This window comes from Copadichromis virginalis, linkage group LG18, assembly GCF_057382275.1.
Source record: "Copadichromis virginalis isolate Kocher_CV1m ecotype Utaka linkage group LG18, C_Virginalis_male_GT1.1, whole genome shotgun sequence".
Lineage (NCBI taxonomy): Eukaryota > Metazoa > Chordata > Actinopteri > Cichliformes > Cichlidae > Copadichromis > Copadichromis virginalis.
In genome coordinates, this window is record NC_140635.1 from 30,193,421 (window position 1) to 30,429,521 (window position 236,101).

The 236,101-nt window shown below is 40.8% G+C and overlaps 3 protein-coding genes and 2 long non-coding RNA genes across 10 annotated transcripts; 3 read left to right on the forward strand and 2 right to left on the reverse strand.

The window, feature by feature from the left end:
- The first annotated feature begins 49,938 nt into the window (after positions 1-49,938).
- carmil3 (capping protein regulator and myosin 1 linker 3) lies at positions 49,939-155,881 on the forward strand. Of its 6 annotated transcripts, none has more exons than XM_085438059.1 (40): positions 49,939-51,588; positions 54,856-54,950; positions 67,508-67,558; positions 69,526-69,585; positions 69,667-69,788; positions 72,958-73,052; positions 73,479-73,549; positions 73,719-73,792; positions 84,390-84,465; positions 87,734-87,822; positions 92,253-92,347; positions 96,206-96,292; positions 98,620-98,729; positions 100,150-100,227; positions 106,527-106,603; positions 111,091-111,195; positions 115,391-115,460; positions 115,568-115,649; positions 117,676-117,772; positions 117,869-117,923; positions 120,155-120,327; positions 121,325-121,393; positions 121,781-121,874; positions 127,129-127,227; positions 127,318-127,437; positions 133,376-133,489; positions 134,102-134,277; positions 134,364-134,457; positions 136,606-136,731; positions 139,636-139,702; positions 141,883-142,070; positions 142,799-142,878; positions 145,233-145,352; positions 146,263-146,428; positions 147,612-147,984; positions 152,657-152,763; positions 152,863-153,070; positions 153,392-153,463; positions 153,786-153,905; positions 155,134-155,881. In XM_085438059.1, the coding sequence occupies exons 1-40, from the start codon at positions 51,531-51,533 to the stop codon at positions 155,172-155,174; spliced, it is 4,254 nt and encodes a 1,417-aa protein (XP_085294185.1). In that variant the 5' UTR covers positions 49,939-51,530; the 3' UTR covers positions 155,175-155,881. The 6 variants fall into 6 exon arrangements, with proteins under 6 accessions (XP_085294185.1, XP_085294189.1, XP_085294184.1 ...); XM_085438058.1 differs by having other exon boundaries at positions 49,940-51,588; positions 146,260-146,428; XM_085438060.1 differs by having other exon boundaries at positions 49,940-51,588; positions 134,364-134,451; positions 146,260-146,428.
- A 14,292-nt stretch (positions 155,882-170,173) lies between these two features.
- LOC146688281 (prolactin-releasing peptide receptor) lies at positions 170,174-171,725 on the forward strand. The gene is given in 5 exon segments (XM_085440514.1): positions 170,174-170,577; positions 171,003-171,133; positions 171,136-171,304; positions 171,306-171,334; positions 171,337-171,725. Coding segments are annotated over 5 exon segments (1,104 nt in total). The 3' UTR covers positions 171,708-171,725.
- Positions 171,726-183,672: 11,947 nt separating this feature from the next.
- On the reverse strand, positions 183,673-187,402 carry LOC146688282 (uncharacterized). The gene is made up of 2 exons (XR_014916288.1): positions 185,235-187,402; positions 183,673-185,191 (listed from the first exon to the last, which is right to left on the reverse strand). It is a non-coding gene; the product is annotated as an uncharacterized LOC146688282 (long non-coding RNA).
- A 184-nt stretch (positions 187,403-187,586) lies between these two features.
- rem2 (RAS (RAD and GEM)-like GTP binding 2) lies at positions 187,587-224,355 on the forward strand. The gene is made up of 5 exons (XM_085438096.1): positions 187,587-188,051; positions 190,696-191,032; positions 193,602-193,675; positions 209,122-209,299; positions 222,687-224,355. The coding sequence occupies exons 1-5, from the start codon at positions 188,040-188,042 to the stop codon at positions 223,013-223,015; spliced, it is 930 nt and encodes a 309-aa protein (XP_085294222.1). The 5' UTR covers positions 187,587-188,039; the 3' UTR covers positions 223,016-224,355.
- Positions 209,115-217,914, reverse strand: LOC146688284 (uncharacterized). Its single transcript, XR_014916287.1, has 4 exons — positions 217,807-217,914; positions 217,007-217,097; positions 214,030-214,212; positions 209,115-209,335 (listed from the first exon to the last, which is right to left on the reverse strand). It is a non-coding gene; the product is annotated as an uncharacterized LOC146688284 (long non-coding RNA).
- Positions 224,356-236,101: the final 11,746 nt, after the last annotated feature.

Here is a 236,101-nt window from a genome sequence, read left to right on the forward strand (position 1 = left end):
GAGAATGATCGTGTTAGCCGGGTCCTCGCTTGATTACAATGATAATACCCGCCTGAAGTCAGGAAAGGGAGAGAAGCAGAGGGAGAGAGAAGGGATGGAGCGAACCATATTAACGGTTAATATGCAAGTCTGTTGCATTACATAAAATTGCATTTATGATTGGGTTAGAGATTATTCCGCTGCCTGCTAAAGAAAAAGTCCTTGCCTTCCTTCCCATAATTATGAGACTCACAAGGCTGACTCGCTCCCTGCGGAAGCAGCACCCTGTATCTAAAGAGGATGTGAAATCAGTTGGAGGCAAAACAGAGCTTTGACTCGCTTTAACCCCCCTCCACAAAACTGATAAAACACATCAACATGTAACTAACACAGCACCCTTATCGATTTACAAGTCCTATATAAATATATATCAGTCTCCCTCCAGCATCAACACCGCAATGCAGTATGCTAGGTGAGATGCACTGTCATTGCACTGTCAATAATTACAGCATGCATAATTGATCGTGGCATAATAGCAGAGCTGGAGATAAAATGGACCCTGTTAAAGGCATACACCTGGGAACCACTAAGCACTGTATGTGCTGGAGTGGTGCAAACTCAAAGTGCTGCATGATTGCGTCACAAAACTCACAAGTTAGTGTGTGCTGGTGTGTGTAGTCAAGTACATTGAGATTCCTCATTCTGTTTGAACCTTACTGACACTCACAATCCCTCTGGCTATTCAGCACAGTGTGCACGCTTGTGTGTGTATGTGTGCACGCGCTTCTGCACTTGTGCATCTTTGCATTTCAAGTGTGCTTTAAAAGGCAGCATCCAGAGTGCAAGAGACTGCAGAGTCTTTCGACAAGGCAGTGCAACTTTTTGGACTCGACAACACATTACCCTGCAGTTAAATGTCTAACAAGTAGCTTTTAACTCCACCTGTCCCTCCGTTTTTCTTTTTTTATGAGTGCGTGCGCGCGTTTCTTTTTCCCCTCCTGCTCTCGTTGCTCATCCGTTCTGCTCGGAACGCTCACAGAGTTCAGTGGCTCATTTGAAGTGGAAAATTAAATCTTCATTAACATTCTTAATTAGAGTTCGATCTCCCCATAGTGAGGCGACAGAGAATCTATAGTGCAACGCGGGAAAGACCTGGAGCTAGAGTTGGTTTCAGTAAAGCAGTGGCGGTGGGGAGGATTGAGGGGTGCTTTTGTGGGGGGTAATTAGTGAATGGGAACTTCAGGGTAAATTACGCGAGAGGTATTTACACTTTACAGGAGGGGTGGATGGATAATTAAAGCGACCTGCTGGTTGATGGTGGACAGTGCGATGATAGTCCCAGATGTGTGCTGTGGTAAAGGTGCAGTTCTTGATTCTGCAAAGCTGGTGAACTAGCGCTCAATAGCACTCGGAGGCTTGGAGGCAGAGGGGTATAGGGAGGGCACTGTTAGTCAGAAATCTTCAATTGAATTGTGTCTTGTCTTGTTTTTTGGTGACATGCTGTAACTTGAGGTGGCATAATCCCTTATCATGCTTCCATAAGCAGAAGAGCATTTCCCTAATACCAGACAGTAATCATTCAAAGACACTGCTAAGCACGCAGTCTCTCTTATCCACATTTACATACTACAGCACCCTATTCAGGGGCTGCGTGTCGCGGATTGGTTAGTAAATGAAACAATAATGTTGGAGCGCAATTAAAACAAGCATTATGTTCCTAAAATGAAAGCGGGGAAGTTGCCTTTCTTGTTAAGCGCTTCCTTTTAACTTTGTTGGTAATTGTTGTGTTTTTGGGGGAGGGGGATTGTGCTGTAGTTCTGTTGTAGTTAGCCACATCCTATCTGAAACCATCAAAATCACCTGTGCAGCCCCCCTTTCTGCGAGCAATGAGCTGAGGAAGAGAGATTTTGCCTGAGGGAAAGCAGACGAGCTGGACTTGCCCAGGATCTAATCCTGTGACAGGAAGTCCACAGCAAAGGAGCACAGCCACACATAGCCCGAGTGAGACTGTATATGTCCCTGTGGGGTAGATCATTTGTCTAGTTGTCCAGGCGCTTCTTTATTTGCAGAGGACATACAGATACACACGACCACAGAATATTTCTAAATGGTGAGGACAGCAGATAGTGTCTGGACCTTGGTTTTATTTATCTGCTCCGCACAGTTTCCTGGGAGCTGTGCTGGTTGACTGCTCCAAGCAGGGGTGATCATATCTGCAGTAATGTTGTCACGGTGGCTGAAGATTCAGGAGAGGAATCTGTGGATGGGTGTGTGTGTGTGTGTGTGTGTGTGTGTGTGTGTGTGTGTGCCTGTGTTATGGGAGGTGACAGACTCTGTTTACGCAGCTGATCATTAGCAAAAAGAAAAAATGGAGAACAAGATAACCAATTACAGACACACAAACACAGAGACGGAGAGAGAGAGAGAGTTAATTAAGTACGTTCATTAGCCCTTTGTGTCAGATTGGTTAATTGTTCAATGAAGTGAGCAGAATAATAAGTTGAGGGGGTGGATGTTATGCCTTTGGTGAAATGTTCACGGGGATTTATTCTCATCAGCTGTGCCTTTTATTGTCCTACATAGATCATGGAGCAAGTCTAAGAGCTGAAGGCTGCACAAAAGGCAGATCCAGTGTTAGGCCACTGCCCGCTCGCTAAATACCAACAGACTCTCAAGCGGTGTGTGTGGCCATTAATAAATCCCTTGTCGTCTGAGAGAATTTTTGCGAGGCAGCACTGGACCTCGGCTAAATAAACACATCTGCCCATCTAAGTACACACAGTACACAAGTTGCACAGTCAATTGATATATATGTAGTGCGGGGTACAGTCCAGACATCACATCTTTAGCAAGCGACCGAGTGACTTAGAAAAAATTCAGCTTTCTTCCCCATATTACTGTCCATATTTCCTGTTTATTTTCTGTCTAAAAATCTACTCCTCCTTTTTATCTGGACTCATTTATGCCCAGATGCTTTAATAATGTAGAGCAGGAAATAAAGCTGCCTGGAGTCAAGCCCTCCCTGCTGCTGGTAAAGTAACACACTGCCTATTACTTCACTTGTTTTACAGCTAATTCTCTATTTCTTCCAAGACCTGCACTTATTTTGGTTTTTGCTGACTTGTCAGTTTTACTTTTCTTCTTGTGGACTGCTGTAGTCAGTGTTTCTGCTCATAGGATTACCTGTTATCAATTACATTACGATATACAGTACAATGCAGTAATATAATATTTTAAATATTTACAAGGAATTGTGCAGGTTTTTAAAAAAAAATAGAGTGATCAAGTAAAACCCGCTTCCTAAGTGAAAGATTTATTTTAATCACGTGCTTCACTAATCCTTAAGATTCAGTTTCCTTTCAATTAACCATCAAGCTGCTTTACACTTGCTAAAATCGTTTTCCTTTACTCTGATTTATGCTGCTACATATTGTGCATCAGCTCTTCCAGTTCGTGACTGAAGCCATACGACTGAGCTACTTACTCCCCGGCTTGCGTGATGTTTATGCTCGCTGAAGTCGCTAGAAGTCTTTCAGAATTGAACTTTACTGTAACTGATCACACAGCAATTGTCTGCGGGATTGAAAAGGTCCAAGGGGGCCAAACAAACCCTGCTCACACATAAGAAATCAGAATATGAATGATCAAAACATGACACTGTGAATCATCAGCAAAACAACAAGCATAAGGTCAGACAGGCTACATTCATGAAACATCTCTAATCTACCATGTTGTATAAATGTAGAGGATGACGCTGGAACAACCACAGAGTCTGACTGAGACCAAAAACATCTCAAACCAGTCTGACACAAACATGCTCAGCCAGCTCTGTGAGGTACAGCATGCGTGCTTTGGTTTGTGTCTGCTGCCACCTGCTGGAATAACGAGCATTGCTTTTATTCATTCCGGTCTTTTCTGATGCATATTCCACAATCCACAGAGGGAACACCCTTCACAGATCATCTGCTCATTACAGGGCCAACTCACTTCTGCAGACTATCATTCATATTCACACTTGCAGTCGATTAAAATTCTGCACTCTTCCTGACCAGCTTGTCCTTGGAATTTGAGAAAAAAAAAAAAGAGAGAGAAAAATCTCACACAAACCTCGAAGTGTAAAAGCTTACAGGAGGAATGAGACCTTCGTGTTGGGAGATTAACGCAGCAGGAGTTTTAGGCTCCAGAATGTCTTTGCCTTACCGATATACTAAATTAAAATTTGAGTGAATATCTATTTAAATGACTTATTGCATTAATCAAATCAAATGCGAGGGCAGGGATTATAGCTGCGAGATCATTTTGAGGAAGGCTGTTTTGCGGGGATTTACTTCATAATTGCAATTAGAAGAATTTGTGGGTTTGCTTTCTGTTTTTAGACCACTATTTGCTGTTTGCATCTTTAAGCTTACGGCGCAGCAGTCTCTGAACTCAAGGTAACTAAAGGTAAAAGTTCATAAAATCAAGCCACTCAAGAAATGCCAAAGTTTTGTGGGGAAACGAATCCTGCTCTTGCTGCTGACTGAAAGAACACTGTGCACGTTTCACCGTCTTTCTTTAAAATCTAATGTAATAGGAACACGTTCTTCCTAAAAAACACATCAGCGAACAAGGTTATGTTTATTCCAAATCCAACACATACAAGGGAATTCTGTGAGAACGCTACTTTGAGTACATGGTTTTCTTACAAAGCAGCTTTGTGTGCTTTGTGGAATTTAAGAAAGAAAAAAGCTTTTTCTGGATCTGATCATGAAAACCAAAATACTCGAACATAATAACAGGCTCAGTGTAAAATGTAGCCATTTTAGCATTTCTTCCTTTGATTCTGTCAGTTTGTTTAATTGTTCTTTGCTTTGTTCAAAATCCCACAGGAATAATCAAAAAATAGCCCCATTTTTAAACATTTTAAGTCCTTCTAGAAACAATTCTTGACTCTCAGGAGCCGCCTTTGGGTATTTATTTAGGCAGATATGCTGAAACCGCTATTCAAATGAATATTCATTTCAATTCAATTCAATTTCATTTATACAGCGCCAAATCACAAGAGCAGTCGCCTCAAGGCGCTTTATATTGTAAGGCAGACCCTACAATAATACATGCAGAAAAAAAAAATCATATGAACCCCTATGAGCAAGTGCTTTGATGACAGTAGGAAGGAAAAACTCCCTTTTAACAGGAAGAAACCTCCGGCAGAACCAGGCTCAGGGAGGGGCGTGGCCATCTGCTGCGACTGGTTGGGGTGAGAGAAGGAAGACAGGATAAAAGACATGCTGTGGAAGAGAGACAGAGGTTAATAACAAATATGATTCAGTCCAGACAGGTCTACTAACACATAGTGAGTGAGAAAGGTGACTAAGAGAATAAGAAAAGAGTCACAACATGACAGACAGAGAGATAGACAGTCATGTATGGCTGTGTGGTAGGTAAGGCAGGACCCAAACACAAAGGGATGAACTGAAAGAGGCAGCTTTATCGCTGTAACAAAATACTCAGAACTAAAAGATAAAGACAAAAAACCCATGCCTGGTGGACGCCAGGGAACTAGGAACTAGGAAACACAACAAATAAGGACACATCATCCTCAACATGGAACACAGGGAAACTGAGGACTTAAATACTAACACCAGATGACCAGAGAATGGGCAACAGGTGGGAACACAGCAGGAAGTAATACAGACCAACAGGACAGGAAAAGCAATACTGAACAAACTGTACAGAGGACAAGAGACTGTCAAAACAAAACAGGAAGTGTGATAAACACAGAGATGAAGACTAAGACTAACATGAAAACAAGACTGATTAAACACAGGAGAAGACTAGACACTGGGGGAGGAAAAACTCAAAAATCACAAAGAACCAAAACCGAAAAATACTAAATATAAGACATAAAAATAACCACAAGTCTAAGAATCACAGAATATTCAAAAATAAACAGTATAATGTCCAGAAACTTAGAAACACTGTATCACAGACCCAGTATCATGATCGATTCATTGATAGATTGATAGATGGATGTGCATTCACACATTTAGTTCTAAACAGAACAGTCATTTGACTGAGTCGAATATGTTATTGAAATAAATGTGTATTGTGTAAGTAAAATAAAGAACAAGAAGAAGCAGCTCACCTTCTGGGTAGCATTTACTTTTAAGGGGATGGTATTGTATTTTCTAGATATTCATTTTCTTTTCTTTGATCTTTTTAAGCTTGTAGTGCAGTAAAAATCAGATAAGAGTAGCATACTTTGATTACACAAACAGTATATAGGACTAGGTAATAGGTATTGATCTGCAAATAACTGCATATGAATGACTGGAGTTTATTAAATAATATTATTTAACTTACTTACTACTAGACAGCTCGTTCTCTTTATGTTGACAGTGCATCAAAGGTAGAACCCAATTTGGGGTCAACTTGAAAGAAAAAATGATATTATGAGTCTTTTTATGGTATGATCAAACAATACACACCACAAGTGTAAGAATCATAGCTTCTAAATTATAAAGCTTGATCAATAAATCATTAGACTGGCCTTGAAGACCTTGATTACTGTCACTCTACACTGCTCCACAGCTTTATCAGAATTCAGTGGAAACTTTCGGAGCTGTTTTGTTAACAGACAGAATGACACACGGGCAGGCAAACGCTACATAACCTGCTCGACTGAGGTAATAAAATGTGTAATGTGTAAGAAATATAAACTAAAGAAACAAACCAAAAAAAAAAAAACCCTTGGCATTTCAATAAATAAAGAAATTAATAAAAAGATCATCACTGCAGCAAGTTAAATCTGATCGAAGAGAAACACTTGTTCGCAGACTTTGTCCCAGTTTAAGGTTTAAAAAGCTTTTCCTTCCACAAGTTACATAACGCTGTGGCTTTATTATTGGCTCAGCCTGAAGTCCTAACACCATTAGAGCTTCCGGCTCATCCCACCAGACTACTCAACAAATGGCATGCTAATGGCATTTTCATCTAAAAACCCAGTGGGTAGAAACAACCTCTCCATTTCACACAAACTGTATCATTGCTCTTCCAAATATGTTTACATGTGAGCCCTAAACTTGACTTGGGCGTATATTTTACCCCATTTCAGCTTAGTAGTTAGAGTCAGAGTTAGTGCTGCTTGAAAAGACATGGAGACTATATGACAGTGTGAAACTTTATTGCCATTTCATTCCAGCCTTTATAACAGAAGTGCTTCTTGACGTTGGTTTTCATTTCGACGACAGTCCTTTAAATCTTTCAATAACGCTTTCTTTTGTTTTTACAGCATCCTGATTAAATGTGGCTTAAGCAAGAAGGCAGTGACAGACTGCTATAATCTTCAGCTACACACAAGTTTTCCAAAAGTGAATCAGATTTTCTCAATATTATTAAAATACTTACTGGGGTATTACCCGCTTTATCCTCTAGTCTTTCCATATTACAACAACAACCAAACTGCTCCGGTGTATTAGATGTCCTCTATCTTCATAGAGTTGGGCTTTGTGCACTTTCATCGTATAGACTGTATACAGTGCTTTCCACCATCACTCACTGATTTCTGTGCACACCAGGGGTTATTATGTCTCCCTGACATCTTGCCTGGAATGCCTCCAGGTCAGTGAGCATCCTCTTTCATCCGCTGTCCATCAGTCTGCTCTACTCCCAGCCTGTGTCCGCCTGCTTTCTTTAGCAATCAGACAAAAGACGTGGTGCCAAATAACATAAACCGCGGCATGCCGAAAGACTGCTCTCCCTGCAAGAGAAAAGCTTCCTCCCATTTTTCAGGGTGCGTGTGCTGAAGATCAAAAAGTGAAAATTGAAACAAATCAAATAAATTGCTGACTTCGTCTTGGAACAAAAATATCACTTTGACTCTAAAGGCGTGTCTCTAAGAAGGTGCTTAATGGATCGATAATGAAAAAATGAAGTGTTTCCACTGCATGCACAATAGATTTTGGGGTTGGCAGCTTTTCTCATAGCTGTTTGTATTCCATTCGCTTTTCTCCAACTCCAGGGCACAATAATTGCATTTTCCCATTCTCTATTATTAGGCCCAATTCCCCATCGAGTAGCAGCTACAAGAGGTCAAGATAAACTCCTATGAGAGACTTCATCACAAAAAGCCTGAGCTTACGAATGAGAAACAATACCGCATTTGGTCTCAAGATAACAATTTAATAAATTTTACAGACTTACAGACTCAGTGGGTTTTATAACCCAGCTGTCTTGAGTCCTTTCCTTTTGATCGCTTTCTTCAGTCCCCTGCTGATGCAGAGGTGGAAAATATAGACCACAGCTGCTTTGTTGATAGCTGCCTTGAAGGATGGGAAGACATGGCTGTCAATGAAATTAAGGGCATGGAAGGAGGAAATCCTTAATGGGCTCGCGGAGACTTTAAAAGAAGAGATGGCATCGATGAATCAAAACGGAGCTATTGGTCCATAATTAGGGCGACAATAAATCATTTGAAAGTGGATACTTAAAAGTGTTTCCTCTGAAAGTGGTGAAAGGGGAACACTCAGGATCCTTGGGTGAATTCCAAATGGTCCACTAGAAATGAAATGTTTTAAATCCCTAATTATCACATGTTTATTTATTAGGTTTTTTTTTTTCATTTCTAATCATTATTTCAAAATTGAGCATGAGCACCATTTCAATAGCCTAACATGTGTTGCAAGGACTAATCTGTGTACTCCAGTGCAGAAAAGGGAAAGAACACACAAAGACACCATACACTAATATCCTAATTACCAAGGAGCTAAACAGGACAACCTAGGTAATATAGAATAAACTCAAGACTAACAAAATGAACTTAAAAATAAACCATAATACAAAATGACATCAAAATACAAGAAAACTCAAAATGCTGGGTCAAATGACCCAGGACCATGACAGATCCCTACTTCTGACAGAGGTTCAACTGCCAAGAGACTCAACCCGCTGGGCCTCAATTTCCCATCCTCCAGACTAGGGATGGGTATTGATAAGATTTTCACGATTCCGATTCCATTTTCGATTCTGTTTAACGATTCGATTCTTTATCGATTCTCTTATCGATTCTTTTAAAAAAAGGAGAACACTAAGGTCGATTAGCTTGGAACTTTGTTTTATATCTTCTCTTTGAACAAGATAGAAATTTAGGAGTAACATGGCCTTACAAACCCAGCAGAGAGATTTTAAGAGATCCACAGCCTACGGCTCTTCGATGGGGTGTCACAGGGTCCCCAGGAAAAAAAATTGTAAATGTAAAATAATAAAATAAATATTCTTCTGTAGCAATAACAAAGTATAACATAAATTATTCTGTAGCAATTACACAAGAATATCCAGTAATGTCCCTGCCTACAATTAAACACATTCACTTACCGAAAATCATCTGCTGTGGCAAATGGGTCAAGCCTTTGACCACAAACTTAGTCACTGCTCGGTGACATTCGTCTATCCTGGCCTGAAAGGAGACGCTACCGGTAGACTGCAGCGACAACTGCCAGCATCTGAGCCAGACTCTGTCTCTCTCATCATGGTCACCTAAATGCACAGTAATAGCAGGTTTTGTAATAAGGCAGCTAACATAATATGCACTGTTAGTTGATTATTTACCTGCCGCATTAACGGGAGAGGACGTGCAAACGTTATCGCTGCTGCTGGGTTGAGATTCACGAGTCCGGAGCGGAATTAAAAACACGACATTCATTTAAGGTTATCACGTGTTTTGTGAGCAAATGCTTTTGCATATTCGTAGTGTTTCCTCCCTTAAATGAAATATCTACTTTTCAAGTATTGCAAGTTGTCCTGTTGTCATCCGTTCTCGTAAAGTATAACCAAACTTTTGAGCGTTTGAGCCGCTTAGGCCAGGTAAATGACGCTCCGCAACGTGGTGACGTCATTCGGGGCGACTGGAATCGATAAGGGAATCGTTTGTAAAAATGGCAAACAATTCCAAGGAACTGAAACAGTGGGAACCGGTTCTCAACAAGAACCGGTTTTCGATACCCATCCCTACTCCAGACCCACGATGATGTTTTGGACAAATGTGTCAAACGTGTCGGCCGGCTTTGGGTAACTAAGACGCAGCGCATAAATCAATGCAAAAAGCAATGCAAATGCTTCAGACAGTGTGGGGAGATTAATGACGATGTTACCCTCAACTACAACTGCTGTCCTCTCTGGGCAGAAGAATGTGGCATCTGCTGAATTTCCATTTACTGAGAGGAGCTCGAGTGGCATGTCAGCAATGTCAGGATCGTCAAACTGAGAGAAACTGAGGCTGAGAAATAAATCTGGACGCAGTTAAAAGTTGGCTATCAAACATAATCACAATCATGTGATCTCATCTCTTTGATGGATCAATACTTACAAAAAGAAAAAAAACACATGCATGTCGCAGGTGTACAAAATCTTTCACTTATGTGAGGTTTAGTTGATCCTAAATGAGGGATCAACTAAATCATAAAGATATCAAGTCTTACATTTTTAGGGCAAAAATCTAAACATATTAAAGGATCTGCAGTCACATGATGTTTAGGTTTGTGTTATTCTCCCATGCTGTGCTTTTAAAGCAGCATACAGCATGTAATGACAAGACTGGCAGATAGGACGGAGACCAGAGGACAGCAGCATGTCCCACATGGATTTCAACTTGCTCCTTCAGTGAAAGAAAATAATAAATAATGACTTACTCTGGATACATATTAACACAAGCGTTGTGCTACTTTTTAGGCATCAAGAAATAAGGGAAAAAACCCGGAGGTCGTAAATCCTGAAGAACTGACCCAGGACATCACTTGACCAAGTAATCACAGTCACATAAAAATGAATGAAAGGCTATACGTCTGCTCCAGCATTTTCACCTGTGACTCATTTTGAGGGCAGACCAGCGTTTCAGGATCCCACAAATGCCATTTGGGATCGTTCAGGTATAGTTATACCTGAAACAAGCCAAATAGTCTTAAATCTGACAATAGTTTCTTGTTTTGAGAAAAAATGGGGTGAGCAAAAGTTGCTTGAATAGAATAGTTAAAACTAGCAAATGAATCTATGCCTTAGACAAAACTGTCTAAAATTTATGCTTAATTGAAGAAAATTTGACTTATTACAAGGAAAGAGACTGAATTGTTTCTTTCTTGATTGAGTTAAATATAAGAATTAAATCTCAACTCTGAGAACAATAATTAGAAAAAATTGCTGAGAATAAGACACCATCTGTTCAAAAAGCTACAAAAAACATGGGACTTTATCTTAAAGCAAGACACCAGAAGCACTCTTATTTTTTGCACTTTTATTGACACAGCAACGGGTCAGTAACTCAACTTTAACAGTACTGAGGTCTAATTCCAGGAGACTCATGTCTAACATTACCTACATTTGAGCAGGGTACTGTGTAACATGGCCACTGTAAGAAGTGCATATTCCAGATACTCTTAACAGGAATAATAACAGTATAAAGTACTCATGACTGAATGTATCAAACATACATTTTGCTGCAGCTTGAATAAATCAGTATTCCAAATCCTAGATTTCATAACTTTTTAGAAGAACTGCTTTAAAGATCACACAAACAAACGTGTCTTACATGAAGATGCAGCGATTGAGCATAACAGAGTGGAAAAGGTTACAGCACCTGGTATTGCATAAACAGATTCTTTTGATTTTGTGCAAAAATTATGATTACTTCATATTTTAATATTTTTAATGATAACATTTTTAGGGTTTTAATGTCCCTTACTGCAGAATAAAGATTTCTTATGAAAGTTTTGTTTTGTTTTGTTTTTATCTTTAGCTCCGTTCTAAGAAAATGACCAGCTTTTCTTAGAATGTCCTCAGTGTAGGACACAGGATGTCATGCTGAAATGTAAAGCACTTACAATACAACCCACTGCAAGCAAATTATTCCAGCCTAATTGATGACATTTATGGCATTTGTTTTCTGTGCTGACTGATATGCTGCTCAGTGCTTTGCTCCCTGCTTTTATCAGATGGCACTCTGAACATGAACACAAGCTACATGTGATGTCTCTGATGTGTATCTGTTTCTACCTGTGCTGATGCTAGCATGACTAAAGCTAGCCAAGCAGCAGTAAATATGTGAAGCAAGGCAGAAGGATTTACTCATCAAATGAACAGAATTATAAGAATATAAGACCACAAGCACTGCATATGTAACAAAAACATTTTTGACATCAAATGGCATGTTATTTGAAATCTATATGAAACAATGACACATCAATTTTTTTTTTAATTTTTCCAATTTTTCTTTTTACCAATTATCCAAATTAGTCTGTGATTGGCCTTAGTGTCCCAGAAATCATATTCATATACAACTAAATATGACTCAGCAAACATGTTTTAAATGGATGATTCCTCATCCATTTATATATTTGCTGAGTCTTAAATTTGATGTCAGTGAGCTTATCAGTGGTTGGTGTTTAAAAAGCCCCCAAATCCCCCATGAGCAAGCACTTGGCGACAGTGATGAGGAAAAACTCCCTCTTAATGGGGGAGAAACCTCTGACAGAACCGGGCTCAGGAAGGGGTGGCCTTCTGTCTTGACCGAGTGGGGTTCAAATGTTCACTGACAATTTAGTTGTATATAAATATGATTTTTTAGGATGTGATGTTGAGACCAATTATGTGAAATTGGGGACGCAGACAGTTCCGCTTCTTCTTCTTCTTCTTCTTCTTCTTCTCACTCAGCGGAACCTCTGGCAGGCTCTTAACTTCAGTCTCGAGGTCAGCCACCTTCACAGTGAGCATTTTCTGTTTTTCAGGTAGACTTTGCAAAGATTCCTGCACAGACAATGCAGGCGAGTCCTCTTTTTCTATCTTCTGTTGTTCTGTGGTGTCTTTTTCTTTCTGAGGCTCCTGCAGAGACATTGCAGTGGATGGCAGTGAGTCCTCTTTTTCCATCTTCTCCTGTTCTCCAGTCTGGTTTCTTTCAGAGGCTCACAATTATGCATTTCATTTGCATTGGTGGAATTTTGTTCTTCTGGCTCCTCAACCTTCAAATCACGAAGGGCCTTGTTGGAGCAGAGCTGGGATTTCAGGTCACTGATTTCCAGGTTGAGTGTCTCCTGCTCCTGCCTATGTTTAATGGCCTGCTCTTCCAGCTGATTTTGAGCTGCTAGGAGCTGTTTCTGGAGCATCTCAATCTGCTCTTGCTGAATCCTACATTGGACCTCAAATTCAGCCTCCTTAGAGGACATCAGTCCTACAGAGTCAGTGTGTGAAGCCTCTGTGGTTGGAGTGGCAGACTCCACACACTGCTCTGTGGTAGGGTGGCTGATTTGGTCCTGCAGGGTAACCATCACTTCATCCAGTATGACAATAGCTTCATTGGCATTTGTGAGAGCCTCTGTCTCACTGATGTCATTGGGCTTATTACCAGAAGCCTCCTCTAGCTGCTCTATGAGGTCTTTAATTGTTTCCTCATGATTTCTCTTGTTCTCGTGCATTTGTTCATGAAGTTTGTTCACCTGAAACTGGTGATAAGAGGCCCTCTTGTTTGCACCTACCATTTTCCCGTAAAGGTAGTTCTGATGGTATTGGGAGGCTTCCAGTTGCTGTCTGAGAGCAGCAATCTCGTGCCAGGGATTAAACTGGACACTGCCCTGATGGGGTCTAAATGTGGGATTGGGTTGATATTGCCAAGTCCCTCCATTAGGCCCAGGGTTTGGTCTGCTGGGGTTCTTCACATTTCCCTCTCTCTCCATGTCCACCTTTACATTTGAAATGGGGAGGGATTCAGCTTTTTCCCTTTCAGAAGCAGCTTCAGTGTTTTCTTGCATTTCTTGATTTTTCGGGCTGTTTTGAGCTTCAAGAAGAGCCCGAGCATATGCCCGAGTAATTGGTCTTCTTGGTTCTTCAGCCACTCTTTTCTGTTTTTGCTTTTTTTGTTTCTTTGGTTTCACAACCATTTCCTTTTGTGGTTGTGCCACAGGAGACTTTTCAGGATTTGGTTGTGCGGCTTTTTCAAGCTCAGGTGTGATGACCATTTCTAATTTTGCTTCTGCCATTATAGATGCGTCAGCGTTTGCGTCTGCGTTTCTCTGCGTCTGCCTTGTCTTTGTTATAACAACCAGGTTTTTTTGTGTTTCTGCCATCCGAGATCCACTAAAGTTGTTTGAATGTCTCCCCTATTTAAGGGTTTTTCCAGTAGAATGTGCACTACGACATCACAGGCTGTTCTTTTGAAGTGCCATGATTGGAACAATTCAAAATAAAATACCCACAAACCTACGGTAAAAGAAAAGGCTTTTATTTTGTAGCACATTCTGAATTAACACTATAAAAGCTACTCTACAGGAATTGCAGTAAAAAATAAAACAAAAGCAAAATATGTTTTTTAAATGGTTGTTAAAAAAAAACCTAACCAAAGTAAAAGACAACTGTTTAGTGGAAACGTATTCGACATTCAACAGATTCTCACACATAATAACTTCTTTCATAATTTAAACAAGGACAAGTAGAAAACTTTCATATTTAGTGAAAGATATTTATTGACACTATCCAATGAGAGTTACTGAATGTCTGTAGGAAGTGGGATCTTGGTGGTTGCCGAGGCGACAGAATGTCATCTATGTTTTGTTTCATTGCTGAATCTAAGAAACAACAGGCTGCAGAGGGAGACTTTAATAGAGGTTTACTAACTCTTACTATCATATCCATTGTGGAAAAATCTGTCTATATTTAGCATAATATATTTGAACAATCCAAGTATGCAAACTAAAATTGACAGTAGACCTTATGAGACCACAAACACTGTTGAGGTCCAGTTCAGAGACACAGCTTTTGCAGAGGTGAAGCCTAGAGGGGAGCTGGCAGCTACAGATTTGCTGATCTGCTTTTCCCCCCACAATTTCAACATTATCAGTAAACTAATGCAGGTATAAGAATCAGGTGTAGGCTATGTTTTGAAAGGTGTCTATTATAAATTGTATTATATGTATATGTATTACATTTTTAAAATTAGAATACAAATTTAATGCCACAAACCTGAGTTGTCATATACATCTGTGATCAAAATCCCCAACTGTTACGATCTCATTGATAATTGTTGATGCTGCCTCCACTGAGTGAGCAGCAGCGCCCGTTGAATATTACATTTTAATATTTTTAATGATAATAATATTAAGTTTATAATGTCCCTTTTGCAGAAAACATATCTCTTATGAACAGCACAATAGACATCTGTTGTGCTTGCAGTCAAATGTTTCTGGGAATATTTTATTTGGTATGAAGAAAATGTTCCCAAAATTACACTTGCTTCTGACACAACTCATCCACTAACTGTGGATGTGAAGATAACGTCATTTTTCACAATGTCTTGGGAGGTATGGACATGAAGTAGGACGAGTAGTCCGAGCTGCCATTTCCTATTAAAAAAGAAAAGAGAATACACCAATGAACTGATGTTAATCCATCTTCATATAATCTATGTTACACTGTTTTCAAAGACAGTATAAGTTCCATTTCCAAATTTTAATCCCCCAAATCAGTGATCAAAATTTATATTTTCTGTGTTTGCATCAATGTCTGACAAAGACATTACTTTCCATTATAGCTTCTACAGTTAGTACACCACTGATTACTTAATCATCCTCGTCAACAGTGATGATAGATTCTCCAAAAAGTTGATTCGGTTCATCTGGACGCAGCGTTTTATGGGAGAAACGTTTCGTCTCTCATCCAAGTGACTTCTTCAGTCTCAGCTGACTGCAGGTTTCCCCAATCTTATAAACAGCATATTTGCATAATGACTGAAACCAGCCCACTGAAGGAACAATGGGCTGGAAGGTCAGTTCCTTAATCTTAATTATGCAAATTCTCATGACCATTGATCAACAACCACTGACCAAAACCCACTGATCAAAGACCACTGATCAATGGCCATGAGTCCCATTCACAGAGAGTTGGGGAATGGCTGCAATCACAGCATCGTAAGATGGTGAAAGATGTACCCTTAGGCCTCCTCCTCGATTCACAGATGGTCTTTCCCTTTTCATGTAAATGGCCTCCTTGTGATGATAGATTCTTTCACAAGACGTATCAACAGTGAGAATATCTCCAACAAACTGTTGGCCATGTTTTGTATAGTCATAGTGTCACAATCCTGAGTCATTTGACCCAGCATTTTGAGTTTCTTGTGTTTTGATATAATTTTGCATTGTGATTTATATTGAAGTCCACTTTATGATCCTAAGGATTTGTCCTATATTACCTAGGTTATTCTGTTTAGCTTTTTGAATTTTAGATCTGCCGTCTGTGTCTTCCTCTTTGTGGCTGTGGTTATCTTTGTTGTGAGTTCTTGTGTCTCGCCTCCCTTGTATTTCATTCTGTTCCTCCCTGCCTGTCATGTTATCCATGTTTCCTCAGTCATGTCTCTGTGTGTCTGTCTGCGCCTCTGTGTGCCCGTGTTTCCATTACTTCCTGTTTTACTTTGGTAGTCTCCTGTCTGTGTGTGCTATGTTTTGCTTTGCTTCTCTTACTTTGAAGGTACCTTGTCTCATCGGTTATGTTTAGCTTTGCATCCTCTGTCTCGTTGTGTGTAATTTGCCCCCAGCTGTGTTCCCCATGAGTTTCCTGTTCCCTCGTCATTCCCTGTGTATTTAAGTCTTTTGCTTTCTTCTGTCCGGCGTTGCGATCTCCCTCATACCTGTCTGTGTGTTCTGCCTGCCAAGCCTGCCTTGTTTATTTTGTATCTTCAAGTTTAGTGAAGTTTTTCCTAGTGTCCAGCAATAAAGCTGCTTTTTGAGTTTTGGTTTCGCCTCCGTGTATGAGTCTGCGTTTGGGTCCTTTCCTGCCTGCACACAGATCGTGACACATAGTCTATAGAGTCTATCAACAGGCATTTGAGAAATACACATTAGTCCAGTGGTGACAGTTATGAATGGACAATCTGTGGATGTGTCCTTCAACGACACAGAAGACTTTTATCAGCAACCACCTGTTGAATTCACACAATGGACAAATGATTGATACAATTTCCATTTGATTCCCACTATGTACAACAGGGTGAGAACTGTGTAACTGTGTTAATTGAATTTTAGAAGCATTTAATGACTGACATGTACAGACACAGTCATAATGGATAGATAACAATATACTGATTGAGGAAACATTGTTAGAAGCACTAAATGTGTTTCACGATTAACTGATGAGCACTAATGTTCCAAGCTGAAAATTCTGCTCATCCGACAGCAGCTTATATTCACAAAAAACTGATATGTCTGTGATCCATGCAACTCAAACCAGCCAACAAAAACATGTGTTCATAATACAAAACAAGTTTACTTTGTGAAATGTTAAAAGATACAAAAATAACTCAAAAGTACATTACCTGAATACTAAAATCTCTTCCTTTTGAAATTTAGCAAACAATTTTAACAAGATAATCACTGCTTATAAACTCTGTAAAATGAAATTATTGAGACTACAACTAAAATCCCAGATTTAGAACAAAATTATGCAACAAAGCTGCTCATTTATTCTTTGTAAAAATTTTAATTAAACATGAAGTCTATTTCTGATTGTTTGATCAGAGTCAGTTACACCAGTGTCCTGCTGGAGATCATTTTGTAGCTCTGGCAGTGCTCATCTTCTTCCTCGTTACACGAAGGAGCAGATACCGCCCTGCTGATTGGTTAAGGACCTTCTACGGTCCTGTCCAGCTCTCCTAGAGTAACTGCACATCTCCTGAAATGTTGTCCATACCCTTAAGATGGAGGAGACACAGCAAACCTTCTGGCAATGGCATATATTGATGTGCATTGTGGAAGAGTTGGACTACCTGTGCAACCTCTGTAGGATCCAGGTATCACCTGTAGAATATTTAGCTGATTTAGAGTTTAGAAATGTGTTATCATAGAATGTAGAACTGTTGTAGAGACACTGACACTGCCCTCAATATAATAAAGGCTGATTGTGTCGTGAACTTAGATTGTAGGAGACCCCTCCCCCACTTGAGCTGTGAAAATAAAACAGAGAAGAGTTAATGCTGAGTGGAAATTCCCCAGAGGATGTATGGGTGGGGGTCTCAACATTGTAACTGGATACCTGTGGTTTGGAAGGGAGAGGGGTTTTATGACCTCTAGGGAGTTACCTACACCCACAGTATTTTAACTGTCACGCACACACATCCACACTCACACGAGCACTCGCATAGACACAGACAGAGTTTGCAGCACACCGTGGGGGTTTTATGATGGGGTCACTTCTATAAAGCTGGCTGTAACTAACAAAGGGGTGAAGATTTTTGCAGAGGGACACCGGCCTCGTCTTCCCTTCTAGAAGTGCATGCTTATTAAATGAAGATGAGTAAATGAAGATGAGTAAAGATGAATAAAAGTTTTGTGAAAATGACTACTGAGTCCGGTGCCATCTCTGGATGCTCGAGGAATAAAAAGAACCGGGGTAAAACTGATTTCTCAACAGTTTTGGTGCCGTGACCCGGATTCGCTCGAGGCGCAGAGATGAATTGGCAGAGCTGAGATCGTGAAACGAGGCGAACAGAGAGCTAGCTCACATGATTAAAAGGTAAGCACGACCTGTTTATTTTCGAACCGTGCATATTGTTTAAAGCCTAAATTATCTGTTCGCTAAGTTGAACGTATCGCAGTGTAAATTCACTCAGTAGAAAAAAAGGCGGCTAGCGTCCGTCTCAGTGCGTTAAAGCAAGAGACTTTTTTAAGAACTCCAAGTTGATGTTTAGCGCCCCGTAAGAAAATCTCAGTGCGTTAAAGCAGGAGATGTTTGTTACGGATTAATAGAATCGGTGTTTCATGCTCGGCGGTGTTTGATCCGTCTTAGTTATTAGGAAAAAGTGGCGGTGATCTGTCCTCGTGCGTTAAAGCAGGAAACGTGTTACTATTAGTTAGAAAGCGGGGCTCAAAGGCTTTGTTGCCAGCTGAGCGCTGCGCGTGTCACGGGTTTGGTTACCCCACCTAGTCTCGGACGCGGGGCTAGGACCTGTGAGGGCAGGAGATCCAGGGTGGTGACCTGGGGATTCGTGGCTCCTTAAATAACTAAGTCGGGGAGAGGTCCCTGTCACAGTCTGAAGTATGCATAAAAGCAGGATCGGTTGCTTTCGCCGGTTAGATTCCGAGCTGAGTTGAACCAGTGCCTGATGCAGAAGGAGGACGGTGTAGTGTGTGTGAAAGCGCCGTTAGAGTCGGCGTCTCGTCTGAAGTACGGGAGTCAATTAAAGTAATAAAAGAATTCGTGTCTAAAAGTGTGTGTTTGTGGTGTGTAGAAATCGCGGCAGGAGGCCGTGTCGCGAATTATTGCAAGCTGTGAAGTCATTTGGGGGTTTAATTTGGTTTTATATTTTTTGGGGAAGAGTAGCCGCGGTATCGAGTCTGTGGCGCAGTTTGAATGATTTGTGAAGTGTACGAGAGCGGACGGCACCCGCTCTGTGTGCTGATTAGGGCGTTGTCCTGAATCAGCAGAAGTGTCTCGCAGAAAGTTTGAATGGGACTGCGAGAAGCATGAGGTGTGTGTGAGCCAGCCTCGAGGGGCGGGTTCACAGGTGGAACGAACGAAGAGTAAAATGTGCGTGTGTGAGAGAGAAAGAAAAGGTGGGGGCGAGTGACCAGCCTGTGAGTGTGTGTGTGAATTCCTTGATGACAAAGAGGGAGACAAAGTAGATTAGTTGATTTTTTGTGAAATAATAAATAGTCAAGAAATCGTAGTGATCAAATAGGAGAAAATGAACTAAAGTAATTAAAAAATAAACAGTGGATTAGTGTTAAACTAATGATAAATAAATTGATAAAATTAACAGTGACATGTAAAGGTGATCAAGTACTCAAAGATGAATGGAGAATTTGATTGCTGACTGTATGAGAGCTGTTGGGGTGAAAGGAAGATGAGGTTGGAGGAGTGAGTTAACAGGTTAATGTGTGGGTGTAAAACAATGGGGTAATAAAAAAAAGAGAAAGAAAAATCATGAAAACAAAGAAAATAAAAAGTGTGGAAGTGTGAGTGGGAAATTGTCTCCAACTGGGGGAAGCAGTGATGCTACAGGTCACCTTCTTCCCCTGCTGGACACAAAAGACAACATAATTTGGAGTGTGGTGGATGAAAATAATTAACAACAACATCAAGAAGATTTTTGTGTTTGCGGTTAAGACAAAATAAAATTTTCATTTTTGGGGTTTAAAGTCAGTAGAGGTCAAAACAAAATAAGTAGAGATGTGTTGCTTTCGGAGTGATGAAAACATATGCAGTCACAGTGAATAATGAAAGTCTCTCAGTCTGTCGTTTACAGGTGGTGAACGGACCTGGATCAATTCTCCATGGGCAGCAGTCGGAAGGAAATTATAGGTTAAAATCCTTAGAAAAAAATAGAAACACCCAGCCAGAATTTTTTGGCTGAATTGTTTTGCAGCTTCTCGTCCTCGTCCTGAACAAGTAAGCTCCAAGGAAGCTAATCTCTCCCTGAAGACACCGAGTGCAGTTCCAGAAGCACGAGCATGAACATCAACAGTGGACAGCAGTCCAAGAGACAATACCAGAGTTCGGAGCAGAGAGGTCCAGCAGCACTGTGGGCAAACGGCATCAGAAAGAGAAGAACCACCATCTAGATTGGATGGATGGAGATGCGTTTCCAGCAAGCTGCAACCTCACTGTGTGTGAAGGACTTTTGAGAAGACTGTCTGAGCATGACATTTGCCATGTTTGGAGCGAGATGGCAATGAAAGAGACAGTGGGACAAAGAGATACACGGGACAAAGCTGAAGAGAACTGACTGCCATTGGACTGACAAGTGGGAGAGAAGAAAAGGAGCAGAAGAGGGCTGAGGCGGCTGTTTTAGTGTGGGGAATCAAATTAGGTTAAGGAATCCGGGGAGACAAACGACTGCCTGGAAGTGCAGGATTGACACAGTGTCCAGACCACCACAAAAGGGGGAGGAAGACAAGCACTGAGGTGTGCAAGTGTACTGTTAAAAAATGGGAAGGTGACACCACACACGCACATAATATGCACCAGAGATAACAAAAATCATACACAAAGTGTTACACATTAAAAGAGGGCATTTGTAGAAGGGGTTAACAACACTCAGTGTGGTTGCCTATGGTAACCTGCAAGCATTTGGGGTTTAGCTGTGCCTGACTATGACAGAGTTTTTCATTTAGATGTTTCTGAAACAAAATTTGGAGTGAACGGAGTTTTGTTTCAGAAAAAAGGGGGAAGGTACATAAAAGGATATGTATTAACCCGACTAACACACACACACGTAATGAAAATCAAACACAATTTTAAGTAGGCAATACTGTTACCATCATCCTGTCTGGTTTATTGAGTGGGTTGAGAACTGATACATAGTCGACTGAATTAGTATTATTTTGGAGAACATGATAGCAGGGGTGAACAGAATCCTGCAGCCAGAGTTTAAATGAGTGAAACTAGCAGATTTTTGTTTTGTTTTGTTTTGTTTTGTTTTTTGTTTTGTTTTTGTTTCTGAAGTATGGGTGTTTTCTCACCTATAAGAGAGAGAATATTTTGTGACAAGTCCTAAGACCGGGCTTCTGTATTTTTTCTTTTTCTTTTGTTTTTCAGTTTTATTTGTCATTTTTTATTTTATTTTATTTTTTTTGAACAGTGCACTGATTTTTGTTTGTGAATTTCTTTTCTTTAAGCAGATCTGCACGTTGGGAATTAAAAGCGCTACACGTCGTTGAGAAAATTGTTGCAAGTGAGTTTCTCCACATTAAAATGGGCTCAGGAGAAAGCCACTTATTTGGGACAATTAGAAAGTGAGAGTCCCAGCCTAAAAAGGATTCAGCGAGGTAATCCGATCTAAAGTTCTTCTTTTTCTTTTGAAATTACGTCATTTTGCTGAGAGTGGAAACTAAATGCGACGACAGGTTCCACTATCAGCAAAGAAAGAAAGAATGAATGAATGAATGAATGGAAATAAAAACAAACTGACTGATTGGTAAAAGCTGACAAGACTTTACTGATGTAACACGACTGTGCGAAGTTAACCCCACCTGACAAAGGTGCAGATGAATTTATGTGTTTCCTTTTACAGGAGCAGAAAGATGACAGCAACATCCGAGGTTGCGTGATGGTTTAACGTTTTAAATGCTATTTTCTGTGTTTGTGAATCTATCAGGGGTGTGTTATTCATGGGCTTGTGTTGCTCACAGAAGTTACTGTGAGAAAGTGTGTACACACCTGCGCAGCGCTAACATTTGCATTCTCTTTTCTACAGCATTACAGTTCTTCATGTGATTTGATGATGTGATTTCTAACAGAACAATTGGTGGATGTTTGTTTCTCTACTACAGGTTATGAGTTGGTGATGCTGTTACACTGTGTTGTTGGGAAAATGTTGAAGGTTACTTTAACGATGTGAATAACATGTGAGAAATTTTCTGTGTTGAAAACTAGTGTCACTTCTTTCCACAGCTATGGATGGCTAACTTTATGGTGTTTTTATGGCACCTCTGGAATGTGGATGGCCGACGCCTGCCCAGCACACGATCCATGTGTGTTATTAATGTTTGCTTTCTTTAAGAGTTCATGTGGAGGATTCAGCAGAAGTGGACAAGTGACATGAGAAAAACAAATAAGGGATGCAGTGTTTATGGAATAGTTGAAGATGGGCTATTGAGCTCATAGTGATAAAATGGGTGGAGTGACATTGTTTAAGGAAAGTTACAGATTAAATTGTGGAATAAATTGGGATGATTCATGATTTGGGACAAATTATGGTAATAATAGTGATTTAATGATTGGAGAAAACCTGCACATGATACTTGTCTGTTATGCTGAGTACTTTATCACTCTCATGATCTATAGTTGGTTGCAAATGTGAAGTTGGATTTAACAGATTTGTCTTCCAGGTTACAGGCTCCAGGTGGAGCTGGGAGTTAAACAAGCTTAACATGTGACTGCTGATTAATGTTTTTACACAGGGTTACAGGTTGGAGTATGGCTGCTCCAAGTGGGAAACCCTGGAGATTGTTTTAGGGAGACTGTGCAATATTCTTGTGCATGTCTCATTGGGGAGTTGACACGTGGCGAAAGCCGTGTGGCAAGAGGAGTGTCATTGTTGAATTTGTAGATGTCGTGAGGTGCCATGACGAGAAGGAGTGGCTGAGAGGATCGTCCACAAGATGGGAGCTGAGGCCAGGAGAGAGGCTTCAGGAGGATCAGAGATCATCTTCAGCACAGCAGACATCACACAGAGAGCTGTGCTACTGAGCTTCCAGGAGATCAAGAGGAGACTTCCCACAGCAAGATCTTAAATAAGATGAAAGAGTTTCGACGTTGACGTTAAGGAAGACAACTAAGGTGTACGACGTGCTCTGCCTTAAATCTTCAGCAGTGTTGGAACATGAGAACCTGAGGGATGGAGAGAGCGTGCCAAGCTCTAAAAGTGACAGCGCAGAGCAAGTCCAGCGATGGAATTGTGATTCTGTGTGAGGCACAAATACTAGGAGACTGGGAAACAGTTGACACCACTTTTCCCAAGGATGAAGATCACCTAAAGTGTGTCACTCTGCCATGCAGATTTGATGCTCTGCAGAGAAGCCTTCTGCGAGGGAGAGATGTAAACAGACGAGCCTTTTATCTACATTTAAATCATGTCAACTTTTTTAGGCTGGTTGAGGGGGAATTGGAGAGACACGGTGGTGTTAGGTGTGACTGTTGTTATTGTAACTGTGATTTTTCTTACAAGTGAATTGCCCAGAGACAGACCTGAATCCATTCCAGCGACTCCACCATCACAGGCCACGGTGAAGCGAACCAAACGTAGTGAAACAGGTAAATCAGATGAGTGTTTTGATTATTATGGCGGTATAGAGTTGGACTACGTTAAAGGGTCCACAATCTCGTATACATTTGATCTTTGTGCTGTCATTAAATGCAAGGGCTTGCTGAACAGTTGAGTCCAACGTCTTTAATGGCAGTACTAAAAACGGATGGCATTAGATATGTTGTTGGGAGAAAAAGGGGGCGTTTGCGCGATGTTTGGGGATATGTATTGTACTTTCATTCCAAATAACACAGTTCCCGATGGCTCTGTGACCCGAGTTCTGGAAGGCCTAAAGACGTCCACCGCAATGTATGGGCATTCGGGATTAGATGGCCTGCTGGAAGCGTGGATGACCTCTGTCTTTGGGCAATGGAAAGGTTTCATTATGTCAATTATGGTTTCTTTGTTTGTTTTATTGCAGTATTAGTGACATGTGGGTGTTGTTGTGTGCCTTGTATCAGAGCTTTGATTGTAAGACTCATCAATCGTGCTGTGGGAGAATCTGATACAAAGGCCGACACCATGATGGCACTTTTGGGAAATGGGGAGTCACAGTATGAAAACATTATGGTGAGGGATTTAGTTTAGTTTTATCTGCCATAGAGCAGATAAAAAAGGGGGACTTGTAGAATATTTAGCTGATTTAGAGTTTAGAAATGTGTTATCATAGAATGTAGAACTGTTGTAGAGACACTGACACTGCCCTCAATATAATAAAGGCTGATTGTGTCGTGAACTTAGATTGTAGGAGACCCCTCCCCCACTTGAGCTGTGAAAATAAAACAGAGAAGAGTTAATGCTGAGTGGAAATTCCCCAGAGGATGTATGGGTGGGGGTCTCAACATTGTAACTGGATACCTGTGGTTTGGAAGGGAGAGGGGTTTTATGACCTCTAGGGAGTTACCTACACCCACAGTATTTTAACTGTCACGCACACACATCCACACTCACACTCACACACGAGCACTCACATAGACACAGACAGAGTTTGCAGCACACCGTGGGGGTTTTATGATGGGGTCACTTCTATAAAGCTGGCTGTAACTAACAAAGGGGTGAAGATTTTTGCAGAGGGACACCGGCCTCGTCTTCCCTTCTAGAAGTGCATGCTTAAATGAAGATGAGTAAATGAAGATGAGTAAAGATGAATAAAAGTTTTGTGAAAATGACTACTGAGTCCGGTGCCATCTCTGGATGCTCGAGGAATAAAAAGAACCGGGGTAAAACTGATTTCTCAACACACCTCATGTTACCATCAGTGACACTGACCCTGGCCAGATGCAAAACTAGTGAAAAACAGCCATAAAAATGAAGAGGGAAAATGTCAGTGTCCCCCACCTGTAAAAACATTCTTGTTTTAGTTGTCTCATTGTTGCCCCTCTAGTGCACAGTAGATACATACATAATTTATTTTCTTTTGATAAATCTATATTTTCAATGGCTCCCAGAGGATGAGGCTTAATCTTTCATGAACCCTATTTCCTTCAGTAACATAGTAGGCCAGTCATCCTATCCCAGACCCCACTGGATAGTTTACCTTGATATTTGTAAAGTCATTTCAAGGGGTCTTTGGAACTCCCAGGTAATATTTTCATTTACTGGAAAATGATATTTCCCCAGCAGATGATTCTTAGTAACCTTTCATGTTTTAACACTATCAGGTGAAAAACTACCTCCACCCAAAGCTTTAGCCTGTAATGACATATGTCAACAGTTTCCCCCTCAAGAATGTTACACATTGATGCTCTAGGGAGTATCGTATTATACAATTGGATGGTCCCTAGAGGATAAACACATTTCTGTTTTAGACACCTCACGTTCATTCCTGCAGCCTTCAGGGCAACAAAATGCCACTTTATAAAAATGTCACTCAACACAGACAAAATTCTGGCATTTGCTGAAAAATAGTCATCGTGACTTCTGAGGGTCAAAAGCAAACACATTACAGCTGGAAGGAATCAGAAGCTGTATGACACTGTCAACCAGCTAGAGTCAATTCAAGGCATCTTGTTAGAAAACCTGCTGCAGACTCAGAATTTAATCTGTATTCTATATTTTTATTTTAAAAAGCAACAACTTTTTTTTTACAATCATTTTCTTTACAAACTGCTGTGGTTATTTTTGGATTTTTGAGAAGTGTAACCATTTATTTAGGCTTTACCCTCCCTCAATAGATTCAGATGTTGTTAATAGAATCACATACTCTAATGCACTCTGTGTCCCCATTAGAAACAAATCTATTCCTCCATCCATCCATTCATTTTCTTCTGCTTATCTAATTCGGGGCTAGTGCCTACTCCAGCAAGATACACCCTGGAGAGGTCCCTAATCTATGACAGGGCTAACACAGAGAGACAGACAACAATTCACACTCACAATTATGGGCAATTTAGAGTCACCAGTTAAGCTAACCCCACTGACTGCAAGTCTCTGGGCTATGGAAAAAAGCCAGAGCACCCAGAGAGAACATGCAAACTCAAACACAGCAGATTGGGATTTGAACCCAGAACCTTCTTGCTGTGAGGTAACGCTGTGCTACCGTTCTACCTTCTGTAGGTCACTTTATGTTAAAAGGGAGTTGTTCCTTCCCACTGTCACCAAGTGCTTGTTTACAGGGGTCATCTGATTGTTGTTGTTTTTCTTTCTATTATTGCAGGGTCTTTACTTTACAATATGAGACTCCTTGAGGTGACTGTTGTTTTGACTTGGTGTCAATTCAATGGAACTATAATTCAAGGATGCAGGAATCCTATCATTTAATGATGAATTCTCTTTGCCACTCTTTCAGCTTCACCTTTTTCTTCTGCTGTCATATGCTATCTGTCATTTCTGAAATGTACTCCCTTTTGGTCTGACAATAAAGAAGACACGGTTCTGTTTTGATACCACTAGCAACACCTATAAGCGTTTTTGTACATTTGAGGACACTGACATAAATCATCCGATCTGGTACTCATCCATGCCCTCTAACTTGCAATTAGTACAGCATCCTATTTATGACTACAATTAAATAGAGGATTAGTCACAGGTACAGAGACACACAGATAACATATACAGATGCACACAATCCAGGAAGAATTAATTAGCTTATTTTTGTGTTTTTACATAAGTTCCAAGGTAAGAAGTAATTATCCTGATTCATTTCACAAAACCCTTGTGCTGAAAACATTTTGAATTAAGCTGAAATATGAACTCTTCCCTCAAAAGAGTGTCCTTGAGAAAGGCAATCTTTGAATAACTGAAAAAAAAAAAAGTTTATATAAAACTTTAGATAGATTTTGGTCTTTTGTTGTCATTGTTAAGACACTTCAGTGATTCTTTTTTTCAAAATTCCTCTCTTTCTTCCCTCGCTTTCTAAAGTCAAAGACTTAAAATAAAAAGGAGAGGACATTTGTCACTTGCACAAAGCCTAAGAGAACAATTCCTCCTCTGTTTGTTGTGCTGCCCGCTGGCTATTGAAAAGTAATTTGACTTGGAGCCTGTGATCGATTAGTGACTCCACGTTCAACCCGTGCATTTACTACAAGATATCCATGTTAGATTTGTATTGTTGATTGTCATTTATGCTTAGAAATATTTACTTATATATGCTTAGAGTTTTGTAATTAGTTGTAGATTGGTAGAGGTTTTGATCCTTGATAGTCTGCAAACTTTGTGTGTATTAGACAGCACTTTGGGAGCATGAGAGGTCATACCGTGTCTTATTGTTTTATGGTAGGATTAACGTAGTTGCGTCTGTTCTAGTCTAAGTGCTCTTTGTTTAGATGAACTGCAGGACTTCCTCACCATGTTATCTAGGATGAACCATCTAGGGGGAGGGGGAGGCTACCCTCTTCCTGACCAAGGATGTTTGATCCTTTGATCAGCAGTCCACACACACACACACACACACACACACACACACACACACACACACACACACACAAGGTACTCTTTGTGTATGTAGACGTTATATGTTAATGAACCTATGCATATTCATGTAACCTCAATAAAAGGACAGTGTATGGGAGGATGGACGAGAGCTACTGGGGTCAAGCGAAGGGACGGCGCTCTGTCCAGTCTCTCCCGTGCACGAGTACCATGAAGATGTTTGCCTACTTGCGTCTTGCTTGCAGTGTAATTATATTGTCTTAACGTTCCAGCGAATAGGTTCAAGCTACAAACCTAACATTAATTGGTCCTTCGATTCCGGCTCCCTGGGATCGCATTCACCGAGGGGGGGGAGGCACGCTGAAAGACTGACATCAGCCAGGAAGTTCCTGTGGATTCGCTGTCTGTCTTTCTCCTCGATGAATGGCGATCGGCGGGATTCAGGCTGATATTACACGCTAAGCAACGCCAAGTAAGTTTAAAGAGGCCGACTCTATAACCGTGTCGTTGTGCAGTCTCCGCCATTTTGTGAGGCGTTGAGAAGTTCGCTGCTTTGTGGAGCGATAACTGGGTTAGTGTCCCGAAAAAGAAGTTTTGGTTAAATCGCCCAAGGGTCCCAAGCGTCCGGTGAGTGTCCGGTTTTGAAATCGCCCTGGGTGTGTGTCCCGAGCGTCCCTTCATTGGGTTTTGTCGCGCGAGTGGGTGAGCGTCCCACAACTGGGTCAGGGTCCCGAGCGGTCCGGTGTGAGTCCGGAGTAGGCCTATTTTGTGTTGTTGTCATTGTCGTCGTCGTCGTCGTTGTTGTTGTTGTTGTTGTTGTTGTTGTTGTGTGTGAGTGTGTGCGGAGCAGAACATGTGGTCTGTGACACCGACTGTTGTTGTTATCATGGGTTTCTAAGCAACCAAGAGTGAGTTGGAGGGAGACAGACGTTTGTGCTGGACTTTGCTCCTGGCAGCTGACACAAAATGTTTATTCTTTAGCTTGCCCTGATCGACAACAGCCTGTGTGCCAGACCATAGACGTAATTGAGGTGGATAGTTGTTAAAAGTAATCTACATTAAGCTTGTGGTTGCTTAAATTCAGTACAATGACATGTGAGGTGAGGTGATATAGGTAAATATTTAAACTAATGAAGTGCATAGAGGCACTTGACCTGTGTGAAAGACTGTCGTCTTGTTATGAGCCATTGTTGAGATATGGAGCACACCTGTGAAAACAACTAATATGCTGAACCCTGTATGAAACATCTAAAAGTACATGATGGAGAAGCTGAATTGAATATGAAAGTGTAAGACTTTGCCGCTGTGGGCAGAGCAACTACTGTGTGATGTTGCGTTGCAGTTTTTTTCTGAGCTGATGAGCAAACTACACATTATCAGATCGAGAGCTGTCTAAGAACTACTCTAAGAGAGGGAAACAGCACTATGTTAACTGTGATAACTGGAGTGTGCAGCGTTTCCATGAGCAGTTTTCCTGAATCTTGACTCTTGTGTGTAGAGTGTTCATAACATCAGCATCATGTTTTTGTTTATTTGTTTTGTTGGATTAAAAATAATTAAATAAACTGGTGATCATGCTTATGGATCACCATGGCACATATCTCCAGCCATATGGTTTATTTATGCAGATGAAAAAGTGAGTGTGAATGTGTCTGACATCACAGTGTTTTTGTGCGCTGTGTAAAAGTAATTGCCTTTGATTGTGAGTGAGAGCGGTGATTCTGCAGGTCACCAGCTATTGTAACGAAAAAAAAAAAGAAAAAAAAGAGTGAAAAAGAAAAATCATAGGAAAAAGGTTTTGTGTTGATCAGCCAAAAACAACTACAATTTCATTTTCTGCTTTTAAGAAAAGACTGTTCACAAAAACACAGAGAGAGAGAGAGATGTGTGTTGATTAAGCAGTGATGATAATAATGAAATGTCTTAGTTTGTCACTTTCAGGTGAAAAGCAGACCTGAATCAATTTTCCACATGCAGCAGTCGGAAGAAAGTTATAGTTTAACATCATTGGAAACATGCAGGCCAAGTTTCTGGCTGACTTATTTACAGCGCCATGTGTCTCTCAACCTCACAAGCAAGCAAGCTCTCACCCCTCCCTGAAGACAAGGAATGCAGCTCCAAAGCAATAACATGATAAAGAGACAGCAGCAAGTCCTGAGCAAAGAGTCCCAGCAAAGCAGCAGCAATGTGGACAAACAGTATCAGAGAAGAAGAGCAAACCCATCATCCTGACTGATCGGATGGATGGCACTGTGTTTACAACAGGCTGTGACTTCACTGTGCATGTGAAGAAAACGTTTGAGGAGAACTGAACAGTTGGAGTTTGACATTTGCCACCTGTGGAGTAAAATGGCAAGAAGAGACAGTGGAACACAGGACAAAGCTGAAGGAGAACTGCCGGCTGTTTGGACTGTTGAAGTGGGAGAGGACAAAAGAGTGAGAGGACAACAGAGTGAGAAGACTAGGTGAGAACACAGAGGAATGCTGTTATTTAATGTGGGAAATCAAAATTTGGGTTAGCAAACCTGGGGAAAAGAAAACTGACTGCTTAAGTTGGAAAATTGAGAAGGAGTCTGGATATATGCAAATATAAAAAACATATACATCATATACAAAATCACACACACAAGCAGAACATGCATTAACCCTACTAACACAAACACAAGAGAGCTCATGAAGATTAGACAACATCTTCAGCATGTGAGTCTGTTTATCATCTTGTCCAAGTCACTTAGTGTGATGCAAAGACCAGTGGACTCATAGCACATTAGTTAAGAAATGATTAAATAATAGCAGAGAAATGTGTAGGAAAGGCACAAACACCCATGCAATGAAAATTATCTTGTTATCTTTCATCAGTGTTAAAATAGTGTCAATTTAGCAGACACTTGTTATTAAATACTGAATTTATCCAATGCAAAAAATTGACTCTCCAGGTTGCAGGACAACAGTTTAACTTTTGTGGGAAAAAAGATCCTGGTTTGACCAACCAGTGATCAGACAATAAATTTAGTTGTTAAAATGGTAAATTGGGAGAAGCTTCCTGCTTGATTGAGGCAGCACAAGTAATTTACTGTATGAGGGAAATTGTCTTTTGTGATACTATTTTGAACATGCATTTCTGTCGTCCTGTCAACTTAGTGGGTTAATAGCTGATATGCAAATTAGTTGATCGGTTTTAGATTAATGAAAGGTGACTGAATTCTAGCACGAGTGAATGAGATGTGTTGGAGTTTGTTGTGTGTTGAGTGGAGACTCTAAAACACTGAGTTTCCTGTTTTGACGTGTGAGTGAATCCTGTATTTAGATACACAACTCTGAATACGTCAGAACAAACTTCTTTTGTGAAGTGCATGACAGCATGTCACATGTTTTATGATGAAGGGAAAAAAGGAAAACTGAATAAAATAGATCTGTGGCCTAAATGAGTGAAGAGCACAGACCTGGTGATTAAACTCATAAGTTAAAGAAGACATTAGGCTTATGTTGTGAGTGGTGCAGCTGATGGTTGGTTTGGAGTGAATCTAGCTGATGATTCTTCTCCTGTTGTGAAGTTGATGAGGAGTTTGTGTCATGACTTAGCAAGGCCTTTTTATTTTGATACTTTCACAGTGCACTGAAAGTTTGGTTTGATAATCTCTGTTATTTTTCATTTTTATTTTTTGAACAGGCACTGATTTTGTTTGTCTATTTCTTTTCTTTAAGCAGATCTGCACGTCGGGAATTAAAAGTGCTATACGACCTGTTGAGAAAGCTGTTACAAGTGAGTTTTCTCCACGTTGAAATGGGCTCAGGAGAAAGCTACTTATTGGGACAATATTAAATGAGAGTCCCTGTCCTAAAAAGGATTCAGCGATGTAATCCTATCTAAACTTCTTTTTCTTTTTGAAATGACGTCATTTTGCTGAGAGTGGAAACTAAATGCAACGATAGGTTCCACTATCAGCAAAGAAAGAAAGAATGAATGAATGAATGAATGGAAATAGAATAAAAACAAACTGACTGACTGGTAAAAGCTGACAGGACTTGACCACGACTCAAGTTTAACCTCCACCTAGACAGGACAAAAGGGTGGATGATTTTATGTGTTTTTGTTACAGGAGCAGAAAGATGACAGCAACATTCGAGGTTGCATGATGATTTAATCTTTTAAATGCCATTTTCTCTGTCTGTGAATTTACTATGTGTGTGTTATTCACTACCTTGTGTTGCTTACAGAGGTAATGGTGACAAAGTATGCAATACGCCTGCGCAAGCGCTAACATTTGCATTTTCTTTTCTACAGCATTGCAGTTTTTCATGTGTTTGATCATGTGATTTATAAGAGGATTAGTTAATGTTTTTTTTACTATAGGATTTCTGGGTTTATATGTGTATGACATTCTTTCTACAGCTAGGGATGGCTAACTTTATGGTGTTTTTATGGCACCTCTGGAATGTGGATGGCCGACGCCTGCCCACCAGGATAATCAATGTGTGTTGCTAATGTTTGTTTTTTGAGACTGCATGTACAAGATTCGGCAGAAGCGGACAAGTGACATGAGACAAACAAATAAGAGATGTGGTGTTATGGAATAGTTAATATGGGCTCATTTGCTGGCCACTCTTGAGCCCATAAATAATATATGAGTGGAGTGACTTTGCTTACGAGAAGTCACTGATTACATTACTGTTGACTGAGTACATGGGATGATCCATGTCTGAGGCAACTTATGGTAATAATTGTAGTTTACTGATTTGAGAAAACCTGCATATGACACTTGTCTTGCTAGTGTTGAATGCTTATTGTTCTTATGATACAATTGTTTACAGGTATGAAGTTTGATTTTACTTCCAGATTTTGCTTTCCAGGCCATGATGGTGTGTATGCAGGCTCCTGGGAGAGCCCGGTGTTAAGCATACTTAATATGCAAAACACACTAACATTTTTATTGCAGGATTGTAGGTCCAGGGTGGTGCTGCTCCAGGGGAGGAGATGCCCTGATGTTGCCTGGGATATGATCTAGCTAATCTTTTTCTTTAAGACAGGAATCCAGGTTTGGTGTGTTGGCGCATGGGTGTGTCCATGCGTCAAGAGGTGGGGTCCAAGGAGTAACATTAAGCAATGTTTACTATTATTGTTGCAGTGATTTGTGTGATTAGCCGTTTTATTTACAAATATTAAACCTATGCAAGTGGTGCACCCATGTTCAGATGAGGCTTTGATGGCCTATAAGTGAAGTTCACTGAACTAAAGAATGTGGTTTGATGATTGTTGACATGCTCTCCAAATAGTTTGTCTTCCTAGCAAGGAAATACAGGTGCAGCAGTAATCTCCTGAGAAATCTTCAGAGGCCCAGTGAGAAGCGCATAGCTGACAGGACCAGGCAGTGGTTGAGGTCAAAGGTCAAGCTGGTTGGGGCCCATCATGAGATCAGACCTTGGAGCCACAGCAAGGACCATTTTAACTGCCTGCAAAATAGCGAGAGACCCTCCTGGATTTATCAGAGCCACTGCAAGAGGTCGAGGGCCCAGGAAACCCCGGCACCCTCAAGACAGCACAATAGAGAAATCTCACACTTGGTTGTTTCAGTGGTGAGGGGGGAGTGCTGATTGAGCCCCCGTAGGGTAAGCTCGCACTTCAACCTCCAGCCTCTGATCAACTCTAGGGCAACCAAGTGCGAGGCGTGACGGACCTGTGTGCGACCAGGACCCTCTTGGTTACCTTGACTACGACGCTCATCCTTATAGGACCCCAGCTGGTGCCGGAAACAGCTGAACCAGGAGGAAGGCAGAGGAGATGGACACATGACAACTCTCACCTAAGAGAGACAGATCCAGCAGGCCCAAAATCAGGACTATGCATTACGAGAAGGAGTGCCTGAGAGGATCGTCCACAGGATGGGAGCTGAGGCCAGGAGAGAGACTTCAGGAGGATCAGAGATCATCTTCAGCACAGCAGACATCACACAGAGAGCTGTGCTACTGAGCTTCCAGGAGATCAAGAGGAGACTTCCCACAGCAAGATTTTAAATAAAATGAAACATTCAATATTGACGCTGAGAAAGACAATTAAGGTGTACGACGTGCTCTGCCTTAAATCTTCAGCAGCGTTGGGATATGAAAACTCGAGGGATGAGGGCTCCATCGACAGCGCAGAAGGAGTTCGAGGATGACATCATGATTCTGTGAAAAGCACAGGAACCAGAAGCTATGGTGGTGATGACAGCAATTTCCTATGAACATCATCTAATGCTGTGCCACTGTACTGTGCATACGATGACACTCTGAAGGCTGCTGGGATCATAACAGCAGTAAGATGACGGAACCCAGCACCCTTTCCACAGAGAGCTTTTCTGCAGAGCGTGGACAATTAAGGAGTCATAAATCCCCCTCACAAGACGAAGGTCTGAAGTCAGGTGATGGGGGCTGGTAAGAGGCCATAAAACTAGAGTGCTGAGAAGTCTGCAGCTTGGAAATAGCTGAGACCCATGTTGACGAACAACAAAACCAACTGGTATGTTTGAATGTCTATTCTACATACATTTGGACTCTGGTCCTATGGACAGTGATGGAAACAACTGGAAGAGACATTCATGACGCCCTGCAGAGCTTAAACCACTCTGCAGAGAGACATGTGATGTGCACACCCGGAGGAAGCACCACCAAGCTGAGATGTTTTTGAAAATGTTATCTTCTTATTTTCACTATTAAATTAACAATTTCTTTGTTTGCTCATAGGATGCAGTTTGCCATGAGATGAGATCAATGAGGAATGGGATAACTGCTAATACATTTGTTGAACTGTGTACCTTTTCAGTAATTTAGGGTGATTTGACGTATGCTGAGTATAAAAATGTTTGCATTGAAACTGTCAGACATGAGGTATTCATACCTGGGAACTTTTCAAGCATAAAGGTCAAAAAGGGGGGAAATGTTAGATTTGTATTGTTGATTGTCATTTATGCTTAGAAATATTTACTTATATATGCTTAGAGTTTTGTAATTAGTTGTAGATTGGTAGAGGTTTTGATCCTTGATAGTCTGCAAACTTTGTGTGTATTAGACAGCACTTTGGGAGCATGAGAGGTCATACCGTGTCTTATTGTTTTATGGTAGGATTAACGTAGTTGCGTCTGTTCTAGTCTAAGTGCTCTTTGTTTAGATGAACTGCAGGACTTCCTCACCGTGTTATCTAGGATGAACCATCTAGGGGGAGGGGGAGGCTACCCTCTTCCTGACCAAGGATGTTTGATCCTTTGATCAGCAGTCCACACACACACACACACACACACACACACACACACACACACACACACACACACACACACACACACACACACAAGGTACTCTTTGTGTATGTAGACGTTATATGTTAATGAACCTATGCATATTCATGTAACCTCAATAAAAGGACAGTGTATGGGAGGACGGACGAGAGCTACTGGGGTCAAGCGAAGGGACGGCGCTCTGTCCAGTCTCTCCCGTGCACGAGTACCATGAAGATGTTTGCCTACTTGCGTCTTGCTTGCAGTGTAATTATATTGTCTTAACGTTCCAGCGAATAGGTTCAAGCTACAAACCTAACAGTCCAGCTGTTTCGAACGACAAAACCCCACAAACAAACAAACAAACAAACAAACAAAAAAAGCTCAGGCAGAGTTTCGAGTACCCTGCTTATTTAAAAATAAAAAATATCCTGAAACAGGGGTGATATATTGTGTGCCAAACTACCAATCCTCTAACCTTTTGACGTTCCTCAGAAAAGCTGGGAAGTGAGCTGCATATAAATCTTCACCTTCATAAATCATTAATCCTGATTAAAGCCTAAAACACCCCTGAGAAAAATGGTGAGAAAAATCCACTCTCAGTGTATACGAGCTTGTTCCGAGACCTTTATTTCCACTTGAGTGAAGTAATTTAGAAGTAGACAGTTGGGTCTTTGGTGCGATGAGCTCTGTTTGAACTTTTTTGTAAGCGAATGGCAGATTTCTGAACTCGTGAAAAGATTTGTAGACTAAAGTGATTTAAAATTCTGAAGAATGCACACAGCATACTTGCAGAATGGCAGCTCTGTTACACTGTTAGCCATTCTCTCTCAGCTTGGCCTGCAGAAAAAATAAGGGTTGCCACGACTTTGAACTTGTAAAGTGTTGCATGTTTCAGAAACTAATTTTGTTAAATGGGCAAATGTGCTTCTATCATCTGTTCCACTGTGATGTACAAGGTTTCATTTTCATCAGCTTTTTTTTTCATAGCCAAAGATAAATAGCCTGTTTTAGCAGTAAAAGTGAAAAAACCACTGATTTTGTACATTTTAACATCTCCAGATGGCTCCCACAGCTGGCACTGCTATATGGATTTATTGTGTGTCATAGTTAGAGAAATCTACCGCCTGCAGATCTGAGGGGTGGAAAAAAAGGTTTGGTTCATTGTTTTCTATTATAAGTAAAACTCACACCTTACTGACCCCAGTAGGGACGTGGATATCCCCAAATATAGTGATAGCCATGATGGCGAGTATGTGCAAGCATTCCGTTTGTAACCTCCAGCTTTGTGGTGCACAGTGCTATTGTATCTGTAATGTTATTTCTTTTTGTTCCGGCTCATACAGGAATAGAGGACCGCAGGTTCATCTCTAATGGAGGATGAGGACCAAATTAGTGATGTGTCCAGCAGATTGCACCGAATACCATTTTCAAAAAAACATGTCACATTGGTATTATGGTGTAACCAGCGAGCCTGGCAAGGCTTCACTGAGCTTCTCTCTTAATAAAATGATCCAGTGCCATTCAGCTGACCTCAAAGATTTCTAATTCAAAAGCACCCCATCAACAAACCACACATATCTACAGGCTAGACATGAATATCCAGTTGAAGCATGCAGTGTATGTTGTTAATACTGATAATAAACTGCATATAGTGTGCTTGTAGAATAAAACTCAAAAATGATCACCAAAGTCTGCAGCTTTATCCCTCTGTTCTCTGTTTGTAGCACACTGATGCCATGATGTCTGCTTTGGATAACAGTGAAAATTCGTTTATTTTTTAGTTTCCTGTTTCATTTTGAACGTATTTCTTGGCGTGCATGTGATGTTCTGTGCCGTCTTTTGTATTGTCTTTGTCTACTCTGCTGCCTTTGAAGGTTTTGCATCTTCAGGGAATATTTCAGGGTTTTTTTTTTACTCTCAAACTACATAACATGAAAGTTTTTTCATCATCATTTTGATAGGTAAGTACAGCTCACATTCACCTATTGTTTTAATCATTACATTCATTTTAAGAGATTGCCTCTGCATCATCAATCAACAGGAATCATAACACAGCGTTTTTAAGAGCATTTTCCTAAAAGCATCTTTTCCAGGCATTTTAAGCGATCAGTATTTACCCATTTAAGACGACCAGAGTATTCAGAGTGGGGGCGAGGGTGTTTATGCACTAACCCACCTCTCAGATGAATCAGGTGCCCTTCATGTGTCACTTTGCTTTGGAGTAGTCCTGCCACCTAGTGGGCAAAAATCAGTGCATTTTAAAGACATGCACACTGTATTACAACGCCAGCAGACCATTCTTTTGTGACAAACTGTCCAGAGATATATTAGAGGCTGGACAGTCTAGACTACATGTTTAAGTAAAAAGGTAACTGAATCTCATTTGTTTTTATTGTTTGTTGTCTAATTTTTAAACCTTTAAACTCGAGTAATGACACAGAATGATCTTTTGCCACAACTTTATAATTGTAAGCATTTTACTTCACATCTGTTTGTTCGTTTGTTTGCTCTTTTCAATTACTATCTTTAAAGATATTATTTGTAAAGGCACTCGCTGACTTAACCGAATTACTCAAACAGCAGTACAACAACAGTATTCAGCCGGTTTCTGTGCAGAAAGGCTACAGATGGCTACAGAGTACAGAAATATCACTCAGCATATTTTTGTGATACTCGTACTTGAGTATTTCCATTATAAAGGCGCATTATTCATAAAACTCTCCATGCTGTAAATGACAACATTTGCAAGTGTAAGCTGCCTTTGTGACAGCTGCTGTCTAGATCAAAAGTCTCACTGTGTCAAGAGACCCACTGCAGCTGCTCTGTTTAGTGAAATAGAGTAAATAGCTTTCATTTGGCATTTATACACCAAATTGAGTTTTCATCTCTGTGCTACTTAATTTCCATGCTCAGAATTCATCTCCAGATCCGCAGAGAGTCAAACTGCATTAACAAGGCTTCATTCATAATTTAATGTTTAGCCTGATGTGATAAGAATAATGTTTGTTCCCACAATCGAGTCAAAATGAACTGGCTGCTTTTTCTTAAGATTATTTTCTGCTAACAGGACTCTTTTCTGGTCATGCTTTCCTCCCAAGCTGGGGGAGATTCCAGCCCCCTCCCCACCAGCCCCAGAGAGGGAACAGATGGGCGAAGAAAATTAATGACTGAGTGAGTAAGGATCTGCAGGTATGCTTGACTAAGCTGCTCACTAGTAACCAGATTCTTAAGAATACTGGTTTTCTTTATGACTTTGTCTTTGATTAGATTCATTTCATTCAATCTCAGAATTTTTACAATTTAATAACTTCAAAATCTTCTATTCATTTGAGGTTGAAATGTAGAGAGAATGATGTGCTCAGACTAATCATTTTAAATGTCTTTAGTATCAAATTTATTGGGTATGTCTTTGCCACATTAAAAAAAACAAGAATAATGTTGAATGTTTTAATTAGAAGTGGCTGTTCATTCATTTGTAATAATGAGGCTCATGCCAGTGGATATATGAGTATTCCTGGTCACTCACAGTGTCATTCACTGAAATATTTCATGCCTTATGCTATGCAGAGAATATTGATGATGGAACCAGCCAGCCTTTGCACTTCAGGTGTTAACAAATGTTATCCAAGAAAACAGAACTAACTAAATTTTTACTAATACTGCAAAAGTAGTAATCTCCCTTGTAAGGTAGAGGGCGATCATTAGAATGAGCAGCGAGTGCTGCGACGCCTCCTGCACACACAGCTATAGATTTAATGTGCAAACATTTGCCCACTCTTCCACTTCAGCTGTTTCAAAAGCATGCTGTTGAATCAAACAGACTGTGCTTGGGTTATGTAACCCTTAAGTTCTTAGCCTTAAACACGTGCATGCAGATCCTATGCTTTCGTCTCCCTGGCCATAAAGCTGATGCTTGAACACAGCCTGAATTGACTTTTTAAAACGATTACGGGCAGAGAGTACTTATTAACGTGTAACTTAAGTAGCTGAACCTGGATAAAGAGATGGTTGTCTTTTTATCCAGCCAGTTTGTGATGCTGGTGAAAATTGTATAAATTTGTAATCTGCCATTGTGATTCAATTACAGGATTTTTGTTTTTTGTAGTGGAACTTTACAATATCTTTGTTAATGTAATTTATGTTGATAAATATTTTTCTCTCGTGTCCACAAATGTTTTTAATGATGATCTTAATCCGCACATTTTCATATATCCTGCTTTAATAATAACAGAATTTTATATGACTCTATTAGACACCATAGATGGTGTCTAATTAGACACATTGATTTTTTGTATGATGTAACTGCTGATGTAACTAATGTCTAATAGGTTTCACAGTTGGCCGTATGACTATGTTATCATACTAATATATTTAAGGGTACCCAGTGTGCAGCCTGGTGATGCTGACTCTGGGTGGGAGTGTGGATGTACACAACAGATTTCCTGCCAATGTGGCCGTTAACTTTCAGAATATGTTGATCTCCAAAAAAGACAACAAACACAGATGGAGAGAAGCGAATCTCCATCTGTAAGATAAATCATAAAGAAAAACCTTATTTTTGTATGGGCTGTATTTAATCTCAGATGGCAAGCTGTTTATCTGGTTTAACACCTGAATTATCCAATCAATAATAACAACTTCTATAAAAACAAGACTTTAACGTGTGACCATCTGCTGGCTCCTGAATACGGCCAATCGATCCACGGGACGGTAAATCTGCAGTCACTTGTGGTGTGGAGGCCGTTTCAGTCTGGCTGCTGTTTGGTCAAGTGAAAAAGCCTGCACTCCTTCTGTCGCTGAACTCAGCTGATATAAAACGCAAGGACTAGAGATTTACTCAGCAGTATTATTGAACCTCTTTGAGAGGATGCGGCTAATGTTTGCCCAAAAATCAATAGATTTGTCATTAGGTGGCTTTTTTGTGACATAAAGACTGAAAGGGGGCCTTGAGGGTTTGTGCATCCCATGACACTTTTTCTAATTTCGCAGTACTGCAGAGGTTTTCTGTGCCCTGCCTGTTGAATGTGTCACTTTGAACAATATATGTTATTAGCCTGTATGAAGACGTGTTACCTTGTTTTTCTGGGAGAGAACTTAATCGATTCAGTATTTCTTAACAAGAAAACCTTCATGAAAATACATTTGGACAATCATCAGCTCTGAAGGTGACCTATCATGTTCTCAGTGTATATCCATATACACGTGAAAGAAACGCTTTTAATCAGAGCACAGCATTAATCTGTTAAACTTGTGGGGCATTGAACTGGTCAGTTAAGTATCAGAGGGGGTTGTTTCAGTTTCAGCTGCTTTGGCGTTAATGGATTAACAACAGGTGCACCAGAGGGGCTGTTTTTCACTAGTTTTGCTTTTGGCTAGGGTCAGGGTGACCCCTGGTAGCATGAGGGGATACCTGAGCCCTACAGAGGTTGCACATGTAGTCCAACTCTTCCACGACGGCACATCAATACATTCCATCGCCAGAAGTTTTGCTGTGTCTCCTCCATCTCAATGGCATGGAAGAGATTTTAGAAGACAGGTAGTTACTCTAGGAGAACTTATCAGAACTGTAGAAGATCCTTAACCCATTAGCAGGACTGGTATCTGCTCCTTTGTGCAAGGAGGAACAGGATGAGCACTCCCAGTGCTACAAAATAACCTCCAGCAGGACACTAGTGTGAATGTCTCTGATCAAACAATCAGAAACAGACTTCATGACGGTGGCCCAAGGGCCCGACCTCCTCTAGTGGGCCCTGTGCTCACTCCTTAGCACTGTGGAGCCTGATTGGCATTTGCCATAGAATGCCAGAATTGTCAGGTCCACCACTGGTGCCCTGTGCTTTTCACAGATGTAAGCAGGTTCAGCCTGAGCACATGTGACAGACATGAAAGCGCCTGGAGAAGCCGTAGATAATATTATGCTGCCTGTAACATTGTTCAGCATGACTGGTTTGGTGGTGGGTCAGATATACCTCTACAGGCTAGGCAATGGCACCATTCCCACTATTAAGTATCGGGTTGAAACCCACTTTCAGATCCTACACTGGTGCAGTGGGTCCTGGTTACTGGCAATGCCCGGCCTTTGAGACAGGAACATGCAGGGAATTCCTGGAGGATGAAGGAAATGATACCAATGACTGGCCCCAAAGTTCATCTGACCTAAATCCAATAGAACACTTCTGGGACAATATGTTTTGTTCCATTCGACAACACCAGGTTTCATTTCAGACTTTCCAGGAGCTCAGTGATGCGCTGGTCCAGATCTAGGAGGAGCTCCCCTAGGAGACCATCTGTGGTCTCATTAGGAGCATGCCTGATGTATGTCAGGCATACAAGCAGATTACCATTTGGAGTTGCTCCAAGGAAATTTTGGAATAGTTTACTAGCCTGCTGCATCATCTTTTTCACTTTCATTTTCACTGTCTTTGAATTCAGCAAGCTGTTGGTTGATCATTTTAATTTCACTCAAATCATATGGCATCCTTTCATTTCTAACACACACAAAGTGAAAGAGCGGCTCCAGCAGATTCCAGGCACAGGTCTTTGTCCAGAAGAGTGCATGTAGGAACCTTCAAACACCCAGGCCTTCACGGTACCATTGTCTTCTTCAAGCTTTAGCTGTTGTGGCTGGACTGGACTGATAATCTGGTATGCCAGGCATTTGACAGTGACCCGATACACTTATGGGTAGATGTCACTTTTGTCAATGCATTTACATATCTGGGTTTATTGCAGTTTGACTGCCAAAATGTCTGCATTTATAGAGGTGGTCTCACTTGCTGATAACCAGTTAATCAACTGCACCTGACTTCTTAATGACTGACTTAATTCCTATGGAAAATTAAGAGTGTACTTTTTCACAGGACTAAATTCACATGACTGCATTTAATTAATACGGCCAGAAGAAGATGAAAAAGGGGACTGACCTAATAGCAAAGAGGCTAACAGATAAATAAATGGGGGCAGACAATAAGGATTAACAAAAATTAATAAAAAAAATAAGGATTATTCGGTATGTTGAAAGCTAGCCTAAGAGAGATCTTCCCAAAAAATACCAAGTTGGAAATGAGCATAGCATGTCAACATTAAGTGACATAATGCTGGTCGAGTTGTAATCATTCAGAAAAAAAGGCAGCAGTTTAAGATTTGTGGATGAGCTTACAGCAAAAAACAAACAAACAGTAAATTTAAAAAAAAAACAATAAAGTGCATTTTGTTTATTAAAATCACAATAAAAATAGTTGCTAATGTCAATATTTCCTTGTTATTTGCACTAAGAAAAAACACAATGTTACAAACGGGAAGGAACTAATCTTGCTGAGCACTTTGTGTACAGGCATATATGACCACAGCCTTCTGGTTAAAGTAATTTCCTCTGCACACACTCCTGGGCCATGCAGCTGTACCACCTGATACTCTCTTGTCCTGCATTAGCATTTAGATTCGTGTATGTATTTTTTCTAGGATGTATTTCCTCTGTCGATTCCTGTTCCTATGAATGCTTTGGGCTCAGCCCGAGGGGCTTTGAACTCAGAGAGGACCTTTTATAATTTGCTCCTGGAGAACATCAGGAGCAGAGCCAAAAAGAGTGATTGAGAGTGAGTTGCAATAAACGGTTAAACCCCAACGCGAGCATCCTGGCAGAAATTTATTCAAGTGAAGGTCTCACCTACCTCCTATTCTGGCATGGTGTCAAATCTTGGCTGTTTTAATACATCTAAGACCTCAAAGATGTCTGGAAAAAGGACGGTGGAGCCCTTTGGGCGTCCTGTCCAATCGATATTCTTTTCAGCTTTTTTGGCGTGTGACATTAACAGATCAGTAGAGCCATGAAACAGAAAGCCAAAGAGCTCAGCTCATGCTGTTATCCACTCTCCGGTCTTAAAAGTGATCCTCCATGTTCCTGCTAATAGTTCACTGGCTCACTGTCTACCCCCCCTTTTTTTGTTCCTCTTCAGGCGTAAACGCAAGAAAGACAGGAATCAGACAAAATGAAGTGTTGTAACAGCAGGAACCCTGACAAAGCAGAGTGTAGCCTCTGGTGGAATGACGCTGATGTTAAGCTGTCTCCATACAGCCAGCTGTTTAACACTCCCTCTCAATCTGTATGTGAGCCCATTTAGCAACTGGCTGCTGTGGAATCAGTTGTTTCAAGCAGAGTCATTGCTGTGAAGGTCAACTCAAATGTTTTCCTCTGGGAAACACTAAAAATAGATGAGAGTCAAACCGTAAAGTGCACTTGTAAAAACGCTGCGGTGATAGCAGGAGTGGACATAATCTAATTACTTAAATAGTGTCATTCAGGCAGTGTTTAGCTTATTTAAGTGACTACTTCTTCTCACCTACATTTCAGACAGGTAAGAAATCTTCTTACTTTAATGGAAGTTTACTGCAGATCAACAAAATGCCAGACTTATTCACTCCTCTCTTTCATCGTGTCTTCTTGTTCATGCCACTCACTGCATGTGCTCAGATCTTAGACCTCCTGTAATTTCTTCACCCTTTTTTGAAGAGGACTGCTAGCGAGAAGGTACTGTATGGATCCATTTACAGTACATGTAGCCATACTTTCAGTACTTGTCTAATATACACTTTATTGCCAAAAGTATTTGCTTGTCACATGCATATGAACTTGAGTTCCATCCCATTCTTAATCCATAGGTTTAAATATGATTAATATGAGCCTTTGCAGCTTTAACAGCTTGGACTTGTCTGGGAAGGCTTTCCACAAGGAGTGTTTCTGAAAATTTCTGACCATTCTTCCACTAGTACATGTTTGAGGTCAGACAGAAGTTGGACAGAAGGCCTGGCTCATAGACCCCGCTCTAATTCATCTGAAAGGTGTTCTAACAGGATGAGGCTTCGACTCTGTGCAGGCCAGTCAAGTTGTTCCACACCAAACTCGCTAATACATGTTTTTATGGACCTAGCTTTGTGCACTGGTGTGCAGAACAGGAAGGGGCCATCCCCAAACTGTTCCCACAAAGTTGGGAGAATAAAATATCTTGGTATCGTAAACTAAGGAGCTGAGCCCAACTCCTGAAAAACAACCTTATTGCTCCATAATCCCCCCACCACCCAACTTTACACTTGGTGCAATGCAGTCAGACAAGTGCTGCTCTCCTGGCAACCACCAAACCGAGACCCTTCCAGATGGAGAAGTGTGATTAATCACTTTAGGAAACATCTGCATCGCTGTAGAGTCCGGTGGTGACTTGCTTTACATCACTGCATCTGAAGCTTTGCATTGCTCTTGATGATCTGAGAACTGAATGCAGCTGCTGGGATCGGTAACCCATCCCATAGCTCTCTACACACTGTTCTTCATCTAATCTGAAGGCCATATGAAGTTTGGAGGTCTGTAGCGATTGGCTCTGCAGAAAGTTGGTGACCTCTGTGCACTATGCATCTAGGCATACGCTGACCCCATGCCGTGATTTTACACAGCCTACAACTTTGCGGCAGAGCTGCTGTTGTTCCCAATCACTTGCACTTTGGTATACCACTAACAGTTGACTGTAGAATATTTAGCAGTGAGGAAATTTCACAACTAAACTTGTTGCACTAGAATTAACTGAGCCACCCATTCTTTCACAAATGTTTGTAGAAGCAGTCTGGATGCATAGGTGATTGATTTTATACACATGTGGCCATGGAAGTGATGGGAACACTTGAATTCAATCATTTGGATGACTGAGTGAATACTTGTGGATTGTGTCCCTGATCCACAGCTCTCCAGTGTACGTTTTATTTCATAAAAAATATTGGTGGATTTATTTATATTCAGAAATGTCTGCCCAGCCTTCTTTCCTTGTCTGGACGGTGAGCTGTTCGTGACATTTTATGTAACTGAGGCTTCACGAAAAGAAGGACAGATATCATTTTCTTTGAATAAGCTCCATTTTTCTTCCAGTTCCTCTATGGTTACGGTAATTACATTTACCACAAACCAGTATGAGTTTGTGTTTATATTTTGGAAGTAAAAAAAAAAAGACTTATTCCTATGAAGCAGTATTCATGATTTCCCCTGAAATCGACACCTACACTCACAGGCATCCTGCCATCTCATCTCCACAAATCAGAACTGGAACAGTACTAATGATTCACTTTGTCCTAATGTTGTTATCCAAAATCTGTACCAAAACACTCTAAATGAAATGGTGTCATGGCAAGTCTTTCCTATCTGAACCTCATGTGATTTTCAAATTCATATTTTATACAATAATACTACTTTAAAAAAAAAAAAAAAAAAAAAACGAGGGCCCTTTTGAGATGAGTTTTCCCTAACTGATATCTCCCAGTATGTTAAATTAAACATAAATTGACAGTTGCACCCTAGTCAGCGATTTTCTTCTCTTGAATAGTTTTAAGCACCCCCCCATCCTATGTTATTTACCAACCCAATTCCAAAAAGTGTAAAATGTAATTACTCATGTTTAAAGTCAGCCATTTTAATATTTTAAGAAAAGGTCATTTTGAATTTGATGCAAACAATGTGTCTCACAAAAGTTGGGACGAGGGCTACAAAAGGCAAGAAAAGTAAGTGTTACTGAAAAGAAACAGCTGCAGGCACATTTTGCAGATAATTAAGTTAACCTGTAACAGGTCGGCATCATGACTGGGTAAAAAAAGAGCGTCTTAGAGAGTCAAACCTCTTAGAAGTGAAAACAGGCGGAAGTTCACCAATCTTGAAAAGACTGCATTGAAACATTTTAACAATTTCAGAATAATGTTCCTCACCAAAGACTAAATAAATGTTCATCTAGATCAGGGGTGCCCAATCCCGGTCCTCGAGAGCTACTATCCTGCAGCTTTTAGATGCATCCCTACTCCAACACAGCTGAATCAAATGGTTTGATCTCTTCAGCATGCCATCATGTTTGGCAAAGGCCTGATAACAAGCCATTCATTTGATTCAGGTGTGTGGGAACAAGGATGCATCTAAAAGCTGCAGGACGGTAGCTCTTGAGGACCGGGATTGGGCACCCCTGATCTAGGGTATAATGCGTGCAGAGAAATCTCTGTGTGCAAGGGACACGGCTCAGAATCAGTACTAGATGGCAAAGGGGAAAACTTCTGTGTTGTCCGACAAATCAAAATATGAAATTCCTTTTGGAAAACATGGACTGCACATCATTCACAGTGGGACCATCCAGCTTGTTATCAGGGCTCAGTTTAAAAGCCTGCATCTTTGATGGTCTGGCAGTACCTTAGTACATATGGAACTGGCAGCTTGCACATCTGGAAAGCCATCATCAATACTCAAAGAGAGCAACATATGCTCTCAGATAATGGCATTTTCAAGCAAGGTCTTGCATATTTCAGCAAGACGATGCCAATCTGCATACTGCAGCTACAAAGTGGAAGAGGCTGGGTGCTGAACTGACCCACTTGCGGTCCATACATTTCACCTACTGAATACATTTGGCCCATCATAAAGCAAACAAATAAATTAATCATTTAAAATAAAAAATATATATATACAACCAATAAGGCCCAGGACTGTTGAGTAGCTAGAATCTTATATCAGACAAACATTCCTCTCCCAAAAATCCAGAAAGTGGTCTCCTCAGTTCCCAGATGTTTAAGAAAAAACAGGAGATGCTCCGCAGTGTAAACCTGTCCCAACTTTTCAGAGATGTGTTGTTCATTCAAAACGAGCTAATATTTTTCTGAAAAAGTTACATTTCCTCAATTTACTTTTGATACGTTTTATGTGTTCCATTGTGAGGAACGGGTTTATGAGATTTGCAAATCATTGCACTCTGTTTTTATTTACATGTTACAGATGTTTAGAACATGTTTAGAAAAGGGTTTGTATTATGCGACCCAAGATAAGATCCCGATAGGCTGGGATATTACTGACAGATAAATGAAGAAGTGTTAGAATATTTTGAAAGTGACAGATTATCTTTGTCTTCTGTGTGTTTAACACCATCATTCTTGTCTGTTTGCTCTTTCTGTAAGGGTCACAGTGATACTGAACTCGACGTCACATGCTAAAATGTATACAGTGAACTATGGATTAGGGTCGGCTGATAGTGAAATGTCCTGGGTCAGAGGTACATATTTGGCTCTTTACGTTTGAGTATATTCAAATTTCAAAAACGAGTATCGGGTGTAATTTATTTATTTATCCTTTGTCCTTCAAGCCCTGATCTCAAACCACAGATAAGCGAAGCGTTTGTTTTTGTGTACGTGTGTGTGTCTTTAAGTGAGATTTAAAGGATTTGATTGAGATCCCTCTCCTAACCATAACTGACCCACATATTCTGTTTCATTTGGAAGCACAATGCAGAGAACGGTGATACTCCCATGCTTTGCTGTGACTTTAGAATTCCTTTTTGTTCACCTCCAGCAAAATTTCTCATCTGGCCTCGCTGCAGAATCCTATGACATGCTGCTGTTATGTGACCCTTTCAGTTAAGGATCTGTTCGATCCTTCCTCCGCTGTGATATAATATAAGTGTAAAGTTTATGACATGGCCTTGCAGTGGTAGAATATGCCAGTACGTGACACAGCAGTTTGCCCTCTGCTAACATGAAATGGAAATTCCCATTCATTGGGTGGGGAGGGGGTGGAGGGGTGGGCTAGGGCTGGATGTTTACTGCATCCAACCAGATGAGGGCAGTGTATCACAGCTCTGCTGCACAACCTCAGAGCTCTACCAGGGAATACTACACGCTGAGGACAACTCAGCCCGAGGTGGAGATTGGGAATGGATGGAAACCCTGCTTTAAAGCATCATTTTGACTCATCACTAACATGAGCAAAGACAGCAGGGACTACACTTTACATCTAGTCACTATTAGAGTGGATGCGGTTTCCAGTGTGTTACACACTTTCCTCCTCGCCTCGCTATTCCTCCAACTGCTGCTGTGATGTGTCTCACTTTTTCTCAGCACAGATGTTGTGCTGTATTCTGTTGTTATTCTCTGCCAAATGACAACCAAATGTCTGCATATAAACAGATGTCACTGAATGGGTGTCTTTTTTCCCCCTCACGACACTTGTCTGCTTGAAATACTCTGCTGCACCTTTGTAAAATCTTTTTTTTATTCCAGCATTGTTTTATGTCAGCAGATTCACGTACACACCGTACCTCGACAGACAAGTAATTGAGAGCATATTGAGCATCTCGACTTCTATCCACGAGATGCTGCATTGATGAATAAATCATGGATCGCCCTTTCAAGTGCATCTTTGAACAGTGCTGAAGTTTTTAACCCAATGAAACCTGGAGACAGCTACAGCCCCCAGATTTTAAACCTCTTATTCAAGCCCTACACACGCCACCTTTCTCCTTTAACGCCCCCACCAATTCCCTCTCTCCCTCTATTTCTCTCTCTCCAGCATAATGCCCCCCCATTGGGTCTTCTTTCATCAGAGAAGAGTATCCATGAGATGCAGACACAAAGGTCTCTCATACACAGCCCTGAATATACACCAAAGCATGTATGCATAAACCAGACTGCGCACTTTTGTTTTATGTCCCTGGAGGGCCAATTTTAGGAAATTCGGCGACAGCTGCACCCTCCACATCCCACTAATTTGTATCTTTATGAAACACATTTGTTATATTAAAAAGAGACGAGCTCAAAATTTGTGTCTAATTTAGGCTGCATCTAAGAAAAAAGCAGCCTAACTGCGTTGCATAAGCGATGACATTGACAAATAGCAGCCGTTCAGATGAGAGGGTGAATCATATGTCATTGTTACTTACAGCTTGAGCTGCAACCTGGCCTCACAATCCTCCTTCCCAAATCCTATCACAGCTGTGAGCGGTGGTCTCACAGCTCTGAGGAGAAAGCCACTGAATGAAACTGTTTGATATATGGCTCTATTCCCCCCGATGTCTTCACGTTGTTACAGACATATTGCCACGAAGACACATTTATCAGACGCATCATATCAGCTTTCTGCTCATGACATCACAAAACCGTTTCTTTTCTGAGAAGAGCTATAGTTTAAAAATTCTTCAAATAAATAATTACTTACTGTCGGACACAGGGGAATACAAGAGCCCATATGAATGGTTTGACACATGGAAGCCTTAAATCCTGCAGGAGGATTCAGGGTCCTCATGAGCAGGATCATCTACTAGAGCAGATGTTGTGACTTCCATTCAGTGATCACATTTAAACAAGTTTGATTACGGAATGTGTTTCTTACTTTTTCATTTCTTATCTCATTTCAAACTCGTTTAGTTTATAATTTACAGTGCTATTGCTTCTGAGAGAAACAAAGGTTTTTCTTATCTGACTTTCATCTTAATGCTTTATTTCTTAAAAGGGATGTATAGTTTTAATCAGTTTTTTTTAATTAAATAGATGTTTATTGGAATCAAAAATACATACAATACAAATTGAGGGTATTAAACAGGGAGCAGCATATAAATACGTAATGTAAATATACTATCAAAATATTCAAATCCATATTGAAAAGTTTTCTAATTTGTATTTTCATAGCAACTATATGAAAGTTTTTTTCAAATATCACTTTTCATAACAATAGTAGAGTTTGCCTCACCTAACCAGTGGGCTTTCAAACTGCCAGAGAAATTAAATTAGCTAGGCTACTTGTAAGTAGCTAAGGAGCACATGAAGTAGCCAACCAAAGATCCTGGCACTCTTGAAAAGCACTGTGAGTTAAACTTGCATTAAGGTCGGACACAGATGCTCCAGACTTTTCCTCTATAGAGCTGTGTGTAACTAAATTATCCACCTAACATTAACTACTGATGCAGCTGAACATACCACCAGCTCTTAATTCAGTTCATACAAATGGTGTAACTAGCAGGCAACTTAGGAGCCTCATTAAGGAAAAAAAAAAAAGAAAAAGAGGTTGTTTTATTGTAGCTAAATGTGAATATAATGTACTTAGAGTATTAGCAACAGCAGCTAGCAAGGATGTTCAGAAATATATATATATATATATATATATATATATATATATATATATATATATATATATATATATATAAAATTATTTTATTATTATTTATAGCTAAAGCTAGCTAGTTAATTTGATGAACATGCTAAGGAGCTTTTTGGAAACTATTGTATAGGCTAGTATTTATAGGCTTATATGAAAACAAAATCATGATTCATTAACAAGTGATTACCGTTTGCATGAATTAATAATCGGCAGATCAAAAATATATGAAACACTGTAGTTATTGCAGTGTAAAACATGTAAATTATTAGGCCAAAGTAGTGGCTAGGAAAAGTTCTGAATTATTATTTGTAGCTAAGGCTAGCTAGTTAATTTGGTGAGCATGCTAAGACGCTGATGAAAATTATGGCCGGAAACGTTTTGAAAAAGTTCAACTTTGAAAATATTTTTGATATATGTTAAAAAAAATGTTTTTAGTTTTTAGTAGAATGAAAACAAAGCTCCCTCCTCCCTCAACTACTGCCAATGGACTAGTTAATTTCACAGTAGCTTGCAGTTGCTAATATATGCTATTACCAATTACTGTAGACTGTTTTCTACAGTCATTGGCTATTACAAGAGCATATAGCTAGAAACGGTGGTTAAATGTATGCTAACATTTATTTAAGTACTTTACTGAAGTCAATTTTAAATGTACTTTGACTGTATTAGGCTACTTTCTTATGTATTCTTCTGAAGATTTTTATATTTACTTATATATTACACTGTATATAAATAACCAGTACTATAATTAAAATAATTTCCTGCTACAATATTTAACAGATAAGGTTTATACAATTCACGAATCCATACCTGACCCATTATTATAATACATATGATTCTGCACAATGAACACTTTAGCTTTAGATATTTTATGCATGATTTGATGCTAAAACAGGTTTTTTCTTTCACTATTAGGACTCCTCCTTATGTATAGAGTACATAGCAGTGCATACTTGTTTTGCCAAAACATATAGGAACTCCTGTACAGTGCCACTTTTCATGCGAGCTCAGGGTTGTATTTAAGCCTGAAAATCCACCCTGATTGTTTCCACACTTAGTTTTCTATATGGTATTTCTTTCCAATCAAATGATCAAATCTAAATTCCTGTTATAGTAATTTTGTCTAAACAGCACATCAAAGATTCTGTCGCTTAAAACAAGGTAAAACCGTCTCACTTTGTTTCCCAGCAAAGACATTTGAAGATTTGACTAGAAAGTGTTCTATTGTTATTGTTTTTAGCCAAAATCATGATTTATCAGCAAGTGATTACCTTTGAATGTAAGAATCAATCAATTAAAAATATATGAAAAGTGTAGTTATTACAGTTTAAAACATGTAAATTATTAGGACGCCTGGAAGCCTAGAATCTCTGCAATTTAACAATAGGACTCTTTCCTTTGTCTATTTTTTATGGTACATCTGCTATTTCAAACAAATGATGGTGACCTAAAGATGATGAAGAGTATCTCAAACCTCTCTCTCTCCCCCCTTTCTCTCTCTCTCTCTCTCTCTCTCTCTCTCTTGTCTGAGTGCTGAAGTCGGAGGCGCTCCTCGGGTTTGCCACTGCGCACCGCGGCATCGCTTCTCACCACACTGTGCGGACTGTTGCTGCGCCTGGAGCACCTGCAGGCGCTGAAAGAAGAAAAAGAAGAAGAAGGGGGGAAGAAGTGGACAGCGATTGCCTAAAGAGACATCTGAGAGAGGAGAGGAAGGAGAAGGGGGCCGGACAGGCGGGAGGAGCGCACCATGGCCTCAAAGGAGACTACAGCGGCGGGCTTTGCCAACGTCAACAGGGAAATCACAGGTGAGCTCCCGACCCGGGATGACTTTTTCGGGGAAAAGTGTGTTTTTAACACCGCTTCGAGCACTCCCGAGAACGCGAGAGGATGGATGAGAGCAGCTCTCGGGACGCTTACGGGTAGTTTTCTTTTACTCAGCTGCTCTTTAAACAACCTCTTTCCACTGCGTTTGATTTGAAAGGAGTTATCACCGCAGGGAAACGCAGGATATGCCTCCCCAAGGCAAAACCACAGTTAATGGCTGTTCGGGCTTGTGAGGACTGTAATCCTAGCGATCTCAGTGCAGGAGTCTTCACTTTGGGATTGATTTGTTATAAAGATCCGCGGTGAAATTTATCGTGCGCACGGGTCCAGTAGTGCTGTCAGAGTTATTTTCAAGTGCTGCGGTGCGTGTGAGCGCGTCATGGCTTTGTTGTGCATTCATTAGGAGTTTTTTTTTTTTTAATGGCTTTCTTTTCTCGCTGCACGTGTGTGCGTGGGAGTTATTGTGTGACTGCAAGCGCTTTTCGTGCAGCATGGGTACAGCTGGAAGCCTGAGCCTGTGTCTCCCGCTGAAGAGATCGGACAGCACAGGACACACGAACACACCATGTTTGGATGGTAGAGTGTTGATGAAGGGTGTCTCTCACCGCTAATTATCCTGATGGAGTTAAGTCCCGCTGTTTACCAGCTCAACCTGGTCAAGCACCTTCTGTGTGGCCTGGTTGTAAGAGGCAGGCGGTATTAGGTCATTAACACACCTGCTAGTGGAGGACCAGATGGGGAGGGGTGGGGGAGATGGGGTTCCTGAGGCTTGGGGAAGGTGAGTGAGCACATCCATCAAACTGCCAGAAAAGGCAGGGTGTATTAGAGGGAACTGACGGTGGAAAGGGGGACTGACCCATGCTGGTTTTTCATCTCCACCGCACCTTGCCCCTTTTTTAGGGAACAGATGCTGAGGTCACACCGGCAGGCCTTGTGGGGTTCTGGATAGTGCGTTAAAAGGTTTAAGCGATTGGGTCTTACCCAGCTTAATGTCAATAACTCTCTGGTTGTCTTCAGCTGATCCTTCTTTCGATCTACCTGAGTGTGCCCCCCCTCTCAATCCCATCCCTGTCTCATCCTGCTGGCATCTGCCGCTGCTCAGTCAAGCGTGAGAGCCAACTTCATGGTTGTTGCCGGATGGGGACTGTGAGAATTGTGTGTGCGTGTGTGTGTGTGTGGTTGATACAGTGGGAAAGTTGGGAGACTGTGAGTGGAGCGTCGTGACACAGCATGACTCGCTGTATCTCCATCTGCTGGGCTCCATGAGTGCATATTTAGCACGGATGGCCCCATTTGAGATGTGTGCTGTGAACATATCACAGCTTGTAGGCATATGTGCGTGGTTCCACACTGAGGCTATAGGCTGATGTTATTTTGATGTTGGTTGTTGTTTGGTGGGGGGGGGGGGATGTAATTGGCAGAGGCCTCTGGTGCAGTTCAGTGAGCTTCACAGGGTCGCCTGCCTGGCATGGTGGGGTAGAAGTCCCTAAAGACCGCAGCTCTGAATTGTGTGTTTGGTTCCGTTGAGAAGAGCCGGGCTGCTTTTTTCTTCTCTGAGGCTAAAAATAGTCCAGTTATGAGTCCTCTTCAGCTAGGAGTTGCATATGTGTCTGCCTGTCCTCATGTTGGCGTCTTTGAAGCTGTCTTCTTTTCTCTGTGACTGTTCGCCCCTGTGCGGCTGTCTTTTAAGGAATAATCCACCTCAGACACAAGACGTGATGGTCGTGGGGATTTAGCTGGGATGTGAACATATTTTTTGATTGATAACTACATCTTTAGAGCTTTTAAAAAGCTCTGAGACAGAAGAAGCACTGGGACTATTTCCAAAAATATGTCACCTGTTGGTGTCCTAAATCCAAAGTCTGTCATGTTCATCACCATACATCAAAATGATGACAAGAAAAACCCAAACAAGGTGTCATGTAAAGACTGCTTGTTTGTCTCATCAGTTGCTGAAAAATATCCAGTTTACCCTCTTCATAAATGCACAACTACTATGCACTTTACTTTTAGTTGTTGGACAAAATCACTTGAAGTGTTTTAGCTCTCACGTGATCTTCATCAGCCTCTTTTACTTATTTGCATAAAAACAAGACTTCAATCTTAACACGAGGCAAATGAGGCATTATCTGCTGATGATGACCACATATTTCAGCTGGTTTTTAGATTCTGAAACTTTTTATTTCAAGACTTGGCAAAGAAGAGAAACCTAAATACTTTAACCAACACATGAAAAAGGTTTTAACCCCCCACCACCTGATAGCTGGGGTGCTTGGACATCGAAGGGTTAATTAGGGATCAAGCTTTAATGTGCTGAATTGGCATCAGCACTGATACTGAACTTTATTAAGCGGGTTTAGCATGGAGCATGATTTAATCACATTCCAGCCAAGACCTCTGTAGTCAAAAGAAGATTATTGCCATCTGCAGTAATTTATATATGTATAGTGTGGCATGACTGTAGTTTGGGACCTCGCTGCTTTTCCATGTGCCTAAGAAAAGTAGGAGGCGGGAACAACAGCGGCAACACCTCTGCATAGAAGAGATTGAGTAATTGATTGACGCTGATCAAGACTCATACAGCACAAAAAAAGGAGTTGGGCTTGTGGCGGGTTGCAAAGTGGCTCGCAGACTAAAGCAACTTAAATAACTGCTGGTTGATTATATACTTTAGTCTATATTTATTTTCTTCCAAAGATGTTCCTCAGTCTGATGCGCTGTATTAAGGAGGTGCTGTATTATCACAATTCACATTAAAAGTTGCCTTTGAGTCACTGCAGTTTAGTGATTCCACTTCCCTTCTGGGCTGGGTATGACAGCAGCCTCTTGTGCACAGTATTGTTTTATTTATCAGTTACTAGAAGTTAGTATTCACTCTAAACCTTTAGACAGCATTTTAACAGCTGAAGCCCTCTACTGACTTTTGTCACCCTCATGTTACTTTGATATGCAGGAGTGGCCCGATCAGTGCATTTCAGACAGTGAAGAACAAGAGCCCTTATATTGAATGGATACTCAGAATCAGTATTTGGAAAGAAAACTGGTGCATCTCATTCTTATTCCGTTTTTTTCTTTCCATTTTTCATCATGCTTTATGTTCTAATTTACCGATTTACCCTCTTGAAAGCCTTTCAAAGCATTTCTCAGAGCATCTCAGGACTGTAACCTTTTTTCTGTAATGTGTTTACATTATGTAATCAGTGCTCCTTTTTTTTATCCTTGTCTTTCCCTCTCTGCCTTCTTTCCAGAGAGCATCAGAAAGGTGCTGGACAAACAAGCCATTAAGTTTGTGCGAGCCGTCAAGCAGGACATGAGGAGCGGCAAGTCAGAGGACAGGATTCTGGTGAGAGACGCCGATACCCGCACTCCACCCCAGCACCTCCCCCCACTTCATTCTTGTGTTCACACCGGTGACCCGAGAGAGCTGCTAATAAAATGAAAGAATCTTTCCGTGCGAGGCTTTAAATGTGCGACAGAGTGACGCTGGCTCGTTAAAGTCAAAATGGAAATCAATAGAGCTTAATTGCAACAAATTGAAAGGGCCGTAAGAAGTCGCAGATTGTACTTCCTGAGCCACACAACAGACGCGTTGAAAATTAGGCTTAAGACAGATGCTGTCTAAGCAGAGCAAAGTGGACACCATGCCGTGTCCCACTGAATCCATCCTCAGAGTTTATTAGATGTGGCAGGATGGCCTTAATGCCGCAGGCGAGAGTGTGGTGTGTGCATGTGTGGAAGCCTGATGTTGTGTACATACAGGATCCTGGTTTATTGCTTTGTTTTTGTTTTGTTTGTTATTGAAGGAGCCTCGTGTGTTTGTGTGGGACTGCATGCCAGAGGGAGTGTAGGTTGTCTGTGATGTGTTCAAGGAACCAAGGCCAGTGCTGTTATTGAGAGACTGTCAGTTAGTCAGGCACATTGGTGCCCGATCAGTTACTCATACTGTGTTGCCAAGAGCGAGCTTGTTTCCTCCTTTAAAGGCAACAAGAAAGGGATGAGCTGATGTGAGAATCCAAACTATTAACCAGGACTTCTCTCAGTTTTCCGTCCCTCCTATTATTTCTTTTCCCCCTGTCTCTGCCTTGCCTCCACCTATCTCCATCATTACCACACCCCCCTCTATTTTTGTCATCCTCTCTTTGTTTCCCATCCCTCCTCCCTCCCTCCTCCTTCCCTCCCTCCTTGTCTGTCCATCTTGATTATTCTCCTCCCTGTCATCACCCCCCCCCCCTCGCTTTCTCTCCATCTCTCCACTTTTATGCCCTTCCACTCGTCCCTCCATCTTTACTCAAACCTGTAAAAGGGTATTGAGCTTCTCTTTCCATCAGAAGCAATTCAATTAGGTCTTTGCCTTACGAGAGTTTTTTTTTCTCTTACTATCCAAATGGGCTTTGGCTGCTGCTGCTGCCTCTGCAACTGCTCCAAATTCTTTCAAGGGAAAGGATGTTGGATGCAGCTATATATGTATTCGTTCTAGCTCGTTGTCAAGGTCTCCCCCCTTCCTAAAAGGCAATCTTTTCACTCTAATGGATACATTTGTTTGGATGTAAGAAGGGCGAATAGACAAGAGAGTTTGTAAATTGACTTTTTTCAGTCTCTCTGGGTATTATGCACATAATATTCATGCTTGAAAGTATCATACATGGAGGTCAGAAAGTGGCGCATTCTAGGATTGCTGTCAGATGCAGAGCTTGAATTTTGTCCTGGAGAAGAAAAGAAAACCACAGCTTCCATCTCGATTCCCCTGGTTTGTTCGGTTCACAGGAAGAGAGTTTAAAACATCAACTCTGTATTTACTTTTACATTCAAGTCTTTGTTCTACATTTGCTCTCTCTGTCTTTTTTTTTTCGTGCCCTTCTTTGCCTCCAGAGACTGCTGGTATCCAACTGTCTGTGTGTGTTGACTGTACCAGCCATCATGCTGTGACACACACTTACACACAGGCACACACAGGGTTGTCTCCCCCACCACCCATCTCAGACAGACACAGGCCCAGCGTGACATCTAAACAGCACCGAGGGCACTGCGTTGGGGAGCATCAACATGCACGATTCCATCATTGGCTATGCTCAGACACGCACATGCACATTTACCCATGTGTGTGCATTTTGCATACATGTGCAGGAGGTATTAATGCACACTCGCACTGCTCAGTGCATCCAAACTTGCTCGCATACACACACACACTCTTACAGCCATTATTAGATCACCCTATTTGAAGATTAGAGGCAACTCTGAAAACAAAGCATCTTCAAAGGCTGAGTGGGGGAGAGAGCGATATGGAAGGAGGGAAGGGAGGAGTGGGCGGGTGTTGCTGGAAGAGGAGGGGAGAGCATGCCAATGGAGCAAAGGGAATGAAGGAAGGAGAGAGGGGGGCAAGGAATCTCTGATGTGTTATGATGCCCCAGTTGCCGATTTGGTTCTTCCGCCACTTATTTACCCTGATCGGTCGCTCTGTTTTATCCTCTGTTGACTCTGCGGTTTCTTCACTCCCACCTAATAACGGGCCTATTACTGGCTGAAAGTGCCACTGTTTGACAGCCCTGAACACACTTGGGTGCTTATTCCCACTTAAGCTGCACGGTTGCGTGGAGGTCCCATTCATGGGGCTCTTGTAGAACTGAGGTTTGAGGTCAAGTTTAAGCTACTGCGTTTAATGATTCGATTGTGCCCGTGTGCTCTGTGGGTTTGCCGGTGTGGAGGATGTGCGCAGCAGGGCTGCTTGTGATGAAATTAGTAGAATATGTAATGATTTATAGTTAGCAATCACTTTCAAAGTAGCTTTATTGAACATAAATCACTCAGAACTGAAAATCATTTGCCCTTTAATGGACCCACACTGAACAAAGCAATTACAAAAAAGCCCAAAAACCTAGCCACACGTGCCATTTCTTGCTCTTGGAGACTTCTAGTACCAAGTGAGTATTTATATTTATATTTCTAATTCTACTTTTTCGTTTTATTTATTTTATTTCTCTAACAAGCAGTAGAAATGCTAGTTTGCAGTAAAAGTGTACCTTCAGCAATATGGATGTAGCTGTGGTGCACAATATTTTTTTTTGGCATCATTGGGTGAAAATTCCATTTTAACCTTTCAGCATATTGTAGCTCAGGCAGTCTGTGAAGGCTTGTGCAAATCTTCTTGGCTTTGTTTTCAGTGCTTTTGATGATGTGATGGGTAAGGTTTGGCAAATCACGTCTTTTCATAGAGAGGGCAGTCTTACTTGTTTGTTTGTTAGATCGAACCCAAGCTGTGCGTAGCTAAAATTAGTTTTTTTTATTTATTGCACTTCATTCATGTTCTTATAGTGATGATGATGTGTTGTTTTGGGCAGCCCTTTCTTCAAGCGGTACAAAACTAAACTAAATTGACAGAGATGAAAAAAGTGAAAGACACAGTTCTTTAAAAAATTCTTGCAGTAATTCTTACAATATACAAACCCTATTCGTAGAACTATATAGAACTACAAACAGTTGCTGTTGGTCAGACAAATGGTTCATGTAATTTTCCTGTAATCAATAAGGTGTTTTGTGGTTGGGTGTGTAGGTGGATATGCCATTAAAAACAGAGGAAGAATTTAAACGTAGCTCGTGGGCTGTGGTGGTGCATTTGTGTCAGTTTTATCTTAATGCAGTGTATGAAACATGTGCACATACTCGGGTGCTTTGGGGGCTTTGACAGATTTGGTAAATTCTGTGTTTTCTATTTGTTCTAGATTTCTGCCTCCGTCACCTCTGAGAGTAGAGCCCATTCTTCTTCTTTTCCTGGACTACCAACAACATGCAAAAACTGAGAAATAACTAATCATGATTACCAAAACCGTGCCAGCATGGATTTTCCTGATTAGTTACTAATTACAAATTAGCAACTTGTAACTGATTAGTCATTTTTCAAAAAAAATTAATTAAAATGTCAAAAGATATAATTTTGATAAATGTACAACAGAAAATATTTGCCAAACTAGTGCATAACAATACTAATACATTGAAAAAAAATACATACATAATTATTTACAGTAGTAAATACTGATTATATTTATTTTAAAGAATTACAGACCTATTAATAATAACAGGCATCTCCAGTAATTTGTAGATCCTGCTAAATCAGAGTAGTTGTTTGTGTTTGTGTGTGTGTGCGTGTGTGAGTGTGTGTGTGTATACTCCTTGAATAAGTAAACTTTACCACAAACTGGAGCCAAATACTGCGTCTACTGTATGGAACAGCAGCCAAGTAGTCGCTCTTCTGAAAGTGTTTGACTTTATATCCTATGATCAGTCCATGAAAATCTTTAAAGTAAAACCTTTAAGATAATCCTATAACAATAAGACAGCCAATGAAGCGTGATTGAAATTGGCATTGTGTTTATTGTTCTTGGTTTGGAGTCTAATAATTGATTTTTGATTTATACTGGTTTAGAGACCATCACAATAATCCAGCAGCGAGGGAAATAAAAGGATGAGTGATAGTTTGTGCCATCAAAAATCATTACTGAGCACATCTTGGCGACATTCCTCAGATGGTCGTAACATAACTGGATCATTAGCGTGTTTCTTGTAAGTGAAGCTAGCGTGACAGAGCATATCCAGCCTTCTGATATTTCCTTTTTAACAGTACTTTGTTAGGGACAAAGCAAAGACAGGATGCCATGATACAGCAGTTAAATTTTAAAAGAACTACTGGCGGCCATTTTTTAACCTCTGTTGGCTTTACGGGACGATACTGCTGCATGTCATTAGCAGTTGATTAAAATGGAAAGCAAGCCTCCCAGTCTGTTGTTGTATTTATTTTTTTCCTCCTTTAAGTTTTTATTTTTCGCATACTCCTATGGGTTTTTAACATCTTCATGAATAAGCGTTTTTGATAGTTTTGCTGTGTGCCTGTTAAATTATTAAATTTTATTACTTTGCAGTTGCACAATTGCTTCTGTTCCTCAGTGCCTAGACCGGTGAAGGCTCCATCATTGACTTGGGTTTTACTGACTTGTCCAGACCCATAAGGTAAATGAGGAGTTGCAAAACCAAGTCTGCATGTTTAGAATTCTTCTTGCGTCTTCTGTGGCTCCTTTAATGCCATTCAAGGTAATGTCATTGGGTCTTCTTACATTAAACAAAGACTTCATATTTTGCAAGCCTGCCTTACATTGACAGGAAGCATGAAAAATATGGGGATATCCAGAGATAGATTATCATATGGAGACAGACTGTTAGTAGCATTATAGTAAATGGAGGTGCTTTTTTTTTCTTAGTTTAATCCATTATCCTAATATGCATTTATTCTGACAGCTTTTGTTCAGTGTGCCTTTTGTGAGTCCTGCCACGTTATGAGGCTGCAACATATTACAGGAGTATCCTTTTAAGGCTTTCATAGTGATTCCACTATGAAAGGTCAGCACACCTCTGTGAGGTCTCTTCTCAGGGTTGGGGACAAAATCTGTTGTTGTTGTTGTTTTTTTCTTTAAGTAGCTGAACTTTTGTGCTTGCAGTGAGTGTTTTGCTATACTGTGTTGAGATTAAATGGGTGCTCCTGGGCTGGGGATGTGTACCCATGACCTGGTTATATATGCTTCTGTAATCTTGAGACAGGTTATATGGATATGTAAGAGGAAGTGCTTTGACGTAGGGCTGGGCAATATGCCCTAAAATCCATATTGCGGTATAATTTGAAGCATGTGCGGTAACGATATATATTGTGATATATTCTTTTCTTCTGTACATATATATATATAGATGTCAAAATGACTGAACAGTATAGAATGCCATTTTAATAACATTTATTGTGCAAAACTTTTCAAATAATTTTTAAGATGTAACAGATCTTTTTCCAAACAATGTAACACAAAATTCTTAAATAGCAAATAAAAATGAAGATAAGTCTGTAAACATTTTTGAATGAAAAAAATACAAGTAAAAAGTTGTTGAAGATAAAGTGCAAAATGTGCCTTTGGAAAAGATGAGTCTGCTAGTGTGTAGGGCCGCCTTTTTTCTTTCCACTTGACTGACTGGGCGTTTGTGGAGGGCGCGTTCCTCATATTCAAAACGTGCTTCGTCTCTTCGCTATTACTGTTGCCCGGCATAATTTGCAGATGATATTTTCTGCTTAACATCTGAATGCTTAAACCGAAATCTGTCACGGTCCGCTGTGACAGACCGTGCGGTGGTGTGTATGGTGGACCCAGGTGCGAACACAGGTGAGCAGACGGGAGTGAACTTTAAACAAAAGCGAGCCTTTTATTGTGGCTGATGACAAGGTATACAAATACAGCAGGGATAGCGTGGCTAAACAGAAACCTAAACTGGGAATAACTAAGGTAAAGCTATAACTAAGAATGCAATAGACCGGGCATGGAAACATGGAGGGTGGAAACACAGACGACGCGACACAGACTACCTGAAACACAGAGACTAAATACACAAGAGGGATGATCAGGGGAAGTGGCCACACATGGGAACACAGCTGACACAGATAAACATAACAAGACATGGCAGGAGTAAACAACACTGACGGGAGACTGTCAAAGTAAAACAGGAAGTACACAGAGGTGCAAACAGGAGGAGAGAGAGAGCACGGGCATAGTGGGCTGGGGAAACATGGAAATGAAACACGAGGGGAGATGAGGGCTCACAGATACATAGAGGGGCACACAGGGGATAAGAGTCACAAGGGGAAGTCAAATAAGGAACAACATCAGGAAACATGACCTAAATAAGGAACGAAATACAAAAATACAAGGAACTGAGAATACTGGGCCCACATGGCCCAGGACCATGACAAAATCAGGTGCATATGACTAACGTCGCACCAGTGTTCTTTATGAGCACCTCCTCCTCCTCCTCTCCACGTGTAAGCTCCATGCTAGCTTGCAGCCGCTGCGATGATTTTGCGCAGCAACATGCGCTATTGCGGAAGAGCGGTATAGTCAAAATCTCTACCGTTGGCCAAATTCATATCGTTTATACCATATACCATTTATACCGCCCACCCCTGCTTTGACATGTTGCCTTTTTATTACTTGTGTACTAAAACCATTTTCACTATCTTGTTTGAGTACCATTTTCTAGAACAGGGATGGGAAACTCCAGGCCTCAGGGATCGGTGTCCTGCAGGTTTTGGTTATCACCCTGGCTCAACACACCTGAATCAAATGATTAGTTCATTACCAGGCCTCTGGAGAACTTCAAGACATGTTGAGGAGGTCATTTAGCCATTTAAATAAGCTGTGTTGGATCAAACATCTAAAACCTGCAGGACACCGGCCCTTGAGGCCTGGAGTTCCCCGCCCCTGCTCTAGAATATCTTTGAAGGCCTTCCGAGAATGTGACTGTGGCATCTTTGACATGTAGGCGCAGAGAGTGAAAGTGCAGCAATCCAAGCAAAAAAATTAAAGAATCTCGTTTTTGGTATTTACAACTTCAAACCCGCTGTACGCTGAAAGCAGAACAAGGTCTCTTTTTATTTTTTAATTTCCCCCATTGTGTGTGGTTTGTGTTTTAGAGAAATGGAGCCCACAGGACGGTGTGTTTGTGGCCAGTGATGGTAAAACTGAGCCAATTCTGCAGCACTTGCTTTTGATGCTGCAAAAATTGCGTGCGGTGGTGAATAAAGTCAAAAGCGAGAGATGCTCAGCGAATTATGTAACTTGACGTGGTGAAACTGGGCCTGGAAGACGACTCTTTGTTGCACAGAAAATCTAACTGTGTGTTGGACTGTGAAAGAAAGCCGAGCACAAAGGAGGAAAAGAGACGGCCGGCGCTCGCAGCGTTGTTTCACTCTCGCCAACACACGATGTGCTTGTGTAATGGTAAACATTACCACTGCATCACCCGTCATTTTCCTTTCATGGCTTTTCCCCCTGTGAGATTGTCAGCGTGGAGTTTCTAGATTCGCCGTCTGACGGTGCGTGGCGAGCGCTCAGCTGTAATTAGGACTGAGTCTTCTTTCAATTATCATAAACACATGTTGGTACCCTGTGGCGGAGACGCTACGAAGTGTGACTGCTGACCTTCTCTCCTCCCACGAGAACGAGAGAAAGTGTGAATGAGTGTTTGCGCGCGCGTGAGTTATCAGGTCTGTAAGGGAACTCTGCCTCTATTTTTATCTCTCCGTTCTATTGAGTCGCTTTCTCTCTTTCGCTCCCTCGTTCTCATTGTCTCAGTCCTTACTGTACCCGCTGCTCCTCTCCTTTCCTCTCTTCTTTCCTCATCCATTTGGCCTTCCTTACCTGCGCTCATTTCTCGTCCCATCCGGCATCCCTGCATTTGCTTGCTTTAAGCTTTCACTATTTTCCCCTCCCTTTATTGCTTTTGACCCACTCGTCCAATCCCAGCCACTCTCCAGCCTCTATTTCTCCTCTCATCCTCTCATCTCCGTCACCCATCTACATTACAGTACTTATCCCATTATCTGCCTCTTTTCCCCCAGTTTTTCTATCTCATTTTCAGAGTGCTATCTCTTTGATTTAGGACTCCATTTTTATCAGAGAATTTGGAACAAGATGTGTTTCGGAGCTCTGCATCTCTCCCTCCCTACCACTCTAAAGTCCACTTACGAAGCAGGACCTGGGGCATCTGTGCTTTCAGACCCTCCTCTCTCTCTCTCTCACACACACACATACGCACACACACACATAAGCTGACAGATTGACTGATGGCAGGGTTGTGTTCTTATGATGCTGGGTTCACTTGAGTGATGGTGGCTGACTCTGTGTGACAGGATGGGAGAGAGAGAGAGGGGACGAGTGTAGTCCAAAGCCAGCTTAGCAAGCTATTGTGCATCATTATACGTGCGTGAGAGTCAAAAAGCAGTGTGTGCTGTAGGAGCACGCTGAACGTATGCAAATATTGGCGATAGAACGTTTCTGATTTTCACCCCGGTGTGTGTTTGTGTGCGAGTCTTTTGGTTTGTTTTTTTAATGCCCTTGTGGCCGAGCCAGAAATACCGCAGGCGGCCGAATCTGGCACTGATCCTCTTCTTGTTCCCTTCAGAGGCAATGCCGCAACACACACGCATACACATTTACACGTACAAGACCCAGAGACACACTTTGATTTGCGCCATCTCGTTTGAAGTGCAAGACCCAGAGCTTGACAGCTTATGATTAATATAAGCCCCCGCCCTCTGCCCTCTCTGCCTCGTGTGCACGCGAACACACAAAGCAGTGTAGAGATGCGTTTGTTGCTCTGTGCGTGTACTGTACACGCGGTCCTCCGCAGTGAGCTTCGGGGGCCAGCCTGCTGGCTAGATCTTTGAACTAGAGCTTTGACACCGTGCCATCACTGCAAGGGCACTTCTGGACTCCCCCAACCCCTCACCCCCCATCATCTTCGCCTTCTAGTCCTTCTCTCGCGTTACTTCCACATCACTTTTAGAGATTGTCGCCTGCTGTCTGCCTGGCTGACCAGATCAAAAAAAAAGAAAAAAGTTGACCATCTCATTTCAGAGGATTTTCTGGGTGGAAAACGAATCTTTCTGCAGCTTTTAGGATTTGTGATTGATCTGCGGAATAGAAGGTTTGCCAGAATGTCACCTTCTATTGTGGGAGGGGGTCAGGGCAAGGTGGGCAGGATTCTGCTTCTGGCTCATCATACTTGACATTAGCGTCACTGCTTGTGCCAGCTGATACTTATTATCTTTATGCTTCAGAAACTGCTTCAGAAACTATTGACTTTCTTTTTCTTTTTGGTTACTTAGGACAACCCATTTATTTATGTGATTGTCGAGGAAGAGGACGGACAGGACCAACAGTAATTTTCTCCATCCATGACTGACAGACGCTCATGTACGATGGTTGCAGTTGATGGATACATATATATATATATAAAACATGTATTTTAAAGCCATGTTTTTATTTTGGGTGCTCAAATGCAACTGCATAATGATGAGATACAATTAATTCCCATTTTTGATTCATTTAAATTCACATACAGAGATCAAGCACAGCAGAGCAGCTTTTCTACCCAAAGCACAAAGTGCACCGCACCTGCTACTTAGCTAGAAACACATTCACTCATTCAAACTTCCTGAATCAATAACATTGTTCTTTACTTGCTTTGAGTTGTAAGACAAGTGCTCAGGGACTGTCTGCGAAGTGAAACACTGAAAAAGATAATACACAAATATTGAATAATCTGACTTGCTGTAGAATACAGTGTCATCAGAAGCTGTTGAAGTATAACCTCCTGGCTTTGGTGCAATCAGCTGATAATTTCCTCGTTGCCTGTTATTTCCGGATAAGATGACATTCACGAGTGGCAGAGGTCGATATGTGTGCTGTGTCGGACTGTTTTAACAAATTTGAGCAAATTTAATGACTTTAGAAGGCTTTAAACATTATTTTTTGTATTATAAATGTCCCTTGTATACCAAGGAAGCAAACAAGACAAACAAGAAAGGAGAAACAACATTGGTATGGATATCTGTGCATCTCTACTTAACAGTGATTGATTTAAACAGCACCGTAACTCTATAAGATGGTCTCTTATTTGCTTCTATCTTCCACCAGTTATTTTCATTGTTAATCATTCTGCCACATTATCTTCTCCTTTCATTAGATCCCTCGCAATACAATGAAAGCCCAAGGTGATTATCTTCCTTTTTATCCTTACCACCAAGCACAAACCCAGAGTTATCCACCTTACTACATAATATATTAAAAAAGGGGAAAAATTTGAATTTTCAGTTTCTACTTGACAATCAAAATATTTGCCTTTTCTCCCTTTTTTCTCCCACTGATTGACTTTTATTAATCGACAGCTGTTGCTACGGTACTGCTACACCACACAAATTACTAATATGTACACCTGTGAAAATGTCAGCCTCCCGCTAAGCCGTGTGTGACAATTACGGCAGAAGATATAAATTATCATTCAGATTGATATGGGTGACAGCTTTCGGGGCGGTGGGGAGACTGACAGGACTGGCTGCTGCTCAGCTCTGAACGTTGGGCCATTCTGATTAAGCTGTCTAAAATATTAAAGTGAAGCACTTTGAAGTATTACTCTGGAACTCTGACTATTGCTTACTACCGTCTACCACTCAGTTGCTATCTAGCTACAATATAGTGTGGGCTGTTAAATGATGCAGGAAGCTAACTGAAAGGCTTATTGAGACTGACAGGCTGTTGTCTCCGTTGCTTTTCGCAAACGGCAAAAAGACTTGAACCTCGCCGACTTTATAAACAATACAGCGTGCTTTTTGACTCTCTTTAAACGCAGTCGATGCGGCGCGCAGACAACAGCTCGTCCAAGTTACACAACACATAATTAGACGGCTCATAAAACCTCAAAACAACAGGGATTTTTTTTTTTTTTTTTTTGTAGAGGATTATTGGGTGCATTTTCCCTTCACTGCTGCACACGTCCCAGCCAAGTAAGCAAAAAATAACCAGAGTATTGATTTGTCTTTAATGATGCCTCGATAGCCTGTAAATGATATAACAAGAGAGGAGAAATCCTATGCAAGAGACTTGCTTCAGCATCGGGGGATCAAATCAGCGCCCATCAGTGAGCCTGCATTATTGATGCCTTTGTTTACATGATGAGACCTTCTGTCAGGTAGCAGGATTTTATAGTGGTGCATCTGTCGTCCACGTCTTCATTATATATACAGTATTTGCGTCTCAACTTTTGTCCTTTTTTCCCCCTCCTTCTGTGTGCTTTCCCTCTGGATTTATATGGGAAATTTGTGGAGGAGCTGTGATTGGACTCCTTCTACAAAGGCCTCTCATCAAGCTTAGTGCAGCCTCTCTTCTCTGTTGGAGCCTGTTATGGATGCCTATATATTTAAGACACAGGGTTGATCTGTGAGATGAGCTTTGCTGGGAGTTGGTGAAGTATGGTGGAGGAGAAGACTTAATTATTTGGAGGGAAAAGTGGTGTCTCTGCCCTTCTATCGCCTCCTCTATCTCTCCCCTCTCTCCCTGTATCTCTTTGTATGTTTCATTTTCTTTCTTCCTCTCACTGCCACTCAGCAGGGCGCCATTAGCCATTCAGCGCAGAGAGGCCTTGAGGAATTGAAAGTGACAGAGCAGAAAAAAGAATAGAAAAACTGAAACAGGAAAGGAGACAGGGGACTTGGGAGAAGGGGGGAGGAGAGAGGGGTGAGGGCAAGAGGGGTTGGAGTGAGGTGTTAGGTGGGAGCAAACCAGGCAGGACACAGTGCCACATTGGGAGATGGGAGGGGGGGTTAGGGATTAAGCAAGAAAATGAACACATTTCCATGGAGATGAAGAGAGAAATCAGAGGAATGAAAGGATGGAAGGGAAGGAATTATGGACAAGACAATTTGAAAGCTGGCTGAAAAAGAGCATGGAGACAGTGGTCGAGAGTTAGAGACGCGGCTTGGAAGGGCTAGAGACGCGCAGTGCATGCATGCATGTATTGAGTATGCTAATTATGGAATTTCTGAATTATGAATGAGATTAATTGCATAGGCAGATGTGAATTTATTCACATTTTCTTTCTCTTAATTTACCCCAGACACTTTTAAATGGTAATGGCTTTTTTCTGACAAAAGCACAACTCTTTTTGCTTACTCTTCCTCTGTCTTTTTTTTGTCTTCTCCCTGTTATTTCACCAGTATTCTTGCCGGGGCGATGAGGCGTCTGTTGAATAAGTACTACTTAGTTCCATCACCACAACTTGGCACGATAAATTGGACTGTGAAATGACTTGCAGTCCCGCCATCATATGTCTTTGACACACATACGCACACGCACGCTCACGTGCTGTCGTCATTAGCTCACTAATGTCTAGGGTGCTTAGCATGACTTAGGAGCCATTTGGATGAACTGCGGAGATGATTTGCTCTCTTTATGGGATGTTTGTGCTGTGCCATTTTTTGCTGCGATTTGCATTTTGCATTTCCTGCTGTCTGACAGAAATATAAATGTGTTCTCCCCTCAGGTCCTGGCAACATGGAGACTGTATCTCTTTGCTGTCAAAGTGCCCACCAAGGTAAATGTTCCCCCGCTCTCAGTGGAATTTTATGGCTTTCACTTGCCAGCCTTGATCTCATGGTAATTCGCAGAAAATGTGACAAAGAAAAAAAAATCAAAGGCTTTTCAGAGCAGGAGAAAAGAGATAACGATGATGACTGCAGTGATGATGTTATAGGATGATAGTAGTAATGATGACAATTACAATGTAGACGACGAGGGGCAGGTGGGATAAAACTAAAGCAGCAGTTTGAGGATGTAAATATAGTTTTTAGCTTGCAGCCAGTAGCTAAGATGCAGCTGGTCACCTTTGCTACTGGCTGTTTCAACAATACACTGTATATAAAAGATACAACAAACTTCTGGGTCACAAAAGTGAAGCCAGTAGTGCCTTAAACCTGTCTCCCTGAGGTGCCTCATTGGGTCAAAGTCTGTGGGGAAAACAGCCCCACTTCTCACTTTCTTAATGATCTCAGTAAACACTTTCCTTATGATTTCTTGATCTTTTAAGTGTCAATAGTCCCCACTGGAGTAAAGCGGAGAATAAAATGGAGTGTGCTTCAGGGTACACTCAACTTAACGCTTCAAGTTGGCACATTAATAACCAGTGGGTGATGTCCTGGTGGTGCTAATCATCCTTTATCTACAGTTTATGTTTTGAACACCTTGATTGGTTAAAGTAGGAGGACTGTAATGCCTTTTAATAGAGCCAGGTTAGCCATTTGTCCTTGCTTCCACTATTTGTGCAAAGCTAACCTAATGCATATTTTTTTCTTTTTGCTAATACACTTAAGGTGGATGCAGTCAAGATGGTGCCACCAATTAGTTCTAATTAAGCCCATAAATAGATTTTGATCAGCCATCTTTGTGGGTTTGAAAGTGGATGAATAAGAAATCGAGCTACATTACACAGCCATTCATCAGTGACTTATAGGAAACCCTAAAAGATAACCCAATTTATTATCTTTATTACTCTGAATGGGACCAAAATTAAATTTAAAATAAATGAGGTTGTGTTCAATAAGACTTGAAACTCATCTGGATAGTCTTTACTGATGTCATAAACTTAAAGAGAAATAGGGTTGTTTCTATACTATCATACTAATGTTTTGCCTCCTGGTGGTCATTATTAAGTAAAATAATTCAGTGGACTTATGGCTTCACTTTTTTACCCCTAAACGGCTTCCATCTTTAATATACAGTCTGTGATATCACTACAGACATAGGAGTAGTATCTCATCTAGCATGACTGCAAATACATTTCTTAAAATGTTTTTTTATTAGCCAGTACTAGTAGTGATCCCATTTCAAATTGTATTTGTTTGGCCATAATAATTTTCCATCATCACAGCACTGTGCTCACTAGAAATGATGAGCAGTGAATTGATCAGAAGGGTTGTAAGCAAGTCAGCAAATCATCAGGGCGATGATTCTCTCTCACATGCACAGCTGTAGTAAGAATCTGGGGCAGAGATTAGGCTGCTGACCAGCTGACTTGCAGCGGAAACACTTTTGTGCAGGACAAACATAACAGAAAATTCCAAAAGAAGGTATTTAGTCTGAATTTTAGAGTAGATCTATTGAATTGCCGCCAAAGTCGATCAAGATAACAGTTCAAGCTAGATTGGAAGGCATCCACTAGGTTGTCAATAATCCCTTTCTGCAAATTTGCACATCTAACCACTACTTATAGGTGGTGAGTGAGAGCGAACAGTTTCAGATGTAATTTTACTGGTCAGCCTGTGTTTTCTCTGAAGTTTAAGAAGCCTTGGTGTGTGTGTGTGTGTGTGTGTGTGTGTGTGTGTGTGTGTGTGTGTGTGTGTGTGTGTGCTTCCAGCTTCATTTGAGTTTTCCTTTTGAGCAAATTGGCATCATCAGAACTCAGAATCGTCTTTATTCTGTGCAATATTTTGTGAACAAAACAAGCTGAGATTAGGTAACATAAGGATTTTGTTTGAGCTTGTGATGCATCTCTGCTTCTCTCAGGTCGAGGTCACCTTCAATTTTTTGGAAATCAGAGCAATGAACACCTACCCAGAACACCAGGTGAGAGCGGCGCTTCCTGCCAACTGTACCGTCGTAGCAGCGTTGACTCTCATGGGATTAAAACTGTCATTGTCGATACAGGTAATCATCGATACAGACAAGACCACCTACTCGCTGAGGCTGCAGACCCAGGAACAGCTGGATCACATGGTCAGCCACATCAACTACGCCCTCTCCAGAGTCTTCAACAACTCAATTTATGCGTAAGCAATGTCAAGCGTCGCCATCCTCGAGCAAAGTGCCGAAGCTTTCTGTTTTTGTGCTTTATGTTGCTGAGCAGCAAAGGCAAGTTGTCCCACGTTAACAGACTTTGACAGTGTGTTGGCAAGTTGGCAGCTTCACTTTAGGATTGCTTTCCTCTTTAACAGCCAAAAATCATTCTTATCTTGCAGTAGTTTCCCTCCAACCCATTTCTGTGTCATTGTAGACTCTTACACCTAGCAATCACTGGGCTTAATTTGCCAGCTGACACTGAGTAGGCTGCTACCGCGAGGCACGGTTTCGTTTTCTTGCTGTTTACGTAGTACTTTCAGTCAGTAGATGCTGTCGCCTCAACCCTGAAGTCAAAAGAAACACATTCTTATGCCGATGAAAATCCTACAGCGGGCACTGAACGTCCTCTACGCTTTAATCTAAAGCGGTAAAGCGCAAAGGATGCACACAATGAAAAGCCCAGAAAGTTTTGTCCCGCAGTCATTAGAATGTATGAGGAGGAAAGGAAGGCACAGAGTTTGTTTCCCTCTCTCTTAGTTCTCATCTACAATTTCTGAGAGCACTGGGATTGACTGTGCTCCACTATTGACCTGCACAAGGCTATCTCTGCACTTTATCATCGTTCAGAATAGCTCTTTTCCATTAGGGCCGCGGCAGATGATTGCTTCCAGTGAGGACATTTAAAGAGAAATAAAGAAAGGGGAGAGAACACAGGGAGGAACCTTGTGTTGTGGATTTAATTGTGCGGCCCGGTAACTGATTGGTACACGATGCAGATAGTATCTAGAGAGCGTGCACGTATGCACGCTCTGGGGCGGATGATGATGATTGCGGAGATAAGGCAGGGATTAAGGTCACGGATGTTGTTGGGTGTTGTGTGTGTGATTTTGTTGACAAATGCGATTAAGGATGGTGTGTGTTGAATTCCACAGTGTAACGGTGTAATCCTATCAAAAAGCCAAAGCAGGTACAGCCGCAGTACTATGTGTGAACACAGTATTTGCTTTCTGATCCATCCCTACACGCTCTGCTTACTTGTTGTTTCTTTCTGATGCAAGTAAGGCAGAAAGGTAGAAAAGGTGGATGAGCTATGTTTTGCAGGAGTTCATTTGAGATCTCAATGTTTAAGTCAAATTTCCTTTTAATGTCCTAATTTCACTGGACGTTGTGTAAGGATGTATCATTATGATACCTACCAGGGTGTGAGCCTGCTGGGAATACGGGTTATACTCATTCATTCGAACCTTGGTGCATCCTTGTGTCTTTGTATAGTCTCTTGGGCACTACAGTACTCCGCTTAAGCCACTGGGAGTTCAATGTCTTGCTTAAGGACTCTTTAGCAACAGCACCAAAGGAAAGAAGTATAATATTTAGAATGTACTTTTCCCTAAACCTCTAACTGATACCAGAGGCCTTCTCATTACAAAAAATACTCATTAATAATCCAGCCGTGTGCCTCTCTCCATAAAATATAGATGACAAATATACTTATTAGGTATTGTTGCAGCAGGGTTCGTGGATTTATAGTGAACCATCTCAATGGGCCACATAGAGCCCACTTTGATCAAAGAAACTCTCATTTCACATCAGATTAAAAATAACTACTTAACTAACTATACTTTTAATGCTATAGGTGTTTAACTAAGAGGTTTACCTTAATTACTGTTGTGTAGTATGAATAGCAGGGAAGTTCTAAAACTTGTGAAAATACAGTTGAAAGTCTAAAACCTATGCCTGCCTTTAAATTTCCAAAGGTGTCAGGAGATTGGAGTCTTAGCTGGGCAGATACTGGCCCCTGGGCCTTATGTTTGACACCCTGCTCTAACTCTGTGGGAGGGTGGGGCTTATACCAGTTGACATGTTACCAGTCTATTACAGGAAGACAAATGATCATTCACGCTCACAATCACATTTATGGCCACTTAGCATCACCAATTAGCTAAATGTGCATGTCTCTGGACTGTGAGGGGAAGCCGGAGGACTGGGAGAGATGCATGCAAACAAACAGTACCCAGCCTGCTGATGGATTTAAACCCAACATTTCCACCACTGTTCTGCCCTATAATGAGGCAAATCTCATTTTTATCTGGGTGCCATTGTTGCTGGTTAATCTGACAGGGAGAAACCTGAACCAGCTCAATCTAATAAAAAGAAATCCTAGCTAAAATGAAAGGTTCGGCTATTTTCACTTTATGTGCGTTCTGTAGCAGGCGTCTTTATTTAGTCAGAGGTTGTTTAGTCGTAGTATTACACCACAGGATGCCTAACACATGGACTTATTGCCTTTAAGAGCTGAGTTTGTTGGCTGCACACTAGCTGAATGTCCTGTCCCTGCTCTTTCCACACATTTCCTGGCTTATCTCTACTGCATTATATGAATAAAGGCCAGACTAGACTATGGTTTAGAGCAGGGGTGTCAAACTCAAATACACAGTGGGCCAAAATTCAAAACTGGAACAAAGTCGCGGGCTAACGTTAATATTTATTGAAATATATTTATTCCTCCAGATATAAGAATGAATCTTTTCTTATGGACTCAAACACGTTTTGCTGAAAAACTGAATATGGAACAAGCAAAGCTTAATACTAAACAATATATATATTAGCTGTATAATACCAGTAGGCCAGCTCTAATAGTAATTTGGTATGGCTTCGCGGGCCAAATGTAAGTAGGCTGCGGGCCAAATTTGGCCCGCGGGCCAGAGTTTGACACCTATGGTTTAGAGGATTGCCATGAATGTAAGTATCCTGCTTAAATTATGATTCACATCAAATGAGCTTTTCAGTCAGATCAATTACAATTTTGTTTTAGTACAAATGTACAGTTGTTGATTGAATGCAGTACATACAATTACAATTATTAATTATTTAATAAGCATTTCACACATTAAGCTTCTTTTCTTATTGTCAGTTGAAATTGAAATTGTTTTTTCACATCTTCCCCCACAAAGAGGATAGAATTTTAAATGCTGGATAACAGTTTAGTCAACTGCAATCAAAAATGTACATATTAAATGACTATAATTCCATTCAACTTCACATGTACCTTGTGTTTCATTCAAATCTGCACATGATGGCCTGGGAAGCTCTAAGATGCACTTTGGCGTCATCATTGCCAGCACGAGCTAGCTCTGAATCTCCTTCCTCTCTTTGTTTCAGCCCTCCTATTTGTCGAGCAGAGGGAGAAATGCCCGATGGGAGTCACAAGTTTTCACCGAACTCTGAGTCATCATTAGATCCCCAGAAAACTTGTGGTGAGAGCCCTGCTACCTTTCTAACCACATCTCACACGCACATTCATACATGCAGCACTTCAGAGTCCATTCACACGCTGACTCAGTAGCTCACAGCAAACCATTTTGGAGACTTGTCCATAAGTGGGTCAGAAGACCAAAGTTACTGGATGCACTTGCTTTCTGCTAGTAATCCTATTAATCTACAAGAAGAGCTCCTTCATGGTTCTGTACTTTCATCTCACCTCAATATTTACAGCTAATCTCTCCCTCTCAGCTGACTATCTCTGTCTCACTCTTTTTGACTCCCTCTTTCATCTCTGGCCTGCACCCTCTCCCCTCTTCGTTTCTCCATGTCTTCTCCGCTACTTCATTCTGTCCTTGCCATTTCCGATCTGTCATGGTCTAGTTTGAATTGACTTGTTGTCCTCTCCTTCGTATTTTCAGGAGGTTTTTCTGAGACTTATGCAGCTCTCTGCGATTACAACGGTATTGGCTGCAAAGAAGAAGTGCAGTGGGTGAGGAAAGCATACTCGCAGAACAAATCCACTTGTGTTTGTTGTCTATATTACCTTTTGTAGATTGCTATTCTTTGTAGAGTGGAAAATATATTTTTCATGATACTGTCTCATATCTATCTCAAACTCTGTCTGTTATTGTTTGTTTCCCTCCTCCTCTCTGTTCCAGGATGTTGACACAATCTATCACTCTCAGGACAACAGGGAGTTCAACTTACTGGATTTCAGCCACCTCGACAGCAGGTGAGGTAGTTTACTGACATTGTGGCCATGCCTAGTCTTAGTACAGTGTGGGAGCTCGCACTGATTTGAACAGCTCAATTAACTAACAAAGTTAGTTGCAGAGAGCAAATGGACACATTAACACAAACTCATTGTATTTGATATTCATTAGTTCTGCTGGAGTTAGTCTTTGGCAGATGTATGTAACCCACAGACATCAGCCAGGCGTTTGGCACGCTCACTCGTGCTGCTTTGCCAGAATCGGTCTGCAGCCACCTTTCTTTTCCTACTGATTTAGTGGGTTTTTTCTTCCTTTCCAGTCTGATATGGAATACCCGTCAAGCTACATTTCTGCACAAGTCAAGGCCGTTCCACTGAACGGCTCAGTATAGGTGTAGTTCTACACCAAGTTTTGCGTATGAGTGTGCAAAATCATTTCATTTGAAAAGATTCTCACAGGGATCACTTAGTTCCCAGATGGTTCCCACATACATGTACTTCACGTGATCAAATTAGAGGCAAGTACAGAGAAACTTTTGCCAGTTCAACAGAGGAAGGCTTTCTAGGGTGAAAGTCAGCAAAATCAGTTTTCAAGTGAAGGGCAGCAGATTTTGAGCTATTTATGGCCTGCAATTTTACCCGCTAGCCATCCAATTCACAGGTCCACGGAAACCACATTGCTTTATGGGCACGGATCTTTTGAAATGAAATAAGATATAGACCTTTTTTTTCCTGCTCTCTTTTCTCTTCACCTAATCAGAGTTGAAGTGGGAGGTTTTACAGAATTATCCATTTGCTCCTGCTGGAGTTCAGGGTTACAGTTCTCTAATTGGTCTCTGGATGACAGCTTACAAAATCATCTCCTCGTGTAGAGAATGAAAAGTTTGTATCAGCTCAACCAAATTCTTCCCTGCTCTCGAGGCCCAGTTTGACCTTTTCATTCTGTCAACATAGAGAAGAGGGAAAAAAGAAGACATTATTACCAACATGCGTGAACTGATTTATGGCTCTGAACTGTAGAAGATAAGAAAACTGCATAAATTGATTATGGGTCCAGAATTACCATCTCACTGGGTTTAGGTGTGTTGTAAACAAATGTAATAAAGCGGTCGACGGGGAATTGAAAGTCAAAACTCAGCACTTAAAACTAATGGTGATTTTATATCCCAGTGCTCTGGAGTAAAGACCAAAAACAATAAAAACACATCTGTGTTCTTGGGCTTTATGAGTGCCTTGTAGTTTTGGAAGAGGTCTGCATTTTATTTTGCATCACGGTGGACTGTTTTTTTTTTTTCTTCTTCTTCTTTTCCTGTGTGTCTCTTCAGCTGTCACTGTTCATCTTTCCTTACACGAGAGCGGCTATTTGTCTAACAAGACCCTCTGTGGTTAAAATTTTGAGTGCACTACTCTTCTGTTGACTCTCTGGCTCCCTTTCCCTCCTGTGCTTCTGTTGGGTTTTGTTAGAAGTTTGCTAAGATCTTAGATGATGTGGAATGAAACACCTTCAGAGGCAGAATCCACAACTTTAAGATGCCATGTGTGCTCTCCTCTACTTCCCTGCTGGTACCTTTTTTTTGTCTGTGTGTGCGTCTACTTTTTCAGACGTATAGTGTCGGAGCGCAGAACTTGCCCAACTGATACGATCATAAAAGGATTTGACAGCTGACATGCAAAAGCAGAATTCAGACGAGCTTATTTTTGTTTCAAGATTCATTTATTTATTTGTTTTGTCCTTAAAAAGCCCAGAAGTGTATGTATGGTTTCTACTTTCTTGTGTAGCAACAGCACTTCTGACTTAGAAAACATATTCACATTTAAAAACGTAGATCTCATCATAGGAGTGAAACCTTGCTATGGTGGTAAATCAAAAATCCATTCATAGAAACATGATTGCAGCAGAGGCTCATGAATATATTTATGTCTTTCGCATTGAGAGCCCAAATCGCTGCCTTTCTGTTGTTTTTGTTGTTGTTTGTTTGTTTTTTTGTACAATTTCTTCATATTCATTGTGATAAAGTGGGAGCTGCCTGCCCGTACTGTTTTTCAAGATCTTCCTTCAGCATATTGTTCCCATGAGCCCAGCCTGTATCAAATCACGGCTGATAAAGGAAGCGAAGAATATCACAAAAAAAAAAAATAATAAATGCAGGAAATAATCAAGAAAGTCTGTAAAATGGCCACACAAACGATGTAAGAATGGGTTGTTCCGTGATCATGTGCCAGAGGCTATTTGTGGTGCATTACTCTTTCCCTCCCTTCCTTGTCCTTTCACATTTCTATTCCCTCCATCTCCCCCGATTGATCTCATCTACCGTTACCGCGAGCGACAGGGCGATGCTTTTTCTGCTGACTGCTGTCTGTCCAAACACAGACTGTGCTCACTCGTGTTGACTGAAAACGGACACCTTTTTTCAGGGCCCGTCTCGTCCTCGTCATCTTTGCTTCCTGTATTGGCTCCCCATTCGTTCTCCTCGGCTGAGTCGCTGTCACTCTGGGTTCTGTGTGTCTACTGCAAAGTCACAAATAGGTGGAGTGTGTGTGAATTTGGGTAGAGATTCTGTGGTTTCATACAGTTGCTTGTTTGGCGAATGAGAGAGACAGAGAGAGAAAAAACTGTTACGCCTTGCTGACTCAAGAACATGTAGAGGCACCTCTTGGATTGACAGTCCACCCTCTGCGTGCATACACACATGCTAATAAGCGCTTGTCTATGTAGAGTGTCCAGCTGCTTTCCAACTTTCTGACTGGTTTAATTTTTCCTGTTACTAAAGTTGGACTCCATAACAAGCCGGGCCATCTGCCCCACCTGTCACTATTACTGGATCTGAGTTGTGTTTAGAACGGAGTTAAACTGTAACTTTGATTCATTGCAATGCAGCACTTTCATATGCTTTGAATGGAGCTTTCTTCCTGCTGGAGCGGCTGATAGGATTTGCTTTATTTTTGCAGCACTTAGAAGACTTTGAATTTTATTATGGTTCAAATAGTTACTGTCAAGATGTCAGTCAAGATGATGCTAACGCTATCAGACTGTTAGCCTAGATTAACCACTTAGACTCTGTTGAAAGGTTACTTAGCACCTGTAATGCTGATAAATGACCTTATAGAGTATTTTCATTAATATATTGTTTGGCAAGTAGTGGAGTCTAAGGAATTTTGATCGTCAGTTTGATGCCCAGCCAAGATTTGGTTATTTTAAAAATCCACATTCAAATAATAGATTTTCATAATTATTTATGTTCTGTTAGCTGCTGCTTGGTTGTTGTGTTTATGGTTTCCCAAACATGTATGTTGCCAACAAGGAAGATCCGGAGTGCCCTCTGATGGGCAAACTATGCGACATCAACTTCAATAAAATGGTTGAAGGGCATTTCTTGTATCTATTGTTTACATTACTTTTGAAATTTTCATGTATTTGACGTTGAAAATGCTTATACTGATAGATCGGTAAATTACCACCAATGTACGATAAATCTGATCGGTCGATCAAGAGTTTTCAATCTTGGTACTTTATTAGTCTTCCTTCATGATAGTGATCAAAGGAGCTTGGAAAGAAAAGCGTCTGGACTTCTTTAAGTTGCTTGAAGACGTTTCACCTCTCATCCGAGAAGCTTCTTCAGTTCTAAGGTCAAATGGTGGAGAGTCCCAGATATAAACCTAGTGGGAGTAACCCCCCACCGAGGGACAAAAGGACCCCCTGATGATCCTCTAATCGCCTGAGCCAAGGTGGGAAACTGGGCGTGGGTCCCAATCAGCCAGAGTTTCGGGTGTGTTCATTGTGAAACCTGGCCCCACCTTATCATGCGAATTCCTGAGGTCAGATGGCCCAGGATGTGAGTGGGCGTTAAGGCGTCTGGGAAGGGATCTCAAAACTGGATTATAGATGGCAGAGAGTTGGTGTCGTAAACCCCCGCCTCTGTTCAAAGATGGCCGCTCACAGTGGACATAGATGGCTTCTTTCACTCCTCTTTCAAACCATCTGTCCTCTCTGTCCAAAATGTGAACATTGGCATCCTCGAAAGAGTGTCCTTTATCCTTAAGATGCAGATGGACTGCTGAGTCTTGTCCTGTGGAGGTGGCTCTTCTGTGTTGTGCCATGCGCTTGTGAAGTGGCTGTTTGGTCTCTCCAATGTAGAGGTCTGAGCATTCCTCGCTGCACTGTACAGCATACACCACATTGTTAAGTTTGTGTTTTGGCGTTTTGTCTTTCGGGTGAACCAGTTTCTGTCTGAGCGTGTTGCTGGGTCTGAAATGTCATGCTTGGAGAAAACTCTCCTGAGTTTCTCTGATACACCGGCTACATAGGGGATGACAATGTTGTTGCGTCTGTCCTTCTTATCCTCCCTCGCTGGTGTCTGGTCTTCTTTTCTGTGCCTCTTTGCTGACTTTAAGAACGCCCATTTAGGATAGCCGCACGTTTTGAGTGCTTCCTTTACATGTGTGTGTTCCTTCTTTTTTCCTTCAGGCTTAGAGGGAACATGTTCTGCCCGGTGGTGTAGGGTCCTAATTACTCCAAGTTTGTGTTCCAAAGGGTGATGGGAGTCAAAGAGGAGGTACTGGTCCGTGTGTGTGGGCTTCCGGTAAACTTCGATGTTGAGTTTGCCGTTCTCTTCAATGTGCACGGCGCAGTCCAGGAAAGGCAAACAGTTGTCCTTTGTGTCTTCCCTGGTGAACTTGATGTTTTTATCCACAGCGTTAATGTGCGCAGTGAAGGATTCCACTTCTTGTGTCTTGATTTTGACCCAGGTGTCGTCCACATATCTGTACCAGTGGCTGGGTACTCTTCCTTTGAAAGAGCCAAGAGCCTTCCTTTCCACTTCCTCCATGTAAAGGTTGGCTACAATAGGTGACATGGGGGAGCCCATGGCACAGCCATGTTTTTGTCTGTAAAAGCCTTCGTTGTACTTGAAATATGTAGTGGTGAGGCAGAGGTCTAACAGTGTGCAGATCTGATCGGGTGTGAAGTTGGTCCTGTCCTCCAAGCTGTCTTCTTGCAAGAAAACAATTAAGCATACAGTACTTTGCAAAAGTCTTAAGCTATCCTCTTTTTCTTTATATTTTGCTAAGAATGGGAAATAGTGCAGGAGTTTATTGAAACCTGAACGGCATGAACTCTCTTAGGTAGCTTTCATGTAATTAGTAAGGAGTCTTCAGGAATAGTTCTCCGGGCTTCTTTGGAGGTTGTTTGCCTTTGTTTCTGTTCTCTGTCAAGATGCTTCACTGCTTCAGTAATGTTGAGATTTGGGCTCTGGAGAGACCAATGATAAATGAAGCTGTTGCAGTCAGATTCATTGGTCAGTGTTAAGCAGCTTAACAAACAAAAAATAGTCTTCTGAAAATGGTCAGATTCAAGTGTCAGGTATAAGTGAAAATCTTACGTCTTAAGACAAACTTTTAATTAAACCAGGAAAACTATTTCTTAAGACCAATTTCATGAAATTTCACAAAAAACAAAACAAAACAGGAAATGAGGGGTGATCATGTTTAGAATGATTTACCCAATGCAGACTCAAGGCACAGAATTAAAGAACAGAAAACAAACATTTATTAAGGCCAGGCAGACAGTTCAAAGGCAGGTGAAAACCATAAATCCAAACTGGAGATCCATGAGGGAAAACAGAGGTGTGTAAACAGTAAGATGCAACAAAGCCCTTAGGGTAGACAAAGGCTATAAATACACTCTACATAACTAGGGTAATGGGAAACACTGGGGTACACAGCTGGAACTAATTGGGGAAAACAAGACAAGGGAAGCAAAACTAAATACAGCACACATGAAACAAGACACTATCAAAATAAAACAGGAAGTAACTGAAAATAGGAACATTAACACAGTGAAGGAGACGTAAGAAGACCCGGAGAGTATGGGGGAGGCAGGATAAACTGAAGGAAGAAATGCAATATTAACAAACTATAACCCTGAACAGAAACTAGACAGCAAAACTAATAGCACTCTGTGGCTATAAATAATACATTTATAGTTTAAATAATAAATAATGATACATAATAATATAGTGTAAATAACAAACCCCAACCAGCAAAAGGAATAACACAAAATCTCTGAATAATACATGAAAAGTAAACCAAGAACCAAGATAAAACGAACAACCAACAGAACTAGAAAGTGCAAAATTAAAAAACACTGGCTCTAAAACCCAGGACCATGACACAGCCTGACATGTCTTAAGAAAAATAAGGGCAATTTTCAACTGTGTCTAATTTTTTTCCACTTTCTGCCAATCTATTTTCATTATAAAGAAATGTGACTGTTGTAAATCAAGGAAATGTGCATACACAGCTTCTTAGCTTAATTACCTACTTTGTGTGGTATGCAGGTTGCGGGTACAAAAGAAGGCTGTAAAACTGACAAAAAATCAGACCTCTGCCTAGATAAAATTAATAGTTTTGGACAAGCAATTCTATGACATGATCCGTTCTTAACAGCCTGCAACACAATGCTTAATGGTCCAGAAATTATGGCTTCCTCCTAGTCAAATTGGACCCTTTGGCCTGCTAGTTCTGGCCCACAGTCTGTATGTTTGACATCTATGTGCTCCAATTATATTCTCTAAAGTACACCCAGTAACAAGAACCTAATATTTTCCAACTATGCTTGTGGAAGAACTGTATACAGTTAATTCCACACATTTCTGGGCACTTTGTTTTTTGTAGTTATTTTAGCCATTTACCAGAACATGAAGCTATAGTTATGAGTTATTGAATATGAATATTTGCTTAAAGTGCACATGTTCTCTGTCTTTTAACAGAAATACTGCATGCAGCATTGAAGAGTTATAGACATTTTTCATTTCAGGCACTTAAATGTAATTGGACAAATTACCATAATCATAAATTAAACTGTTATTTTAATGCTTTATTGACAATTCCTTGCAGGTAATAGCTGCTTAAAGTCTGGGACCCGTTGACATCACCAAACTATGGATTTGCGATGCTTGATCAGGCCTTTACTTAAGCTGTCTTCAGTTGTTGTTTGTCCTTGCTTCCTTGTGTTTTTGTTTTTCCTTCATTGTAATCGATGTTTGATTGGGTTAAGATGAGTTGATTGACTGCCCTTTGCATAATTGCCCATCATGACCTTTAAAAACCCTTCTGGGTAGTTCTTGCAGTGTTTGTCTGTCTATACCGTGAATCGCTGTCCAGATAACTTTGCTGCACTTGGCTGAATCCAAGCAGAAGTTTTAACTCTCCTCCTCACAGTTTACTCATCTGTTAACATCATCAGTTAACACTAGTGACCCAGAGCCATGATAGACCACACGTGCCCACGTATCACACTTTCTTCATTGTGTTTTCTAGGGGTTGTACTATGCCTCCGTTCATGAGCTTTTCCAAGCCCTCTCCATGCTTTTCTCTTTCCTTCAGTCATTTTGCCACAGGAAATCTTTTCATCTGTGCAAAGGAGCCAGTTTCAGAGCTGGTCTGGCTTTTTTAGATGTTTTTCGTCAAACTCTTATCTGGCCTTTCTGTTCCGAAGGTTATTATATTCTGAATGGATTTTTCTTTGCTATGGAAAGGATCCTCCTGTCAAGCACCACTATTATCTTCAGTGGAGTTCAGCCTTTCCTGTGGACAAATACATGTTTATCAGTGAGTGTGTGTATATATGTAAACCTAATTATTATATATTATCCAGTCCTTAAAATCCTCTCTTGCCTTTACCCAAAACTGATTTCGCAGATAGAAGTGTGCAGTCGATAGGGCAGGACTATCTGTAAAAACAATCATCTGATCGAACTTGAACACTCTTTAATTTTGTTTTAATGTATCGAATTTGGCAACAGGACAATAAAAAACAACAACAAAAGTGACAGTAATTGTGATCAAAGCTAAGCAGTGGGAAGAGCAGGCATATTCCTTTAAAGAGACCAGCTCAGCCTTATTGATATTGTACAAGTTGCATAAAACAAATTTCAAGTTGCTGTATTTTCCAATTTACATATCCATATCAAAAATGATAAATAAATAAATAACATAAATAAATAAATCGTGAACAACAATAACTCTTAACCTGCGATGCCTTAAAAAAGCTTCATATAGAATCTGATATTTGAAAAGTCCAACTGTTTAACGTATTTGTGAAAAAGGTCCCACATCATGTTAAATTTCTGTCTGAAGGCCCTTAGCTGTTTCAAAGTAGAGCAGCAACACATACTAACAGCTTCTCTTATCCATTGAATATGTAGGGGCGCTATGGGAGATTTTCGCTTAAGTCGTGTTTTACATTTAGGCAGTAAAGTAGCAAAGGCAGTATAAAAAACACAATCCATCAGAGCATTAGGTTCCACTGGTTTTCCAGTGATATTTGATCAGGATCCAAAATTTCTTCACAGAAGTGCTGCAAAACCGTGCAAGATCAAAACATGAACGTGATTTTCCTGGGACTTGACAACACCTGTCACAAGTTAGGTTTGTCTTTATAAAATTGAGAAATGTTAAACTTCGTAATAAATGTAAGCGGTGCATGCTTTTAAATGGAGTTAATCCAAAAAGATGATTTATGTGCATTATGAAGGGCATGTTTTGAAAGATTTCAGGGAAACCAGATGAAAGGAGGGATTCTGAGAATAAATACAGTATATGAAATCATTCCTTTCTAGTTCAAGTATCGAAAACCTGGACACTAAGGGAATGTTTTGCTCATAAATCTACAGATTTGTAAATATCTAAAGAAATTATGTTTAGGTTATCCAACTTTATCAGACAACTGATGGAAAGGGGCAAACGTTTTATTAATATAGAGATATTTATATGAGGTTGGGCCAAGTTTGAAATGATTCATCTGTTAAATATGGACGAAAGACATGATTTACAGTTACAGGAGCAGATATTGAATATGTTTGGCTATGAAAATTGTGCTTGGATTGCCTCCAGATTCCCAGCCTTATTATACTAAAGACAATAATGTCTTTATTATACTCAGAAGAGGAACTTTTCATGGAGTGAGCTGAGGCTGACAGAGATACCAACTCACGAGAAGCAGCTTCCATTGTAAGCCAAACTGATGACAGCCAAAATGAGTCAGATTGCAATCAGAATTGAGTTATTCTTAAATTATTAGTCCAATAATGAAATTTAATATTTGGTAAACCCATAATTTTTGGTAATCCCAATTTTTTAAAACTGTTTGTAAAAATTGCTGTCTAACCTGTGGTGTGTTTTTATTTCAAATGGAGTCCTTGATAACAGATCACGAAATGCTCAAAATACAGTATTTATGTGCATTTATACTTTATTTTCCTTTTTGGTTAGTGAGGAAGAATAGTCCTGGCAGGCGTAAGACAGCTAAAGTAGAGGGGTTCCTTTGACACCTTTCTCTGTGATTGCTCCAACTGTATCTTGGTAATCCTGTTTTTCACACTTTATTTCCTCTTCACTGGTTAGAAAAGTAGTCTCTGAAATGTTATTGTTAAAGGAAAAAGCTTCGGGGGGTGTCTATTCCTGACCCGTATGCAGGAAAATCGGTCAAGTATCCATGTTGATATCGATGTGCATTTTCCCCAGAGCACTGTAAGAAATGACTGTTGACTGGCCACTCTGCTCTCTTGCCTCTAATTCCTTCTTGCTGCAGATGACTGAAGTTTGAAAGGGATAAAGTTTCATATCCCTGTCCTAAACCTAAAACGATCCAATTAAGGACATAAACTGCAGCAGATTGACCCACTGTGCCACCGCGTCCGCACGTACCAGTACAAATTGACACATAAACACCAACACGCTGCACGACTGAGCTGGATCATAGAGGTCAATTACATGTCCTGCTGTCAAAACATGAATCAGACAGTGCTGATGAATCTTGACGTGTGCATCATCTGCTCGCTTGCACAGACTTGGCCGTGTTTGTCAGAATGGACTGGTCTGACGGCTGTCATGCTAATGAAAAAAGAACACAGCCTGTAGCCATTTTATTCCTCTGAGATAAACTGTAATGTCCTGGTTACTGCAACAGAAACATCCTTGGTCCGATTACACTCTTTCCTCCTCCTTTCCCCCCTTTCACTCTGTGTTTTCCTCCGTATCATCCTTTCTTCGTCTTTCCCTGTGTGTATTCGCTTTCTCTGTGCATCCCTTCTCTCTGTGTTGCTGCTTGTTTGTCAGATGATGTATAGCAGGTGTAGCAGCAGTACGGCCATAGTTGGACCTTGGAGGATTCTAAATAACACCCTCTCTCGCTCTCTCTGTTCTCTCACTTTCTCCCTCCCAAACGCATACACAGGATCATCTGTGGGCTCTATGTCTGGGTGTACAGTAGTGGATGTAGCAGTGTTTGAGGTCTGTAGTTGGGATCAGAGTGTGGCTTTATTGAATAATCCACTGACCCGGCCATCGATCTTTACATCTCTCTCTCCTTTCCTTTTTTTCCATTTCACTCTGCTTCTTCTCCTCAGCAGGACTGCAGTATCAGTCATCTTTTAGAAAGCAGCTCTGCCCGTGCTGTTCTCCCTGTCACAATGATAAACTGCTTTTTACTAAATGCAGAGCATAGAATAAGTTTGGCCTGAGATAATGCAAATTTATAGATCAATGGGATCAAATGGTTTTGAGCAGATGGAGTTTGCTAATTTAAAGTTTTGAATTTTATCTGTCATCTTCTTTCCAGGGACTTGGCAGTGATTGTGGCATCCATTGCCTACAACACCTGGTTCACCAAGCTGTACTGCAAAGACATGCGCATAGTAAATATCTTTTTTTTTAAATCTCCCTCACTTAAGAATTGTCTCTCCAGATGTAGACAAACAATGTTTGTAAATGTAAACGTTTGCTCTCTTGTGTTGTCTATTGATTTATTATTTTATTAAATCAGCTTGTCTCTTTGGCGTTTTTAGAAAATTATCATTTCTTTGTGTTTCTCAAAACACTTAATAGTTACCATGCTAACACTAAATTGTCGGAGCATTACGGCTACCTTAGTCAGGAGCTTCCTGGAGTGATCTGAGTCCTAAACTCCATCTGCTTCAGGTCCCAAAGTCAAACGAACACTGTGGCGTCACTGAGAGTTAAAAACTGTCTTTCATCTTTAATAAAATGATCAGCGTTGCTGCTTTACCAGGTGTAACAATTAAGTTTAACATCCTGGCATCATGAAAACAGAATCTATTAAATTTAACAGAGTTAGAAGTTAGCAGGAAGTTAGCTCGCTAGTTTGCACCTAAACATGATATACCATGTTCTGACTGAGAGATTTCTGAAAAAATTAAAACGTACAGCTCTGCTATCACTTCCAACATAAATGAAGACAGGAAACTAAACAGTAGTGACATTTGTAGGGTTACTGAAGTTGGACTAGCTGGTATATAACATTGTGCTACGTGATCGCTAGCGACACAGCTATGTTAGCATAACATAAACACAGTGATGCTGGAGGATGAATGCTAATTTTTTCCACTCGATAAAAGTTAACGTGAAGGTTCCCGATGGTTAGGGACAAATACAATCGCGTGGCAGGATGCTGTAAACTATGGGGCGCCGTTTGTAAAGTTAAACATGCTGAAATTAACGGCAACATTTTTCCACATTTAGCTCAAAACCTTACAAAAACATGTTTTTTCGAGTAATTTTTTACAACATTTAGTAAAATATTTGTAACTTTTCATCAAATGTTAAATATTAAATCTAAATGTTAAATCTAAATGTTAAATGTTAAATCTAAATGTTAAATGTTAAATCTAAATATTATATTTAAATCTAAATGTTAAATGTTAAATCTAAATGTTAAAAGTTAAATCTAAATGTTAAATGTTAAATCTAAATATTATATTTAAATCTAAATGTTAAATGTTAAATCTAAATGCTAAATGTTAAACCTAAATGTTTAGGCTAATATGCAAATGTATTGTATGGATCAACGGAAATACCAAAATAAAAGCTTCCCGAAAACCTCCGGTGCAAAATCGTGTCTGTTCTCTTCCTCGCTTCTCCCCGCCATGTGCTGCTTCACTTCTTGCCTACGAGCATGTCCAGCGATTTTGCTGGACATGTGCTGCAGCGATTGTGAAGTGGAGACTGCAGCTGCTAAGAGTGCACTACTGCTAAACCTTTGGATGGCCGACAAAATGGATCTTCCGATGTTTTCAGCTAAATCGCCGGACGTGCTTTCTCATGGTCGGGTTATGGCTGAATTCCAGTGGAATGACGGTCCCGCCATAATAGACGTTCCAGCCATGTGTTCCAGCCCTAAACCTAACCTTATCTAACTATAACCTTATTCCTAACCTTTACTAGCAGTTAAATGACGTAAAATAGTGTTTTCCAAAGCGATTTTTAGAAAATGAACGAACGTGTAGATTGAGTCCAAACGGTTCTCATGTGCTCTCCTTTTTCTGTTGCCGTAATTTAGGAACGTGTTGGGTACCCGAAAGCATAAAATGTTGACAATTTGTCACCTAGCGAAAATTATTATGCTTTGGGAGTGAGAACGTGTCTGACCACTACCGGCACACTTTTGCACCGAAGGTTTTCGGAAAGCTTTTATTTTGGTATTTCCGCTGATCCGTGCAATAAATTTGCATGTTAGCCTAAACATTTAGATTTAACATTTAACATTTAGCATTTAGATTTAACATTTAGATTTAAATATAATATTTAGATTTAACATTTAACATTTAGATTTAAATATAATATTTAGATTTAACATTTAGATTTAACATTTAAGGGTGATCGTGGCTCAAGAGTTGGGAGTTCGCCTTGTAATCGGAAGGTTGCCGGTTCGAGCCCCGGCTTGGACAGTCTCGGTCGTTGTGTCCTTGGGCAAGACACTTCACCCGTTGCCTACTGGTGGTGGTCAGAGGGCCCGGTGGCGCCAGTGTCCGGCAGCCTCGCCTCTGTCAGTGCGCCCCAGGGTGGCTGTGGCTACAATGTAGCTTGCCATCACCAGTGTGTGAATGTGTGTGTGAATGGGTGGATGACTGGATATGTAAAGCGCTTTGGGGTCCTTAGGGACTAGTAAAGCGCTATATAAATACAGGCCATTTAACCTTTAGATTGAATATTTAACATTTAGATTTAACATTCAAAATTCTGTTTTAAATATGAAAAGTTACAAATATTTTACTAAATGTTGTAAAAAATGACTTGTTTTGAGCTAAATGTGGAAAAATGTTGCCGTTAATTTCAGCATGTTTCACTTTACAAACGGCGCCCCATAGTAAACCGACCAAACGTCAGTTAGGAGAACAACTGAGATAATCCATCCACAATACGAGGTTAGTCATTAATATACTGCAACAACATGGGAATAGAGTGGCTGTGAGAGAATTAAACATTAATGAATCAATGGTAGGGAAGTGGAGGAAGTAAGAAGAATGAGCTGAGTAAAGTTTGACTTATCTGACTGTTTTGTTTCGCTTAATGCGCCTTATAATGCGATGTGTCTTATGGTCCAAAGAATATGGTAATTTATTGAAACTTTATCATAGAGTTAACTCTTATTTTTAGTCTCAACAAAAATGAAATGGTAATTATACTCATTATAATTAAGACACTGATTGATTTTGTGCCTATTCGAAGGCATTGTGTGTAAAACCAAAGATAAGATATGATTTGAAGTTCATTTAAAGATTTTTTTCTAACATCAGTCTATAGGCTTCCTCTTTAAAAGCAGATACAGGGCAGATACAGCACCTTATTTCCATTGTGCACTGGGTGGATTTACAGCTTGTTTTTTTTGTTTTTTTGAAAAAATAAATGAGTAGATCCTGGTTTTGGATCATTAGACAAAAAGTAATTTGTAGAATAGAGCATCAAGGGTTTTAGGAAACTATCATGGGCTTTTTTTTCTATTTATGTACTTAATCTTTTATAGGCACAACAATAAAATAGATGCAAAAAATAAATAAATAAGTTGTAGATTATTTTGTTACAGCCCTGCTTGTAGTTCACTTTTTCTGGCCTCCACTGCGGCTCGACACCACCACGTTCCACATGTGCTGTGTGTTTTTTCTGCAGGGGTCAGAGGTGGTGGACCAGGTTCTACACACAATCAGCAAGTCCAACAGTCTGGAGGAGCTCACTCTGGAGAATGCGGGACTCAAATCGTAGGTTTCCTATTTCCTGACATCATCATCAGCCCTACCCTCGCCTCTCTTAATCTAATTTCCTCTCCTTTTCTTCTCCTTGCCCCTTCACCTCTTCTCTTTTATCCTTTTGCACTCTCCAATCTTTTCTCACTCTTTCTCCTCCTTTGTCTCCTCTCTTTTCACTTACACAAGTCTTGTCTCACCTCTCCACCTAAGCTCACCTCACCTCTCCACTTCTCCTCCCCTCCCCTGCTGTCTCTCGCCTCTCTTAACCTCCACTCTTTCATCCAATAAAGCTCAAATAAAGCCTCCCCACCTATCTGCTTGTAGCAGGTGTATTGTGTCTCCATTGAAATAGATGTGAAATTTTGGGCTTCATCTGGCAAGACATTCCACCTTCTATGTATGGCTTGTATCATTTAGCAGAGCAGTTTTCTTATTTAGTATTAATTGAGATGAATTGGCTGCCCGAGGGCACGATGATTTACTGCAGCATATTGATGGAGTTTTTATACTTCCCCTGTGTTAAATCACTTCCAATAGAAAGGGTCATTTTTGTTGGAGGTGCTCTACAAGCACTATGCCAAAAGCTCTTACCTTCAACAAGAGAATAATAGACTTCAATACAATACAATATGTTAAGATACTCAAATAGTATATGATTTAAGGCACCTATACTGACAAATATAGTTTCTGATGTGGAATTTCAACACAGATTTCCGGCACAAATATAAAATGTCACTTTTCACTTGATTGTTTACTTCAAACATTAAAGGAGATCGAGTAATCCTGACTACATGAATGCTTGGAGATTTGCCTTGAAATAAATAGCAATTCTGCCCAAATAAAACTTTGGGAACAACATTGAATGTAAATGTTTTTTGTCTATTTTACCTTTTAGATCTTTGGGAACTCTACCTGTGAGATATATGTTTTGGTAACTGGTAAATCTTCTGGTGAAATTGTTGTGTCTACAATCAGAAATTAAGAGATGTACCTGCGAGCGGGATTTATAACAATACAGCTAATTTGGGACCCAGTCAAACTCCAGAAGTCAAACTAACTTGGAAACTTGCCTTGCTTTCAGGGCTGTAGGAGACATCTTGTTCCAAGTGGTTAAACTTCCACTAATGAATATGTGTATATATATATATATATATATATATATATATTAGGATGTTCCTGTGGGGTTTATAAATCTGCTACTGTATAATTAATTTGTTCTGCCATTGTGTACATATTGTTCTGTGGATGAGCAATATGTGCAGAAGTGTTGGGAAGCAGTGGACATTGATAAACATTAGCTTTCATTCTGAGTGGTGTTTGTAGCCGACAGACAAAAGTAAGTCAATTATTTACAGTCCTTGTTTCTCTCCAGAGGGAAATGTTTGACTCTTTACAAGTTAGATGGAGCAAGTTTACTAGCTAACTTTGCTTGGCTGTAATCTGTTCATCAGAGTTTTGTTCAAACTAGCCTTGGTCAGCTGAGAATAAGCTACCAATTGGCTAAAAGACAGAATAAGTTGTACTAGTGCATCTCAAAAATAGAAAATCTTGAAATTTTCTTGAAATTTTCTGTTTTTTTAAAAGATCAACTTATATAAATTCCATAATCTTTAGATGTAAACTGACTATTACACTGAACAAAAATATAAACGCAACACTTTTGTTTTTGCTCCCATTCCCCATGGGATGGACGTAGAGACCTAAAATTCATTCCAGATACACAATATAACCATCCCTCCCAAACAGTGGTCACAAATCAGTCCAAATGTGTGGTAGTGGGCACATCTGCTATATTGAGATAATCCATCCCACCTCACAGGTGTGCCACATCAGGATGCTGATCTGACATCATGAGTAGTGCACAGGTGTACCTCAGACTGCCCACAACAAAAGGCCACCCTGGAATGTGCAGTTTTTTGCGCTATTGGGGGTCTGGGGACCCAGAACCGGTCAGTATCTGGTGTGACCACCATTTGCCTCATGCAGTGCAACACATCGTCGCATGGAGTCTATCAGATTGTCAATTGTGGCCTGTGGAATGTTGGTCCACTCCACTTCAATGGCTGTGCGAGGTTGTTGGATATTCGTGGGAACTGGTACACGCTGTCGTATACGCCGGTCAAGCACATCCCGAACATGCTCAATGGGTGACATGTCCGGTGAGTATGCTGGCCATGCAAGAACTGGGACATTCTCAGCTGCCATCTGCCCTGAACAATGTGAACCATGATTCATCCGTGAAGCGCACACCTCTCCAACATGCCAGACGCCATCGAATGTGAGCATTTGCCCACACAAGTCTGTTACGGCGACGAGCTGGAGTCAGGTCAAGACCCCGATGAGGACGACGGGCATGCAGTTGAGCGTCCCTGAGACGGTTTCTGACAGTTTGTGCAGAAATTGTTTGGTTGTGCAAACCAATTGTTCCAGCAGCTGTCTGGGTGGCTGGTCTCAGACGATCTTGGAGGTGAACCTGCTGGATGTGGAGGTCCTGGGCTGGTGTGGTTACACGAGGTCTGCGGTTGTGAGGCCGGTTGGATGTGCTGCCATATTCTCTGAAACGCCTGTGGAGACGGCTTATGGTTGAGAAATGAACATTCAATGCACGGGCGACAGATCTGGTTGACATTCCTGCTGTCAGCATGCCAATTGCACGCTCCCTCATTGCTTGTGGCATCTGTGGCATTTTGCTGTGAGACAAAACTGCACATTCCAGGGTGGCCTTTTGTTGTGGGCAGTCTGAGGTACACCTGTGCACTACTCATGATGTCAGATCAGCATCCTGATGTGGCACACCTGTGAGGTGGGATGGATTATCTCAATATAGCAGATGTGCCCACTACCACACATTTGGACTGATTTGTGATCACTGTTTGGGAGGGATGGTTATATTGTGTATCTGGAATGAATTTTAGGTCTCTACGTCCATCCCATGGGGAATGGGAGCAAAAACAAAAGTGTTGCGTTTATATTTTTGTTCAGTGTACAAGCATTTTTGTTTTAATTTTGAGCTCAATATTTATGAAAATCAGAAATCCAGTATCACATATTATAACAATATTTGTTATAAAAGATGATTTAAATATAGAAATGTCCAGCTTGATGTGTGATTGGGGCTCTTTTACCAGCAATTACTGTATCAGTTCTGTGCGACATGGAGGCCATCAGCTTGTGCCACTGCTGAGGCGTTATTGAAGACCAGCTTGCTTTGATAGCCGGTGCTTCTCATCTTCTTCTTAATAATACCCCAATAGATTCCCTGTGGGATTTAGGTCAGGAGGGTTGTCTGGCCAATCGAGCACAGCAGTATCACAGTCAGCAAATCATTTGGTAGTAGTTATGGCACTGTGGTCAGGCAGGTACTGTCCAGTCCTGCTGGAAAAGGAAATCAGCATCTCCATAAAGCTGATGGAGATGCTGGATGGAAGCATAAAGTGTCCTGAAGGCTTTTGGTAGACCAGTGAACCAATCTTCAGCAACTCCAGCAGATGACGTGGCACTCCATATTGTCAGACTTTACAAACTTGTGGCTCTCCACTCTTCCTCTTTCTCAAAACTCTAGAAAATTAATTTTCAATAGAAATGAAACCTTTTTTTCATCTGAAGAGAAGACTTTGGACCACTGAGCACGAGCCGAGTTTTTCTCCTTATCCCAGGTAAGATGCTTCTGACATTGCCTCTGGTTCAGGAGTGAAACGATATGAGGACTACGACAGATTTGTAGCTCCTTTCTTAAAGACGTCTGTGGGCGGTGACTTTTGATGCTCTGACAGCAGCCGCAGTTCACTTGCAGCACGGCTCTCCTGTGTTCTCGCCTTTTCTTGACAGTTCTCTCAAGACTGTTTGTGCACTTTTTCCTGCCACACTTTTCCCTCCCAGTCAACTTTCCATGCATACTGTTCGACACAGACCTCTGCACACAGACAGCCTTTTCAGCATTGAGCTTTCATGGCCTACTCTCCTGAAGGATGTTGATGATCTGGAAAACTATCAAGTCAGCAGTCTTCCCCATGATTGCAGCTAAGTGTGCTGAGCTAAACCAAAAGATGCATGTTTATATGTTTTGAACCATTTTTTATTTAAGCTTGAAATGACATATTCTAATAATTTGAGATGCTGGACTTCTGAATTTGATTAACTATGAGACCCAATTGTCAAAATGAAAACAAAAATGGCCTGAAATGCGATGAATTTGAAATATTAGAAAGTTTACCTGATTTAATTACATTACATTTTTTGAAGCATGTGCAAAAGCAATGCTAGCTTAATTTAAAAAAATCTAAAGTACCTTTATCAATTAATTGGTACGTTTAAGCAAAACACTGGAATTATTGTAAAGTGCTTTGAGGTAAGACAGGAGATTTGTTTCGTCAGTATCTGAGATCGGTATTGAATTTTCAATTTTGCAGAAATAAAACTTTTCTTTTTAATGTTGTCCACAGGGATTTTCCACAGAAGATGGCATCTGCGTTATCAGAGAACCCAGCCTCTGTGATTCACTCTCTCAACCTGGCTCATAACACACTAGACAACCAAGGTACCAACCTGGACTCTTATGAACTCTTCTTCCCTCCTCCCGCTGTCTCTCTCAGGGCAACTTTGATAGTTTTTTGGGGGGTTATTACTTCACAGCTTTTGTTTGCTTTCAAAGAATTCAGAATCAATCCCTGTCCTCACAGAACCTTTTATTTTCTTTTATGTCTGTTTTTTCTCATTTTTTTCTTTCATATATTTCAAGCTGTAGGTTTTGATTGGTCTTTCACTGTGGAGAAATCCTTTATTTTTCTGGTCTCACCGCTCACCACACAATCCGAACCTCTTAGACCTTTCTGCACACACACACACACACACACACACACACACACACACACACACACACACAGACACACACACACTTTGCCACTTTGTGATCTGTCTCTGCAAGTGAAAAATAAACACGCACAATTCTATGGCGTTATTTTGGTGCCACTATTCTGAGCGCACATAAAACAATTGCAGGTGCAAGTGTTGCATTTTGAGGAGAAATTTATTTTGAGCAAAAAAAAGCCAAATTTGAGTGAACAAAATTTATTGCTGCGTGCAAAAAATGTATTTCAGTGTTTGCTATTATCCACACACACACACACAATAGCAGCCCCTCTCGCTCAGTTTTTGCACTTGCGCTCGCTCGCATTGTGTTGCTCGCGCTCTCAACATTTCTGCCCGTGCGCGCTCAACTCTTTCTGTACACCGTTATATTTGTGCCACAAAACCATCCAATCACAGACTTGGATGCAAAAAAAATCTGATTGGCTGTTTTGGTCTTGGAGACCAGCCAATAAATTCTAACAACAGCTTATCAAGCTTGAACGTGCTGCTGTTGTTTAGCGCGACACCTGCTGATTTCCTCTTTCTGGCGCAAAGTGGGCGATAAACAAACAAGAGAGACGATCAGCTGATCATTGATCAGTTTCATGATTGAAGTAGCAACAGGAGAGGGAGGGGAGAGGTTGAGAGAAGAAGGGGCAGCTTGTGTCTTTTTCATTGTACCTGAAGTCCGGGATTCCTTTTCCCCTCAATACGGATGTATTGTAATTGGTCCAGCCCAGAGTTGATCATGACCAACTGGCTAATCCACCACCTTTCATTGTTTATACTGTTACAAAGACAAACAAAGACAAACAAACAAACATAAAAAGGAAAAATCACCATCGGCCCACCGGGCAAATGCGGTCAGCTGGTGGGTAACAGGCATCTCCGAAAACGTTAGAACACTTATGCAAATATGTGATGTCTTGATGAATCAAGCAGATATTTGAAGGTTACACAGCACCATTTTCACATGAAAATATCTTAAAAGTTTATTTTGTGACCCAGAAAGAGTAATATTTTAAACTCCGCCACTCTGTGTTCCTCCGCCACTGCCTCGTTTGAGTTTTGGACGAAATGGATTCTGGGATATTGCATTTCGTCATTTCGAGCTGATTGGAGACCAAAACAGCCAATCAGATTTTTTTGCATCCAAGTCTGTGATTGGCTGGTTTTGTGGCACAAATATAACGGTGTACAGAAAGAGTTGAGCGCGCACGGGCAGAAATGTTGAAAGCGCAAGCAACACATTGCGAGCGAGCGCAAGTGCAAAAACTGAGCGAGAGGGGCTGCTATTGTGTGTGTGTGTGTGTGTGTGTGTGTGTGTGTGTGTGTGTGTGTGTGTGTGTGTGTGTGTGTGGATAATAGCAAACACTGAAATACATTTTTTTGAACGCAAAATTCATTTGCACGCAGCAATGAATTTTGTTCATTTGAGCAAAGAAATTTGGCTTTTCTTTGCTCAAAATAAATTTCTCCTCAAAATGCAACACTTGCACCTGCAATTTTTTTTTATGTGCGCACAGAATAGTGGCACAAAAATAACACCATACAATTCAGGCAGCCTGAAGTGTGTGTGCAGAGTCAGACCTTATATGCATGCAAACGCCACTTATTAGCTCATTTCTGTCCTCACGTCTGACACTTGTCACTTCTACTCACCTCACAAGTGACAAGTGTCGGGGGGGCGGGCCACATACTTACTTTATTGTGATTGGAGCTGTAAAATGACTGCAACCTTATCACAATAATGCACATCTTTACAGCAAAGGATGACCTTCAGTCTGTGTGTGCGGTTGCCTAAAGTAAAACTACTCTAAATACAAATAAACAAAAAAAAAAAAAGGATGCGAGGGAGACACGAACTAGGAGACAACTTTTGGCATTTCAATGAATTCCATTTTTAATAAAAGCAAAGCCTTTCATATTATCTCCATGGCTGCAGTATATTTAATGAAACTGCTGAGCTGAAACTCTTTTGTACAAGGTGCTCATGTGGATTAGTCACTGCAATATGTTTAAAAATTAAGGCTGTAAATTATGTCAGTTGGGTTTTTATTTATTATTTATTTTTAGAATTACAAGGACATGGTTTGGAGAGTACATACATAAGGGAGTCTAATGTTACATGGCCAAACTATATATAAGCTCTGTGAGGGCATATAGATGCAGGGATGTACTGTAAGCAAGCCTTTTAAGATTTATGCCCCTACTGAAAAAATTATTCAAAGAAAGCATGAAATACCAACACTGAGATTGAAACTGTGGAGAGGAATGTGAAGAATGTGCTCCTTTTGAAATCGATGCCAGCGACAGTGAAATCTTTACCAATGTGATGTACTTTTTGTAAAATAGGACTGTGTGAGCATTATTGAAAGTCTGACCTGAGCAGAATGCAGTGGTGCTGAAATGAGTAAGAATGTTCCCGGTCCACATGACCATCTTGATGTGTCACTTTCTCTGGGTTCAAACATTGTTGGAAACATTTGCGATTTGCAGTAGAAGCAGGAGTTTTGCAGACATGCGACTGATATTTTATTTACATCTTCTCATGCAAATGGAAAATATGATGATGAATGGTTTAGCCGATTTTGAAGCTTAAATATGCAAAAAAAAAACAAAACCTCAACTTTAGTGTTAATCTCCAGGTACGTACCTTTCTTTCTCTCATTTTAAGAGCAATTTCCTGTTAATATACCCAAAATTTGTGATGGTGTTCTCTCATTTTCCCAATATGAATATTTGAAATACTAATATTCATCTAAAGCAGCCAGCATTGTTAATAACTTGTAATATTTCTCAATTTTGCTGGTTTTAAGTTAAAGGGTCTAAATTAAATAATGCATATTTTGCAAATTGTAGATTTAGGCCTGCAAATCTGCTGTCAGAGACTGGACATTCAGATATTTGAGTGACTTCAAGGATTCATTCTTCTCAGAGTCCATAGTTACAGAGTCATAGTACCAGATATTTACCATAACAATAACCCATCTCAAGTAGTTTTCTATGTAATTTCCTTCTAACACGGCCTCTAAACAAGTTATACTAAAAGATATGTGAAAACACCCCTACCTTCATTCATTGAAATATTTTTTTCCAGGTGGTCAGTGTGCAGGTGATCACATGCCACATGGCCAGTGTGCAGCAGCCCAGTTTGAATCCCACTTGCAGCCCTTCACTGCTCCACTATCATATCCAATCTAAACCGGTCACATGTGAGACATTTGGTGAACTGACATGGAATGACCAAAATGTTATTTAATATAGGCTAACATTTCAGATCAATTGCTTTGTATTTTCTCATTTAACCTGCAAAAAATATGTATCAGTTCTCCATCACCATTTTCCAGAGCCCAACATAGTATCTACAAGTTGCTTAACCATTTCATAATTCACTGTTAATGAGCAAGTCTGTTGGCATTTTTGTGATTTGTCACTGAACTGCTCATTTAATGTCTTTGGTGTAGATAGATCAATATATGTTCTCTTATGTTTAAGTGATGACTTGACTTTCCTCTCTGTCTTCCCCCACCCCTCCTCCTACCAGGAGTTTCCAACCTTATTCAACAGGTGTGTCGCCTTAACAAGGGCCTGCGTCTCCTCAACCTCTCCAAGACTTCACTTTCCTCAAAGGGTAAGTGTGCAGCGATTAGACACAGCAGCCCCTAGTGGCTGACTGTGTGACAAACACAGATTTTTATCATTGTGAGTTCATATTACATTACACAAAGCAGTACAAAACACTGTGTCTTGCTCAAAGACAGCTTGGAAATTGTCTGTAAAAGCTAGCTGTAAGCCAGGTTCACAATGGTGGCCTGCTGCTCTAAATGCAGTTGCATTTGAACGGACAATTGCTCAAACAGAAATGCAGACCAGTAAATGTCCCACGTGAATCAATCCAACAAATAATAATCAGGTCAAAACTGAAAGTGGTCGATTATTTATATAAAAAAAGTATTCTCCATGAAATCCTGTGTATTAGCAGAGTGTCCCAGTTTTAATGCTTTTATCCCAAACAATATATTAAACAGTATTAAAGCAGATTCAAAAGGATAATGTTAATACAGATGTAATTCCATATGCTTTTAGCTTATTCTTTGATGATTATTGCAAATTACAAGTAATTCCTGATCTTAAATGGCATTATGGGTAATGATTATCTGATTTAGCTGATATAATGGGCGTTTCTGTCATTACAGAGAGCAGTATTATTATACTACTTGAAAAACACACAATGTTGTAACAACAATAAAATTTTAAAAAATGAATTAAATTAATAAAAACCAAAAGTACTACAAAAAAGCTAATGGCCAAACAGGCTAATCTTTACAAGCTAATGTGACGTCAGGGTTAAAGCTAGCTGGTGAGATACAGCTACAGCTTTCCTGAGGGATTAAACTAACCCGACCCATTTCAATGAAAAAGATCTATCTTGTTGATCCAAGATTCAATTTGTTATCAAGTAGTGAAATGCCAGGAAAGCAAGGAAATCAAACTCTGGCTAAAGCTAACTAGCTAACTAGCATAGTTGGGATGTAACAGTCATTTGAGATCGATTAATGAGACTTGTTATCTTGGTTTTGCCTGTAAGTCTTATTTTTAAATGTGCTAAATGATTAATATGTTTATTGTAGTCACTGTACTTGCTTGACAATACATGTATACTCATATAAATATATTTTCTGTTCTTTAGCTTGCAAGTTCTCCCCCCTCTCAAATCTTCTGCTTGTGCATTTACTGCTCTGCTCATTTTCAATGCAGAATAGGCAAGGAGATCCCTAATTTAACGGTATAGCTAAATGCAAACTTCATGCTACAGACAGTGACCTTGACTGCTTTTGTATGTTATGAATGGGAAGACCACACTAGGTGCCGTTTTAAAAGCCACTGGGTTGAAACAGTGATTTGGGAGAATGAAACGATCATGCTGACCTTGAATGTTGGGTGTTGGTAGGTGGGTTTGACTTTGCAGGGGCTGAGCACTTTTTGTTGAATATTTATAGATCTCTCTCGCTCCCCCTCCTTCCTTCTGTCTCTAAAACACCTATGCCAAGCAAAGCCCGTATGCACACTTATGCTATAAACACATGCTTACGTCACCTCTCAGATGTTAATCAGACATGCAAATAAGCTGATGCATCCCAGGAACTCTCACACCATTACTTCTATAGACACTTGACAATGTCACACAGACTAGTTGGCCTCTAAAAGTCTGTGCTTGCAGCAGAATCAAGCAGCTGATAGATGGATTGAGGCAGAGTGTGGGGTGGATTAGACACTCTGCCCCCTCTTCCCCTCATTTCCCTCCTAATCGCTACAAATTAGGGATGAACAGCTTACTGCCTTGCCAGCTTCAGATAGGCACATGCAATGGCTGTCTTGTTCCACCCTCCTCTCTAGTGCTAAAAACACTTCCTGTTGGTTGTTATCAGTGATATATTTTAGATTCAATACAGCACAGAGAAATGGTAGTTGTAGGCTTTGCATTTGTTTGGCTCTCATAGATGTTTCACCAGTGCTGTTGCTGTGTCTGTATTTAAGCTGTAACCTGACATGGGGTGCTGTGTGCTGCAGAATGAGGATTTTAATGAGGGCTTCCATCAGGCCTGTGGCTGTAATTGTGTAGTGATCTGATTTATACATACTTTTGTTTGGCTTTCAGGGCGCACTTGGAAACTGGGATAGTGGGTAAAAGGTGGCTGGCTTCCTCTGAAAGCTCTTTTTGTACAAGCCTGCCATGCACTGACAAGTCTCTGCTCAATTAGTTTTTATTTTTTTGCCACAGATTGTTTTGTTTTTCTTCACCTCTTCAGCTTTTTTATTCCTCAGTTGATGATATGTCATGTCCAGAGCATTAAATTGGCCCCCTGAAAAAAAAAAAGATTATAAGTGATTAAATTAAACTACTGTATCCCTTCTCTTTTAATCCTTTATCAACACCCCCCCCCCCCCCCCCCCCAGGTGTGGTTTCATTGTCCCAGGCACTGTGCTCAGCTGACGACTATTCCAATTCTCTGCTGCATCTGGACCTTAGCAAAAACCCTGGGGTCTTATCTGGAGAGGACGCTACAGTAAGGCACAAAAATTGTTGCATTGTGTGTTCCCATTCAAATATATTAATGCACGCTTACTGTAATAAATCTTGAGTGGAGGAGGGGGGGGGGGGGAGGAATCTTGTAATATTATAATAAAGATTTTTTACACTTGCCCATCAGGAAAGAGTCAATGTATCATTGCATGGAAAATTCTCAGGCCTCTGTTACTTACACTGTTTACAATATCTTAATTCTGATGAACTGGAAAATCATCATTTTTTTAGTGCTGCTGTTATGCCACCTTAGGATGGAAATGTAAAAAAAAACCATGTGTACATAAATATTGATTCTGACTTTCTTTGACGGAGTTGACCAGGTTCAGTCAGTTTGCGCAGTGAAAAAACATTTTTCAGCCCAGCTGCAGATTCTGAAGGCCTTATGGTCTCTTATCAGACCACAGGGGCTTCTTCCACTTCCCCATAAAACTGTGGAAGATGAAGCGCCTAGCAAGTTGCTACTGCCTCCACAATCTCTTCAGGCTTTCAGGCTGAGCCTCTGAAGCTCAGCACTCCTTCGTTGTTGCCTTAGCTGCTTAGTCAGTCTTTTCTTTTTTTAAATCCATACCCTGACTTGTGTGTTTAGGTCACAGTTTAGCTGAGTTGCTTAGAGGGTTTTTCCAGGTATTGCAGATGCAAATCTCAGATTTTACAAATATTAATAGTAGTATTTATACTAATACACATAAACAAGTGAAACATGCTTATATATAATTAAGACATTTTATGTCTATAATATAATATGTAATATAGGTTTATACTCAAGTTTAGATCACTTTACTGATTAATTTTGACATTGTGATCTAGTGAAAATCAGTCATTTTCTCTATATCCAATCAGTTCAATTCAGCTTTATTTATACAGTGCCAAATCACAAGGCGCTTTATATTGTAAGGTAGCTCCTACAATAATACATACAGAGAAAAAAACAACAATCGTATATCCCCCTATGAGGCAAGCACTTTGGCGACAGCGGAAAGGAAAAACTCCCTTTTAACAGGAAGAAACCTCAGACAGAGCCAGGCTCAGGGAGGGTTGGCTATCTGCCGCGATCGATTGGGATGAGAGATCGGTGTCAAAATGCAGGATACTGTTCAGAACAGGACTGATTTATCAATATATCAGCAGCTGTTTGTACTGGCATTTATAACAGTTGATAAATGAAAATCTAAAAAGAAAAGGATATCAGAATATCAGACTTAAATCACTAAACATCAGCATTGGTCTTGGTCTTAAAAATCCTACATTGACTGGGTTCTAATGATAACTAATTCCCATGTGAGAGTGTATCAATTAATCCAATGACCACTGCCCTTGACTGTGCAGATGTTTACTTGTGTACATCCTTAACTCAGAAATATTAACACTATCTTAAAGTCTCTCTCCTTCTTCCCATGCAGAACCTGTACCTCTTCCTGGCCCAGCCTAACTGCCTGGTCCACTTGGACCTGTCTGGGACAGACTGCACTGTGGACTCGGTTTGTACTCGCTGTCTTTGTTACAGTCGATATCCACCCATCACTATCTGATCTCATCACTAGAATGGGATTCAAGCCAAGAAACCGAAAGGCCTAGCGGTCTGAATATGAAACGCCTACCACACAAAACCTCACTTTATTCCATATCTCATAGAGATTCTCTCTGCATAATGCTTTAGGTGAAAGTGGGAGCTCTTAGAAGGGCCAATAATGAAGACGTATAACCTTTGTGATTTATACAAATTATGTCTTTTACGGAAAGCACACAGAAGCATTTGTTGCAAGCTTTTGTTCGCATCTTTGTTGTTGTGAGTATGTCTAAATTTAGCATGTCTGTGAGCCAGTGTGACAAATGGCATCTTGCTGTGGTAGCAGATATGCTAACAGTGGAAAGGATGACGGAACTTTCTCTCAGGGAGAGAGTTCATTGGCCACACTTGAACATGTCTGTCCCTGCAGATTACTGCTGCGATGGCAGTTGGTTTGCTGCAAATATGCGATACTGTGTGGTTAAAAATGCTGAAAGTTACAACTGTACTCACGTTTTTAACGTCTGTGTCTCCTTAGAAGATGTAGGGGTTTGTGAAAAGGTCACATTTTATTGTTCATTCTCAGTCATTGCTGCTTTGTCAGTGCTGTGTTGCTGCTGATGCCACAGAACGCCATAGGGACAGGCAAGGTTGGGTAGAACAGACATAAATATTCTTTTTTTATCGTTTCCACCACGGCAGTGAGGTTAAAGGTCAGAGTCGGCTACAGATCTAAGATCTAAGCACTGCCATTGTTCAGCGGTTCAGAAGGACAAGATCTACAGTAAATGCTCCATTTTCTGTACTGACTACTACAAATACAGTACACCAGAACTTTCAGCTACTTTATACTTGTATCCACCATAACAGGCAACAGAATTTTATCCTTATTACCAAACTACTTCATCTTAAACTCAGTTTAGTTTAGCATAGTTTGGAGATTGTTTTTCATATAAAAATTATGATCAACCTGCTGTTCAGTGAAAAAAATATATTAAAATTTTTTTTTGATTTAAATGTTTTGAAATATTTTCATAACTTGATTTGATCTGGGCTGAATCCCGTAGAGCTTTACCACGGCAGGTGGAGTTGCATTTAAAGCTGCATTTAAATGTGTTTCTGCACTGCTAACCATCACAAGTGAAACCCAGCGGATTGTTTTGGACTTGGAGTAGATAAATATTGAACAACATGCTGTTTTGCACGCTGTGTGTAGACTCCTGCCGTTTTGAAGGCTTCAGTGAAAGTAAACAGGTCTATGTTAGCGAAGCACTGGCTTTTGCATTAGCATTGCATGCCAGCTAGTTACAGTTACGGCATTTGACATTTTGTTTCACTGAGGCATTAATCTCGTGCTAATATATCCTAAACTATTATAATATATAATATACTGCATTTACATGGTTTTGCTACCAAGCAGATCCATCACAGCTGGTGCAGTAGCATGAATTCTAAGGTGTAGGTTACAATGTACAGCTGCACCTTAGACTTTATGTAGTACTGTAAGTCAAGCTTAGTGTAGGAACCTTTCTTTCTTTGTGTTGTTTAAAGAAACAGACACATTTTTTTGAGTAGAATGACAAATAAAAGAATAACCAATGGTTACTGTTTACGAACACCACATGACAGGTGCTGCAGTTTTACATTAAAAAAATACATTCTTAAGCTTTCGTGGGAAGGTGAAAGTATAGAGTTAGTGCTGAAAACAACAGGATGTAAATACTTTGAAAGTCTGCTAGTAATGGCAGACCAAACTGTACTTTATAAAAATGATGTAATGTGTAGATATATTAATATAATGGGTCATTCTGTGCAATACTTCTGCTTCTTGAAGAAATGCAAAAAAATTGTACTTTTTCTTTCTCCAGTTCATTTGTATCACAATAAATTAAATTAAAAAAAGAAAGAAGAAGAAATCAAATGAAAAACTAAAGCTACAGTTTAGAGAACATCTACCTCTGATTTAAAAATGACAAAATAAAAAACTCAACTTAAAGGAAGTACATATTTAACCTTTGAAAGAAGAAAGAGAAAGAAATATCACAGATGTAGATTCTAGCTATAGATAAATTCTCTTTATCTAAAGCTTTTTGACACTAAATATTTATCACAATACAGAATAATTATGTTAGTTCTTTACAATTGTTTAAACAAGTTTTAGTGTGGAACTAAATCAGAGCACAGACACTGGCTAACCTTGGGTTTCTCAAAAATATAATTTCCTCTTGATTTGTACTTATTATTATGTTTTTTGGGGGGAAATGGGGAAAAAAAGAAAAAGGCAAACAGTTTCTGGACTTTTCTTGCCGCTGTGATACGTTTACTTTCCTCCCTCGCCGCTCTTCACTTGAGCAATTTTAACACCTAAAAGCAGCGAGCTTGTCAGCCAGGAATCTGTTTCGCAGAGGACTAGCCCACCCGTCCTGTTAATGTGGGCAATGAATTTTATATTGAATTATGTGCATGGATGGAAGTCATTGCTTCTCTTCTGCTTTATTTCCAAGTTGAACTTGCTCACCTTCAGAGGGTGACAGAAAGAGTTCTCTGTGAGACCTGCTTTAATGTCCTTTTTTTTGTGCTAATTGTCATTTATCCTTTAGAGAGGAGCTATCTCGGGGAAAATTAGTCTTTTTTAGTGTTAGCTTGTTGGATTGAATTATTAATACGTTTCTGTTTTTAATCTACGCTTGACACACAGACAACGGTCGATTAATCAATTTGCGTGATGGATCACACTGCCAGCGAAAAAATGGATTTGTCCGATAGTTTAACCTCTCACAAGTGATGGGATGCTGCTTAAAGTATTCCAGGGAATCTGGGTTTGGTTTAATGCCAATCAAATTTGCGTCCTCCTGCCTAACAAACACATATTTATCATCTTTATTTTAACATTGGTCGGATCACAGGTCCCTGCACATTCACTTTAGTACTCTCTAAAGCTCTTTATTTTGAAAGTCAGCCATATCATCACAAGGCATGGCTTGATTGATAATGGCCTCTGATGAATGATACATGGCGCTGTGCAGCATAATGCAGCATGGATCATATAGGCAGAGAACTGCGTGCGACACAGCATACTTGGTTTCCTGCATGAATCCTGTACAGCTTCTTTTTTTTTTTGAGGCATTAAACATTTGATAGATATCCAGTGCAACAAATTGAAGAATAGTAATTCGTTTTTCCTGGTATGGGCTCAGCTTGACTTTGATTCAGTACAATACAATTACACTTCTTATTGCCCATTTGGTCCTGCTATCGGGAATTAGTAGACTTCTCTGACAGATGAGCACTTTCCGTACACTCTTTCAAAGATTGGCAGAAACACTACTGGCTGTTTTTCATTTGACTGCTGGAACTCGGGGCCGTTAACCCTTAAATATACACGGGAAAAGTAGCCAAACAAGACTCCGTTTTGTATAAAAATATCACTTTTATTTTTCAGTCTACATTATTGTCGCTCATTTAGGGTGTAGATTTGAGTAAGTGGTGACGTGCAGCAGCTTCCAAATATTCTGAAACAAATATTAATGATTCAAACCTTCATTCAAACATTTCTTTAAGGTAGAGAGAAAATGTTCTCTGTCAGTCTTTCACAGACAATAAAATTAATTCAGTGTTTTAACTAAAGTTCAGCTAAAGTTCTTTTCCTGGCTGAATGCCGTACTGAGAAACCTCGTTATTTCTATAGGCCTAGTTTATACAAGGATAGTTTCAATTCTGAGTACAGGAACAATGTTACTTAGCATGTAAACTCCAAAGAGATGAATTCAACAAATACCAAATTTAACAGAGTACAACTCTCCTTCACAAGTGGAATTCTTAAAAAACTAAATCTTACTTATTCTTTCAGATAGTGGCCTTGGTGACTATTATTTGACATGATTAGATTGCTAATAGTGTTGCATCTGTGTGGAAGTAGCAATTTACCCTTTATAAAACTTTAAATATAGTTTAGTATAGGGCTGCTCAATTAATCGAATTTTAATCACGATTACGATCTGGGCTTTCAACGATCATTAAAAATGACTGAGCCGATTATTAGCCCCTCCCTCGTTTATCCGCGACACCTTAAAGGCCGGTCCGTGAAAATATTGTCGGGCATAAACCGGTCCATGGCGCAAAAAAGGTTGGAGACCGCTGATTAAGAGGACCCGAGGGAAGCTCGGAAAGCTAAGCAGAAGTTATTTGGAGAGTGACTGCCGTTGGTTGAAAAGAGAGTTTAAAAAAAAAACTTCAGTGGTGTTGCACACTATTTTATATTATTTTTTTAAAGTCATTGTTAACCCTTTAAAGCCGGTCAGAGCAGCACGCTCCGTTTTGCGTAACTATTGTTAAATCCCTGTATAACCTGAACCGTGTAAGCTAGCGCAATAATTTGTTTTGCATATGAAACCGGAGGAGTTGTACTTACATCTGATGCCATCAGCTTGTCCTCGGTCATGGTTTCGTTCCACATATAGCTTTGCAAAAATTGCATAAAAAGCGCTTGCAGGAACAAAAACATAATATTCCAGAAACACGCTTTGCCGTTCCTGTCAGCTGTTCGTAACACTTCCCACAGTGAAATGATGCACATGCTGTTTTCTTTGCAAATTTGCATCATAGGGTTGTTTGTTTTTCCTGCAGTATATAAAAATTGCTGTATCTCCAAAATAAAACTATGAAGACACTCAAAATAAAATTCCTGTGGTGGGAAACTATTTTTTGCAACTTTATTGTATTTAAAGTTTTGAGGGATAAACCTCTTAAATTTCTCCAAGTAGAAATATATGTAAACAAAACAAAAGCGATTTTCAATTTTTTTTGTAGTTTATTGCACTTTTTTGCAATTTATGTAATTACTATGGACTTAATGCATACATATTATTAAAATATGGGCTATAACAGTTGTATTGATGTATAGCAACTTGAAATGCTCCCACAAATGGCACTACAGCATGTAAAAAAATAATATAAGCTCTGGTGGACTTGGTTCTATAGTAGGTCTTAAAGGGTTAAATAAATATCGTCAAATAATCGTGATCTCAATTTCAGTGAAAATAATCGTGATTATCATTTTTGCCATAATCGAGCAGCCCTAGTTTAGTAATTAGTCCACTGGTTCAGGGAGATGGGCATCGTCACAGTGAATGGTATTTGGACTGATGTTTATATACCAATAAACTACTCTTAGTGAATACTCAGTGTTTTGAGCAAAATACAAAATAGATTTACCAAAGTAGGAAAGAAAACAAAAGCCTGTCACAGGATTACAGTTTATATGCTTTTCTTTGTTTTTGTCCTGTGGATGCAAACAGAGATTGAATCACAAAACACCTTGTTTTTAGACTCTAAATGCAGTGAGGGGTTGCACTAGATAAACTGTGAATCATGCAGAATTTGTCATGAAAAATATATGGTTGTTCTATTTAAGGTCACAAGGCCCAAACATTAGTGTGCTTGTTGACAGTCAGAATGAGAAGTTTAGTAAAAGGTTTTGTGCACTGGAGTAAAAATATAGAATTGACTTTAAGTGAAACCAGATGTTGATATGGGGAAAATGACTATGCAGTGGAACTGTTAACAATTGAACCATTTTTTATAAGCTCACCATGTTTTATGTAGAATATTTATGTAATGTATTTCAAATGTATTGAAAAGACAAGTACAAAAGCTCAAGTAACTACCTTTTATACTCAGATGCAGGGATTTAGAGTAAGTATTGTCCAATGCTAAGTGGAATGAATGAATGACGCAGGACTGTGAGCATCTTTTATCATGTACTCCTCTCAGCCTCAGAGTTTCACTTTGTTTAGTTTTCACCCTGTAGAGGAGAATTCCCAGCACTGATTTCTGACGATGTCATATTTCTTGGAAAATCACATGCAGCAGATGCTAAATGCGCCTGTTTGCAGTTGTAGAAAGTTAATGACAAACACTGCATTATTCTGTGGAAAGTCAAGCCATATGGCACAGAAAGGATCAAATAAATCCCGAAACGAGACTGCTTTTTGTCCTGATTTGACCGCCTGTCGTATCTCGTTGTACTTGTCCTTTTTTACAACATGCAGAGCTTCTGCTAAATTCTATTTTTCAATTTCAAGCAAGGCTGTCTTTATACTTCAAACTATATATTTACTCAAGAGTCTTCACATTGCTTTTGTGTCAGCTTTAATTTGTGCTATAACTGTTTTTTCAATACTCAAGAGCCAAAATAACTGTTATACAACACAATCGTGTTCACCATAGTGAACATGACACCTCCCATTTATCTCTCTGTTTCTCTGCCAGTTGTTTGGGGCCTTGCTGCGAGGCTGCTGCGCTGACCTCTCCTACCTGAATCTCTCCAAGAACTCCTTCTCTCACAGGTGGGCATTCACCTCAAGTGTAAATCCCAGTTTAGGCTATTTTTATTTGAATATAAATATATAAATATATATATCAGTTTGCTTAATATGACTCAGCCAAACAGCTCTGGAAATTTTCCAGTCAGGAGGCACAGAGGAGAGCGAGCATCATCATTTATTTCCCGTAGATTAGCGTTTAGCCCTGGACCTCGCTGATAGAATTAGCATACAAGCTCACATCGCATCCCTCATTTATTCTGCCTCGCTGCATCTGTGTGTGCCGAATGTTTCCAGCTTCCTTTAATGTACACATGTCTCTGTTTGCTAACAGGTTTTCTGTCTGTCAAGCACTTGTATGCATGCCCAACAGTGCTTGGGTTGTTGTTGTTGTTGTTGGCGTGCGTGTTGTGTGCGGTTGAACCCTGTGTGTGTTTGTTATCTTCACTAGCAGGCAGAAGCCGTTCCGGCTCTCATCATGTCATGTCCCACAGGAGCCTGGGAGCTTCCCTGCTCAGCATATTACATTACAGAATTACAGAGAAAGAAGTTGGTGAAAAATGAGACTAATTTTAGACGGGAATTATTGTTCCAATCCCCAGGCTACCATGCCTCCTTCTTTTCCCCTATCCGTGTCTACTTTTATCTACTCTATCTCTCTATCCATCTTTTTTTTTTGCACCTGTCTAGCAGCACCTCTATTTCTCCCCTTCCTTTTACTTATGGCATCTATTCTCCATCAGTCTTTTCTTTCTGCTTTTTATCGTTCCCTTTTTCATAACTCTTCTTCCCTCATTTATACCTCTCTCCTTTCCTTCCTCATCATTCTCAACTTATACGCCCCACTCTTCCTTCCCTGTATCCTTATCGCTCTACCTCCTTCTACACATTTTATCATCTTTACCTTTGCTCTTTCTCATCACATTCTTCCTGTGTTTGTAGTTCCTAGTTGCAGTCCTCCTGCTGCTCTTGTGGTATTAAATGCACGCTGGCTCGGTGCTGCCGGTCGGATGGCTGCTGTGTTGCCGTAACGACACGAAGGCACGAAACTGAACCGACTTGATAAGAACCGACCACCTGACTGCTGCTCATGAATATGGAGCGGGCTGCCTCAGACCACTCCTTTACCCTTTGCACACATACAGATGTGGTCACTTTTGACTAACAATGAGGAGTCTAGGAAGATGCTGCCACACAGACGTGCAGGCACGGTTACAAGTTGCTGATAGAGCTCTCTGGAGAGTGTTTCATGAGAGAGACAGTGACACCGTATCTGCTTATGTGACAGAAGCCATTCTGTATCCGTGCAGCTTTGACGGGCTATATGCTAATCGTTACAAATGGGTCAAAGGAGAGCTGCTGTTACACACACTGGGAGGTTATCTGAAAAGGAGCGACTTGTGATTGTAGTGCAGCTGCCGGGGTTTCTCTCACTACTGTCTTCCTCAATGTCTTTATCTTCTTTTTTCTTTTTTCTTTTTCCTTGTGACCTTTTCCTCTTTTTTTTAATCCCTCACAACTTCATTTTCTCCCACTTTTCCCCCCTCTTTATCTCACATTTTCCCTTTCTCATTTGCTCTCTCGCCATGCAGTTTAATCTTATAGCCAAGCTAACATGGTTTTGTCTGCATGGGGCGAATGTTCTAAAACAGGTTACTGTACTCTGTCAACCATGCATTTGCCTAATGGGAATTCAGACGCCACAGTTCGGCACGTTTACTTCCGCCCGTGTGCGTACGCCACTTTTAAAATGAGAGCCCGTTAAAAGTTAAATGTGTCCCGGTCAAATTTCTCAAGGCCAGCGTGGCAAGTTGCTAAATTATATTCTAATAGACAGTCATAACAGTCAGTGTGAAGCACTGGGTCGTGTGCACAAGGACAATAAGGGCTCGGGCTCACGCTGCAATATGCACACAGGAATTTGTTGAAGTGGAACAGAAATTGGAAGGGTGTAGTGATTATTCATTATATTCCCAGCCAGTCAAATTACTGCGCTCATATCTGTGAAGCAGCTGTGCCAAACACATGACAAAATTGTCTCAGCAATCAGAGGAGAGGAGAGTGCAGAGCAGCTTTCCCTTTTAGGCTATTTTGGGGTGCTGGTGCAGCATTACAGGGTGTATTTCTAAAGACAGGTGATGTCTCTCTTTAGTTCTGGCGTGTTTGTGCAGTTTTCATAACCGTGGCTAAGTTTGCACTTGCTGTTGGAGATGCTTTGAGGGGACTTCCACAAAACGCTTCCTTCCCCAGCTATCCAGACAATTTTTTTAACATGAATCTTTTAACGCCCTGCTCTCTGAGACTGACGTAGCAGCTGCCTAGGCCTGACATATTTTCAAGCTGAAGTGTCAGTGGAAGAGGAAACACTAAAAGTAATTTGTGTGTTTCTGGATGTTGGAAAGTAAGGTTGACAAAGTGTTGATGAAGTTTGAAGGACTTGTTTGAAAGTGTGACTGTGTTTCTGAAATGGCTTAATTCAGATAACGGAGTCAAAGTGTTGATCGAGCTTAAGGAAGCCATTACAATAAGGTGCTAAAGCATCATTGGAAAAGACGAACCTTAAATGATTATGATATGTATGATTAAACTGTTAAAGTAAGGAATAAGCCTTTTATTGTAGTTTGCTGTCATATTAAACCAACAATAATTTGGTGAATCATCAATTGTGCAGTCAGGATAGATCAGGGACTCTGAACATATGGTATATATAACTCCACCATCACCCCTGGGTGGTAGTTTGTCTGTTCTTCTCAAGCTGGGGTGCTCTAACAGAGTCCTTGGAGTTTGGGGGTTCTGCTAATTAGGACTATGCTCTTCTGGATGGAGATCTCTGATGTTATAGTTCATACTGCTCTTGTTACCAGTGGGACCTGTTTGGATTTTACTTTTCAAATCTGCTCCAGTTGTTTCTTTAGCTCCTTGTACTCCTAGTACTCTATTTTCTCATGCTTCTTCTTCCTGATGTTGCTATCTGCTGGGATTGCCACATCTGTCACAACTTTTTTCTAATCTTCCGTGTCAACCACCTCTATGTCTGGTTGGTTGGCTGCTTGTCTGTATGGAACTGGAACTCCCACAGGACCTCAGCCCTGTTGTTCTCAACCACCTTTGGTGGGATTTCACATCGGGACTTGGGGACTTCTAGTCCATATGCGGCGCAGATGTTCCTGTAGCCTATCACAGTCACTAGGTTGTGCTTCCAAATGTATGCGTTTCCAGCTTGAATCTTACATCCTGCTACTATGTGTTGGATAGTCTCCATGGCATTTCTACACAGTCTGTAGAGACGGCTGAGCACTTCTAACTGTGGATCTGTTGCTCAGGGCCTATTCTAGTGGACAAGGACATATCGATGTTCAAAGCTGGTCAAAGAAAAAAAAATCATGCTGAGATAAAACTTTGGTTTTAAACTGTGGTACTGGGAGTGGGTATGACATTGATTTTGGTTAAAAAAAATGTTCTTCACCCTCAGCATTTCAAAATGCAACATGCATGCCTGTGCCTATGTGCTTCATAAAATACACTGGGTTTCAGGTGGGAGGGACTGAATATAGTTCAAATCCCTGGTGGCTGCTTTCATAGAATTGTTAATGAAATCAGCCGCAGCTGTGCTTTTCATGTCAAGTATAAAAGATTGTCTATCTCTCTATATATAAGGTTTTTTTTGACTAGTGAACTATGAGGTAAATTTTACTTCTCATGAGTTTGCTTTCAAAGTGCCTCATCAGTGACAGCAATACTCATTTATCAGGTAGAAGCTAAAAAAAAGAGTTTTGTGCTGCACAAGTAAACAACATATCAGCCGCCTGAAAAGCAATAGCAGGTAATCTTTCCAAGAAAAACAAACTTCATCTTTCTGCAAGATGAATTCATCCTTCCCCTCACTCTCTCCTCCTCCTCCTCCTCGCCACTCATGACTTTATCGTTCCTCCTCTAGCCTCCCTTCCTCATCCTCCCCTGTGGTGAATTATGTGTACAGCGCGGGGGCTGGAACGGCAGATTGACAGCTTTGACAAGTGCTAAACAGATCGGAAACAGTACACTATATTCATTCCATGAATGCCGAGTACAGTGCCTGCTCTGACTCAGAGGAATGTTGTTCATACATGGAGACTTATTCTCTATGCTTCCTATGATGACGGGCTAATGTGCTGTATATGTCAGGCAGATGGTTAGATAATAGGTCCATGTTACCTTTTAAGTGATGGCAGTAATTAATGCCGACTTCACCTTTTCATGCTGTCGGGTTGATATAATACTGACCCAAATGTCGCAGCGAGCATCTTTTTTGCTTCAGCCTTCTTCTGGCTCTCTTCCCTCCCTTGTTCCCCCCCTGTCATTGCTCTGCTTGTCTACTGCAAATTCTCTGTCATCCTCGCTCTTGTTATAGATCAGTGTCATCCTATTTTTCGGTCTGCCTGATTAAGATTTAACTTAAATGCTCTCCTCGGTGCTCCTCTCCCCCTCTGTTTTAAAATCTTCCTGTTTTTTCTGTACTGTCCTTTTTCCAGAAAAGCCAGAGATTCTCTGCCAACTTTCCGTCAGTTCTTCAGCTCAGCATTCAGCCTCACACATGTCAGCCTGGCCTCTATGAAGGTCCCCCCTGATTCGATGAGGTGAGTCGCTGTGAAACGCATGGATTTTCAGGGAAAATCAAACTGGAAATTGGAAGTGCTGTGCAAAAGTCTTGAGCCACCCATCATTTATGTATATGAGGAAAATGGGAAAGAAGTACAACAATTTAATTTAAACATGTGGAGGCGTACATGGACATAAGTATATAAGGCAAAAACAGTTTGTACAATTCTAACAAGCCTGAAAGTCAATATTTGGTATAACCACCTTTATTCCTTAACTCAGTTGCTTTAAACAGTCTCCAGGCTTCTTGAAGGACATTCAATACTCTTCTTTGGATGTTGGCTGCCTTTTGTTCTCATCTCTGTCAAGATGATCCCACACTGCTTCAATAATGTTGAGGTCCAGACTCTTTGGAGGCCAATCCAAGACTGATGGTGTTTTTCTATCCATGTATGTTTTTACTGCGTTGGCTGTTTAGGATCATTGTCATGCTGAAAACTGAAGCTGTCGCCAGTCAGACATGTTCCAGATGTTGCTGCATGGTGTATCAAAATCTGATGGTACTTTTTTGTGTTTGTTATTCAGTAAATTTTAACAAGGTCGCTGACACCACTGGCCAAAATGCAGTGCAAAACTGTGACAGAGCCTCCACTGTGTTTTACAGACGGCTGTAGACATCCACTGTTGTAACCTTCACCTGAACCCCTCCATATATTGACAAGGATTTGAACCATATTTGCGTTAATGACTTTATAAGACTGGTTGCCAGTGATTTTCAGTCCAGGTCTTGTGCAATTTGGGATACCTCAGCCTTTTCTCCTCATTTCCTTTCCTTGGCTTCTTGACAGCCACCCTTCCACTGACACAGTTTCTGATCATGATTCATACGTCAGCGTTAAGTTGCTTAAGAAATAAAAAAAAACCCCAAAAAATAAAACCCATTCCTCTGTAAATGGCGAGGATTGAAAATGACTTAAAATCAAGCAATGTCCGGCGGGAGGAAAAAAACCCTGTTGCTTTTGCACAGTACTTCAGGATCTTTTGTATGTATTGTTATGTGTTACTGGACCTTGGCTCATTACATTGTATTTCCATATGACACAAAAGACTAAAGTTTATTTGATGGTGGAAAAAACAAGATATAATCCCCAAGAGTCACAAACCTGTATCCAGATATAGATAAAGGAGAAAAATGCCAAATAAACAAGTCAGTCAGAAAAATGCATCAAAACAACCTTTCAAAAGCTGCTCTGTGAAGATGCTCATAGTTCTGACAGAAGAAGTGACCTGTGAAGAGAGAGGTCTCTTTTCTCTTATGACACATAGATCAAAGTCAGCGCTGGGCACAGTTGCCATAAAGGTACCAAAGCACTATATATTACTAACTGGCATGTTAAGTCTACATATAAAGAGGGTCAAAGAATATGCTCAAGCTCAGTGTCTGGCAGTAAACTGGTAATTGTATGCTGTCATCAGGACCAACCCATGATAATTAGGGGTGCATATGTCTGATAAGCCAAATTAGAATCTGTCTTTATGATGTGACATTATAACAAAACCAGTCACAAGAAATTGACTTTTTTGTCATCAGTCTTCAGGTTTAATTACAGTTTCATTCAGGGAGTCATACAAAGGAGTATTGTTATGAAATTAGCGCACACCCTAAATGGAGTTCTAAACAAAATTGGGTTGGGCTTTGCTTTAGCTCATAAGACTGTCAGTCGAACTCTGCTGCCATCCTGTTAGAGCTCATATAGGTTGTGCTACTCAAAATGCTCTAGCCTGCCCACAGTTGCTGTGGAGGTGCAAGCAGCTTGGCAACCCACCATTCCTGCTTTGCCTTTCATGCTGTGTCTAACTTGATCAGTCTCATACTTGCTGTCATTGGTGTCTGCTCTGTAATGTGCTAGGTTTGCTGCTGCTATCCCACAAAAGACCCCACACTGTCAAATATAAATTACTGCAGATAGAAATATCAATCATCTTTAGACTCTTGTGGTCCCGACCTAACTACTGTTAGTTTTGTATTCTAATTATGTATTGATACACTGGGTCTTCTTGATGTGGCTACAGTATAAATATTCTGCTGACTATATGTTTAGCTTTGACCTGTATATCATCATTTGTGACAGCCAACTGGCATCTGATTCTCTTCCACTTCATTTGGGAAATCTCTAGACGTGATGCATATACTGACTTGGCAAAATATCCTGTAATAAATGCCAAGATGCCAACAGGATGCGCTAATATAGACATCAAGCAGCTACTGAAATATTATGCTAGTATTATTAGAGGAAAAAAAGCTATAAATTACCTGCTAAGGAGACGCTGGAGAAAGTGTGTTCCTGTGCCTCCTACATACTTTATGACTGAAATTTGGAGAAGCCACTTACTCCTACAAGATAAGTTTAAAGTCCTTTTTGAAAATAGAAATATTACAGTAGGCTTGGAATTATGAATTAAGCGAATCTGTTGCTTTAAAAAACCTCACTTTAATAATTTTTTGGATGTTGTCTCCCAGCATTTCTACTACAAATTTCATGCACAGTAGGAGTAATGAAATCTGCAAAATAATCCAATTACGGGATGAAACGCCTTAAGTGAGCAAACGCGGACTTGAGGGAGACACGTTTCTTTCGTTATGATATTGGACGCAGCATTTCCCCCTCAGACTACCTGCCGAGCAGCTGTGCGATCAGGTAAATTTTTTACTTTTGCGGGAGAATAGTGATGAATGGAAACTTTGCGGGTACAGCCAGAACTCATATTCTGTTTAGCTTCAGTGGAGGTTGATGATATATGTGGGTTATAAGACAAACTCGCGCATCTTGTTATTTTTAACTCCTAACCTTGTTCAGGGTGTCACTGGCAGTTTTGACTGCGAGTGCTGAAGAATGAATTCCCACTGGGGCCACTCCAGCTAAAAATGTATCCACTCATGATGCTGTAAGCTGCTTTAGTTTCAAAACACTGTATAAACCGAACTCAAGGAGGAAGACCGCTGAAGGCTTTTCGGTTTTCCATCCAAAAGGAGACTCGTAGAAATGGGAGAGCCCCCCCCCCTCCCCCCCCCCCCCCCCCCACCCAATGCATTATTTCTGCATTCCTATTCCTGTACTCTAACTTTAATGCATGCAGAGGCCTTGATAGGAGGAGGATAGTACCCTAACCTGTCCTAATTTAAAGCAAAAACCGCCCAGCAAACAAGGTTGCCATTTTTCGGTCATCATTGTTTCAGTACAAAAATAGCTTATGCCATATGGAGTGTGGTTTGCATCCAAACCACCAGTGAGAGTTAATCATCAAGGTGCACATTAGGCTTCAAATGCTTTTCCTTGACAGTGGAGCCAGTTCACTGTTCCGTTAGTTGACTGGCCTTCAATCAGTTGACACAGACTGAAGCCCCCGTGTTGGCCAGCTTCCACTGTGCTGACGTGTCTTTGTGGAGGACTCTATGCCCACCAGCTTCAGGAGATCTGTAGCTAAACCAGCTCACAAAGCAGCCAAGCAACAAAAAAAAAGGAGTTTCCCAACGGGGATAAATGGAGTTTTGCAATATTACAGTTTCTCTGCTAGGCGTATAGCCTGCTGAACACAATCAATAGCAGAGAAAACAAAGCAAAATGCCAGCAATTGGGATGATTGCGCGCTGCGTGATGGATCCCTGCCAAAATGGTTGGAGCAGACTCCCCACTTAGCACTTTTCCTCATTACCTCCTCATGGTGCATAACTCTTAAATGTGTATTCATTGCACAAGAACAACCTCCAGCGGAGCCTTGATGTGCAAATGTATTTTTCCCCCGCATCCAGCTGGGCTTGTGTAAATGTACAGTCGCTACAATCGGCCACTTCTGAATAAAACTTGAAGGTTTTTGAGGTAATTTCTGTTGCCAACTTAGTGAGCTATGAATCTTATATTTAAGCTACTTTTCTCTAAATCCTTTAAGATGGTTCTTAAACTTTTAGGTGTGCAGAGGAGAATGTGGGGCAGGAGGGGGGGTTGTTAGAGGGAGAAAGGCGATTGGATTTAAGTGGAACTGATTTTTACTTATTTTTCTTTTCCAATGTGGTTTTTGCTCATCCTTGTGCCTCAATTGACCTTTGTTTCTCAACATTTCCTCTTATCTAACTATCATTTTCGTACCCCTTTTTCTATATCTGCTTCACGATTAATCTGTATTTCCTCTCTCTCGCTCTCTTTCCCATCCCATCCTACCTCTGTTTTCCTTCAGGGCGCTGTTCCTCGGTTTGTCCAATAACCCTCATATCACTGATTTACACCTGGACATCAGCAGCTGTGAGGTACGCTCTGTCGGCCTGTACTCAGGGTGTATTCACTCATCATCTTCATATATCACCTCCTGTGGCTATCCCATCATGCTCTGCTCCTCTCTGTCTGCCTTCCACAGTTGAGGTCAGCAGGTGCCGGGGTGATTCAGGAGCTGTTTCCTCGAGTTTCATGCGTGGGGACTTTAGATATCTCTGATAATGGTAAGAACCCACAAGGGATGCACTTACAGGGGTTGTTGTATGTGTGTTGGGTAGCTGTAAATCGTATAGACTACGCCATTATTGTTTTGATTCCATCAGCTTTTAAATTGAATGGCTTTCTTTTAAACTAAACTAGTGAACCAGTCTCAGTCCCTAGAGCCTGGCTGATTTATCGGTGGGCCAGTACTGTTGGTTGATATTGGTTATTTCCTGATCTATCTGTCTGCATTTTATAACAACCAGTAAATGAAAATGTAAGTAGAGCTGGGAGAAGCACCCTTCAGCTGTGAGTGTTGACATCGGATAGTTTGAGGTGAATCTGCAGCTTCACTGTTGGCAGCACTTGTACTTGAAATGCCACAAACACAACAACCAGAGGCCTGCACTATGAAGAGAGTTCATCATACCCAGGGTGTCTTACTGTTATCTGGACTCACTTACCCTCCCTGTGGCGATCAGTGGTCACACGGAGCTGGTTATCGGCTCGCTAACTAAACCCCTGCATGTTCACAGGCTGGCGTTGGCATCTTCTGACCCATCCTAGTGATGGAAAAGTGTTCTGGCAACAAAGTAGCTGTTTTTACAAAGAAAAATGAAACTATGGGAAAATATGAAAAGGTTAAATGTATAAAAGAGACACGGCAGTGCACTCCCACATGAATGCGATTAGAATTTACTAGTCTACTAGCATGACTGATAAAATGAGAATGATATTTTGAAGCATGAATAAAGAAGCTGATTCCAGTCCCCTTATCTGTGTGAGTTTAGTGGCTGAACTAATGTATTTCTTCATAGTTCAACAATGATGTAATCATTCATGGCGACACCAGATTTTTGTCTTTACATTCAAGACCTGATTACCAGCTGAGCATAGTGAATAAAGACCTGCTGCATCATACCACTGATGATGCAAATGTATGTGTGAATTTGAATCACTGTGTTAACATACCAACAAAGGCATGTTTTGATTCTTGCCTAATCTTAGTCCTGTTTGTGGGAGTTATCGAAATCTCTTTTAAAGACCATTATTTATGCAGTCCAATTAAATTGTCTTTAAATAAATACCATAAACTACTTGATGCCTAAAAATCTGCTATTGATTGTGTTGACTAGAACTACTGCAAAGTGTAGTTCTGTTCATGATGCATGTCCATATTTAGTTTGATATATTTTCAAATTTTACAGGACTGTTCTTCACCTTGAAGTTTCAGTAAAAAATCTGACACTTAACCAATGAATCCTGTGATGTTGTAATGGGTAAAAACTAGAACTAAAAATATATATTGGACTGTTTTTACCACCTACCCTGCTGACCGCTGACCAGCTCGTTTCCCAAACAGCCAGTAATCTAGTTATAGTATTATAACAGAGACGCTAATAATACCTGAAACATTAGCTGCAAGCAGCTTCCGTCACCCACCCTCCTTGAATGTGTCACAGCAAGCTTTCGTAAAATGAATGCACTTCACTGTGAGCGCTGGAGTTTATTTAACCCGCAGATATTTTTGATCCCTGAATGAGGCATTTTACTCTGAAATATCTTGCCATGGTAACCGCTTCCATTTAGCAGCATCCTCTATCCTTGAGCTTTTGAAAAGGTGAGTGGGTGTGAGAAGGAGGAGGTTTAATTGGGAGTATTTTGGAATTTCAGTGGGCAGTGAGATTTTGTTCCAAAATGGACTATGAGAGAGAGAGAGGGAAAAATGGAGCTTTGAGGGCCAGAAATGTTAGCACCTGGCTCAGCAAATCATGAGTCACTGGTATAACGGCCCAGTAATACTCAATTTTATGTAATAAAATACGACTTGTTCGGTCCTTTATACCAGTTAATGGATTGCCTATTTATGGTCCAGAATAACTTGAAGTTTCAGGCATGTTTCTACTTTTTTATTGGCACGTACTAGGATGTAATTAAAGGTCTACTTTGAATGAGTTTTCACATAAGCTCCACTGAGCGTACCACTGCTGGCGTTGCGCTCGTACTCCAATGATGTGTGTTGGCTTCTGTTTGTGTGTGTGTGTGTAGGTTTGGATGCTGACTTGCTGGCTGTCATCCCAGCGTTCTCCCGGCATCCCTCCCTCAAACACCTGATGCTGGGGAAGAACTTCAACATCAAGGGCAGGTATGGACTGCGCGGGGGGGGAAGCAGCTGTGTGCAGATGGTTTGTGGAGATGATGCAGATGATGAATGCTTTCCCTCTTGTTTCTGCCTCCTCAGGGTGCTGGATGAAATTCTGCAGAAACTAGTTCATTTGGTGCAAGAAGAAGAGTGTGTGAGTTTGATTATGTAACATATTGTGCGTGCACAAATTCTCTGTGGTGTCATGCTCAGATGCACGCCCACGCGGACCTCCAAGATTTGTCACTGTGCGCACAAACCCTCGCTTGTCACAGTTTAATTCTTGTATCCTCATTCGTGCAGTCTTAAGCTCCATCTCCCACCTGCCACACGCGCAAGGTATAAACATGTACACGAGCCACGCTGTCTACGAGCCAGACGAATGATTCATTTGGTCTCAGTTTGTACGCGGGGCTCCCGAGGCTCTCTCTGCTGCGCAAATTCAGCATGACAAGTAGCTTACTCAATTATTTACCACTGTTGATGGTGATAGTTCACAACGATGCTCCAGAAGCGAACATGGACTGATGCTTGTATGAAAGCGCACCAACACTGGCCCAGGCGGTTGTAAATGTGCACATTTAAAGGAATTACACAGGCACTTTATCAGAGGTCAGCAATAGTCAGCTCACACATTAAGTGTTGAAAACACAAGCATCAAAACAATCTGTGAGTGTCCCCTGCAGACTGTTGGCATTAGTGTTAGTACCATGTTAACGCTCTAGTATGAGTCATAAAAGGCTTCTAGCCTCAAACGTGAGAAAAAAGAAAACTCTCAACAGACTAAATGAAATGAAGATGATTCTGAATGCATAAGACTGCTATCAGTAGGGATAAGGAAACAGTTTGTTTCATAGTCTGTACACCAGGAGTGTGGATTTTAAAGGAATCGGTCAACATGTGATTGAAGTGCAGATTTTCAGCTTTAATTCAAGGGGTTTAACAAAAGTGTAGCATAAACTGTTTTGGAACTGCAGCAATTTTTATACACAGTCCTCCATTTTTGCTCAAACCTAACTGGACAATTGCCCAACATCAAGTCAGGAACAGTCCCACAGAGGTAGGAGTGTCACTGTCAAGGTCTGCCATCAAGAATGGAGATGCAGAGGGTTTACAAAAAGTGCAAACCACTGGTTACGCTCAAGAGCACGAAGACCCCACTAGACTCTGCCAGAAACCATCTAAGAGCGCCTGCACACTACTGGAAAAAAGTATTTGCATAGATGAAATTAAGATCAACCTGAACTTAAAAGATTGCAAGAGAAAAATATGAAGAAGGACCAAAAAAAACTTGATTTGTAGCATACGATATTGTCTGTCAAACATGGTGGAGGCAGTGTTATGGTATGGGCATAAAGTGGAACTGGGTCACAGGTGAATTCTCAAATGTACAGGGCTAAACTCTCTGTTCAAAAAACTCAAATGCTGCAAAACTTGGACAGTAATTCGTACTGCAAAAGTACGATACTGGCACAAAAGCACACTGCAAAAGCAAACCAAACTCAAAGCAAGGAAATATTCATCTTGATTGTTCGATCTAAAATCCACTGTGCTGGTGTGCAGAGGCAATATTACAAGTTCTACAAAAACGTATAAAACTAACTGGAACCTCATTCTTGTTTGTTTTAAGCTGTAAAAATGTAATCCATTTTCTCCTGTATTGAATTCTTTTTTAACCCCCCCAAAAAACTGCTTGTTCCAGGTTTATGTTTACCATAGAGACATGAGAAAAGCATCGACCTTCACATCTAACTCTTTCCTAGAAAACGAATGAGTATTCTTCAAAATATTGTAGATGGCTCTTACAATCCTAGCCAGGTCCAGGAGAGTTAACCACAGGAGACTGTGCATGGCTGGAAATCTTTGTGTGCATAAGGAATATTCAAAAATGTGTTCACAGAGTCGTTTAAGCAGAGACAGGCAAAAACCTTCAGTAGAGCCCTTTTCAAACCTTTTTTTAACAGAAAATATGTCCAATTTGTACATCAGCAACATCATTTAAAGGAGTGTTAACAATCAAATTAGTTCAGCGTGCATTTCAAAGTCCTAACGAGTAAAACAGCAAAACAACAATTAATAATGAATGAGGGTTTGAAATGAAATCTGATCTGATTTTCAACCATGTTCTTTCATTATTGATTTTTTTCCTAATTAAATTTCAACAGAAATTGTAATAATTAATGAACCTGATAAATACACAGATTTCTTTTAGAGTATGGACGAAATTGGAAGTAATAACTTCTTGCTTTAGGTGGATGTTTCTTTTATCATTTAAACATAGGTGGTGCTTCTCACATATAATTGCCCTCTATAAAAAAAAAAAAAAATCTGATTTTCAAATATGCTTCCGTATTGGTTACTCCCTGCTCCCCTGGCATCCTCCAGGCCCTGCAGTCCCTCTCGCTGGCTGACTCGAGGCTTCGGCAGCGGGGCACAGTGCTCGTCAACGCCCTGGGCTCCAACGCTTGTTTACGGAAGGTGGACCTGAGCGGCAACCTCCTGGAGGACTCTGGGGCCAAGATGCTCAGCAAAGCTCTGCAGATTAACACAACACTTAGGTGTGTGTGTGCGTTACAGCAGTAATAGACGATTAAGATGAAGAAAAGAGGGGATTTCAGTGCAGATCAGAAACCCTCATACGTAGGAGGGGCATGTCTGGAGAAGATGCTATAGACAGCAGATTAAAGAAAGAAAATTAATATGTTAGGTTTAGGAAGGGGATACAGTGAAGTTTCTATGAACAGTGAGTTGAAGGTGGCGCTTCAAAGATGGGAGGGGGTGGAGTGGCATGTAGGAGATAAGAAGGGTGGGGGGTATTAGGACCGGACCTAATACTGAGTAGCCTGAGGGATGTTACAAACTGGAGAGATGAATTAGTGGGAGGGGGCCTTTCAGACATAGCTTTTACAGCACCACCCTTAACAACACAGCGAATAACACTTCATGTTCGGAGGTATGTTTGACTTTAGAGTTGTAACAGGAGTCAATAAAATATTGAGAAAGGGCAAAGGAGGCCAGAAACCTCCTTGAATACTGGGGTTGTGGGGTGGGGGTGGAGTAGTACTGTGTGTGTGTTGGGAAAGGTTGGATGTGAAAGTTACGAAGAGATCGGAGAGGGAGACCACCTAAAGAGATAGATCTGGGTTTTTGCTGATTGAATTTCTAGGGCAAACCAAGTCGGGGGGGATTGAGGAGGAGGATGGATGAAAGGAAAGATGAGCTGAAAATGAGTGATGTATTAAAAACAGGAGCTCGTCGGTGTCGGGTGTAGGTGGAAATTCTGCTCTGCGAAATAACAGAAGCTCATTAGCGGCACGGCAGTTGTTCATGCATCTCTAATGTTGGGATACCATACACCTAGCTAAAAGAAAGCTCTGACGAATATCTTAATATTTATGTCTGTCCTGCGTGGTCAAAGAAGTACTGTCACTTTGATGTATCTGTGTGAGATTTTAATGTGGATTAGGCACTTTAGAAAGCAACCGATCCTCTTCTCCTTTTCCCTCCTCTCGGTGCTGGTCTTACCCCATTTCCCGCTGCTTTAATCCCTCTCAGGAGTGTGACGTGGGATCGCAACAACACCACGGCGACAGGCTTCCAAGATGTGGCGAGAGCGTTGGAGCAGTAAGACGAACGCAACGCAGCACACCAACATCCTTTTGAAGAGGGCGGACGCACACACACATGAAACGCATCACTCACACACCCATATGAAAGGCAGATAACCATCTCTGCGTGATGTTAGCGATTACAGAATGTTTCATCATTCTCCTGACGTGTGTGCCAGTCAAATAAGTGTGGGCGTGAAGTTTGTACCCGCGCATCTCTGTCTGTGTGTACAAGGGTGTGTGGGTGTATTTGCGTATTAGGGAATTGCAGACAGCTGTTATAAGTGCCCCGGGCATTTCCTGTTTGTTCTTGTTAACATCAGTTTCTCCAGTTTATTATTGCCAGGGTAATGTTGTCTTTCTATCTGCCCCTCTTTGTCTTCCTTCGCTCTGCAACAAACAGCAACTTTACCTTGCAATACATGCCCCTGCCCCTCAGCGATGTCACTCAAGCGCACCGCAGCGCCCCAGAGAAGACCGACCAAGCCCTGACCAAGGTGAGGAGGACTTCTTTTCTTTAGCCTGTGGTTTGCTAAATTTGCTGCACCATGTTGCAAGACACAGATGGTTAATAAGAGCCTGGTAATAAGAGTCACACTTAGGCGTGGGTCTGATGAATGGCTTTCATTTACTCGTGCGTTAGAAGTGATGATTAAATGTGAATGTTCCCAGAGATGATTATGTTGATGTCTGTATGATATGTTGTGACATGAGAATGACTTTTCTAATACTGCCAGAGTCCTTCTGAGAGTTAGGTTTGCAATCTGTGATAGAGATTCCAGATGTCTGTAACTGCTAACGTAGTTCTGTCTGTGTCATATTCATATTGCATCCATGTATTACAGGTTCAGTTTAAAGGATTTAAAGACTTAATTCAATTCACTTTTATTTATATAGTTCCCCAAAAAGGTGATATTACAGTGCTTTATATTGTGAGGTAATATAGCGTGAGATCACAAAAGATCTGGCAATTCCTTACAGCATGCACTTGGCGACTTGAGGGAGAAAGAACTCCCTTTTGATAAGAACAGACTTCCAATAGGCCAGACTCAGGGAGAGGCAGGCATCTGCTGCCACTTGTTTTCCTTTGGGGGGGACAAAATGCAACCTAATTGATAGTGGAGACAGTTTTTAACATAATAAGTAAGTAAGGTTTATTTATTAAGCGCTTTTCACAGACAATCGGTCACACAGCGCTGTGACCAAGGGAGTGACCAATGCTTGGTTTGTCATGGGAAGTCCTCCAGCAGTCTGCCTGGTAGCGGCATAATTAAGAAAAAAAAGGTTCATGGTCACCTGATTTAACTTTGGCTATAAGCTATGTCAAAAAAGCTCAAAAGTAGGGAAGGTGTATCTTTCCCGAATGCAAACTGGGAGTTCTAGCTCCAAAGGAGAGGAGCTTGATAGCTGAAAGCTCTGTCTACCGCTTCTACTTTTAGAAACCCTGGGACCTAAAAGTAAGCCTGCAGTCTGTGAGTGGGGTGTTCTGTTTGGGTAATAGGGTGCTATGAGGGTTTGCTCTCATGCTCTCAAATTAAAATCAGACTTGTCTTGGAATGCAACACCTTGTCTGTTTAGATGAAAATTAGTATTATCATGATAAAAACATATACAGTCTGTGGTTTAACTAAAATATAAAGAAAGCAGTAGTCACATCCATTCATTTGGAGGCAACGCCAAGTGCCTGCTTGAGGAAGTGCAGTCTTTGGAACTTGTGTTTGCTTCATTTTTCAGCCCCGGAGGTTCCTCCAGGAGGTCTTTAGGCAGAAACAACGCAAGAAAAAGCCCAGGCGGGCATCTTTGCTGCAGGGTGTAATGGTCACATTAAAAAATTCCAACAACATTATTCAGTTAATTGTTAATTTATGCAATTTATTATACTGCTCTACGCTGGCAACATTCAGAAGTGTTCTTTGAGTTTGAACTTGCTCTGTCACTCATGCCATATGCCGAAATGTCAAGATTTTTTAAAACTCTTCTGATGATTTATTTTCTTCCTCTCTCTGATTCTGAGTATCTGCTCTGCAGCATTTCTCTAAGTCTCTTGGCACTTCCTGTTACTTTGAAAAAGAGAAAAAAAAAGCCAAAAAGTGACAGATCTCTTTTCGCAGACGTACAGTTTCTGGGCAGTGAGTTGCATGGTTGTCTTTGCAATTATGATGTGGTTGCTTCAAGTAAAGGCCACTTGAATTGTAGTTGAGGTTTTTCTTGCCAGGGAACAAAGACATATTTAAAGTCCACCTGTGTTCCATGTTACGAAGAAAATCAACACCCATTCAGAGTTTTCACTTTTTGATCAGCCGAGCACCAGTTGTCAGTTTGCATTGACTGCTGTCTGTCAATCCGGCACGTCGAGGCATACGTGTCAAGATTCTTATTTTGATTGTAGACTCAGTTTCTTGTATTTGTAATCGGAGAACTTTTTCAAGTTGCCAATCAAAGAATGAAACTAACTGACAGCAACACAAAAAAAAATGACAGGCAGTGTACATACAGCAAATGTGGCCTTTCTTAGCAGCTGTGTCTTTTTGTGTGGATGCTCATCCTAATAAAATCCATTAAACAAATCCTCATAAAGTGTGGCTGCTAATGGTGCTAAGCAGGAGAGTTGGCCGTAATTAAACATTAATCATTGTAGCTGCTGAAATGGTTACTTAGTATCACTGCTAAATAAAATGCTACTCATCAGCTAGCTTGTAAGCTGCAGGTAGCAAAACAAATCCGTGTACATTGCATGTCAAACACTATTTCCGTGACAGCTCAGTTTTCAGTCAATAGCAAATCCGTCTTCCCCAGAGGCTTGTGACTGAAGGTACATTTCTGATACGGCTCGACAAAGCTAACACATAGGGTTGCCAACTCCCTGAAAAATAAATAAGGGACACCTCGTGGCCAGGGCCGGGCAACCCAGTTGTCTTCACCCTTCCCAGTGTTGTGAATTTTCTAGCTCTTTTTTTGTGTGTGAAATTATTTTTTTTAACCATTTGACTTGAAGTTGATTTAAGTAGATGCATATTCTATTCTTTGTGATATGAACACATGTGAAACAAATGATCATTTAGCCATTTATTTTTAGCTCAAAATGACAACATTAACACAGTAAAACAGGTCTCTTTCTTAAACAGAAGCCTGTCATGCTTAACTTTTGAGAATATAAGTAAATCTTTCTTTAAAAGAACTCTGTCCCGCTTAACTTAAAATAATAGAAAATAATAGAAAGAAAAATATTCTTGTAACTGTGCACATTTAGTGCATTTAGTACAATTGGCTTCAGTTGAGGTATTATTTCAGCTTTTCTAATGCTAATCAGCTGCTCCTGTTTGTAAACCTGCTTGTTGCCATGATTACGCACCTTAATTCATCATCATTATTCATCTATGTATTACTTTTATGTATTAGTCATCTATTTGTTGTAATCATCTATCCTTGCAGTTGTTTATTACACAAAATAAGTTATATTATCACACTTCTGGCCACATAGCGCTGATATTCACTGCACATATTAACTTTTTCCAGCCAGGTGTTTTCCTTTTCCCATTCTTACCCTTTCTCTGAGCGAACAAACATTGCTGCTCTAATGCTGGGCTTATGCTGGGCTTACACTGTGCGATTTTTTCAGTCGCGTTATTCAGCTCCTGCTCAAACTGCACGATTGACTCGCAGGGGTTAGAAGTTCGTAGGTCACGATGCAGGGTCTCACACTATAGCTTGCCTCCACCAGTGTGTGAATGTGAGAGTGAATGAATAGTGGCATTGGAAAGCGCTTTGGGTGCCTTGAAAAGCGCTATATAAATCCAATCCATTATTATTATTATTATTATTATACGGCCCGATGCTCTGATGCGACCTGATTGCTCACACTGTGCGTCCATAAAAATGAAGGTTATAACAGAAATTCTGTCGCTCGCTCTCTCTGTCTCTCACTCACACAGACACACCACCACCATCAACTTTGCTAAATTGCTAATGAAAAACATGATCAGGCAGCTGTGATTGAGCAGCAATGTAAATCCAACTATTTTCACGGTTGTTGTGGTCGTGATAATTTTGTGAGGCCACATCGAAAAGGCTCGGATGAGCTTTCCAAAGTTCTACAAGTTGTGCCTTCATCGCTTGTGTCCAGATCACACGCTGCCGTGCTGCGCCGTCTTTTTCGCTGACATTTGTGTTTGCGCAGTGTGACAAACTGCGGTGACACCCTCACGACAGGTTTGAAATCCTCGCGACCAAGCGATTGATGATCGGGAGCTCGTCGTGAGGTGTTAATCGCGTCTCGTTACCCCACGTATACTACACGATGCACGACGCACGATGAAGGCCAAAATCGGGCCGATCGCCAAAACGGTCGCACGACTCAAAAATCGGCTCAAAATGGGCCAAAAATCGCACAGTGTAAGCCTCACGACGAGCTCCCGATCATCAATCGCTTGGTCGCGAGGATTTCAAACCTCACCGCAGTTTGTCACACTGCGCAAACACAAATGTCAGCGAAAAAGATGGAGCAGCACGGCAGTGCAGCGTGTGATCTGGACACAAGCGATGGAGGCACAACTTGTAGAACTTTGGAAAGCTCATCCGAGCCTTTTCGATGTGGCCTCACAAAATTATCACGACCACAACAACCGTGAAAATAGTTGGATTTACACTGCTGCTCAATCACAGCTGCCTGATCAATGTTTTTCATTAGCAATTTAGCAAAGTTGATGGTGGTGGTGTGTCTGTGTGAGTGAAAGACAGAGAGAGCGAGCGACAGATTTTCTGTTATAACTTTAATTTTATGGACGCACAGGGTGAGCTCTCAGGTCGCATCAGAGCATCGGGCCGTATAGTGTGAGACTCTGCATCGTGACCTACCAACTTCTAACCCCTGCGAGTCAATCGTGCAGTTTGAGCAGGAGCTGAATAACGCGACTGAAAAAATCGCACAGTGTCTGCCCAGCTTTAGGTGTACTGTCGTCTGAGACTTGCACCGCAGTGTCGGGGTTTGTTTCCCTGTTGGCCATGCTTGTTGTTGTGGTCATCTGTTGTCTTCCGGTATTTTCTCCGCAAGCGACCTTTCCTCGACCAATGAGATGAACGGTAATCTGAATTGTCATACTCGAATGGTCATAAGTGTGCTGTCAGCTCATTGGTCACAAAGCAGGAGAGGGGCTGGGAATTATGTTTTCAAACAAAGCATTAATTCCATTAAAAGTTATAGACTACTTTTGATTCTCACTGTATTACGGGACAAAGTGCGTCCCTTATTAGCTCAATACGGGACGTGTACTTTTGTTTCTAAATACAGGACGATTCCGTATTTTAAGGGACGGTTGGCAACCCTACTAACACATTACTATGTGTATATATCTGTAGGATTTCTGACTGTTAAGTTGCCTGCAGACTTTCTGGTTCTAATCAAACACGGTTCCCTAAGGAGAGCTTTTAATTTAATTTGAGGCTTTATTAGCTTGGACAATGCGTGTGAGCCTTCAGAGTCCCTGTGCAATTCTTTATTCAATCTTTCTTTACATATGCTAAGATGATGATGCAGTCAACGCATCCACCTGCTGAGTCAAGAAAACAGATTAAAGGCGTCCCGTATTTTTCTTTTTCTAGGGATCAAACCTCTCTCTCTAGTCTCCTTATTACCATGCAAATGGGTTCGTCTCCTGTCTCCCGCATACCGCACTTTGTAAACACCTGTCATCACCACTCCTCTTCCTCCCTGTTTGTTTTCTGTGTGTGTGTGTGCGTGTGTGTGTGTGACAGATCCAGCGTGCCCTGCTAAGGAACAACCAGACTCAGCGTTTCTCTCAGAAACAGGCTCTCAGGCTGCACCAAGGCCTCGTCACCAGCACTGCTGAACAGGTGTGTGGCTGTGCTCATGCTGAGGAATAAGTCACTTCTGCTTTGGGTCTAATTGTATGCCTCCACTTTTGCACATGTGTATGTGTGCAGGTGATGGAGCGTCTGTGTGTACGGGTGCAGCAGCAGGTTTGTGTCCTGAAAGGCTGCGAGGAAGGAGAGGAGGTCCAGACGGCTAGACAGATCCTCAAAGAAGCAAGGAACTCGAGAGCTGTGAGTGGGTTATAAGTGTGTGTGTGTGTGTGCGTGTGTGTGTGGCTACGTATTTTAATCTTTGACTCTTCCACTCTTCCACTCTTCCAGCATTCATTTCTTTATAGTTGGTGAAGCCACTTAACACTCACCTGTAAATCACTCAAGCATAAAAAAGACATCTATCTCAAGGGATGAGCCATCGTTCTGTCTATACTTAACACACAACTTAGCAAAAAACATGTTTTAAACTATATCTTCAGACATTTTGTTGCTAAAAGCCTTTCACAAGAACACACCATTTATTCCCATTTCTTTAGTAAAGTCTGTGAAAAATGCCAAATATGACACATTTAATATATTTTGCACCAACAAGGTGATTCCCTAAAGAAGTACCGTATTCGTCCAAAACGTAGCATATCCCAGCATGGTGTGCATGTTCTTAGAAAAAGTAAAAGACGTAAAGAATGATCTACAACAGATGAATGCCATCTGAAAGTCACGTCTTAAAGTAACAGGGATAAAATCCAGCAAAGATCTGACAAAACGTAAGCGATGCATCTGGTCCTTCAGCTGATCCTTCTGCTGTAGTCGAAATCTCAGGAAGGATAACTGGGAGAAAAAGGCTGACTTAAGGCAAATTATACAAGAACTGGACTGATAATTTCTGTCAACAGTTCTTATGGAGAGATGAATCCAAAGAATGTCAGAAGAGAGCTCCAACAGTGAGTGTCTACAGCCATTTGTAAAACAGGGTGGAGGCTCAGTCATGGTTTAGGGCTGCATTTCAGCCAGTGGTGTTGCAGATCTTGTCAAAATTGATGGAATTATAAATGTAGAAATGTATTGTCAGGTTATGGTCCACCACACAATACCATCTGCCAATCCAGTAAAAGCATACCTGGATGGAAAAACACTGGATTGTTCCCCAGAGCCCAGACCTCAACTCTACTGAAGTGTGGTATTGTATTGACAGAGAACAGAACAGAAGGCAGCTAACATCCAAAGAAGAGCTTTGAATGTCCTTCAATAAGCCTGGAGAACTATTTCTGAGGACTAGAAATTACAAAAACAGCTGCCTTGGAGAGTTCAGGGTTTGTTGAAGATTAAAGGTCGCCACTTCATTATCGACTTTAAAGCTCGTTAGAATTGTACAAAGTCTGTTTTTACCTTATATGATGTATTTCCATAAGTAACAAAATGTTAAAAATGAGAGTTGATTAAAAACTTTCACATAGTGCTGCAGCATTGTATGATTCAGAGTTCTGGGTATTGGTGGACCTCCCAGGTCATCCACACTTTTGCTCAGCCGTCTCCCACTGCAACAGCTTACTTTTAACTGGCTGCCCCTCTCAAACACAAGATTTGAACACCAGGTGAAAAATGGAGGCAGGACAAGCGGTAGCTGGAAATTTCATGGTGAGCTGTGACCATATTAGGGATATTACCCCCTTACATCATAAAAATCCCACAATGGTAAGAACTGTTCAAAGCCAAGCATCTAGTTAGTGAATGTGTGCCAGTTCAGTTTATTGCAGTGGGAAATATTGTACTTTGTCCTTCACTACATTTACCTAACTGCTGTAGTGACCAATTAGTTTGCAGTTTAGGATTATCCACTTCTAAGAAGGCATTCCCTTTTCCCTGGAGAAACTTTACAGAGCCTAACTGCATCACAGTGCACTGATGCAAAGACATATTTAGCAGCCTCCTTATAGTCATTCGTGCATTAAAATACAAGAGCTGAAGCTCATGGTCGGAACAGGAAAACACCAATAAAAGTAAAACGAAAGGGCTGCAAAAACCAGTAAAACTGGAATTATGCAAATGTTTATTACACAGTATTACCCGGAGCACGACGTCAGACCCAACTGTAAGATGTTCTGTGACCATATAAACGTGCATTAATGCAGCTGTAAATGCAGCTATTTAAAACCTTTTTTTAGGGTTCACTCAGTATTTTATAACCCAAGCCTGCACAGCAAAATACAGCCTGGCCAAACAAACACATAGAGAATAAAGATTATGAGGGTTGTTTTTTTTGACCCAGACCGACGCTAGGCTGGTGCAGCCATTTTGAATCGATAACGGCTTCTGTAGTGTGGGAGATTATAATCCAGCATCCATAAATCCGTACAATGCTTTAGCCACATGAGCTCTCAACAGCCACAACTGCAAGCACTGCAGTGTAACTTGACCAAACTGAATGCTAGAATCCAAATGAGAAGTCTGTTTGTGCTGAACGCCAATCAAGTATTAATAACCTGCTTTTCAATACACATATCCTGCTGCAGCAGCAAATAAACATAGCATGTTCTGCATTGAGCTTAATGTATGTGCCCTGCAAACAGAGCAAGAACAAGATGAAAAACACAGCTTTGCAGCACAGTTTGTTTCGTGCTGCTCACTTCTTCAAATACACAAATATCCTTCACCGATCACCAGTTGTAGACCTGCACTCTTCAACACCTACACCAACACATACACTGGAGACACGCGGGGGGAGCAGTGCTTTCTATTTTCTTCTAAAGAAAAGGCGTGAACAGGATTGTAAGTGATAAATGGATTGTTGCATTCCAAATACAATTTAACAGGAAGGAAGAAGATGTAAATAAGCACGTTCTCCCTGCTTTTTACTCTAAAGCAGTACGCAAACATTTAATAAATGGTTCTGGACACTGTCGAGCATAATGTACATTCTTCATGCTTATTTATACACAACACTTGTCAACAGTTTTACAATTTATATGGAGCTGTATTTCATAGTGTTTGTTCGGGATGCACTTAAAATTCTACACCCAGAGCTGCTCAGAGGTTGCATGAATGCAGGCATAAGAAGAAAGAGATGGCACTCAAAGAAAGGTATATTGAGATCCTTCTCTAAAACCTTATTATGTCTTAACCTTCCTGCTATGTTGGTTTCCAGGAACACCAATTATGCTCCTGGGTTAATTTGGCCCGGGGCAAATTTACTCATCCAAAAGTGTCAGAAACACTGGCATTGATTATTTTACAATTTTCTTTTATAATTTAGATTTTTTTTTGATTTCTGTAGTGATGCAGATGACATGTGACATCTCTTCTGTTCTGGGTCAATCTGACCTGCAGCATAACAGGAGGGTTAAAGCAAGCAGACCCGTTTTATTTTTCTGTCAGATGTGACTGACAAGTTTATAAGTGCAGCTTTTATGTCCTAGTGACGTGAACTAAAAAGTCATTTATGCTTCAGACTAATCAAACGGCTGATAAAGATGGTTGTCGAGTCACAAATCGTGCATCTAGAAAGATGATGCATCATTCATGTTGTTGTTTTTTTAAACCAATATTTTTAATTATTTTGTTTTGGTTATTGTTTATTTCCTGATTTTGTTACAGAGAGGCAAAGAGACACAGTGAGTTCTTTTGGGGTTTTTTTGTCTGTCCTGTCCGGCAGTGTAGGAATCAGTTTTTGTCTGAAGGCTAAACAACATGCCCAACATATTGATTTTCCAAAGTGGACCTTTATGGCTTTTGTTATACTGGTTTACTTCATAGTTATACTTTAGGATTTTTTTGATCTTAAGTCATTACAATCAGAACGGTGTAGACCAGGGGATAGAAAAAAGAAAGAAAGAGAAGTTGTGGAGAAAGTTAGCAGAAGGTGAGGGAGAGAAAAGAAGAAGAAGAGGGACAGAGAGAGATGGAGAGAGAGAAGAAACCCTGAGAATCTGCTTGATCATCTGCTGAAAAAAAAACAGGAAAACGAAAACAACAGCGTGCATTTGTGAGTACCTGTTTGGACACTTGTGTGTGAGAAGACGCTTGCATTCATAAGGTTTATCCATTTAAGTATCTAAGAATTATTATTATATTATAATAATTATTATGGTAAATGAACTGATTCTTATATAGAGCTTTTCTACTCTATCTGAGCACTCAAAGCAGTCATTATAGGATCTGCCTTACAATATAAAGCACCTTCAGGCGACTGATGTTGTGATTTGGCGCTGTATAAATAAAATTGAATTGAACAGAATTAATAGTGGGTGTGGAAGCCACAGCCCTGCGCCCAAAGACATGAAGCAGGCGTGGAGGAGACCTGGGCCCCAGACATCTAGAGGCTCCCCCCCAGAGCACGAGAGCCCCAGGAGGACCACCGCAGGGACAATGACGGCACCCATCTAGAAAAGAGGTGAGGAGGGCCTCAGATGGCGGTCACTCAGCAGCCATAGTGTAGAAACCACAGGGGGCTGCAGCGACAAGGCTCCACCAGCAGCCAGCTGTGCCAGAGCAGACCAAGCCCAAGGGCCCAAAAACCAGAGAGTCCCCCGCCCCCAGCAGTGGCCTGAGAAGCCAGGCCCCCCGGCAGCTGCCCTGAGTGAGCCAGTACACACCCGAGCACCCAGCCCCAGTCACAGAGAACCACCAACACATCGGCGGGTGGGGACACCAGCCACCAGCAGGGAATGTGATGGGGGAAAATAGGCCGCCACAACTGGGTTGGCCTGAGATGCTCTGGGAGAGGTGGAGTCTGAGACCTGACCTGACACACAGACATAAGACAAACAGACACACACAGACACAAGCATCCATTCCCACCCTCATGCACACATATACAAATACTCCGCACTCGCCCAACATGGAGACACAGAAATGAACGCTGTACACACTCTCACACTCCCCATACACCCTCTATACTCCCAGGTCCAGGCACCAACACACCCAGACCCAGGAGGTGGTTCCCTTTACTCTGCGGTGGAGACAAGCAGACCGCATTGACCTGCAGCAGCAGGGAAGCCCACCAGTCCAGAGCCTGACCAGGCGGCCAGCTCCTCCTCCTGGCCCATTGACAGCAAACAGAGAATGGGGATGTGAAAAGACCCCATACCTCACTCCGCTTGCAGTGTTGATGCGTGCTGATCTAAAGTGCACTTAAATAGGGGAGGGGCATGGCACCAACAACCCTCTGAAAGATAACAGCTGGTGACAGCTCGGCCCCTCCCAAGACCCTCAATGTCTACATGCAATTTAAAATTGAGAGGTGGGCACCAGCACCACAGATGAGGCTGAATAAACAGACTGTTCTCTGGATGCTGTAGTGAGGAGTTGAAGTGAAGGGTTGCCTGATAATGCTTCACTCACAGAAAAAAGGAAAACAGTGGATGGAGACTGCGGCACAAACAAAATTATTGCCACTGTGTGCAGTGAACGTACCATCTCACTGCCTTTGAAATAGTCAGTTGCCATCTTCAAAACAACTTCATTGCGTTGAGACTGGAACAGCAATAAGATAAAGTCAGTCTGCTATCAATTTGTGATCAAAGGGTTAAGTTGGGAATTAAATCTGTTGCCATTTGTGGCAAATCTGTTACCGTCCACAGAAACTGACATTAAACGATGGTAACTCACAGAACGAGGTGCACGCTCAGTCTCTGAGCAACAAGTCGGTCACCACAACTACGTGCATTCAGTAGCAAGAAAATTCTGTTCAGTCACTGGGCAACCAGAGATTTTTTTACCCTTGTTGCAAGAGGATGCTTTTTTCATCTGACGTGACTGAACCATCTCAAAACTAAGGCAAATAAAACAGTTTGTGAAAAGCTCACGGCAAGACAGTTCACAAATATATCACCAACTGAAGTAAAGATTGCAGATTTTTCTTTGTTGTAATCATCAGTAGAAAAATTGAGGCCACTGTTTCTTCCGTTATTTGAGCTGCAGAATTGACTTTTATATCAAAATAATGTGCAAGTAAACCAAAACTCATTCTGGATTAAGCCAACTCCCAATACAAATGCTTTGTTTTGCATCATGTTCATTAACATTAAAAAGCCAATGTGACAAAGCAAATCTTTTCATTCCATGTGTTATTTTTCTTTAGTATTTGCTTTTCCTTTAACCAGTTTTTAATGTAGGTGGATGTTTTTTCATTGTATTATTGCTACTTTCACTGAACGTGTGTGTGTTGTGTGTTCATCAGCTTTATCCATCTCTGTGTGAGCTGGCCCACGTGTTGTCAGTGGATGGACCTGTTAAACAGCGCCTGGACACTCTGGCAGGAGAGCTGGCCAAGGCTGCAGACAAAGAACTGCAGGTAGGCTGGGGGTGGGTTTGAACCGTGGCCTTGGTTGTAATCGCTGAAACATTCCTTCGCTGATGCATTGGTATTTTAAACAGTAGTGGAGCGCTGTACTAGTTGCATTTAAATTGCCCATTAATGCCGTGTGAATGTGTGTGCAGTGCAGGTATGCTGACTTCAAAAGAAATTCTCAGGGAGGGAACACTCGGACATTTTTTTTGTTCCATTTTGGTCTCATTGGGATTCAGTACCACAGCATAGGCAAATGATAAAAAGCAGCACGCACCCCGAGGAGGAATATGGCATGCTTTGTATTGAATTTCAACTTACTTGAGCATAATTTACATCCCTGTTTATGCTGCCTAATTTTGTTATTATGCTAGACGCTGCATTTGTAATTTGCATTTGTTAAGATCAATTTAAAAAAACAACAAAAGAGCCAAAAATGCAGGTTTAGATAGTTGAGGTGTGTTTTTGCCCAAATGTCTGATAAACATAACATCTTGAAGAGACAAATGGATTATATGAATTATTAATACAAGTTTTGGGCATATAAATATGTTTTTATAGCTAATCCATCAGCTGTAGGCGACATATGATACATGTCTTGGGACACTTCTACTCTAGGTGGTTGTGGACTCCATGGTGTCCCTTTGCCGTGAGTTGTGCCCCATGTCCTGCTCAGCAGCTGAGAGACTGAGTCCACCTTTGTCGTCCATCTCTGAACAAGTTTCTATCCCTCGCTCCGCCATCCACAACGCCCTGATGGAGAGGGCGGCAGAGGACATCAACAGAGCTCTGGAGTAAGAAAGAGAGTGGTTTAAAAAGTCCTAGAGAGGCAAAGAACTTCGAGATACTGATTGAACTGTTATTACTTTCTCTATCCCAGAGAAGTGAAGCTGTCTGTGGTCTCCTATCTGACCAACTCCATAGTTGATCAGATTCTACAAGAGCTCTACACCACCCATAAAACCCTGGTACTGGTAATATCACTTTACTGCATGCTTTCTTGTAGATTCTAGAAAAAAATGTTATTTGAATGTAAAGCTGGAATCTGTTTTGTTCTAAGATATAGTTAAATTTATAATATGACTATATGAAAAAAAAACAACCAAAATGATCCGCGTTTGTCTGAACTGTGCAAATAACAGGAAAAGCTCACCTCAGTTTCTTTTTTTTTTTTTACCACACATGCATAAAACATTACAGATTTCACTTTAGGTTTGTGTTATTTGAAGTTATATTCATAAAGAAAATTGTTTGCTGTGTTGGGAATGCAGTCTATTAAATATGTCACTGAAGGAAGGAGATGGTTATCTTGTAGAATTAGCATAAAAATTGAAAACAGGGCGAAACTGCCAACTTGGCTCTATTCAAGTAAAATAACCGTCAGGACACGTCATGTGCTGGACTATTAAGCCTTTTTGTCTCCATCAAGCCTTAAGCAATAACATCCACTTATATTATATCCCCAAATATCCATTTGTTTTTTCTCTTTAATCAAAAAATTAAAGATAAAATGAATCTAATTTGTTACCCCAAAATGATTTTTTATGACTTGTGTACACTCTACACTTTATTAGCTACACCTGTTTAACTTCACCTTAATGCAAATGTCTAATCAACCAGTCAGCAGCAGTTCAGTGCGTTTATGTACTTAGATATGGTCGTGATAACCCACTAAAGTTCAAACCAAGCTTCAGAATCAGAGAGGGACTTTGAACTTGTCCCATTTGTTGGTGTTTTAGAAACTGTGGATCTACTGGGATTTTCCCCCTCATCACCATCTCTAGGGTTTATGGAGAATAGTCCAAAAAAGAGAAAATACCCAGTGAGCAGCAGCTCTCTAGGCAAAAATGCCTGTTTGATAAGAGTTCAGAGGAAAATGGCCAGAGTGCTTTGAGCTGATGTGATGGCAACCGTACCTCGAATAACCCCTTGTTATAACCAAGTTATGCATAAGAGCACTTTTGTAGTATCATCCAGTAGATTATGAGTAATTGAGCAGAGGGTCTACAATACTTGTGTCACCACTTTGCAATATGTTTATCAATGCAAAGCAATTATAAAGCTCCTGTGCACCTCCAGTGAACAACAGTGAAATGTTCTCTATCGTGTGTTCCCATAGCAGCCCATTTAAAATAAATTTATAATAACAAATAAATACATCCTGGAAAAGTACCCATTATGTGCATATATACATAATGATGTCTAACCGAATTAAGAAAGTCCTCCTACGCTGTGGACATTCATTCATTATATTCCATATGATGCTTTCAAACATTAATATTGTTATGGATGTTGTCTTTCAGTGCTGCTATAACTCTGGTATATTTATTGCACATCGCACACATGGTTGATAAAATAATAATCCTACCTCCAGCCGTACCAGTGTACAAGCACAGGATAGGAAATTTCTCAAGATCATATTGAAATATCAGCGAAGTTAAAATTGAAACTGAAAACATTTAGTTCAGACATGTTAATAAAAACTCTGAACTGTACAAGCATAGTTTGGATAAATTCTTCTTCGTTATTCCAGGTGAACAGTAGCATACTAATGCGTGCAGTTATCTGAAGAAGACACCCTGGTTCGCATGTCATTAACATATACAATGAAGATATATAGGTATAGAGCTTTGTTCTTTAAAGAGAATATTGAGCTCAGAGGCCAGATAACAACTTTATTTAAGCTGGTTAAGGACATGATGAGACCCTCCGGGCTCTCCTCTCCATAAAATTAAATTGTTTAAAATGAAACCAGCGGAAAAGCAGGGAAAAAAATCGACTCTTAGTAATAACACGGCCTCCCCTGCTCTGCTTGGCATTCAGTTCACCACGTCTGCTGTTACATCTCATTCTCCTTTCTCTCTTTTGGTGCAATGCCGGTTTGTCCTCTATCTTGCCTTACTCTGCTTTGATAATCAAGATATTGTATTTAATTCATATTCTTCATGGGCTTTACGAACGGTGGTAAAGTACTTTGTTTGTGAGCTTCTCAGGTACAAGGGCAGACATGCCTCTCCTCCCAGATAGCATTTAAGGATATATTTCCAGATGTCATCACTGCGCGAGTGTGAGCGTTTGTGTCTATGCAATGATACGTGCCTTTGATGTGTGTGTTGCATCAGCTGCGGCAGGTGTCCCAGGCAAAGCGTTGGGACGATGCCGGGACGGGCAGACGCACTGTCAGACAGTCCAGAATAGTCGAGTCTCTGGAATTCCCCGATGAGGACTTTGGTGTCAACCTGGGAATAGTAAGTGTGAGAGACACACGCTGACCTCATGTGCACACTTAACAAGAATGAGCTTCTTCATTTAAAAAGAAGCATGTCTAATTTCAAGGCATGGATATAATACTTAACTGACTGCACCTAAAAATAAGTGTTAAGAACAAAACCAGTTTTCAGAGACAAAAGACAGAGGAAGAAAAGTTACATTTGATTTGATGGTTTAGAAGAGCCAAAGCAAACAATGGAAAGATGTCCACCTTTGACCTGTATTTTAAAAGATTAATAAAGCATTCATTCTTCCAGATGTGCTACTGTTTTCCACAACCCCAAAAATTGGGTTCATACCACATAAAAATCAACCAAATCTGGTGAAAGGTTCTCATCCATCTCTGACTCCCTCAAATTGGGGGAGTCTGCATAAATGTAAGGTGTGATTTTTTTTTTTTAATTCACCCTCATAATTTCATGACTCCCGGAAAAAAAGTGGGAGAAATATTTATTAGATCCTCTGCTGAATTTGTACATTTGCTCAATGGTAGTTTGTAGTTTCATTAAAACACAAAAAAGTTCTAAATAAATTTTTAATGTCATTGAGAAAAATAATGATTTGAACGCAAAACATGGCTTAGTACTTGGGTAGAAACCCTTGTTGTCAAACATAGCGTTAAGGTGCTTCTTGTAGTTGGTCACCAGGCTTGCACATATCTCAGAGGGATTTTATCCCACTACTCTTAACAGAAACTCTAAATCCTGTAGGTTTCTTGGCTGCTGCCTGGCAACTCGACACTTCAGCTCCCTCAACAGTTTTTCTAAAGGGATGCGATCTGAGAATGGCCAGGCCACTCCATGACCTTAATGAGCTTCTTCTTTAACCACTCTTTTGTTGGCTTGGTGGTATGCTTTGGTTCATTGTCATGCTGGAAGATGCGTCACTAACCCATCTTCGGTGTTCTGTCTGAGGAAGGGAGGTTCTTGTCCAATACTTTACAGCACATGGTCCTGTCCATTTGTTCGTCACTGCTGTGAAAAGTCCTATACCATTAGCGAATAAACAGCCCCAAACCATGTTTCCGCCACCGTGCTTGACTGTGGTGACGGTGTTCTTTAGATCATACCCTGCATTTCTCTGACTATGCGGGTTGAGTTGATTTCAAAGAGTTTGGTTTCATCTGACTGCAGCACTTTCCCCCAAGTCTTCTCTGCCAGTGAACATCTAAATGTTGGAGACATAAGATGGGCCTGTGCATGCGCCTACTTGAGCAGGGGGGCCTTGTGGGCACTGCAAGATTTCAACTCATTACAGCGTAGTGTGTTACCACTGGTGTTCCTGGTGACTGTGGTCCCAACTGCCTTCATATCATTAAAAAGCTCCTCCTGTGTAGTTTTGGGCCGATACATTCGACAAGATCTTACGTTGAGCTCCAGAATGAGGTTCATTTTATATTTCTTACATTTCCAAATATTCACACCAACAGTCGTCACCTTCTAATCAAACTTCTTGTTGATGGTCTTGTTGCTCACTGCAGACTTGTGCAGGTCTACAAGCTTGTCCTTAATGTCCATTGACAGCTCTTTGGTCTTGGTGATGGAAGGGTTGGAATGGAAGAAACTGTTCCTGTGGACAGGTGTGCTTTATACACATAACAAGTCGAGATCAGGAGTGGCTGTAATTGATTTAATCAATTGTAATCTGTGTTTTGCATGGGCACGCAGCCAGTCTATGGGAGCCAGAATTCTGGGTGGGATCTTGGGAATAAAAGTTCACTCAGTGACATGCAAATCATTACTTTTATGCAGTGTAAATTGTTTTTGTCTGGATTTTTGGTATTCTGTTTCTCTCCATGAAACTACCATAAAAATTTGAGACTTTTAATTTCTTTGTGTTCAGCAGGGGATCGAATAATTATTTCACCCACTGTATCCACATTAAATTTTCAAATGGATGCTCTCCTTGCAGTTTGTTGCTTTGTTGCCTGTTCGGTTTGTCACTGTCTAATTTGAAACTAAACTTCTCACTAAAATTGCTGTGAAACCTGTGTTCAGTACAGTGTCCTCATCACCTGGCTTTTTAAGTGAGCATCCTTTGTTCCAGAATCCCTCTGTGATCCAGGCCCTTCTGCGTGCTCAGATTGCAGGGATATTGAAGAACTTCTACTGAATCTAAAGTTGTTTGAGATATATATATATATATATATATATATATATATATATATATATATATATATATATATATATATATATATAGCACTAAAGGTGGTTCAAACATTAAAAAGTGCTATTTTAAAAATTTATTATAACATTTTGGGCACAGAATGAGAAATTTAAAAAATCCCAACTAAGAAGAAGGAAGCCTTTCATATGGGATAACATGATTTGACCAGATACACACGGCACATGGAGATATTAGCCTTAAAAATGTACGTTTTCTCTAGTAAATATTGGAAAGCAGGTAAAACATCAGTGTCCCAATGCTTGATTCACTTCTGTTTACTGGTGCAGTTTTGCTGTTGAAACTCTGATCCGTTCCACCATACTGACGCTCAGAGCTGGTTACAAACAAATCGTGTTGAACAAGAATTACATTTTTTCAACTTCAGATCTTTTCTCCCCTTCAACACGAGTATTTTTATTGTGACTCTTCTCAAAATCAAGACAAATCCCACACTTCCTGTACCCTCCAACATGCTGTTGTTCTGAGCTTCACACTTAGATTTTGTAAACAGTTTCTGTATCTTTTCATTGCCTTTGCTTTACTCCAGTTGGATTTTCTGTGAAATACTGTACGTGTATGTCATTGATCTACTTTATTTCATTCATTTATTTTAGCGAGGATGGGATACTTTTGTCCATTTAACTTTTTTGTGCGTTGTAATTGTGTTATAAATGTAGTGAAGGCATTTGTGTATGTACAATGATCTCTTACAAAAGGACACCATGGCCATTAAGAAGCGGAGCTCCAGAACTAGAAGAATTCGACCCGTCTCCACCAGACTGAGTGAGTGTTCAGTCTGTAGTCGCAAATTATTGCTGTCACGTGCTAAAGTATCGTGAAATACAATACTGTGCAAAAGTCTGAAGTCACCACTCATTCCTTTATATTTTGTTTCAGAATTTGTTGTAAAAGCTTTTGTGTACTAGTTCTCCTTCTGCTTTCAGAAGGCCTTTCAGAGTTTTTCTTTGGACATGTTTTATTCACTCATTTTCAGTCCAGTCCTTGTATCTAAGCATTTTCAGAGAATTGATTTAATTTCATTTATTTATTTATTGTGAAGCCACTTATCACTGACCTATCAATCATGCAAGCAAAAGAAGACACCTCATTCGAGGGATGAACCAGTGTTGTGTCTACACATGACAGACGACTTAGCAAAGAACCCAGTTTTAATTGCGTCTATGGCACTGTGTTACAGTCCCCCAAAGAACTGCCTAATTGTTTCCCCTTTTTTTGTTAGATCTACAAAAAAATATTGATTGACATGCAAAAAATAATATGTTTGCACCAACAAGTTGATTCTCAAAGAGCTATTAGACCACAAGTTGTCAAATCTCAGCGTGGTGTACTGTGTGTCCTGAGGAACCTTGACAAGGAAAAGACAAAAACACAAAAGTGATAGGCCTAAAAAACAATTTACAGCAGATGAAAGGTATCTAATAATCATGTCTTTAAGAAATAGAGACGTTGGGAGACCTGATACAGGACTTGACATGCATCCATCCTCCAATGCAGTAAAAGAATACCTGGATAGAAAAACACACAATGGAACATTATTAGTCATGGATTGGCCTCCAGAGCTCAGACCTAAGCATTATTAACTCATTCACTGCCATTGACGTCTATAGACGTCAATTACGTTTTTCAATGGGAGGGGCCAGAATACAACCTCGGGCAGCTTGTCAGTGAATTTTATTTTTTCATATATTTGTAAATAAATTGTTTTGATAAAACATAACCTTTCTCAGTGTTATTTCTGTTTTATAGAAGTGAAAAACTATTTTATATGTTAGAGGTGTCACAGGCACTTTTCTGCTTGAAATATATTTTTCACAAAAAGCTCGTTTTCTCCCTTTTTTTGGTCAAAACAGGCATTTTTGGTGGAACCCACCTCTCTTCTACAGCTGATTACTAAAGAATGGAAAATGGTAGAAACAAGCTTTTTTTTTTTTGGATGAAAGAAGAGAGTCTGTTCTTCATTTTGGTAGGTTCAGCGTTTATATGATCATAACACACAGTTTTCTGTGGCTCTTCAAAAATGAGTAAAAATGCTCAAAAACCCTGGCAGTGGGGAGTTACCTGATTTGAAAATGGCTGGCAGTGAATGAGTTAAAGCAGTGTGGGATCATCTTGATAGAGAACAGAACGAAAGACTTTGACTGTCCTTGAAGAAGCCTGGAGAACTGTTCCTGAAGACCATGTAAAGAGGTTTAGAGACAGAGTTCAGGCTGTGTTGAAGAATAAAGGTGGACAAACTTCCATTTCACAGTAAAATATGGAGTCATGAAGTATGGCTTGAGACTTTTGCACATTACTGTTTTATATAGATAGCCAATACCAGGGCAAGAGTCACTTTAGGGGGCAGGGATAGCTCAGTAGGTAGAGTGGTGGCCCCATGATCGGAAGGTCGGGGGTTCGACTCCACTGAACGGCTACCCTGAGGTACCCCTGAGCAAGGTACCGTCCCTACACACTGCTCCCCGGGCGCTGCACTGGTGGCTGCCCACTGCTTCACTGGGTGAATGGGTTAAATGCAGAGGAACTATTTCCCTATGGGGACTAACAAGCACACTTTACTTGATCTTTCATTTTTTTAGTCAATTAAGTAGTTTTTCGTCTACAGTAATGAATGTCCAACATGGCAGAATGACATAAGAGATAATGTTGTTTCATTTGGGCTGTAATCAGTATAGTAATATTTCTGTAGATAGAATGAAGCATTATTATAAAATAACATTGTTTTCTGACACCAACCCAACCATGGGTGAGCCTTTTCCCCACTAGTGGGATTTGTCTTCTAACAGGAAGCATTTTTTCTCACTTCAAAAGCAATAAAAATGTGAAATTCACAAGCTGATTGCAAATTTAGTCCAATCATACATTTAATTCCAATCAAAGAGGATTTTATCAGTGGTATTGCATAAATGAAGTTCTGTCACAATCCATTTCCCTTCCTGTCATAGGTTTAGGCGAGGAGCCCAGTTCCTCTCCGACACCTTCAGCTCCACCTCACTCTGCCCCTCTTACCCACTCGGCATCATGGGAGTGTCTGTCCACTCTCCCCACCAATGGATCCCCCTTACGCCACGTGACCCACGCCAGGCCACGCCCGCCACGGCGACACAGAGCAGGACACCTACCTCCTGAATCCGTGAGTTTGTGACTTTGCAGTGACATTTGACCATGTTATGAGCTTCAGTGGGCAGGGATCAGTGTCCCCTCCAGACTAGCAGCTGCTTCCACAGGATGTATACTGACCAGTTTCACTTTTAAGTGAGTTTTTATTGCGCCTGTAGCACCACTGTATGTGTTTAACTGGCCTATTTTGATCTGATACTACAGCATGAACTTCAGTCCATGTGTTTCCACAAAAGTGCACAGAGGGAGGCAAACGAGAGAAAGTAAACCAAACATGGCTTTTCTGAGGTGTTTTTTTCTTTTTTAAATCTCTTGGCTGCTGCATGTGAACTTTTGTTATTCATCTTGTTTTCATTGCCAGCGGCACCTTCCAAAAATAAGCTCTCTTTAAAATAGGAAGCTGTCGCACGTGTCTCTGTGATTCAAATGGTAATCATGCGCAGCCATCTCCCCTGGGCCACAGGGCAGCCGCTAACTTAGCAGCTTGTTTGTTTCGAGACTTTGTAAAGCTTTTCCCCCCTAAATCAGTACAAACTGAGTTAGGGCAGCATGATGAAGAGCTGTTTTACAAACAGATTTCTGTTGGCAGCAGATTCAGGTTTATCAGCCAGCCATTAGAAATGATAATAACTTTTGTCAGCCTTTCATCCCCTTTGTCGGCATGGCAAGACTGATCATTGTCATACTGTGTGTGTGTGTGTGTGTGTGTGTGTGTGTGTGTGTGTGTGTGTGTGTGTGCAGCATTGCTCTGAGAATGGAGGAGTCAACATGCTGGAGGACGGACTGCCTGATTTCTACAGCAAACGAGTTTTACCTGACAGGTAGACGCCAGAATCGTCTCTGTGCAGTCATTAAGTATGTGATAAATTCTTTACTACACTGAGCCCCAAGGACGACACACAAGACGAGACATTGAGGGAACTGTGTCTTACATCTGGTGTATCAGTAAAACCTGTTTTCTATTGTTTGTCATTTAAACAGTAAAATGAAAAACAAACACACAAAAAACAACATGCAAATAAAGTACAATGTACCATTTTCCATTGTAGTTTCTTTTCCCTGCATTTCTTAACCACACGTTTAATTTTACCTTGTACTTTTTGTTGAAACGCATGCTTTTGGACACATTTGCATCACCTTAGGTCTTGGTGCAGTCCTCGAGTCATCCTTTGTTTGAAACAAACTGTTGTATCTTCCTTCCTCCTCCCTTTAAGTCAGCTTTCTGGTGACTTTTTTTACCTCACTGACAAAAGATTTAACAGACGGTGTGAGAGCCGGTCAAGTCACTGATATCATACAGCACTAAAAGTAAAAAAAAAATTCTGAAAGTGAGCATTTAGATATATGTTCACTCATATTTCAGCATTTACAACTTTGTTTAATATCGGCATCTACGATTGTAGCATTGTACACAGTATGACGGAGAAGAAGGAAGGGCAATTTCTGAATGTTAAGAAGAGAACAGTAGCTGTGTCTAAAGAATGCAAATGGTGCATTTTAATTTGCTGTTTAAATCTTTGCAAGAACTCTGCAGTTGTGAACCCGTGATACGTTTTAAGGAGTAAAAACACAAAGCTGGAGACTTGCTGCTGGACATAGTGGAGCATTTAGCAGCTAAGAAACCACATATTTTGTTGATAGAGACCGAGTGCAGTGCTTAAAGGAGAGTAATTACCAGAGTTACCAACTGTCACTGCAGAACAATCCTAATGATATTCAGTATGTGCTCAATGTGTCAGTGAGTAACTGTTTGCTAAGTCTTTCACCATGTCAGTAGATGAGGTGATTAAAATTCCAATGTTACTCCCCACAAAAGTGGGAATAAAATCAGTTATGCACATTTAAGTCAATTACAGTATGCTATTCACTGGAAAAATTCCCATGTTCCCATTTTTTCTGGGCAGTGTTGGTATATTGGTGGTGCCATGTGGATAAGTGACTGAAGCTGCATCCTCAAAGACTCAAACCCAGAAGGAAATGTTGGCAAAGAAGATGGAACTAAGTGAAAATAATAAATAATGAATGAACTTAAGGATAGCTGATTGACTCTGCAGTCCCTCTAACCTCTGCACAGAATGAACATATTTAATTTTATTTTTTTAATTTTACAGGATTTCAGCAGTTTTTTTGGGGTACTTAGGAATTTGTAACTAAAAACTACATGTTCCTACACTACTAACTACCTTGAAATAAATAGTCTATATAGCCACTTGCATACCAGTGGACTATTTAGCAGCTGAACTATTTTCTTTAAATCTGAGTAATCTCTGGACACCAAAAACAAAGTTTAAAGTGGTGTAAGTATTGAATTTAAATTGATCAGGCAAGCACAACACAGCTGCAGATGGATGCCAGAATTGTCCCAAATTTGAAGATAAATAGATGCTGAGTTGCTGACATGTTAGCCCTATCAATAAATAAGGCCAATTTATTATTTTATTATATTTCACAGCCTTGTTTACAAGTCACAATCAATTTTCCATAATCTAGTTAATGTTCGTGCTACTATCCCAAATAACCAAAGTATTCTAGTATTAGGCCAGTGCTGAAAAGCTACACAAGCTATTTTTAAACATATTTAACACAAAACTGCTTTTTTTAATTCGTAATTATATGTGTTTTAAATTATTTCCAAAGTTTGGGTTAAGGTTTTGGTGTAGTGTAAGATTTTTTATATTTATGCAAAGTGAAGCTCATTTTAAGCATTATTCCTTTAGATGTCATAGCATAGTAACATTAACTGTTTGGTAAAATCGGCATGATTTTGCATCTCAAAGCTGGACAGCACTATGTAAATGATGGTTAACCCTGCAAGTGTTTTAAAGTTACATGCCAGTGTAAGCTTCATGCTCAGCAGCAGTGTGCTTAGGCAGCAGAAACACTGCTTCTGTCCAGAGTATTAAACCATGTGTTCAGGACTCGGCATACTAATTATGTTTCCTGTTCTTGTCAAACGGTTCATTCAAATAATGTAGTCGGATGTTAATTCTGGGTTTAGCCTGCCACTTATGACTTTCACAGAATACTGATAAATACTGGCTGCTGGCTGATTGCATTAACAAAACAAAACAGTCCAAATGATGCAATCTAGCTTTAATCTCACTGTGTGTGCCTACCCTCTTACCCAATGCTTTAGTTTACTCATTCTGTTTTTTTCTCTACTTTTCACTTTCAGTCAGTTGTCGTCCCTGCATCAGGCCCAGTCTCTGAGGAGGAAGAAAAGACGAAGTGTGTTGTCCATTTTCTCAGGATTCCGCAAGAACCGCAACTCCACCATCTCTAATCAGGACTCGGAGTGAGTATGCAGCACAGGAGCCGAGTGGAAGAAGTGGAGGAAAGTAACATTTAAGAGCACACGCCCAGAGAATGAGATGGTGGTTAAATTAATCCAGCGCTGGGCATTAACGCCACTTCAAAACTTCATGAATATTTGAATAGGAGAAAATATTTCCCCATCCCCAGCTGTTTTCCTTTGCTTTGAATTTATGGCGCTGGATGCATTTGAGCTGCTGTTACATAATGGCGCTGGAGTTAGAAAGTGTTGGTGGAAAAAGTTTGCAAACTTTTTAAAAAAAAAGAAAAATCATTTGCACAGATTAACAGCTGAGTGGGGAGAATAGCACTTAATAGGCGCACTTTGTTCACTTAAACTACACAGCTGCACGAAACGGACGAAAGGGTTTCTCAGCGAGGTACTGTGTGTCTGGTGCAGTTTGTTTTTCAGCTCAGAGGTGTGCTTTAAAAAAAACGGTGATGCCTTTGCCTCTGCTGGTTAACAGCCTTGCTGCGGTGCAGGAATTTCACACATATGCTGTAGGCCGAGTCTACAGGAGTCTGAAAGAGAAGCATAAAAGCAAAGATGACTCATCTGAGGGGAAGTCATAGATGGAAATAGTTTCTTAAATATAGTATGCTGCGTTTTGTAAGCTTTCACCTGCAGATTGTTGCTAAGCAGTCAAAGAGATTGTTTGTTGCTGCGTTCACTTGGCTTGCTCTCTACGTTCATTTCTTTTGTTTTTTAACAGCAGCACATTGTGTAGGAAGTAAGCTGTTGCGCTTCAGAAAAACTGCAGTGTTTCAAACTGATGGTGTTACTGTAAATTCATAAGCATAATAATATTGTATCCAAAATGTAGTGTATGGTTTATGATTGAAGTCAATTAGAGGGACCAGTGCTGAAAAGTCTGCCTTTTTCTGTCCAGCAGCGCCTCAGAGAATGTCTACTCCATGATTCAGCATCCTAAAGATGCCGTGAGGCCGGAGAGCGTTGTCCCAGGAGCAAATGGGAGCATGCCTTCACCTCACCCAACTCAGGGCATGCCGGTGCATGGGATGAGAACTGCCAGCCCCCCCTGCCTCATCCAAAGACAGGTACCGTGCTGTGAAAAGTTGGCTGTTTGAGCTTTTGTAGATTCACTTATGTCTCTAACTAACAGGGGCAACAATGACACATCCCCCAAGTCAAGGAATGTTTTTACAGGTGGAGGACACTGACATTTTTCCCTCCTCATCTTTTCTGGCTGTTTTTCACTAGTCTTGCATTTAGCTAGGCTAGGGTCAGTGTCACAACTGGTAACATGAGGTGATACCTGGACCCTACAGATGTTGCACAGGTAGTCCAACTCTTCCAAGATGGCACATCAGTCCAGCTATTTCCACAAAGTTTGCTGTGTCTCCTCCATCTCAGGAGGCAGGCAGTTGCTCTAGCAGAGCTGAACAAGGCTGTAGAAGGTCCCTAACCCATCAGCAGGACAGGTATCTGCTGCTTTGTGCAAGGAAGAAAAGGATGAGCACTGTCAGAGCTACAAGTAGGACACTGGTGTGAATGTCTCTAACCAAACAATCAGATACAGACTTTATTAGGGTGGCCTGAGGACCCTACGCTGGTGCAGTGGGTCCTGGGTTCCTCCTGGTGCACAACAATGTTGCAGCTACATCTATATCCTTTTCTCACCATTGCAATCTGATGTGTTTTCAAAGTGTTCATTTAATTTTTTTGAAATTGCATTCCTCAGGGCTTTGCCAAACACAGTGACTTGATAAAAGTGTTTAATAGTTAAAGAATATTTTAAAGTTTAAATTAAATGCTAATGCATTTCTATTTCCATTTTTTTTTCAAGTCTGCTTCCAGTTTAATTCATGAGTGAGCAGCTGCTACTTCTTTCTATAGTTCTACATGACATGTAACAGTGCATGGCCGTGTGCTGTCCGAGCCACCTGCTGTTCCCAGCCTTTTTATGTGTCTTATTGTAGTAGCTTGCCTAAGGTGTGGAGGGCTATTTAAACTCTGTGCTGAGGGACGGCTTGGATTACTCCAATTCTCTCTTAAGTAGAGCCCGTGGATCCTTAGTGATCATTAAGGGGATTTGAGGACATCCACTGCAAAAAAATGAACGATAATTTAATTTTGTTATAATTGAATTCAACAGAATACATTTTAATTAAGGCCTTCGCTTTCTCTATTGTTAGCACCAGATTATGAGTTATGCTATTCATTAAATCATCAGCGATTTGACTCGTTCTAACTGTGTCCATGACTTCTGTCCTCATCCAGTCCACAGACCTGGTCAGCATGGTGTACAGCTGCATCGGGGCAGAAATCGAAGACTCCGATGGCAGCAGCAACTGTGACATCAAAGGGATAGACCAGGATGCTGACAGATCAGTCACCATCTCAGATGCCCCGACAGATACTCGAACTAACGGCCACGTGGTGTCCTCCAAACAACAGACGGACAGACAGATGGAGACAGCCAGGCAGGAGAGGATTGTGCCCCTGACAGACTCGCGGACTGAGATAGAAGATGATGTGCAGAGCAGCGGAGGTGGAATCGTGGCCCCCGGTGGGCCAAGGCCAGAGCCGCCTCCACAGAGTGCTAAGCCCAGTTTGGCTGTCATGAGGCAGAGACACCTGCAGGAGAGTTTAGGTATTGCAATTTAAACAACAACTGAAGTTCTGTTAAAGTATAATATTGTAAAATGTCCCTATTGGATGAATAAGTATCCAACATGATAATAATCACATGGTATGAATATGATGATAAAATAATAAATGATGAAGACTCAGGTGTGACTCTTATTAGAATGACTGATAATAATGATAATTCTAAAAATAGACTCACTGTACACTGTACACGTGGCATGTGGTTGACCGTGATATATTTTTAGATCACTGTCTTGTTGGATAAAAGTTCAAAGGGAAAACAATCAGAAGATGCCATGTTTTTAAAGAAGAAAAAAAGCAGAAAACTCACAAAAGCTGCAAAAACCGTGTAGACGAGTATGTCAAAGTGTGTTTAATGAGAGATGCAGTACGAGAGCAGACGATGACATGATTGGCTATAGCTATAGAGGCCTTTTGTGGCGAAAGAGCCATTGTTAAGTCTCAAGTCTAGACTTCTTAATGAGTAAAACCTCCGAGTATTGTAGACTGCAGTCTGACTCAAAGGGAATTAAGAGATTCAATTCAATTCAATTCAATTCAATTTTATTTATATAGCGCCAAATCACAACAAAAGTCGCCTCAAGGCGCTTCATAGATACAGAGAAAAACCCAACAATCATATGACCCCCTATGAGCAAGCACTTTGGCGACAGTGGGAAGGAAAAACTCCCTTTTAACAGGAAGAAACCTCCGGCAGAACCAGGCTCAGGGAGGGGCGGCCATCTGCTGCGACCGGTTGGGGTGAGAGAAGGAAGACAGGATAAAGACATGCTGTGGAAGAGAGACAGAGGTTAATAACAGATATGATTCAATGCAGAGAGGTCTATTAATACATAGTGAGTGAGAAAGGTGACTGGAAAGGAAAAACTCAATGCATCATGGGAATCCCCCGGCAGCCTACATCTATTGCAGCATAACAAAGGGAGGATTCAGGGTCACCTGGTCCAGCCCTAACTATATGCTTTAGAAAAAAGGAAAGTTTTAAGCCTAATCTTAAAAGTAGAGATAGTGTCTGTCTCCCGAATCCAAACTGGAAGCTGGTTCCACAGAAGAGGGGCCTGAAAACTGAAGGCTCTCCCTCCCATTCTACTTTTAAATACTCTAGGAACAACAAGTAGGCCTGCAGAGCGAGAGCGGAGCGCTCTAATAGGGTGATATGGTACTACAAGGTCATTAAGATAAGATGGGGCCTGATTATTTAAGACCTTGTATGTGAGGAGCAGGATTTTGAATTCAATTCTGGATTTAACAGGAAGCCAATGAAGGGAAGCCAAAACAGGAGAAATATGCTCTCTCTTTCTAGTCCCTGTCAGGACTCTTGCTGCAGCATTTTGGATTAGCTGAAGGCTTTTCAGTGAGTTTTTTGGACATCCTGATAATAATGAATTACAGTAGTCCAGCCTGGAAGTAATAAATGCATGAACTAGTTTTTCAGCGTCACTCTGAGACAGGATATTTCTAATTTTAGAGATGTTGCGCAAATGGAAGAAAGCAGTCTTACATATTTGTTTAATATGTGCGTTGAAGGACATGTCCTGGTCAAAAATGACTCCAAGGTTCCTCACCGCGTTACTGGAGGCCAAGGTAATGCCATCCAGAGTAAGAATCTGATTAGATACCATATTTCTAAGATTTTCAGGGCCGAGTACAATAACCTCAGTTTTATCTGAATTAAGAAGCAGAAAGTTAGCGGCCATCCAGGTCTTTATGTCTTTAAGACATTCCTGCAGTTTAACTAATTGGTGTGTGTTATCTGGCTTCATGGACAGATAGAGCTGGGTGTCATCTGCATAGCAGTGAAAATGTATGCTATGTCTTCTAATGATACTGCCTAAGGGAAGCATGTATAATGTAAACAGAATTGGTCCTAGCACTGAACCCTGTGGAACTCCATAATTAACCTCAGTGTGTGAAGAGGACTCTCCATTTACATGCACGAATTGGAGTCTATTAGATAGATATGATACAAACCACTGCAGCGCAGTACTTGTAATACCTACAGCATGTTCTAATCGCTCTAATAGGATATTATGATCAACAGTATCGAACGCTGCACTGAGGTCTAGCAGGACAAGCACAGAGATGAGTCCACTGTCAGAGGCCATAAGAAGATCATTTGTAACCTTCACTAAAGCTGTTTCTGTGCTGTGCTGAGCTCTGAAACCTGACTGAAACTCTTCAAATAAACCATTCCTCTGCAGATGATCTGTTAGCTGTTTGACAACTACTCTTTCAAGGATTTTTGATATGAAAGGAAGGTTGGAGATTGGCCTATAATTAGCTAAGACTGCTGGGTCTAGAGATGGCTTTTTGAGTAAAGGTTTAACTACAGCCAGCTTGAAGGCCTGTGGTACATAGCCGATTATTAGAGATAGGTTGATCATATTTAAGATCGAAGAATTAATTAATGGCAGGACTTCTTTGAGCAGTTTTGTAGGAATGGGGTCTAAAAGACACGTTGATGGTTTGGAGGAAGTAATTATTGAAGTTAACTCAGAAAGATCAATTGGAGAAAAAGAGTCTAACTTAATATCAATGGTACTAAGAGTAGCTGTAGATAATATTACATCTGTGGGATGATTATTGGTAATTTTTTCTCTAATGATAAAAATTTTATTTGTGAAGAAGTTCATGAAGTCATTACTAGTTAACGTTAAAGGGATGGTTGGCTCAAAAGAGCTCTGACTTTTTGTCAGCCTGGCTACAGTGCTGAAGAGAAACCTGGGGTTGTTCTTATTTTCTTCAATCAGTGATGAATAGTAAGATGTTCTGGCTTTGCGGAGGGCTTTCTTATAAAGCAGCAAACTATTTCTCCAGGCTAAATGATGATCCTCTAGATTTGTGACACGCCATTTCCTCTCCAGATTACGAGTCATCTGCTTTAGGGTACGTGTTTCAGAATTATACCACGGAGTCAGGTACTTCTGATTTGAGGCCTTAGTTTTCACAGGAGCTACAGTATCCAGAGTCGTACGTAGTGAGGAGGTGAAATTATTAACAAGATAATCGACCTCTGTTGGGGTAGCGTTCAGATAGCTGCTTTGCTCTGTGTTGGTACAGGGCATTGGAGATGATAACAGTGGGTGGATTATATTCTTAAACTTAGTTACAGTGCTTTCAGAAAGACATCTACTTTGATAAAGTCTACTCTTCACCGCTGTGTAATCAATTATTGTAAAAGTAAATGTTATCAGGAAATGATCAGACAGGAGAGGGTTTTCAGGAAACACTGTTAAATGTTCAGGTTCGATGCCATATGTTAAAACAAGATCTAGAGTGTGATTAAAGTGGTGGGTGGGTTCTTTTACATTTTGAGAGAAACCAATTGAGTCTAATAACAGATTAAATGCCATGTTGAGGCTGTCATTTTTAGCATCTACATGGATGTTAAAATCACCCACAATAATTATTTTATCTGAGCTCAGAACTAAATTAGATATAAAGTCTGAGAAATCAGACAGAAACTCTGTGTAAGGCCCAGGTGGACGATAGATGATAACAAGTAAGACTGGTTTCTGAGTTTCACAGCTGGGGTGGACAATGTTAAGCATCAGGCTTTCAAATGAATTAAAAGTCTGTCTTGGTCTTTCATTAATTAATAGGCTGGTGTGAAAAATTGCTGCCACACCGCCCCCTCGGCCTGTGCTTCGAGATTTCTGGTAGTTAGAATGGCTCGGGGGTGTTGATTCATTTAAACTAACATAATCATCCTGCTGCAACCAGGTTTCTGTAAGGCAGAGTAAATCAATTTGTTGATCAATTATTAAGTCATGTACTAACAGAGACTTGGAGGAGAGAGACCTAATATTTAATAATCCACATTTCACTGTTTTACTCTTTGGTTCAGATGTGGATACTGTATTGTTCTTTCTTTGTGATTGTTTATGTTTAAGTTGTTTGTTGCTGGTTTTTAGATGATCACTGTAACAGAAGTGGTCATGGCATAAAATCAATGTTAAAGCCAGCAGTTTGGCGTTAAAACGGAGAAAGGGTGCAGGGATGTGCATCTTTATCGTCCGATTGAAATCCTTAATGCAAGCTGTGGACAGCAGCACATATAAATAGTTGTCTCTTAAAAGCTGGAGCAAGCTCTTAACACAGAAATGGAAAAGCAATCCAGGTTGGTTGGTTTTAATTTGCACAGTTTGTGCTTTCAGCCCCTTCAGCCAAAGGCTCCCATTCCCAGGTTCGTGTGAAATGTGTGCTGCTTGCCAATATTCCAGCTTCAGGTCTTATTCTGCTTTTCTTATCTTACGTCATGTATAGTGTATATGTACTGTTATAGTGGGGTATGCTCATATTAGACAAGTTTCAGATAATGAGTTTAGTCTATGAATAAATAAACACCGTGAGCCAAAAACCTCTTCAGGCTTCAGAAAGACGGGCTGTCTTTTTTTTCTTTGTAGGTTACTTTTTGCTCTGTGTGACATCAAAGAATGGATGTAGTTGTTTCAGGAGAACTAGCAGCAGCACCACCCACATTAGTGAGGGGCAGCCAATCAGAAGGAAACTGGCCTAAAGTCAGAGTGAAAAGAGGAAGTGGATGAACTGAAGACAGCTAAGAATAACTTTGACCTGTGAATCGTGCAAGGCTACTATAGAAATCCCGAAATAAATTGAGCTTTGTTTGTGTCGGCTGCTTTTTGTTTTCCCAGAAGAAGCAGGAAGGCTGGAGGCAGAGGGAGACCAGAGTGAAAGAAAGCGCGAGGAGAAACAGAGAGGGCGAGGGCCAGAGGGAGAGCGTCCTCTCATTCCCAATAAGGTAACTATATGCTGTATGCGCTGTACGTACTATAAGAGAAAGCACATCTTGTTGTCATATTTTTCTGTTGCATAGTCAAATTTTGTGCTCCTCCATCAGCCCAGCTTGGATGTTTCTAGAGACAAGACCTCTCCAGATAAGGCCAAGACCTCCCCCGTCACCCCAGCAGAAGAACAAATCAATGATCAGAGGTGTTTACCTCCTGGTCAACCCATCGCTGAAGGTGAGGGAAGCACCGAGAGGATGAGCCCACCGGCGTCTGTCAAGCCTGGGATGGAAGCAGCAGATCCTGCTGTAATCAGTCACGGTAACCATGTCATTTTATATCTATGCACAGTCATAGCAGTCCAAAATGTCTCCTCTTTGTTTTTTCTTCTTTTTTAAAAATAAAGTAATAAACCTGGAACTTTAACATCACCATCACGAACGTTCTAGATCTTTACGTTCCATGCATGGCCGTCTTCTTTTGCTTTTCAGTCACAGGAACCGTAAACACCCCCAAAAGTAAAAGGCCAGATCTCTAGCAGGCAGTGTGTTCTTAATGATGTGGATAGAAAGGGCAGATTGGCATAATAAGATGCAAATAATTGCTGTGATCTTCCCAATTAACAATAACCAACAAACACAGATGAGGAGGGAGGCCATAATGGATTTCCAGCAGCATCACATCAGACCAGGAAGTCCAGCTCGTTTGACATAGGTACTGTGTGTCTGGTGCTGTGTTTGTTTCTGCAGCCCCGCTGTTGTGCATGCATTTTGTAGTACTGCGCACTAGTACGTAAAGATACAAATGCACGTCTTGGTTTTTTTTTTTGTTGTTGTTCATAATTCATAACAATGGCGCAACGCCTTTGTTATTTTTTATCAAACAAACTCAGCGTGACTCTCCTATTTGATGTGCTTCCAACCCTGTTGAGCGTGCTGGCTGCGCATCAACTTGTTGCTTTATCCTGCATCCTTTATTCTGAGTTCCTGTACCCCACTATGTGTGTGTGTGTCTGTCTCATGCCATTTATTCCCAGGCATGGAACGGGATGTGCCCTACGATCTGGAGAGGTCTTCAGATCGCAGATTCCTTGTGAAAAAACCCTATTTCCCTCAGTGCAGAAACAGGTCTCTGGACTACCCTGCTGGGACCGGGTGTATGTATCCGTCTCTCTTTCCTGCAGATATGTGCGGTATGACGAGCAGCATGAAGTGCATGCGTGTTGAGATTTTTGCACAATGTATTTTTTTTCTTTTGCTCCCCATCTTGTTTTTATAACAATAAAATCTTTCATTCATATTCCAAAATCTTCAGTAATTTGTTTTTAGCATTTGCGGAAGCCTAAACGTGTACACGCTTAACAGAGATGAGTCATACCCTACATATTGAATGCAAGCCTCCTTTGCCTCAATTGGATTGCCAAAGAAAGAGATCATAAAACATAATTTAAAGATGGAATTTGGCTGTTTTCCAGATATGTCTCATTGCAGCTGGCAGCCGGATCTGACACTGCTTGGGATTAGTGTGCTGTTAGATGAGACCTTCTCCCTTTTTCAAACGAGGACCTTTTATCTCCCCTCCTTTAATTGGAGCAGATTCTTTCCTTGATATCATGTTCCATTATTGTGCTAATTGGCAGTACGGTTTAGCTGATTCATCATCTCTTCCTGCTTTGAGCAGATTGACGCCGAATGTGAAAACCCCGGGGCAGTGGAATTCAGCTCTAATGACATTCCAAAAACTACTGCCAATTATCCCAGTAATACAGAACTATATATCAGCAAGTTGCTGCAGGGGACTCAATTATCATCACTGTGAGAATGATAAAAGGCTCCACGTGTCACAAGCATAAAAGCCGGTCATAAAGAGCGTGCGGGATCCTCTGTGACCTGTCGGGATGAGTTTAGGTGTATTGGAAGTTTAAGCGCCGCATTGTCACGTTTGTGTTTCTTGTCCACACCGAGAGGTTCTTTTTGCATGCGGCAGATAATATCTGAGCCTAGCTCCAGGTTTTTTTAAGCTCAAAGCTTTTTTTTGTCTCCACCCACTCATGCAAGCTTAAAAAGTTACGTTTGAAATATCACCTTCTAAAACTAATGCAGAAGACGGCCATCTGTTTCCATAGAAGTGCAGCTTTCAGTTTTATTTTATTTTTTGGCCACTTGGGGGCAGCAGAAACAAGCTGTGAACCACTGACTGTTGAAGAGTCATTGCTGTGAACACAACACTGACATTTTATCGCCCTACATATTTCCGGATTGAGCTAAGCAGCAACATTAGCATTCATTCAGAGTGGTGTTCCAGTCTAACTGTGGAATTAAGTGTAATGTAGCTGTCTAGCATTTTTTTTATTCCCACCACTCACAGTACATTTGCTTCTGTAGGTTATGAAAGCCCCCAGCTTGGTAACAGAGATGCATTATGACATTACCTGTGGACCAGGAGACGTTTGCTGGGAAGAAAGGACTTGGACGCGGAGGACTGGAGAGAGACAAGCTTTTAAAACTGTGGACTCGGCTGACAAAGATTCAACAGGATGTCTTTTTTTTAAAAATATATTTTTATTTTTAATCCCTGCAAACATTTGTTGCTGAAAATGCATGTACTGTATGCCGGTTTTGACTGCTTGCACTCGCTATTTTACTCTCAGGCATAAACAAAGCTCTACTTTTCATACAAACACAGTGGATCAGTGTGTCTCCAGTATGCTCACAAACAGCTGTTTTATGCATTTGTGCAAAAATCATTTAATATTGAAAGCGTGTCTTTTCATGCCCTATCTGTATTTAACTGACAATCTGTGACTTCTGAAAGTGAGTTTTGTAGTGTATTTATTCTAATTGGATGTATATACTGAATATATAACTGCACTAACCATTGTGGTAACTCTGCCAGTTAACAATCATGATTTTATTTGTGATAACATATCATTTGATAACCGTGTTTGTAAGTATGCTTTTGATGTATGCTGCCGGTGATGACTGAGAAACGTGTTACCATGCACTCCTGTCTCTCCAAGAGTATTTAAACTAGACAGTAGATCATTTTAATCAGATTTTGCGGGCCTGAAAATGAGTATTTTTTCTAAAAATGCTTCTATGAATCCGAATAAATAAAAGTGACTTTCCAGAAGGAAGTGGACTGCTGAAAGTTACTTTCACAATACATTACGCTAAATGTAAATATGTGTCAGAGTGGCATCCTAAAACGGGAACAGTTTAGCTGTTGTCACCATTTAGGCTGTGTTGTTGCTGAAGTAACACAGTGCTGTGCTTGTGTTGAGCCACCCGTCATTTCTTTATATTTTGCTGGGAAAATGGGAAATGGGTGATTTATCAAAGCAAACATCCACAGAAATGCATCAGGAAAAAACAGAGGCTGTCATTTCTAATGAGCTTGAAAGTTACTATTTGTTACCGACTTTATTCTTTAACACAGCCTGAACTCTCTCAGGCAGATTTCTTGTAATTTCTTTAAGTAGTCTTCAGGAATAGTTCTCCAGCTTCTTGAAGGACATTCAAAGCTCATCTTTAGATGCTCCTACCTTATCTTCTGTTCTCTGTTAATACGACACCACACTGCTTCAGTAATGTTGATGTCCGGGCTCTGAGGAGGCCAATCCATGACAGATAGTGTTTTTCTATCCAGGTATGCTTTTATTGGATTGGCAGATGGTATTGTGTGGTGGACCATAATCTGATGATACATTTCTACATTTATAATTCCATCAATTTTGACAAGATCTGCAACACCACTGGCTGAAATGCAGCCCTAAACCATGACTGAGCCTACACCCTGTTTTACAAATGGCAGCTCACTGTTGGAACTCTCTTCTGACATTCTTCAGATTCATCTCTCCATAAGAACTGTTGCCACAAATTATCCACAGTTCTTGTATGATTTGCCATAACTCTTTTTCTCCCAGTTATCTTTGCTGAGGTTTAGAAAACAGCAGATGTAGTCAAGATGATCCCTCATTGCTTCACTAATGTTGAGGTGCGGGCTCTGGGGAGGCCAATCCATGATTCAATCAGGTACATTTTTACTGCAGTGGTAATACGTTTAGGATCATTGTCGTACTGAAAAACAAAGATGTTGCCAGTCAGATGTTATTTCATGGTGAATCAAAATCTAATGGTTCTTTTGTTGTTTACAATTTCATCAAATTCTCAACACAGATGAAATGCAGCACTGAACCTAACAGAACCTCCACTGTGTCTTTATACAGATTTCGAATTTTGTATTCATCACTCTGCAAGACCTGTTGTCACCGATTTTCTGTCCAGTTCTTGTGTAATTTTAAATTTTAAGAACAGCTCCTTCACAGCCACTCTTCCACTACGAGCATTTCTGATGAGACTTCAGCGAACAGCAGATCAGGTCCTGCTTGAGGTCTTTGCTGAATGTTTTTCTATTTCTTAAGAACATGACACCATTCATCTGCTGTCAACTTTTTTTTGATGGATACAAAAGTGGCATCAGTCCTCTCTTCTAACTCTCTGCAATGAAGAAAAAGTGCATATCTACCAAACTATCTGACCATTGGAAATCTGATATCTTTACTATTAAAACCGAGTGCTTTAAACTGAGACACTTTCACACTCTGGTTTTAACTATCGTTGTCGCTTGTGAGTGCTCCAGTTTTGTAGAGAGCCACATTAGTGGTGCCAAACTCTGCTTTTGTAAAATATGTGAAAATTATGACGCAAAATTTTATATCTCTATGCATTTTCAGTGCTTTGTCTAATAATAGGCTCAGAATCAGGAGTGGCATGAAGGATGCTTTATGATATTTATCATCTATGCTCACAGTACAAAGCTGACTCCAGATGCCCTTTTAGCATTACTGCTTCTCAGCACCAGATGGCAGCAGAGACTGAGCACATCTGCGGCTTCTGAGTGCCAGTGACAAGTCGCTGCCAACTCGTGATGCACTGTCATTACCATAATCATGGATCCTAGCAGCATCCAGTTACTGTAATGAATGCAGAATATGCACGATCATATAGTTATGACGCTGATGGTTGCTGATGAGATCGTTTGGAGCTCTGGAGGAGACTTGCCACAGAGCAAGATCAGCATTTAATTGACACTATTAACATGCTCTATTAAATGCTCCCATCTCTGGCATGTAAATCGCAGATTAGACCTCAGACTCTCTCTCTCTCTCTGTGAGCCGAGGCTTAGACGGTTCGATGAGACGCCTGTTTATCTTGTGACAGTGAGAAGCTTTTAATTCCCTCCATGCAGTCACCTGATCTCCCACACTGCCAGGACAGATCACAGCCAGGGGTGTTCACATTCACGGGGTCACCAGATAAGCTCAGCTAATTCTCTCGCCGGCTTCCCTTCCAGACACAGTCCCACGCACCATATGCCTAGCTGAATGTTTTATCACTGTATATTGTGTTCACAAACCCAGTGTTACATTAACAAAACGGTGTGATTTTCTTAGGGCACTCCAGGTCATTCATCATCATCATTTGAATATCAGCTGGTGTGAGGGTTGTGCTCTTTTATCTGCATGTTTTTAACCTTTACCGTTTCTGTGTCTTCGGTGACTGTGGAGAAGTGCGTGTCTCAAGTGTTAGGCACCAGCAGATGGGTCAGCAGCGGGCCATTTGATTCACCGCATCAACAGTGGAAGCCCCGCAATGAGTGTACGCATATGAGCCAGTGTGCTACCGACAGAGCAAAACAAAAACAGGTGTGTAAGAAGAGACTTTGGGCTTGGTGGGCTTATGTGTAAAGTAATATAAAACGTGGCAAAAAAATAAGTATTTCAGCTTAGTGTCAAGGCCCATATGTTGCCTTTGGAGTGGGATACTTTCTACGTAAATATAGAGCATTATGCTGATTTTCTCCTCACAAACTCTAAGCCCTTGTTTATCTCCTTGCAGCCAGGCGGTGCTTTAAATTTGTATTGCTAATGACAGAAAATGTAAACAAATTAAGCATCCTGTTCTTTATAGACCCCGGCACCATCCATATTTAGTTCCCTGAGTTAGTTGTGGACATTCGAATAAAACAACCGAGACTGTTAGTGTGATGCTCGGTGAGGATAACTTGAACTCACTTAGAACTCACCAAGTCTGCAAAATTGAGCCTTTCTTTGAAGATTAACATGCCATCATGCCACGGGGTCTGTGGTCATTGCATGCATATGCAGTCTCACCAACCATCACTGAGCCCCCTGCCTCAGCAGCACAACACTGTGTGGAAGAAGTAGCATTTTAATAAAAATGCTAACTAGAGGAGTTCAGCCAAAGGTTAAAAGACCCAAAAGTTTCCTCAGCAGGCTTAGAAATATGGCAGAATAAGCATTGGCGACAGCAAGGGATCTCTGGCCTCTAGGTGCAACAGGATGATCTGGCAGTCCCTAAAGACAAGAGATGACAAGGCTTGGGATCAAGGGGAGTACCCTAATCCAGGAAGAACAAAGGAGAAGGACAGTGTGCAGCCAATGCCACAACTAGGAATATGGATAAAGATGGTGAAAACTGCAGCACAAGATCTGATGTAACACCTGCCAGCCAGAACTTCCTCTGAGTTTAAGATATCCACGATGTCTTACCAGCCCCAACAAACGTCTCCATCTGAGGGAAGACAGTAACTCCTTTCTGTCATCTGCACCTTTGGAGATTATCCCCGAAAAATTAATTCAACAGCTTCCTGAAGTCAAATGTAATACCAGTGTTGACATGAACAAGTCGTAAGGTTGTTGCTTGAAATGTTGCTGTAAGCCAGAATCCATTTTCTTGTTGGAATAAAACCCGATCAAGCTGACAACCAAAGCCATCCAGCACATCCACATATGCACACTGGCAGTTAAAAATAGACCTTTCGAGATAATTGAGATTTCCTGACCATGTGACATCAACAATTTGCTGGCCTGTCACGATCATTTGTTTTGATTCCACTAAGCAGGTGATCATGTTAAAGCTCACAGAGGCGTGGGCAGAGCTTGTGTGGAGGATGCTAATCAAAGAAAGTGCCAGGGATACTATATCTTTGAGGCTGTGAACTAAAGTGGGATATAGAGGAAAACTCTAATATGAGCGAACAGCTCAATGAGATTGCTCTGGGTCAAAATGCCTGACTCACGGGGGTGCTGCTCAGATGAAAGTTGAAGTCTGATTATCCTGAGTTGGGTCACTTGGGTGTTGGGATATGGAAAAACCTGAAATTCAGGTGACAGGAACACCAATGATGATGCATACCAGCTCAACTAAGAGTTGAATTTTGCACTTTTTCTTGCAGCAGTGGATGCTGAAATCTGAAAGTGAGTAGAACAGGCTGCTGCTTGAACTGGAGAAGAGAAAGATGGGACTCGAGAATTAAATATTTTTCAATGTTTGCCAGGTGCAGTGCAGTCCAGCGGACAAAACAACAGCTGACATCTCAGATGACACTATCACAGTCCAGGGCTGGTCAGGGTTTTCTCTCTCCCGCTCTCTCCCTTTCCAATCCACTCCTTTTTCTCTAAAGTATAGTTTTGGTTGCCCCTCCTTGAGCTCCCCCTGCCAGCAGAATCAGCCTTTTTACTGTTCTTTGGCTGACATACCTGTTTGTGTTACCTCTCTCTATACAAGGACAAGCTCAAGTCTGCACTCCTCGTCAGGTTGTTGTTATATAATAACCTGACACATCACGGTAAATGGGAATCAGACTCTCTGATGCACTTTGAAGCTCCCAGGGAGATTTTCTTGCTAATGTTGCCTTCGCTACGCCTCTTAGAAAACCACCTTGTCCTTGATCAGCTGAAGCTTCTTTCCCAGAAGGATTACTCACCTGGAATCATGAGCCTGCCAGACACACACCTGAGTATCTCCCAGCTCCAAACTCTCTCTCTGTTGATCTTTGTGCCTAAAATAAAACTATTGAGAAGTGAACACTGTGGTCTGGGTCTCGCTTCAGTATCCTTCAAGGCTAAACTAATTGGCTATGGCTGATATAACTTCTGGAGCTTTTGACCATATTTCAAATATATCATAACTACACTGGCTCATTGACTTTAATCATTTTTAAAGTCTCAATGAGATCATTTTGTCTGAAACTAGAACTGTGCTAATTTATAAAGTTTATTTATTTAAATATCTGCCAAAAGTTTGCAGTGGCACACTTTTCACAATTCCTAAAATGTCAAAAGTATGTAAAACATAAGAACTGAAACTATAAACTATAAACACTATAAATTATACACTATGTAGTGTCGTAGTGACACTACAGTTTAGTGGCAATAGACAGATTCCAGAAAGCAAAAAATTCCTGGTTCAGTCCTAAGAGATGTACAAATTTCTTTGGAGTCGTGTCAGGATGTCATCTCATGTGGAAAATCTGCCAAATCAAACACTTGGAACTTCCCACTATTGCAACCCCTTGTGAATAAGGGAGCAGCTGAAAGCAGCACGTTTTCAGAAGGTTAAAAAAGTAAGTGTGCCCAAACTTTATCTGGTCCCGTATTTCTGTACATTACTATGGAGTCTGTCACAAAGCCTACAATGACTGATTCAAGACTTGGCAGACAAGATTCTGGCAAAACAATCAAAATCAGACTTTGTCCAAAGCAGTGATGGAAGATCTGCTCAGGTCCTTTCCATAAGTACAATAATCACCACAGGCACATTACAAGACCTGCCATGAATATGCTGGCCTTGTAATGTGACCAAAAATGCTGCTTAAGTTAAAAGAATTTATCTGATCACGAGCAGGACTGTTAACTGTTCTGTTGCTAAACATTATCGCTTTTCTATTTTTCAATTAAAATTTTTATCTAATATACATTTTTCATTATACACACTAATGAAACACCAGCTAACAGCAGCTAACGATTTCACCAACAGTAGCTATCAGTAGCAAAAAAAAAAGCCGCACTTATTGAGAAAACAGTTCAGGATGTCCTCAACAAGTGTCAGCATCACTCTCATCAGACAGAAGACAGCTTCCCCGACTTACCAAGGGTATATCAGGGTAGTTTTACAGCTTCCTGTGAAACTTTGTGCAGTGGACATCCGGCATATTGACAACTGAGGAAAGCAGCATACTGACAGTCTAAACTTACCACGGATGAATGCAAGACAGGGTTGTTTGTCCCACAGTTGCCACCCTAGCTATGATTGTGCACTTGAAATGTAAGAAAAACACATTCAGCTGACTGCTTTCCGCCATCTACTGCCATCTAGTGGTGAGATTTTATACACTCTATCTTTACACCAGTATTCAACTTAAACTGGTTTCCAGTTATTCCAAACTAGGAAATAGTCTTTGGGACAAGGAACTCTTTAGACAGAGAGCTGGTTGAGACCTAAATTGTAGCTGTAAAAAAAAAAAAACATGACTAAACATCATTTTGATCCTAACTACAAGTAATTTAAATAGTAAATCTATTCTGTCTGCTATAATTTTCCTGTATCGTTTCAGCAGTTTAGATACAGGCAACATGGCAACATACCTTTTGTACTAAAAGGAAGCGATGCCTGTGATATCACCGCTACAGCCAAATTTACATCAGATTCCTTAAGGTTTTCTTAAGATTTGATACTTTAAAAATACTTTAATAGTTAATGATCAGCACTCAATTTAACTTAGTATTCTGTGTTAAACTATAACTATAAACTGATTCACTGTTATGTTTTTGCATTTCATTGCTGAAGACATCAACACTCACTCACTCGTTCATTCAGAAATAGTCTGTAGCTTGTTTGTACTAGCCTTCGTTCTGTTGTGTTTTTTTTCATATTTCCAAAACTTTATAAGAAACAGTATAATAAGAACATTTATGATAAAAGCAAACAAAGTGTAAAATGAGGTAAAACGAGTTGAGGTTTCAATCTGACTATACTGAAAATCAGCTGCAAACCCTGCTGCTTCTGCAGTTCCTCAGGTTAAAACCTTTATTCTTCCTTACAAAGAATAAACATGACGCAACTGAGCGCCACACACTTAACAGATTCCTCTGGCTCCATCCTGAACTCGAAATGACTCAAACATCTCCCACCGACGCAGCTGTCGCTGTGTTTTTCCTCTCAGGTTCATAAAAGGCTTCTATTCACGTTGCCTCCATCTTTACGATCTGAGGAGGCGTGCTTGACACTTTCAACACTTTCTTGGTGGAGGCAGTCATTCATACTCCCTCCCTTCTTCTTAATGCCTGCGTCTGCCTTGCTCTCAGTGCTCTCTTCCTCCCACCTGCTCCCTCGCTCTATACCTGTTTGTTTTCCCTTAAAGCATAATAATACCCACCGCCAGCAATTAGCGGAGATTAAAGCTGTGTGTGCGTGCTTCAGTGTGCTTGCACTTGCGGGGGTGTTTGTACCCTCTTCTGTTTCACTGTGTGTGTGTCTGCGTGTGAGAGAGCAAAGTGATAGTGAGGTCAGAGCTGAAGGAGATGAGGCGGTGTTACCTTTAGTGGGAGTGAGATATTTTGTAGACAACAAATACATGTAGCTAGAGGCAGCGTGGCCGGCTGAGGTCACCAAGCCAAGGGAGGAAGAGAATTCTGACACTGAAGGCCGCAGAGTGAAGATGGACTGCACAGCCACATTCAAATAACAAACCATATGGGATTTTTATGTGTGCTGCTTTAGTTTGCAGATGTCAGTCTCCTTGTTTTGTTAATCTGTATCTTTGAATTGCTCTAACCCCTCCACCAGTCAAGCATTGGAATATGCAGGCACTTCATACAAGCTATAAAGTCAATTTATTTGTGACTTTAAATTTGAATTAAAACAGGTGTCAAACCATGTTCTCACAGGTGAAAGCCCAGTTCTGTTAAAGACCAGTTTCATTAGTTTTCATATTACCTGACAGATGATCAGGTCTGAATGGCCCCAGAATCAGCTAAAGTCACAGGCTGATTTATTTATTTATTTTAAAGTCTGAAAATAGACCAAGGGGGTGGTGCCGAGACCTGGTATCCTCTCAGACCACTTCAATATCAACATAGTATAAACTTCCACCGAGGCTGAAACTCCCTGCACAGCATTTATGAAATGAGTCACTGGATTTAGGAAGGACATCCAGATTAGTCTCAGACATGTTGTTGTTTTTTTTGAGATATTACCACAAAATCTCCCATTTTTCTTGTTTCAATTTATTATGCTTTTTTGAAAAACATGATGCAAAATGTTCATTCTTGTCCTATGGGTGAACCCAGGCAAGGATACCCGTAGAAGTTGATCACTTCTTACCTGGAACAGTGAGAAAAACATTATTTGCAGCGGAAAATTTCATTCATTCATCATAACAAATGATATAAAACTGATCAGTTGGTTGCTCAACATAGAAATTAACTGTTTGTGTGATTTAATTCCAGTGTAAAGTCTATAGCAGTGCCTTACGATGTGGAAGAAAAGAAGCTAGCTTCCATAATATATTAGGCCTGTGGATAATGCACTGTGATATAAAGCAATCTGCTCGTAAAAGCTATGTTTACTATCACATTTAATTGAATGAGTGACAATCCAATTACAAAGAAAACGTCATTGGGCACCATTAAAATGACATAGTGGTGTTTTGCTGCAACCTTCCGACACTGATTTTTCAGCTAGTGGAGCATCAGTAGAGCTCAGCGCTGATGCTGGACATGATTGGCTTTCCAGTCACTCCCAAATGTGCCAGATGGTGTTGATGTCAGGCTTGTGCAACACAGACAGTCCCTAAACTGTGGAGAGCACAGTAGTATTTACAACCTCGCTGCAGGAAGAAGCACCAGAAGACTTTTCTAACTGCCATTAAAACTGTCTTAAACATTGAACAGAATTGATTCTGCTTGTTTGAAAGTTTCCTTTTTTCCAGCTTGTACACTTTTACCTGAAAAAATGACAAGAGTCTCCTTTAAGCTCAAGTTGTGTGTTTGTATTTGTGTATGCGTGTGTCTGTGTGTGCATAGCCAATGGGCAACGTGGGAAGTTAGAAAGACGAGTGGATAGAGGAGTAACACAGGTGCGTGCCTGCTCGTTCTCCTCTTCATACTGCACATCAGCTGATGGTAAGGGAAGGGCTTTTTCCCGGGAGCAGGTCACTGTTCACAGTAAGCGAGTCGCACACATGTACCATCCTTTTTGTATTTCCCTTTGGCTCTGCCCCGCATTTCATTCCTCTGGATTTCCTTTTAAACTCCAACTTCAATCCACACCTGGGTCTGTTTGCACTAAATTCTTGGCTTCTATTTTTCCTCCACTTGGGATTCGACTTTGTAATGTGACTCTGAAGTATTTCCATTTCAGTTCATCCTCTTGTGACTCGTGAAGAATGCATGTAAGTCTGGATGTCCCTGTTCTCTACCCTCCACAAATGCTGCTCTAACCATACATCAAAGTATTTGATGTGTAAGCGCAATAGAACAGTTCTAGATCAGTAATGGATCAAATATGGTGCTAGTGAAGACTTCCAAAGACGAGCATGGTTAGGTTCATTGGCGACTGTAAACTGACTGTATGTGAATGTGAGTCCTGCAACAGACCGATGACTTCTCCGGGGTATACCCTGCCTCTGGCCCTATGACAGCTCATGGCCAGAGGCTTTCTTTTGGAAACAGAATACAATTATGCTTTAACACTGCTTTTAGCTTCCTGTCTAATGTTACTGTTATTTTGAAGAAGGTATTGATAGAAGGTAATAGCTTTGTAGTTTAGTCGCTACTGAAACTGAATAGCTATAGCTAATTATTTGCGAATCCTCTGTCCATGTCATTTAAAACCTTCTACTGAGTGAATTTCTTCACGTGTACCAGCTGCCTCACCCAGAGCTAAAACAGCCTCAGAGATGCTGAGTGAGGAAGAGGCAGTGTTGGACTTGGACATCTTCAAAGAAAGGCTGGAAGGCTGCCTACAACTTTCAACCCAGCTCATTTCAGGTGGTTTTATGGAATGAAAAGGAAGCCAGATCATTCCACATATAGTTCAAGTGATCAAAAGGCAATCAGCTCAAATGTACATTTGCAGCAAGTTTTGCTTTCCTATAAAATCCAGCCTTACGTGAGCCTGAAATGATTGATTTTCATGCTACAGTTGTAATTAAATTTATCCTGCCACTGAAGAGTTAAAGTGGTTGAACTGAAAATAGCCGGGAGCCAGTCACAACTTCTACATCAGTAAATCAGCTCAACTTGAGGTCAGTGTGTCTAAAATTAAACGCAATTAGTTTAGCCCTGTGCTGTGCATTTCATGTCTCTTCACTTCCCATCACGTTTCTGTTCTTCTCCTCATCTGTCATGTTACATCTTTCCTTCTTATCCCCTTTACTCTATTTCGGCTTGTCATTCCTCATCCGGTTGCTGTTGAACTAATAAAACTGGAGAGTTAGAAAAAAAGATAAACAATACTAGAATGTGTGGAGTAAATTTTAGTATGACTGGAAGCAGGTTGCTAATTTGTTGCCCCCAACCATCACTTTTATTTAAGGCCTGTATGCAACAAAACAGTTTCACTAGCTATGCTGCCTCACTGACCCCTGGTTTATGTGTAAAGCGCGCAGCGTCAGCCACCCCCAAAGATGGAATTTGGACAGGTTTGTTAAGCTTTTCATCAGATACTGCATAAAAAGGACAGATGGGGTAAAGAATGAACAAATGTTCGTACAGTTGATCATCCATCTGTCCTTCACACACGATGTTGTGGACGCCGTTGATTTTGACAAAAGTGGGAGTAATGATGCATCCCACCACCGCACACTGGCATTTTCAAATTCCATTGATAATGTCACAGTTAATGGTTAAAGAGCATATCTCTGGAGATGTTGACAAAATGACACATAGTCATCATAAAAAACAAATAAACTACAACTGTACTTTGAGTCATGCCTGCTTTTTTTTTTACCGTGTTATTGTTCTCGAAATGTGTGACGAGAAAAAAACTAAACCTATGTGGGCAGCATTTGATTAGATATGGGTAAGTGTGAGGCTTGAAATTCTAATATTTAAAGTTTGTTGAATATTTGGTAACACTTTATGTTGAAATTTGCATATTTATTACATTTAATGTGGAAAGCGATTTTCAGATTTTCAGCCATATCTCTGTGTTGTCGCTATCATAAAGAATTTGTGGGTATCCACTTCCTTATAAGCTTGGGTACTAGTTTCACATTGATAATAAAGCACTTCTTAATAAACATACTTTGCACTAGCAGATAATCTACAAGTGTCCCCTAATAACATCCTAATTTTTTCTTTTTGAAAGTAAGTTCCCCATCCTGAAGGGAGGGCAGGAGCACACCATTCATCTACTAGTAAGTCAATATTCTCTATTGTGAAGTTACCTTCTCTTCACACACAGTAAAACTACTGAACAAAAACTGCAATATTTATTGAAAGCTAAGAACCAAACCACACTGTTTATTTCTATTTTATCATCTCAGGAGCTTTTATCGGTGTTTTGCAGAGATCAATATTTCCCCCTCACACTGAATTCAAATTGCCTAGCAAACACAAGAGGGGAAATTTGTAGAATTGTGGGTAACTGTCCACACCTCACTGTTAACGGTTTACTTTCTTTACACTAGGTTGTAAATTAGTTTTGATGCTATGCAGCCCCATTCTGCCACTGCTCTATTTGTAGCACTTACCTGGTAAAACACAGGTAAGCGTTTACTGTGAAACCTTTTCAGTATAAGATTTAAGTTTCTGCTTTCTTCTAGAGAATGAAATATGAAGATCAGTTTTACATCTACCCATTTGGTCCTAAGGAGTGGTTCAGTTAATGGGCTAATAATGCCATAAAGACTGAAAGGCATTGTAAACAAATAGCCTATAAAGAAGATCCATTAACACAAAGTGCCTTAAACATGCATTATTTTAATCACTAAGAGGGAACAAAAAATGTATTGGAAAATTATCCGACCGCTAACTTGTAGGACCTTTGTGAACACTTTCCTGATGAACTTACTGATACTGTTCCATCAATCCCTCACCCCTGCTGTCTGCTTTAAAATATACCAAGATAGTGACGTACAAGCCTGAGGACTCGAAGACCACGAACCAGTGAGTGAGGTCACTTGTCCATTTCTCTTCATGCAAATCATCCAGTAGAGAAATCTAAACACATGATGGGAAAAGATTGAGTGAATTACATTTATTGTTTTTAATTTGAAATTGAAGTTTAAGAAAAGGGGGAAAAAAGACAGATTGGTATTAAAACTACCAACAACTATACACACCGGCCTAACTTCACTATACCAAAAGCTATAGTGAAGCAATGTCTTCACAAAAAGGGAAATTCAGACATTTCACAAAGGGAACCTGTTCTTTTATTGATTTGTAGCCTTTGCCACACAATATTAACTAGCTACGGTCATATATAATAATCAGAAGTACAGCCCGTCACTTTTTAAGGTTATTTAATAAAATAGACAGACATTGATTAGTGTGTAATTACATCTTCCAGCAAAGTGATGCATTCTCATAAACTTAATCCATTATAAATACATAGGAGTGGGCATTTGTGGAAGCTGTTGTGTTGACCCGCCATCTTGACTACAGTGGTTGAGATGTAAGTTGCCTAATAGTGTTTTATGTGGCTAGAGACGTTGTACGCCAAAAGCCAAAGAGAAGTTGTATTGTAGGGGCTGATTTCAAATTGTGTCTGCACTTTCAGACTCAAGATGTGAAGGATCATACACATGTTTTATCATCTGAGAAGAGGTCCTCTTCACCAAAAAAGCAAAGATGTGAAAAAAGACAAGGCAACTGGCATCTTGGAAAAAAAGCATCATGCTCTTCCTCCTCACCTCAATCCTCATTTCCTGAACTAAAGATATTTATGCACATAATCTGCATAAATATGCTTATTTATTCCCTATATTGTCAAAATTACTAGGTGTCAGCAGATTAGACATGCGATCCTCCTGTCTCTGGACAGCTGACGAGCCAGCTAAACAACAACAACAGCTGCTTATAAGCTAACATTATGCCGGCCAAGGTTAGGCTTGCGTGTCCTAAAAATCACACTCCCACACGCTAAGTGTCACAGTCCAACAGTGTTAGATCGACTTCAAAATAGGTCTATTTAATTCTGGCTAACAGCAGCTAACCTTGGCTAACAGCAGCTAACATCGGCTAACAGCAGCTATCAACCACTATCACCGGCTAACAGCAGCAAAACAGGAGCACTTCTCAACAGATTAGTCCAGGATATCCTCAACAACTCACCTCACTATTGCTGTCATCAGACAGAAGTGAGTTTCACTGACTTATCGAGTCATATCAGCCTCCTTTCATAAAGTTTTACAGCTTCCTCCAAAGTACATAGATGTGGACACCTGGCTATTGACAATGAGATGAACAGCAGCCGTTGTAGATAGGATTTTAACCTAGTTAAAGCTTAGTTACATGCAAATTGCAATCTACTGATATCTAGCAGTGGAATTTTACTCACTTTAACTTTAATGAAGCTTAAAAAATTGGGTCAAAGTAACTCAACAATTGATATGAGTGACTCAATTTAAATTATGTAATTTAAGTTAATTGACTCACATCCAGACAACTCCTGGCATATTTTGAGGAGCCTTTATTTGGATCCCTCTTTAAAGTGTGGTTTTCTTCAAGATGTTCCAGTGGGATACACTGGAGAGCAGCTGAATCAATCCATGAAGCCATTAGTAATGCTAATGACATTTAGTGGTGCATTCCTGTTGATGCATTTGGTAAAGTATCTGGGCAATGCTGAAGTTTCTGCTTAAACACTTATGTAGAATCAAGTATTCAGAAAACATCCCCTAACATCAGTGCGCATGCAGCCAAGTCCTCTCTTTAAACATCAAGTGAGTGTCTTGTTTACTTGTGGGGATAAGTGGTTTGTTTACATTCGGGGCTCCACTCTGGTTAAATCTTTCTCTTCACCAAAGTCTGCACGTTGTTTTTCCTTCTTAACGACTAGTTTGTGTGTGTTGTCTATCCCTCTGGGAACAATCCTCCTTCGTCTGTCTGCTAGTGCCCGCCGAGGTGAGTTGTCTCGTTTGTGTCACGATGCAGTGGACTTGCTGATGTCACTCTGATTGTTTGTTACTTAAATCTCTTGAGAGACAGATCATCTAGTCTGAATCATCAGGCTTGTCAGTCTGAGGAAGGGCCCGGTGAGCTCCGAATTGCAAGTGATTTGGAAGAAGCAAGTCCTATTAGGAATATGAATAATACATTGGAGGCTATTAATAACTACAATTAGGTCTCAAAGTCATCATGTGTCTCTCTAAATTCCTGATTTGGAATGCTGTGCTCTCACAGTTGTTGGCATTTTTTCATCTTTTTCTTCATATTTGTAATTGTAGACATTTGCTGAGCCTTTTCGACCTCACGTACAATAGCTTTTTGTCCAACCACCCCAGCCTGGCCGTCATGCTCCCCTTTATTTTCCTTTATTTCCTATGCCTGACTATCCTCCATCTGTCTTTATTTCACAGCAGCATCTTTTTGCTGTCAGATTTGTCAGAGCCATGCCTGCTATCGTAAACCTCCTCTTTAATGTGGTTTCCACCAACACCACCATCTCCTTCGGTGTGGTGCTGCCAATGTACAGCCTTGTCTCTCTTCTGATGGGTGTTGGTCATCTTCTGCTCTGGCTGGTGCTGTTGAGGAACCCCCGCAGTCGTTCCAAGCCAAGCTCCATCATGCTCCTCAATCTCAGCCTGGCAGATCTTGGCGCTCTGCTCACCCTGCCCTGTGCGCTCCTGACTGCCAGTTTCTATAACTGGCAGCTTGGCGGTGGGACCTGTGTCCTCCTGGGATTCACAACTTCAGTCACAGTGAGAGTGGAGATCTTCAGCCTGGCAGCATTGTCTGTGCTGAGGTATCGTATCGTTGCACCATGGATGAGACCGCCTGCTAGTCTGACAAAAGTGTGAGTGTGAAGCGGAGGTGGGTTTGTAAAAATCATTTGAGGCAGTGTTTGTACAGTTGTTTGACTGTATAATGTTTACAATGATTCCTTTAACATGTTGTTCACACCTGTAAAATATTACCTTTAAAAAGCTGCATAAATCTTTATTAAAGGTATTTAAATGTATTTCAGTACAATGGAGCAACTGACTGCTAAAGGATATCACATGTATCCCCTCTCGAGTTGGAGGAGACCAAAACAGAGCTTCAAGGAGAGCGACCAGATAAATAACTTCAAATGAATGCTACTTTTTCTCTGAAGACATCTTTTTCTTCTAATTACATATGGGAACTTAGCCGTGTACGTCCTCCACTGGAAGTTAGGCAGGTGTGCTGTATATACAGTAGCAAACAAATATACTTATCCCTTGTTTCCTTGTTCCACAGGTCATGCGCTGTGGTAGCCATTTGGCTGGTCTCGTTGACCATGGCATTACCGAAGGTCACCTACATTGACTTCAGTGGTGGTTGCACGTGGTCCGTTGGCCAAAACAAGTGGCTCTACTTCCTGGTTCCTGCTTTCTGGTTTACTATGTGGCCCCTCTCTTCTGCATCACCGTTAACTGCAGCCTTATCATCTCTCACCTCCATAGCTGCAGGGGCTCGCTGGCCGCCGACAGACGCAACAAGAAAGCTACTGCGCTGCTCATTGGTTCCACTCTGGTTTTTGCAGTTAGCTGGTTGCCATATTGAGTTTGTCAATGTGTTGTCCCCTCATGTTATTTAGCTGCTTTTCCCATTAGCCGACTTGGGGCTAAACTATCTTCAACTTTGCTTCATCTGTCAGCCGCCACACCTGGGCCAACGCAGGAAGCGCAGAGCGTGTCCCTGCTGTGGGAAGTGGCGTCACTGACGGCCATTTTTTTGGTGTGCCTGGTGCCTTGCTGGAACCCGCCACTGTACTTCCTGCTGTTCCGTCCTGCCGTACGTCAGCTCCGTGCCCTTTTGCCATCTTTTCTTCATGTTCAACGAGGAAAACCACCTGCACAACGCTGGCGTATCGCTCCTGCTCCTCCTCCCCCACGTTTGCCAATAGCTCAGCATTCTGCACACTCTCTCACTCATCAAACCCAGACACACAGGGTGACTTAATAAAGTTTACACAGCTGTGCTCACTCACATACCGTCGTGGGGCAATAGTCATATTAGATGTTATATCAACCGCTGTAAATCAAAATTCATGATTCATGCACTTTGTACAGAACATGCGTTTGTTTAGATCCTTTTGTGGTCAGTCTCATTCTGCTTGCTTTTGTAACACCTCTAAAAAGGCTCTTGGCAACAGTGTGTGTGAAGCTCTCAAATAGATGACAGTGTCTCATAAACAGAATGCATTAGGTGCCATAAAAACACAAGGTTTATATTTCTCAGCACAATACCAGTGTCACTCGGCAACTTCCTGTCTTAACAGTGGCAATTTTCCATAAGCACAAAGCTGGAAATCTGAAATGATTTAAAAACAGGTTTTGAAGACATTTCTCTTCATATACCAGAGCTCACATCACAGTTTCCAAATCCAGGTCACTGACCTTAAAACAACCTCTTTAGAGCTCCCACACGGGACCTGAACCTGTGATCTTAACAGCTTTTTTTGAAGGACGTCTGCTGACTGACATTAAACCAACCAAGCAAATGGAAATCAAACTACCAGTGGAACTTTTAAACAAACATCTCTGAACTTAAAGGAAAAAAATCTGATCATTATGTCATATAGCAGGTGTATAGTATGAAAAGAGGTTTGCTATGTTTCAGAAACCTGCCATAGGATGTCATTACATTCCATCTAGTAGATTACATCCAGCAATGTAACCTCACAGCCCCTTTACTTCACATTGTGACTGAGTAAAAGCACAGGAGACACAGTCAGCTATGCCTGCTTCCCCGAAAAGCGCCCTGTACAGCTTAGTAGCAACATTGTCTAAATTCAATGTCATTTGATAACCTTATGAAAAGAAGCCTCCTTGACTTATGGGAAGTATTACTAAAAAGATGACTTGTTTTGTTCTGAACTGTAATGCGTAGAAGTGCTTATTAAATCGGGATTTGACACAATAATTCACATCAGAAGATGACTGCATGGGAAAATGACTTCTTAACAAGTGGAGCCTATCTACATCCACGCTGATTTAATATCACAATGTAAAGGGCATGTCATGTATTTGCGCAGGTATGGGGGCTTTGTTTGACAAATTGGCAGAGGGCGGGTAATTGGATTTTTTTGTTGTTAGCCTATTCATTTCAAGATTTCTAGTAAGCAGCTGAGTTGCAATCACTTGCCCTGAAATATTGCATAATGGGTTTGTTTTTCAGCTGAAGTGAAGATTGCTTAAATTTTTATCACTAATATTTGCTTGATGCAGGGGTTCACTTTGGGTACATGCCTACTTGCTTTCTTGCTGAGAGTTAGATAAGAAGATTCTCTCAAATGTGTCTGCTTGATGTAAAGCACCAGGAAGGTTAGCATACAGAGTAGGTGCTGCAAAGGGTCAACTTTGCTCTGTCTAATACACGTTTAAACTCACACCTCTTTTAATTTAGCATTAAATGTATTATCTATATTGGACATAACAACCTGAGGTCTGGTTTTTTAAGTTCTGTATTTCTGGTGATGGATAGAGACAAGCTAGCAGCTTCCCTGTTTCATATATTTACATATGCTATGCTAAGCTAGCAGATGGCTAACTGAAGCTTTATATTTAGCAAACACATACATTTACTGAAAGTATCAGCATGAAAGCACTTATTTACTGCAAGCATATATTGTTAATCTGTTATTGTTAATCTTTTGGGGCATTTGGGGACACGAGGAATTAGTCGCCTATTTGTACATCCAGCAACCACAAAGCCGCAATCCTTGTGTGGTGTTTCTAACCAGGGTCACTCCTGTCCCACAATCTTTTAAAGGTGTAATATTCCCATTGAAATATTATTAACCACTTCAGCAAATGATCTGAAATGATCAGGCAAACATGAAACTTATTGGAAGAATATGTTTGTTTGTTTTTCTCTCCTAAAATGAATCCTGAATCTTTTAGGTTTGTTTGCCATCTGTTTGTATGTGAGAGGACAGTTTCAAATCTTTGCATTATTGTCCACTTGTTCTGTTTCTGTATCATTAATCAATATAAAAAATTCAGCTCCTGGTCCCAGCCTTTCATGTATTTAATTTTTTAAATATAAATCCAGTGCCACTGGCGACTTGTGTAAAATGTTCTCTCTGTTTTAGGTCTTCTACTCTTCTCGCTAACTAGTTAAACATGTGGTTCCTCAGCAGCTAAATGTTCACATGAGCATAATGAATTCTTAAATAAAATCCAAAGTGATAGTCATTCATTTCCTTGGATGGGTAAAAGTAATACAGTTCCACCCGTTTTGTTATCTAGATCTGTGGCTAGATGCACAGGACCATGACGAATAAATGAATGAAATGAATACAGTGATCCCTAACCTTGTGGGGGCCTTCTCATTGACAGCCACAAATCCTGCCTTAGTTACCTCTTGACCTCCTGACTCAGAGTGCACAGCTGGATATTCAAATGACAGACTGCAGTGTTTCCATTAGCAGGGAGCAGGCGGGGTTTTTTCGTCAATGCTATCTTGGTGGCTAATGAGAGCACTTATCTCTGTCATCTGTCTGTGCTGTGATCCTCTCATGCGGTGCAAGGCACTCACAAGCTCTGATGTCCTGATGAGACTTAATTAAGTCTCTAGATTAGAGAAAGCTTAAAATATAAGTCACGCTCAGCAGGCCCATTGAGAGAATCCTTCCCATTTCCATTCTCTGTATTGACTGAAGTCCCAGCATGTCTAGGGACCTGCTGTATTACTGAAAATGCTGCAAGTTCAGACACTGAGCAGAATGGGCTGCAAAGTGAAGCTGACAAAATATTAATATCCAAGGGATTCAGGAGACAGTTGATACAAAGGAAGGCCCTTTCATCTCACTTCTGCTTGGACATTTAGGCGAAGTATGATTGTGTTCAGGACTGGACACTTACCACTTAATAGCCTTATGTTAGGTCATTCACTCTCACTGAGCACTGTTTAAATCCCACAAAGAGGATGTGTTTAATGAGACTAAAATGATACCCTGTACACACACACACACACACACAACTGTCTGAATGATCTTTTCCGAAAACGTTGTGACACTGTAAAATAAGAATATTTCATAAAAACACGAGAAAAACAATCTAATAAACCCACATTTTATTCACAAAAGAACATAGAAAACATCACAAAAAGACATTCCACTGTTTCATGAAAAATATTAGCTCATTGTGAATCTGGAACAGGGAGAACAAAAGGCTGGAAAAGTAAGTCGCACTTGTTAAGGTTCAAAATATTGGGGATGGAGACAAGAGAAAAAACCACAATAACAACACTGGTCCGGCCGGGTTGAGTCAAACGATGATTTAATGATCACACACGTGGGAGATGGACACTGATGCAGACAGCCTCAAAATCTCAAAATGGTGGAGCATTGCTCAAACTTTTATAGCCTCTGGTGCCTCCACCTTATCATAAAAAGCCTAAACATTCACATGCTTTCTCTCACACAACGCCTAAGCTACGACCTTGGCTCCCTGTTTATCTGCTCCTGCTGAAATGGGGCAGAAAACTCCAGCACACTCTGTTCTCTTCTACTCAGACAAATTAGACAATAACCTTCTGCGAACAGTATTTCTTATAACTCAGCAGTATAATGCATCATAAAACAATATCATTCATTCACAACAAGTCAGCACTTTAATGTAATGCAAATCAGTTTAACTAATGCAATAGTTATCAGCTTCTTCTAATTCAGGAGAATAATGCAAACTAAAACTACATAATAATTCACAATCTTTAATTAGGGGTATAACATGGCATAAAATAATATCATAATTTTACACACTAAAAAGAAAAAGCTGCAGCAACATTTTGGGACTAACTAGATTAACTGGTAACATGACCGGGTATAAAAAGATCATCATGAAAATGCAGAGGTTCACCAGTCTGCAAGTATTGTATGTATTTGTGGTAGAATTTTGGAATAGTGTTTCTTCTAATGACTGAATATCTCATCATCTACAGTACAAAATATCATCAAAAGGTTTTGAGAATCTGGGCACTAGACTGAAAATGAATAGTGGATGTCCCTGTTCTTTAGGCCCTCGGGTGGTACTGCATTAAATACAGGAATGATTCTCTTAAGGAAATCATTGCACAGGCTCAGGAACACTTTCAGACACCAATCTCTGTCAACATATTTCACCATGCATTCATAATGCAGGTCAAAGCTTTGTCATGCAAAAGAGAAACCATATGTGAACGTGATCCAGAAATGCTGTTGCCTTCTCTCGGTCAAAGCTCATTTAAAATGGACTGAGGCCAAGTTAAAAACTGCTCTGGGGTCAGACGACCTGAAATTATTTTGGGAAAACATGGACCCTGCTAAAGAGGTGAAGGACCATAGCACTCATTTCAAAAGCCTGTATCTCTGATGGTATGTAGGTACATCAGTGGCTTGCACATCTGGAATGATGATATACAGATTTTAGAGCCACAAATGTTCCCATTCAGACATTTTTTTTAAAAAAATTTCAGGGAAGACCTTTCACATTTCAGCAAGACAATGCCAAACTGCATACTGCAGGTATTTGTAGTAGGAGAGTCTCTGTGCTAAACTGGTCTGCCTGCAGTCCAGACTTTTTCAGAAACTGAAAACATTTGGCCCATCATAAAATCAAAAATATGAAAACAAATATGACCCAGAACTACTGACAAGCTAGAATCGCGTGTCAGACAAGAATGGGAAAAATGTTCTTGAGTCCAGCAGCTGCTCTCCTCAGCTCCCAGATGTTTACTGACTGCTGTTTAAAGAAGAGGGGATGTCACACAGTGATAAACACGGGCCTTTCCCAATTCTTTTGCTGCTATCAAATTCAAAATGAATATTTTCTCACTTAAAAACAGTTCATGTGTTTTCCATGTTCTATTATGTATAAAATATGGTTTGATGACATTTGCAAATCATTACTTTCTGTTTTTTCAGAGTTATATTTGTAAGTACATGGAATATGTTTAATCTTTCATTACACACAAAAATCATTCTCACTTTAAATTATATTCAAAGTGAGATAATTTGATGATTTGTATGTGCTTACCTGTGCATTGCATCATAATGTTACCTTGAAGTCTGTCTATTTTAAATCCTTGGTTTTTGAAATGACTCACGTAGGACTTTCTCTAAAGCTGAGACATGAATGATGGAGCTTCAGTTTTGCTTGACAAATTTATGTGTGGAGCAGTGCAATAAGCATGCAGTTTTTGTCTTTAAAACTCATAAACTAATCAGCCAAAACATTAAAACCACCTGCCTAAAATTGTTTATGCATGTCTGGCTTGTGGCTCTCAAGTGCTGATCATTCAGGTCATGTGAGGAGTGGGGTGGGACCTCCATACAGCAGGCATTGGGCATCACAGATGCTCAAATAGATTTGGGGCATGGGGAGTTTAGAGGCTGGCTCAGCATCACACCTACGTGTTCTTTATTGTGTTTTGAGCTTACTGAGCCTTTTTTGCGATGTTTACGTGGGTAGAAAGTGCCAGAATAACGACCACATGAACCCAGGACCAAGGTTTCCCTGTAGAACATTGCAGTGGAACAAGATGATCAGTCTTATTTACCTCACGCTGTTGATTAGCACTTTAAAAGTTATGTTAGTTGGAAGTTACAGATGCACATTTCCAGAGGGTACAGAGCAACTTAACCTTTTATTCTGTGTGTCTGGTGAATGTAAGTCTAATTTTCACTGCTTTTAGTTTTGCTTTAGTTCCTCACAGCATAACCAATCAAGATAATCGGCCACCCTCACTGAGCCAAGCCGTGTCCGACCACTTGATAAAAGCAAATCATTTGGTAATGCCTTGAATAATTAAGCGTGACTGATGTAATAGTCACGGTGGCATGGTGGTTAGCACTGTTGCCGCACAGCAAGAAGGTCCTGAGTTCAATTCCACCATCAGGCCGGGGTCTTTCTGTGTGGAGTTTGCATGTTCTACCCGTGTTTGCGTGGGTTCCCTCCGGGTACTCCAGCTTCCTCCCACCGTCCAAAGACATGCAGCTTGTGGGGATAGGTTAATTGGAAAATCCAAATTGCCATTAGGTGTGAATGTGAATGTGAGTGCAAATGGTTGTCTGTCCCTGTGTGTTGGCCCTGCGACAGACTGGCGACCTGTCCAGGGTGTACCCCGCCTCTCGCCCTATGACAGCTGGGATAGGCTCCAGCGCCCCCCGCGACCCTGAAAAGGATAAGCGGAAGCGAATGGATGGATGATGTAATATGATGCAAGAACTTGAAAATACAGTTAACTTTGACATTTTAGTTGTTTAATGCTGCTGGGCTCAGAAGCTAGCCAGACCAGTCTCGAGACCACTTTTAAGTGGTCTTGGTCTTGTCTTGGTCTCGATACCCTCTGGTCTTGGTCTTGTGTTGGTCTTGGTTTAGGCGATCTTGACTACAAGTCTACTAGCCACTGCATTTGTGTTTGTTTGACAACTAGCTTAACACATGTTTAACAGAGTTTTGCTCTGTCCTTTGGTCAATGTGATGTAGTAATTAATTTGCATATTAATTAGCATAGCTCTAAATCCTACAAGGTTTAGAAGATTGCATCTTGCTGAAGCAAGAGCTGAGTTTGAGGTGTTTAAATGATAATAATTAGATCACACAGTTTAGACATATTGATCAGTGCCTTTGCCTCTTTTTATCAGTAGGATTATGACAAAAGTACCAAGCCAAAACTGAAAAGGATGCTCCGATAACCGACGTTTGCAGTGTGTCCTTAAAAAAGTTAAGGAAACTGGACAGGTGGAAGACAAAAGAAGAAGTGGCAGGCCTAAAACACTACAGCAGGTGAATAGTATCTGAATGTCTCAAAGAAACAGGAAAAATCATGGGCTGCCAAATTACACAAAAACTAGTCTACAAATCAGTGGCAGCAGGTCTCATGGAGTGATGAATCTAATTGTGAAATTGTTGGTTTAAGTCAATATGGATGGAGGAGGTCACAAAAGATGTACAACACTGTAAAACAGTGGAAGCGCTGTGATGGTTTAAAGCTGCATTTCAGTCATGCACTTTCCATGCAGTGCCATCTGGAAAGTGTTTTATTTGCATGACAATGATCCCAAACACACTGCCAATGCAGTAAAAACATACATGGATAGAAAAATACACAATGAAACACTATCAGTCATGGATTGGCCTGCTCAGATCCCACATGTCAACATTACTGAAGCAGTGTTGGATCATGGTGACAGAGAACAAAAGGAGCCAACATCCAAAGAAGAGCTTTGAATGTCCTTCAAGAAGCCCAGAGAACTATTTCTGAAGACTAGTTATAGAAATTACAAGAAATCGGCCTGAGAGAGTTCAGGTTGTGTTGAAGAATAAATGTTGTCATACCAAATACTGACTTTCAAGCTCATTAGAAATAACAAAGTCTGTTTTTTTTTTATTTCCATTGCTTGAACGTGTTTCAATAAATCTGAATTGCTCAACTTATTAATTAATGAGCATGGGCACTGCCCATGGACAAGATTTATGGCATTAAGTTATGACATTGTAACTCTTTGAAAGCTTTGAGGGGGAAAAAGATCCAGAGAAAATGACATCTTAACATTACCGCCAAGTTGCCTTTCACTGGCTTTACCTGGCTTGTAAGTTTGATCTCTAATCTTTCTCTGTCTGCACGGAGGAAGAAGCAGAGTACATTTGCAAGGCTTGATTCCTTTTATATTAAAGACGGTAGATATGAGTCAGGTGCACTTTCAGAAGGAACCAAAATGGAATAAAAATCTCTGTATCTGCAATAGTAGAAGTCTGAGCCATAAAAGGATTTTCAGTGCGGACTGCAAGAACGAAGATACCAATTGATGACAGGTTTAAAAGAGTGGTATAAAAATGAAAATGAAAAACCAGGAAAAACTGGGTTTGCATGGATCAGCAGAAGGCATTAAAATGTCTCATGTTTAATAGTAGTGGAGGGAAAATTCTGACATGGATACTAACAGCATACAATTTACCAACCTCTGCCACAAGATCTCCAACAAAAAAAAGCAACAGTAACAAGCATCCCTGTTAGTGCTGTAGTCATTGTTGCTTTATTTAAAAACAGACAAACCAAAAAAACCAGACTAACTGTTTTAGTCTGTGAAATAAAATTCTTATATAACTCCACAGTGAGAGAGCTGTTTCCCCAAACTTAAAGCTTGCCTTGCAGCTCGTTCCAGTCACTGTTAGCAGCAAAGTGCACTGAATTGTAAAATAGTCTGAACTCAGGGACAGACTGTGGCGAGGAGAAACGCAGCATTATGGGAAGCTGATTTTTAGTGTGAATGCTGATTAAGCACTCGCAGTATTGAGATGCTATTTTTATTCTGTATGTCTTTCACAGGTTATCTCCTCCAACACCTCCAAACCATTCTAGACCATTAGATTCCTCTTCTTTTAGATGTGTGTGCTTCTATTTTATTTCATTTCTAACGTTTATGTTTTTTTAAATAAACAACTTTATTCAAAAAAAACTTATAATGTATTTCAGTGGAGAGAATGTGCAAAGAGGATTCAACCTACTCCTCTTTCAACTCTATCTACTTCCACATACGTTGACCTACACACATCATTCAAACTTTAAAACAAAGCCAAGACATTGAACTATTTATCTTTCCACTGTCTTTTATAGTTTTTCTTCAGTTCCAGTTTAGGTTTAATGCTTTTTTCATGTGTTTCAGAGTTTATAATGGGTGTCTATGGGACAGAGTGTTGGCGGTTTCACTGAGAAGACCAACTGCCACAGTGGCAGAAACCAAAAGATTCATTTTTAAAATGTATCTCTCAATTGCTGCTGTGTCCACAGTTTTCGCTCTACAGCCATCATTTTACCCTCAAAACGTTGCCACCGTGGTCCACTTTCCAACTATGTGTCTCTCAAAGCTAAGAGATGTAAACTTTTTGAACTGTGTGGATGCAAGTGAATGGAGTACCTTGTAACCGACACATAGAGATTCATTGTATTTTCAGTGAGGAGTCTCAACACAGAGCGTTCTCATTCCCAATGCGTAACATACAGACGATTTGCCACAGCCCCAGCCTTGTCACAGTAAAGCGAAAGATACCTTTCTGCGTCCCTATGACACGCTCCGTATTGTTAATTGAAGCACTTTTTATTTACTTCGTGGCTTTCTATTGCAGCCTTAACCCTAACATTGTCATGTGCTGTGTGCAGGCAGGAATTGGGGCACACGAGGAAACACAGCCAAGAGAGAGGACGCGACACGTTACTGAGGGAGACGCGGACATAAATACACAGAAGGATAACGAGGGACGTGGGAGAACACGGGGAACACAGCTGACACTGATAATCACAACGAGACAGGGCAGGAGCAAACACAACGTGACGTACACTGACGGGAGACTATCGAAGTAAAACAGGAAGTACACCGAGACGCAGACCGGGGAGAACACGGGAGAGTACAGACATAATGGGCTGGGAAGGCATAAAACACAAGGAGGGGAAACAAGGCATAAGAACTGATACACTGAGGGAGACACAGGGGTAAAGACACGAGGGGAAATCTAATAACGACATCTAAACAGAATAACCTGGGGACCCTTCAAATAAACAGCGGACTTAAAACATAATAATATCTAATGATTACAGGAAAACACAAAACATCGGGTAGAAGTCCCGGGACCATGACAAACATTACCCCTAACCTTAACCATAACCTTACATGTATAGATTCATTCCAACCTGCTCTCATCACTCAGATCTCGTAACATACCAACGATTTGTTACATAGCGTCTGGTCAAAGGAGTTTGCAAAGAAAAGCGTCTGGACTTCTTTAAGTTGCTTGAAGACGTTTCACCTCTCATCCGAGAAGCTTCTTCAGTTCTAAGGTCAAATGGTGGAGAGTCCCAGATATAAACCTAGTGGGAGTATCCCCCCACAGAGGGACAAAAGGACCCCCTGATGATCCTCTAATCGCCTGAGCCAAGGTGTGAAACTGGGTGTGGGTCCCAATCAGCCAGAGTTTCGGGTGTGTTCATTGTGAAACCTGGCCCCACATAGCGTCTGCATACATAGCGTCTGCATGTTACGTGTTGGGATGAGATGTCCTCAACAGCAGGAAAGACTGAACGTTTTTTAACTCCTGTGACCACATTTTTACACCAGGAACATTAAAAACACACTGTTATGTAGAACAATCTTTCAGACCCACATGGTTTAAAAAATATTTTGATAGGAGTTAAGATTTTGGATTTAGGGGTTAGGAACATCCAGGATTGACAGATTTTAAGGAGGTTCTTCAACTGCTGGAACATCAAGCACTGACAGACTTTCAAACAGGAATTCCTCACTGGAAAAAACATTTGACATTCGCAGACTTTCAGAAAGAGGTTCTTCACTTGGAAGAACATTAGACATGGACAAATTTTCAGCAGGTTCTTCACACTCATTGTGGTTCACAGGAGTGAGCGATGAAGTGATGCTATATTAGAGTCTGTCTCTGGACTGGTTGTTTGCTACTCTGTGACTTCAGCTGGGAGCGGTTCCCCGGTGGGTCGAGGATCATACTTTAGGTTCAGTATTATAGTTACGTTATTCTGGTCTGAACCTCAGACGAGAACTGGTCATAAGAATTGAGTCAGCTTTTTCAAGTTCTGCTACAGAAAGCTATAAGACAGCCACACCTTCACCTCTATCTGACAACACACCGTTAATAATTTGTCTTCTCAGTGTTGCCACAATATTTTTGGTTGCTGAATACAAATAAGAGCAGAAAAGTCACTGTTGAAAATTTAATACTAAAGTTCCACATTATGAAAAGTTTTTTTTCTGTCCACCAAAGTAAATATGATTCAATAGATTTTTGTAAAATTCAACTTGCCACCAGAACCGACAAAAATATTCATAATTAACACACTTCCCATTGTGGGAGGACTGCTCACAATCACACACAGCAGATGTTTTGCAAAGATTCAGATTTTCTTTTTAGAGTTTTGAGTTTAGACCTTTAAAATATGTAATTCCACTCTTAAAATGGAATTAAAGTAATTTAATTAAAGTCAAGTGAAGTTAAAGAATGTTAGATTTCAATATTCATTCAGATTTTTGCTGACTCTAAATTTTCTTTGGTCAATACTAAAAATTTTTCTAATGTACATTATAAAGATATTTAACTACTTTCGTGTGAACTTCAGCTTTCAACAGTTCTGCACTTTCAGCTTACAGGTGAATGATTCAGTGTATTGCAGTTAAATTTAACAAGTATTTAACAAATATTCCCAAATATTTAAGCAATTACAGGATTTCAGCTAAAAAAAATAAAAATAATAATTCATGTATCAGCATCCATCCATGCCTTTTCTTCTGCCGGGTCGCGGGGGCAGCAGCCCAAGCAGAGAAGCCCAGACCTCCCTCTCCCCAGCCACCTCCTCCAGCTTATCCGGGGGAACACCAAGGCATTCCCAGGCCAGCTGAGAGATATAATCTCTCCAGCGTGTCCTGGTTCTGCCCCGGTGGGACATGCCCGGAAAACCTCACCCAGGAGGCACCCAGGGGGCATCCTTGTCAGATGCCCGAACCACCTCAACTGGTTCCTTTCAATGTGGAGGAGCAGCGGCTCTATTCTGAGCCCCTCCCGAATGGTTGAACTTCTCACCCTATCTCTAAGAAAGAGGCCAGCCACCCTTCGGAGGAAGCCCATTTCTGCCACTTGTATCCGCGATCTTGTTCTTTCGGTCACTACCCACAGCTCTTGACCATAGGTGAGGGTAGGGGCGTAGATCAACCAGTAAATTGAGAGCTTCGCTTTTACAACATAAAAGCACCATAGCTTAAATAATTGTCTAAAATTGTAGACGGTAACTGATTTTTGTGGATGCTTCTACCTCTGGCTGTGAGTACTTCTACAAACACTCAAACCTGCAGCTTATGTGAAATTATACCAGAAATCAAAAGAGCACTCCAAGCATTGAACAGAGACCTTCAGACAACATAGGAAATGTTGAAACTGAGAATTTTATTACACTTTAAAAAATACACTTTGATTTTGAATTTAATGACCACAAAACTTACTCTAAAAAAGAAGAAAAAAATAAGAACTTGGTGTAATGTATCACAACTATTTTACTATTTATGTATTCAGCTAACTGTTTATATTAATCAGTAACATAACTGGGAATAAAAAAAGACCATCCAAGAGAGTCATTCAGTAAGACAGGGGTTTGCAACATTATGAGTGTACATTTGTTCAACAATCTCAGATATGTGTTATTTTTCTAATAAAAAAAACTGCAAAGAATTTAGTAATTTCATCATCTATGATAAGTAATATTTCTGTATGCAAGGGACAGAGCTAAGAAGCATGCACATTATAGGGACAACAGTACTGGGCAATCTACACATTACACCTGCAGGAGCTGTGGTCATATTATTAGGGCCTTTGGGCACATTGAAAACGGACACACTTCAGTAGTGGACATGGTTTCTTTGACTCTGGCTTCTTCTGAAAAGCACAATCTGAAACACACTTCATTGCTGCATTCACACACACAGTTCAAAACTCTACCATGGAAAGAAAAAAATCGCATGCCTGCAATTCACTCAGAGCCCAAACTCATTTAAGATGGACTGAGGCGAAATCATTCACACTACATCCTGTGGGTAAAGAACACAGGAAGACCGCGACCATCTGCTTTTTTCTTTTAAATCAAGGTGTAGTGTAAATACAGCATTCATGATAGTGTGGGGCTCACGTGGAATGGATAATATTCACATCTTTAAGAATCAATAATGCTGACGTATGTATGTAGTTTTTAGAATCATATGCACTATATGGACAAAAGTACTGTGCCACCTACACATTACACTCACAGGAGCTGCTCAGCCGTGGGAACCCATGCTGTGAAGCTGCTGGCACATCGCTTTTGTGCTGATGTTAAAGGCAGAGGAGGTTTAGAGCAGCAGCCGAGCATTTGGTTTTATGCACTTTATGCCTCAGCACGTAGTGTATTAAAAAGTTACAGACTTACGGAGACCCTGCTGTGTATCTTAATGTGGTCTGCAACATCTTTGCTGAGTCACTGCGCTTCCTAAACATTTCCACTTTATGTAAGAGGGAAGAACTTTGCAATGAAGACATCCTGTTACAGTACCACACTCAAACTCAGTGAGCTCTTTAAAGCAACTCATTCCTTCACAAATGTTTATAAAGTGTGTGATTTTAGACACCTGTGATCATGAGACTGAGACTGTATGTTTTCATCCAGACTACCTCAATTTCAGGGCTGGCTTAATATTTATTAACTGGATTGGTGGATAGGTACACGCTACACATTTAAACATTTTCCAATTGGGATTTATTTCTCTCTCTACTCAAACAAGTAAGTTCTTTAAAGTGCTGTCCGTGATATAATTCTTGTTAATGAAGGCCTCATGCCAAAGCCCGTTGGTCAAGTGACAATATCTGTTCTTTCTGCTAAAAGTGTTGCAGGAGCTGCGACCTCTTTAGACCCTTGTGCTTATCCGTGTGCCTTGGAAGCAGGTGAAGTTTTCCCAGAAACCTTCATTTTATTGTTTATTTCAGCAACAGAATAATGTGACAGGAAATAGTTTTAAGGGCTGCTTTTGTGTCATCTTTCATAAGTTTGCCATACGTCTCAAAAATGGTTGTTTTACCTCACAATAATGTCTTCACCTGGCATGGGAGAGGACTGAGTTGTGTAACAGAAACATCATGTATTGAATTAGTCTTCTACTGGTCTTGTTTGCAGTGTGAATCAATGCAACCAAAGCTGCATGGCTGACCACAAAAGTCTGTACTGCTGTATTAAGAATGTAGGGAGATCTCGCACCGATCGCTGCTGTCTCTGAGACCTTGACTGCAGACTCTTGGCTACGATTATGGCCGACGTGTGTTTGTTTTTGAGTGTAACCCAATGTACTGGACATGAACCGCTAGTGCATATGTGTGTGTGCGTGTGTGTCTGTGACCAGTGAGCTGGTTGAGCTTGTATTGAAGGTACTTTGTAGTAGACACACCCAAGGCTAAAAATTTAAGCTTAATACAACTGGACATATATAGCCACAGCACTATAGATCGGTCACAGCAGCCAGTAAAAGACAAACAATGTTCATACATCCAGTCAGTGTTTCACCAGTAAAAGTGGGAAGAGCAGCTACAGCTGTCGTCACAGCGACCAGTTAGATACTGTCAGACATCAGCCATTTAAAGTGAGTTATGAGCACTAAATGTGCCATTTCTCCTTTCCATAGCCACAGTCTTTTCCTTAAGTGGCACCACAACTGGAATGGCCTCGCACACCATCTGTTCCGAAGGAACTGGTTTATAAAACATATTGTCGAAGGATGCAAAAGTGTTGCTAGGTAATGCAAAAGTAGTGTTCATGTTTTTCACCTCAAGTAGCTCCATAAAATCAAAACAGACCTCAAAGCAGACAGCAGCCCAGCTTTTGTGGAATTGGGCTTGTTACACTCTACTTATGCTGGAATTGAAATCCCCTCCTGAAATGAGCTCTGTTTTTTTTTAATGTATGAAGGCCATCTACTGCTATTTATTTCTCTGTGATGCTGCCGGTGTTGTTCCAAAAAAGTGATTTCAGAAGTTCCTATGTGTTTTTAATGTCTAGTATCTTCACTTGTATTTTCAAATAGATTGCAGTGAACAGGATTTACAAAGAGCTTATATATAAACAAAGAAATGACCTGTTTTAGAAGTCTCTTTGTGACCTTACATTATTGTAACCACATTATACTCATTGTAGTTCCTTAAAATATTTTTTATAGAAATCTTATGTTATATTTGTTATAACTTTTCATGCCCAGGTTTCGCTTGAAAATTACTTTTTTTTAAAGCTGATTGGAATTTCTACCTTGTGATAATATTCCTTTGGGTATAAAATTACTTGATATCATTAATGAGAGATATGTTTGGAATATTTTTGCCAGATCATAGGCCAACAAGTCATTTATACAGCTTAATTACCACAACTAGTTTTCGGCAAATACTGGAAATCATTTTTTGGCACTTGTTGTGTGAAAAAGAAAAAGAATAGAAAAAAAGATTGTCTGTATTTAAACGGTTTTAAATTACGTGTTGACCTATAATCTGTGAAACACATATCAAACATATCTCCCGTGAATGATATCAAGCTGTTTTAGGCCAAAAAGAGAGCAAAGCGACTTTTATATACCCATTATTTATGAACACAAAACTCTGATTGATTAAAAATGTTTTTTTCAAGAGAGGTGGGGCCAGCAGTAAAATTGCAACAAATATAACATAATAGTTACATAAAGATATTTTAAGTGGTCAAAAAGAGCTGGATTGATTATAATGTAGCAGCAGGTACGTAAAGATACTTGCAAAACAGGTCATTTGCTTGTTTTATATATCCTTTTATAACTCCTCCTTAAATCTCGATGATCCCAGACTATTTATCAATATTGGCAAAAATATAGCAAAAATATTATACATTAAAAAAAATTGAAACACCGGAAATCACTTTTTGGCAACACCCTCATTTCTCTGTACAAGCGTTCAGCGGCAGCGCCTTTTTTCCCCATCCACGAGATGTCTCTCTGCCCCCCCCTGGCGGCCGCTCCGCCTCACAGACAGAAACTGCTAACAGTTGTCAAAACTGAATGATATTTTTTCTACGGGAGCAGCTCAAACCCTGGTGTCTGACACACACACAGTTATTGAAAAGAACTTAACAAGCTTTTTGAAAGCATTAGAGGGGCACACCACCCCGTACTCATCACTCCCTTCACCTCCAACCCAAGATCACTCTGCAGTCACTCAAGGGCGCACTCCCACTCCCACACACACACACACACACACACACACACACACACACACACACACACACACACACACACACACAGACTGAGAGAGAGAGAGATACATGCAGGTGTTAACTGGAGGTGGAGAGAGGAGCGTACAAACTGCTGTCCGCTGGAACTCTTCTCAGAGGACATGAGGGGATGCGTTTCGGTGCCGGTGGCTGTCCGTCCTCATCTCCTTCACATAGAAAGTCGCCTCCTATGCCGAGCGGAGACGCAGGTATAGAGTCTTCTTCCACCTGGCAGCCTGCTTCTTCCCATCCCGGCGCTCCACGCGCCGCACCTCTCATTTCTAGCGAGCGGAAGGAGGAAGGCAGGGAGGAGGTGGAGGTGGAGGGGGGAGGTTTTACTCGGCGGAGAAGGGGAATATAACATCACGTTAAATGAGTCGCGCGTGCCTTTTGGGTGCCGTGCGTTAAAGCCGTGGTTAATGTGATGCCGGGTCTGCAAGCAGCACAGATGACTTGAGCCTCGTTCTGCAAAGAGAAGACTCACCGATAACCATGGCTGACCAGGTAAGGGGACGCAGATGTTCCACTACAGCCTCGTGGGCTCTGCACAATAGCCAGCCACACACTCCAGGTACGCTGCTACAACACCGCCTACGTTTTTTTTCTGCAGCACACTTTGGTTTCTCACAGCTACACTTTCTATGTGCAGGAATCCCTTTTTTTTTCACTTTTATTAGATAATTGTTTTATTATTATTATTATTTAGGCTCTTAATTTCTTTCACTATCACGCGAACTTTGACTGCTCATTGGTGACTTAAAGACTGAATATTAATGAACCAGATTTTCTCACCCGGTCTAAACCCCACTTGCTGTTAGGCGTTTCGGCGTTTGCTGTGACAGGATATCTGTGTGTTCTGTAAACCGTCGGCAAGTGTTACACTTCTTAAACGCCTTCGATCCGTTCATATAGTGGAGCACTTAATCCCACAGGTTACTCCATAGATGCTGAGCACAATTATGGATCAGCTGTACAGTAAACACGGCTCGTAAGACTCGAAAGTAAAAAAGACTAACTGGGCTGGAAAGAAACAGCAGTGTCTGTGTGATTGGGCTGCGAGGAAGAGAGAATAAAAACATAGCCTGTAGTATTAATTTTGTATTATGCACTGCTGTTTGCCCCAGTTTCTAGACAGCCTGGCGAGAGAGAGATTAACCCCTGACACGCTGGCGCGATCCGTGGTCACGGTCTCTGCGTAGGAAAGCTCCTCTGAGCGCTGCAGACAATAAAGGCGTGCTTAATTGATTAGATCCTTTGGCTGCTACCTGAGCGACAGGCTTGATGTGTCTGCGTGTGCATGAGAGAGCTACATACTCAAGTGTCACAATCAGCCACACCTTAACTGCATTTTGTTGTAAAAACACTATACAATATTAACAACACTGCAATTACGCTATAGTGCACTTCAAAGGACTGCACTGTTACACTCTGTGCTCTATTTTACACCAGGAAAAGCGTCATGTTAGCAGTCAGAGGATCCTATCTTGAGGCTGGCTGTCCAAACTGTTACATTTCATCCAAGACAGAGGTCTGAATCAGTGTCAGGTCTACAGCCTCCTTACTAGCAAAAACATAATTTTACATTATACCAGTCATACCACACAGTGGTTAAGTCAACGAGCTGTGCAACAGCTTTCTTTCATTTTCTTGTCAGCATTGCTTTGTGACAACAGCAGACAGACTGAATACACATTTTTGAAATTACACTTTCTTTCTTAAAATATCTCAGTTTCATCAGTAGTAGGTGGACTTCTTAAAAAAAGACATCTCCATGCAACACTATACAAAAACACTACAAATGGTATGTACAGAGTAACTAACAATGCAGTACTGTCACAATAGTCCTGTGAATGTCACAATAGTGATGGTATCACATTCACAGGACAACAGTTCTCTGATACATCGTGATATCTGTGGAACCAAATAGAAACTGGGTTTCTTCCATTAACTTTCATTATTCATTTAAAAAACCATTAAATATTAAGTTTGGTGTGTGTGCTGTATGCTATAGTGTACTATTGTATACTAAACTACACTACAGTATAGAGTATTACTATTACTTCTCTTACTATAGTATTCTATGCTATATGCTACAATATACCTAACCTTTCTGCTATACCTTTTTAGTTTGCTACATTATAGCAACCTACCCAAATCTAATTCAACACGCAAGTTTATGTCTTGTAGCTCGTGTCCTGTGACGTGCTCAGCTCAGTAACACAACAGTAGCTGTAAACTGCATTGTAATGTATTTGAGTGTGCTCCTATTATTGTGTCAGTCCCCTTTAATTAAGTGCCAGTACTGTACTTGGCTGTGCCACAGACAGACACAGAGCCACCAATGCTTGGTGCTGCTGTGGAGCTAGATTAATTGCTGTATTAATATTAATGCAGGTCTTCTGTGGTTGACCTGCTGTGGCTGCAAAACACACACTCCCACACACACATGCACTATTGTGCTCGTGCAGAAACACTCACAGCTTTCTCAGCAAAGCCATTGTTCTATACAAAACCACTGGAAGCCTCCAATTATAGATTTCCATTTTTAAAAGACTAAGAATAAAGATGCAGACTTTATGTTTTTGACCTGTTTGCATGTGAATTCCCGCTGTGCACACACTCACCATGCAGCATATAGCCACCTGAGTGCACTTATTACGCACAGCTGCAGTCTCTTTTTGTCTATCCTTGCCAAATGTTTCCGTGTTACATGCACGCTTCTTGTTGTTCTCTGGTCTCCACCTCATTCTCTGCATCCTTATCAACCTGCTGTCACTTTTCTGTCAGCAGCTCCTACTGCCCTCATATCACCACTCCCCACCTCAACATCACCCTCCTCCTCTCTTAATTTTCCCTTTGACATGCTCTGTGTCTTCATCAGCATCTTTCTCTCACACTGCCATTCATCTGTCTCACCTCTGCTGTTATCACCTCCTTCTCCTTTTATTTTTTACACACATACGCACACAGTGGAAGTACCCTCCCCCTCCCACATTCTCCTGCGATAACATGGACAAGAATAGGCAGCGTTACAGGTAGATCAGCTGTCTGCTTTGAACTTTAAAAATCTGGGAATGCACTCGTGCCCGCAACACCTCCCGCAATGCCCAGTGACAGTCTTTCTTATTTTGTCTCTATTTCACTCTAGTACAGTATGTTTCTAACGACGGCACCCCCGCTTCGACGAGGGAGCACACCCCTGCCTGTCAAGCACCAGCTGCGAAGGGAAGAGGCCGTATCCGAGGACTGTGATTGGATCCCAGGCTTGGAGGAGCCTACCACGTTGCCTATCAGTGACACAGCGGTGCCTCGGGATGAGTCCTTCAGCCAATCGGCTGCTGCCCAGTCATCTTACCACAGCCATGGCGGGGCACTGAGGATAGTGCTACTGGGACAGAATGGCGTGGGCAAGTCGTCGCTGGCCTTATCTCTGGCCGGGCAGTCAGACAGATCCCTCTCTATAGACTCTGAGACACAAGCATGTGGTAATGACCTGGACAGAGATTGATGGAATGTCTTCATACATGCATGTTCACCTATATTCATAGTTTGTTTCCACTTAGTTTTTAACTAGGTTTAACCAAGGTTTAACTTTAGAAAACAGTAAAGCACGCTCATCCAACCACAAAATTCACCCAACCACTCTTTGAGCACTTTTGTTTTGCCATATCATGACTACCTAAATCATGTAGTGTCCAAATGTCTAAAAAAGACTGGTGTACATCAGTAGCGCTTATGCATGAAGGCTATACCTTTTTAGTTTACATTAAGTATAAAACCAAAGAGTAAAACTATGTTTAGGTTTACAATTCTGATCCTGAATTTCTCACCTCCAAGAGAGGTTTACAGGTTTCCCTTTTTTCCTGTTCTTTTTGCTCAGCTCAGCAAATGCTTTTATATTTAGCATGCAGACATTGTGCAGATTGGTAGGTGGGACCAAGGGATTCTGCACTAATCCGTACCAGCTGTTTCCACCTATTTTGTTTTTCAGTCTAAGCTAGGATAACCAGCTACTAGCTGTAGCTTTAAATATAATAAAGAGACATGTAAAAGGTCTCAGTGACCTCAGCCAGGCAAATGGGATATTCTGGTTTATTGGTCTTCGTGTCATTGGGTATATTTCTACTTAAGGTATACACGTCTACCATTAAAGCTCATTAAAACTGTCCTGACCCTCTTTCCCCCTCTATCAGTCAGCAGGTCTGTCTGTGGCAAAGATCAGTTTAACACCGGGGATAATCAGCTCTTGTCTCGGCCAATCGATAAGTCACTGTCATTAAGAGACGAACGCTCTCCATCATGCATAAAGCTGACGTATCCTTGACATCATCATGTGGTATTCATTGCTGCCAACATTGTACATTTGGATTTATGCATCATACAGGGAGAGAAACAAAAACCCCTCTCAGACAAGGAGCCTTTACATGTTTCCCCAATGCCACTCTTATCATGCCCGGGAATTTAAGTGGTGCACTAAACCGTTCAATTATTCACACATTAAAATTGCAAAGTGTGGAAAGAAAAAAAAAAGACACAACACCTGTTTAATTAGCACTTTTTTAGTAGTTTTGAACAGATGCTCAGAACCATAGCATCTGTGAGTGGAGTAACACCTTACCAGCCAATACGCAAAGTAATTACTTTCCAAAGACAGCATTGATTTACACTGGGAGATTTGTTGTCCCTAAGAGCAGAAATCTCATTGATCCCGGTGAGTTTTCCACAGTTATTGTGTATTTTAATGAAGAAGTGTTTGTGCTAATGGTGTAATGATAGGAAGCTTCAGTTTGTTACGCCTAAATGAATTTACGATATTTAATGGGCACGTACAGTAGCTCCATCTGGCTGCTTTTGTGTATCAAAAAGAATCATCGGATTTTCAAAGTGCTTTGATTTTGCAGCTGTTGCCGGTAACAATTAAAACACGTACAATTAGAAAGAGGGGATCCGTGAGTTTCATGTGGTTGCTGGAAGGTAGCGTACCAACGGCAGTCGCCGCAGTGATTCCAGACGTGCCTGTATTTTAAATGTATCATAAGATTCAATGTCCATTACTCAAAAAAATTGCCTTTTGAGATCAGATGATGGAAAATTAAGCATGCGATTCAAAATAGTGACACATGATGTGTTATTTCTCTATATCAGGGGTGTCGAACTCCAGGCCTCAAGGGCCGGTGTCCTGCTAGTTTTAGATATCACCCTGGGTCAACACACCTGAATCAAATGATTAGTTCATTACCAGGCATCTGGAGAACTTCAAGACATGTTGAGGAGGTAATTTAGCCTTTAAATCAGCTGTTTTGGATCAAGGACACATCTAAAACCTGCAGGACACCGGCCCTCAAGGCCTGGAGTTCGACACTTGTGCTCTATATGGACTCAATCTTCACTGTCTCATATACGCTGCTGCTGTGAATATTCAAAAATGTCTATTAATCTGCATCTGAAAACATTTCATTCCCAAAATAATAAATCTCGTTTCAAGTAGCATTTGGTAAAAATTGACCTTGACTTATAGGAAATGGGGAAAATCTACCTTTTTGACGAGCTGTTTGAAAAGATTTCCTTCTTCGGTAAGAGTAAAGAGGCTTGGACCGAGAGTCGCCGATAAGGCAGAGCAGTTAGACTGGGCTTTAACATATAGGCTTAAAACATTTGTTTCATGGGATTCCTTGACAGTTAAGAAAATGCGGAATATCACCATCATCATTTAAACTGGAGCAAAATAGCATTAAAACATCTGCATTATACCGCCTTCATAAACACATCATTTAGCTCCAAAGCCCGGTCTTTAAATGCTTTGCTGTAATCTTCACAGATAATGATGTAAGAACTCTCGAGTAGGTCAAGGACAGTTTTTAAGACTTAAACTGGTTCATCAGTGTCTTGAGGCAGAATATGCAGACAATCTACTTAAGTGGTGAATATTGTGATTCATTCTTTTTATCGCCACTGTTATGATTTTCTTTTACAACCTGTCAGACCCCCCCTATTTATTCTTAACATGAGCTGCATTGTCCTTTCTTATGTGTGACGAGGGCGTTTTGTTTGCAGGTGAGGGCTACGAGTATACGGTGACAGTGGACGACGAGGACAGCAAAGTCATCATTTTTGACAACTGGAAACAGGTGAGTGACTGATAGCTTCGTCCTCTCTCTGTCTTCTTTTTTACACATTTAAACCAGTTCTGTGTCCCTTCTCACTCAATGCCCTCTTTCTCTTCCCACTCTTTATAATCTTTGCCTGTACTGAAGAACAGGGAAAGCCATTTGTCTGATTTCACGTGTAAAGAGGTGTAAAGAGAGTGCATTCCTACTTTTGCTTTTACACCTACTTGTGCGTTTGCGTGTGTGTCCTCCACTGTAGAGGGAATCCTGGAGAAGCGTTCGCTGTACTTGATCTCTTTGAAGTTCTCTCTCTCAAAAGTGGGAATCACTCAATAGTTAACAACATATGTTTCGATTTAAATCTGCTGAAAAAAAACGACTTCTTCGCAGGCTAAAATTGCTCCTGCTACGCATCATCGGTCTTTACAGTTGAACAGTGCGTGCAAGTTAATGTGACCTGGTGGTGGTGATTGTCGTAGCAGGAGAAACTTGAGCACCAGCAGCCAGCTTGTCAAAAAAAAAGATCCTTTTGACACAGAGCGTATTATGCAAAACCAAAAGGCGTGCAGTTATTAATGGCTGTTAATAATGTGATGGAACAGTAGAGCCCTCTAATTAGTATGTAGGGTAGATCATCCTATTCCAGATGTCCACTGGGCTTTCTCTTTTCTTAAGGTTGAATTAGTCACATTTAACTCAGGAGCATCCACAGCAGGGGTGCTCACTTCTTCACTTTTCCTGGTGCCCCTTTCTCACCTCCAGTGTTGTTGCCTTGCAGTCGTTGTGTTTGAATACCCTCGTCTGTTCTTTCGGTGGCTTTTTTTCGTGCTTGCTCGCCTCATTCTGCTGGTTAAATCTTGCTGAGAGTTAATTATATTTGTTATTATGTGCGTGTTTATACAAGGCAGGGCATTAAGGCTGAAGCAACAGAAGCAGTACAGCGGGGAGCTTGGAAAGACTCCAGGGCCGTCTGCACTTGGTGGGGCGAGGGGCAGCAACCCTGTTCAGCATCGCGTTTATGCTAGTATTTTGTTTTGTTTTGTTTTGCAGTAATGCCACTAGATACAATATATATGCACACAGTGTCTAAAGGCAGAGTGTCCCACATACAAACAATCAGGTGCAGAAACAGATGTCATCCAGATGTCTAACGCGTGGCCGGGCATTGAACTAGCACAACATTAACCGCCGGGCACTCTCCATCCCAAGAGGCCAGGCTTCTGGTCTTGTAGTGAGCCGCAAGTGTTCTCCATGGGGCAACCCATCCTATACCCAAGTTACCATAGCAACATGCACAGACACACACACACATACGCACTCAAATGTGGCTGAATTAATCACTCACTCGCTCACGCATGAAATGATGCTGGAATAGTCAGCATCCAACCCTGCTGGCTTTGGGGCTTCATCCGTTCTCTGGCCTGGCCCCATCCTCTTCCTTTCCCAGCAATGCAAACTGCCAAAAAAATGTGAAAAGGTGGCATTTACACCCATAGATTGCTCCTTCAAGTACTTCTCGGTTCGACTCACAACTGATTGGTACATGGACGTCAAGTCGGAGCTACAATTTTCCCCGAACTGCAGGGAGCGTTGCACAACAAATCACAGGTAGAGCGCACCGTAAGGGCAAAAGAACCTGTAAATATGTACAGACTGTACCCGCGTGCGTGAATGCACACTCTGCATCGGCCTGGTCAAATGTGTAAAACAACACCAGCAAACACAGCCACAGAAGGCTGAGAGTCTGCTTGGCCAGACACTGGGACGTTGTGAGTGTTGATGACGTTATAGGGATAGGATGGTTTAAATAAGTCACGATGTGCCAGAAATAGAAACACTGGCACACTTGGCGTTGACCTAGCCAGCCTATGTTGTCCTCCACTCTAAGCCTGAGATTGGTCATTGATTTAAGCTTTAAACAGCCAGTAGGGTCTCTGTGTCAAAGACCAAGTGGACACCTTTTCCCTAAGTGAGTCCTGAAGTTTCCATTGTTATTTGATAGCTTAAAATCTTTATATTTATTGTAAGCAACCAAAACGTGCAGCCTCAGGCCTGGAAGAATGTAGGGCAATGATGCACAGTATGCGTGTTTATCAGCATGGAGTGAGGAGAATTTGCTGCTGCACCTAAGGGTAGGATCGTTTATTATGTTAAAGCAAGTCAGGATGCAATTTGGAAGAAGATAATTGCTGCTTGACCACATTTCTTATCTCAATTAGGAAGGAAGAAAAACACAGTTCAACCAGCCAATTCTTGGAGTATTGAATTCTGTCCAGAGAAGCAACTCCCTGGACATTTTTCCCTTTCCTGTTTTGCTGTTGTTTAGTCTTAAGAGAGTCATTCTGCACTATTTACGGTTCCCCATTTCTTGCCCAAATCCATATAAGCTATTATACCTAAGCAGTTCTGTTTGTTTTAGTCTCCGGTGGGACACTCATCTTGTGCAGATAAGTGTGTAAACAAAAATAAAGGTTGAAGTCACAGTTTTGTGTACTATATTTAAGAGATCAATGTCAACTAGAGAAATTGATTTACTGTATATAAGATTTATACTGTTGGTCACAAGTAGATGAACACGACATCAACAAAAAGCATGTTGTTTAGCATTAGCGCTCCGCTAACCCTGCTGCTAACTCTGCTAGCTGCTTCAGCTATCCATTAGCCTGTTTGTTGTTTCTAGTCACTGTACCTAGTAAACACCAGCATAATTTGACATCAGTAGCTATCTAGCATGGTAGCTAATGTAGGGTGACCACATTTTGATTTCCAAAAAAGAGGACACTTAGCTCAATCATGAAGAACTTGCTTAAAGAAACATATTTAACATATTTAAACGATGCCTTCACTGTGCGGTTAATTAATTGTGAAAAAAATATGTCATATAGGCTTTTACAAGTCAACAAGTGCAAAAAAAGAACTTAAAAACCTCTGGAATTAAATAATGGTACAGAAATAATGCTTAATCTGCATAAAAAAAATTACCAGTATGAGGGCTAGACTGGGAGAAAAAATTGACCAGGGTATTTTGACTGGAGACCGGCCCACCAGGTATTATAGGAAAAACCATAAAGCCAAAAAAACTTTGGTTGTAAGATTCAGATAATTATTTTTTAAAATCTAGACATTTTAAATGAGAATAAGAAAGAAAGGTATTTCTTTGTGCCCCCTTTTCCCTGTTAATGCCCAACCTGGCCCCCTGGCAAAACTTTGCTAGACCCGCCCCTGCACAGTTACCAGCTGTCAGCTACATAGAAAAGGATCCTGGTGTTATTTGTCTCTCAGAAACAGTTCATAACTTCCCTTCAACTCATATATGCCCACCTTAAAGGTAACCCTGTTTCTCCATCACCTGTTTAGCTCTGATGATTCAGTAAGGACATTTCCTGGTTTCATCTTCATGTTTCCCTCTCACCACATATCCAAACCGATATCATATCACTATCAGTAACATCATAGCACCCGCCCACCTGTATAGAAACTCCGTCATGCTAGCTAGTACGCAGTATGAGTTATTGTAACTGACTGTAAAAAGTTAGCACAATGAAAATAAACTACACCTAAATTTGGTTTATATCTGACCCAGATAGACTGCAGGTCATAACTTCACCTGAAGTTCAGTTCACCTGACACTCGGACCGGCGGCCGCCTCGGGTCTCTCCTCCTCCTGCCTCCCGTTTCCCTCATCCACCTGCTAGCCTCTGTGGAAGCTCCGCCATAGACACCACCAAATAACTGAGTTATTTTTACACACCGGCCAGCATCTGGCCAATCCACCACCTTTGATTGTTTATACCGTTACAAAACAACAACAAAACCATCGGCTGTAAAAACGAAAAATCACCATCGGCCCACCAGGCAAATGCCCGGTATGCCCGATGGCCAGTCCAGCTATGGTCAGTACGAGGGAAATTTCTTTTGCAGTTCGTCTGAAAAGATGCACTTGCGCTTTGGGATCGTTTGAACATCATTAGGCGCGTTGCTGCGCGCTGTCAGTCCTGTCCTTGAGTGCAGAACAAGCGCTCACAAAGCAGCAGTTCGGGGATGACGTCACACACATGGGTCCTCGAAAATCCCCCCGGACAGAACGTGAAAAGTGCACATGTCCGGGGAAAAGAGGACGGTTGGTCACCCTAAGCTAATGGTAAAAATTTGCTGACCTGGCTTGTTTCAGATGGATTGACTTATTACCCTCAGCTTCTTTGTTATGTCAGTGTCTATCAGTATTGGCAAAGAATAAAGAAAAGAATAAAAAAAAGATGGGAGAAATAGCCTTCAACCATGTTATGAGTGTTAACACTGCATAGCTTGTACATACGTCGGGCAACGTTCTTTTTTAAAATGATAAAATAAGAGTAATAATGGCAAAGAACAATCTAATGTTAGCAAGGTTTTTCTAAGCCCAAAAGTCAGATCAAACCTTATAATTCTATGGTCATGGAACAATTCTGATATTATTAATACTTTATTGTGTTTTGGAAAGAAATCCTCTTTTATCCTCAATGTACATAGAGGTCATGGGTCAAGAACAGAGCAGCATCTGGGCAGGGATTCAGGGATTTACTAATAGACAGTTCTGCAGGGAGCTGGTTCCACACACTGACATATTTCAGCTTGAAACTAGGTCATGCAGGGACACCCATTACTACTTTATCCTTTTGTGTATGTTCTGCTTGTGCACTTGTGTGTGTCTGAGGTGGCGTGCAATAGTCTCCATGGTGCACTAACGGTCTTTATGGTGTACTAAGTCTATGCTGTGATGCCAGCTTTATTCAGCAAGCTGTGGTCATTCATGGTTGGATTATGGAATGGGTATGTGTGTGCAGGCGTGTGTCTGACTTACTCAGTGCAGGCCAGATGGACTCAGATATATGTTTCCTTAGGGTTGTCTTTGTGCAGCAGTAAGTAAGTAAAAGAGAAAGAGCGAACCCACTAACTCGGCATTCCATCTGCACTAAGCTTCATCATCCTATTATCAGATTTTGACTACCACAGAGCAAGGTGCTCCTCTGTCCTCTCTTCTTGCATTTGCTCCGCCTTCCTCCTTTGTCCTTTTCCTTGTCATTTTCTGTTCCTCCATTCATCACCTTCGCATCTTTATTGATCTTCCTGCTCTTTCATTTTGCTCTGACAGCCAGTCAGTCAGACAAATACAGCACAGGCCAAAGAGGCAGGCGTGTGGAAAGTGCATGTGATTACTTTTCAGAAAGATGAATGGAGGCTATATACGCCTATATATATATATGTCTGTGTATGTTTGTGAAAATTGTGTGGGGATGTGCTTGACCCTTTTGTTTCCATGTAAAGGCCCTAAAGTAGCTTTGCTTATGTATTTTGTGCTGCAAAGCAAACAGCTTGCAGTCATTCAGGATGTGTGTTTGAAGCAGTGAGAGGATGCTCACACGTCCTCTCAAAAAAGGGCCAAATGCTCTGATTCAGCCTATTTTTTTTAAACCACAACTGGAGGGGATAATAGTCTGAGTGCTCACAGAGCCACAACATGTTATGCAAATCATGCCTGATAAGTGATTCATTGTCCTCACTGTTAATGGATACTGATGTAGTGCGTGGCACTAGCCAGCATGTGAGTGGTTTTTAGAGTGCATGCTAATCTATGTGTGTGTGCATGTGTGGAAAAAGTTGTTTTTATAAAAAAGCTAAAAAAAAAAAACACAACAATGCATGAAAATTGGTAATCTTTCCAGTTTAATGACAGAGTCGTGTAAAGAAAATAGTCCTTTAAAACGCACATTTGATCGTCTTTGAAACATACAGATAAAAGTGTTGTGCTTGAACAGTAAAAGCCTTCTGTGCTGAAAAGCAAATTTATGACCACTCGTCCACCCCAAATTATTTCAGCTGCAAAGTCAACTCATTTTAAATCCCCCACAACATCACAATGAGGATTCAGATCTGAACTTTAACTAGTCCTTTCAGTAGCCCTCTATTTAATATTTGGATTTACTACTTTTGTCCTGTCACAAAGTCAGCTTAAACTGATTAAACTTCTACTTTTGGACCAATGGTCACGATTATCTTCAGGCACTTTTTGATATGATGCAGAGTTCATAATTGAATCAAGGATTACAAGCTGCCCTGTCTCTCAGGCTGTATCTCCTTAAAAGCTATTCTTGGTCTGCACAAATTATATCTGCTGTTCCTCTGTACAAACAATTTCTTAGAAAAACACATCTGTAAATCAGACATTCTGCTCTGGGGCAGAATTTACCGAGGTGGTAAGTCCCGGGCAGGCTGTCTGTCTGACATCAGCAGCATTTTTAATTCTTATTCTTACTTTTATTTTTTCATGTCTATTTAAGCGCAATTTATGACAGTATGTTTGCACTGAAGCACCGCAGCAATTTCCTAATGTTGTAAACCTGCTCAACATTTGGCAATAAAACCCTTTCTGATTCTGATTCTGATTTGCAGAAGATCTTTGCTATGATGAGCAAAACACTCTAGGCTCTGCCCCCACCCCCCCACCCCCCCCCAAGGAATTTGTATATGAAACGCCATTGAACCCTTCTATTTGACTGTTTCTAACTGATTTACTCGATTATATTCCCTTCATTACAATTTTTCGGACTCTTTTGGTAAAATCACTCTCCATCATTTTATCTGTTCTCAGAACTAATCCATATACACAACCTGACACACACAAAAAAAACCCCAACCCACAGTGTTCAGGACATGTGGTTCCTGGGGAAAACTAGCTTTTCTTCTTTATAATACAGTGAATGCATTACAGTGTACTTTGAATTACCTGCTAAGTTGAAGCCGACGAATGATTTGTTCAGCTTCAGAGTCACGTCTCGGTGCTGGGTCAGGCCCGAGGACAGGCTTTGATCCGATCTTTGATCCTTCGTCTGCAAACTTGCTTCATTTCAATGCTGCTGCGTTGGAGGAGAGGGTCGCTGGTCCAAAGTGGAAAAGAAATGCTTTGGTCTACTTTCACGAGGTTCACCTGACTCATACTGTTGAATTAATCATTGCACTAACAAGACATCTTATAAGACAAAAGCAGACACATTTTAAATATTTACTCTTGGAGGAGATTTGGAGGTTTATTTTATTTCTTTTTAACATAAGATAAACATCACCCAGGTGATTGTTGCAGAAATGACACAGTCTTCAACAACTCAGTGTTCCCACATTTTCAATCTTCACTTATTTTCATGAAATAACGAGAACATGATCTATCACATGAAATTTGTTTTAAGTTACTGTTCTTAATGTTGCAGTTTTCATCATCCTCCTTGTTCACCACCTATATGAGTCTTTAAAAAGTGCTGATTTTGATTCAGAGAATAGTGCAGAAACTTTGTTACACACTTTAAGCTTCTCAAATAGTTTCCACCAGTTCAAAATCAAGTGTTTGAAGTTTCAATGAGATGTACTCCAGCGCAGCTCCATCAATATTATCTTTGCCAGGAACAGGAAATGTGGAGACGTTAAGTCTTAGAAAGCCTTTTCTTTGTCATTTAGAACAGATTCTAACTAAAGCTTTATGTTTATGCTGTTTTTATGGCCCCTAAAAGTCAGCACTAAAACTAAGCATCATGAAGCTGAGGCTATCAATAACAGAGAAAGTAATGCACAGTCATAAATGATGGGTAACAGCATGAGGCATAAGGAGGAGTCGTTTGAGGATTTAGCCCAAAGCTACATTCACCCACAGAAAAAAAGGCCATTCTTTATTGATAATTTCAATATAGAGCCAGTATCACAACTGTAGCTTTGGAAACAAATATTGTTCCTTTATTTTAATCGGGGTCGCAGATGCCAACAGACTTAATAAACTAATCCGTAAGGCCAGCAATGTTGTGGGGATGGAGCTGGACTCCCTCAAGGTGGTGTCGGAGAGGCGGATGCTGTCCAAGACAAAGACAATGTTGGATAACACCTCCCACCCACTCCATGACATGCTGGTCAGTCACAGGAGCACGTTCAGTGAGAGACTGAGATTACCGAAAAGCACCACTGAACGACACAGGAAATCATTCCTGCCTGTGGCCATCTCCCTGTACAACGCATCCACTTAACACACTGTTTGCTGCTACAACTACACATGTTTCTTTTCCAACTATTTATTTATGAGTGACTTATGTATGTATGTATGTATATATATGTATATATTGTACTATTCTTAGTTAGTGTATTGTCTGTCTTGTCTTAATGTTGGTTTAAAATGGAGCACTGTAACAAAAAATAATTTCCCCCAGGGATCAATAAAGTATTCTGATTCTGATGACTGTGTAATCATCTGAGTCTGAGAAGCTCAGCCCCAGTGCAGGGAAAATTCAGACATATCTATTTATACATAATTATTCCTACCCATATGGGTAGGAATAATTATGTATGTTAATAATTATTAAAATAAAGATTTATATATATCTTTTCCATATATATGGAAAAGATATATATAAATCTTATAAAGTTTGTATCTGTCTTGTGTGAAACTTGTATGAAAAGCATACAAGAGTGAAAACAGATATAAGATCCCTTGAAAAATTATATAATGAAACTTGTATGTTTTGGATACTTACTAAAACAATATATGAAAGTAATGAGAAAGTGGCTACTTTCATGAGTAAATCATGTAAGCCTTATATGATTTACTCATGAAAGTGGCCACTTTCATGAGTAGTCACATATAAGTTTTTACTAGAGCAGGGCGATATGGCCCAAAATATTGATCACGATATATATTTGAAAATTTGCGATAACGATATAACTGACGATATAATTGATGTGAGACAAAATACAACTCCACAACATTACTAGCGCAAAAAGACAACCTTCCATTTATTTCACTAAAACAAGAAGCTGGTTTTTATGTACATTAAAGCTTTGTAAAAATGTAACAGTGCAAATGCAAATTTCTAGCTGAAAGTTTAACCAAAAGGCATTTCCAGTAGAAATGGGCTGACATATCCTGAGCATAACCATGTATAATATCCACTGAAGTTAAAAAGAGGTGCTTTGCAACATTAAACTGCAGTGTGCAGTACGTATGTTTCGGACCATAAGGTGCACGGGATTATAAGGCACATTAAATGGCCTGTATTTTATATAGCGCTTTACTAGTCCCTAAGGACCCCAAAGCGCTTTACATATCCAGTCATCCACCCATTCACGCACACATTCAAACACTGGTGATGGCAAGCTACATTGTAGCCACAGCCACCCTGGGGCGCACTGACAGAGGCGAGGCTGCCGGACACTGGCGCCACCGGGCCCTCTGACCACCACCAGTAGGCAACGGGTGAAGTGTCTTGCCCAAGGACACAACGACTGAGACTGTCCAAGCCGGGGCTCGAACCGGCAACCTTCCGATTACAAGGCGAACTCCCAACATTAAGCGAAACAAAGCAGTCAGATAAATCAAACTTTATTAAACTCATTCTTCTTGCTTCCTCCACTTCTGTACCATTGATTCATTAATGTTGAATTCTCTGGCAGCTGCTCTATTCCCATGTTGTTGCAGTATATTAATGACTAACCTCGTATTGTGGATGGATTATCTCAGTTGTTCTCCTGACTGAAGTTTCGTCCGTTTACAACATCCTGCCATGTGATTGCATTTGTCTCTAACCATGAGGAACCTTCACGTTAACTTTTATAAGTGGAAAAGTGTTAGTGTTCGTCCTCCAGCTTCACTGTTTACAGCGGGGAAAATAAGTATTTGACACATCAGCATTTTCATCAGTAAGGGGATTTCCAAGTGGACCATTGACACAACATTTCCACCAGATGTTGCCATCAAGCCAAATATTGACGTCATACAAACAAATCAGAACATATAAGTATACAAGTTAAACCACAATAAATAAAGTGAAATGACACAGGGAATAAGTATTGAATACATGGAGATAACAAGGGGCAAAATGACATAGAAAGCCAGGAGATCACCTGAAATCTGTCAGTATTGATAGAGAAATCCTGTCCCCTATCAGTACTAATTGATATCAGCTGCTTTAGTCCTAATTGATGGCCTATAAAGGCTCCTCATTACCCAGAAGGCACACAGGAAAGACTTCATGATGGGTAAAAGCAAAGAACTCTCTCAAGATCTTCGTAATCTTATCGTTGAAAAGCATTTTGATGGGAATGGTTATAGGTGCATTTCCAGAATGCTGAATGTTCCTGTGAGCACTGTGGGGGCCATTATCCGGAAATGGAAAGTGCATCAGTTCACCATAAACCTGCCACGATCAGGTGCTCCACACAAGATCCCTGTCCGAGGAGTCCAAAGAATAATCAGGAGGGTTCTCCAAGAGCCAAGAACCACTCGGACAGAACTTCAGGAAGACCTTGCATCAGCAGGTACTGTTGTTTCAAAGAAAACTATAAGCAATGCACTGAACCGCCATGGCATCCATGCACGCTCACCACGCAAGACTCCATTGCTGAACAAAAAGCATGTCAAGGCTCGGTTAAAATTTGCGCAACAGCATTTGGAGAAGCCTGTGGATTATTGGACGACTATAGTATGGTCAGATGAAAGCAAAATTGAACTTTTTGGCAGTCATTCTACACACCATGTTTGGAGAAGAAATGGCACTGCTCACCACCCCAAGAACACCATACCAACAGTCAAGTTTGGGGGTGGAAGCATCATGGTTTGGGGCTGCTTTTCAGCAAGGGGTACTGGCAGACTTCATATTATTGAAGGCAGGATGAATGGAGAGATGTACCGGGACATTCTGGATAAAAATCTGCTGCCATCTACCAGGAAGCTAAAAATGAAAAGAGGGTGGACATTTCAGCAAGACAATGATCCCAAACACAAGGCCAAGGAAACAATGAAGTGGTTTCAAAGAAAGAAAATCAAGTTGCTTGAATGGCCCAGTCAATCACCTGACCTAAATCCCATAGAAAATCTATGGAGAGAACTGAAGATTAAAGTTCATAAAAGAGGCCCAAGGAACCTTCAAGATTTAAAGACCGTTTGTGTGGAAGAATGGGCCAGAATCACTCCTGAGCAATGCAGACGACTGGTCTATCCATACAAGAGGCGTCTAGAAGCTGTAATCACCAACAAAGGCTTTTCTACAAAGTATTGAATAAAGTGTGTTCAATACTTATTCCCTGTGTCATTTCACTTTATTTATTATGGTTTAACTTGTATACTTATATGTTCTGATTTGATTGTATGACTTCAATATTTGGCTTGATGGCAACATCTGGTGGAAATGTTGTGTCAATAGTCCACTTGGAAATCCCCTTACTGATGAAAATGCTGATGTGTCAAATACTTATTTTCCCCGCTGTATGTTATGCTAACATAGCTGTGTCGCTAGCGATTACGTAGCCCATCATTATATACCAGCTAGCCCAACTTCAGTAACCCTACAAACGTCACTGCTGTTTAGTTTCCTGTCTTCATTTATGTTGGAAGTGATAGCAGAGCTGTACGTTTGAATTTTTTCAGAAATCTCTCAGTCAGAACATGCTATATCATGTTTAGGTAACTAGCGAAACTAGCGAGCTAACTTCCGCTAGCTTCCTGCTAACTTCTAACTCCGTTAAATGTAATACATTTTGTTTTCATGGATGCCTGGAAGTTAAACTTCATAGTTACACCTGGTAAAGCAGCAACGCTGATCGTTTTATTAAAGATGAAAGAATTTAGACAGTTTTTAACTCTCAGTGATGCTGCAGTGTTCGTTTGACCTGAAGTGTACGGAGTTTAGGACCCAGATTACTCCCAGATTTAAGAGCATCTTAGTCCGACAAATACGACAATAACGACGGCCGCTTGTATGTTCTGCAAAAAAATGTGCTTTGTTGTGTATCTGACAGACAAACACCACACCAGTTCCACATCACTGAAGTTGCACCATTTTTACAAACCAATTCTGGTTCATCTGTTTCACTCAACAATCGGCCATGTGCGTATGAAAACAAAGGCACTGCGCATGCGCGTTTTACTCATATTCTATCGCGATATTTCATTTTCCTATCGTTGCCTAACATTATACCGGTATTACCGTGAACGGTATAATATGGCCCAGCCCTAGTTTTTCCATATGGGTAGATAGTCAAACTTATGGATCAGATCCAGGGATATGTGAATATTGAATGTGTTATTCCAAAACAAATCTACTACTCTGACTTCTTTCAACTCTACTGAGAAGTCCTCCAGACTTTGAAACTTAGCACTAAAAGGTTTCCCTCAAAAAAAACGAAGTGGTCCCAGGACTGATGAACACTTCTTTTGTGTTTCTGAGCATTTAGCTGTGCCTCCTGTGTTGCGCTTGTCTGAATATCGCTGCCTTTTGTCTGTCTTGCTTTCATTTCAATTCCTGGTTTATTTTAAAGGTTAGTTCTTTTTGTGGATATTTGGGTTTTTAATTCCTTCTTTTATTCCCTTCCCTACCCTTGTTATTTTCTTGTTTGACTTCACCCTGGTGTTTACACAGTTTGCATTCATCCTGCTGGCTCTCTGCATTTGGTTTCCTCTTCTTCAGTTGCATTGGTTTGTTGGATTTTCACATTTTGGCAAAATGTTGTTCAATTCAGCCAGACGAGTCCCTGTTTTTAATCTTGATAATTCCATTAAATTCCCCTGAATGCTCTATTAGTACTGTGTGAATGTTGTGGATGATTGTATGTGCACGCGTGCCTGGCTTTTGTATTTGTGTGTGCATGGGAGGAGTTGGTATTGACAGATGGCCTGCTCTCCGTGAACAGAGAGAAGCTGCTTAATCAAGAGAGGGAGAGAGTTGGCGCTGTCCCGAGTTGCTCTGCCTCCGTTTGATAGAGAGGTGTATTTACTTGGTCACGGCCTTCTTCCTGGATCGGTTCATTGCCCATCTAATCGATGTCTACTCTATTTTTGTACGGCTTTTCTCGCAAAGATTTGTCCCTGATTCTTTCTCTGTCTTGTTTTCATTCTTCCTCCTGATCCCCCCCCCCCAATTCATCAGTGACAGGTGGCCGGTGGCTCCCGTCCCCCTCCTTCCTTTTCCTCTGCTTGTCTTTTGCTGTGTGCTGTCAAACAGATAGCCTGCCAAGGTGCTCCCCATGAATTTCCTGCTCCGGGGTCTGATCGGGCAGTTCTTGGCCGCTTCAGATTGTTTGAATTTTTCAGCCGTCTGAAACTCTCTGGAGGGCTGGGATGTTTACCTTGGGAGCTGTAGATGTAGGGCACAGGCATGGGCACGCTCACACAAGCAGACTGTATGCGGTCCCAATTCAGCAGGCAAATTGGATCATCTGGTCGAAATAAGTTATTTTTTATTGATCCAGTCTTTTGTGGTTGTGTCCTATTTTCAGCTGAACTATGAATAGATTATGTCTGCTGATGGAATGCTATAGATTTAAGGTTTTGGATTAAACCAACCATCAAATATAATTCCTTTATTTTACAGTAAAGTCAAGAGAAAAGCTCCAAGCTAAAGAATGTTATATAAACTTAATTCTCTGCTATTGCGCCACAAAATGGGAACAGAAATGCACTGCACTTGTATTCCTTTATAGCTAAAGACTGCATGCATAGTCTGTGTTTCCCAAAGACTGGATATAAAACTTTGTACTTTCCACTTTATGGTTCTATTTTCATAATGGTTCCTGTATTATCGACATGTAGCCTCGAGAACGAGGCCTGACATTACACTGTGTGGTTTGGTTTCAGGTTTCTGTCTTTGGGAGAAAAATGGTTTGTATTGATTCAGTTTGTTCAACATAAGATGAAATGTCTTTCGTTTTAACCGTTTTGACCCCACTGACCCATTCACAAATCTATATTTCCATGTGCACGCTATTGTGGAGAAACTTTGCTGAACCCACAAAACCTCAGTGTCATGTTGTCATTGTCATGAAGGGAGCAGTTAGCTATGGATGCAAATATGTTCCTATGCACTAATAGCATTTGCCCGATGGCAATAGCTATTAGTGCAAAAAGACCTTTGGTCCTATCAAAGTCTATGGGGAAACCGCTTTATCTCTTAACTTTTGTAAACATTTAACTGCTGAGTTCTTGAGGTCAGTCATTTGATTTGGGTCATACTGAATAAAAAAAGCCAAGTCTCGGTTACACCATGTTTCAAAATTGAGCATTATCCTGGGTATGAAACACGCAACTGCATGACTTGTCAATCACAAGTTGTTTGCCAAAGACTGTGTAGTATCACAGTCAGACCCACCCCTCCACATCATATGCATTTTTTAGCAGTCATGGAGGTTATACTGTCTCTGGGACTGACTTTATATTGAAGCCAGTCTCAAGTGGTTCTTCAAGTAACTGCAGCTTTTTCAGTTTAGCTTTATTTTTCCAAACCAGGAAAAGTTTCAGCTTGTACATCTTGTCACTTGGCAGATCTTTTTAGTTTTATAGTTGGTCTCCTGCAGTGAATACTTTCTCTTTAACAACAAACAGCAGAAAAACTAACTAGGTTCTAGCTTTAATGTTTGCCGTGGGTGCTGTTAGTGTACAGCAGTTTATCAAGGAAGGTTGGTGGTTTGATTCTTGGCTGCTGCAGTCTGCATGCCAAATGCCATCGGGAAAGATACTAAGTCCAAGTTTCTCCGATGCGTTCACTGGAGTGTTAGACAGAAAGCATAGAAAAAAGTGTTGGTCTACATAAGGCATGTTTTATAAAGGGCTTTGATTGCTTAAGTAAAGTAAAAAAGCGCTATATAAGAACCAGTCCATTTATCATGGCTTTAATGAAAGTCTAATCTCCCTGACCACAAGGTCAAACTTAAATGTAAAAGCACGTTTTAGCCACAGACAGTTCAGTTTCCTTAATCTTGACTGTCTAATATCACTCACCCAACAATAGCTGTGTGACTGCTGCAACAGCAGAGAAGACATTATTTTGAAAGCATGCTAGACTGGCTCAGCAAGTGATCAGCTGGGAGGGACTGAGCCACGATTGCTTGCTGGACATGATTTTTTTCAGTCAGCTTGCCATGACCGATTTTGCACCCACGGACCACCTTCAGTCCAATGTAAACGCAGCCAGCTGAATCGAGAGGAAACGCAATAGAGGGCGAACATGGTCCCAGGCAGTTACAAGCTGCTGTTTCTGCAAGAGCCACTCGGGCTAATTGAGCCTCTGTGACAGGAAGCCCCGACGGGATGTTGGTGCTCACTTTTAAGAGGGTCAGGCAATTCAAAGTGAAGCGTGACAGGCACATAGTCAAGTTGAGCAAAGAACCCCTCTGAGTCCTCTCGTGGGACAGTGATAAAAATTTGAGTACTTGGAAATAGCATTGATGCCATTCCCATGGCTTTGAACAAACACACCAGCAGGCACTGGAGAGGCAATTTTAAAAAGCAGTTGAATAACAAATGATCAATTTGTTGGCGGAATGCAACACGATCTTCTGTAATGGTTAGTAGACACCTGACATTCCACACCTGCTCTGCTGTCACCTGATCTCTCTTTTTACGTGTGCACACCGGTCTGTTCCACCAAGGTGTTTGTATAATACATGTGTGTGTTTGCAATTCACAGGACCTCTCCACACTGCAGTGCGATGTGTGTATCCTGGTCTTCTCAGTGACAGACAGGCGAAGTTTTCACCGCACCGCCCAGCTCCGCCTCCTTCTCAGGGAGTCCCAGCCACAAACCCCAATCATCCTTGTGGGCAACAAGAGTGACCTAGTGCGGTCCCGTGAAATCAGCTCCGAGGGTAGGTAGAAGGATGGATGCTGGTGTGTAGTATAACCTGTATGTAAAAAAAGAAAGACCCATGATGAATTCTCACATTCTTCCCAGTAACCTCCCAGTCACCCCTGTACCAACTGTAACAGGGAGCAGATTTTTAGACTGCCTCAGTGCTGAAACTGTTAGCATGGGGTTGTGGTAATATGAATACACATTACTGCAATAACATTAGTGCCTTCTCTGGATTTTAAAAGAAGACACTTTCAACACATAACTAGAATTTTAGCTGTAATCATCAAGGGAAATGTAAAAAAAATGCATTTACACCAGTGCATTCATGATGACTCATTTATTATATTAGCAAAATCCAGGTGTATGGAGGGCCACAAGTGCCAACATGAATTAAATGAATACACAATTAAATAATTTATTAAATGTTTTAAATTATTTGAAAGCCCATGTAATTAATTATTTATCTATCTAATTAATTAATTAATTCCCATTTTTAATCATTAATGACACATTCAATTAATTATTTAATAATTTATTTTATTCATTTTGGCATCTGTGGACCTCCGTATTTTTGTGCTGCACTTTTTATTCATTTTATATTTAGTGATTAATCTAACTAAATCCCATCTTGGATACAAACGGAGAACCTAACATTGCATTCGCAGGGGAATGATGATTTAAAAATGCACGACAAACAAATTAATCAGACATTTTCCTGCAGTAGCTTCTCTCACAAAAGAAGTGTGTTCCAGAGGTTTACTGTTTTTATTGCGAGACTAAATCTGATTAAAGTTTAAAGCGTCAGTGGTGAGCGCAGACAAATATGCAATTCCTTTGAAAATGTACAAAGTCCTAACATCAGCGCTGCAAAAATCACAGAAGCCTTCTTTGTCATTGCTGTTTTCCAGTTTTTAAACCTTTAATCTCTGCAGTTGACATATCTGAGCGTGACGCAGCTGCCTAACTTTCCCATGGACTCTGCCTCATTTGTAATGTTTATCATGTACGGGCTTATTGGAAATGATGTTTCTGGGTGAATGACGCAAGAAAAGAAACAAATGAAAAATTGTAATGCACTCTCTTTGTCCACTTTCCTTTATTCCTCCCCAAATGTAACATCCTAAACACACAATAGGATCTGGTCAGTACCGATGCTTTCGGTGCTGGTTATAATAGATAAGAATGCCTAAAAGCCCAAAATGAAAATGTTTAGTTAATAGGCACACATTTTCCCCAGAGAATAGTGTGTGCTTTGTACAATTACTCATCAGTCCCTTCTGTTTACCCTCTTCTCTGCCTTGGCTCATCTGTCTCTCTCTGCACGCTGTTTTACCATAAATCTTCCTCAAGGCTGACATCATCTCAATTAGAAGCCGTCTTTGGGGATCTATCTTTGATCAGCAAAATCAATTTCTTCACTGTTTACAATATCCAGGGATTAATGCTCTGTGGTAGACAAAGTTCCCATGAGGAGATCTGTTGCTACAAACTGATGAGATGTTAATATGGAGTAACTATGAAAGCTGTTTACCCCAGTTGGCTTTTTAAAAAACAAAAATGTTGTATTATTCTACCGAACTCAATCAAAGTGGGCGTGATTAGGCTTTTTGAGAGTGATGAACAGAATGACTGTATAGTATAAAAATCAAATAAGAAAAGTTGACCAAACACAAGATTTCCTTGGTGGTTGATTACTCACCTCTATATACACAGGTAGCCAAATCAAGTCAAGAAACCATAATTTCATGTTATTTATTGAGTTAAAAAAGCAGCATAAATCCCACAGATCTTAGAGTTAACTTTTCTTTGCTAAACAACCCTGCTGGGCAGCGAGCTTCGCACGCTTTTGCATATTTTTGGCGTTCGGCACTGAAGTTAAATAAATTCAGTGAGGGAGAAACAAGCAATTCTACACTGAATTCATTTGGTGACAATCCACTGAACACAGATCAGACCACGGGCAGGTTATAATTTGGCTGGACTTTTATGGGTGAATTTTTATGAAGCTCTGCCAGGCAAACCCATTACCCGGATTTCATTAATGTTTCAAACAGGAGCTGGGTGAAGAGTGGTGGTAGCTGAAAAAAAAGAGAGAGAAAGAGTGACAGCCCAGTTTGACCTTGATCTAAATTTGTAATTGTGTCATATATGGCTGTGATCTTAAGCCTTCACTGTCATCTCTGCAGTTTCAATTTATATTCATTTATATATTTAACTCCGTGTCCCTCGGCGCTGCTTGATGTTTTGTTTTTTGTTTGTTTTCCAGAAGGCATATCTCTGATTGGATAATCTCCCTTTTACAGTGCACAGCTGCTCTTACAATCTTTACGTATGTTTGTCCTCATCATATATTCACAACTGGCTGCATTTACATCCACATATTAAACGTGCTAACAAGCAGACTCCCTCATCTCGCTCTATCTTCTCGCTGCTTGATGCCAGCGAGGCGGTTTCAAAGAGAGGGCTTTGATAAGAGGAACGGGAAGAAGAGGAGTGACGCAGGGAAGGGCAAATGTACGAGAATGCTGTGCGTATGAAAGAGAGCCTCAATTTGGGGTGATGTGTGAAATGCATAGTGGAGCGGCGCGTGCGCTGGGGAAGAGTGCGGCTTATTTTGCCCTTCAAAAGAACCACTCTGAGTTCTTACACAATCAGATTGGGCATATTTCAGCAGAGGTTATACTGTTTGTGCTACATCCATGTGCCAGTTTTGCCACACATCAATATTGTGAGTGTGCATCTCTAAAATTTTTGTTATTAGGTAGCATTCATTTAAAAATTACTAACGGCCTGCCAGTGTTATTGAATTCTGCACTTTTTTGACTATTCAGTCACAAAAGTTTTTAAAAGACCCCCACAAGCCGCTGCTGCTGGCTGTGACAGGCGTAAAAGCTAAATTGTCTCATTTGTAATCTGGACGAACTGTCATTGATCGGAGATCAGCTTCACTAGCAGATAAAATGAAAGCTTAAATTGTGAGTCTGAATCAAAGTCTGGACAGAGTGCATGTTAGCCCTTACTCGACTCAGCTTTTAATGCTAAAGCAATTTTGATGTGAACATCCAGTGACTTACTGTAATGTGGAATGATTGCTCGTCCTACCAAACTGTCCTAAAAAAGCCAACTCATCTCTGCAGCTCTACCATGCATTTACTTTTAACTCTTTGGATTGGTTTTATTACTGTAAATGTACATAGATCATTTAAGTGGAACCCAGTGAATAAATAAAACCTTTTCAAACCACTTATAATAAAGCTAGGCTAGATAACGTGTACTCATATCACATAACAACAGAGTCAAAGTAAATATGTGGACCCTGATATTATTTTAAGGACCTGTTGGGGACAAAAGAAAAAGTAAAGTAGGGCCATGAACATGTTTTAAATGAGATGCAAATGATATGCTGATGTGCTAGATAAATAACTTCATGATCTATAGATGGACAGACTCTTTCAAAACTTGAATATGTTTTTTGTCAGAAAAGTTTCATGCTTTTTTTCCTGAGTTCGGAAGTTTAACAAATACCCAGCAAACAGAAGCACTATGGCCACATCCACTTGGGGCCCATGCATGATGAGTGTGGGTCTGCTTGTGCTTATGCAGGCTCACAGTTCACCAACATCTGCACACAGGCATGTTTACTAGGTTTGTTTAAGGGATGTTGACACTGGTAAAATAAGATGAAAGGAATATTTTTGATTAAATATGGCAATGTACAATTAAAGACTTAGAGCAATCCAACTCTCTCATCTTCATGAGGGAATCTTCAAGTTCGGCACAAATTCTCTTGAGATTACAGTTTGTTGTAGTATCCACACTAAATGTATGGTTACTTATTTCTTCGATGCCTAAAACTCAAGAATTCATACACTAACCTATCTATTATAGCCAAAAGGTTAACAGTCAACATCACAGAGTTGAGCAAAATACATGGTCATGTCATGGTCATGGTTTACAGCTGGAAAAAGACAGAGTGCCCATTTTATGTTGAGAAGTAGTTGCTGCAAAAAGTGATGATCTTGGAGTTTGTTTATGTGTCAGGGTCAGGTAAAAGTAAAGACAAAGCTGTTGAGTTACTAGTCCAGAGCATATATATGTGCCATATTGCACAATGATATAAGTATTATTAATCAAGATTAATAGGCTGAGTATTGTGTACACATATTGGACTGTACTTGCTCACATAAAGAACCTAACGATCGGCACTATATCAGCACTGTGTTGTGTTTGTGCTTTGGTGTGAGAAGCAACAAGAATGTACCTACCTGTTGCTATAAGGTTTTATTGATGGGTTTGTTTTGGAGCATTTCTGACCCCTAGTGGCCAAAATATGATATTTGCTGCTTTAATATTAAAAAAACCATAAAGAAAGGGTTTGGGCAGGCAATAATAACAAAGCTTTGAGGATTGTTAGTTGGAAAACTGAATTTGATAAATCAATGTTAGATTTTTATCTGCAGTAATGTCAGACAATAATATGTCAACTACTGTGTGCTTTTAATGAAATTTGGTCAGAAACATGCATTTGGTGTATTTGCATTGTGATATATTTGAAATAACTACACTTATCCTTGGTTATAGATGTCTCTGTATACATCAATAAAATGCAGTGAATGAACAAAAGAGGAATCTAAATCAAATCAATATTTGGTGTGACCACACTGACTTCTTCTAGGTACACTTGCACACAGTGTTTGAAGGAACTTAGCTTGCAGGTTCTTCCAAACATCTGGGAGAACTAACCACAGATCTTCTGTAGATGTAGGCTTCCTCACATCCTTCTGTCTCTTCATATAATCCCAGACACACTCGATGATGTTCGGGGCCATACCATCACTTCCAGTACTTCCAGTACTTCCAGTACTTCTTTACGCTGAAGATATTTCTTAATGACCTAGTGGCTGTATGTTTGGGGTCGTTGTCCTGCTGCAGAAAACATTTGGGGTCAATAAACAATCATTAATTTTTCTGAAAGCATTCTTTGTTTAAAGCATTTTTCTCACCTGCCTAAAACGTTTGCACAGTACTGTACATAGTTATACATTAGATTAATTTATGGATTTAGGATTATCATAAATTTCTATAAAGGATATTGTTTTTGGCATGGTTTAAGTTTCAAGACACAGTAGGCTGTGCATTTCTTGTTTTCCTCAAGCTTTGTATAGTCAATCAAAATTAGTGGAAACACGGTTTAGGGGAAATTCTTGTTTGTTTTGGGGGGGGTTTGCTTTTTTTGCTGTGCAACTTAAATCAAGGCAGCAAGTGCAAAATGTGCACGCTGGCGCATGCTCGTTGCTGTCAACTCGTGTTGGCTCTCGGCTTCAGCGTACACTTGATGATGTGAGTAGAAAGAGGCGGTAGAGAGGGTAGGAATGAATAATGAGAGATGCCTATACTCAGCAGATTCTTTTGTCATAGAAAAACAACAACAACAAAAAAAAGGGGGGATTGTGGTCAGCGATATGCAAATGCTGCATCCATGTTCCCGGGGCGCATGACAACAATGTTCTCATGTTGTCTCTGGACAGGCCACGTGTACATTTTTTTGTTTTTTTTCTGACATGTGAACTTGACAGAGGCAGCTCTCCGACCTGCTTGCCTAGCCAACATCCTTCTAAAAGTACCTGAGGCCTTTCTGAGAGAGCTAAAGTCATAAAGTCTATTTATGGCATGTACAGTGACACTTTTATGCTGCTATGTCTCACCTACCCCCTCTTGCTACATCTCTCCCTGCCTCTCTATCCTCACCACCCAGTGATACACACACTGTCACTCTGGGAACATATTTATCATTTGCTCAATATGGTGTTGGTGTGGCCTTGCTCCTCAGGCCTTTGATTAATATGCACTCTGGCTCCGTTTGCTTAGTCGGCGTTCTTTCTGTCTTTCCCCTCCTGTCTCAGTCTGTCTCCTTCCCCTTCTCCTGCATGTTCACATCATCTGCCGTCTCGCATGTCGTTCCCTGTCGGGATCGCCTTCTTGCTTTATAAGTCACATTTCCTCCTTTTCATCACTGTTGTCTTTCTTCATCAGTCTTTTCTAATGGTCAGGATATAGGTAGAGAGCCCCATCCCTTGTCTCATCTCCTCACCATGTTTTCTCATCTTGGTTGCTTTCCTCTTTGCTCTCCCTTCTTTTTTCCCCTCTTTCATCTCCTTTCTGTTCTCCTTTCATCATTTTATTTCCTATTCGTTCCCTCCTACCTCCTCTGCTCTTGATATCTTTCTTGTCCTTGTCTCATCTCGTTGTCTCAGCTCCTCTCCATATTCTTCCTCCCACCTCTCTCCTTCTTACCTTCTGTCTTCATTTATTCTCATCATCTTTCTTGCTTTTCTACTCATCTCCTCTTAATTCCCTCATTTCCTTTCCTTTTCTCTTCTTCTGCTTTTCTCCTCCACTCGTTTCCTTTGTTTTGTTGCTTATTTTCCTGTCACCTCTTCACTTTTACTTTTGTCTGATCTCCTCCTGCTTTCGATCTGCTCCTTTGCTTCTGTTATCTCGTTTAATGCTCTTACCTCATCTTTCAATTCTCTCTTCTCCTTTTGCTTCATCCTCTCATGTTGTACCCCTCTCAGCCCTCTCCCCCTTCAATTCAATTTTGCAAGCTCCCTTTTAACAGGTTATTCAATCAGCTGTTGTAGGTATTAGTAAAAGTCCTGGTAATCTGGTCTGGGATTTGCTGTATTTCCTCTCTCTCTTACCTCACCCACTATTAGGTGACACTGCAGACGTTCAACAGCTGCTGTGTGCTTGGATTATTAGACCCAGATCAAATCTGGAGCTGTTTTTCCCTAGTGCAATACCCGTGTAACACTGGTGTGCATATGTTCATGCTCTGCAAAGGCAGCCACACCAAAACCAGACTGACAAGTTGCATTGGAATGGCCTTAATTTAAAATATAATATCATAATATAATGTAAGCATTATAGGATCAGTGTTTTGAACTCATTTTCAGGTACAAGTCCATATCAAAGAAATCAGACCAAACTCATCATCCAACTGAAAGCCCTGAAACTTTTGGAAGAAAACTTTAAGTCACCATGAGATGATCATATGTGACCACATAGAAGAATTCTGTTATTTTACAGTCTGGTTTTTGTTCTTCGTCTTGGAAACTTTATTAAATCTTTTGTCACCTACTTCTTTGCTTCACCTTCTTTGCTTTTTTTTGGGGGGGGGGGGGGGGGGGTTAGAAATGACTGAAAGATTAATAGGCTCTGTTTTGAGTTTTGTTCAAAAAAGAATGACTTCATATAGGGAAAAATATATATCACATGTGCAGGACACCTTAAACTAGTTTTTTAATTAAGCAGGCAGAACAAAATCGGGGCTATATCACAACATGAGGACTAAACCCCAATTCAACCAGACCCAAAACTGATCCGGAATTAAAACAGGACTACAACAGTTCAAAATCAGGACTACTGAGGACTTAACCAAGACAGAACCACAATCAGAACTAGATGATAGTAGCACTAAAAATCATCATAGACCTGCACTACACTTGTTTTTTTAATTCTACCAAAGTCCACTATTTAGATTGAGAAAAGTTTATATAATTATTTAGCCTTGTTGTGCAAACAAGCCTGCATAACTTAATAAATATAGAATTTGAAAAATAGCAAACCTAAAAAGAAACACTAGGTACGAGATACATGAGTACCTATGAGACGGTGATACTTTTGGTAAACGACCATTTGACTAACATGTGTGTCTCACCTGCTCTTGTTCATCTCTGTTCTGTCCTCGTTCTCCATCTCCCTCTCTGTTCCTCTCTCTCCCTCTCTGTTCCTCTCTCTCCCTCTTTGTGCTGACAATCATCAAATATACAGTTGAAACCAGATATTTATGTACTCTTCAGCTCAAAACACAAACACTTTTTTAATTGTAACATCAAATCAGACTAAATGTTTATTTTTTTAGATTGATAAATATAAAAAACATATTTGTTAACTTTAAGAGTAAAGAGAGAAACTATCTGTATTTCTTAATTGCAAATGGCACCAAATTGTATTCAAAACTGAGCCACACTTATGGAGCTCCACGATTCTTTTCCTGGTGTTTTGGTTGACATCTCTTGATTTTCCCATGTCAAAGAAACAGGCTCTGTGTTTTGCCTTATATGCATCCACAGCTGTGCCACCAATTTACTCACATGGACTCTACGAACCTATCAGAAGCTTCTTCAGCTCAGAATGGAATCGTCTGCAGTTTCTTATTAATTAACAAACTTAGTGTACATGTACTCCTAAATTTGATCAAAGTGATAAAAATAGACAGCTCTGTCTCTCTTTATTCTGACATTTAACTAATTCAAAAGATATTTCAATATTTATCTAAAACAAAAGTTTAATCTAAATTGATGTTGTACAGTAAAAATGTTTTATGTTTTCTCCCTAAAGTGTATGTAAATATCTGGTTACAAATGTGAATATCCTGCTGTGTACTGAAATACCTCTTGTTTTGCATAGAAATATACTGAACAACATACAAAGCATAATATATAAAATAACATTTACCTGAGTTTTTTCTTTGAAAGAAGCCTCTAATGTCCATTCTTATATTTCAGTACATAACTGAAACCGATTTAGTCGGGGAGGGTAAGAACTGAAAATATGAAATAAACACACGTAAGATAAGACTCTATAAAAAAAAAAAAGCATTTGTTCGGCTTTTCATTTCGCCATTTGTTGATTCACTTGAAGAGCGAGTAACGTAATATTGGTCAAGTGATCAGTTTGATATCAATCTTTCGTGATGCACCGTCATATTTACATTATTTGTACGGTACGAATGATTTGCTTTGGTACCTGCTCAAACTTAAGCTCTCCTTAGTATGGCTGGCTCCGTTTCTCCAACAGCGCACTCACAGGCAGCAGCTGCCCCGCCCCCTCGCTCAGTCGCTTAGTGCCTGAGCTTGGATCATACCAATATCGGGGGAATTCACGCACAGTCGTAAATTCCCACAGTGTGCACTATGTGCTTCGAATATTGTCTGTACTTTTTGTTTTATACAGTTGTCAGCCAGGCATCTAACTATGAAAAAATTACACTCCAAAAGACCCTGGACTTCTGACAAAACAACCCGGGCTTAAGCCCAGTAAGCCACCTCCACGCTCCGCCCCTGACGTGGGGTCAGGATGGTCATAAGAAAGGTAGTTGATCAGCCAGAAAATACACAGGAGGAACTTGTTGATGATCTGAAGGCAGATGGGACCACAGTCACAAAAAACACCACTGGCAACACACTACACCATTATTGGATTGTAATTTTGCAGCGCCTGCAAGGTCCTCCTGTTCAAGAAAGCACATGTACAGGACTGTCTTAAGTTTTCTAGTGAACATGTAAGTGATTCAGATAAAGTGCTACGTTGCAGATGAAAGTAAAATCAAGCCCTTTGGCACTGATGCAGCCTGCTATGTTTGGAGGAAGAGAAATGCTGAGGAGGACTTAAAGAACACCACCCCCTGCCCTACAGCACAAGTACCCCCACAGTCAAGCATGGAGGTGGAAACATTATGCTTTGGGTGTGTTTTTCCTGCTAACGGTACAGGATGACTTCACCGCATTGAGGGGCCAAGGGACAGGGCAGTGTCCATAAAATGTTCCCTCAGCTGGAACACTGATGACGGGTCGTGGATCGATCTTCTAGTATGATGAAGACCCAAATATTTATTTTACTAAATGATATGAAACTCAGTTTATACCTTTTATGTAAGTTTTTTTCTGGATTTTTGGTTGATATTCTGTCTCCCTCCCCCTTTAAAATAAAATTACCATAAAAATTAGACACTGCTCATTTCTTTGTATGAGAGCAAATGTAAAAATTCAGCAGGGGATAAAATAATTAGCTCCCCCACTGTACTGCTAGAATGGTGGCTCATTTTAATCATTGCCAAAGTTTCAAATAATGACATTAGCATATTTTTAAGTAAAAAAGAGAGCATATCTAGTCATCTCAAGTACACAGCTATTTTAGGAAAAGGTCCCATAAACCTACACTATAATGCCAAACATATTTGCTTGTCTGCTTTCACATGCATATCAGCTTGAGGGAGATGCTATGCTTAATGCATAGGGTTTAATATGATGTCACCCTATGATGTATGATGTCATGTTTATGGACATTTTTGACCATTCTTCCAGAAGCACATTTCTAAAGTCAGACATGGATGTTGGACGAGAAGGCCTGGTTTGCAGACTCCGCTCTAATTCATCCTAAAGGTGTTCTATGAGGTTGAGGTCAAGACTCAACCTGCAGGCCAGTCAAGTTCTTCATACCAAACCTGCTCATGTTTTTATGACCCTTGCTTTATTTATGAACTGATTTGCACTCATGTTGGAACAGAAAGGAGCCACTTACAAAGTTGGGAGCATGAAATGTCACACTAAGAGTTCCTTTCACTGAAACTAAGAGGCTGAGCACAACTCCAGAAAAACAACCCCTTGCCATAATCTCCCTGTGCTTCAAGCTTTACACTCGGCACAATCAGTCAGACAAGTACTGTTCTTCTGGCAACCGCCAAACCCAGACTCATTCATGGGCCATGCAGACAGAGAAGCGTAATTCGTCACTCGAGAGAACACGCCTCCACTGGTCCAGTGGCCGCATGCTTTACACGCAGTGGTGCTTGGTGATGTAAGGCTTGGATGTGGCCACTGAAACCCATTCTATCAAGCTCTCTATGCACTGTTGTTGAGCTAATGTGAAAGCAGCATGAAGTTTGCAGGTCTGTAGCATCTGCTCTGCAATTTTACGTGGCCTATGACTTTGTGGCTGAGCTGCTGTTGTTCCCAATCTCTTTCACTGCGTTACACCACTAACAGCTGGCTATGGAATAGTGAGGAAATTTCATGACTGGACTTGTTACACAGGTCACATCCTGTCATGGTACTATGCTGGAATTCACAGAACTCCTGAGAACAACCCATTCTTTCCCAAATGTTTCTGATTTTATATACCTGTGGCCATAGAAGTGATCGAAACACCTGAATTCAATTATTTGGATGGCTGAGTGAATACTTTTGGCAATACAGTGTACTACTCAGAGCATCAGTTTGTGAGTGGAACCCAGTCAGAACGTAAAGAGGTGACCTTTAGATATGGCCTGTCTTTGTCTGCACCTCGTTAAACCAGCACGTTACAGGCGAAGAGGAGAGAAGCAGTTTACAATAAAACAAAAGAGAACTATTTTGAACTGTGAACCAAACAGAGCCATTGTAATAGAGTCTGAGATTTAAGAAATACCTGGGGATATTACCTAAAGATGGAACACACATCGTGCATTAAACATAAGCTAAGGATAAGTGAAAAAAATGGAATGCACATTTATGTAATTATGCAATTATTGGTCTAAAAAAAAAGCTATAAATCTTTTATTGTTCAGAAATATTCCAATTAGAGTTCATTGTAACGTGCATTTAATAGAAGAATCAGAACTACTCAGGAGAGCCTCAGTCACTCTGGCACATTTAATATAAAATTACATAATTGAAAGGTTCAGCTTATCTGAATTTGCTTTACTTTTTGTGCTGTTTTCCATCCATTGTGAGTAGACAATTGAGTTTTTATCAGCACTTCATCTGAGTATTATTGTGCTCTTGACATCATTTTTTCTAAACTAATACTCTAAAATGTCCTCACAAAACCCAAACATAATTGTTCTACAGCTGTGACCTCTTCCCGCTGCCGTCATTTTAAGTTCCTGCGGTGTATTTCTAAAAACAGTTATTGTGAGTGCCAATAATACACTTAAAAGACCTTTCCAGCGCGTGGCTGCTTGTGAGCTCTCAGATTTTAGCTCTGTGCAGAGCAGGAGTAAAAGCTAAAGCACAGTTGAGGGAGAGCAGTGGTTGTGCCATTTGAGTTAACAAAGAAAGCCATTTGTTGTAGAATGATCTGTATCTGTCAGCTTTCCTTATCACTGTGGCTTGTTTGGCCAGGGACAGACGGGCGCTTTTAGCTGATATCCTGAGCCTTGTCAACAACATGCTTAGTCACCTGTCCTTATTCACGAGAGTCACACTGAGATAGAAAGCATTTCCCTGCTGCCAAGAGATTTGAGCTTATACAGCCCAGGCCACATTTAACCCCATCTTGGCTCAACTGTCTCACTGTGTCCTTGTGGACTCACCTGTGAATGCTGATTTTACAAATGCACAATAATCAGGGCCTTGTGGTAGAATTAAGATTCCTTAGTTTTGTGGTGCTGTAAGAGGCAGATAAAATTACAAATAAGAAATGCGCATTTCTTGATAAAAAACAACATTTGTAAATGATAGAGAGGTGTTTGTACTGCAAGTTTCTTATTGTACTAATTTATTTCAGCTGCATCACAGTGTTTCATCCATTGTCATGAAGTTGCATCTGTTCGTATATGATGACTTCATACTTCATAGTATTTTTGTAGAATTTGGGAAAAGCAACATAACCCTAACCCCAGGTTGGCTTACTTTTCTTCCGAGTCTTTTAACAGTAACACACAACCTCCATAGGTGGTTGGAGGCTGCTCATGCAGAAGTAAACTATGGTGGCCCTGAGAGTTCAAACGCACTGCAACTTTAGAAAAATCAGCAAGTAGTAGAATGGCAAAAACTCACAAAATACAGTGGAAGTGTTTTTGGGGAGTGAGTAACAACAGAACAGCTTTTGGAAGTGACAGAAAGGGAAACATGCGAATGATATCACTGAGACACGTTTAAAAGAAGCCAACGATGTGTCTGTGTGAGGGGGGAAAATATGCAGGTAATGTGTGTTTTAAATGCATTATTCTTATAACACTGCAGAGCCATGCTTTCTAGTAGCCATTTTGTCACATTATTGTTGCCTCAAAGAAGCTTCAACTTTGTTTTTTTCTATTTCCATAGTGTTTTCTATGCTTTTGAAACATTTCTTCTTTGTGTTGCAGTGCTTTTGAACTCTGTGGGCCACCCTGGTAAGCCACATCAGGACACGTGACAGGAAATAATTTGATTTCTAGTCTCAATGTTCATGAATGAGAAATATAATGTTGTTTTTAAACGCATAAAATAGCGCAGTCTAAAACCCACCACAATTCCCCTTCCTCTTTTATTTCTCTGTTACTGCCGTAGCTTTCAGGCACAGTTTCAGAAGCACATTACACGGGGGAGAGTCCAATCCTCCCATCTCACACAGCCGGTCACGATTTTCTGTGAAAGGACTTCCAAACACTTAGAAAGCTAATAGAGATTTCAAAACTGCAGTGAGTGAGCTCTCAAGTACTACCTCGTGGTGATACACATCACACGGCAGCTGGGCTGTTTTCACAATCCAGTGTCCGTAAATTTCAAACTGCTGCCTCTAAATGCCATCTACAGCTGACATTATGTAGATCCTTAGTTATAAAATGCTTCCCAAATGTCTCTGTTTCCAACCAGAGGCCCAGTCCAGCGCCATGATGTTTGACTGCCTCTACTTGGAGCTCTCTGCCTCCTTAGAACACGGCACCAGTGAGCTGCTGGAGGCGGCAGTGCGGACCGCGAGGGGAGACTGCGTGGGCCCCGGATGGACGGACGGTGACCCCGGTGCTGGCCGCAGGGAGAGCCTGACGAGCCGGGCCAAGCGCTTCCTGGCTGGTCTCGTGCCCCGATCGTACGGCCGAGACAGGGACCGGGATCGAGGCCGCTACAGGGAGATGAGCCGCCACAGGGGCAGCAAAATCCTTCGGCAGAAGTCCCGCTCCTGTCATGACCTCAGTGCACTGTGACACACACCCACACACATAAATGCAGGCAAATAGACACACTCAACATGAACACAGACATACACCAAATTGAAAGACATGGAGGTGGGTGGGGGGCTAAAAGACTGAGGAGTAAAAGGAGATCGAGTTGGAGGGACAACATGAAAAGGACTGGAGCAGGCTCACGGGAATGGGAAAATTAGAGAGGTGTAAGGAGAGAAATTTAGCCGCCGAAGAGGAAGGTCAGGGGAGGAGAAAGTGGGAGAAAACAATGAACAGATAGCCCGAAACTCATTTCGGGAGAACAAAAAATCAACGATAAGGAGGTGAGCTCCATTTGTTGCTCTGGCTTGGGTGAGTCAGTGAGCACTCGCTACCTGATGAGAGCCGGCGAGGGAAGATTAGCATGAGAGTTGGATCAAACTGGCGATTTGACGCTTAATGTCACGAAATGAGAAACAGACTGGGGTCACAAATAAACACACACCCAAGTAGCACGCACTGATAACGTAGAGACTGATAGCAATCTAATGTATACCTGTTATAGACCCTGTTTTATAGCATGCAGAGTAGACGATTTAAGACATGATCCTGTAGGTTTTACAGTTACACGATTCTGTACCTCAGTGGCCAATAGCTAATGCACAATCTAGCTAGTGTCTCTAGCAACGCCATCTCAAAGGCAAGACTATTTATAAAAGTGCTCCATCTCCACGCATCTTTGGCCACTTTCCACACTGCATCCACTGTTCTGTCCCCATATTGATTTAAAGTAGTGTTTGATGATACTGCCTGTGGCACATGTTCATTTGAGACTTTTATACACGGTTTAAAACGTCAGCACCCAAGCCATAACTTTGCTGAACGCACCACGAGTGATCAGCACAAAGAACCCTTTACTGGAGGATGTGAAGCAAAGGAGAAAAGGTCAAGACGGCTGTAAGGACTAAGCCGTTGGCAGGGATAACCAGACTGAACTCTTCTTCAATCGAAGCTGAGTCACAGAACACTGAGATACTCTCGAAGCGCAGGGGGACAAAACAAGAAAACCTAATCTACCTGTGGCTGTTTGATGTATTCCTTCTCTTCCCTTTTTTACCCACCGGCATCATTATTATGATGAATGATGATGATTCTTATAATCATTATTATTAATGTTATTATTATTATTATTATGTGTGTTTCGACTGAATTCTGTGGGGGCTGGCCACACAGGTGACCCAGAAAAGAACGTTCTGGAAACGTTGTTCTGATATCTCATCAAGCGTGGGGGCGTCACTGACACTTCCTCACTTGTTTGTCATCGTCAACTGAGCACTCTCGTCTTTACCACTGAGAATAAATAAAGATTTCTTTGACATCCAGTCCGAGTGTCTCGTCAGTTTTTTAAGACGCCACTAGAAAACGAGCGCCTCATTACAGCTGTCAGTCACACTGAGGGATGGTGTAATAAACCATCAGATGACTCGCAGGTATTCTGGACAGACTGGGAGATGGATTCTCAGGACACTGGCTCCATTTAGGGCTAGCAGCAAAAAAGATGCTGCCTCATCATTGTGCGCCTGTAACAAAATCTTAGGTTAAAAATAGATCGGAGGAAGGAATATGAACCAAGGCTTAGCAATATGAACTGCCTGAACTCCACCATATATACAGAACACTTGTAATTTGTGTGAAGTGATAAATTACCTGCTTAATGATGAGAGTGCAAAAAACAAATCCTTCTATAGCACTCACTCCTAGCCTTTTCAGTCTTACAAACCTGTGCAGTATCTTGCAGATCAACTGAAGTACCCCTTTGTTCCCACAGCCCTCTGCTCTGAATATGCTCATTTAAAGTGATGTTATATTGATTTTATTAATATGAAAGTGAATATCGTTACAATTTTTGTAGTTTTGTAGTTGAGTTAGTAGATAAACAAAAGCACACCATTTGCCTTTAGTTTAACCATTGTTTTTAGCACTATATAGGCTATCTGTAGCTTTGAGCTAATTACTTTAAGTCTTGCTAAATGTAACTCGTGCAAACTGTGTCGCTAACTGTGGATAAAACATCAGCGCTTAAGGTCAAAGACCTCAATCAAGTCAGCTGAAGCCAGATGTGTGACTCAATAAATACATTAGCTTACTGCTAATACAAAGGAGTTAAGTTTTGTTGTTTTGTGGAACTTTTCTTCAAGTGTGCAGATATTTGGACATTTTAACCATTATTCCAAGCTACATATCTATTCCTTATTTTTAACTGTGTCTCTGTAACTAAGGATTTTAAACAGGTTCGGCTAATACAGCTATGTCCAAACTGCCATATATATATATATATATATATATATATATATATATATATATATGTATTAGGGGTGCAACGATACACAAAATTCACGGTTCGGTTCGATACTTTGGTGTCACGGTTCGATATTTTTTCGATACAAAAAAAATGTTCATGCCTTTTTAATTTGTCATTTATTAAAATTATAAATATATATTTTAACTCAAAAATACAGTTTTTAAATTTAACCCTAACCCTTGTGCGTGTTTTTTATTTTGACAGCGAATGCGCACCTGCGGACCACTTATGTGCAGCCCTGGTTATTTAGCTCGTCATATTGCAGCCACAGAAATTATTTTGTCCATGAAACCATAAAGCTGCACTTTCTTTTTGCCTTATAGTCTCATTTGTCATAACTTCTCCGTTTTGTGGTAAGCTTTTCTTTGGCTGTCACTTCTTCACCCTGACCTGTCTTATTTGGCTCAGCAGAACTAAAATATATATTTGTCTGTGAAGGTTCTCAGTCATCCAGGTCATCGTAGTCAAATATAAATCCTGCTGCTTTTACACACGCACTCACATAAGCTCAGCGATTCTCTGCGCGATCAACCTCTCACATGTTTAAGCTGCGGGAGATTTCACTTGTCATGTTTGCATAGTAAGCTAACGATTAATAAGACGATGTCAGAGGAATTGGTGCGTAAATTATCATCACTCACAGATCAGTGCTGTCGCTCTCTATACACAGTTCGCACGATTGCAAAGTGAAAGCAAAAAAACAAGCGCAAATTCAAACGCGATTTCAATATGTCACATATTGACAGTGGCTCACCGATGCCAATGACATAATTACCCAGCTACATTTCTGAAAGAATGCAAAAGCATTGACATATATTTTTCCTTCTTACAATAGCCCGACGGGCAGGGAAGAGATAGATTTTGGTAGCCCGACTGAAAAAATCGCTAGCCCCAGGACGTCAGGCTAGCGATATTGCAAGCCCTGTATCTGATTGAGGAATCATGCATCTTTGGAAAAGAGAGTTTATTACAGAGAAATATAAAGCTGCACTTTCTTTTTGCCTTATAGTCTGATTTGTCATAACTTTTCCGTTTTGTGGTAAGCTTTTCTTTGGCTGTCACTTCTTCACCCTGACCTGTCTTATTTGGCTCAGCAGAACTGAAATATATATCCTGCTACTTTTACACACACACGGTCAGCGATTCTCTGCGCGATCAACCTCTCATATGCTTAAGCTTGCTGCGGGAGATTTCACTTGTCATGTTTGCATAGTAAGCTAACGATTGATAAGACGATGTCAGAGGAATTGGTGCGCAAATTATCATCACTCACAGATCAGTGCTGTCGCTCTCTATACACAGTTCGCGCGATTGCAAAGTGAAAGCAAAAAACAAGCGCAAATTCAAACGCGATTTCAATATGTCACATATTGACAGTGGCTCACCGATGCCAATGACATAATTACCCAGCTACATTTCTGAAAGAATGCAAAAGCATTGACATATATTTTTCCTTCCTACAATAGCCCGACGGGCAGGGCAGAGATAGATTTTGGTAGCCCGACTGGAAAAATCGCTAGCCCCGGGACGTCGGGCTAGCGATTTCGTGAGCCCTGTATCTGATTGAGGAATCACTCATCTTTGGAAAAGAGAGTTTATTACAGAGAAATGGCTCTTTCCAAAATAAAAGCTATACTATCCGCTTCTTCTGGGCTATATTCTCAGCAGCATATTGTAGCGGGTCAGGGCTGTTCGGGGTTCTGTTTGTACAGTTATGTTTTGTTTATGTTGCCATAGTGACGGTTGACGCCTTCTCGCTGCGACGGTGTGTCCTTCCGGGGTCAGAGGGCGCCCTGTGTGTTGTTGTTGTTGTTGTTGCTGTGCGGTTTCCGCGCTGAGCAGTTAGCTAGCGGCAGTGTTCTTCTGCAGATGTCAATAAACGGCTGTGCTTCCTGGCTAGCTCACGGGAAGCAAGACCAAACGATACCTCCGTCTCCTCCTTGTCTGAGCTCGCCACAATATTAAACATAGCAGGTCCCCATAAGGAGAATCATGTGCTAACGGCTGTCTAAATGACTCGGATAAAGTTTGTAGCATGCATGCTTGTTGTTTTTGTCTGCTTCCACTTGTCTTTGTACTAGGATGATGTCGGCGTAAATGTGCAGTCATATTCGTTGTGTTCCCACTAGTGCTGTCAGCGTTAATCTCGTTGAAATGATGTTAACGCCACAACACGGCAAATCTCCGTTAACGAGCTACCCCTGCGTGGGGCTAGACGGCCAACACGTTAACGAGCTAACTGTGCTAACACACTAGTTCCCACCCATGTAATTGAGCATTGCGTGGCACATCCAACATACTGTTTTACTTTAGTCCATGACGTGCTTACCTTCAGGGTCATACGTCACATGAAAACCAAAATAATTCCAAACGCCAGATCTGAATGAGGGTGGGGGAGGTTCAATTTGCCATGTTGCAAGGAGAGCTTAACTTCTGTCTCGCTAGCTTGCCCTGCGCTCTTCCTTCTGATGATCCTGTCTGTGTTGAACGCTCAGTGGATCTGCGCTCGACAGTGCAGCCTAGGCGGAGTAGTCGAACGCAGATTCACTGAGCGCTCAACACAGACAGCATCGTTAGAAGGAAAGTTGATAAAATAAATGACAAATTTTGTATTGTTCGATACATATGCGTACCGAACCGAAAACACTGTATCGAACGGTTCAATATCGATACGAGTATCGTTGCACCCCTAATATATATATATATATATATATATATATATATATATATATATATATATATATGTATGGCAGTTTCCAAGGCCTCAGGTGTAGACAGCTTCCTGTACTTCTTAGGTACCTACCTCATCGCACCTTTCTGCAACTCCGATAGTTGGCTAACCTCCCTCCGTGCTACCTTGATCTTAGCCTCTAGCCTCCTTCTCCATGGAGGGTACTGCCCCTTGTGGCTGTTCAACTTGTAGCCAAGCATCTCACTGATCACTGCTGCTGTATTGTACATCAGCTTGTTAGTGTCGGTAATCGTGGCTGTAGGTATCGTCCGTAGTGCTGCATTAACATCATCTAGCAGACCTTCTGAGGGTACTTCACATAATCTTGGTAACCGGCAGAGGTGGAAAGAGTACTAAAATATTTTACTCAAGTAAAAGTACTATTACTTTGCTGAAATTTTACTCAAGTACAAGTAAAATTACCTGTCTAAAAATTTACTCAAGTAAAAGTAAAAAGTAGCTCATTTAAAATTTACTCAGAGTAAAAGTTACATAGTTACTTTTTTGTCAGCAGGAGGACAACCTCTTCTGAGTAGTGCAAAAAAGACAATGGGATAAATCTCAAAGTAGTTGTTTTTTAATTAAAAGAAAAACTTTACAAATTAAAGCTCAGTGGCAGTTAAACTGCAAGTCTATACATCAAAATGGATAATGGTCACCAAACCAACCAACCAAACTGTCAAAACCATATAATTCTTTTACATGTGAATGTGTTTTAAACTGTCAAATAAGAGAACAAGTAATGAATTGAGCTGTACGGCAGCTGCTATAAAAATGTGTTTTAATTTTTTAAACTTGGCCCTGCTCTGTTAATTTTGAGGAGCAATTCAATTCAATTCAATAAAACTTTATTGATCCTGAAGGTTGACCCCGAAGGAAATTGGGTTAAGGTTGCCGACCTTTGCCAGCGTCATCTTACCCTCCTACCATACATACATTACACAAACATCACATGGGGAAGACAGGTCAGAGAGGTATAACGATGGAAAATGCACCACGTGAGGAAAGATAAGAAGAAAAAAATAAGTCCCCCTAGACCAGGGGTGTCAAACTCAAATACACAGTGGGCCAAAATTCAAAACTGGAACAAAGTCGCGGGCTAACATTTATATGAAAAAAAAACTTCAGATATAAGAATGAATCTTTTCTTATGGACTCAAACAGGTTTTGCTGAAAAACTGAATATGGAACAGCAAAGCTTAATACTAAACAATATATACATTAGCTGTATAATACCAGTAGGCCAGCTCTAATAGTAATTTGGTATGGCTTCGCGGGCCAAATGTAATTAGGCTGCGGGCCAAATTTGGCCCGCGGGCCAGAGTTTGACACCTATGCCCTAGACTGAGCTCCAACAGGGAGATCAGTTTGAGAACAGAAAAAAACACCTCTGCACATAGCACATGTTATTCTTTTGCCTGCAGTGTGAACATATGTGGGTTAAGTAAGAAAGTAGCCGCTTCTGTCTTCTGTCTGATTTAACTTTTTTTTTTTTTTTTTTTTTAATTATTATTATTAACAAACAGGAAAAGTGAACACATTTTCTTTTGGCAATTTACCAATCAAGTAAAAATATTTTAAGTTGCATGGACAACAACGTGCCCAATAACAGCTTATGTCTTAACTTAATGTGATTAACTTGCTAAAATAAATGTACAAGTTTCATTTAACTTACCTCTACATGCTTGCGCAGGTTTGATGTGGAATTTTTAAAAGCTGCTAACTCGGTCTCTCTGTGCAAACACAGCTTACACTGCATAATAAAGCTGTTGCCTTTCTTGCACTTGAAGCCGAAATGGTCCCTTAAATACGGCCAGGGGTTCACATCGGTTTCTTCGAGTTCAGGATCAGCAGAATTCGATGGGGTTTCTTTTTTCGCTGGATCCGTACCACCGATGTCAGACTCCATTTTTATCGTGACCCAACGCTAATTTGTTCTACTACCCATCATTCCCTGCAGTATTTCCGAAGCGCAATGTTGTTGTTTTCTTTGTTTGTTCTTTTAATTTACTCAGTAACGGGTGTGATTGAAAATGTAGCGAAGTACAATACTTTTTAAAAAATATACTTAAGTAAAAGAAAAATTACCGACTTGGAAAATGACTTTAAAAAGTACAAATACACAAAAAAAACTACTCAATTACAGTAACGCAAGTAAATGTAATTCGTTACTTTCCACCTTTGGTAACCGGCTACGGGGGGTCCAGGTTTCAATCTTGGCCATGGTCCTATCTTTCAGGTCAGTTCCTCTCGCACTCAACGATCCTTCTCCTATCACACTTGGGGCTTGGTACCCAATCTCGGGTGGGGTGATGATATCTCCCCCCTGACCTGGCGTCCTGGCTCCCCCTTGCCGTAGCATTTATGTTGTACCTCGTCAATCTCTAGCTGTGAGAGCAGTCCCTTCTTTTGAATGTTGGAACACTGAGCTACTAGTTGTTTCGCCGTCATTGTGGCCCCAACTGACCGAGTGCTCAGTGAATACCTCAGGCAGCAGAAACCCAAGAAAGAGGAGGGAGACGAGGAACCATCATGGTATGTACCACCAGCAGATAGAGGAGGTGGCTGATATCCAGAAATCCTACCAGTGGCTGGACAAAGCTGGACTGAAAGACAGCACAGAGGCACTAATCATGGCAGCACAAGAACAAGCTCTGAGTACAAGATCCATAGAGGCTGGGGTCTATCACACCAGGCAAGAACACAGGTGCAGGTTGTGTAAAGATGCCCCAGAGACAATCCAGCACATAACAGCAGGGTGCAAGATGCTAGCAGGCAGGGCATACATGGAACGCCATAACCAAGTGGCCGGCATAGTATACAGAAACATCTGTGCCGAATATGGCCTGGAAGTTCCGAGGTCAAAATGGGAGATGCCCCCAAGGGTGGTGGAGAATGACCGAGCTAAGATCCTGCGGGATTTCCAGATACAGACGGACAAAATGGTGGTGGCTAACCAACCGGACATAGTGGTGGTAGACAAACAGAAGAAGACGGCCGTAGTGATCGATGTAGCAGTCCCGAATGACAGCAACATCAGAAAGAAGGAACACGAGAAGCTGGAGAAATATCAAGGGCTCAGAGAAGAGCTCGAGAGGATGTGGAGTCACCCTCCACTCTCGAGCTGGTCCCTGTGGTAATCGGAGCACTAGGTGCGGTGACTTCCAAGCTAGGCGAGTGGCTCCAGCAGATCCCGGGAACAACATCGGAGATCTCTGTCCAGAAGAGTGCAGTCCTGGGAACAGCTAATGCTGGGCTTACACTGTGCGATTTTTTCAGTCGCGCGATTCAGCTCCTGCTCAAACTGTACGATTGACTCGCAGGGGTTAGAAGTTCATAGGTCACGATGCAGGGTCTCACACTATACGACCCGATGCTCTGATGCGACCCGAGTGCTCACACTGTGCGTCCATAAAATGAAGGTTATAACAGAAATTCTGTCGCTCGCTCTCCCTCTCTGTCTTTCACTCACACAGACACACCACCACCATCAACTTTGCTAAATTGCTAATGAAAAACATTGATCAGGCAGCTGTGATTGAGCAGTAATGTAGATCCAACTATTTTCACGGTTGTTGTGGTCGTGATAATTTTGTGATGCCACATCGAAAAGGCTCGGATGAGCTTTCCAAAGTTCTACAAATTGTGCCTCCATCGCTTGTGTCCACATCACACGCTACACTGCTGTGCTGCGGCGTCTTTTTCGCTGACATTTGTGTTTGCGCGTGCGCAGTGTGAGAAACTACGGTGACACCCTCACGACGGTCATGAGGATTTCAAACAGGTTTGAAATCCTCACGACCAAGCGATTGATGATCGGGAGCTGGTCGTGAGGTGTTAATCGCTTCTCGTTACCCCACGTATACTACACGATGCACGACGCACGATGAAGGCCAAAATCGGGCCGATTGCCAAAACGGTCGCACGACTCAAAAATTGGCTCAAAATGGGCCAAAAATCGCACAGTGTAAGCCCAGCATAAGATACTGCGCAGGACCCCAAGCTCCCAGGCCTCTGGTAGAGGACCCGAGCTTGAAGGATAAACCGCCCGCAGGGGCGTGCTGGGTGTTTTTTTTGTTTTTTTCAATATATATTCATATTGAATCACGGAGTGAATCTCCCATTCCACAATATTCCAAAGGTGCTCCTTTAGACTGCTGGAAGCAGAAACATTGATCCATTGCTATTAAGAGACCCAAGTGTGCCAAGAAAATATTCACACAATGTTACATCACCATCAGCCTGAACCGTTTTGGTGTAATGTTGCATTGCATTATTAGCTTGAACTGTTAATACAATGCAAGATGGATCCATGACTTCATGTTATTTACCAATATCTTACCCTCCCAAATCATCGCAACATAAATTCAGAATCCTCATTTCCCAGTGTTCTATATCTAGTCGTGTTAAGAATGTGTGAATTGTTGCCTTTGTAGCTAACAAGAATGGCACCCTGTGTGGTCTTCTGCTGCTGCTGTTGCCCAGGTGTTTCAAGGTTGGGTATGTTGTGTACTCAGAGATCTGTATACCTTGGCTATAACGAGAGGTTATTTGATTAACTGTTGCGTTCCTATCAACTTGAAGCAGCAATACCTTCTGCTTTAACATCAACAAGACATTTTCACAAACAGAACTGACGCTTATTGGATATTTTCCCTTTTCCAAACCGTTCTCTGTAAACCTAGGAGATGGTTGTGTGTTCAGTTCAGCAGTTTCTGAAATACTGAGACCAGCCTGTTCAAAGTAACGTAAAACACATTTCTTTCACATTCTCATGCTCCATCAGGTCATCTTAACAATGTCTACATGCCTGAATGCACTGAGTTGCTGCTTTAAGAATGGCTGTTTACATATGTGTGTTAATAAGCAGCTGAACAGGTGTCCAGAGCAAAGCGGCCGAGGAGCGTATGAAGATGTTCTGCAAAGAACTTGTAAATACTATTTGAACCTTATAGGCTTCAGTAGCTCCATACCTTTTGGACTTTTTAACTTCAACTTTGCTCACTTGCTAACTCAATCTCACACTCAGCTCCAACCTATTCAGTTATATTTATTTTTTTGACTTTGTAATTTTAGTTCTTGGTTGGGAACTGCAGCTCTGTGGTTCATCCAACTTGCATGATTTTTCTCCTCACTGACTGAACACCTAATAGTATCTCGCCATGCAGAAAGTTTGGATTTATTTGGCCAGATTTTCAGATGTCTGCTTTAAGCCCAGTAAAACGGAAGTAAATGGAATTTCATCTGTACCACTCGCACTGCTAAGAACATTTAATTTCACAGAGCGTAATTCCAGAGGGCAGCGTATGACGATGGGAAAATGAAGTTAAATAGACCATTTTCACAGCAGACATTTCATCTTCTCTAACGCCAGTTTATAAAAAATGGCTGGTAATTGCCGCATTGCAATGAAATGATTGCTGGAAATGAAGCATTGTTAATGTTTCCAGTTCTGCCTGGGACTTTTTCTTGTACAACAATAAAAGAACCACGAGTGCCCTGAGGAAGATTTATTTAGCGAGCAATATGCCACATAAAGTATGAAGAAAGGCGGAAAAAAACAACAAAATAAAAAACAGCATAAGTCTTATTTTATTACTGGTTTAACCGGTTTTGTGTCAGGAAAAGTTTCAGAGCCTTTTACGTCATGCACAAATTTTTCATACAGTCTGGGATGAAAACAAAAACAGTGTTGTGATCTTCGGGGTATTAGTTTCTCCCTCAAAACAAAAACACAGCTAAAAATAACTATGCCCTGCCTGTTTTACTGAAGTAATGTAGTTCCAAAAATAAAATCAGCATGGATATCACTACAGATCATATAGTGCCCCTTTAGGACTAAGTTGCTTCACCAGTACTAGAAGCTTTTATGACAGAACAACCTAAAAAAAAAAAAAGATGCCATGAAGAATCTGAACATTACCCGTTTTCTGCTCCACCCTAGATTTAGCAGGTGTAGAGAAAAGCCTCATGCCAAAATGCAAGAGCGCCACAGCCTACACCCAATCACGCACGATCACATCGGACGGCTGATGTGTTTTCTTACACTGGTACATTAACTATCTGGAGTGGATACATGGGAGGACACTTGAGAGGAAGGCAAACTGGCAAAGACACAGAGAGGGGTTGAGGAGAGAGAGACTCAGAGGCAGAGACGGGATTGGAGAAAGGCTTTGAGGAGTAATGGTTGCTTGGAGACCGTTGTCAGGGAGACGATGAGTCCTAGAGTCCTTTGGCATCTCAAATGTCCTATATTTATGTTGATTTTCAGAAACAGGGGAGATTTTTTTGTGCATGTTCGCTTTTACTTTTCTGTTTCTTTTTTTTTTTTTGAATAAGCAAATAGATGGTGATAAGCACGCGCACACGCTGGATGGCCCTTCAAAATAACTGTGCAACGTGTCTCTCAGAAGAGAAGACGCAGAACGGATTTTATGGCATTTTAAACAGGTCAGATAGCTGTCAGATATTTGACAGCCATACAGAATCTCTCAACGAAAAAGAAAAGGAAAATATGATAGAATTTGTTTCACTGACAGTATATCAGTCTCTTAAATCGTGACAGATATCCTCCCTCTCTCTGTATTTCTGTCGCTGACTCATTCTGTGGGCATTTACTGTGATTTTCGGGAAAAAGAATACTTCTCGGGAGCAGGGAAGACAGGGAGCTTAAAAGACGAAACACCACCTACTGTGTGCCAGAGAAAGGCTGTCAAACTTACTCCTCATTTTGCACCATAGATAGACTATTTTCAGTAAGTGCTGTGCATAACTAATAAGGAGCATATTTCCCTGATATGTTGGTATGGGCATGTAAGCAAGGGGGTAATGATGGTAACTGGGACCGGGACATGTGGAGGCTGCAGAGATGCCCGCAACACTGGTATGGCAGGGCACTAAGTGGCATTGGAGGGAAGCTCTGGGGAATTCATGTGATTTATTTTCAAGGAGCAACGGCTCATTGTAGCTCAAAGGTCATTGTTTTTCTGCTTTGTCTCATGAGTGCATAGAGCCGATTATACATTCGAGATAACCAAAACGCAACAAAAGGAGTGAGGATGAGCCAGACGATAGCCTGACTATCTCCCGCTGATGTAATAAAAATTGTTTTGGTCAAAGCTGCGGTGAACAATAAGGCCAGGGGATTGTAATAACAAACTCATTATGCGCTGAATTCCCCACACAGTGCTCCCCACATTTTCAGTAATGTGGATTAATAGCAGGTCAAAACGTGTAAGCAAAGCCGTGTGTTGCAAAATATGGCAACCCTAAAAAAGATTCACTCTGTAGAACTAGAGAAAGTTTATTTATTTATTAATCACTGCTATAAATCAATCACTTTAACCTGCTAGGACCTGGCGTCCACATATGTGGACATCACATTTTGGGTTGTTTAGACCAGAATACTCAATTTTGCTCTACAAGGGCCTGATATCCACTTTCGAGGACATTATACTGCTACTGTTCTATCGAAATTTTAAATGAATATCCTCATATGTGGCTCTCAAAAAATCTGGTAATCCTTTGTTTTTATATTTATCGGGTCCCAATATGCCCAAATATCAAAGAGAAATAAAAATGCATGCAGTGGAAGAGTTCGGGTCTTAGGAGGTTAAAGGAGCTGAGTAGATCTGTTCTCAATGTTGTCTTTACTTTCATGGGCATTTGGAACTTTGATGGGATTTCCGGCTCTTTCGGCTCCGAACCGGCTCTTCAGGTTGTTTTGTTGCTTTAATTAACTTATTATTAACAATAATATAAAATTATGCACAAAAGGAATTACTAATGTACAAAAAAAGTGGTTTTATTTATATATGTTTATATATAAATATATGCGGTGGCCCCTAGAGACAAAAAACGTACAAACTCCAAAACACATTTCTAGCATGAACTGAACTTCCAAAACAGAGCTACCTAGATCACTTAAATTACACAATTGAAAGCATGAAAGTATATGTGTATTGTTTATGTATTTATACACAAGCATTCATATATAGTCAAATATTTAAAAAAAAAAAAAAAAAAAAGTTCATTT

Bases quoted from the DNA above. Each gene is read 5' to 3' on its own strand.
- rem2 (XM_085438096.1), top strand. The intron at 191,033-193,601 runs GTAATGACCTGG...TTTTGTTTGCAG, and splicing joins CTCTGAGACACAAGCATGTG to GTGAGGGCTACGAGTATACG. The intron at 193,676-209,121 runs GTGAGTGACTGA...TGCAATTCACAG, and splicing joins TTTTTGACAACTGGAAACAG to GACCTCTCCACACTGCAGTG.
- carmil3 (XM_085438058.1), top strand. From the start codon at position 51,531: ATGGCCTCAAAGGAGACTACAGCGGCGGGCTTTGCCAACGTCAACAGG. The intron at 73,550-73,718 runs GTGAGGAAAGCA...TCTCTGTTCCAG, and splicing joins GCAAAGAAGAAGTGCAGTGG to GATGTTGACACAATCTATCA. The intron at 127,228-127,317 runs GTGTGTGGCTGT...GTATGTGTGCAG, and splicing joins TCACCAGCACTGCTGAACAG to GTGATGGAGCGTCTGTGTGT.